Here is a 288,358-nt window from a genome sequence, read left to right as displayed (position 1 = left end):
GTCTGGAGAGGGCAATAATAAGTCCGATGTGTCTTTTTTTCTTGAGACCTTTAAAAATGGCAGATTTCAAGTATTTTTCTCTACACAACGTATTGTTTTCTTCAATATTCCTTACTGAAAAACAAAAATGAAAAGGAATACTTAAATCAGTGTTAACGTTTTTATAAATGAATAAAGAGTTGCACAGCATGACATCATGCTTTTATGCAACTGCATAAATGCCATACCAGCGAGTCCCAATATTTAATGGAGGTGAAACATGTCCACAGACATAAACTACAAATGTAAAACTTAAATAAATCCTCAACAGTAAAGAAGAAGAATCTTTTTTATATATAAAAGCTTAACTGATTCTAGTGAAGGTCGCAGAATTGCAAAGATGGAAAACTTAGAGGTCCTGATTGGAAAATGTTCTTGTGTCAGATTGGTGAACGATCATGTTGTTTTTTAAAAGCATTACCAGCACTGAGTTCAAATATTAAGTTCTTATAGGAAGGTCACATGTTTTATTTTTAACTATCTAAGTTTTTACTTCTTTGTGTCATCGCGTACCTCTATTTATGCTCCTAGCAAATCAGAATCCTTTTGATATTCATCTTTTCATAGTACTTTTTGGGGTATTTTAGCTTTTTTTTTTTAGTAGGACAGCAAAGACAGGGGAAGTAGTGCGAGCAGCAAAGGGTTCTGGGTCACAATCAAACCCGGGCCACTGCTTGAGTCTTGTGACATGTAGGACTGGACGATATGATCCAAAATTCATATCTCGATATTCTTTAGCTGGATGGCGATATACATCTCAATATTTTTTTAAAGCCATAAAGTAAGAACAAAAAGAGAGTTCTTAGCCAAAGCTGTCTCCCAGATCTCACACAGGCACTTTTATTAACATCACAGCGTGGATGTACATGAAAAAAATACTCAGAAATAAATTATCAGCATTTATTAAATAATAATGCTCCATAAATAAAATAAAACAATCCTGTTTTTGTGCATAACAAAAAGCTCACAATTGTGCAGTCAAAATGTAAACTAAAAAGACGCTGAGCATAATAACAAAGACAGACAGATTTCACAGCTGCTCTGTTCCCAAGACTGACAGCCTGGATTTTGAAATCCTCTTTGTAACCACCTCTCTGAACAGGTGCCATTTGTGGTCCTTAAACACACACAATACAGTAATATTACATTGAAGCACAGTACGTATCACTCCGCGAGGCTCCTGACTATGGTAGCCGTAATGCTCTGACAATCCATCAAGCGGTGTGGCTTTGTAGCTTACCAAAGCCGTACTAAAACACTTTTGAGAGATTGCTGAGCGGCATGTACCACATAAAATCGGTTCGCGGTCAGTAAGCACAACCAGAATTCATCCATAAGGCGCATTGTCGATTTTTGAGAGTATGAAAGGACTTTTGGCCGTGCAGCCGCGTTAATGCAGTTATGGCGTTAACGTCATTTTAACAAGATTAACGCTACCAACACTAAAATAGTAATCTCCAAATGTTTTCTTTTTACCGACCAGCTCCTCTTTGATAGCTGCCGTGTCCATCTTGTTGCCTGCAGGTGAAGCAATGGGGGAGTTGTGTTCAGTGAAGGAGAGGCGAGGCAGAGTAACGTTGCGTAGAGAGTAGAGACAAAAGTGGACAAAAGAGAGGTAAAATTGCGGTTCCACAAGTATAATTATAAGGTAACATAGACTATATTGATATAAACAATATTGTTACATCTTATATTTCGTATAAAAATATATTGATACATTTAAAAACTCGATATATCGCCCAGTCCTAACATATGGTCACCTGATCCACTAGGTGAGCTACACTGGTGCTCTTTCCCAATTATTCTGAAGGGTTAATGCACCTTATAGAGTTGTGTCTTGCTAGCATAGCTGATGCCACTGGGCAGCAGCATCTTCTCAATCAGTCCCCAGCTCACTAAAAAACAAGATGTCTTTTGTGCTGTTTCTTAAATGAGGTGTAACATCGTGACACGTTGTATATGTCAGACGGCTACAATCTCTCATTCTGTCATGGTCCTGGGTCAGTGACCCAGCGCTTTTAGTTATCATTTTCTAGTTTATGATGATGATGATTATTATTGTTTGAGTTCTGTGTGTTATATTTGGTCTGCCTTTGAGTCTGTCTCTGTCTATGGTGTCACCCCATCTGTTTGTGAATCTGTCTGTTTAGTTCAATGTCTTGTCTGGTTCCATGTGTCTGAGTTTCCTGTTTTATTGTGAAGGTTTGTGTCATATGTGAGTGTGCTCAGTTTACGTTTCCCCTGTCTCGTCAGCTGTGATTTCTCACAGGTGTGTTCCCCTCCTGTCTCTCATTCCTTGATTACTGCCGTCTGTGTATTTAAGCCCTGTGTTTCTCTGTGTCAGTGTCGCGTCGTACCCTCAACTAGCTGTGTGTTCTGCTTCTATGTTCCTAGTGTTTGGTCTCCTGCTCCAGTTTAGTGTTTCTTTCCAGTGTTTCAGTCCTTGGTTCCTCTGTTCTGACTTTTGGTTTTCTTTTGGTGAGTTTAGTTTGTACGAGGTTTTTCCCAGCAATAAAGCTGCGCCTTAAGTTTCACTTCCGTGTCTGAGTTCTGCATTTTGGGTCCACCACTCCTGCTTGCCTGCCACACAGCGATTCATGACAGAACGACGCGACCAGTATGGATCCAGCAGACTCACTGAGGAAGCGCAGCTCAGCCTTTGACGGGACCCGGCTAGCGCTTGGAGGGCCTCCGTGCTGCCGTTCCTCACTAGCTGCTTACCCTTCGGTCCACTCACCTGCTTCTTCCCCCCGGATGCCCCGGTCTCACAGAAAACGCTCCCGCCGGTCCCGGGAGGATTACTATGAGACCGCGAGCAACCAGCTTACCCCAGCTCAAGCTTTCTACAAGATGTTAGGGATCATTATAGTGCCACCCGACTCACCCAGCGTTTCCACTTCACAGCAGGAGCAGCCACAGCCGAGTCATTCCTTGTCACATTCTGCCAGTGCTGCTTCCTCTTCTACTTGGAAGCGGCGAACGTGCCGCCAGCACTCACGGCTCCGGCAGGAGCCTGGGACTCTTCTCGACCAACCGCCTAGGGTGAGTGACAAAGTCCCCCTACATTCGCCTTCTGTGTCGAGGGATAAACGTACCGTTTCCCCCAAGGCCGCTAACGTCAGCTTCATGAACTCTAGATCTTCTGTTCCTCCTGTTCCAGAAAATGACAGTATTCATTTTGAGAGCGATCGTTTCCACTTTGGTTCAAAAGACTGTGCTTCTGATGCTCCTTCGGACCCAGGAGTTAAGACTGTTTCATCTGGAACTGTTTATTCTGGGGCTATGTCAGCTCAGTTAGCCGCCCGGCCCGAAGCTCTGTTAGCCGCCCGGCCCGAAGCTCTGTTAGCCGCCCGGCCCGAAGCTCTGTTAGCCGCCCGGCCCGAAGCTCTGTTAGCCGCCCGGCCCGAAGCTCAGTCGCCACCTCCACCACATTCAGCCTCGCTTCCCATAGCACAGTCACATCCACAGCCTGACTTACTACAAACCTTATTTCAATCCTTAGCCCAGTCAATAGCTCAGTTGGTAGAGGAATCGTCAGCCTTATCGTCAGCTCGGTTTCCAACTTCACAACCATCATTTTCCCGACCTTTTCTTCAGTTGCCCTCAGCTCAGCCACCTATACAGCCATCATCTTCACCTACACCTCCGGTACAGCAAGCTATGTCTATCCAACCCTTACAGAACTGTTCCACAACCTTGAATCCTAATCAGAGAGACAAACCAAACAATATTGTTATCAGTCCTCAAAAGCTGGCCAGTTCTGAGACTGAGATTCACTCCAGGGCCTCCCCAGAGGCTGGGTTTCAGCCCCCAGCAGACTCTGGACCCCTGGCGGTTAAGAAGCCAGCTGAGGACCGCACCCGGCCGTTGCTGCCTGAGCAGACTCAATGCTCTGTGCAGCTGCAGTCTGCCATGTGTTTGCCAGAGGCCCGTGTGCCTGGTTCTGTTCTGTCCCTGCCAGAGGCCCGTGTGCCTGCTGGTCCTGTTGCGTTCCTGCCAGAGGTCTCCGCACCTGCTGGTTCTGTTGCGTTCCTGCCAGAAGTCTCCGCACCTGCTGGTTCTGTTCTGTGTGTGCCAGGGGCTCCAGTGCCCACTGGTTCTGAGACTGTTTTTGCTGGGGGGCCCGAGGAGCTGGTCCAGCCTCCTTTCTCGTCAGCTGGGGGGCCCAGCTGACTTTTGGTTTTCTTTTGGTGAGTTTAGTTTGTACGAGGTTTTTCCCAGCAATAAAGCTGCGCCTTAAGTTTCACTTCCGTGTCTGAGTTCTGCATTTTGGGTCCACCACTCCTGCTTGCCTGCCACACAGCGATTCATGACACATTCAAGTGTGATATCATTCATCTAGAGCCGATAATGTCTCGGAGTCCACCGCCATCTCCTAGATATGGTTGCTGTGGTCGTTGCCTGACGACGTCTCTGTTGTGGTCCTGTTTACAAGATAAACCAGGCAGTATCTTGCTTGTATATTTTTTTTTAGAAAGGGGGAGAGACAGTGACTTCATCGTTAAACTGTCTTATTATTTTGGGCTCATGTTACAGCTCACTCTGTTGTTAAATTGTTACTTTATAACCTCAGCCGCCCCCCCAGGTACTGGTAATGTTAAGACAGGTTTAGAAAATTTTAACAATTTAATTTATTCACTTTAAATCAGTTCTAGTCTTACATTGGATTTGTGAGGATCTAAACTTTAAAAGCCAGAGTGCAAATATCTCTCCTTAGGCTTAAAACTCAGTTGACCCCCACACTTTCCAACCTGTTTTTCCCTCATTTCGTGTGACCCCATCACCCCTTTCTCTGTTTTTATATCCTTGCCCCCCTTCTTCCAAACACAGGAAACCTGCGCTGAAGAATTTAGCTTGTGTGTCACTCCACTTTAAAGTGAGAATATAAAGCAGGAACATAAATATGGGAGCTAGAAAGTAGCAGCAGAACAAAGTAAAACAAAATTGGCATGGCTGCATAGCCAGGTTCTGGCTGATTTCCATGTTGATAGAGCGGCTTAGGCCCTGGCTGGGAGGTTGGTAGCGTTACAGAAAAGCTGCTTCTGCTGCTAGCAAAGGCATGCTGTCAGTGTGCTATTAGATCACTCATTCCCAACCAGTGGAACAAGTACCCCGGGGCGTAGAAAACGTAGCTCAGTATGAAAAGATAAGTAACTAATTACATAAATGATGGTTTATTCCTTGTAATAAAGAATAAAAGGAATAAAAAAATTCTTGAGACACTTCTCATGTCTTTATATTTTTCTTCCAAAGAGCCAGACTTTCCTTGTATATTTTTTCAGGTCCAATTTCTTTGGACATTGGCTGTTTTTTCACTCATTTTCAAACTAGTCCTCATACCTCAGCAGAAGAATGTGGGGGTTTTTTTTCTATTTGTTAAGCTACTTAACTCTGACCTATGAATCACTCAAGGATAAAATGGTACCTAACTCAAGTGATGAACCAGTCTTCACTCTACACATAAAAGAAAACTTAGTGAAGAACCACTTTTAAATTGTATCTTTAGGCTCTTTGTTACTGTCACACACAAAAACACAATTTCTTGAGTTAAATCTACAAAACATGCCAAAGACAACACTGCTTCAACTGTAACTTAGTGTAAATACGAAGCTAAAATCATGTCGAACTCATAAAAGCATGAACCGTGAAATAATTTTCAGTTTCCTACCAAGGCAACAACTGTGTTTGGTTCTCTGTCATTCGCTCGGTCTTGTACATTTTCCACGCTTTTTTGCTGCCTTAAGCCAACCGTGGCAACCATCACTGATCTCTTACCTTACTTATCCCACAAAGCTGACAGAAAGATTTGTCTGGCAGTGAGCTCAGTAACCACATATCCTGGTTGCCAGCCTACAAGGAGGACACCGAGAGATGATCAAAAAGCACAGGCAGGGTAATAACAATGTTTTCAAACTATGATCTTTTTTCACAAGTGTTTCATTGTGGGCTACAGACTGTCAAATGTTGAAACCTATTACATAAAGGTATTCTGTACATTTTCTTTAATCACACATCAGAGACTCCTCATTGTCATTTTGACAGGTTGCCCGTCCCACCTTGTACACTTCAAAGAGGCAGAATAATCTCACACGGAGACACACTGTCACACAAGTACCTCTCACTTTGTCTCGACATATAAACCAACACACCGACAATTTAAGTGGCTCATATCAACACTACAAATATCTTTCGATGTGTAAAACGATATGAGCAGGAACGGCTTAAAACACCGCACATAGGTGGGCAAGTGTTGAGATGAAAGGGGAGATTTCCCAAGAAGTCTTAACGGCTTTGTTCTAGAAGGATCCTGAGTGGAGATTTATCCGGTGGAATGCGGGGTGAAATCGCAGCCTGCATATTAAGCAGGCTGGCAGTGGGGAAAATACGATACAGAGGACAGATATGTTTAGGTGGAGGGGGGCGTTAAACATTCCTATAAAGTTGCTGTGGGGACAGTCAAGACTGTGTTCCATGGCCGTGTCCACATGTTGACAGCTTTACGCTTGTGGTCATGTATTTTAACTGCTGCCCTGGATAAACCCAAAAGTCAGCGTCTCTGCCACTTTATGTACAGAACTGAAAGAAAATCTGGCCTGGACTGAAGCTTAAAGCTCAGCGATGAGCAGTTTAGAAGAAGGATGACTACTATAACAGACAGTTTTGTTTGAATAAGGTCAATAAATGTCTATATGTCTCCACTCTCAACAGGTGCTGTGTCTAAGAGCCAGACAACCTCAGAGCACAGACATCAGATGGTCACGGTGGTTGGGTTCACTGACCTATGAACCTCCATCCTAACCCTGACAAAGCGCACAGCTTGTCTTTCCTCAATCCACATTTCCAGCCTTAATCACAGAAGAGAAAACATTGTTGGTTTGAGGTTCACAGGAAAATGTTTCAGGTTGTTTATAAGGTTAAAAGGTCAGTTCAGCCATATTACAAAAACATTTTCTCACTTGCCCCAAGTAATATGGAGCCATGCAAGTAGCTTTGGTTATGTTTTCATAGATCTATAAGGATTTGAGCTGCAGGAAAACTGCTGACACTTGTGATCCTAAAGATTATGATGATGCTGTTGTTATTGTAGAACCTTTCGCCATCCTTTATCTGCATGACTATCTGTTTATATCGGCCTGTCCACCACTTGGGTCCAGATGGGAAGGTCTTGGATTTTGGATGAATTGCTGTGAAGTTTTACATATGCAAGAGAAAGGAGACAAATGAAGCTTTCTAACTGACATCTCTTTGAGGTGAACACTTCTAGTAGTTAATGACATGGCTTAAAAATTATTTCATGCTATTTTCCATAGGACATTTCATGGTGCCCAGATGAATACTGGTCAGCTGGGGTGATCTTGAAGCACCAGGAGTAGGAAGCAGTAACACGATTTCACTTATCTAACAAATATATATAATCTTCTTCTGGAGATTGGCAGCAAAGTTTGTATGACATTTGGAGTTTACAGTGTATGAAGCCTAGTGACACATAAGTTTTGTTGAAAACTATCCACAGACTGCGTGAAACACTCAAGATAAACCAAACTTTATGTCGTGGTCTGGGTGGTTTTCCACAGCATCAGCTCCTTCCCACTGGGTGGAGTCTTTGTTGTTCCTCACCTGATGGCAATCGGACCAGCAGTATTTATGACCGGCGCACTCAACTGGTCTTCGCCAGATTATCTGCCAACTTTAGTCAGTTCTCGGCCTCACGTCCGTTCCTTGGTGACTAATCGTGTGTATTAACCGTATCTCTGTTTTTTTCGTCAGCCTCTGAAAACCACCTACCAAGCTCTCCTGGATACCAGTTTGCTGCCACCGGTAATCCCTCTCCGTTTTGGAGCTGCCATTTTCTCCTGCTTGCCTCCCTGCCTTGCATGCAGCACCCACCTGGACCTCTCCTGCCTCCCCCCTCCACGCAACCCCCACCTGCAAGCTTGTAAGACAGCTCAGTGTACTATTTTTTAGATTCACTCGCAACCCTCTGTGGGATTCCCCTGACTGCTCTGTCCTCTGTTTCAGTGCCCGGGCCCGCCACAGTTTTCCCTGCCCAGTACCTGCACCCAGTTATCCCTGCCATCTAGTTTTCACCACAGTATTTTTCTCTCGCCTCAGACATCTAGTTTATGTTCATTGATTCTAGTCTGCACTTTCTGTTAGCCTCTGAGCATTGTAAAAATAAAGTCTCTTTTCGTTACACCTCACCCCTGGCCTCCGGTTTTGAATCTGCGCTTGAGTCCATCCCATGTCCACGGGCCACTGCGCCTGACAGTATAATCTGGCCAGTATATGGACTCAGCGGATCAAATCCGGACTGCCGTCTCGAAACAGGGCACCATTCTTGGTACTCACGAGGACGCGCTCCAGTTTCTCCTGGCGAAGGTTAACTCACTCACTGACGAGCAAGAGAAGATGCAATCCGCGGTTCAGAACCTTCAGTCAGCCACTGCCCCTGAACCCGAACCCATTCCCAGTACGTCGGCACCGGTACCCGCGCCGCCGCCGCCGCCGCCTCAGCCCGCTGCGGATTCTGAGCCTCTGCAGACGCCGATGTTCCGCGATGCCGCCTCCCCGGAGCCGGAACCCTTTTCTGGCGGCCGGGGGGGATGCAGCGGTTTCCTCCTTCAGTGCGAGCTAGCATTCGGTCGCTCACCCCGCTCGTTTGTTTCTGATACTGTGCGGATTTCTTATTTAGTCGGGAAACTGCGCGATCGCGCCCTTACATGGGCAGAGGCTTATCTAGCTAGACATCCGTTACCGACTTGTCATTATGATGACTTTTTGAGAGAGTTTAAGAAAACTTTCGCTCACCCGACCTCTGAATGCAGTTCGGCGCGGAGGCTGTTGCATCTTCGCCAGGGACGGCGGAGCATTGCGGACTTCCTAATCGATTTCCGCATCGCCGCCGCCGAGGCGGGCTGGTCTGATCGGGCTCTGCATGGGGTGTATTTGCACTCTCTCAACGATGAGATGAAGGACCACCTGGCCTCCCGGGATGAGCCCGCTACTTTTGAGGAGTTGGTTTCCCTCACACTTCGCATTGACAGCAGGTTGCGGGAGAGAGAGTGGGAGAGGGACTACAGTTCCCGTCGGTCCTTGCGGCGGTCATCTCCGGTCGTTTCTCCCCCGCCACCGCTTCCGGTTCAGCCGTCCACTCCCATTGCTGGCACCGGGGGTGGTGAACCGGAACCAGAACCCATGCAGATCGGGCGTTACCAGCTGACGGTGGAGGAGAGAGAGAGGCGCCGCCGTTCACGTTCTTGCTTTTATTGTGGCTCCGGTGAGCATTTGATTTCTTCCTGCCCTAAGAAGGGAAAAGAGACCGCCCGCCGGTAGGTCCGGGGATATGGGTGGGCGGTACCAGGGTTAACGCCAAGCCCCGATTTTTGCTTTCTGTGACACTCTTACTCGGTCAGGGAGCCCACGTCTCATCAGCGCTGGTTGATTCAGGGGCCGAGCAGAGTTTGATCGACAGGGGATTTGCTGAACAGCTTCAGATCCCTCTTTTTGAGTTAACTCCGTCTATTCCAGTTAGGGCATTAAACGATCAGGTCTTTTCTTACATTACTCATCGCACTGCACCGGTTACCTTGATCACTTCCGGCAACCACAGAGAAACACTGATCTTTTACACCTCACAATCCCCTGACACGCCCATAATTTTAGGTTTCCCATGGCTAAGACATCATAATCCTCACCTGGATTGGGTGGGACAGAGGGTCGTGAGTTGGAGCCCATATTGTCATGCCAACTGTCTCGTCTCAGCTGCCCCACCTGGGGCCACTGAGCCCTCTAGCAAGGAGAACTGCACCCCTGACCTCTCTGCGGTTCCCCCCGAATATCATGACATATCAGAAGTTTTTAACAAAGATAAGGCACTGTCCCTACCACCCCATCGCCCTTACGATTGTGCCATTACCTTGTTTTCCGGCTCCACGTTACCTTCCAGCCGTCTCTACAACTTGTCACGCCCTGAACGGGCTGCCATGGAAAAATACATCGGAGACTCACTGGCGGCTGGACTCATCAGACCATCGACTTCCCCCGTGGGTGCTGGCTTCTTCTTCGTGGGTAAGAAGGATGGCACACTCCGTCCATGCATCGACTTTCGGCCCCTTAATGACATCACAGTTAAAAACAAATACCCATTACCACTCATCAGCTCCGCTTTTGAGCCCCTCCATGGGGCCACCATTTTTACCAAACTGGATCTCAGGAACGCATATCACCTAGTCAGAATCAGGGAGGGGGATGAGTGGAAGACTGCGTTTAACACACACTTAGGACATTTCGAGTATTTAGTCATGCCATTTGGCCTCACTAATGCACCTGCAGTTTTCCAAACCCTAGTGAATGATGTCCTTAGGGATTTTCTGGATCGTTTTGTCTTCGTTTACCTCGATGACATCCTGATTTTTTCCAAGGACCTCAAGGAACACAGAATCCATGTCCGGGCCGTACTCCAGCGGTTGTTGGAGAACAAATTATATGTCAAAGCCGAGAAATGCGAATTCCATGCACCATCTGTGTCATTCCTGGGTTACATTCTTGCAGGGGGGCAGGTGAAGACAGATCTGGCTAAAGTGAAGGCAGTAGCGGAGTGGCCACTACCTACCTCACGAAAACACTTACAAGGGTTTTTGGGCTTCGCGAACTTCTACCGCCGCTTCATCAGGAATTACAGTCAAGTAGCCGCTCCCCTAACTCGTCTAACTTCCTCTAAGCTTCCTTACCATTGGAGTCCAGAGGCCGACGCCGCCTTCTCCCGGTTGAAAGAACTGTTTACCTCTGCGCCGGTCTTAATCCATCCCGATCATAGTAAACCTTTTGTCGTGGAAGTAGACGCGTCAGGCGTTGGGGTCGGGGCGGTGTTGTCCCAGCGTTCAGGTTCATCTGCTAAGCTTCAGCCCTGCGCCTTTTTCTCCCGCCGCCTCTCACCTGCGGAGAGGAATTATGACGTTGGAGACAGGGAGTTGCTTGCTGTAAAGCTAGCGCTGGAGGAATGGCGGCATTTACTTGAGGGAGCAGAGCATCCATTCACTATTTGGACTGACCATAAGAACTTAACCTATTTACGCACAGCCAAAAGGCTCAACTCGCGCCAAGCTCGATGGTCCCTATTCTTTACTCGATTTAACTTTTCCATCTCTTACCGACCAGGCACCCGCAACACCAAGCCGGATGCTCTGTCCCGCCAGTTCGACCCTGTGTGTGACCCGTCTGATGCACCCACCATCTTGCCGGCAGGAGTCAGGATCGGTTCTGTCGCCTGGGACGTGGAGGAGGACATCCGCCGTGCGCTGGAGACTGAGCCAGACCCCGGCACGGGCCCTCCGAACCGACGCTATGTCCCCACCGTGGCTCGCCCTAAGGTGATCGATTGGGTCCACAAGGGCAAATTTTCTTGCCATCCGGGTGGGGGGAGAACAGGCTCACTCCTTAAAAGGTATTTCTGGTGGGAGACTATTGATAAAGACGTCAAAGAATATGTAGCTGCCTGTCCTGTCTGCGCACGTAACAAATCGAGCTCACTACGCCCAGCTGGACTTTTACGACCCCTCACTATACCTCATCGCCCCTGGTCTCACATTGCGTTGGATTTTGTCACTGGCCTTCCCGTCTCCTCAGGTAAAACCACGATTCTCACTGTGGTGGATAGATTCTCCAAAGCTGCACACTTCATTGCCCTAAACAAACTCCCCACTGCAACGGAGACAGCCAAGATTATGACTGAGCAGGTCTTCAGACTCCACGGCATACCTTGCGAGATCGTGTCAGATAGGGGCCCTCAGTTCATTTCGCGAGTGTGGAGGTCGTTCTGCACCGCTCTCGGGGCTAAACCCTGCTTGAGCTCAGGATTTCATCCACAGACGAATGGGCAGGCCGAACGGCTCAACCAGGAACTGGAGGCCACCCTCCGTTGTGTCGCTGCCTCCAACCCCGCCTCATGGTCCTCGTTGCTGCCGTGGGCAGAATACGCTCACAATTCGCTTACGTCTTCTGCTACTGGCCTCTCGCCTTTCGAGGCCTCCATAGGTTACCAGCCGCCTCTCTTCCCCGACCAGGAGGCCGACCTCGAGGTTCCCTCGGTCCAACACCATCTCCGACATTGTCAGCGGGCGTGGAGGTTGACCCGTCGGTCGTTGTGCCGGTCCGTTGCTCGCCAGTGCCTGTACGCGGACCGTCGCCGCAGGGCAGCCCCTGCCTACTCCCCTGGGCAGAAAGTGTGGTTGTCTGCTAAGGACGTTCCCCTCAAGGTGGCATCCCGTAAGCTGGCCCCGCGTTTCATTGGACCCTTCGAGGTGGAGCGGGTCCTCAGCCCTTCTGCGCTGCGGTTGAAGCTGCCTTCCTCGCTGCGCATTCACCCGACCTTCCACGTCTCCCAGGTCAAGCCGGTGGTCGTGAGTCCGTTGTGCCCTCCTTCCGCTCCCCCTCCTCCCGCCCGGCTCGTGGATGGGCATCCTGCCTTCGCGGTCCGGCGCATTCTGGACGTCCGTCGGCGGGGACGGGTCCGGCAGTTCTTGGTGGACTGGGAGGGTTATGGGCCTGAGGAGCGGTCCTGGGTGTCTCGTTCCTTGATTTTGGATCCTGCTTTGCTTTCTGCTTTTTACGGGGCTCGACGCGGGCCGCGGGTGGCTCGGTCGCCGGGGGTCGACCCTTGATGGGGGGGTAGTGTCGTGGTCTGGGTGGTTTTCCACAGCATCAGCTCCTTCCCACTGGGTGGAGTCTTTGTTGTTCCTCACCTGATGGCAATCGGACCAGCAGTATTTATGACCGGCGCACTCAACTGGTCTTCGCCAGATTATCTGCCAACTTTAGTCAGTTCTCGGCCTCACGTCCGTTCCTTGGTGACTAATCGTGTGTATTAACCGTATCTCTGTTTTTTTCGTCAGCCTCTGAAAACCACCTACCAAGCTCTCCTGGATACCAGTTTGCTGCCACCGGTAATCCCTCTCCGTTTTGGAGCTGCCATTTTCTCCTGCCTGCCTCCCTGCCTTGCATGCAGCACCCACCTGGACCTCTCCTGCCTCCCCCCTCCACGCAACCCCCACCTGCAAGCTTGTAAGACAGCTCAGTGTACTATTTTTTAGATTCACTCGCAACCCTCTGTGGGATTCCCCTGACTGCTCTGTCCTCTGTTTCAGTGCCCGGGCCCGCCACAGTTTTCCCTGCCCAGTACCTGCACCCAGTTATCCCTGCCATCTAGTTTTCACCACAGTATTTTTCTCTCGCCTCAGACATCTAGTTTATGTTCATTGATTCTAGTCTGCACTTTCTGTTAGCCTCTGAGCATTGTAAAAATAAAGTCTCTTTTCGTTACACCTCACCCCTGGCCTCCGGTTTTGAATCTGCGCTTGAGTCCATCCCATGTCCACGGGCCACTGCGCCTGACACTTTAGTCCTGCCAACCATCTGAAAAAAATCCATACAAGTGTTTCCAATTAATAAACAGAAAGTCTTAGTTAGGTGGCAAGAGGGATGGAGGTGGAACAAAAACGTCTGGACACGAAATCTGAGTTTGACATCCACCTGTGAATGCTTTTATTTATTTATTTATTTATTTATTTATTTATTTATTTATTTATTTATTTATTTATTTTTTTGTGTCCCGTTTGGATCTTTAGCCATCAGAATTGTTGTCTTAAGGCCAAGAAAGATGCCAAGCGGATTTATTTTACCAAGTGGATCATCATGGCCTTGCCATATTGGTCCATTTGATTGACCTTTATTATAATTATGAATTTATTTTATTTTCAGTTCCTACAAACGGGACAGACATGACTGGGGGATAGGACAGGGAGAAAGAATGAAAGAAAGAGAGGGAGAGAAAGAAAACCAAAGGGGAGAAGAGACGGTGAGAAGGGGGGAAGAAAGAAAGAAAAACAAACAAAAAAAACAAAACACCTGGGTCACCTGTATGGAGAAAAAAAACAGAAGAGAAAGCAAACAACAAAGAGCAACATAATAAAAAAAACGGCACCATCACAATAAACTAGCTAGCAGTAGATAACAGTAGATACTAAATAATAAACGATATTGTGCAGCACGCAAGATAGACAGCGCACAATGTGCTTTGAGGCAGCAGCCAAGAAAGCTGTAGTCCGCGTCTGTGAATACCCGTGTGTACACCTGTGTGCATACCTGTGTGGATCAGCATGCTTGCATTCCAAAGGTTTCTCCATGTAACGATCTGCTAGGGAGTGTGGGGAGCCACAGCCCCGTCCTCCAGGGTATGAAGCAGGTATGGAGGAGATCAAAACTCCAGACATCCAGAGGCCCCCAGAACACAAGAGACCAAGGAAGACCAATTGTGAATGCTTTTAAACTTTCCCTTTTTGGGTGTTTTATTATTGTTTTCTTTCACAGTTTAGTTAGAGAGAACCTCTTAATTATAGTTATGAAAAGACCACAGTGTGCCTTAAGATAAATGTTTTACAGTATGCATTCACCCATCCATTCAACCATTTTCTGACACTTATCCATGTTACAGGGGCAGCAGTCTAAGCACAGAAGCCCAGACCTGCCTCTCCTCACCCACTTCTCCAGCTCATCCAGGGAAACACAAAGTTGTTCCCAAACCAGCCAAGATATGTAATCTCTCCAGCGTGTTCTGGGCCTGCCTCCTCCCTGTAGGACTTGTTAGAAACATCTCACCTAGGAGGCACCCAGAAAACATCCTGGTCAGATTCCCAAACCACTTCGACTGGTTCCTCTTGAGGTGAAGGAGTGGTGGCTCTATTCTGAGTTATTACCGAATGGCCAAACTCCTCGGCTCAACTGGGAGAGCTCAGCTGCCCTTCAGAGAAAGCTCACTTGTCAGAATCAGAATCAGAATACTTTATTAATCCCGAAGGAAATTATGGAATCTGTGATCTCATTCTTTCAGTGCGAGCTAACAGTCATAGATGAGAGTAGGAACGTGGCTCCACCAGTTAATCGACAGTTTTGTTTTCATCGGTACAGGGACTGAATAAATTGTAACAATAAACCCAATACTTTGAGTACTCCCAAAGCATCCTCCAAGTAATGCAGTCGACTGCTCCGCAAAGTCAGCAAAGCACATGTAGAATCAGAATCAGAATACTTTATTAATCCCTAAGGAAATTATGTGAATTGCTCCAAGAAAGTAACAGTAAGAAATAGCACTAATATATATACAAATTATTCAATTATAAATATCAGGAATATTACAGAGGTGATTATATATGTGTGACATTTGACTCTAACCTGGGAACTTTGTCATTTGCTATTTTACTGTAGAGCGTGTGCAAAAGGGTGTAACTATTGCCGTGTTGACAGTGTGTTAGATGGAGGAGTTGTACGGGGAGATGGCCACGGGCAGGAATGATTTCCTGTGTCGTTCAGTGGTGCTTTTTGGTAATCTCAGTCTCTCACTGAATGTGCTCCTGTGACTAGCCAGCATGTCATGGAATGGGTGGGAGGCGTTATCCAACACTGTCCTTATCTTGGACAACATCCGCCTAGACTAGTTGGGGAAGCTCCCTGCCACCTTCAAACATCCTGGAGAGGATAAAGAGCTCGTCATGTCTTCTGCAATCAGGGCAAAAACCACATTGTTCCTCCTGATTCTGAGGCCTGACTCATGAATAGATTCTCCTCTCCAGTATCCTGGCATAGACCTTCCCAGGGAGGCTGAGGCGTGTGATCCCCCTGTAATTGGAGTACACCCCTCCAGGCCCCCTTCTTTTACAGCATTAATCTGAAATGATGCAAAGCTCCTTTTTCTTGTAGGTCTACACGATGTCAAGTTCCACCCCGATTTAGGGGGGGAACAATCACACATTTTGCAAGCAATAATCCACACAGCCTCTAGCAGACTAAACAGACTAAACTCTAAACAGTACTTTGATATGATAACTCATCACAGTTATCTTAGGCACAGAAAGACATTTACTGATACTGTTCAGGACACCCCGAGTTTTACTTTACAATTGCCGGTATTATATAGAACCGGCACACGTTTTGAGCTACCAAATGCAATGGTTGGATTGGTCAGGTCTGTTCATTTGTCTGTGAAAAATCAAAAAAATTAAGCTTGAAAGATAAAAGCCGCAAATTCATCCTGCGAAATTATGTGATTGGTGTGAACAGCTGCATGTGTGAAAGCCTTACATCTTTGTCTGTAAAATCACTGAACTAGATTTAACATTCTTCAAGGGATTTGCACGGTTTGCAATTACCTGGTTTAATTCCAGATAAACAACATTGTTGCATGTCATAACACAGATTATCTGTAACTCCTTATTATCAACTGGGAGCAAGATGCACCAGATATGCAATATAAAGCTTTTCTAGGCAACACCTTTAAGATCCTTGTGTTGCAGTATAAATACAGCATATCTTCAATGTAAGATAGGATTTATGATGATCATAGCAGTAATTTACTATTGTGTAAACACGTAAATACATGGTGGGCAGCACTAAACGAGAAGCATATTTGCTTCTCTGAGTTTCATAAGACTTCTGCTTCCCAACCCAAGTAGAGCATTCTGGTCCATGCAGAGTCCTCAACAACCTCTCAACACAACTCTCTCTGTCCATTACCACCTCTTGTCCCACTTACCCAGCGTCACAGTGAGACCATCCAACCCCCTCATCAGCTTTGATGACAGTATTAAGTGTCTCTAAGTGTGGCACTGGTGTGTGTAGCTCGCTGTTTGCCTTGATCCTGTGGATGTGCAGCAATAGTGGCAGCATTCTGCACTCCACCGGTGTTAATTTTGTACATATGAAGCAGTCACTTTTAAATCTGAGGTATGGACTGAAAAGTAAGCACGGACAAACCAAAGACAAACACACAAGTCCATTGGCTTGGTGTGTTTCTACAAGCCAGCTGATGAACGAATATACATTTGGTGTAGACCAGCAGGTTACTTTTAGAATGAGGGGGAAATAGCTGCTTGATCCACCTATATGGTTGGAATGCTATTTTGTGATTCACTAGCACTCTAGTTTTTGATGTAGCTAAAGTCCACAGTGATAACAGTCTTACCTCTCCCTTCTCTTTTCAGGAGGCCTGCACTGTGAGAAAATGTAAAAGCTTAAGTGGTGTGTTTGAGGCCTTCTCAGAATAACCCCACTTACCTTTCTGATAACAGCACATTCTGTCCCTCAGTAGTGGTTCATTCTGCTTGGGCCATTGAAGAGTTAATTTATAAATCTCTCTGCTCAAACTCCCCCTCCTCCCAAAAAAGAAAAGAAACGAAAATGAATCCCAAACTGCTGGCGGTAAAATGCATCATTAACAAAAAGAACAATGGAGACAATTCAGGAAGAGTCTCTGTGGCTTTATCAAAAATAACCTTTGAGATGAACAAATGTTAACACTGTGCCACAAACCGATTGTGCGTTTCTGCAACAATGTGTACAGAGTTTTTATTATTCACTCACTTTCTGTAGTCTTACAGTGTGAGAAGAATGGTCTTGATACATTCTGCTCTGGTATCAGTGCAGGCCGCAGATATTTGAGTATAAATAGCGTGAAAAGAGGAATTGTGCCAGATAGGAATGTCCTTCTCAAGGGCATCTGTTGGATGATGCCCAGAGCACCATGATGGGTGTTAAAATTTGCTGGAGAGCAGCCAAACGCGGAGGTGGGGGGGGAAAGGGGGAACTGAAAGAAAGTACAAGTGAATAAGAGAGAAAATCATCCAACGCTGTCTGTCCTCCCTGCCAGCCGAGAAAAAGAAGACAAAGAACAGGTGACAGGTCTGTGAGGTAACAGGCAAAGACGTGGCATGGAGGAATACATTTTTTTATAATAGCACAACAACTAAAAACAAAGGGAAGTTGTTATTATTATTGTGAGGGACCGAGAGGGAGGAACCAGGCAGAGAAATTATCTGACTGGCTAAAGGCAAAATAGGAACTAGATGAGGTGAGAGAAAAAGATGAGGATTTCTTGTCACTCTTACTGTGACGAGTCTCAGACAGTGACGATCATTAGGAGAATGCAGAAGGCTGCACTCACTTCCCATTTCTCTTTCATGAAGTCAGCCTTGAGGTTCCTTTGTTTGCTTATTTTTGTTTTCCCCCCCATTCTTTTAGACTCTAAACACAAGGTTTTGTTTTTACCCAATAAAACATCCAGCCAACTTGCAGCTATTCTCAGCGGCCATCACCTGAAAATCATGCAAATGACCTTATAAACTATTATGCCAGAGGAGCTTTCAACAGCTCCTTCTCGCTTCTCGAAGTAGAGCACTACAGTGCCACCACAGAGCACACAGGCGATTAAGCAGTTATGTCAGGTATTGTGCGGTTACTTTGCGCATGCGAGTCAGTGTGGAAGCCCCGTGCGTGCACACAGCACTGCACCAGTATAGATGTTTTTGAGCTGCCACGTTAGCATTGTTGCCTTGTTTGTAGCAACAGGAGCTGCTGTCAGTCGCACGGTCACCCTGCCATTTTACAGGGGTTAGAGGTGAGAGGTCGATGAGGTGACGCTGGAATTGTTTGGAGATACAGAGTGAGGCAGCACAGCCCCATCGTGACATGACAAACAAAAAGCTGTGACCTCACTGCCTGGGAAGTTTTTAGATGTGCTGAAAGTTGCTGATCTGGACTTTAAATCAACAGCAGGAAAGTAGTTAAACTATAACTCATTAAGCTCCTGGGGAGCCGAGAGCCCATTGAAGACACGCAGTCATTTTGCTATATCGGTGAAAAGCAGAATGAGGCCACAAAACAGAATCATCGGTGGATTCCAGCATGACAACATCTGAATCACAGTGCTGACACTGTGGAGACTCCATGTAATTCTTAATGCTGAAGAATGAGGAAGATACTGCCCGTGATTTTGAAACTTGAGATTATCTGATTATCACAGACACCAGAGAGGTCACCGGCTGGGCTAGGTGGATTCAGGCTGCCGTCTCTGGTGCTTGAGGTTTCACAGCAGCAGTGAATTCCTCGGCTCTGGTTTGTCACAGCCAGATTTGTTTCAGATGGTAACACAAAGGCGTTGCAAGCTGCATGCGGGCGCTCCACTCCAAGCAGTCAGTCTTGCTGAGAGTGCCACGCACTCCCACAATGCCACCTCTGTAACTCCAGCGAGCCTGCAGATGTTTACGTTTGATGTCTCGCTGTGCAAATTTAAAATAGAATAAAAAAAATATCTTTGGATCATTGGATGACCTCATATCTGTCTCCACTGTGTTTTTTTGGTTTTATTGGGGTTATTTTCAGAAAGCAGAAGCTTCAGTTTTCAGCTCCACTCTTGGTGGACACTAATAAGTAAACAGGGGGTTAAAAAGGCAGTTATTGCTTCTTTTTCATGCCTTAAGAGGCCATATTTCAAAGATTAAAGTCAAAATGATCTAACTCTCTGTCTGCACCCACAATTGTTGACCTTCTCCATTTCAAGCCTCCCTATCCCTATCTATCTTTAATGGTCTGACTAATTAATAATAAATTAGTTAATAGCTTAACTGGAAAACATTAGGCAAGGCAAGGCAAGGCAAGTTTATTTGTATAGCACAATTCAACAACAAGGTGATTCAAAGTGCTTTACAGAGACATTAGAAACAAGAACAAATAAAAAGCATGATTTAAAATTGAATAAAACAAGCAAATAAACTAACTAACTAATTAACAAACAAACAAACAAACAAACAAACAACAGTATATAAAATCAAAACAGATAAAATCAGAACAGTAGATAAAATCAGTAGTTAAATGTAAGTTTTGAAATTTAAGCTTAAAGTGTGGATTTGGTGCTTTATTCAAATGCAGCTGAGAACAGGTGAGTCTTCAACCTGGATTTAAATAAACTGAGTGTTTCAGCTGATCTGAGGCTTTCTGGGAGTTTGTTCCAGATATAAGGAGCATAAAAGCTGAATGCAGCTTCTCCGTGTCTGGTTCTGACTCTGGGAACTGATAAAAGACCGGATCCAGATGACCTGAGGGATCTGGATGGTTCATACTGGGTCAGGAGGTCATTGATGTATTTTGGTCCTAAACCATTCAGAGCTTTATAGACCAGCATCAGAACTTTAAAGTCTATCCTCTGACGGACAGGCAGCCAGTGTAAGGACCTCAGAGCTGGACTGATGTGGTCCACTTTTTTGGTCTTAGTGAGGACTCGAGCAGCAGAGTTCTGAATGAGCTGTAGTTGTCTGACTGATTTTTTAGGTAGACCTGTAAAGATGCTGTTACAGTAATCAAGCCTACTAAAGATGAATGCATGGACTAGTTTTTCCAGGTCCTGTTGAGACATCAGATCTTTTATCCTTGATATATTCTTGAGGTGATAGTAAGCTGACTTTGTTATTGTCTTAATGTGTTTTTCTAAGTTTAGGTCTGCATCCATCACTACACCCAAATTTCTCGCCTGGTTTGTGGTTTTTAGATGTATAGATTGAAGTTCTCTGGTGACCTGTAATCGTTTTTCTTTGGCGCCAAAGACTATTACCTCAGTTTTGTTTTTGTTTAGCTGGAGAAAATTGTGGCACAACCAGTCATTGATTTCCTCAATGCATTTACCGAGAACCTGTACAGGGCCTCGGTCTCCTGGTGACATTGTGATATATATTTGTGTGTCATCTGCATAGCTGTGATAGTTTATTTTGTTGTTGTTTATAATCTGTGCCAGTGGGAGCATGTAGATGTTAAACAGAAGGGGTCCCAAGATGGAACCTTGGGGAACTCCACATGTGATACTTGTCTGCTCAGATGTGAAGTTACCTATTGATACAAAGTATTTCCTGTTTTCTACGTATGTTTTGAACCAGTTTAGTACAGTTCCTGAAAGACCTGTCCAGTTCTCCAGTCGTTTGAGTAATATGTTGTGGTCAACTGTATCAAATGCTGCACTGAGATCCAGTAAAACTAGGACTGACATTTTTCCACTGTCTGTATTCAGACATATGTCATTAAACACTTTGGTCAGAGCGGTTTCAGTGCTGTGGTTCTGTCTAAAACCTGACTGGAAGGCATCGTAGCAATTATTCTGTTTTAAGAAGTAACTGAGCTGTTGGGAAACTGCTTTTTCAATGATCTTACTTAAAAACGGGAGATTTGAGATCGGCCTGTAGTTGTTCATTTGTGTTTTGTCAAGATTGTCCTTTTTCAGTATAGGTTTGATTACAGCAGTTTTTAGTGATTCTGGAAACACACCTGATAATAAAGAAAAGTTGACGATCTGTAACAGGTCTGACTCTAAAGTCTTTGAGACCTTTTTGAAAAAAAGAAAACTAAGAAAACATGTAACAATGCTACTTTTAAATCATATACTTTCCAACCTTGGTGATCCTAAAGCTAACATGCACTGAGCAATCAGTGCAGTGAACCCAGTGTGTAAAGATTCTGAGGTTAACCAGAAGCCTTACGTGACTTCTTTACACATTAAACCACGCAATGCCACTTTGTAGCAACAACCGCGGTGTGAGCCAGCTGTTCAAAGGGAACATGCCACCCATGCTTAAGCCCGTCACCCACAACCAGATGCTTATGCCTCACCAGAGTTTGATGAGACCATTTGTTCTCATTCTGGGAATGAGAGATGAAACGGGCGAGAAAATGGAAATAAAGAACAAAAACATTGCCTCTGATGCCAGTAATTCAGGGGTTTTGATTTCGCATCTTTGTGCGTTATCATAAAGCGGAGATCGACACACACAGAGAGAAATGAGAGCAGTGTGGGCATGCCTGTTGTTTGCTTGCCTATCTTTCCTCTCCATCGACTCCACAGCAACTCACCCTGTGACAGGAGGACAGCTTCCCGCTGAACCGAGGCTGGGGCAAAAAGTTTTCACATAAACACACCATAAACTTCTTACAACACATAACCGAGAAGGGTAACTTTCCTTCCAGCTGTCTGTAAAAAGTCTGCAAAAAGCATTTTCTCCCTTTTTGAACTCTCCGACGCCTGATTGATCTGTTAAATAGCATATCCGAAACACAGTGCGCGCCACCTTTAAGCTGATTTGTTTTATTTTATATCCTTCTCATTCCCTGTTTTCAACTTGCTCTCCTGGAGATAGCTTGACATTAAACTTTAAAAAGAAAAAAGAGCCATTGTCCTAATTTGCTCTAAGACACATATTTCAAGCTGGTAATATAATCAAATTATCAAACGCTTCAACATTTTCCTGTTGCAGTATTGGTTTCCCCAGTGCAAACACACTTTGATTACCATTCTCTAACTCATATACACACAAGCCCCATAGCATTCAATGTCTCGGATGAACTCAGTTCTGAAATGCACACTTGCGCCACTGGCATAGGAGCAACAAAGGTCTACACAGGCCCTGTTGTCCTGGGACAGTAAGGTAGTTATCTGTGCCACAGTGGGAACATAAAGCAGCCAATAGATGAATGCTATCTTTATATCTTCTGCACCAGAGGTGATTTGAAACGCTGCCACTGGACGTCATAGAGCCCCGCTCTGAAACACTGCCTTTGAAACACTGACAGCACCGACAGAATCAGGCCAGCTCTTTGAAACGGGGGGCAGTGAAAAGAAAGCTTGAGCGTTAAAGAGGGAGCATTATTTAGGTACAGCTCCATTAAAGTGCTGATGAGAATGAGAGGAGAAATAAAGCAGAAAAAGTACATTAAGTACTTTTAAGTTTATTGAACGTGCCCGCTGCATGCTTGTCTCACAACTGCAGTTTTGAAAGCAGTGGTGGTGTTCTTTGTCTACAACGAAGTTCATTGTGGGAACACGTTGAGGTGAAGGTAATTTAACTATCCGCCCAAAATTTGGTTTATTTTACTCTGACTTCCTGTTTTCCGATTACACATCATATAAATGCGCTTTCTCACTTCCTGCCCGCAGGACTTCAGGTAAATCAAAACATTACGTCAGCGAGGAAGTCGCGTCTCGCCACTTCAAGCCCTGAAGGTCTTTCTGAGAAGAATGATAAACACAGTGGCTGGCAGCGCGAGAGAAAGTTAATTGCTAATGGCTGCTTCATGTCTGTGGGGTGTTTTTAATGGGATTCAGGAGTCAGGCTGAGCAACAGCGCAATCTGTTTTTAATGGGACTTTGAAAAGTTACAGCTGAAGCTGTTGTGCTCAGAAACAAAGTCTCTGCTTTTACTTTAGGTGCAGAGAGTGATCTCATTAGAGGGCTGGTAATAAATGAATCGCGGAGTGATTAGATCAGAAAGAGTGGGGGTGGGGTGAATGACATTATCAGCTATTTCTCACAATTCAGAAAACACCCGGAGGCGTTTCTTTTACCACAATCACGCTTATGCCCTGTTATTGTGCTAGTACAACATAAGCTTTCACTGTTGCTCTGACTCAGTCTAACCAAATGAGGAGAAAAAAGGTTGACTTTGACTTTACAGATACAGTAAATTATTATTGTTATCTAAAAGTAAAGCACACTCCAACGACGTAACATCAACATGCGGCCCTGAGCTCCTCCGGCAGGCTGTTCCACAGACGAGGACCATACCACTGAAAAGCTGCCTCTCCGTGAGTATGTGTCCTGACTTTAGGGACAATTAAAAGGCCAGCACCAGAGGACCTCAGGGTCCGCGAGGGTTCGTATGGTAAAAGCAGATCTGAGAGATAAGAAGGCCCAAGACCATTAAGACATTTAAAAACCAATAAAAGAACTTTAAAATCGATCCTGAAACACACGGGGAGCCAATGCAGCGATTCTAAAACCGGTGTAATGTGGGCCCGCCCTCTGGTCTTCGTCAGCACACGAGCTGCCGAGTTTTGCAAAAGTTGTAAAGTTGAAATATTCTTCTTAGGAAGACCAGAGAGCAGGGCATTACAGTAATCAATGCGACTGGTAATAAAAGCATGCATCAGCATCTCCGTGTTGGCCCGAGAGAGAATAGGGCGGACTCTGGCTATATTTTTTAGATGATAAAATCCAATTTTGGTTACATGTTTAACATGTGGGATAAAACCAAGCTCAGAGTCAAAAATAACACCCAGGTTTTTCACTTGTAGCGAAGGACATAGTGAAAATGCCTGTAATTTAGACAAGAGTTTCTCTCTCTGAGCCTCGGGACCGACGATTAAAACTTCAGTTTTGTCCTGGTTAAGCTGTAAAAAGTTTTCTGCCATCCAAGATCGTATATCTAAGATACAGTTAAAAAGGGCATCCATTGGTCTGGTGTCATCAGGAGACACGGAGATGTACAGCTGCGTGTCATCAGCGTAACTGTGGAAGTTCACTCCATGCCTCCTGATGACACTGCCGAGAGGGAGCATATACAAATTAAAAAGTACAGGGCCTAAAACCGACCCTTGAGGCACACCACATGTCATTCTATGGATCTTAGAGGAGCATGTATCCATACTCACCATAAAAGATCTGTCAGAGAGATAGGAAGTGAACCAGTTATGTACAGCACCAGAGAGGCCCACCATGTGTTTCAGTCTGTTTAAAAGAATAGCGTGGTCTACTGTATCAAAGGCTGCGCTTAGATCCAGTAGCACCAGGACTGAGAGCTTTTGGGAGTCCCAGTTACATCTAAGATCATTTAAAACCTTTAGGAGAGCCGTCTCTGTGCTGTGGTTCACCCTAAATCCAGACTGGAATATCTCCAGGATCTGTCTATCATTGAGAAAATCAGTAATCTGAGTAAAAACAAGTTTTTCTAAGATTTTACTTAAAAATGGTAAGTTGGATACAGGTCTGTAGTTATTAAAATCATTACAATCCAAATTGCTCTTCTTCAGAAGGGGCCTCACTACCGCCGTTTTAAAGGCAGCAGGGAAGACACCCAACTGAAGAGAGCAATTCATCATGTATAAAAGCTCAGCCTCAAAAAATCCATAAAGTGTTTTAAAGAGTGAAGAAGGGATTGGATCTAAAAGACATGTGGTGGGTCTCACTGTGGAGAAAACTTTCTGAAGGTTCTCAGCATTAACCAGGACAAAGCTGTCCAGTGTCTCCTCAGGTACAATCGAGCCCTCAGATGTGTTTACAAACATATCGCGATTAGATAAAATATCAGATCTGATGGCGCTGATTTTTCCCCTGAAGTGGTCTGCAAACTGCTCACAGAGTGAGTCTGTGGGGGTTCTTTGGGAGCTGTTAAAGTCAGGGTTAAATAAATGATCTATGGTGGAAAAGAGGACCTTGGGATTATTTTTGTTATTACTGATTATTTTGGCGAAGTATGAATTTCTTGAGTTCCTTAATGTACTATTGTACATTTTAAGTTGCTCGCAAAATATTTGATGGTTGATAGTATTTTTATTTTTCCTCCACCTCCTTTCTGCTGCCCTGCAATTTCTTTTTAGTGTTTTGACTTCTTCGTTTCTCCAGGGTGATACGTGTTTTACGTTAATCTTTTTGGTGGTGAGTGGAGCAATGGAGTCAAGGCTTTTCTTCAGTTTGCTGTTGAAATGATTAAAAATCAGATCGCAGGGTGCAGGTAAAATCACAGGGGGGCATTCGTCCAAAACCCTGGTAAAATTTGCAGCCACTTCAGAGGTTAGATAGCGCCTCCTCACAGTTCGCACCGAGGTCTCCCGCTGAATAAAACCGGTGATGTTAAAAAACACACAGTAGTGGTCAGAGACAGCCAAGTCAACAACAGAGGACACGCTGGTGGACAGCCCATGGGTGATGACCAGGTCCAGAGTGTGTCCTCTGTTGTGAGTCGGCTGCGTGACGTGCTGGATAAAATCCAAACAGTGAAGAATGTTTAAGAATTCTTTTGCTGCAGGGTCAGAAGGATTATCTATGTGCAGGTTAAAATCACCGGTTAAGATTATCATATTATAGTTTGAATGTATGTTTGTTAAAAATTCTGAGAATTCCTTGATAAAAGCAGCGCTGTCTTTAGGTGGTCTATAAATTGTGACAGATAAAACTGGAGGGCTGCTGAAAACAATAGCGTGGAATTCAAAAGTGGTAAAATGATCAAATAAAATTTGTTTGGAGGTGAGTGTGTTGTTGGTTAAAGATGCAGTCCCACCACCTCTCTTACCACTTCTAATAGAAAAGGAGAAATTAAAATTTGGTGGGGAGGCCTCAGTGAGAACAACTGGTGCATCCGAGCCCAGCCATGTTTCAGTTAAAAATAAACAGTCAAGTTTATTATCTAAAATTAAATCATTAATAATAAAAGACTTGTTCGACAGAGAGCGTACATTTAAAAGTGCCATACTGATTGAGACTGGTGGATTTTTGACAATAGAGTTGGATGGATGTTGATATTTTTGAAGAGGCCGGAGGTTATTAATGTTTTTGGAGTTACTGGATTTATGATAATTCTGTTGCTCTCTGTTTGTGATTATGATGGGTATTGTGTTGACTGTGGGAGAGAGAGGTCCGAGTCCAGAGTTTTGTGTATTACTGTTAAAAGTGGAACAAATATAGGAGTTGGGACCAAGGGGACATCAGTCAGTGGCAGACGGATCAGCAGGTAATGTCAGTTTGGGGTAGTGACAGGGCGATGTGCGGGAGTGCTGTACGCCAAATGCCAAATTGGCGGACAGCAAACGGCGTCCCCAGGCGTTGAGGTGGAGCCCGTCTGCCCCAAAAAGATGCCTCCTCTCCCAGAAGGCATCAAAGTTGTTAATAAAACCCACGCCGTGGGAGACACAGGCGGAGGAAAGCCAGGTGTTAAGGCTGAGCAGCCGGCTGAAACGGCCTATCCCTCTGCCACAGGTGGGGGTGGGCCCGGAGATAAAAGCACTCACCTGCAACTGACCAAGGAGGCTGAAGAGTTGGAGGAAGTCCAACTTCAGCAGCTCAGATTGCTGTTTGGGGATGTCATTGGTGCCGATGTGGATGATGAGCCGGTTAACCTGTGGGTGGGATGCCAGAATGTTGGGAATTCTGTCCACTATGTCAACAACAGTGGCTCCCGGGAACGACAGCGTGAGCGCCCCCCTCATCCGCACGTTCCTGACGATGGAATCCCCGAGGACCAGCGTGGAGAGAGGAGGTGCCACCGGGGGCTGTTGGCCATCTGAGACGCCCGCGCCGCGACACCGGGGGTGTTCAGATGGAGATGCGCCAGCCGGACTGCGTGAGTGACTCCCAGGTAGCCGCGCCGTGGCAGAGTTTTGAATATAATTAAAGGAAGGCAGGAAATAAGCCTGGAGACTTTGTTCACATTCATTCACTTGAATGTCCAGGTAGCACTTCTGAATTCCAAAGCACTCTATCAACACCTAAAAAGAAACGTTCTAAATAAATGTGGTAACCAAGGAATCACAGCCATGGTAACAAAAGATATGCCGGAGAAGCTTGTTTCAGATGGGAATCTAGTTGACATCTAGTGACAAGGTAACATGAAACTGTGCCTTTGTTTGTGCTTCCCTTGTATACCAGGCAATGCTTGTTGTGGTACTAACATTTTTTGATAAACTTTGTGGCATCTAAAATGTAACTTGGCTAGTTTTCTTGGTATCTTGTAGTTAATCATTGCTGTTTCTAGAGAGCTGAGGATATTGATAGATGGCTAATTTTCATCCGTGTCGTTAATAGGGATGGGTACCGGTATCCGGTGCCATGATGGCACCAGTTCTGACATAAACGGTAGTAACCAGACCGAAAAGCAGCGCACATATCGGTGCTTTATTTCGGTGCTTTTTTTTCCTGAGATGTCATACACCTTTTTTTTATTCTAGCCAATCATTTTACCTTTCTGAGGATAGTAGGCGGGCCCAGGTACGTACGTTCTTTTAGAGCAGAGCTACAGATTAAAAATGCCCAAGGCGAAGCGGTCAAATTCTGGCTGTACTTCACAGCAAAAGGTGCAAACTCAGCAGCCTGCAACAAGTGCTTTAAGGTGATACTGTGCTAAGGAGGTAACACCTCGAATCCGATGAAACACCTGGCGACGTATAGCGTTTTGTTAAAAGCCGAGAAATGTGCCGTATTTGATAGCTTGCTGCGGGACCTCACATCGAGCACATCTACTGCGGGTGGGTTGCCTGTTATCGGACCCGGAGTTAGCAACATCTCCCAAGAACCCGAAGAGGAGAGTCCTGGCCCCTAGCCCTGCCAGTGTAGCAGAAATGATGACGAATGATGACGGCAACAACAGCTGAACGTGAGAGGTTTTTGGACCAATTTTGTGTTCTCCATTCTTTAAGCACCGGTTTGAGCACCGTTTGAGCACCAGCACCGTTTCAAAAGTACTGGTTTGGTACTGGTATCGGATAAAACCTAAACGATACCCATCCCTAGTCGTTAATACCGTTTGTTTCAGGCTAGTGATCTTCCACCAGTCCTCACATGCATCCATTTTCTTAACTGCTTATCCAACTTAATGACACAGATTTGTCAAGGAAATCTAGTGAACTTATGAATTTTTGTTTGTTTGTTTGTTTGTTTGTTTGTTTGTTTGTTTGTTTGTTTGTTTGTTTGTTTGTTTTTCTGTAATGTTCTGCACTAGAATTGTATATGTGTGTATCTGAGTTGAAAGTTGGAGGCTAGATGTTATCATGTTTTACTACTGTTTCAAATGTACAGTCATGTGAAATAGAGAGTATTCATAGGACTGCATGCATTCCTGTTAAAATGAAGTACATCCTCTCTGGTTCCATGGGAATTAAGAGGGTGAGTAGCAGCCAGGAGCTGCTAATGAACTACACCTGATTAATTCATCATTGTGAATACCGCTATAAAAGCAGAAGTTTTGACAGCTTGCTGGTCTGGAGCTTTTAGGTGTGTATTAACACAATACCACAATCTTCCCAGCAGTGAGCACTTCAGCAAATTCACCCCAAGGTCAGACAGCGCTCACATATCTATATGCAATAAGTTGCAACATAAATAGGTTCTGCTTTCTCAAAACTGTATTAATTAATTATTTTTAAAGTGGATGTAAATTGGATTTGGTAAATTGGATGCTCAGATATACTGTCATGTGCGACCGGCATTCAGCAGGCCTTAGCTTAAGTTAAGCATTTGTAAATGCATTTTTCATTTGCTTTCTGCTTATTGTTCTAACAGTTATTGCTGTTCATCGGAAAAGGCTAGGAGGGTAACCTCTCTTTAAAATATGTCCACAATGGTTTTCGAACACGTGGAGCTGAGGGTAAGAATGTTGCAATAAAGACAGAGCAGAATATGAATGACTTTTAAAGAATAAGGAACAGAGACTGAGTGACTCAAAGAACGTGGAAGAGTTCTATTGGATTAGAGAGATAAGGGCAGAACTGAGGATGAGGAAAGTTTGGCATCTTGGGAAAGCGGAAGCGCCAAAAAAGAGCAACAGAAGTAGCCAAAGCACCAAGGGGATGCAGACAGACATGAGAACGCAGATGTGTTCCACAAAGTTCCACAAAAGCTTAAGGACATAGAAGAAATCCATCGTGCAAGCTGATCTGCGGACCAGTCTCTCCACTAACTGTGAGATAAAACCCATCAGTAAAACCATGAATAACCCTGCTGCCAAATAGCAGTAATTATAATTCTTTTATTATTTCCAAATTGGAAAGCTTAAGCCGTAGGCTATAGTATGAGGATTTAGCTATTTGGTTTTTACAGTAGCAACCGAAATTTTAAAAAAGTATGACCTGTTGTTGGATGTAAGCAGACAAAGCACCATCTGACTGCACAGAACCCAGAAAATCCATCCATCTCCCTAACTGCTTATCCACTTCTTACCTCAGTGCACTGATTTGAGCACTGACGGTGGGGAAAGGGCGTGTGATCCTCAAGAGGCATTACTAGTAAGGCAAAAGAGCAGCTGCTGAAGTTTTCCACTCGTTTTTGAGGTCATGAACGTTTTGCTCTCTTTTCCTACAACTCACCTGTGTGAGTTTCCACACTGACAGCAATAAAACCTAAGGTCACAGAAATTGATATTAGAATCTACTTGATGACAATAACTCACTAAACCTATCTAAGAGGTGTTTAACAGACACAATTAACAGTTTATGTCATATCATGTATGTGCTTGGGGATAACTGCTACCTATAAAGCCAGGAAATTATTAAAAACTTATGTCTTACACTGCTCCTTAAGTCTTTTTCATACATGCACTGGAGGCCTAAACTTTCCTAGAAACTACGTGAGGAAGTTGTATTTGAGGCGCTAGATGTCCAACGCAGTCGTTAAACTGTTTTTATCCTGCCAGCTCCCAAGTGCAAAGTACAAGTGTGATTGTGTCGATGTAAGAATAGCCGAGGTTGTAGTCCACTGAACTCTCAGTGAGAGACTACTTATCCTGTGTCCTGCTTCCTGCACGAACAGGCAGCTCTATCACCCAAACATCGCAGAGTGTCCATTGATGTGTGCTACGTGCAGGGAAAGGACAACTTTGGACATGTTTTTTAAGACTGATAACCTTGAAGCTTTTTGTAACATAACTGGTAATGGCAAACACCAACCCGCTCACACCAGACACATAAAATCTGTGCAAATATTTCCTGCGTTAAAAATATTTTCAGACTTGCGTATTCTTAATGCAGCCATTCACACCAACCGTGTAATTTCTCCATACCAATTTGTGGCATTTATTTATTTTTTGTCCAGTTTTTCAATTGGACCACTGCATTTGGCAAAGAGTGAGCTTGTAGCTCAAAATGCACACCGGTAGCGAATATACAATGATATGGGAATCAATCTGAATCAAACATGTATGAAAATGGTGAAGATACAGCTTCACCTCCTGGATCACGCCATGAAATTCTCCTTCTGCCTTCTCTTGAGAATTAGATAATCTAAGTTTCTTCCTTTTTTGTTTGGAAACACCAGGACCAGCTCATCATCGCTTGATGTCAATTTCATTTTTTCAGTGTGTATATTCAGTATACTGTAAGATATCAAGAAAATTACCAGGCATCAGTAGATTTAATCAACATAATCTGAAATAATTTTGCAAGCACCTGAATGCTACAGACTTTCATTTACATTTAAAAGTACCATACTCCAGCTTTATTCCTCTATTGTTGTGCAACAATAGAGGATGATGACAAAGCATCATCAGTTTCATCATGCCCCCACCCTGAAGGAAGCCTCCATGGGTTGAATGAGAGGGGCAGAAAGAAGGAGACTCACTGGATTTATCGCCTGAGACTCCTGCTGCACCGCCAAGGATTACTGAACTCTTTATAGCTCCAGAGCCTCCATAACCCTGAAGACCTCCCACAGCTCATCTTCTGTTCATAGCGTCACATAATCTTAATGCTTTGGGAATACACACACAATCACACACATACTCAAGCACACTCACCCATTCATCTCCACAGCCCATAGTTTAAATCAGTTTTAGTGGCGGTTAAAAATAGAGGTTTAAGGAAATGTTTGGGGAGAAGATCAAAGATCATCATCTGTAATTTGTGCGCAAGTTAATGATTGAAACACATTTTGATATAGCAGTATAGCTTGAGTGAGTCCAATGTCAGTCCGCCACTTTGACCCAGTTAGAAATATCTCAATAACTATTGGATGAATTTCCATCCCGGGAGCATAAATCGTTGAATTCGGTGATCCCTGGACATTTCATTCAGATTTGCCAGCAGGTTCGCATTTGTGGTTTTGATTAAAACTTCCCAACAACTATCTGATGGATTGCCATAAAATTTCATATATAACTTCATGTCTCCCTAAGGGTAGACTATAGACCAATCATTTCAGAGGTCCTCTTTTCATCTAGCAAAATCACTGGGTCAAAATTTCAATTTGTACAGTAATTGTCCACTACCCATAGTCATTCCCAGGGTCTTATGTTCCCCAGATTTATATGGCACATAATGGGAACATAACAAAGGGTCCTGTGTTTCCCAGCTCTATATATAATGGGAACCTGAAAAACATGTTCCCCAGCTCTGTATTTGCTTCATATGTTGGCCTAATAGGCTGTTCTGTGAGCTTGTCACAGGGTGGTTTGCATTTGTCAAGCAATGGTTAGGGGTTATGATAAGATAAGACAAAGTAAGATGTACTTTATGCATTGCAGAGCTGGGAAATGTATTTGTTACAGGGTAAAATACTGAGGAACGTAGCTAAATAGGCTAGTGGGTCAGTCACAGTCTATAGCTCGGGAGGTAGAGCAGGATATCAACTTTGGCTCCTCCAGTCTGCACAATATGTTAGTACAATACCTTTGCTCAAAATACTAAGCCCCAAGTTCCTGATGGGTTCATCAGAGTGTGAATGTTACATAAAAAGCACTTAGGCATAGAGAAAAGTGCTTGTATAAATGTAGGCGAATAAGGCTTGTAGTATAAAGTGTTTGGGTGTTCAAGCAGAGTAGAAAATGACATATAAGAACCAGTCAATTTACAATAAAAGATCAACTATTTAATTTTTATCTGTTGTTGGGATCATAATTTACAAACATTTGAGTCAGGTCATGAACTTATCAGGAAACAGTTTACTGAGGCCATAGAGCAAAAGTAGATAACGTCTGCCTCCCAGCAGACTTCTATATAATCAGATTCAATTCAATTCAATTTTATTTATATAGCGCCAAATCACAACAAAAGTCGCCTCAAGGCGCTTCATAGATACAGAGAAAAACCCAACAATCATATGACCCCCTATGAGCAAGCACTTTGGCGACAGTGGGAAGGAAAAACTCCCTTTTAACAAGAAGAAACCTCCGGCAGAACCAGGCTCAGGGAGGGGCGGCCATCTGCTGCGACCGGTTGGGGTGAGAGAAGGAAGACAGGATAAAAGACATGCTGTGGAAGAGACACAGAGGTTAATAACAAATATGATTCAATGCAGAGAGGTCTATTAATACATAGTGAGTGAGAAAGGTGACTGGAAAGGAAAAACTTAATGCATCATGGGAATCCCCAGCAGCCTACGTCTATTGCAGCATAACTAAGGGAGGATTCAGGGTCACCTGGTCCAGCCCTAACTATATGCTTTAGCAAAAAGGAAAGTTTTAAGCCTAATCTTAAAAGTAGAGATAGTGTCTGTCTCAGATGCCCTCTTGAAACCCAGGTAGTCACAACTGGAAACATTACAGGTTTAAGGTGCTTTCTCTTTAGTTTCTTTTTCCCACTCAGAAGCTACAGGTTGCACCTTATATCTAGGATATGCTGTAATCAGCCACCTAGCTGCTAAGCCATGAACGCTTGTGCCATGAAGCTTCTTTTACGATTGTTTTACAGATGTTTGTAAAGGCAGATTGCATGGCTAGATACCTGATTTTATAAACCTGTGGCAAACACCGATTGCAGGTGTTATGAATAAGATGACAGGCTCTTGTATTTCCCTTCCAATGTTTGCCTTGATTCAGGTTAACACACTCTGCAGAACAGAGAGAAAAGGTAATGCTGGTCAGCTCCTGAACAATCTACACAGTGTGGTAGATGTTTGTATGTGTGTGTGTGTTCTGTTGGTTAAATTAAGAAGGAAGAATTCACGGACACTGAACACATGTTATGTTTTGCCCTTCTTCCTCTGTCAGCAGGCCAGAGACGTCAGTCATTTATGTTTGAGAGTGTGTGCATAGCTGCCTCGAGGAGTGGCCAACAATGATTTACACCTCCTACACCGCACAACAATGAATATGTCATTTAAAATAGCAGGTGTTCGCATGCTGCTTAGCTCATGGAAAGCAAATTAAAGGGAGAGGGGGGAAAGAGAGAGGAGTGTGTGTGCAAGGGAAGGGAGACGGGGGTAGGTCTGAAGCTGAATTAAAGTCTAAAATGGGGTAGTCAAACTGGCAGGCAGGTCACTGAGTTTCCCAACCGTGGCTGGGCCTGTTTCTCATCCTGGGACAATAACTTTGCCAGGCTACTTCAAACAGAAGTGGTACCATTTATGCTGTTACAATTATTAGCTTTTGGTAAAAGTCATGTCAGAGATATTCGGGTCAGAGTAAAACCACTGAATTTTAAAGCATTTGGGGTTAGTGGGAACTGTGCATGCATGTGTCTGAGTGCTCCCGTTTCAGCACAATCTGCAATGACATCATTTCGCCGAGGAAAAGAGAAATGTGAAAAACTGCACCGACCAACTGAGCCACCAGAAAATGTTTAAATACCACCAAGGCAGTTATGTTTCTTCTGAGGGGGAAAAAAACTTAGAGGATGATAACAGCAAGAGAGAAAGCGGCAAATAATGCAAGAATGATGTAGGAATACAGAGAAGCCCTCATGTTATATAAAAAGAACGTTAAAAGGACGCCGCAGAGATGAGAAGCTTTAGAGAGAAGGCGAAACAAAAAGGGATTTGCTCCTTTGCAAGACAAAGAGAACAAATGGGGTGCTGTGAAGTCTGAGAGCGGGCAATGTTAACATGCTGTCAGAGATCCCTACACAGTCCTTCCTCTCTGCCGCCATCTCTCCATCACTCACTCCTGCTTCCCCCCCACTGTCATGACCTTCCCTCAGAAGCCACTCTGTCAAACAGCTTCCACTCAGACCCCTGACTTTCAGCCTCACCTCACATCAAAGACGGTCATGTCATGGGGGGGGGGTTTTCAGAAAAATACCCTCGCAGCCTTTAAGTGGATGTAACAGGAAGTTGAAAGCCAGCAGAGCAGTTCACAAATGTTTTTCACAAGACAGATGTTGTTAGAGTATTAGTAGTATTCCCGAACACTCGAGATTGTTTTGAATAACAGTGAAACTGGAATTTGACTTCCTTATTTAAGATTGGGAGTTTTTCTCTGTGTCATTCAAGGAAAAGTGTAACACACCAAATCAATAGGATGCAAACCATTTGCCAAAGCAAATGGTTTGCATCCACCATCTGATAAAACCACTTCTGTTCTGTTTCTGAATGTCTATGTGGGTTCTCTCCAGAACCCTGGCTTTCTCTGACAATCCAAAGACATACAGTTAGTAGGGTTTGGTTAACTGGTGAGTCTAAATTGCCAATAAATGTGAATGTGACTGTGAATGGTGGTGACTGTCCACAGTATACTCTGCCTGTCGCCCTATGACAGCTGAAATAGGTTCCAGAATTGGATCATGAATGGATGAATTGATGGATGGAAATTAACCCTTGAAAATGCGTTACGCCGCCACCGGAAGAAGCTGACATCTTAAAAATCTCACTACTATGGTTGCCAAGAGGGCAAATTAAACTACAGCTAAAGAAAAAATGTCGCAAAAGTACACAGAAGTAGAATAAAACAGAAGAGAGATACACAAATACTCACCAAAACACACCAAAACACGCCAAACACAGCTGAAATGTTTTTTGGGGCACAATAAGGTGACGGACCAGCTAAGGAAGTGACAAGCTAACAGATAACAGCTAATAGCAAACATCTATTAAATGAATCATGCGGTTTAAAAAAACACATTGTCTTGTATCTTTTTCTCTAGCACTACATTGTTGAATCCCCCTCTCCTTTTAAGCATGTGTCCAATTCGCATGTTTAGCTTTCCAACACATCCACAGCTGTTGCTTCACTTTATTGTGTCCCCAAAAACACTTCCAATTGGTTTTATGTGATTTCTCTGCTTCCTTTACATTTTCTTCAACTTCCACTGTGTGTTTTTTTTTTTCTTTTTGCTGGTGTTTTCTTAAGTTGCAGTCCATTTGACGGTAGAAAAGTGATGAGTTCAAAGTTTTAAAAAGTAAAAGAAATATCTATAAATATATTCAGTTTTTACATATAAAACATGAATGTAGTAGTTGTAGTACTAGGTGTACCATAGCACCAATAATGGCTGTCTCTTTTGGGGATTCAGTCAGTTGTGTGTTGTCTTTAGTGATAGCTGTTTCCTAGAAGGAATTCAGCTGAGTAAGTCCAAATTTTGTGGTTAAGGACAGAGATCAGTGCCAGAAAAATAATAGGTAGCCTGCAAGCTTACTCCTTTGCTTCTCAATGTTTTGGTTGCAGCAGACAGCTAATTTTAGAAGGGGGGAAAAGCCTATCAGAGTTTATTGGCTCAGACCCAAGCCAAATTACCGAGTGCAGAACGCAGTAGTCACAGCAACTGCTCAAACACCTAAAATGAAGTGAATATTGGCCAGACATGATCTCTGTTATGTCCTACTCTGTGTTTTGTATCCTGCCTCAGTGCTGCAGCTTGCATTTAATTGATGTTATAAGCGACACCTGCAAGGACAAGACAAAATATAAAATGCGTGTTCATCTTCACGTGAGCGCCAGGTGCGTCTGCCACCTGCCAGCTCGGGTGAACAGTGGGAGGTCTGTTGTGATGCGCTCATCACACCCTCATCAGAGAGGTACGAGGCTGGCTCCTCCTTCAGCCCCACAATCTGTATGTAAACTGCAGGAGCACACATACCAAAGTCCAGAGTCCTACATTAATGTTGAACAGAGCTTTTTTTTTCTTTGCATCAGCACAACAAATTCATTGTGTGTGTGTGTGTGTGTGTGTGTGTGTGTGTGTGTGTGTGTGTGTGTGTGTGTGTGTGTGTGTGTGTGTGTGTGTGTGTGCCTCCGCAGTCTATTGACAATAGTTTTCCTTTAGAGATAAGAGAGCCCTGTGTGTGTGCATGTGTGGACTATAACAAGTGTGAACTCAGAGCACTGACCACACTCCTAAAATATTAGATTTATGTGCCAAAAAAGTTGAGCACCTTTCATTAAGAGGCTGTGAGCTATCAAATGTCATTTAGTCAACATCCTAATGAAGTTTGCTCTCGGCATACAAGCCCTCGGTTTAAAATATGAAGGGAAAAGAACACCCTGAACTTCATCATGTCAATAAAGACAAAAATCTCTGAGAGGAAAAACTGAAAGAAGCCAGGTTCATCTGAGTCCACTACTCCCCTGATGGTGGTTAGATCAAAGAAAATGCTGATAATGGTTACACCGCAGTTAATAACACTGCCGGCCCAAGAATGTTGGCTGGGCCGGCTACTCCCGACCTCACACATATAATTGTGCACACACAAACGTGCGCACAAACACACACGCGCGCACTAAGTCCTCATTCCTCAATAGCAGTGACACATTCCGAGCTTTCTTCCTCTCTTCCCACAAAACCAAACACTGCTCTCTCCTTCTTTCTAATTGTAGACTTTTGATTTATTTGATGTGCAAAGGGAAACTGGCTTTCCTAGCTGCGCTCCCATCGGAAAACGTGCATGCTCACACACTCGACCTCTCTCACAAACACATATACAGTAGAATCAGTGACTCCAGGCATCTTCCTTTGTAATTACAACACATGCAAACTTCCGCTCCCATTCGGGCGTGACTTATCTCCCTCTGGAGACCTCTATACTCTCAGGAGGACCTCTGCGATGGCCTCATTTACTCCCTGCTTCTCTTGCTTCTTCCCTTCCTCAGTTTAACAAGACCTGATGCAGACCCTGCCATGATCACTTCTGTAAGATAGTGTTAAGAAAACAAGTTGCATGTTAACCGATAAGACTGTGAAGATATCCAGGCTTTTCATTCAACCTCAGCTTAAGCAGTTAAAAGAGGTATAGGTCTATCTGAGTCAGAGGAAGAGAAAGTAAATCAGTGTCCCTAACTTCATACCTTTCATGCTTGTGTCTTTTGGTTCTTTTGTCAGAATTGTGATTACTTCAAAACAAGTTACTTCAAAACTTTTGAGATGGGTCCTGTTTCAGCATTTTCCAACTGAGTGACCATGCAAGCTATGGTCCACCTCCAGTTTATCAGCACCATCAGTCAGCCACCCTCTCTCCCTTTGGGGGAGTTACAACGATCCGGTTTCAGAGTTCTTCAGAAGCTGCTTACACCTCCAAAGACTTTTCCTTTGCTGTAGCCCAGACGGTGAGAGTCTGACAAAGCATTTTAGCAAAGGGGAAGTATAAAGGTAAGAAGATGGGTGTAGGAAAGAAGGATCCTCTGCAACCATCTTCTTTCTGAGTTTTCTCTCTTGGCTGGGATCAGTACACACTCAGCTTTAACATCATTCTGAGTTCACTGCTGTCAGTGTTGTGTTAGCATGTCTAACAGTTGTTTCTGCTGTTCGCACTTTACCATCAGGTTCATATCCTTTCATAACAAAACGGCCTTGAATAATCAGATCCCATCTTATCTCAAGGACCTCAGAATACCATATCACCCCAATAGAGCACTTTGCTCCCAGACTGCTGGTTCCTAGGGTATTTAAAATCATACAGCCTTCAGCTTTCAGGATCCTTTTCGGTGGAACCAGCTTCCAGGATTCGGGAGACAGACAGACACCCTCTCTTCTTTTTTGATAAAGTTTATAGTTAGAGCTGGACAAAGTGACCCTGAACCTTCCCTGAGTTAGACTGCAATAGGTCTAGGCTTCCAATAATGCACTGAGTCATAGGCAAGTTAGACCCTTTTGGGGATGCTTAAGCATCCCATAAATTTCATCACAGTACCCCTAAAAATAACAGTATTAAATAACAGTATTAATAGTAGTTGAAATAATAATGTCTTCAGCAGCATGGCATGTCATTAATCGCCTAAATGAGACTTGTGTTGCTGTGGCAGAGAGAAGATAAAGGGGCAATTTCATGACACAAATCAGATTTAAAACAAACTTCAAATGAAACATAGCAAACATGCAAACTGTTCTGATAATGCAGAGACGTCGCTGTGGCTTGCAAAGTGTCTGCTTATTTTTATTTGTTCTCTAAAAAGCATCAAAAACATTAGCTAATGTGGCTTAAATCACTAGAGATTATCAGCTACTTTTAGCTTTCTGAGCCATTAGTCTGCTGGTATAGTTGCCGGCAAAAGAGGTGCTTTTTATTTCAGTTTGTTAACAATTTCTATTTCTATTCTGGTCGAATTGGGCTTCAGTGTTTATTAACAGTACAGCTCCAGGTGACAGGAAGTCAGAAGGGTGTTACCTGTCAAGAGTCCAGCAGCAGTCTGTATTAATTATTAATTTATTGCTATTAATTGATATGTATCAGTTTATGCCTTATATTGGCTTGTAAAGTCTGTTTTACTATTACATCTCACTTTTGGGTGACTTGGTGTTAAACTTTTATCAAAAATGCACTGAATGCATTGAAAGTGTTGAATCTCCATACTAAAGGGAGGATTTGCATAAATGGAATCTGTGATTATTATTCTTAGACGCTGCAATAGGTCAATCAACTACTTAAGTTGCTTTGAAGGTAACATTCTACAGAAATGTAAACAAAAGCTGACTAAATTTGAAAGTAACAGAGCTGTAGCTATGCTACTTTCAAATGGGATGGCTGTAGCTCAGGAGGTAGAACAGGCCATCTGATCGGAAGGTTAGTGGTTCAATTCCTGGCTCCTCCAGTCTGCATGCCAAGTGTCCTTGGGCAAGATACTAACCCCAAGTTGCTCTCCGATGGATCTATTGGTGTATAAATGTGTATGCACTAAAAGCTTAGAAGAAAGGGCTGAACGTGGAATGTTGTCACTTTGAGAGTAGAAAAGCGCTATATAAGAATCAGTCCATTTACCATATTCCATCAATATTAATTGTAAGGGAAATAATATTCATCTCTGGCTCTCTTCCACAGTATGTCTTTTGTCCTCCCATCACCCCCAACTAGACCCAGCAGATGACTGCCCCTACCTGAGCCTGGTTCTGCCAGAGGTTTATTCCTGTTATAAGGGAGTTTTTCCTTCCTACTGTCACCAAGTGCTTGCTCAAAAAGGGTCTTTTGATTGTTGTGGTTTTCTCTCTATTATTGTGGGCTCTTTACCTTACAATATAAAGGACCTTCAGGGATCTGTTCAGGTCACTGTAATGAGTTGAATAAAAATAAAAGTGATGTTCATATATCAAAGATTTTTATGAGAAATGTGATGATGAATATTTTAAAAAACTCCTAAAACAATTTGTAAAAACAGATAATATCAGAAGGAAAGAGAAAAAAAGAAGGCCCATGATGTTTACGCACTGCATTGCCTCTCCCGTGTTGCTAATAAATCATTACCTGTCTGAGGTAAGCAGTGTGTGCATGAGAGAAAGGTTTCTGAGGGACTGTCACCCAGGGGTGAAACCAGAGCACAGAACGCTTGAAGCGCAAGGCGACCACTGCCACCTCAACCGCCCTTCTCCTGAATCACCCCTTGCTGCCCTAATCCAGTGTTTACATTCAACGCTGGGCAGTAATGATAGCCATGAGACCATGGACCACACCACGTCCTTATACACCCTCCTTTCTTCAACCACCCCCACCACCTTCCACCGCTAACCCAAAGCTGTTTTCACAGGAGCCAAATACCTTAAATACATAATTAGCAGGGTCATTTGTGCAAAGAGGGCCCCAGTGAGGGCATGAGCGTGTCCATGTAAGTTTGCGGGGGGACAGAGGGAGGGTAAGGAGTGTAGGAGGGGGAGGATATGAAGACGTGAGAGAGTGGCGCACAACAAAGGCGGGCATTCATGGCCATGGCCCTGGACAAACTTTGGCTGTCGCCATCTTCAAAGCCCACCTCTGCCTTTCTTCAAAACCCAGAGGCCACAGGTTGGGGCTCAGAGAAGAAACATAACAGGGCTACGATGAGGGGAAAAGGAAAGGGGAGGATGGAGGAGGGAAGAGAGTAATGAAGCAAAAGTTAAACAATCTGTAATCTGTTAAGGAATAAAGCAAAAGCTAATTCCTGGAGGAGGAGGTTGTGTCTATTAGATTTAGTTGAGGATGCGTTGAATCCAGGGTAGCAAAAACGTTACCAAAAATGGTTCCTGTGAAAGGTGGAATTTATTTACAGTAAAAACAAAAAAGGGAAAGCCGCGAAAGCTTCAAAATTTATCAATAACAGCATCCTCATATGAGCCCTGAATCCTAAACTCTGACCCTGTGTAGTCGAACGACACTTAGCTCTCTATGAGGGCTGAAATTCCAGTGCAGCATGTTTCACACTGAGACACCTCCTTTGCATTGTTTTAGTACATACACAATCACACACACATTTTGCCAGGCTCGCTCTCTCAAACACTTTCACACACTCACAGACATAAAGCTCATTCATCAGCCCTCTTCTCACCTTACCTACCCCCATGTGTCCCTCTGGTATTACTTATAAAGCATGTCCCCTTAAGTGTCGCCCCGTCTGCCCGTTCAGGCTGTGGTGCCGATTACCCCCATCCTGAGCCCACCTAAACCCCTCTTTTCATCCTTTTTTTTACACCCCATCCCATTGCACTCTTACTCATCAGGGTTTTCCCACTCCTCCTTCTTTTCTCAGCATGACATATTGTTTTCTTTGCCTTGCAAGGCGACTACACTGCACACGCTATTCTAAATCCTTACTTTGGCCCTCCCCTCATTTTTGTGAATAAAGCTGTGCATGTCAGGTTAAAAACAATAAAATCAATCAAACCTCTGCTCCTCCTTTTATCTTTGCTTTATTGACTTTATCCCCTATTCTACGGGGTAGCCAAGCTGCTGTCTCTCTGATCCTGTGTCTCTTTCATGTTGTGCCTTTCTTTATCTCATTCCCCTCCTGCGGTAATAAGCAGGGTATATGGCTGGGAAGTGCAAAGCAGAAGGGCTTTCATGTCCCTTAGCCCGGGGATTATGGTGAGCTGCTCAGGGGAAAAGTAATAAAGCCCCCCAGAACCTACCGTCTGCTACCGGTGGATCCTGGAATAAAGCCCGGCTCCTGCTCGGCCTGCAAGCCGGTAAAAGCTCACATTTCCTGTAACAACACCACCTTCACATCAAGCTTATGTTATGCCAACTACGGCAGTACCAACATAAGAACACTTCACTCTTCTGATCTTGCATAATCTGTACATATTTTTACTGCCTTCACATAGCAAGCGCATGCTTCACTTTCCTTCCCCTTCATGTCCATTTGTTTGTCTTTACGCCGTCTACATTTATCCTAAAAACTCATCCTTGAGACACAAGGTGCAATTAACAGGACATCCAGTGAAGAATTTCATGAGCAGAAATATATTTATTGTTAATAACATAAATATATAAATTATGATTATTGCTATGTTTATCCAATGAAAGCTCAAAAGGAAAGTAATAAAAGGCTTTGAAATAGCATAACAGCATTGTGGTGGACTGCAATCAAATTGCTCTATGCATGGTCCCTGATTCACTGAGAACACTATCTTATATTGATGCAACTGTGATTGAGAATACCGGTGAAACATCAGCCTTACAAAATATGGCACCAGTCAGCAGGTGCGCTGTGTGTGTGTGTGTGATATGTAGCCCACAGTTCAGCAGTAGCTGTTTCTGCCATGTTTCAGTCAAGCTCTTCTCACTTGAATTGCTTTTCATTGCACTGTGACTCACTCTCATGCCTTTGTCCGCTAGAAGAATCTCAGTCATATTTCCGTATTTCGACACAGGCTGAAAAAGGAACGTTTTCGCGTAAGCCCCAGGCCTTGCCGCACATTCATCACTATCATAGGAACTGGTAAGGAAGTAATTGTTTGTTCCTTTGGGGCACGAGTTCAGGCTAGCACCGCGCTGTTTTCAAGCCACCTCAGATCATTTGTCCTGACGGAGGAGAGCTGCATAAAGTGTGAGTCCCTTCACAGGAGTGGAGTAATCTGAGATCTGTTCTCTTGTCAACAGAGGAGTAAAGCCTGACCAAACAAGGAGCCCATTCATCCACTTGTCGATTTGCTTTGCACTTTCATTCAGTCTTTAAGATGGACTTTGCTCTTCAAAGGCACAACATGTGTGCTTATGTAGCAGACCGGGCGCGTATCTTCCTTATCAGCGCTGGACTGAAATGGGTGAGAGAGAGAAAAAAAAAACCAAAAAAAAAAAAAAAAAAAAAACAAAAGAATAGCCTCTCGTAGCAGAGAAATTGTGCATAAGCACACACACATATACAGCCTATGAATATGCTCTAGTTTAGACATGCTAGTGCACTTTTTGTGCACTCATGTGATTGGCAGACACTGATTTGCTGAATGCATGTTTGTGGTAAATATTGCCTAAAGGATAGGGCAGGGCGTGTCACTGCCTTAGCATATGCCACAGTGCGTACGCACACACACACCTGGGCTGTTTTATCCCCATCTTTTATCCTGTTCACAGCTGTGACACACGCACACACACGCACGCACGCGCCTACTTTCACCCCTGACCTAATTTTTTTGCACCCCCCCCGCCCCGCCCAGATGGATTAAATATAGACATTCAAGAACAACAAAAAGAAAACATAATTCCCGCTTGGATATAAGTATGCATAATATATTTCATAACAAAAATAAAGCATCTTCCTGTACTGACTCTCAAAAACTCCTCCTCACACATGTATCCAAACCATATACAAGACTGGACATCAGATATACTGTAATATAATAAGAAACATGGCTGACAAGAAAACAAAATTACACTGAGATTGTGATACTGATGGTTGCAAAGAACCAGACCTACTGCAAAAACATGATGAAACATCTTTCGTTTGTTTTTTTCTTTCATAATGGAAAGCAAACATCCACACATAAATAGCTTGCAAGAAGAACGACTACTTTCTTTTCAAATTGAACTGTACATAGCAGGTGGGCAAAGTCACAACCAGAGGTCTCGGAGCAAACATCTGTCAACTCAAAGTGTTTGATGCTCCAGAAAGAGTCTCTTTCATTCCATCATTTTTTCCCTATATCCCTCTGTCTTTTTTCGTGTGAATGCAAGACTCATTTAAGCAGGTCAGAGTACTTGTGTTAAATCGGAGCACTTGATTTTCATCGAGATGTGGTCCAACTGTTCAACAGCTGTTCAACTGTCGCCCAGTCAAAATGTCCATCACCGATCGATCCCTTTCATCGTCTCCCTTTGGCCTTTTTCCTGGCCTGCCCAAGATCCGCAGCATCCTCTCTTTTCTTCTTAATCAGCCATTTAGGTAAGTGGCTTACCGCAGAGAAAGTCACCGGCTGTTTTCTTTTTCAAAAGCACCTTTGGTATCTCAGTTGTTTTTATCTGCTGTCTCTTTTTCAGTCTGACATCTTTACAGAAAAGTTTGGGGTTTATTTTGTTTTGTTTTTTGAGACGAAGGTTGCACGGCAGCGGGGAAGAGGACAGAGCAGGTGTCATTTTTGGAGGCCTCCTCTATTTAGGCACCTCCCACGCTGAAGTCCCTTGTTCTGATTGGTCTCACCTCACATCCACTGTGGGAGAGAGAGAGAGAGAGGAAGGGTGAGATTAGAATCACAGGTTTACAAAAACAATACATGTTTGTTTTTAAGTTTGATTTTTTAAAATCAGGAAAAAGATATCCAACTAGATTACTGGATTTAGAGCCCAATTTAACCAGTTTGTTCATGCATTTCAAACACAGCTCAAACAAGATCTGCAGTGTTCTGAATTACCTTTCTCCATATTTCAAAGACAGCGCTCAGACCAGACATCATGTCCAGTCAAAATACGGCGTGTGTGTTATTTTGGTTATGTTTGGTGTTTTTGCTTGTGTGCGTGTGGCTGAAGTAAAGGACAGAATGAGGAAAATCACAAATACTGGTCTCTTATTTTTTTTTTTTTTTTTTTTTTTTTTTTAGAGGGTGATGATATGATAGGGTGAAAGACAATAAAAGAAAACTCAGGAGTGATTTCTAGAAAGTGAAGCAAAACAAACAGTTGCTTTACTGTACAATGAAATGACATCATGCAAGCACAAAACACAGCAGATAAAAGCAGTGTGCATGCTCAGCAGGCCACAAGCTCAACATGCAGCATTGAGGACAGCACGGAGGATGACACTCCTTAGTTCCTCCTCTTTTCACACTGATTGGCTGTGATGTTATTGGGTGATTGGCAGGGCCCTTTCTTTGCACCTGATTGGGCCAGTGCACTGCCGAAAGGTGATTAAAGGCTGCAGTTCTTAAGTCCTACCTGTTCGCTTCAGAGCTCTCCAGTGGACTTTGGGTAATGAGTGCAACTTTTTGTTTTAAGTCACCAATAATCCCTTGGTGCGTCTTAGCTTTTTAGGTTTCCTTTTTTTACCTTTGGCCCTACGGTGGCCTGAAAACACAAAAGTCAGGGAGGGTGGATAGGAAGGAGGGTTACAAGCGAGAAGCAGGGGTTTATAATACAGAGAGCCACAACAGCCCGGGGACAGAAGCAGAGAGTGCAAAGATTTAACACTATAAATTCTTGAGATGCCTTATCAGCACACATTACAGCGCTTATCTGCTCCCAAGGAGAAAAGAGGCCTCAGATCAAGGCACCGGCGGTTTACCTGCTGTCATGCCAAGCAGCCCTTTGGACACCCTCCCTTAACACACAAGTACACATACACGCACACATCCTCATCTTACAAGGCACGAGCACACAAGCTTTACAGTTTTGCAATAGTGAGCCGCTTCATGGGTTCGTTTGGGGCAATCACAGAGAAAAGAAAAAAAAAAAAAAAAAGGGTCATCCAGTGCAAAGCCATGGAGACAAACAGAGAGAAGACCATCAGACCGATATGAGGAAGACGGGAAAGTAGAATGCACGATCAGGAAGAGGGGTCGGTTTCTGCAATCAAACTCAGCTTCTAAGTGCTTTTTTGCAAAGAAGCAAAGCTTCATTTACCTGCTTCTGGATCCGAGGGCTCTACCGCGTGATGATGTGATGTGCATACACACTCCAGGTGGTCTTCTAACCGCACAAAGACTTCTTTCAACTTGGGTCTCCTCCTCACATACTCCACCTTGGCTACCTGAAGAGAGGAAGAGGGAAAAGGTTAGCTACAGACCCTGCTTCAGCAACATCATTACTCTTCTGTGTGCCTCGGAGAATGCACACACTCATTGCCCATCTGCTAATATCAAGAGGCGTAGCTCTGTGACTGATGACACATCCATAAATCGATTCACAGAAAGAAAAAGAAAAAAAAAAAAAAAAAAAAAAAACATTGTCTTGCTGTGTTTGAAGTGTGACAGCAGCATTCCCCTGAGGATGATTCATTGACTTCCACTAGTCGTGTGCTCATATAGACTCTTGATCAGGTGTTTAAAAGAGTGGAGTGTATGACCTTGTCCAAGCAAGCTCAAACAAGGAGGAAAGGGATGGAGGGTGGTGGTGGGAGGGGGCGTGAGCATTGTAGGCCCTCAAGCGCAGGAAAGAGTTTACTCTGGTAGAAGAGAAGAAGCTAGGAGCATCCACATCCAGACAGACACACGCCTAAAGTCATTCACCTTGTCATAACACGTTTGGAGGCATTTCTTTGTGGGTTAGGGAAAGTGTTGCTTAGCATGCATTAAAGAAATACTAGGTGTAATCTAAGCAGAAAAAGCAAACCTTCCCATCAAGCAAACACAAGAAGCAATGCAGGAATTCCAAAGCAGGTAACACCCACTTTAAGCCTTAGACCTCTATTTCTCACCCGACTGCCAGCAACAAAAACAATCGCCTGTCGGCAGTTCATGAAGACGCTGTATTGATTAAAGCTTAAATGAAAGCTGAACGGAAAGGGTTGTGTTTAGATTACGATGATCTTATTGTGTAACTCAGGGGAGGTGGCTGCATGCTTTTTCATTCTCTGATCTGAGTGCCAAGGGCACAGAAACCTCCCCATCCACCGCCGAGGGGCCCGGGGGCCACATGGAAACAATATCCTCAGCTTCAACCATCTTAGTTGCTGCACGAGAAGGGATATTGGGCAAAATCTCCCAGCGCTCTCAAGCAATATGAACAACACAGTTTTTCAGTCAGCACAGGGATCATTTGCACGCAGACAAGGCGCAAAACCTTTTCTTACCCACGGTGGCGTACTGCCAAGGCTGCCTGTCGGTGTCAAGTTAGTCATGCAAACTAATAAACATACAAGTCCCTGTATGATAAAAGAAAGTATAATGCTGACATTCACACAGAGAGGCCAGCTTCATGTTGGTGCTACAACTGTGGCTCGGAGTCGATGGTCATCAGGTGAGACTAAAACCGAGGCAGAAAGAAGTGAAAGACGAGGAGCTTCACCGGTCACTCCTGTGCAACAGTTTCTTACGAGTAAAGAAAGGGAGTGAAAGGAGGGCGAGCGAGCACAAGAGGTATGCAGTGAGCAAACAACGGACAATGGCGTCTGGGCTAGTGGCGGTGGTGTATTTTCTATCGTCAGGCCCCGAGAAAGAGAGCAGGTGAAAGGCCGAGAGAAGAGAAGAAGATGGAGTTTTAAAAAAAGAAAAAAAAAAGTGAACCATCACTCCCGTGTGTGTGTGTGTGTGTGTGTGTGTGTGTGTGTGTGTGTGTGTGTGTGTGTGTGTGGAAGCAGAGGGGGTCATTTAAGGCAGTGAGACGGACGGCTCGCTGTGATCATGACTCGCATGAGATGACATTCATGCGTTACCTATTAACGCTTAGATCCTGGGTTGCCCACTGAGAAACAAAGTTTACTACACTAACACCGAGGGGACAGACAGCTAGAGAAGTTATCAAGGCTTATTGTTATCTACCAAAAGTGAAGCAGCATCGCCGTTTCCCAGAAAACTTGCTAATATTTAATCAGATTATCTAACTGAAAAACAGGGAGCTAAGGGGAATGTCGGAATACTTCAGAAGAAGTCTGTAGGAAGCAAAAATAAAGAAACCGCCACATCTGACATTTACTGCTGATCCTAGTAACACACACACACACACACACACACACACACGCCTAAACAAACAGCTATTGACTGAAGGATAAAGCAATGGGCCCCCATGATGAGAGGCCCAGCAGTAAGCTTGTCTCCTTGCCCCTCGCACAGCAGGGTTAAAAGCACTCCCTGCAGGAGTTGGTACACACACACACACACACACAGATTCACACACACCCAAAGAAAATTATTTTATTTTTTAAATCTAAACAAGTTTCTGTGCAACAGTTTTCCTCAAAGTGCATGTGCTCTGACCAGTAAGTTGACGCTTTCTCTTTCAATTTCTGCCTCGCTTCCTGTTTCCTATGTTATGGGGAACCGTTAATGCTGTCGTGGAAGGAACCATTGTTCCCTTTTTTTTTTTCTTAACTATTTTTTCCACTTGGCTTTCATATTTACTTCTGTCATATTTTTTAAGCACTTCTTAACCTTCATACAAAGATCACCGGCTTCCTATCTGGCACAGAATCAATCACTTTCCAAATAAAACATACATCAGAAAGAGACCCCCATGCTATGACAAGGGGCCCCACACTCTCTTTGTATAAATCAAGCTCCTCTAAACTCCCTGGAAAGCCAGGGCCCTGAGAAAAAGTCCCCTGAGTCGCTGTGGAATGATATCCGATGCAGAGGGTTGGGGTGAGGCCGGGGGCTCTGGGAAGTGCACCCCCGTGGTTTGTCCCCAGTGTCTCCGCAGCCTTACTTGTGAATGCAGTCGTCCCAGTCGAGTTAATTGGGAATTCCCTGAGTGCACGGCACTGATGAGAGCATGATGGAGAGGAAAGTTTTACTCCGGCCTTCCAAGGAAAACACAGCGAGGATGTAGATGTGCACCGCAGGCCATCATGAACTGGAACAGCGACAGAACTGAGCAAAAATAAATAAAAATGTATGCGTGCTCTTGGAGAATGGAGGGCGGAAAGAGGCAGGATTGGGTGGCAAGTCATCTGTTAAGACGGAAATTAGGCAAGAGCGGCCTGACAAAAAGGAACCTTTGCTGGGGGTGCCACAACTGTGAGGCTTCTTGTACTTACAACTTTGTGTCTGTCTGTGTCCTGAGATCAAAAAGAAAGGGAAAAAAAGCCAGAAGACAAGTATGAAAACTGAACTTTAGACAAAGACTGCCAAGATAATCTGCTGCTGCTCACACAGACACAAACTTTGGATAATGGGTGAAAGAGCTTATCACAGGCTGTGTGTGAAGAAGAGAGGAAGCAAGGAGGACATTTATCACATCTCTCGCAGGTCTGCAACACTTCAGGGTACACCACTGTCGTGTAGCCACACACATACGTCTCCAGATGTGCACATCTATCTTCCCCAGACCGCATCACGTACCTCTCCTGCACAACTATCATGCAATATCAAATATCAAAGAATCTGAAGATGTGTATAATCTTTGTTTTTGGGGGGTTGTTTGGGGTTTTTTTTTTTTTTTTTTTTTTTAAGTGAACAACAGAACAGAGTTAGAGACATTACTGAGAGGAGAAAACGAGGTTTTAATGAGAGAGAGCAAATGAGATAAAGTAAATGGCAGAGGGGTCAAATTAGAGAGCGGGGATGGCTCGGATTCAGGAAAGAGACAGAAAGAGCAAGGAGGGAGTGAACAACTATTTGACTGAACAGACAATCAGACTCCAAGACTGAAAAGGGAAGGTGGAGGGGCAGTTCTGTATTGAGAGGAGATGTGGAGGGGGAGGATGAAGTCTTTAGGGAAGAGCAAAGCAGGGGAGGATTGAAGAAAAATACAGAAATGAAGTAAAATGTGATTAAAATATGGTTTTTCCTGTTCGAACTGATGCATTCCAGCCGGTGCAGCAGAGGCCAAACTTTCCATCTTGGAGCTTCGTGAGGACACTCCCATTGGTCTGTCACGACCTGCCCCGCAACCCCCGCCATATACACCACAAACACGCTTGTGCGCACACAAACTCTCTCACCCTTCCTTTGTCTAGCGGAGCTAAGTGAATCAAAGGGAAAATAATTCACAGCTGCAGAAGACTTCAAAACCAGGAGGCCCCTCGTTCTCCATCTGCACCCCTACCCTTCAAATGATCATAAATCATTCTCACTGTATCACCGTCACGACGCCTTTTATTTATGAAACACCCCGTAAGTCAGGGTCCCACACAACCGCGGGGCTAGAGCTACTGCTTTACCCCCCAAAACCAAACACCCGGATGTGACCTACTGTTGCTGAGGTAACTGTCAGTACGTATGTTGTGTGTTTGTGCGTAAAGGTCGGGGTCGGGGCCGGCGCAGCGAGATGTGTGGACCCCCACACTCAGCACTGTGGCTTTATCCACCTGGCCTCTGTCAGCCTCCACTTTGATCCAGTAGCCATCAACACTTCATTACTCTGCAGCCCGTCTTCCTCTTTGCACAAACGGTCTTGTCCCTACTCTGCAGTTGGTGAGCTTACATCGCTTAGCATGGAGTGCTCATGCTATTCACACACACACACACACACACACACACACCCCTTGGGTTTACACAGATGTGCTGATGACCCTCAACAACCTCTGCAAAATACCTGTACATCAAAGGTGACTGAAAGCCTCGAGCTACTGAACCAAACCAAGACTGAGATGAACTGAACTGAATGAACAGTTTATTAGACTAAGGCCCTATTTTCTATAGTGGGATTTAAAAATGTGCCAGGACATGTATATACAGCCCCAATTTTTCAGTTTCACAACTCACAATTTCCTCCTGTGCATGCATTAAAAATCTACAACTTCTGATTTGCTTGCTTTAAGAAAAGGTTTTCCTTTGTTTTTTCAAAAAGGCATAGTTGTCCATGTTTATGGGGAATGCAGTATACTGCAAAAGCCTTAAGAGCTGATGAGTGACAGGTTGAATGACAGCTCTGTTCTTTGCCTCCGCCACAGCCTGTTTGCAGTCGTATTTCTGCATGTATGTACACACAAACACAGACGCGCAAAAGAATTTAAAAGCGCACGTCTTTCCACGCAGTTTGTATCCCTTTTCCTGTCGAATCCCGCCTGCTTCAAAATCACCTGTTTTATGAGTGAGTGCGTCTGCAGACACTCGGAGCCAAAAGCGCTGAGAAAACCATCAGAAATACCGGACACAGCTGCAGCCGTCAGCCAGCAGAGACAGACAAACACAAAGAGGATGAACTGAGGGAATACAGGAGAGAGGAGATGAAGACAAAAATAGAAACTTGGAAGTGTTTTGTGCCAGCGATAAATAAATTTGGGCATGTTTATATTTTGAGCTATCCATGCCATGTCAAGATTATAACAAGTTTAAGAACTCTGTGGCACAAAATCAGCAGCATGCTGGCCAAGAGGTTTCTTGGCAGCCTTCTGCTGATAAAACACCACAAAGAAAAGACAAATGAGAACTCTGAATAGAAAAGAAATGCGAGAGCCAAGATGCCGGGATAAAGAGAGTGATTATGGTGTCACTGAAAGTGCAAGAGGAGGCGGGGTGCAGGAATAGGTAAAGGAATGCTGGGATGTAAATACATGAAAACATAATAACATTAGCTCATTAGAAACTGTTTACCTCTCTTTGTTTCTCTTTCTGTTTCTCTTTCCACCTTCCTCACTTGATCGCTTTTACGGACACTGAACCATCTCTAAAAGCCTGCCACGTCACTTATCTTTACACCTCTCACTTTTAGTGTGTTCTCTTCCATGCCAAGGCATGCAGACAACACAAAACAAGTGTGTAAACGAAATTGACACGTACAAGGTCCCAGAGGCTGACTTATCTCGATGAAGGAGTAAAGTGCAAAATGCAAAAGAGTGAGTGAATGGGCAAAACCAAGAGAAAAGAAAAGAAAAGATGAATTTAGAATATGGCCCTGTTTCCCCCCCTCAGGTTAGTTGGCTCTTTTCTTTTTTTTTTTTATTACCCCATCACAGGGCAGGGCAGCCTTCTACAGAACGGGGCCTGCACAGACCCGCTTGCTTCTTTTGGGTCCACAGCATGAAAAAGGAATAAGGGAAAGAAAGAGAGAAGGGGGGGAAAAAAATAAATAAAGGTGTATTTGGACAAATGCAAAGTGTCATGAGATGGAAAGAAACACCGCAAATGTGTTCTTTTCCCATCCTTGCTTTGGAGGAAAAAGAAAAAAAGAAAAAAAAAACAAGCCAGGCCAACGGTAGACGAACAACATTTTTAGTTTTCTAATAAATGAAGGCAGACACACAAATTGAACCCCTATTCAGACAGAGGACACACAGGAAAAAAAAAGAAGGAAAAAAAAACAACTTGGCATGAGACAATGTTTCTCACGCACAATGCGATGAATGTCTCCTGACCGGAGCCCTGACGGATGACCTTTACAGGGATACGACGCTTCTCAGACGCCCTCCCGCACCAGAGGCTGGAACCACATGGAAAAACTGACCCCCTTGAAACCCGTTCCACCATGCCTGAAGGTCCCTCAAGTCAGTGGGCTCATTTTGCCCTTTGTGTCAAGATGGGGTGGGGCGGAGTGGGGGTGGGGGGGGTTGACAAAGTTGCATGGATCACTGCATTCCAGGAATAGCTGAATCAAGCCTTATAGTGTCCTCCATGCTGTTGTCAGTCTCTCTCCATCCCTCATCGCTGTGATCACAGACAGTGCTCCCATTGAGGTCTGGCAGACGGAGAGACAGATGAGCTTGCATGCAGACAGACAGAGCTGTGCTGTACATCAGAGCTCCACTCTCCTTCCACGCTATGAGTCAGCAGGTCTTACCATAAACTCTGTGCCCTGGGTGCAATGGCTTCTGCCCTACAGTGACCGTCTTGCCAGAGCTGCCTCACCCTCCCTGCACCATAAGTACACGAGGAGATCCTCCTATTAATACTGAAATCTGCATGGCCTGTGCCAGGGTGCCAAAGGGGAAAGAGGGGGCAAGCCCAAGATTGATATTTGTTTTATTACCTATTCCTCTGCTGGTCTATCAACGCGGCATCTTTAAAGTCCTGCAAAAGGACCAGGAGACAAAGCAATGTACCAGCGAGGGCAGCTGGGCAAGATCAGAATTGGAGAAGAAACAATAGAGCGCGAAGATGAGTGTGCAGTCAGACTGTTCCAGGCTACCCTGTTTATTCCCTGGTTGTCTCTTACTTACAGAACAGACCACATAACTCCCATACCTCCAAACAGAGCTATGCTCAGGCTAACAGGCTGAAGTGTAAATACGTCAAAAATACATCTCCCGCTCCAGCCGCTGAGTCTCTCCTCTGATCCTGAACAGGACATGTTTTCAAGCAACCATTGCCAAAGAGTCTCTGAGAACAGTGCAACCCCTTCTCTCATCCTCTTTGTCACCCTGTCTTCTCTGGGCTTACTGTTTCCCGAAAGGTCCAAACAGAGAAGACAGGAGAGGTGTACTTGTGCAATAGTGAGAGACAGATACTTTCTAGATACAAGACTCCATCTCTGTCTCTTAGCCTGTCTTACATCTGCCAGGAGCATCCCTCTTGGGTCATTCCTTCAACAGATGTCATGGTTCCAAGTGCCAACAGCCCCATCTCCTCCTCTTCCTTCCTTCCACCGTCCTGTCACAGCCAACCCAGGGCCTCTCACCAAACATGAGAAGAGAGGGTGGTGATCGATAAAAAAAAAAAAATGAAGGATAAAGGGAAGGAATGGAAGCAGCAGGTTAGGTTAGGTGGCCAATTCTGGAACCGTGAGGAGGAGGGTTGCAAAGAAAATAGGGAGTAAAGTGTAGAACAAGTATCCAGAAAAACATATTAGCCCAATTTTGCCTCCCTGTTTTACTTACCTGCAGAGAGGAAAAGTGGTGAATGGATGTGGAAGCAAGTGTGTTTGCACTGAGCGGGTGACTGGGTTTAATATGATGCAGTCATGGATTTATGCAAACAACCTATGCTGTAGGCGTGCGTCTTACCTTAACGGTGCGGTGGTGTTTGCGGGAAGGGTGACAGCGCATGTTGCTGGTGTTGCAGCAGCCCGTGCAGCGCTTCACCTCCACACAAGGCGGCCATATCAGGAAGTTGGCAGACGTGGGATCCACCTGGCTCCTGGGGATCTCGTAGATCACCGTCCGTGTCTTGCAGACTGCTGGAACTGCCTCCTCTACTGTAACAGAGACGAGCGAGAGGGGGGAGAGAGGGAAAGTCGAGTTAATGACTTTGGTCTGCGCCGGCATTTGTTATCATCTTTTCCATCTCGATGTACTGTTGTAATCTGTCCTGTTCGCTCACAGCTGCTTCATGCATTCTTTCGCTGCTCGTTATTTGATGAGTCATTTGATGTGGGAGCTGTTTGTCTAGGCTAAGATCACACCCAACCCCATTTAAGGCTGTTAAGAAGACAAGCTATCCAAAAAAAACAAAACACAAAGCTGATCTCATATCAGCTAAGAAGCTTGGGACTCGATGAGACATTAAAATAGTAGTCTTTTGTTCAGAGAACCCGGTGGAGTTAATGCAGCGTGACAAGGCCAGAAACCTCACGTGCACCGGTGGGAAATCTAATAATGGCCTTTGACCCCGCTGGCTGTAATGAAGACTTTAAGTATTCATAGCAGATTTAATGCTCCGAGAGGCACTTAAACCTAAAGACTTGATAGAGTGTGTACAGTAAGATGCCATTATGTCGTAAAGATGATATGTGCATCATGTGGAGACAGCTGCCACAATGGTAAACAGTACATTACACTTATGATATATATGAAATACAACCAACCACATTATCCTGTGTGGCTTTAAATGCTGTGCCACTTAGGGTATAGAGTCTTAATGCACACGCATCACACTGTGTTCTACACGCCTCTATCAGATATCGTACCGCGTGGCGTTTTATGAAGAAATCTGACTGAGAGCCCAGACGAGCTGCAACTTGAGCCCTGAATGCCTGGAATTTCCACGCTCAAGGATATATTTCTCTCCTGACGCGTGTGCCTTAGATCTGTGAGCCTCCGGCCAATTACAAGGCTTCGTGTCAGACGGCCTCGTCAACCTCGCGCACCAGTCTCGTTTCTCATGATTCCTTGATTGCAGTAAATACCGAGTAGACGTCTTCATTAGGGTTCCCTTTTATCCACAAAAAGGCAACATAAAAGCCACTAACCATTAGCTTTGTTTGAAATTAGTGTAAAGTGATCAGTTTCATCTCCTGGGAACTCGTGTCGGGGGTGATATTTAAGACGCGGGTTATTTTTAGGGCGTCTTTACACTGTAATCTTATGTGCCAAAGTGTGATGCAGGCTATATGGTGTAAAAAGTAATCATGATGCAACCTCTGAGTTGAGCACGTTGTACTCTGTCGGCCTTACCAATGCTCCTCTTGCGTCGGCTGTGCAGCTGGGAGCTCTTCAGGTCACCGTAGTAACCATAATGATGAGAGGAGTTCTTGTGGTGGTTTGGTTGCTTGTGGTGCATGTGGTGCTTGGGCTCCTCAATAACATTGTTTCCCGTACCTCAACAAAAAAGAAGGCCGCCATGTTAATAATGTCACAAAGAGAATAAAAGCAAAACACAAACACACACAAAGCTTATTCAGCCAATAAACCAGCTATGAGTTGCAGCTTTAACAATGCTGAATGGCTGCGATGGGTGGCTTGGTAGACCTCAGGAAAAGCCGGCATGCGATCGGCCGTTGATGTTTTTATATACCCGATCCACAACAAATTGTGCGTTGGTTAGTCACACAACCATAATAAGATGGTAACTTCTGACTGGTTTCTCAGGGCCTATAGTTCCCTTCAACATGCTGGTGGGCAGGAGGGCAGAGTGACTGCTGGTGAGGTCACAAACTGAGGTAAACAGTCCAGAGGACACAGGGTGCAGGCAGGAGGCCCATTTTTACACACAGCTCTGCATAATTGTAAAGCTCTGTGTGTCAGCCTCACTCACTCATTTGGCAGGAACTTTCCACACACGCATGAAGTAGCTAGACACAGGTGAGTCAGCACGCTCCCTCAAAAACAACCAGCTTTCACAGACACACGCGGGGGGGGACTAAAGTGGTCATTTGACAGGTGGTACTCAGCCACCATTATTCCTGCCCTAATTAGCGGTTTGGTGTCTCTCATTTGCCTGAAAATGTTTGCTTTTTCAATCATTTAGTGGCTTGGAAAAGTACATGTTTTGTTATGCTAGCTCCTCAAAGTTCTCTAACCTCAGGTCAATGTAGCCAGTTTTTTTTTTCCACATTCATGGTCATCTGATAAAGCTTGCTTGTTTTGGTCCCCACCCAGGATATAAGGTGCACTGCAGAAAAGTACCAGAGCAGCAATAAAATGATAACACTTCCCTGCAGGATACTGCCCTTTCTAAGAGAGCAGAGTCTGAGAGTGTTTGCTAAGTGGGTGGGTCCTACCTGTCTGTAGGCACAGCACAAATGCTTCACCTGGCTAACACACTCCTATGCATGTACACTTAACAGAAACACATAGCGACAGTTACACAAACTCTTCTTATTATTCAGCATGGCAGCCTAAAACCCAATGTACACCGGCACAACAAAGCTTACCCACAGGCAAACACATTCCACCCCCTGAGCCGCTTTGTGATCTGACCAGAGTCATCTAAAGGGATTTCCTCTATCTATATAAAGTCCCTCTTCAGGATTGGTTGTTTATTTGCTTCTTGATGCTGTCTTTTTCCACATTTGTCAACTTTCGGTCTCAGTGTAGTCTCTTTAGTGAGTAGTCAAAGGAACTTGTCGTGCGCTCAGTCAGACAGGGAGTGAGTGCACAACACCTACCTACCTCTGACTGGACGTCTAACTAACAATCTTTATACAAGGTCACTCAGGCTGTGCTCAGTTTACCCCTGTCCTCATTTCAGGAGTGAAGAAGAATGTGACACTGTTGGCCACCCAGATTTTCAAAATCTGATGTGGAAAAGGGAGATGTGACAGACTCTTAAGTCCCCCCCGCTCCTTATTTTCAGCATCACTGGGTAATCCTTTATGCTTAATGGAAAAAAGACAGAAAATGTTGGTAAGAAGGGAAAAATAAGGACGGGCAGAATAAGAAAGGAGTCAGCACCAGGGGGGTGAGGGGTTTGCTCCACTGCTGATTCCAGGTGACTAAGAAGCAACAGCACCCCCAGAATGTTGTCAAACTGAGACAAGAGAAAAGAAACCATGAAGGAGACTATCTCATGCCTTGAAGGCAAATTACTCCCTCCTTTTACCCCTCCTCCTCTCCTCCTCTCCTTTGTCCCTCTGCTTATTTAAATAGCTAGCACTCTATTGACTCATCGCAATAAGTGACCCCCATAATTCTCTCTCTGTGCCGTTCTTCCTTGATTTGTTATTTGAGAGCATCTACATGGTTGAGTTGACAAAGCATTCGTTTAGGTCACAAGGGCAGCATGCCCCCTCTGTGGGTGCGAGAGCGGGTAGAGAGTACACAAACGTTGTTTTTGCAGATTTGCGGGTAGTCCTGGTGTACAGGGCGTAAACTGTCAGCTTTTCAGAAACAAAGCGGGTTGCACAACTACTGCAGTCTTTCTACAGAAAGTGAGAATACAACCTCCGGATTCCTGTTCTCTCCTCCACCTCTGCCCCATGCTAAGAGTCAGGTTCCCTTTTCTGTCAAAGTTCTTCAGTGAAAGAGATAAGAGCAGGCAGGCAGGGGGCCACCTCAGGAGGGAAGAGAGGAGCAGAGAGGAGAGGAGCACCTCAGGGGCCAGACGGCCATCTGCAGGCTCCAACAGGGTCATCTCATCTGTCAGTCAGAGCTAAAGACACCATCCTCCCGAAAGCAAATGCAGGCCAAGATGAGCAAAGCAGCACTAAATGAAACATTCATCCTGACAGGCAGATTTATTTTAACTCTTGATCATTACAATACAGTTCTTTGTTGAAATATTCCAGGTGCAATGTGTTGCATACCCTTTCAGATGCTTCTCTTTCTCCCTCCCTGTTTAATATGCTACAACATTTGCTATATATTGCAACAAAAGCTCTGAAAATATCCCTCTGGCTGGCGTCAAAAGTCTTTTAATGGGCTGACCAGGGCAGCCAAGTGGGCCTTTGGACAGATTTATGTCCTCGTATCAATGATCAGCCTACTACTGTTACCCTGAAAAACATTACTCCGCTTTCAGAAAGACATTTTAATTCAATTATAAACACCTCTCCTCATGCTAGAGGCACTCAGGGAATCTTTTCTGGGCTCGGCATAAAGAGGAGTGATCACTGTTGTGCAGTACAGGCTGGTTTGATTGTGAACTGATAACATACTAATGATGTGGGAGCGATTAGTCCTAATTAACATGTTCATCAATAAGGCAAATGCATGCTCACACAGAAGAATACTTGAGCGAACGTCCGGTCCCAGCGCTGCTCTGCTGAGTATATGGTTAAGGGTTGCTAATGAGCTATGACTGGTGAGGCAGCTTACATCATTTGGGACTGTTAAAGCAAATTTTGTAATTGCCTGTGTCCATCAACTAATCTCTATGGGTGAGAGTTTCACCCGGTAAGTTGATCTCAGAGGGTCCAAGATGACCTGGTCTCAGTGAACATTCAACCTTTGTCACACGTGCACAGTAAATGCACCTGTTGCAGTTTTATCGTGCTTGGCAGACCCCCACTGGTGCACAGATCCCTCAGCAATTTCCTGCACATGGTTATGTTTTTGAAGATTCATTTCTGGTGTGCACTGGTTTCCCACCTGAATGGAGCTGGCAAAAATGTGCCAACACATTTCATAAACCTGTTTGTTTACGTAATTCATTAAATCTGGAATTGATTAAGTGTTGATACCAGCATACTGTCAGTGGTTTCTGGACTTAAGTTCTTTCTTAAACATCGCCATAGCCATTCGACTACAGGCTCCATAGTAATAGCCCATAGAAACTAAGCGCTGATACATTTTTTTTTAAAAAAATTTAAAAAAAAAAAAAAAAAAAAAAACACTATCTTTAGTAAATCCATGTGTTGATTTACAAAGAAAAATATATATCAGATGCTAATAAAAGGCTATTCATGATGTAATATCACATCTGAATAACCTTCAGTGCGTCAGGATTCTTAACGTAATTCATATGTATGATTCAAAGCATCAAGAAGCAGAATTTACCTCTCCAGTCGATATCCAGTAGCCGCTGGAGGTCGCTGATGCTGTGGATTTCGCTGTGGGACAGTCGGTCTATCAGCTCTTGGGGAAACTCCACTTCCTTTGGGGTGGGCGCGGGTCGAGGGTGGAGGGTGGAGGAGGAGGAGGAGGAGAACGGTCGGGGCAAAGAAATCAAACGACAAATGAAGGTTAGAAATATGTGATGGACAGCTTTACAACAGTGTGCCAACAAGCAAGCAGATTTGTCTCATTGCCACACATCACCTCATCCACGGAGGAAAAAAGCGGTCTCTTAAGAATTCTGCAGTTTAGGTAGTTCTCGTTCATTTGGAACCCAGATAACTGTAGAATAAACACTTTTATCATTAAACTTTAAAATGTGCGTTAAAAAAAGGATTAACTTTACCTATCAGCATTTAAAAAAAATAGCTGTCTTGCGATAAGAGTTGCTTGTACTATCATAAACAATATCCTCTCCGCACTCTGCACTTGTTGCGGACCTGCAGGCACCTCAAGCAGAGCAAACCGTGCGACCCGCACAGGAGCAGGGGCTAAAAATATCAGCCGGAGCGGTTCCCATGATCGCGCTCAGCCCAACCAAAACGTTTGCCCAGTTGACTCAAGCTACGAACAGATTTGGCACATAAGCCAAAAATAACTGAGATATGCATCCAAGTGCAGACGTGATGTTTGTTCAAAAGCGCACAGTCACTGATACGCTGTTGTCGAGAAAAAAATGAAAGCACATTCACACTAATGTTTAAAATCAGAGCCTACACCACCATGTTTTTTTGAATACATCATTTATATCGGTTAAAAGTGAGTTAAAATAAAAAAAATTAAAATAAAAACTGTCTTACATAAACCCATCTGTGTGTATCCGAGCCTCAAATGGCTTAAATCAAATCTGAGAGCTCTTACTTTTGTGGTTTTCTTTATCTGGACATTAAAGCTGTGCTGCTGAATGTGTGGCTCTTGTGAGAGGGTGCAAAGGCTCTTTGGGAACTTTGCACCCTCACAAGAATAAAAAACCCCACACCACCAAGTATGACACGGGGGCCAAAGACACCGTCTATCTGACCCCACCGTGCCTCCACCAAGTTAACTAGTAACTTTACCTCAGCAGTGGCCAGCAGGTACGTCGTCCACAGCAGGATGTAGGAAAGTGTGGCTCTCATTTCCCTTTAATTTAGAATTTACTCGAATCTCAGAAAAAGTGCGAACGTGTAGGAGCCCCAGAGTCGCTCCTGGCCCCAGAGGATCCACAACCATCCCCTCTGGGAGAGAAACCCGGAGTGTCAGGCAGCTCAGCGTGCTCAGTCAAGACACCGCGCTGCACTTGCTTGAAGCTGTGAGAGGCTGGAAGTTGATTCTTGTTATTCACAGTGGATCGCGTCCTCCCGAACACACTCTGCTGCTGCGACTCGACATAGCTCCTCAAACGCAAGTGAGACAATCCCAAGAGACAAGCAGGACGCACATTGCCCTTCACTTTCTTAAAAGAAACTACAGGCTTCAAACTTGAACCCAGTTTAATATATATATATTTGGGAAAAAAATGCAATAAACCCGGCTACTTTCAAGAAAATGTCACATAGGATTCAATAGCACGACTAATTTGCTGACTTTTTTTTTTTTTAGTATTTAATAGTCCTACATCAAATATTTATAATCCAAACGAGGAGAAAATCACACTGGGGAACGTTGTCCGTGCTGTGCTATCCAGAGCCTGTCTTGCAGCAGTCTGCGGAGTTCCTTGGCTGCGTGGGACTCTGGAGTGAATGGTGTCAGAGCGACTCTGAGGCTCTGGATATAGAGAGCAGCTCCGTGCCCGTTGCGCCTCCCCCCTTCCTTTGGTGATCGTGCATTTATTCAGTGAAGGGAAGCTGGTTGGCTGCTTAGATGACTTAAGACTCAAGAGCACATCCCCACCCCCTCAGTCCGTGTGTGTGTGTGTGTGTGTGTGTGTGTGTGTGTGTGTGTGTGTGTGTGTGTGTGTGTGTGTGTGTGTGTGTGTGTGTGTGTAGAGAGCCCATTCAGAGATTCAGGATGTAATCGATATTGATTATCAGTGATTAGAAAAGGGGGATGCAGGATGGAGATACTGAAGAGATACTGTTCTCATTAAATCATCTGACGGAATAAGCATGAAAACAAATGATCAGGGGAAGTTATAAATTGAATTTATCATATATCCCTCAGGATGTTTGTGATTTTCTGGGCGTAATTTAATGATTATATAACGCTGGGCGTGTGTGTGTTATAATCACAACCTTTCCAGCTCCACTACACAACATGCATCATATCCTTTCACCTGTCAATCTGTTGGACACGCCCAGGAGTCTGCCGTATGTAACTCCACCCTTTTGGCCTGGTTGGCCCTTTTCCTCCTTACCTCCAGACTAGGAACAAAGACGTTAAGAAGACAGCTTAACCTTATAACTGATTACCATGCAGCATAAAGGGATATTTCCTCACTTGGATCACTGTAATGTTAAATTTAAAGAAAACAAAATACTAAGATGGTGGTTGCATTAGTAATGTGAGTTGATGCTTACTTAATTTATTTTGGTTTGGACTTTAATTGTATTTATTTGTTTGCATTTGAATATATGGGTAAAAAATCATCCATCCACTCCAGCTGCTAAATATAGCACATCATCGCTGACACCATAAACCTTTTGGAAGAGCCTTCTGGATTTTGTGTTTAGATGTGCACACCACATCCGCTGTTCTGTGAGCCAGCGCAACCAATTTCCATGTAGTTTTTTTTTCTGTATTTGTAAGATTTGAGGACACAGGAAGCTTCTACTTAAAGCAAAGGCTCACAATAGGCTGGTCCTAACTTGTTGAGAAGAAGCTGGAACCAGTGCACCAGTGCTGGGCTTCATTTTGCTTTGCTGGGAGGTCTGGGAGAAAAGCCCCAAGGGCCTGATAAAGGAGACATACCTGCAGGAGCAGAGACGCAGACAGACTGCTTGCACACACATTATCACCCAGAGGTGAGAATCAGCGGGGAGGCATAGGTCAGCCGACCATGTCTGCCGACCACCTTGTCCATTTAACTGGATCAATACAGCGCGAGGCGAGCCAGAGGGCACGTTGGCTGGAAACGTTGCACAGAGAAAGCGCCGCAGCAGATGGTGGAGTAATTAATGAAACAATTTTAATAGGCCTATGAAGCTCGTGTTAAGATGGCACGGGTGCTATTAAACGAATCAAATATTTTTAAAAGAAAAGTCCCTCTGCTAAAGCAGTTTACGTGACATCTCGCTCAAACTGCATTAATCATTCATTTCTCATCTGGTGGTGCCACAAGAGAATTAAACTTTATGATTCAATGGCAACGTGACTAAGACCAGCCGGTGACAGCCGGGTTCATCCTGACTCCTGTGTGGTCATGATTACATCACACGCCAGCCTCCCAGCACCGATAGATACTCTCACTCATATTTTTGACTTTAATGACTCATGTGACTCATACATGTTTGGTTTTTTTAAGTCTACATTTGGCTTCCTTATGGGAAAGCAAGAGTCAGGTGTGAGATAACAGGACACAAAGTACAAGGGAATAGTTGTCCGTCTATCAGAACAGGTGAGTAGAAAGTGAGAATGAAGCACTGCTGTGTTTATTTTGTGTTTTGGAGACGGTTTATGGTGAGTTGAGCAAGATTAATACGGAGAACCAAAATCTGGAGTTTTGTCCCACAGATGTAGGAAGCAGATGGAGAGGATGGTACAAGTGGTGAAAGATGGATCAGGGTAAAACTCAAGCAGAACTAAGCAGACAGAGGGAGCAAAGTCTTCATGCTTTAGGGGAAAAAACAATATCAAAACAACAAGATCTGAAAATATTCTCTCATTCCTGCCCCTCCTGCATGAGCTATTTAGACATCATGTTTACTGGCAACTGAGGCATGTGTACCTAACAACATTAACCCCATTAAATCATTTTATGGATGCTGTTGCACAGTAAATTGAGCCATAAAGACTCTGCGGAGAGGATTCTCTGAGTGAGGTGATGACTCCCGTTTTGCCTCTGGGCCACACATAGTTCCCAGTGAGAGACACATAGGAAAAAGGAGAGACTTTTACTGGGAATGCGGTAGATATGAGCTGTGAGGCCTTTGGGGAATTGAAGTGTGGCTCCGTCTGGATGAACTGTCTGTTTAACTCATTTACGTAAAGGCTAGAGGTGATCATTTGTGAATGCCTGAGCTTATTATTTTATCATTATCTTTCAAGCTGTGACAGGATTTTTCTAAACATGAGCTGAGTGTAATTAGAAAAAAATCTATTAAAATCACTTAAAAAAGTCAAAAATCTGCAAATCCTGTATGATATTTATTTAAATTTAGCATTTTAACCGTATTATAAAAAACAATATTACTGCTCATTCTGCTGGACATTCGTGTGGATGTGGGTGTAGACATTGCCAATGGCACACCCCCCCCCCCCCCCCCCCCCCAGCAACATTATGCACACCATCATATCTTAAAAATTATGAACAGCTCAAGGAACACAAAAAAGTCATCCAGGCATAGAGCAGGCTTCCAAACTCTTCAGATGGCCCCCAAAACTGAGAAACGGTGGGATCTTCCCTTTCAACAGACACCTGAGTCAGCTATTTTAGCAACACAGGCCCACATGCAAAATATTAGGCAGGTGGTCTTGAATAATCAGCCCCCATGTTATCTTAAAATCTTCATAGTACCATATCACCTCAACAGGGCTCTTTGCTCTCAGACTGCTGGTTTAATTGTGGTTCCTGGGATATTTAAAAATAGGATGGGACGCCGATCTTCAGCTTTTAGGCCTCTCTTCTGTGGAACCAGCTCCCAGATTGGATTTTGGAGACAGACTGCTTTTAAGATTAGGCTTAAAACGTTCCTTTTTGACAAAGCTTATAGTTGGGGCTGGATCAGGTGACCCTGAATCCTCCCTTAGTTATGCTGAATTAGGCAAAGGCTGCTGGGGGCTTCACATGGAGTGTTTCTTCTTCACTCACCTTTTTCACTCACTGTCTTTATTCACCACTCTGCATCATTATTAACCTCTGGCTCGTTTCTCTAGCGTCTTTTATCCTGTCTCCTGAATCCAGCCCCCAACCGATTGTGGCAGATGTCTGCCCCTCCCTGAGCCTGGTTCCGACAGAGTTTTCTTCCTGTTAAAAAAGTGTTTTTCCTTTCCGCTGTCAAGTGCTTGCTCAAAGTGGGATCTCCTGGTTGTTGGGGATTTCTGTGTATGTTGCAGGGTTTCTACCTTTCAATATAAAGCACCTTGAGAAAACGGCTGTTTTCTAATTTTAATATAGAGCGTTCCTATTTGATTTGGTTTTCTTAACAAAAATACTGCACTGGAGTCTAGATGCATTTCAATCACTGTCACATTTCCATCTTTCACACTCCACTAACACTTAGACAAATGGTTATAATTCAGGATAATACAGGAGACCCCATGAGGTCAGAACTGCAGGTCTTTATAATAATATCCTTTCATTAGAATGGTATAAATCAGATTTGCTTAAAGTACAAGTGTCACGTGTTACAGCAGCAAAAGTGTTGCATGCTCATTATCAACAAAACAAAGAATCTCACACTTTGGTGCAGAACCATAAAAAGAGAGAGCAAGACAATAGAAACTTTGCACACTGATAGCGGCACATTCGTGACAGTCCACCGGCATCCCCGTTCTATAACACCTCATAACGTCAAAGACCAAAGTGGATTGCCTTGCAACAGAGAAACAAACATAGATCCCAATGTCTCCCCCCACCCCCCACCCCAGCACCGCCCAGCCATATCATGAGCACGCATGAGTCACGGACACAAGGAGCAGGCCCTTTGCAAACTACAGACAGATCTCCTCCCTCTTCCACAAGGTAAAATTAGGCTCTGCAAACTAAAGCCCAAACCAGCTCATCAGAGTCCATGATGACAAAGTTGATGCCATTAGCGGGTTGAGTCTTGATGTTTTTAGTGCGGAGCTGTGTGTTATTTGACACACACTCTTGTAATACACCTATTAGAAGAAGCAGTAACATTTATGGTTAGGTTACTCATGTAGACGTACGCTCACACGGGCCAAGCAATTCAGGTGAAATTTCCCAGGAGCAAAGGTGCATTCCAGAGCCTGGTAGCAATATAGATTGGGCTTGGAAATTATCCAGAGCAGAGTGCATATCCAGGGCAACCTCTGCGCACATAAGCAAGCAGTGGCACAGAGCGTGCACGCACACATGTACACTTGCTGCTTGTTCAACTGAATATTAAACAGCGGAGGGAGGCACGGTATGGCAGCCATACTTAAAACTGGTCCCAGACGCAGCTGTTCTTTTATATGGATGATTACTGGCAACGATTTACAGGACTTCATCTCTCTAACATAGAGCACCCCCAGCACCCCTCAGGAGCCCATTTCCTTTAAACCTCTGTAGGTGTGTAGCCTTTTCAGATGGCAGGGCTGTTTCATAAGCCACAACGTTAAGCAAACTGACACTCTCTGGGTTTAAAAAAAAATGGCATATGCACACATAAACGCAGAAATCCGGTGGTACAAGGTATGCGAGGCAAACTTCCAGCTGGAACACATTATACATTACAGCAGCACACTTCAGTTCTTAAGAGGCCGCGGCATCCTTTCTGTGTGATCTCCAGATCTGTCAAACTGAGGTCTGCTCTTCTCATAAGTCTCTCTGTTTTTTTGTATTCTGTACTTCTTGATGAAAGTAATCATCAGAGAGCTAGAAATAGGTGGTCGGTGTGAAAGAGAAATGGCACAGAAGAGAGAAAAGACTGGGAACACATTGGAAGAAGGTGTGTGTGTGTGTGTGTGTGTGTGTGTGTGTGTGTGTGTGTGTGTGTGTGTGTGTGTGTGTGTGTGTGTGTGTGTGTGTGTGTGTGTGTGTGTGTGTGTGTTTGCAGATTGCTTGCAGACTCAGCATCCACACGAAGGGTTTAACCCTGCACTACTGTGGTCAGAGATGGACTCCTGACCACAGCAGTGCAGAGGGAAGTCTCAGACAGAAAACCACAGCTCCAGATGTGAAGAAAGGAAATCCCATTTAGAAGCAAAAGCACTCAGGTATGAGAATTCTCTCATACAGTCGATGGTGTACTTGGGAGCACCTGCAGTGCATTCACTGATTTCCTCAAATGGACAGACAGAGGAGACATGAAGCAATCCGTGCACAAGTTCCTACATGCAGTTCCTCCGTTCCCCCTGTCCTAGCTCATTTTCCCCTTAAACACTACCTCTTTATGCTCTACGAATGAGAGAAAAAAAACACTCTTTCTGCACGCACACACACACACACACACACACACACACACACACACACACACACACACACTGAAAGCAGGGGACTTCCAGCTACTAAGAAATAGCACTGTAATTGCCGGTGCTCTGTTGTCTATCAAGACCTGACCTTTTCAACATGTGTGTGCCGTGGTGGGAGCGGTGGGAACTGGCGAGGAGGAAGATAGGGGTCTCCCCGACGCTGTGGTGGTCTGACCCAATCCCCCTCCCCTCTTTTGACTTCAGCTCCCCCCAAAAATCTGGGATCTCCCACTGTGGCCACATGTGCAAATTTGGAGTCTAGAGAGGAGGACATGACTAACACACACACCATCAAGGTCCTGCCACGGAGTGGGGGGCATTAAAGGCAGGACGAGGCGATGTGGAAAGGACAGCAAAAGACAGACCTGCCCTGTCTCCCTGGGGTCCCAAGGGGGGGATGTAGGAAAACTGGAGGTCTGTGCGACATTATAGTAGCAGAAGTGTTAGCTTTCTGTCGGTGCCAATGGGAAAAGAGTGGACCAATATTGCCTTTCATGACTCTGGCTCTGGAATAACAGCATTAAAGAATGAAACATATACAATGACATACTCATAATAAACACTAGAATAGATGGGATTATGCACCAGTAGTGAGCAGAAAAACACGGCTTTAAGTTGCAGAGAGAAGTCATCAAAACAAATATAAAGAAACTGATATCTTCATAGATGAGCCTTATCTAAAAAACTAATAAAAACCATGTTAAAGGTTAAATGGCTCGATCACAAGCAAAAGGACAAGTCATCTTTACATCACTACATGACAGACTAGCTCAGCTCTCAGAGGGGCTGCACAAAGCTGTCCTCAGAGATGCATTAGGAGACTATAAGCTCATAATTACTCCAATTGGCATGTCAGTGGGGGCTTTCACTTTACCCTTCCTTCTCAGTGTCTTTCCGTAGCCATGGGCAGTCACGCTGTAGGGACCGTGAGATGAGGGGGCTCTAGTGGTGGTTGTGATGATGGTGGTGATATATGGGATTAAGGTGAGATTTGTCTGCTTGACTCAAGTGACACTAGACATCTGTGACAGAGCTGAAGACTTGGATGGAAATAGGAGAGCGGGTGTAAGGGGACAGAGAAGGAGTGGATGGGTTTGAAGGAAAGAAAATGGTAAAAGTTTGTAATACGCCCCACGACTAAGGGTGCAATTCGCCAGTGATTAAATGGAATTTTCTCAATTTTATTAATTATCTACAAAGACTTAAAGATAAATACACTGGAATTTACAGGAAACAAAGAAAAAATTACACTGTAAATTATTTTAAAGTAAATTTAATTACTGCAGATTTACTGAACAGTAAGGACTGTTCTTCCTCTGCAACTTACACAAAATATCGAACACAATCAAAATTTGCAGGCCTACGTGACCTCATAATTTTACTTTAATACTGTCAGTACATTTAAGTACATCACAAGGAAATTTAACCAGTGTTTAATTTCATGGTAATTTTATAGAAAAAATACATTTCCTCACCTCACATTGTTAATATACTGTACTTTTGAGGGCACTTATATTATTGAGTGGATTAATCTTACCTTTACACATCTTTGTGTAATATTCAATATGTTGATGTGCACAACGGATCGCTTTTCCTTTTCCCTCCACTTTTTAGTTTTGTTTGAACAGCGATTGTGAACTGTTAAAAAAATAAGTTAGACTTGGCGCCCTCATTTTAATGTCACATAGGCCTGCAGACTTTGATGGTATTTATTTTTTCTTGTAAGTTACAAAGACAGAACTGTTCTCACTGTTCTTTAAATTTACTGTGCTTAAATGTATTTACTCTGTACTTAACTCTTATTTCTTTGTTTCCTGTTAAAACCTGACTTCATACGCCCTCATTCCAGCGTACCCACCTTTAAGCATTTGTAAATAAATATAATTACAGTAATTTTAAATAAAATGCACTGAAATTCCATTTCATTACAAGGGGAATTACGTCCTTAGTCACAGGCCGTGTCATAAAGTGTTACCCGAAAAAACAAATCCACCAAAAGAATCCTCTGGATTAGAGGATGATTAAAGCCAGTTATGGCTCCCGGTTGCTTTACGATGCTCATCGGCCGCAGCTCCGTTGTCTGGAGTGTGCCCGAGATTTTCCTCAACACCATGCAATTCTTCTGGCAACCACACCTAACTGAGCAATGAAAGCGCTTTACCTCCAGGAGAGAAGCCCTACCCAGTTTATGAGCCATACCGTGAAGCTGTTTCACATGCATCGTGGTAACGATTAACAGTAGTTAAATGGAAGCCCCCTACCCCAAAGAGCTCCCTGCTAGATGCTCTGCAAACAGCATTGTAGCTGCTTTTAAAAAATAATTACAGCAGGTTTTGGCTCTTTTATTGTTGTTGTTATTAATCAAGGCCATAAAACTAGTACCGGCCCCGATCCAACACCAACCTTGGGAACAAAAAAGGAATTGTGATGGAAAAAATAAGCTAGCAGGACCCATGTTTCGTTTCTTTCTTGGCATTCTTACTGCCTATACTAAAGACTGATACAGTGGCCCAAGTTTGAGTGTGTGCATATATGCATATTTTGCAGGTTGTTGTATGATGGAGAACTCGAATTAGAAAGATAACATTTTTTGGTGCCCGAGCCTTTGATGACAGCCCACACTGTCATTATGGTAGACAGACCAGAACCATAATAACGCCTCTCCTCTTCCTCCTTTACTACAGGAATCAAGATGAAGTGTCAAAATCCAGAGGCAGTCAGATCACAACAAACTGATTATCAACAGGAAGTGGCTCCATTATGGGCTTACAGATAGGAGAGAGTGGTGGTCTCTTGTTACAGCTCTAGCTTCAAATCCACAAATTCCTCGAGGGTTTAGAGAGAGCTGGGTCACCCCCTGAGCTGGGTCCTGCAGGGTTTTAGGGGGTCGCCCTCCACTCTCAAGGCGCTACCTCGGGCCTGGGGCATTTTTCAGCTGGGACAAATGAAGAGATACAGAGCGCCCGAGGAGGAGTTGGAGAGGTGTTGATGTTTAAGGGCAGCCTGACAATCAAGAGATTTGACAGCCTATTCGTTGTGATTTTGCGCACCTGCAAAGACCTTCTGCTGTGCAAAGTCCCATTTACTAAACCCTGGCACATGTTTGTTCATGGGGAGCATGTCACATTTAATTGAGACATTGTAGATACACAGTCTACGGTCCAATGTCTGCAAGATGCTTTTAAGTGTGGAGCAAACCATTAATCATCCAAATGTCTCAAAGGTCTACAGTAGTAGCACACACAAGAGTGGGCTTTTAATACACTTTCCCTAACAGCTCAACAGGGACTTTTTTTTGCTCAATGCATTTCTCTATGTTCCTAATGTGATTAGAAGCAACTCTGACTACTTTTATGACCTGCACTTAAAACCCTAATGATTGCTCTGAGAGTAGGAGTCACACAAAAAAAAGAAAAGCGAACACTTGAGACAATTGCTTAGCTGCCTCCTCAGGGAATGACTTGAGCAATGAAGTCAAGAGAGGGATTGTGCTGTGTTGGGATCAATGTGGGCAGGAGATTGCAGAGTCATGTGCAAGAGGGAATATCTCACTCAGAAAAATGCTACCGACTCCTACTTTTTTTGTCCTTCCCTTGCAAAATGTCGGGAGAACATTTTAGTCTTTTGTTTGTTTTCTCTACACGCCGTTTCAGAGGCGAGTCACAGAAGGGTTCATAGGCTGGGAATAGCTTTGAAATTGAGGCCAAAACGGAGGCTAGTTGGGGAGGCTTGGTCTCAGTGTTGGTACATGTATACATGTGAATTATTTACTTGTCGTCCAGCAGGAAATGAGGAACGATAACAAGCTTGGGAAAGAAATACAGAAAAACAAACAGATGGTATCACGTCACCTCCTTCATTTTGTTTTTCTCCTTTTTCTTCTTTTCTTTTCTTTTGTCTCCTCCGAGGGTCAAATTAAAAGACGAACATAATTCGAAAGTAAATAATTCCAGGCAATTATGCCTGACTCAGACCTGTTAGTTTTTACAGCAGAGATGGTTGATTTGCTCATTTTAACACACGTATAAAAATGTGTTAAAATGAGTGTGTTTTTTTAAAGGAGGCTTTTCTTATGTCTCTCTTTCTGTGAATTGTTGTTTCACCTGTTCAGTGCCTTCCTGTCTGTGACAGGTTTTCACAGCACTGTGCGCAGTCCTCTGAAAATTTAAGTACAGCCCAAGATTCAGGCCTTTCCTTAAGTACCTTAGGCAGCAAAAAGCTGAAGTAACTGCTTTGTGAATGACTTTATCAGTGTGTTACATCATTGTGGAAGAAATTTGGCCCACTGTAATAAGTATATGTGGAACCATGATAAATAATATCTCAGTTGCTAAAATGTATCTTGAGAAGAGAGGAGGTTTCCTGGAGGAATTACGCGACTCTAGTCTTCTAGAGTAAACTAGACTAGACTCTAGTTTACATACAAGTAGGTATGAACCCTTTTGTGTTTATCTGACAGGGATCATTAAATACCCCAGTAGACCATAACAAAATAATATGGCCGTTGCCCAGACACTTCACTCCTCATGATTCCTCCCACACTTTCCACTCTCATCTCAGGTGGAAGGGGTTAAGGAGGAAGAGGAACAGGTTGCAAGGAAACTGAGGAGAGACCGAGGCTGTATGGCTTAAGAAATGGGAAGATTAAAGGTGTAGGGGAGTATTATTACTTTGTGAGAAGTTGCATAAAGTCTTGTTGCTGCAGAGGGAGCACTAAAAGGTCTGATCATGTACGTTGCCTATAGTTGCTTTGTCATTTACTTTATATGCCCCCTGGTCACCACATCCTTTCAAGGTTTGAAGCGCCAGCCTTGTGATTGGCAGAGTAGCCGCTCTACCTTCTGAGCTAAAGCTGCCCACCCTTTGACACCGGAACAAAGACGAGTAATCAGTACAGCTTCACTGTGTGTAATATAGGCCCAGCTGTTGCGTCTCACAATGCGACACAGATTGAGTCCAAAATTGTTTGAGGGACATTTTGTTTTGCTGTGGTAACACACTCAGTGTACAACAACTGCTGCTGTTTAACTTAAGCAGACCTTGTGATGAGCTCCTGACCCAATTTTTAACTCTTTTCTCCTTCTACCCCCCTCTCATCCTTTCAATCCCATCAGCTTCACTATTGCTCAGTCACCTGTGACCAGGCCTGGGCAGTGACCTTTGACCTAAGAAAGCCATGATTAGCGCTGAGAATTAGAGCAGCAGAAGCAGTGGTGGAGAAGGGAGGGAACTAGGCAGAGATGGGATGCCTCTGAACTGAGAATTTCAGCTCAACCAGGCTGAACCCTGCCCCGGAGCAGACAGGTCGCCACACCCAATATTTCTAGACAGCTGTGTATGAAAGGGCGCTGGTCATTAGCGCCAGCGGTTGGGGGTTGATTTATTTTTTTCCACCAGGATGTGGAGATCGTAGAGGAGAGACAAATCAGTGGAGGTTGGTAGGCATTTTAATTAGCCTGAATCTCCCCAATGAGGGGGATAGAGCGGAGAGGAGATGGCATCTATGGGAACTCGGCGCAACAAGCCAGGAAACAAAAGAGAGAGAATCAGGGAGGCGTTGTGAGCAGAGGGGCTGTTGCGGTCAAATACCCAGGGGCCAGAGTCACTGTGCCAGATCTAAATATGCACCACCAAATAAAACATGCTCTCCTGGGAGCATGGGATGCAGCAAATAAACATCCAAACATGCACACACACATACCAAATGCCTAGAGGCCATCTTATCTTGTAAATTTTTGGCAATCATTAAATAAAACTTGGAATTTGGGGGAGGGATCCACTTAAGAAGTCATCCTGTAATGAGGAGACGGCATGTTTCCATGGTGGGATAAATTCTTTCACATTTATGTCAGTAAATCTCAATGGACTTTAATCAGGAGTGAGTAGAAAGCCTGTTACAAACTGTCAGTGAAGCTGGCCCAGGATTTCTTTACTTTCCACTTCCACCTCCTGCATGTTCACCATCTGCTCCACCTCCACGGTTATTCTCCACATCTTGTCTGATTCCTGTAACCCAACCTCCCCAACTCACTAAGCATCAACTGCTGGTCAGCTAAGGATTCTGCAAACATACCTGCACGGTAGGAGCAGCTAGTTATATCTTGTAGCAAATTAATAATAAATAAATAAAATTTTATTTATATAGCACCTTTCAAGATAAAATCACAAAGTGCTTTACAGAGGCAGAAAACAGACATTAAAGTCTAATACAAAACAAAATCAACCAAAAGCGAGTTTAAACAGGTTTTTAACTGCTTTTTAAAAGACATGACTGAGTCCACAGATCTCAAACTCAAAGGGAGTGAGTTCCAGAGTCTGGGAGCCACTGATACAAACGCTCTGTCACCTTTTGTTTTTAACCTTGTATGCGGGACAACCAGCAACCCCTGGTCACAAGACCTCAGGGACCTGCTGGGGTGATAGGAAAGAAGAAGATCACTTAAGTAAGTTGGAGCTACACCGTGCAGATAAAAATGGATGGAGGCAGTAGAAGTAATGGTGCAACTGGGGTCATGTATCCAGTCATACTTTCCTTGTCTGATGGACCATTTCCCTCTTGTTGTGCTTAGAAAAAGAGAGGCAGGTTTAAAACTTGGCAGTAGCAGAATCACTAGAGACGAGCTTTCTGTGAAGGAAACAGAGTAGCTGTTACCAAAAGACTCACTGAACCAAATAATCACGTGATCTGCTGTGTTTAAACATTAAAAGATTTAACAGACATATACTGGGAATGAATCTGATTCACCGTTTAGCTATTTTTGTAGGATCGCTGTGCAAAAGAGAAAAAAAAAGTGAAATTTTAATTGCAGGTTGTGGACTGACTGGTAATGGACAGATGGGGTTTTTTCCCTTATCGGATCCAGTGTGAAAACAGATTAGCTCGTGGAAATGTCATCGTTAGTGTTACAAAGTTGGAGTTTTATGATAGATTATGACATAATAAAAGCATAAAGGAAAACCAAACACAGCGACCTAAATTAAAAGTCAGTAAAGGAGCGTGTGTACGTGTTAGCACCTTCTTATTTTGCCCCTGGCAGAATGAAGCGTTATCAAAGTTTCATCTTGCTGCTCATGTGACGGTGCCAGGTTCTGCCCTTAACTGGCCCACCCAGAATGCCCGCTAATGGCCGTGCTTAATCAAAAACTCTGGCCACACACACACACACACACACACACACACAGTCTCCACGCTGACAGCTTTTATTTTGCTCATTTTGGTGTAACTAGTTTTAATGTCGCTGCTTCTTTGGTAGACATGAACTTGGAGCATGTTTGACTGAACAAACCCCGTTCAAGGTCCACTCACTTGCTTATTTTAGAGTTTTAAAGCGTTTGACATGTTGTTGCTCATTTGTCATGTAGATGAATGGTGACGTGCAGGCTCAGCGCCTGTTTTTACCCCCAACTGCTTTCAGTTGAAAGAGTGCATGATGGCTAAAAGAAATGAAGTTTAGAAATTTTTGCTTTTAATTTTTGGAAATAACATTTTGTCTAACCTGTACGATTACACATAGACTTTAATTTAGGCATCTATACTGATCTATACTGTAGATCTATACTGTGAGCTATAGTGCAGGTTTAGTTTGAACTCCATCCTTATTAGGAAGCCCAAACAACATTTGTATTAAACCTGTCATCCAAAAACAGAGTCAGCAGTGTTAAAATAATGGATCCAAATTGCACAACAGTGAGTTTGGTCTAAAAGCAACCTGAAGACCTGCCGCTGAGGATGAGTGTCAGAAAACGAAAAGTCGAGCACTACACGCAAGGAGCTGCACTTACAATCAAGACTGAAGGCAAAGGGGTGCTTCGCGGAGGTACAAACCCCGACCTCCCTCAAGTTCATGTGCGTTACTGTGTATTGTCAAAGTGAAGAAGGTGTATGGGTCAGTGTGTGTATATGAGTGGGGAGGGGGCGGCTATTAAACTCGATGTCAGTGAGTCGGGGGCACATTCCTTAGTTGATTTAGTGGGCATTAAGATGAAGAGGAATGTGTCAAAGCTGCGGAGGCTTTAAGTCCACTAAGATGTAAACTGGCTGGGAGGAGCTCTGAGGTTTGACAGGCCGGCCTGACGGATGACTGACACTTGGCTTAATGTGAGAAGGATGGAGAGCAGAGACAAGCGGAGGGAGCCAGATGGAGCAGAGGGAGGCCAAAAAGGAGATTAGGTACCTGCAGGAATAAATATGAAAAGTGTGATTGAGGGTGACAGTTAGTAGCTTTGGGAAAGAAAAAGGAAGATTAACAAAGATGGAACATTTAGAGGAGGTATAGATAAAAAGAAAGAGAACTAAGATCTGGGATAAAAGGACGAAAATATAGAGGCGGAAAAAAACAGAAAGGAAGAAAAGAATGAGTCAAATCAGAGAGATTTCAGAAGCTTTTCTTTATTTGTTCAAGATGGTTTCAAAGAAAAAGATACAGAGAGAGAGAATACAGAAAGTTTTTTGTTTTTTTTACAACATCAGTTGTTGGGTCAGTTGTGCAACTTTGACAGATTACAGCAGATCAAAGGAAAGCAACACAAGTTTGTATATATTCATATATCGTAACTTTTTTCAGTCAGAACACAGAACTGATGTCTTAAAAACACCTAAATCAAGCTGCTGTATGGTACAAACTCTAAAAGTGGTGCAAAAGTTTTCATCTAGCAAACAACGAACAAAATCAGCTTAAAAAAAAAAGCATCAGGTAAAACGTGTGTGTGTGTCGAAAATGTATTTAGTCCTGAGACAGTGCACGTATATACAGTGTGGGTGTGTGTTTCATGTTAGTGTGTTTATAACTGTGTTTGTCTGCTTTGAGAATATCAAGGTGGGAAAAAAGCAACTTGTCAGTTATTTTGACACAACATACATTGTAAAATCTTAGGGGATAAACTTTGGTGATTTCCTACATTTTTCTTATTTTATTGGCGACAATTGACTCACTAACAAGTATTGTTTGTGTATCAAAAGCTTCGGTTAATTCCTCTGTGCCACCGAGCTCCATTATCACTGAAAAACTAAAGGACATCACTGAGCTGCACTGCTGAACTGACGAAACTTTCCTCATAAAAACCACTGTAGTAGGTTTGATGCTTGTATGTGACAAAGTAATGACATGACGACACGTGGATAATAAGACACTTCAGCCTTTGAGCAAGATGAACAAACTAAGGAAAACGAGGATTTGAAGGGATAAAGCAATAAATCATCTGTTCCCAGGAACCACGCTGGCACTGGAAATGCAACTTCTAAAACCAACATTTAATAACGCAAAATTTCGATATGATGAAAAGGCTAAGTGAAAAAATGTTGTGAGCAAATTTTTCCAGAAACACAGTGAAAGTAAGTGCCATCAATAGTGCACGGAGCTGTTCCTAAACAAACTATGGTCTAAATATATTTGTTCACTCATCCATGGATGCTGTGCCATGAGGTAAGTCTGGGTGTGCTTTGTGATTTTGTGACAATCATACCTTGTTTGAATGAATTGTTAAATGAACTTTGTAAGCACTCATTTTCCCATTTTGTTCATGCACTTTTTCAGATGTTGAGTTTTCCAGATGCAGGAAGACCGTTTGGACTGCGTAGAGGTGTCGAATAAACCAGTGGAGGACAGTGATAAGCTAGTGGACTGGTCTCTTATTACTCTTATGCAGAATGAGAGCTCCAGAGCAAATGTGCTTCCAAAAGTTCCTTCAACCGCCAATAATCAAAAGATCCGACAACTCATCAGGTGACACAGAGGTAGTTTTGCACAGATATGAATACAGGTGTGCCTTGAAATGTTATTTTCCTGTGTTTTGTGTGCTTTGGATGACTAAGGCTTTACATGCGTTTGATACACACACAATACTTTCAGCACAATAAAGTAAGTGTTTGTTTTGGTGTTTCGATAAAAGAAATATACAGAATACCAACAAAGTTAGAATTTAACTCAATTAGGCCTCGAACAGCCTCCAAACTCAATAAAAGGTAAAAGCTCAAGAAGCGTTGAAAATGAATACAACAGCAAGTAATTTAATCTTCTTTAACAGCTACATTTTAGGGAACAGAGATCTGTGCAGTGCATTTCTGATTCAGTGTAGAAATGGAAACACGACCTCCAGAAATAAAAAAGGCAAACCTCAGCCAGCGTGCAACCAAATCTGGTCCGTCTTCCTCCCCCGCCGTACGTAAACATGACTTTACTTCCTTCTTATTTCCTGAAATTATCCGTACCCTCCTGTTAACGAATGAAAGTGCAAACGCCATTCTCTGTCAGTCTTGAAGCATGCATCGTATACAGCCGACACACTGTATGCATGATTCATTTACAATATGAAACAAGATAAATAATCTCTGCCCTCTGTTTTTCTTTTTTTAAAACACCCCTGCATGTTGTTTTTGACATAAAGCTACGTGACAGCACAGAATCAAGTCAAAGTGCACAAGGTCAAAAGAGAGAAACGCGCAAAATGGAAAAAGGCAGGAAATGAGCGCCCCAAATCTGGGCATGTAAAACCCATATCCTTCACCCTGCATCCTCACCCCTTTCCCACCCACTGACCAAAACTCTGATGCTGATGTTGCACACCCCTGCTGGTGGGGCCCAGATGGTGGAGGGGGCACATGTCACACAGTGAGAGAGATAAAGCTGTTGTATCTCTGGATGTTCCTCTTGAGGATTTCGGAGCAAGGACCCAGCACGCGCTCAAAGCGTGGCCGATCCAGCTTCACACACTTGAGGGGACCCCGGGCGACTACGGTGGCGGCCCTGGGACGGTTCAGCAGCAGGGCAATTTCACCTGGATGAGAGAGAATAATCAGCACGTCGCCCCAAATTTTGACCTCAAACATTAAATACAAACAGTATGAGAAATGGGGCAAAAGGCCCTAAATCAGTGCAGTTAAGTGACAAATTAAAAGAAAGTTAGTTAAACATAGAGATTTACAACTAACTGCGATGATCTTTAAACCCAAAAAAGGCATGTCTTAATTTTTGCACCTGATATTGAAACATGATTTTAAAAACCAGCATATTTTGTAAATCACCAGTAAAACAAACCACACCTAACAGCACTATTTGGGGATTGTGCTCGTACACTATTTTACCCTGTTTAGTCAAGCTGACCCTTTAAAATACTTATATTTGCCATTTTTGCGAGTATTGTGTTTTAGTAAAAAGCAACTGCTAATAAGACTTTTTACAATTTATATTTCAGAACAAGATTATTAAGGTAAACTAAACTAAAAAAAAACTGAAATGAATTTATAAACTTGGAAAACAAACTAAAACAAAACAGAAATATAGAGGAAAGATCCTGTTTGTTAGTTTAGTAAAATCTGATCAAAACTTGACTACAAGACTGTGAGTCAACTGCTTTCAAAGGTTCTGTTTTTAATGTAATAACTGTACTGTAGTTTTCCTAAATTTTGCCTCTGACATATGCCCTCAATTCAATAATAATTAATAGAGACTAAAACTAAGACTGAACTAATAAAAACTAAACTAAAATTAAATATTTTAAAACGATAAAAATACCTACCCCTCAGCTTTCTAGTAGACACACCTATGGTATTAATTTAATAATCCTAGACAACTTCCTTATCTTATCTTATCCACAAGATTTTCAGTGACCTTGACTTCTGACCTTTAGGTCACTCAGTATCAATTTGAAGCTCCTATGTTGCCTCGTTCTCGAGTTATCGCATTCAGAAACGTGGGTTTCCACGCTGCATGCCATGCAGGGTGACGACAACAGCCCATCAGCCTTTTACAGCTGAGGGGTAAAAACGAAACCGACACGAGGATTTTCACTCTGGAAACTAACTGAAACTGAATTAAAAGCAAAAAAATAAAGACTAATTAAAACTATAATAAGTCTGGTTCAGAATGATTCATCTTCTCATAACGTGTTTATTTACCATATCTTTAAAAACCAGTTTGTGACATAACTGCTTAAAATTAATTGGAACACTATAAAAAAAGCAGTAAGCAATGTGACTTGTGTTTGATCTTCTAGATCACTGTGTACTGTCTTCATTGATCTTTATTGACTTCTACTAGCAAAATTTGTATTTAAGATATTTATTAAAAGGTGTAAAATAAACCAAGTTTAGTCTCACAAACTTATGTGGTGCAGAGAAGCAGCAGGGACACACTTACCAAAATAATCAGAAGGTCCAAGGCGTCCCACCTCCACGTACTCCTCAATGTCAGACCTGCGCTGGAGAACAGAGGCGATTCCCTAACACAGAAAAGAAAAGGAAAAAAGTTTAAAGCTGTAGGAAAAAAGGTAGAGAGGGAGAGGAAGGATAGTGTGTGAAGAAGGGAAAGATGATGGAAGAAGGGGAGGAGGAGGAGGGGTCTGGAGGGGGCTATTTAACGAGGAACTGAAAATCATCAGGAGGATTAAGCCGAAGAGAAATTCCTTTGCTTCATAAGAACACAGGTGCACAGGATTTAGTCCACTTTGCTGTGGGATGGACATCTGTTGTGTTGGACAGCAGAAACAAAACAAAACAAAAAAAAAAGAAGAAGAAGAAGAAACACACTCTCATGTATCCCAAAATTGCATGCGATACAAAAACTGATTGGTTCTGCATTATTTCCTCCAGAGTGTAATAAATACAAACATCTAAGCCTTTTAGAGGCTGAACTGATTCCTCCTCCATCACATAATCCCCTTTATCAGCATTCAGCTATTAAATGGAAACAACTGCGTTGTCCAAGAGTGAGAGTTCTCCAAAACACAGTCCTTAAATGACCTCGGAAAACCGAAGCGCTTTTGTGTACACACACAAAAAAGCTCAAATAGCATGTTGCTAATGGTCTGCTTTAGATCTGCAAGTGCACACAACCACGCAATGTTAAATAAGAAGATAGAAGAAGACTCAAATGCTCACTCTCACATTCGGAAAATGTCAATTTTCATATATACAGCTGATAGCTGCTGGAGAGACTGACCACCAACGGCTGGCTGAGTGTTTGTGAGTCATCTAAAAAGTATAAGGGAGGAAATTTGATTTCCATTCACTTTGCCCAACAGATGATAACAGTTTATGCTGTCACATCTTGCAGCTGTTGACAAAATTGTGTGTGTGAGTGAGCATATGTTTGAATATTTATCTTAACGCATAAACCAGAACACGCGTGTTCAAAGCTGCGCCTGATGACGTATATTCACATTAAAGTGCAGCTGCCACCTTTTGCCATGCAGATGTATTGGGAGATATTTATTTTCTGGACCTTCACATGTACTCTCACAAGCTGCTGTAATTGGTAGTAGGTAAAAGAAAATCAGTAGAGAAACTTCCCAGCTTGTCTTGGATCGCTTCATATAACAGACCTGACGGTTCCAACGCTCTCCCTCTCCGTTTCTAATCCTTCTCTGCTCTCTCCTCCTTGTGCCGACTAGGCTAATAATGCTAAATATGAATATAATGAGCCTTAATGAGAACCTCAAAACTGCCAGCTACTCATTGCGGCCACACAAAGGTAATACTGTATTTCAGAGAAAGGGATGTGTGTGTCGATTTAGTGGGTTTGTGCTAGAAATGAGCTGTGGAGGAGTGGAGGGGTACTGTCCAAGTAAGTGGAGAACACCGTGAGAGCGCCACTTCCAAGTAATACCTGGCCAAACCGTGGCGTGATGTCGTTTTATCTCTGGAGACAGGTCTTCTAACCATATTAAAATAAAGCGGGGATATTGTAGGTCACGGAGGCTGAAGGTGATGTTTTAAGTAGTTGTGTAGCCACCAAAAATTAGGATTATGATCCACGTGGTATAGCGGTCCATTCTCATTTCCAGGGATTAAGAAAGTGTAGTTGTGTCAAAGCCGCTTTGTCTATGAGACACCCACATCTGATTAACAACAGTGTAGGATGAGAACTTGTTGGATCAAAAGCAAGACTGGTGGTACTTTACGCTCCTCTACTAAAATTATTAATTATTTGACATGTGCTGCCTACTTTATATCGCTGGCTGCTAAACTAAAAAAAAAATACATTTTGGGTGTCAGATATTCTCAAAAAGAAAACCTACAACTGATCTGAGACCCTTGTTTTTTTCATTCAAACACTGAGGTTTTATAACATTTTTGCTTTTAGTGCACTCAGTTTTTTGGAAACAAGCTTATTTCTGCCAAAATTAAAAGATATTTGTTTTCCGTCAGGCTTGCTTCAAAAAAATGAGAAGTATTATAGGAGCAGCCTTTGATGATGACCCTATCAAACTTGGCCTTACTCCTTACTGTGCAAAGTTATTTACTGCTTACTGTGGAAGTCCCGTCCAAAATAAACAGCAAAAGCAGATCCTGGTCTGAACTTGTACGTCGCTATGGGCAAATGTCTTAACAGTTAAAGCTCTTAATGATATATTTTCTTTCCTGTTGTAGTCGTGCACTTTAACTGAACTTTGAAGTAAAGAATTTGATTCGATCAAGTTCAAATGGTAAGCTACTGGAAAGTGCTTATGCTTACTTACTTAATTATAATCGCTTGACTGCTAAATCAAATTTATCTGATTAGACATATTGATAAATAAAAGAGTAGCCACTGCGTGGAGGTAAGTATTTCTGTCTGCCGCTCTGAATCCTAATGCTGTGGCAGGCTGCGGCTCATCTCCTCATGGGCATGCAGCATAGGAAAAGCTGGTACTTCACAGTTTGCCTTTGTGGTTGACTAAAATGCTGCTATGTGACCAAGCTGGCTTTCATGGCACATTAACCTCTGTGACATTTAAGCCACATTGTGCACATGTATAAAGATGACGAGGGTTTGTAGACTGCAGCGTATACAGCCACACCATCTACACAAAGAATTGCATTAGCAGAATTAGCTCTATCAGGCTTTTTACATCTTAAAAGGCTCTTTTAGCAAATGTATTTTTGCATATTTGCATTTATGCTGATCACAGTTCTTTTTATATTGTAAAAAAAACTTTTCAGTTGTTAAACTCTTTGTAACACTGCAAGAAAAGCGCTACATAAATAATCACATTTCTTTTATGTCTGTTGTTATACTCTGCCTAATTTCATGCAAGGTATAAAAATGTTTCCAAAAATATAATGAACACTTTTCCCGTCTTAACCCCCCATCGGTTTTCATCTAACCATTAACCATTTTACAAAAAACAGCGACCACTACTGCCATTACAGAGATAAGAGTATTAAGATAAACTGCTAGTGTTTCAGCCCACAGATATCTGATGTTTTCATCTTTTTGATATTTTTCTTCTCTCCAATGGAGCGTAAGTAGAGTGACTAATAGGTCGCTTGTATCTCCATTGTTAGTCTTGTTTCCACTGCACTTTTTGTCACGTTTTGTTGAAACTTCCGTCTCTGCAAATTCGCTCGCAAATTTCGAGTGTTGTGGTTTGAGAGCCCAAAACCGCAAGATGTGAATGGAGAGAGAATGAGGTGGACGAGGCACAGACGCGAGTGTTTACAACCTCTTCTTTCTATTCATGTCCAAACAAAGTGTGTGAGACAGTGCAGCGCTGCCAGTACAGTAGTTCACTGGTGAACAGGCCTCATCCAGTGTGGTCCCGATAACCATCTCACACTGTACCACCCCAAGGGTAGCGCTCTGCTCCACAGATATTTTGTTTTATAAACATCAGAGAGCCTCCCCTCCCCGCCTCAGGGAGACTGAGACCGGTAACAACAAAAGACAGCAGACGAGGTCAGCCAGAGCGAGAAACACTAACAGAGAATATGAATGAATGAACATGAATACAAACAAGTAGTAGAGAGACAAAGAAAGGATTCGTGTGAGCCACTTTCAGCCCTCAACTTAAATAAGAAGTATCAGATGATTTTTGGACGTATTTTAAGGACCGGTCACAGTTGCATCCATTTCTGTGTATACACACTTTAAACAAACATGCCACATAGAAAGTGCACCAGCTTGTAGTGACAAGTTAAAATGTAGCATCTTGCATGAAAGAAATGACAACAATTTGAACATGCTCGCAGAAAGAGAGGCGCAGCCAGAAATGGAGAAAGGTGATATCCCGAGTCTGTCTGTTCACGAGACCACCCAGCATCAGCAGAGTCTGCACCTTCTCATTCAAACGCCAGCACACACGCATAGATCACTTGCTCAACATACGGTAGGACAACAGTGTTTCTCACAAGATTTGCATCTAACAGCCTGAGGGGCTCTTATTTGAACATAAAATGACTCAAAATGGTTCAAATCTAATGAGGCCCGTTAATCTTTACCTGTTTGTTTTCACTCAGATCAACCGCACTGATCTTCATTCTATAAAAGCAATATTAATCTCCATTAGCTAAATTGCATTTCAGCAAAAAACAAGCAGGTTACACGCGAGTACCGGGAGATATTCTGCAGACAATCCACAGAGGATATACCATCTGTGGGACACACAGGGAACCTGTAAACTCCTGAGAAATGATTCGTTCTGTGTGTGGTCAAAGAACAAATGGGAGACGTCCATTTACACTGATGACTGGAAGATGACTGGAAGAACACATCAGCGGAGAGGATGATACGTTCTTCAAGAGTCATCACCCAGTTTTAAAAAGGTGGGAAGCAGCAGAGACATCTGGCTTCAGTAGGCTGTGGAAGACTTCAGCTAGACTTCTGACATTCGTAACCTCAGCTGGACGTCATCTTTTTGGCATAAAGTGACATAATAATTCCTTTTACAAAGGTATGTGATTGGTATATGATCAGAGCTGTTCATCTGTTTGTTATTCAAAAACTAATTTCATGAAAGGTGGTGGAGTGGTGCTTGGGTGAACATCTGCATCGCTTTCATTAAGAATTTAAAAGATGGACACTGGCTTTTCCAGAGGATGTACTCTGAGTGACCTTCTAGATAAAAATTAAACACCAATAATAAAAATGAGATTATTCAACATGTCAACCTTACAATTCCAGTTATCTCATGTAAAGATAAATCTTATGAATTGATTAGATTGCATTGATTCAGGAGTGCACTGAATAGCTTTTCGGGTAGCCTTGTTTGCTGTTACAGTTTTGCATTACTGCCTGGGAAAGCGCAAGTTATGCTACTAATTATTTGGCATTTAAAAAAAAAACAAAAAAAAACCAAAAAAAAACACACGCACATGTTATTTCTAGTTAATACTTAGCAGTAGCATACTGTGAAATCTTGAAATATCACAGTGTAAAAGGTGCAAACGACTTGTTAAAGACTGAAAACACTGATTTTGACTTGACAAACTGTAACTTTTCCCACATCTGTTTATAGTTAAGTGGCAACACATAATGCATCTTAATCTTTAACTGGCCCTTTTTCTCAAAGGCTTGACTGAATGGCATGGAGAAAATAAGAGTCTGCACATTAGGTGAGTAGAGCCCTTAAGAAGAGAGCAAACGGTGGAAAAGGCAGAGAGGGTTGACGTAAGGGAAGGTGAGGCTGAGTCTCTGTGGCCCCCGGAGCTTGTAAAGGCTTGTTTGTACAGTGTGAGAAAAAAAAATGTAAACATGTCACTTTTCATTAGGGCCCCATTTCACCCAGAAGGAAGAGAAAGTGATGTCTCCATACCTCCTTTTAGTTAATCTTCCCCATCAGGAGCATGTAATTTGTGATTGTGGGGTTTGTCTTTGGCTTCATCTACCAAAACCACACAAAACAACAAAAGACAGTGAAAGGAGACAGAAAAAAGAGGCACGGTGGGCAACTAAGAAAAAAAAAAAAAAAAGAGTAACTAACTAAGCAAAGCACAGAGCAAAGAAATAAAAAGAATCACAAGAAGTGCACAGCGAGAGGCTAATCTTACTGTAACACACACTCGCAAAGTCCTCTAACTCTTTACATGTGGTCCTTTTTGATTCAACCTCCTCACAACCCATATGTCCCTGCCCTCTTTGACTCATCCCTCTGTCTGTCTCTCTCGTCTCCCTCCCAGGAGGGCTCCTGACCCTGTGTGAAAGTCAGCAACACACATTCCACCACAGTCCGCCCTGCTCTGGGAAAGTCAGGCTCTGCAGCACGAGAGATGGGGAGCAAGCGGGAGGGAGGGAGGAAAAGAGGGGGTGAGAGCTTAGACACAAAGGGGAAAATAGACAGAAGAAAGGGAAACGGGGTTAAAGAAAGAGACAAGCTGCTGCTGGGGTGATGGGATTAAAGAGAAAGCAGTATTTAGGTTCAAAATATATACACATTCTAGAAAGTGTTGGTCCCCCTTCCTCAGTGCTGCGTGTGGCTGCCTGCATGTAAAATGATGAGTCTCACATTGTGACACATTCACATAGACCTAGAGAGCTGCCTCCAATGGGCTGCTTGCCTGTAAAAGTGGATTCCTGTATCTCTCTTCCTTTTCCTCTTCCTCCTCCATCTCTCCATCCTGCTATCCCCCCCCCACATTCCTCTACATATTTTGCTATTTTGTTTTTCCTCTTTGGGATGTACAAAGTCTCAGATTGATGAGTCACACATACATAGTTGTGTCTTTTGCATTTCCTGCGCAAATTGGCTTCTGAAAGACTTAGAGCAGCACTGCGATAATAGACAACAAGATAATGTGAGGTGTATGTCAAATATATACAGTGCAGTCTATATGTACAGGTCTATATTTTCAAAGTATTACCAATAAATTCCATGCAATTTAAAAAATTCCAGTTTAATTTCTGTGTTTTGTGCAGCATATATGCATTGGATGTGATGAGCTCAAACTGATTGACATCAGGAGCCTCACACCAAACTAGATTCACAGGATGCAACATAAAAGTGGTTGAGTCTGTTGAAACCCTCTATAAAAATCACCAAGATGCCAATTTTCAAAGACCTAATAGTATGACCTCTTTATTTGATAAAATACAGGTTAACAGTAGCAATACGGAATTTGTGCGGGTAATTTTTGCATTACAAATTATCGATAATCCTGGCATTGTCGTACAGGACTGAGACCACTGACATTCGCTGTCGGTTATTACAAATTCCTGGAGTTCCAGAGGTCATTTACAACGTCAAAGATCTTCAGCTTTAATGTGGAGCAGCTTTTTAGCATTTATTGAAATAGGACAGTGGAGCAAAGACTGAAAAGGCAAGAGAGAGAGCAGTAGATTTGAACGTGTAACAGCCTCACAGCGTATGGGTCACCTGCACCACTTCATGAGCTATATCAGTACCCGGGGGCTGCCATTTCTTTAAACAAGACATAAAACAGTGTTTTTCCTACAAGTGAAAAGTATGAGCATCTGTGAGGAAAGTTCATAGGAAATATAAAAAGCCTTTAGTGATGCTACAACCTTATTTGGTCTGATATGACAAGTAGTTCAAGTAGTTTTAGGATTTTGAACAATGTCCTGTAAACATCGCTTGTTACAAAAGTTACATTTTGTTGCTATACTTGGAGGAAATCTAAACAGCTCTAATATAACTAGTATATTAATTTTATGCACATTTTTGACAGCATATCCTCCCTGGTTAAGCTCTGCTAGAGCTGTAGTTCGGCTGTCTTCAGGCTTTCTTTGTATATACTAAAGTTTGAAATTCAGCAAGTGAGACTGATGTAAGCGGGACCATGAGTGCTACATTTTGCTAACCCATCTCCTTCGGAGCATTAACGGCTGACGTGCAAATTTACTGAGCTGGATAAAAGCCAAAAGAACATTTCAAATAACTGGAAAATGAATGTATATTATATGTGTTAAGAGGGGCATAGTGAGGAGCATAAAAATGCAGATAAAAAAGAAGGATGAAGAAGAGTGTTGTACTGCAGGGGCGCAGGGAATCTGTGTGAGCCAAAATAGGGATAAAGGCTGATACATCATTAACCAACCCGGATAAAGAAGTACCTCTAGCTTAGCCATTTCAATCCCCTGTAACCAGTGTACTGCTCCTATTATCGATGGACATGAAACGAGTAAGTTAGGTAAACTTAGTAAGTGACAGAAAGAATGACACTCTGAAGAAGACTGACTAACCCACGAGCAGGTCTGAAAATAAGGACGCAACCACAGCAGATTGTGCCCCAACCCCCTTTAGATGCCCCTTTTGACTCGATGCTGGTGAAAGCCGAATAAGTATGGAGTTAATAAAAAGTGCGTTAGGATGACAGGCAGGGGGCCCTTCATGAAGTCACACCAGGGGCCTCGGTTCCACAAAGCCTCCAGTGTGAGGGAGCCATTCTTTGCACAGGTTCTGTGTGTTTGCAGGCTGGGGCAGGGGAGCACTGGGTACTCTGTCTGCTGGTGGCAATAAACTGGGATCAGTTGCAATGTCAGCAAACAGCCCACCAACGTCTCTGTATGATGACATTTACATCAACCCTAGTGCCCCCCTTGATGACTCTGATGACATGCACACGATTTTAGGCCCCGGTATGTCAACATCTACAGCTTACAGGAAATGTGACAGTAATAGGAAACCACTACATACACTGTAATTCTGGTGATTTTAATGCTTTTTCTAAAGCACTCAATGTGCAAAAAAATCAGCTTTATGCTCTGTGTTGGAACTAGGTTAAACTCCATCATCAAACTTGTCTCTTTCACACACAGAGACATGCTTCCAGTGCTTTGTAAAACATCATATTCTTCACAGACTTTACCTCTGTTATGATGAAGAAGTCATCACCAGGTTCTCCCTGCACCACTATCTTCTCTCCATCCTCAAACTGAACAGGCTCCAGGGCATCGGCCACAGTCAGGCGCTCCCATTTATCCAAAGATTCTGTGAAAGGACAGCAAATACAGATTACTGAAAAGACAGTCTTATTTACATTGATCAGTAGTAGATGCACATACAATGTGGATTACTGTTTCATGGCCTGTAGATAGAGGCTTCCCTTGATCAATAAGCTGGTAGGAACACTAATTACAATCCAGTAATTTAAGAGGAACCGTTGTATCAGCCCCTCTGTCTCCTCCCTAATTTCATGGACCTCAAACACCTTAAAACTGACTCCTAAAACTTTGTTGTACTCACTCTGGATTGTGTTGATTATACTCCAATCAAGTTCAAGTGGTGCGATCAAGTTCCTTTCCATCACTTCCGTTCTATGGTTGCAAAATATGATCTCATAGCTACAGTCTAACTTCATCAGTGAAATTATCTGAAATATAACCAAATATACTAATAAATATGATTTCGATTTAAGCAGCAATGCTTTAATAACTATTAAAATGATATATTTAAAATATTTTTTTCACTTTTATATCATTTTAAAGATCAGACAGAAGTAAAGGTCAAGATATGTGAAGGAGTTCTGCTAAAAACATTTTACAGCATCTTTCTAGGTTTGTTCTGAGCGAGTCAGATAGTCTTTAGGATTATCCAACCACAGCAACAGTGACGTGGTTAGCCTGAGATATTTCTAGAAACCAAAAACACAGTCATACATCTCACTGGGAAAAATGCTTAAACCAAAGGATTTTTAGGCAATTCAGATGAAATGATACTTAAAGAAACAGGACCCGCTACTAAGTAAACATCTCCATTCAGACATTGGTTACCGAATCGGCTAATCCTTTAAAAATGGAGCAGATTATTGTTGCCTTAAAAGCAGCTACACCAACACGTGGAATGTGACTTTGCTGCAGTGAAAGCACTGCTCATCCTTAGCTTTGTCTAAAAGATTCAATGTTTTGATTTGACTCAGACATGAGTTAGAGGTGTAAAACTACAGCACTCTCTTTGTCCCTGATGTGCTCAGTAACTGATCCCAGTGTGTCTATTTGTGTGTGTGCACTTAGGATTAGTTAAGGTAAGCCTGCCGGTTTGGAGGTGTCCAGTGTCCCCCGCCAGTGGGGCTGAGGTGTCTGCTGGACCCAGATGGATGTCTTCTTTCTGGCTGTCAGTTAAAGGCAGCAGGTCCTATAGAGGTGAACCCTAACAACTAGCGCAGTAACATGATACACAAATGTGCCGACTAAAGAACCTACATTTCATGCTTCACAGAACTTGCAACCACTTGGAGCACCATGCTACACACATACATGGTAGACGCGCAGGGAATTGCCAGTGGATATGCTAGGGCCTGTGTGTGTGTGTGTGTACGACAAACAACAGGTTGTGTTTTTTTACTCCCTTCACTCCATGACATCAAGGGCTTGTACCCAATTTCGTGGCTATCTCAAAAATCAAAGACAAACAAAAACACCCCCGCCTCCTACTCCTCCTCCAATTCAAAGGGGCCGAGCAAAGCGAATGAGGAGAGGAAAAGCAGGAGGGTGCTGTCTGAATACAGGCCTCGACAAGGCTGTCAAAAAGAGAGCTGTGAAAGAAAAGAGCTGAATGAAAAGAGAGCGGACCTCGCAAAGACATCCTCCTAAGACCAGGATTGAGTGTATGTGTTTACTCAGCCAGCTAATAACTCTGTACAGAGGGCATGGCCTTGCTTTATACACCACATACACAATCAAGTGGAAAGGGATGAGATGTCAGCTCCAATTGCAACTCGTTTTCAAAATCTGAATGAATCTCATTCACCATCCCTGAAAACCAAATTGCCTGTGCAGGCTGGTTATCCAAATTCCAGCCGCAAAGAGAGGCTTATCTCAACTCACTATTCCTTAATTGTCCACATGGAGACATTGCACACATTGCATAGTGTGACTGGCTTTAGCATGAACAGTGTGAGAAGATTAGGACTGTACACACAGACCTCACTCAGCTATGGGCCTTGTGGTGTGACAGCGTGCGCCTGTGTTGATGTGGATTAATCTACAGTATATAAGTAACTTTCTGCACTCTCAACTCTTTGACCTGTGTAAAATGAATGCATAAATATGTATAAACACACTCATATCCTTCGGCATAGTCACAAATTGATTAACAAAGTGTAAAAGAATTCATTATAGTCACCAGTAACAACATGCTGCACGTCTTGTCTATATTATATTTAACACAGACTTACCAAGAATGGAGACTTTGCTCAGGAACTCTTCATACATCTTTCTCTTTCTCAGTGTGCTGCCCTGTAACACACACAAAAGCAAACACATTTACCATTTAAGGAAGTTGTTGTAATACTATGGTATTAATGCACACCAATTGGTCATAAGTTTGATTTTTATCCCAAAACCAAGAGATCACTCTCATTAATCAGAAACTCTTTAAAACTTTTAATTTGTTTAATTTTTTTCACTCCTTTATTAATAACCAAAGTTAAAAGCACAGCAACTTTGCTTCGACAAAGTTTTTCAACTGTGAAAAATGTATTTCTTTGGGGTGCAAATATCGGAAAGAGCCTGAAAATCTGCACCTTTTAACATAGAGCATCCAAAGGGTTGCATGTTTCTCATTCCACAGCCAACCTTTAAAAAAAAACTCCAAATATTACATATTAATACTGCCAAAATATTAAAACATGAATACACTTTTTTTTTTTTTTTTTTATCTGTGATGAATAGATGACAGTTCATGGAGTCATGGTTATGCAGGTGTATGTAATGTGTTTCTGATACGTGTATGTCTGTGTGTGTGTGTGTGTGGCCCACCCCACCCACCAGGCAGGGGACTTTCCCCCATTCTGCCTCTGCCATGAAAATCAGGTGCTTCCTGACAAGTCTAGACCCAGAGGACCCCTTCCCTCGCTGCATTTCTCCTTCACTGCACAGAACCACTCAGAGGGAGTGGGAGCATGAAGAGAGTAAAAGCAAGTGAGGAGAGACGATCTTGTCCGCCCTGCCTTTGCATATGGAAATGATATATTGAGGCTTGGGGTGTCTTTAGTGCATAAGTGCCTGAGACCCGCTGCTGCCTCTAATTTCATATAATTTCACATTTTGTCTTAAAAGGGGAGAAAATGTTCCCAAGTGAGCCAATGTCAAAGTCAGAATCGTAAACAACTTGATTAAAGGAATTCTAGCCTCCGCTGCCTCCCTCCTGGATAAATGATTTGAGTTGTGTGTCTGTGTGCATGTGTGTCGTCAGTGTGTGCAGGCAGAGCGTGCAGTCTGTTTTTAGTTCTGCCACTTATGTTTTGCTGCCGTCTCCGCAGAGATGAAACTTGCTCGTTAAGCAAGCAAATACAAACAGTAACGCATGTACGCTCTACCTCTAACACACACCGCACACACGCACACTCCAGCTTACACAGAGATGTTAAGTTGGTCTTCAGATTTGAAAGTCTCCCCATAGAGCTAACCAGACAGCCTTGCAAGGCTTAAAGGCTTAACATGTGTACATGAAATTACATTACAATACAGTAGATGTGATTTATACGAGTGCAGTAGGAACCTATGGGTGGGCCGGAGTAACATCGCAGGGTTTCAAAGAGGCTCGCTGCGGTGGAAGGAATGAAAATGATGCGTTTCCAAATTTCTATTTCTAAAATTTCAAGTTGTCATTTATTTTGTTGGTGAACATCTTTTTTCTCTTTGTCTTCTGTTTTATCTTGTCTACTTGGGAGGGCCTGAGCACATGTTTCATGTATAAAACTCTTCTGCTCCTGTTGGCCCCAGTGTTCACTCCTCCTGTGGCTAAAAGATGAACCAGCCTCTGTGTCTGTTCAGTCTTTGAGGGAGAGTCATCAAAGACTTGAGGTGTGGCGTGAAGCCAGACTAAACCAACTGTACCTTACACCCCATCTCCATCACCTTCATCTCTGTCCAATGTGGAAAAACATACACCACCAACCCGCCATGCACACATCCCCTCTCATTTCTCTGTATAATTTCTCCTTGTTTCCTTTCGTCTCATGTTCTGTTTGTTGACAGTTGTCTGTCGGTTTGTTAACGGCTTTGTCTGTAGCTATGTGTGTTTAAATACCAAGATGACACAACAAGGAAGGTATTGTATAAATGGCAGTAACACAATAGAAACAGTGTGGTTATCACAGGGAATGGCATTACACTGTTTACTCAATGTACACCCTGATAAGGAAGCTGGTAGGGTGGGTGGTGTAGTGAGAGGCTCTTTGGCTCTACATGATAAAATCATGGCCGTACTATAAACAAACTGTGATATAATGACTTGTGCGCGTGTCATTATTTTCCACTGGGCATGGTGTAAGGAGAAATATCTACAAGTAAATTCATCAAAGGCACCTATAAATAATTTCTGCTCATCTTAAAGGTTTTATATGAAATATATGAAGTATATAAGAAGTAAGAAGAAGCACTTTTTAGAGAACTAAAATAGTAAATTATAAAAGTTCTGAGATTTAAAGTATCTTTTTTTTAACCAAATAGTTCTTCTAAAATATTAAATTTATTCCTGATTGATCCATTTTCCATTTACCATTTTAAAGGTCTAAGTGACTTGGATGATCAACTGGTTACAAAATTTACATTTCTGGTGGATCACTAACTGGGGAGGAGACTGCGCACGATGCAGTTTAAAAATCACATAAATGTGGCTTGATTGGTTTTGAATTTCACTTTGATCCGTTGAAATTAATATTCAGTTTAAGGATCAAATATAGACGGTTATTCAAAAACCTAATGCAGTTAGACCCAATTAAGTGCAAAAAAGTCAGAAATGGCATAAAAAGCAGGAGCTGAGATTTAGGTGGGTTGCAAAGTGATTTGCAGTGTTCAGTAACTTTTAGCATGCTGTGTGCAGGATGAAGAAGCTAAACATGAGATCTGCCTAACTGAAAGCATAGATGGGTATCAGCTGAGTGGGCTGGCACTGAGATTATCTGGTATTCCATGGCCTGCAACATGCAACTGCATGCAACATGCAACTGTTGCTATAATTGTTCAAAATAATGTGTCTTGAAATGGAATGAACTAGTGACTGTAAATGTAAATTATGTGTAATTTAAATTACACATAATCATTTTTAAGATTTGGAGACACAGCAGACTCGGGACAGGAAAGCAGATGTGAGAACAATGAACCTGATGGCAGTGGCAATGCACCTTATGAGCTTCCAGCTAACTAGCTGCAGACACAGGCGCTCAGCATATTTTTCGCTGGGAAACACACCACACACACACACACACACATTTACACTCAGAGAGAAAGCTCACTCGTTGGCCTAAGTCCTTGCCAGAATACCACACTTTGTAAAAACAGCTTTACAAATCATTGACAGCAATAATTAACTACAGGTTCACATAATTGAATTCTGTTTCACCCCGTCTCCCCTCCTGCAGCTGCTGCTGGAAGCAACGAAGGAATGAAATGTGTAAGACAAGGAGAATCCTCTCAAAGAAAGGTTACCAGGGCGGACTGTGCCCTTAGTTTAACTATGCGCTTAAGAGGTGACATGAGTGCTGTGTAGGTCAATGCCAACTTTACTCTGAGCTGAAAGGTCCGAAAACAAACCTGCTTCAATCTCTGCTGGTTTTACACTGAACTGAACTTTCAGTTGGCCAAGGCTTAAATGCAAGAGGTAGTTTGAAAAGTTAAATGGGAACTCTCTAATTTATTCGGAATATGGTATTAGGAACATTTGAGGAAGTGTTTAGCTGGGCACAGACACACACATGGACAATATTTAGTCATTCTAATAACAACCAATCTGTGCGCGTGTGTGCGTGTGCACTTATGAGCAAAGATGAGGGCAAGGGCACAGTTCCTTGTGTTTCCAGTTTAAACATTTCGACATTCCTGCTAGATAAGCTCCCAGAGTGGGAAGTGCAAGAGGAGGCATTAATATTGACTTTTTTTACTCCTCTTCTCACTCCCTCCCCTCATTTGGCTTTCTTCATCTAAGAGGAGATGTAGACGCATTAAAATGGGAGGATACACTCCTCTGTGTGTTAAAGCGTATTTAGAGTATAAAAAAGAAAGCAAATGTTTTAAGTGCTTAGGGAGCCTTAAGTGGTTGACTGGGAGGAAATACTGCAAGCAAAGAACTGTGATTGATGACCGTAGAGAGCCTACTAATGGGATGTAGATATTATTTGTCTACAGTGTCATAGTGTGGATTTGTTTTAATGTTTAATATTTTCAAATATACCATAAAATTATGATAGCATATCTTTTCCAATTCATGGGTTAAATATATTTAAATACCTACCTACCTACAAATAACAAGCTCTACAGACCTAGAACCCCTTTGGTTATTTGTCTACTACTGTTAAAATGCCCAAAACGGAGTAATAGCATTCCTCTTTAATTATATAATATAGAAATTTCCATAGTGCTCAAATGCATACATTTATAGGTAGCCAGTATATCTATTTTAGTAATCAAGAGAGTAACACGTAAAGAAGAAGAAACTTTTGGCTGCTCCCTTATACAAAAGGGGGTCACCCTATCAGCTCCATATGTTTGATTTGGCAGAGTTTTTGCACTGGCTAGCCGGCCTAACCACAACCCTTAAGGGCTGTGTGATCAAACCAAGTGTCTTTAGCTTGTTAGTCAAATGTGTAAAGCATTACACTACGAAGAACCACAGCAAGCACTTTGTGTCCCAAAACTGTCATACTGTAATTTCACTCACAAGAAAGAAGATATTCAGTACTCCAACCTGTTTCTTTGCCGCTTATCTAACTAGGGGAAGAAGGAGAGCTGAAGCCTATCCCAGCTGATGTAGAGCAAGAGGCAGTGCACAGCCAAGGCAGATCCGACTCCATCACAGGGAAACGCAAAGAAAGACAGACAACCGTACATTCGCACATCTACATCTACAGCTAATCTACAATCATCAGCAGGTTGGAAGCTTTTCTGAACCTACACCACCACAGTACAGCCACAGAAAAAAATATACAGCTGTACTGATGTGTGCACAGTGGAAGCAATTTACCCATCAAGTTTTGCAATGTATGGTTGCTACAAACCAGCCTCTTGCATATTGTTACCATGGAGTTTACAGAAATACTGAGAGTCATCATGACGAAGTTCATACCATGAGGATGCGTCGGTAGCTGTCTCTGTCGATGCCCCACAGTTTCAGGTCTGTTTTGGCCTTGACGGTGGCAGCTCTAGGAGTCCCGTAGATGAGGGCCAGCTCTCCAAAACTACCTCCTTCTCCGATACTGGTCACCCAGTCACCATTCACATACACCTGCAGACAGAACAAAAGCAAAATTTATAAAGAGGGTCATATATAAGATGAGATGCTTCTGAAGAATACAAACATTTTCTGGGTACAGCTGTTTTGAGGTAGGAATTTAAAACTTTCTGCTATTTCAGCTACCCATCCAAAGACACTTTATCCAACACTTGGCCCACCATTCCCCCATCCCCCTTCAGTTTCCGGGCTGTTTGATTTTCTCACTAGGCTTGTCCCTAAGTATTTGATCCCCACTAAGCCCTCAGATGAGACCCTCTAAAATGCCCTCTATCCCTACCATCTCTCCATCAATCCCTTTTATTTTCTTTGTCTTGTCTTGTTAGAGTCATCCCTGTGATTTGGAAGTGATGGGAGGTCGGAAAGCTGTGTGGATTTGTTCGGGCTGTGTGTCATCTGAAACACACATTCTCATGATGCTTCATCACTTACATGTGCAGGAACACACATGCACAGCTCTACTGAGATCAACCACTGTAGCTCTACAGACAATGCAACCTCAGTGAGACTCATTCAGGCTGTCTCTAGGGCTGTTACGGTTTCAGCTGTCGACACACTATCCACTATCTTGTTGACTTAATAACACAGAGAGAGGCAGAGGGAAGCAGGGTTTATTCCTCTCTGGTGGTTGTTGTGAATTGCCAGAATTGTTGCAGGCCATTATTCATGCTCTGAGTAGACCACAGGGGACTCATCCTTCACTATACAGTGGCATGGCTTCAAAGAGATGCAGAGTGCTGACTTTGGTTACGTCAAGCCTAGAAGAGCAATTAAATGAACGCTGAGAAAGAGTTACATCAGAGCATACAGGTAGCATACAGGCTTTTTAACAGTCCAGTCCTCAGGTATCTCCTGACCTATGAGTCACTGTTTCATCCTCACTTTTGTACATGTGGTGTCATAAAGTTTCATGAACACTCTGTTGCAAATCCCGGATAGACAGAGCTGCTTTAATACTTGAACGGGAGCAAGAGTGAAGTTACTCCCAGTCGGGGCTGAGATGACAGAACAGAAAAGTTTGATTAACATGCTGTATGCTGTCTCTCACAATAAGTGAATTTTCAAGAGCAAATCGCATGTGCCTGTGAATAATTAAAGAACCAATGAATCAAATTTACTGGAAGGGTTAGATGAGTCATGAGTTTGTTTCTCTGCACAAGCCTGCTGCCCATACAGGTAGGTGCAGCAAAAAATCTGCATCTGTTTGGCATGATGTAATTAATTTCATTGCCAAATCCACTATAAAAATAAAATAAGCTTTCCTTTAAAATGACTGTTAAGGTAAGTAATTTCAACGATTACCCAAATAATTGTGATTAAACAACTATCAATATTTAATTACAGCTACCATTTCTTTGCCCTGATAAGATCATCTTACATTTTGGCATGAAAGCTGTAATTTCTTTAGCGGTGCACGCATATAAATACAGGCCGTAAGTGAGGAGATTTGAGTGCAGACATGGAGGGGTGTTTACAGTAGTGGCAGTGGTTGTCAGCGTTCAGGCAGTTTATGGGATGCTGGCAGATTTACACCCCAGCTTAATGAGAGACATCTCCACACTTTAATAACCTCGGCACTGATCTTGAAGCAGTTTAGCGCCTGGGCTTTGGCTGGGAGGCAGCAGCTGTCTGTAGAGATAGAGGGGTGGATGGCACGATGGTGATGAGGTGAAGGCGACACAAATGAACACGAGGTTTGGACAGGGGTGAGGTTGAGGGTAGGAGTGCAGGGTGACAGGGTCCTGGCTTTGGGAGCGTGTGGTGTCAGTCCAGAGGAGACGACCTCCGGCAGAACAAAAAAAGATGCACAGACTGAGCAGATGCAGATGTGGACTTAGATCAGATCAGAATTAAGAAATCTTAAGAGGGAACTTTATAAGATTAAACAGGCAAACTTTGTCTTGATTGTTGTAGACAGATTTTTGAGTTTTTCCAGATATTACCAACTATCTTTGCATCTAACGTGAATATAATCTTGAACTACATAAACAACCATGGATCCTTACTCTTACACAGGAATCTAAAAGTCTCTACCACCTCAGACGCTTGAGAGACTTCCAACTGCCCTCCAAGGTGCTCAGGAACTTTTACTCGTGCACCATAGAGAGCATCCTGGCGGGAAACATCTTAACCTGGTTCGGGAACAGCACCATGCAGGACAGACGAGCTCTACAGAGGGTTGTGCGGTCAGCTGAGCGCACCATCCGCTCCGAGCTCCCTGACCTGCACTAAATCTACAGCAGGCGGTGCTGGACCAAGGCCAGGAAGATCGTGAAGGACCTCAGCCATCCCAACAACAGACTGTTCTCTCTGTTGAGGTCAGGAAAGCGATTCCGCTCCCTGAAGACCAACACAGAGAGACTGAGGAGGAGCTTCTTCCCGCAGGCGATACGGTTTCTCAATCACACCACCACACAGTACTGACCCACACATATGGTTCTTACACACACACTGGACTTTCTGGACATTGTTTTTGCACAACACTGGTCACTATATTCTTCATTTCCAGTTAATACTTGTAAAGCTGCTGTTATTGTGTATATATTTATTTATATTTAGATTTCTTCATACATTCTTATATAGTTCTATATTGTGTATTGTGTATTTTGTTGTACAGTTATTTTATTTTCAACTTTAATTTATATATTTTATCTTATTCTTCCCAGTTAAATTTACCCTTCATTCTAATTTGTGTTGTACAGTTATTTCATTTTTAACCTTAATTTATATTTTATTCCTTCCTAGTTAAATTTACCCTTTTTAATTTTTCATATTTATTTCCTATCTTATTCATAGCCTTTCCTTTTTTGTTTTCTTTAGGTCACGAGCAGTTGTCCAAGCATTTCACTACATATCGTACTGTGTATGACTGTGTACGTGACAAATAAAATTTGAATTTGAATTTGAATTTGAAATAGCCCCACAACTTATCAAATGATATTTGACAATTCACTTTCTGAGGGTTCATTGCTACACCATCTTTCTATCAAGGCACCATCTCACTACTCCTACACTTACTTCTTCCTGCTCAGGTGGGTCAAACTTCAGCCAAGCTTGCCAACCTGCTTCTCTCCTCTTGCCCACTGTCTCTGTGCTCACTGTTGTAAGCTGATAAGGTCACTTCCTGTTTAACTAGCTTCTGTTTTATCTCCCTCCATTTAACTCTATCGCTCTGTGTCAGGCTTGCTAAGACAAAAGATCTCTCAGTTTGTGTGCCTCTCACAGCCAGTTCAAATCTATAGCAGTGCACAGATTGTCATCAGAGTGGAAGAGACCTTTGAAGAGAACAAAACATAGGGGCAATCCTACAACCTGCCCATTGTTAGAAGGAAATTTTATCTCTACGTGAGTGAAGAAGGCTGGGTTTTTCTACTGAGTCACAATCCTTCTTATAGACTACACATGAGACAGTAAATAAAACCATACTGGAATCCCCTTTAATTTAAATATTTTGCTTTGACTCATTCAAAGTACAAGTAAGAGTGTACTCTAAATGTGCTCTGACCCACTTACGTCCACTTCGCCTTGGTCAATCACATAGAAGTTGTCTCCTTCATCACCTAGAGGGGAGAAAGGAGGAGAAACACAGGTGAGCACAGATAAGACATCAATACCTGCTAGCTTTAAACCATTTAGAAAGCTTCCTTTACTTGCTTTTTTCCCCTTTTACTTTCACCTCCTGTTTATTTCTCAAATGTGGACTTTTTAACCAGTAAAAGGTGTCCCTATAATGTTTTCTTGTAAACAAATCTAGTTATGTTCTTCACAGAATGTATCCTTGAGGCCAAACAAACACATTGCTTCATTAAAAAAAAAAAGAAGATAAGCCTCTTAAAACTGCTTACTAGCATGCAATCTTCTCTCCATCTCTATCATCATTATCGTCCCCTGCAATTAAGTGTGACACTTCGCTTGTGAGCGTCCTTGTGCATGAACACAAATAAAGAAAAAGAGAGCATATTCATAAAAAAGTAGTGTTCAAAGAGGTTTAAAAACTCCATCAAGAACCTTTAAACTAAAATTGAAGCATTATAGGATTAAAGTATTTTTGAAGCCAATTCACACAAATAATTTGAGAAACTTTGGGGATTTGTGAATACTGGAATGTCTCTGTTTGGTTCTGGGCCCTCTCCGAAAAGCCAAAGAAACAACAAAAAAAAGAAACTGTTGGGTTTCTTGTCTGGATGTTATTTTTGTTCAGATCTTCAATTACCTACTTCAAGCTTCAGGGCACACCCAGCGTCAAAAGTGCTACTGCCTTCTCCAGAACGCATATTTCACTGGGCCTGCCAATATATTTGTGATATAAGGCTCTCACAAGCAGAAGAGTGCAACTGCAGCAGTGTTCATTACTGGTTCTTGGGTGGCTTAATAATGCAAGCTCTGAAACCAAAGTGTCTGAGCATGCATAGCTAGATCCTTCTGAAGTGTAAAGAACAGAGATCCATAGTATAGCAACCAACCACAGCCAGCAGCTTAATTTATTTAGTTCCTTATATTAAAGAATACCGCTTGTTATATTTACAAAGCTTGGAACTAAATGTGCTGTCTGGTCTGATGTTGTGTCACTGATATAAGTGTGGTGGGATTTCAAAGCGAACAATAACCCTCGAAGCGAGTCATGGGATCCGGATGGTTAATGTCCGTTAAAAGCATCTAGTCTGGAGATAAGGCTAAAAAATGGCAAGTGTTCCTTTAATTATGCTATCCATTACATAGGGTTCAGGGGAAATTATTAAAAAGGACTGACAGCCACAAACATGAGCAGCGCAAATCTCTCCCCACAACTCCAAACTGCAAATGCAAATCCATTCAGAGGTACATACAGGTAATGATGCATGAGTCCTGATGACACAAGTATGCATTTGTGTGCATTTAGCGGATACAAAGTGAGCTTGTATGTGTGTGTGCTTGTGTTTCTGTGTGCATGTTCACCTAAAGAGTTGAAAGGCTTAGAGCACCCCGTGAGTAAAGTTCACAGGAGTTCACACGGCTAATTAATACTGAGTGGAGGGGGCTCGTTAATCATACAGCTCTATTTGTCACACAAAACGCTCCTTGTCTATCTGAAGGTCTGTCCCAGTGGAAACCTCAGACACACACATATATACACCTACTCACAACCTGCTGCAACCTGGCCCTTGGCTATCTCCCTCTGTCTGTCTCTGTCTCTCTCTTTCATCTCATCTATCGGTCTTTCAGTTCCCTCTCACTGTGTCTTTCTTTTCTCCTGCTCTTCCTGTCTTTTATCACTTTGGTGCCCAATCCTTTGTTTTGCATCATTTCCAATCCCTCTGTGAGTGCAAGCAAATATTTGACCATAATGCGCACACACAGAGACACACTCACACACACAGGCTTTGTTTCAATACAAGCTATTTTAGGTGTTATGCTGCGACTCGAAAAGGACAACGCTGGTTGCATCCTCAGTCTCTCAGGTGCTTTGTAAACACAATGTCAGCATTAAAGTAAACATGTCCATCATCAAGTTGATTTCATCTTCGAATATTTTTTCCCTCATATAAAATTAGTAGGGCACCAAGGGCAATACTGCTATTCTGCATTTTTAAAGAAAGTGATCTGGATTTGATTCTAATTTTAATGCCATCTTTCTTTGATCGACTTCTATTTTTATGCAAAGTTTCATTATAGTCTTTGCATAATCTTGCTGACAAACAGAACAAGAATCAGCGCTGAAAACATCTTATTACTATTAATTGAAACAGTTTATGTCAGGAACAGCGGATGAACTTCTCTATAAGCAATATATTACAATGAAAATAGCTCTATGCTACATTTTGCATGTTATAATACAGTAAATCACCTCCTGTTTAAATCCCACTCAAACCTTACAGTCAATAACTCCCAGCTGTGTCTAAACAGTGTGTGAGTGGTCAGTGGCGTGGTTGGTTTCTTGATGGTGTACAGTAGTCCAGACGTTAGCAATGACATCAGCACTGCATATAGTGTATACCACACTCTATAGTGTATATAACAATGGACTGTCTGGGACTGGGACTAGGGCCCCCAGAAAAGTTAGCTAGACTTATTATCACCAAATTAGGACTGATATACTCCTGGATGCTGTCTTAAGAGAAGGTGGGAGAGACTGAGGGAGTGTTTGTCTAACACTAGCAGTTTTCCTGCACCTAGTGTCTGTATGAGTGTGTGTTTGTAAGGCATGCTCCACACATGTAAACTATGTTTTTCTGAGCAGGTGTGAACATAATATTATCTAGAACTGGGAATTTGTGTGAGAGAATGTTTGTTTTCAGTGTTTTAAATATGTGATTAAATGTGTCCACTTCTGTGTTTGATAGGAGCTTGTGTGGAGGAGCGCTGGAAAAATACAGTCTGGACCTGCTGATCTGTGTTCTGTCAAAGTCCAGGGATGCCTAGACTAAAGGTTTTGATGACTGCAGTTAGGCAGAGGAGAAAGACCTGGCATCTGGTGCAGACTGAGGGGAATGTTTGAGTGAGGCAATGAGAGGAAACAGGAGGGAATGTAGGAGTGGCAGAGGAAAAAAAAACAGGGGTTGCAGCACAATTGTAGTATTCTTTAAGATAAAGTCATCGAAGGTAATCAGTGAGAATAGCACTTTAATTGTTTCCTTTCCATTAAAGTGGCTAAGTCCATCAAGACGATGTAACTCCTGACCATGGCAGAGCATTCCAGCGTGTCAAAGATGGCTACAACCACTATGACATCACCAAATGGTTAATCTTGAAGCCTCGAGCTGAGCGTTTTGGCTGTTATAATTCTAGTGCTTTGAAACCAGATATAACAAGCAAGAGTTGAATTTGAGAGTGCAAGGTAACGCCACCCTGAAGCACAGCCTGTTTCATTATCATTTCTACTGTACTTGGGACCAGAATGAATGAAATGAACATCATTCAGTAAGACTAAGAAATACATTAGATAAGTGTTTACTAAGGTCAAAGGTCAAGTGAGCAATAAGGGTGTTCTTTCCATGGACTTCTATACAAGTGTTCTATACCACTGCTGGCCATTAGAAAGAATGTAGGCTTGAGGCACCTTTGCACTGGCTTCTCTTTTCAGACCTTTTACAGATTGTGAATAGATACACATGGTCATAATACACATTTATCAGGTATACCTGTCCATCTGCTTAGGGTGGTCTAAAACTGCAGATCTACTGGAATTTTCCTGCAGAACCATCTATGATGTGTGAGCAGCAGTTGAAAATGCCTTGCTGATGCCAGAGATTAGAGGAGAATTGCTAGACTGCTTCAAGGTGATGGGAAGGCAATGGTAACTCAAATAACCGCTCATTACAACAAAAGTATGCAGAAGAGCCTCTATGATGGACTACAACAGCAGAGGAAACTGAGGCTACAATTACCACAGGCTCAACAAAAACAGAAGATTATAAAAAATGTTACCTGGTCTGATGACTACTGATCTCTGCTGTGACACACAGCAGCAGGGTCAGAATTTAGGGTCAGAACAGTAGCACACCTTTCAGATGTGTTGTCATGGGAGATTTTAAACATGGCTGACAATCTGCAGCAACTGTGTGATGCCATCATGTCAGTATGTCCCCAAATCTCTGAGGAATGCTTCCAGAACCTTGTTGAGAGGAGCACCTCTGAGTGCAAGTTATGATGCTAAAAACCATTTAGGTTTCAAATTGAATCTTTTTGATTAGAATTTAAGGATTGTTTTTGTTCACCAGAGGAAAATAAACAGTAACATATTCCTGCTATAATTAAGTACGTAAACCAAGGTGGATTTTGCTCAGCAGGCTGACTTTAATCTTCATCTCAACAAATATTCATACAGACCTTGCTGGATAACTGTTTCCCCTGCAATATGGGTGACCGGGAACATGGCATCAAATATGTCACTGGAAGACAAAGAGAAAGGAAAAGAGAGAGAGTTAATAACGCATACCTGCTATTATACTATATTATCCCACCAGTTTTCTGAATTGTTTGCTGAGTTTCATGCACAAATATACAGTAAACACAAGACTTTTTGTGTAGGACTGGCATTATGGGAAAGACAGCAGCCATCATCACTTTGCAAACTCGATCAACAGGCAGAAAAGGCCAAAGAGACAAGCATGGGAACTCTGGGTGACCCCAATACACACTCAAACACACAGAGAGAGAGAGGGGGAGAAGCTTGCACAAGACACATGAATCTGAATGTGTACACAACTGATTTCTTTGTCCTCATCCATATCCAGCCACACACCCATTATTTCTACTTAGTGCCATCATAAAGAACACATTTATGCCAGTTATAACACACAGTTTAGTCCAACAAACCGACCACAGTTTATTTTATCATCAGTCTACAATATTGTACTTTTTTTTACTCTCCATTTCTGAAATTGTTCATTGCCATTGTTACTACTCTGTTACTACTGGTGTTTATTTTTGTTAAGTAGAAATACTAAACACATCAGAATATTATCATCACATATAAGAATTAAAACATTTCAGCCCCATGTGCCTCTTTACATTGGACCGGTACTGTGCGCAGGCTTAACAATGACTGTTTTGTTTCAGCCCATGATCAAAGCCCATATCTCAGAGTGTATCTTCCTTTAGAGGCACTGAGAAAACAAACAAAGTGATGGCTGTGTCTAAGCACTTAATTTCTGTTTCAGCCCACCAGGGAAAGCGCCTGTTAGACTGTTGCTAATCAGGCTGTTTAAATGCATGAAGCCGCAAAAGCCCCACTGCTGGGATGTGTTGGGACAAGAGAAAACTAAGTATCCTTCCTCTCCTCCTCTCTGCCTGCCTCACACCTTCGGGGTATATTTATCTATCTAATCAGTTGCATACCACCCCTCTCATAGAGAAACATAGGGAAAAAAAGAAAACAATAAAAGAGGGTCAGGCATATCAAAGACATACAAGGCCTGCTGAGTGAATGTGGGACAAGTCAGAGCCCATTCTCAGTTATGTTTGTGTGTGTGTGTGTGTGTGTGTGTGTGTGTGTGTGTGTGTGTGTGTGTGTGTGTGTGTGTGTGTGTGTGTGTGTGTGTGTGTGTGTGTGTGTGTCACTGAATGTGTGCACTTGAGCCAGTCTGTCTGCATCTAAGTGGAACGCTGCCTATGAAAACACACAGGTTTGCGCAAAATGATGTGTGGGTGTTGAATAAGTGTGCACTCCTAACAGTGCACAAGACTACGTAGTACTTGGAAATGAAAAGGCTTACACAGCCAAACTTACAGCACACTACAAACATTAAAAAAATGTTGCTTTGCATAAACTTTGCCATTTTAAGAAGAAAAAAGAAAGTAACGTAGGTCAACAGGTGTTGAGGAGAGATCTGAGGATGTTATTGAGTGGTTTGGAAGTGAATGGACCTGGCTGGTATTTGTTATGTGACACTGAATAAAAAGCAGACTTAAGAAGATGGATTTGGGCCAACTTCACCCACAGGTAGGCTCGGTGCATTGCAGCTGGCCACTGACTCACTCATACTTGAGGACAAGCAGCACACACAAGCACACATTCAAATAACACACTTACTCTTTGAAGTCTGCACGCACAACTAAAGGATGCCACACCCCCATACACCATAATGACGCATGCAACCAATCCACTCACAGACCCACAGTTGTGCAATTTGCCCACTGATACAACAATGCAACAACATATTTTCTGATGAACACTTGCATACTGGCACTGTGACGTGACACGCTCGCTCAAACACTTTGATGATGATGATTAGTCAGTCAACATCTGCACGAGTGCCCTCAACTCTCTTTGCATCTGTGGCCACCTGTGCTTGGCGTGGACTGTGTTTATTCAGGGAGCTTTTGAGAAGTTGGTTTGAGGTTATGTGCAATTTATATTGTGTGGCTTATGAAAATAATTACTTTGGAAAATGCCAGGTTTAACAGTGTAGACCAATTTAGAGGCATTAAGTGAGAAAACATGGAGAAAGTGCTGGAAGTACTCAAAACTCAGAACTTTAAGTTTTGACAAAACTAGGCACATAAGTGGCATCATGGTTACATTCAGCTGTGGTGGTGGTGCGTTGTTGATCACACGGGGCACGGCTAAGGAGGATGGGCAAGACTGGCCCACACTGCCACAGCAAGAGGATCAAAGGCAGTAAACTTGAGTTTACCTAATTACACTTGACCGCCTCTCTCCATCCACTCAGTACATGCATCAGTGAGCGCAACAAAGATGCATATGGAGGTAATTACTTCCCCTTGTCTCTACCCGTCTCTCTTTCCCTTTCTTCGTCCATGTCGGTTCCTGCTCGGTTTTTCTCTACATCTCCCATCTCAGTTACCCCTTTCTTCCTTGTAATTCTCTTGCTGCCCCACCCATTTCCCCATCTCTCGGTCTATCACCCCCTCTCTGCGTGTCTCAAATGAAGTGATTAATCTTGTCCTTTCCGCTACCTGTAGCCCCTCTGACCTTATGAAAAGGCAGAGCAACCCCACTAACAATGAGTGTGCTGTTCTGACAGAGACAGATAGAAGGAGAAAGAGGCAGAAAGAGACCCTGTAGACTGTGACGGGCCTAGGAAGCTCACCTCCACCCAATGGAGGGAGACAAAGCTTCTGTCATGGTTGAGCTATGTGGAGATTCTTCCTTAAAACATACACACATGGATAATCATTCACTCGTCCATGTGTACAGTGTTAAAACAGACCAAAAATTTCATTCATGTAAAAACCCAGATGTTAATTACGCTGGTAACACTGTCACATTAGTTTGATCTCATCTGAATTTTTACCATATGTCCAAACACACACACACACACAAGTCATGTGCAGCTGACATCACATGGATGGCACATTGCCCATATGTGTCTGTTTGTAGTGCCAGAAGCAGGTGGAGATGACACCTGTGGAATAATGTGAGCATAAAAATAAAGCAGCAGTTCAAGTTCAAAGCAGGGACCGCTAAGGCCAACAGATCAGCGCTTTTATCTAACAGCCTGCATTAAGCTGTGTTGCGCTGAATGTGAAAGGTTGCAACATGTACGCACATTGAGCATGTGAATTCATGCATGTACTGTGTACTGTACATGCAGTTGTGACAGGAAAAGCTTTTACGCTCCTTCACCCTCAGACATGCCCTCAAAAGTTCAGCAACAGCCTATTATTGTTCTCAAACACCCATAAAAATGTGGTTAGCTTGGAGGGATTCAGTCATTAATAAAATAAAATTAAGCGCTCCTTGTTGTAGCTGGACTGCTTGTTGTTCTTACAGGTTGACAATGACAGACTCCCTCTTCGCTCTCCTCTTCCCTCCTTTTTAATCTCTTCTACAGCCCAAATGTTTATTTGTTCAGCAGCAGACATCTTATCTTTACATTACTACATCAACACACAGCGCTGCCATTATACCATTAACACCAAAGGCCTCTTTAGGGGCACGGCATGCCGCCATGTCTTTGTGTTTCTTAATGGGCCGCAGAATGTTGAGTTACACAAGTCCTTAATGGGGAGCCCATCCAGTATGCTCTTTGTCTGGGTAGGAGAGGTTTTGCAATATCTGAAATAATCAACAACTCCACCACATACGGGAACTTCCCTGCTCCAAGTTGCGTCTCAGCTTGGCAGCAATGTGCCACTGGTTTGGCTGTTGCAGCGTTCATGCTGTAAGTGCTTGAAGGATTAATTTCCACTGCCACAGTTGATAGTAATTCAGACTGCTGACTCTGGCAAACCAGAACAATAGTCTTTGTTTTGCGAGTCTAATCATTTCCATTATATAAGCAATGATCTGGGGATACCAAATGTACACTGGCAATGAAAGTTAAAAAATGACTTCCTATTGTAAGACATGTTACAGCCTTTAAGATGCAAGTGAAAGCAGTGAGATGGAAATGCACCAGAGACAATGCCAACATCGTTATTCAGGTTATATGGCTGTACTATCTGCAATTTGGCGTCCAGAACAAATTTCTTCTTCAGGGACAACAAAGTAAAGTAAATAATGTATGCTGCGTACATACTAGTCAACAGAAATTAAGCCACCAAGGGGCAGGTTGCTTAGAATAATACACACAACTGCTCTGAGTTGGCAGCTCAGCCAACAGTCAGGATGATGTGTAAAGCAGGATATTCACAAACATGATCATATGCATGTAAAATTTAAGTTTTATAAACACCATGGTAAGCTAGAAAACCGCTCTGTGAGGCTGACTAAGCATTGTGACATTTAATGTTAGGCACACACAGCCAGCGTTCCTACCATTACCTTTGACACAATTACTTCTTTAAAAAAAAAGTACAGTTCATCTGTAATTACATCAACATGAAAGCACATTCCCTGACAACAAGCAACAGTATGAGAGAGTGAATGAGAGACAAAAAGGAAGAGATGAGGAAGGATTAATCATAAAGCAATGAAGCATTCAAGGAGAATATTTATGACATAAAAGCTCCAAGCACGCTCCCTTATTCATCACGAAGCACCACCAGCAAGTGGAAGAACCAGGTCATGCCAGCTGCTGCCAATTTCTTCACACTGGCCTTGAGACTCCTAAGGAAACTGTGTCTTATTTGATCAAAACAAACCACAGATATCTCCTCCAACCAAATCAAAAGTGTAATGAATGGCAGTACAAGAGCAGGCTAAACATACTCAAAGATTTTATTCTATTTATAGTATAAAAGTTACACTATAAGTAGTATAGTATGTAAGTGTATATTAAATTTAAAGCTATAATACTTAAACATAAAATTATATGCAACGTTGAACATTTCCACTGCAATTTTAACAATTATTTTTCAACATTTTACACCTACTGGGATGATTGGACCTGAGTACACACGGAAACCTTGCAGCACAGCACAGAGGTGGTCCCAGCCATTCATGCATGGACATAACAGGTCATGGCTAGTGGCAATGAGCACTTAGGGATGGTCAACAATGTGGGAGAGGAGGATGCCAAAGGCAGATGACAGGGGAGAGAAAGCCTTCATTTTTTCTCCATTTCTCCATACAATTTAACAGACTAATATTTTTATTTTAAAGATCTGGTGCAGTCTCACATTCACATGGTTTGAAGACTCAGATAGCGTGCAATTTAAATAGTGGAAACCAACAGAGGCAACGCAGTCCACTGTGTTAAACTCACACCTGGCTCCACAGGTTTACAAGGGGTGTAAACGTGAATGCATCCTGTTGCTTAAAAACGTAAACGTGTCCCAGTATGTACACACTAGAGAATCTAACCACCTAAGGGCCAGTGCATTTATGCTGGTGATCTGGTTGACCTGCAGACTTTTACTGAAATGCTGATGAAGGAAACTGCCATTTATGCACCCTGCACTGATTGGACCACCTCAGAGAAAAAAAGAAGGGGTTGAAGACAGACTGTTAAAGTCTAAGCATGTATTTAGGCTCCTAAATCCAATTTATGTGGATTTAAATGTACTCAAATGCCATGGTAAGGCAACATGATTTAAATTAGTTGTGTTTACTTTTTACTTTCAGACATGTTACACAATTTGACATTTATTGACAGTGTAGGTGAAGTACAAACTGAACATCAATGTTACTTTATAAGAGCAAAACTTTTCTGATTCTGAACTGTCAAAAACATACTCGGCTAGTGAGCAAACTACACAGAGTGTTTGACAAACATGTGATATACAAAGTGCCATCATGCAACTGCACTGCTCATGCTTTGGATCCAATCCATTGAAAACTACATTTTTATAACAGAAGTTGTGCATTAGTCCAGTTACAGAACGAGGACACAGCAGAGGAAACTACTGTAAAATCCACCTTATACAACTTTAGACCCCAGCAGTCATTCTCCCAACTGACACAAAAAATGACAAAAGGAACAAATAAGTAAGAGCCCATGTTACTATGGTAACAGGGACAAAAAGCCAGTCTGGAGGAAAAGTCTAACAGACACAGTAGCTTTCCTTAAACCTTTGAACTTAATTGAGTCAGTCAGATAAAATATCAGGTTTAACTGAACTGGAACTGGCGCCTTAAACCCTGCCAGACTGTGGATGTCCATTTCAGATGGACCAATATGGCCTTATCACCTTCTCACATGCCTGGGACCTACAATAGCACCAGTTATTTCCTCTCACCTTATTTCTTCTTGCACAGCGATGTGAAGGTTTAGCGAGAGAAACCACAGAGTCAAGTTTCTTTATGAGTTTTGAGAAGCATCCAGCAGAAACAGGGAGTACCAGACAACTTGGGACTTCTACCAGACCAAGCTTAATCAACACCTTGTTAACACACTTGTTTTTAAATAAACATGCAAACATATACTCATATACGTGCTTACAAACCCTATTTAACGAGAATTTCCAAAGGTCTTAAGAGCTACGAGTGATAATTGTGTAAAAGTAGAGCAATCTCATTTCCCCTCCATTACTGCTGCTTCAAACGCTCTCTCTCCCAGCACGCACAGAGCAAAGGTATACACACTCGGGTTGTTATCAGGAAGGTGAGAGCCAGTGTTTCATGGCAGAGGAAGAAAGAACCAGACTTAGGAGAAAGAGTAAGAAGTTGATGGGAAGATGTGAGAAGAAAATAGGGTGTATAACTTTGGCTGTTTCTTCAATGTTAATTTATGCCCCAAACTTCAAAAAGTTTATAATTGTAACTTTTTTTTATTTTATTACAGGAAAACGCTGAATGATTTCCAGGGGAAAGTAGCAGTCATATATCAAATGCTTTTTCTCCTTCTTTACTGCATCTTGTTTTCCAAATCTGAGCTGGATTAAGAAAATTGATTAAAACTTAGCATTCGATTAAATTTCTGACTATATTGGTAGTTTTCTGGTGGCACTGGAAGAGAATTCCTGGCAAACTTTTAATGGCCCACTGTGTGTATTGTACTGTGTGTAAATGTGACAGGCTGTCTTGCAGGCATACCTGATGAGCCAACACATACCACCTGCTGATGCAGTCATGATGTCAGCCTAAAAACATCAAACTTGTCCAACCCTGCTGCCTCGCCCTTTCTCTCTTTTCCTTCCTGGATTTTCTCAGTATACCAGTTAGGCTACTGAGCTACTGCTACACTGTATTAAAACTTATTTTCTCCCCTGCTTATTTTAACTAAGTTTCATCATCCTGTCAGTGCAATTCACATTTTCAGTACTGGATTTTCACACCTGCCTAATGCCCCCTTTCTCTGTTCATCGCCACAGGGCAGGAAAAAGCGAGCTCTTCCTCCACTTGAAGAGAAAAAAGGGTCAGGCTGAATCAGGTGCTGACAGGACTAAGCCTCTGCCTCTCTGATGTGTCTACAGGGTAAATGTCACTGGAATGAGTGAAAGAGAGAGAGTGAGCCGTACTCTTTTCCTCTCCCAGCGTGCACAGACACACGTAATTATACTGAATGCACACAAAAAATACAGTGTAAAGCTAAAATAACCCTATACATTTTGCAGAGAAGCCAAGAGCCATTTCTCTAATACTCACACACATACACGCATGCACATGTAATCTTGACATGTTGCCTAACATCAAAAGGCTCACCGCTGTCCTGCGGGCATGTCTTTTCCTTTCCACTCTCCTTCGCACTCCCCTTCCTCTGTCCCTCCCACCTTGCAGAAGACAAGAGCTAAAACAAGATAAGCATTTGAGAAGCAGATCAGGATGCAAACGGTCCTTTGTTGGGGTTTAAACCTGAGAGGTGTTTACACAACACTGCACATTACATATACGTGCTCGAACACATGAATGAAGTAGAGACAAAACTCTGAAAACAACCTGGGGGCCCCAAGCAAGATCAGATCACTAGGAGGAAAAAAGTAAAGAAGGAACTACTAAGGACTGAAGGACTGTGGTGTTTACCATAGTGTGTGTGTGGTTATAATTATCTACCTTCACAATGGGCAGTGAGGTCATGGTGCACTGGGTGCTTCAGAGGAGAGACATTCAGTAGCTGACATCTGACTGACGTAAGGCCTTTCCAGCTGTAAAAAGCGCAGCCACCTACCAACTTGTATATAATATGCTAAAACTATGGAATGCACAAATGTTAGACAATTATTAACCAGAAACAAACAGAACACTTCACTCGATACGAGTTTTCACTGAACTTTCCAAATAAGGAAATCATGTGTAATCAGAAATACTCATTATCCTTGATATCCTCCACTTGGTAGTGGCACTGTAGTTTAGTGGTTCACACATCTGCCTACCAAGCAAAAGATCCCCATTTCAATCCTGGGAGGAGACACAAATCCCTTTGGTTTTGTGGCAGGAAGAGCATCTGGTGTAAAAATCTGCCAAATCAAACATGTGGAGCGACCCGCTGTGGCGACCCCTTGTGAATACGGGAGCAGCTGAAATTGGGTTTCTTCTGCACTCTACTTGATGCCCTAAATTAATATTCCAACTTTTCTGTCTTGAAGCATTCTGGCTATCAAAACACCAAATTCAATGGAGTAGATACAAAATGTTCTTTCAACCTAGAATTTATCAACACTAAAAGGAACCCAAAAGTGAGAGAGAGTACATGCTGACATCAACAATTTAAAAAATAAATACATTTGTCAGTTTAGGATTCTGTCCTGAAAATTGACAGGAAATTGTATGAACCATTCTCAATTTTTATTATCAGTGTTTTTCCTGTATTAGGAACGGATATACTCTGTTTTTCTCCTTCTATTCCTCTCTCTCAAATAAAATCATGTGAAAAAGAAAGTTTTTAAACTCTATGCAAAGCTGTAAGTACACTGTTACTGCTTCCATGGGAATAAACATGGTAAGTAGCAGCCAGATGCTGTTAATCAAATGCACGTCATTAACTGTTCATCAGCAAATGTGAGCACCTCTATAAAAGCAGACATTTTGGCAGTTTGCTGTGCTGGAGCATTCAGGTGTGCACCATAATCTTCCCAGGAGTGGACGTCCCAGTAAAAAGTCAGACCGTGCAAAGCTAAGAGAAACTGCAAAAATCCCAAGAGCCCCATCTCAGACTCTACAGGCCTCAGTACAATTAGAGAGAGACTGAACAAGTACGGCCTGTTTGGAGGATCTCCAACAGAAAGCCTCCTCTCGCTAAAAAGAACATTGCAGCAGAGCTCTGCATGAACGAATGCCCACAAACCTCAATGAATTGAGGCAATGTTGTAAAGAAGAGTGGGCAAAAATAATGTAAGAGACTGAAAAAGTCATACAGAAAACAGTTGCATCAAGTTACTGCTGCTAAAGGTAGTTCTAAAAGCTACTGAATCATGGGTCGTACTTTTTTACAGGACTGCACATACAGATTTGTCTTCATTTCTGCCCTTACACTGCTATACAAGATACAGTCTTGCAAGCTGTAAATTGATGACATGCAACAGATTTTTTTCAAGTACTCATTGTGTACAAAAAAGCAATTTTAACACATCTTAAATCATTAGAGGAAAATATTTCCTAAAACGATAAACCACTGTACTGTGGCTTAAATTATGCTAAACAACCTCTATGAGATGTCCCATACTGTAGCTTATCAAGCATGCAAATGGGCCAAGTGCATCTAGTCTAAATAAATCTCAAAGAGAGTGACACCATCAAACCAATGAAGAGGTCATGGGAGAATTAACACACTATAACAAGACTGTTGTCTGTTCCTGTGCACTGGAATCTATCGCACTAGCATAGACAAAGCAGACGGGATGTATACAATAGGAGGCCATGGGCCAACTGAGCCTCTTCTGTAAGGCGCTGGGCTGCTCTGTCACAATGTGGTGGTCAGTGTGTGGGCAGTATTTTGGGAATGGCTGAGCTATAAAGGCACTGAAGGGTTGCAGGAACATCATGTCCACACAGCAGGGGCAAGCACTTGCTACAGTGACATCTACAAGCCCACTTTTACCCTACGAATGTGTTCACATGAAATGAAACCTGACACTGTGCACAATAATAAATGACCTTAGGTACTGTTAATCATTATGGTATGCACACAGAGGCCTAAAAGTGCCAACTTCTTTGGTCCTCTTCACCACTTATCAGCCTAATTTCATACAGAGACACTGCAAACAACTCCTTGCTTCTTCCACTGTGGACATTTGATGTAACTGATGCTCAGGTCCAAAATATAACTGTTTTACTTTACTCCAGCACAAACATGGATATGCAGTAATGCATTCATGCATGAAAAGAAACACAAATGCACAGCCCAAATTTGTTTGTTTTGTTTTTTGTTTTTTGTAATCATTACGTACATGCACACAAAAACTCCACACACCTGCAAACACACAAAAGACATAATCATACAAACATCCTCACAGTGATGTTATAAGCAGATGAAAGGGCAGAGAAGAATTATGCGAGTTGGAAAACAGTCTTGCACAGACTCTGGGGTACATCTTGGAAGGAACACAGCTTTCTTTAGACACCATTACTACTCTATTACTCACTACTTTATGAAGAATTTGATGAGAATTGGATGAAGTGAAGGATGGAGAGAGATGCCAGGTTGGAAGAGGCAGCAAGGGAAAGGTTGGGGAGACAGAGAGAGTATGAGAGAGGACAGAAGTTTCCAGCTTTCTGTGCGGATGACTGTGTTTAACTGTGTTTGTGCATGCATGTGTGCACTTTCTGACGTGCATAGCTGGATGTTTATCTGCGCTAGCATGCAAACAAAAAGCCTGGCTGATATGGACTTCCTACGAACTATATGTTTTAGTGTGTGCACTGTTTTTGTATGGGCATAAAGGTGAAGTTGCCTCAGCTGAAGCAAAGATGTGATATGCTGGGGGAGGTGAGACTAGCCTGCTAGTTTGCTAAGGGTTGGATGGTGGTGGGGATGGTTGGGGTTCAGTCAGGCCTGCAGGTCTCCTGTGGTGAGTGACCTCATCGCCTGGCCCCTGGTATTGTGGCAGCAGCACAAAGCCATGCAGGGGACAGATAGAAGACTACACATGAATGTGGGGGAGGGAGTGGATGTGAGTGTAGAAGAAGATGCGAATGAGCCTGCATGACTGAGAGAGGGAGCAAAACAGGAAGAGAAAAACGTAAAGACAGAGAAAGTAGTGAATTCTGAAAAAGGGGGGGGGGAAACGGAAGACCACCAGGCTCTCAGGGAAAACAAGCATAAAGACACACAGAGTGTCAATGAGGGGACCAACAAGACAGGAAATACAAACACATTCAAACAAACAGACTAAACAGCACACAACACAAACCTGCTAATTTGTTCACACTGTGTACTGCCCACCATAAAATACAAATCATAGACACAGTCAAACATCCTCACTTTTCTTCACCCGAACACACAAAGAGACACGTCCTCACAATCATGGGAAAAGACACGCAAAGTCAATGGGATACTTCCTCAATAGTTCTAAAATCTTGAGAAAAAGAGATTTGGGTGTGAGAAGACTCCCAAACAGTCATCCACGTAGCACGTTATTCTACATCCTGTTTACCCTACACTGCCCGGAAGTCCGCTAGGGTCACCTAATACAAGTGTGCATGACTATAGGCAGGCACACATCTTGTATGTTTCCAGTACAACAGGTGTATCTGTTCGAGGAAAAAAAAGCAATGAGCCCAATGACTGTTATTACCTCTTTTATCTCTGTGTGGCAAAAACACCCCCTAGGGGCTGCAATGTGGTAACAACATACTCAGCTTCACTAAGTGGATGCTCATGTAGGAACTGTGTAGATGAATTGTGTGTCACATTTTAGCAAAACACCCTATGTAATTTTAGAAGCATCTTTCGTGTATAACAGATATTAACACACTGTAGCACGAAGCCCAATTTCCACATCAGATCAGCTGAGCTATCAGATATGACGATGACAGTTATGATCATCTGATTAGGTCAGACAGTACACTATCTCCTCTTGCATCCTCTCCGTTGCTTTGTCCATTCACACGGGCCTTAAATAAACTTCCGCTGGAACACAAGAGGAGACAGAGCTCCCTGAGGCCCTTTTAGTGCCTTTCCCTCTGCTCTTGTTTATATGTTTAAGTTTTCTGTCGCTTGCTAATTTATCTGTTAGTTTTTTCACTTCACACAGAGTCTCTCTTTCTCTCACACACACACACACACACACACACACACACACACACACAGAAAAAGACTGCCCGTAGACTAAAGATGTTCCCTGTCCATCAGCAGGGGCTGGTTGGGAAGGTGCAGAGGTCAGGGTTTAAGGGCCAAAGGCCATCTAATGAGTCACTTCATCAACTCATTACTCAACTAGTTAATTTGAGGATTAAAGCAGGCAGGATGAAGTAAGCACCACCTCTTTACAACCGTGCTCTCCCCCCATTGTAACCTTAAATTTTAACTGCTATTGTTTTGTTGTTGTGCATGTTGTGCTTCTTGTGGTTAGAAGTAAACCAGTTTTAGTTCTGGAGTATCATTTTGAGGTTGTTTTTTTTTCCCAGTTTCTGGTTCTCTACTTATCAGAGATAAAGAGCAGCTTTTGCTTGAATTACATTCAGGTCCTGACCTGAGAAGATTTAACAACTCCTGCTAGCAGATGGCAATGTTATTTTAAAATACTACAAACTGTGCCAAGTCAGCTAAAGAAATGGGATAAACAGGGTTTCCTCATGCCTGCCAGACTATTTATGTGGATAGTAAGAGAGCATGGTTTCTACTATGTGCACTGTCCCCGTGAGAGCATTTTGTGGTGTGAGGGCATTGCACTAATGGAGGTGGGCAGGAGTAGACAACCTGATGAGTCTATTTGTGTGTGTTTTGTTTGTGTAAAGGGAAATATAAAACGGGCTCCTGAGATACCCCTTTAAGAATTAATGTGATTTCTCTTAATTGTTGTTCTTATACACAGGAAAGTGGGAGGTCATCAAGGTCGTTTAACCAGGTGTGCAGAAAAAAAAAAAACCCTGAAAATAAACAGGCCAACATTAACAGATAAATGGCCCATTGCTATCAAAAAGCTAATTTCAAATCATAGCTCTTCAGGAGGAAGTGTGATAAGAAAAACTTGTTTAAATAGCCAACAGTGCTTTGATTTACTATATTAAAAGACTGCCTCACAATGGGCATTTAGCTGGAGGAAGTGTTGGGAAGATAGGCTGGCAAATGAGGGCACACCTGGATAAACAGGCTGTATTTACATGCACACTGTACTGGCACATGCATATACAAGCGGTGTAATCTTGAGTGGCTGAGACCATATCCAAATTGGTGCAAAAGAAAGTATGACCTGATTCTCTTATCAAACCTGATATTTTCCTATTTAAACATGTAATCTGAAAAATATTCTAATCTAAGTGCTGTAAATTAGCTGAAACCAAAACACAATAATCAGACGTAGATAGTAAGATAAGATGATAGTTTCACTCAATACAGCTCCAGCACTGACGTGGCCTGGTTTGACTGACTATAATGTGAAACCATACACCTGCTCCTTGCTTATCTTGTGTAACCACATGTCCGTTTATAGGGACGCATCATAATGAGGTCATCATGGTACCTAATGGGTAGCAAATAGAAGGGTCTGACCATGAGCTAGCTGGCAGCAACGTGTTAGAGGTTTAGACATTACTTTAGAGACCAGCCAAGGTCAAAGAGATAAGCACATAGAAGATACTCAGTTTTTATCAGTAACAAAGCATTCCTGACTTTGTACTTCATTCAGACAGGTGTTTCACATGAATGCTATATGTACAGGGTCAACATTCTGACACTGCATTAAAAAAAAAAAAATCTGTCATAGCAGCGTTAGTTCACTACCCTCAGGTGGCTTGGATCCACTCCTCAAAGGTGGCACTCATTTAGAATTGGTCTCTCGGTGCTCCCAAACACTGCTCATAATATTTCAGTGGGTTAAAGCAGAGTACAAAGCTAAATTAAGATGTTTCCAGCAAAAAGCTGCATTTTGATAGCGGGGAGCCTTGCTATAAGACGTATGCTGTTATTTTACACAAAAAGGGTGTTGCTCAGAATTAGACTAATGTTACATTTATTTAGACAAGAAATAAATATATATAACATTAAAATTTTATATATGCACAACAATACAAAAGAAAAAAAAAAGTAAGATAAAGAAAGAAAGTTTCTGCTAGTGCTGAGACACTTGTAGATGTTACCACACACCAAACACAGAATTTATAAAATAAAATCATAAGATCATAAAATCATCATAAAAAATGTTTGAACTTATTTTAACTACTGGTACTACTACTCATCAATCGGCCCAGCAGCGGGCTTATTTTACAAGTGCTCTTTAAATAACTGTAACTCCTTTTTGTACTAGAGACAAAAATCAAGCTTCATGGGGATTTTCAGTGTTTCACGGTAGCACAAAGCATTCACAGGCGCTGCTGTGTGAACACAGACAAAAAAATCAGCTGCGCCTACATTTTACCATGTGTGCTTCACATTATTTTACCCCTCAATCATTTTGGGCGAGGGAGAAAATTCAAATAGTTCTTGAAAGATGAGAATTGTTTTGTAATTTTCAAGCTAAAATTACAAAATAAGTTAAGGTTGCCTATATGACACTTGGGTGATAAACCTTTCAAGAATTAGTAGCAGTGTGGAAACCTCTTCTTAGGAGGGGAAAAAGGCAGTGTGTATTGATGAATCCAGTTTTGAGATTTCTGGAATTAACAAAAGGGTAAATGTAAGAAGACAAACATGATGGAAAGTGTGAAACACTGCAAAATAATTCAAATCAAAGAGTGTTTCTGGGATCTTCAGGAGTTGGATAACTGCACGTGTGACCTGTGATTTGCCAGCGTGGACTTTCCTCTATAGTCACATAGCCTCAGACGCATGGGGCACTTCAGGAAAGCGAAAGCAAAGCACCCTTGACATGACAATAAGCCCTTTGAAACACTCTCAAATCAGGCTGTGACAACACACATTTTCAGGTTATGCAGTTTTCTGAGTCCAGGCAGCTCAAGTGCATGCTATTATTAAGGTGAAATTTAAAGAAGCAGAAGCATCTTCAAAACTGTTCCCTGACTTTTAAACAGAACTTAGATCCCTTAGAAGATGAGCATAAACATAACATTTCAATGATGAAAATGCAAGAAAATTGTGTATTTCTCTTTAAATCCTCAATTTAATAACGCAGAAATGTTTTCATGTGTTAAAATCTGTGAGGCCGCAAAACCTGTTATGGCTCCTTTTCCAGGCATCTGAGGAAAGATGGACTGCATGCACCGCACAAACACATGGCTGGTGCAGCTCAAAAACTTTGAGGTCATGAAGGCTGACATATGGAATGGTGTGTTAATCAAAGAGTCCATGCTCCCAGCTGGAGCAGACACACTGGAAAAACATTCTCACATGCATGCTGGAGAATGCACTTGTAACACGTGTGTGTGAATGTCCATGTGTCTGTGTCTGTGTGCATGTTTCTCATAATAATGTAAAGCCTGTCAATTTTTGCAGTGATGGTGGAGTTTGTGAGCCGGGTTATGCACGTGTGTGTGCCTTTGCCTAACCCTGGTACCCTTTTCCAACTTTCTGTGTAGTTTATTTAAAGAATTACACATATTTAATCTAAAATAACATATTATTACTAAATTCAGTTGTTTTGGTTTAAAGTGGATCTACTGTATTATACAGTTAGATGATCATATTACACATGGCTAAAGTTTCAAATAATGAGGTCAAACAATGTATAACTAATTCCCTTTAAGCCAGAAGCTCAAACTTCCCTCTAAACCTTTAGTTTCTGACTACTTTTTTAAAATGGTGATAATAATGATTTTCTTTACACTGTCAAAGAGGGGAATATCTTTAATATGGTCAGCTCCATGAAGACAGCAGTCTGTGTGCAAGTTTGATTAAATTTTGTAGGAGGAGAAGCAATTTGTCGGAATTATGGATGGATTTCTCATTGGTCCTTCTGCCAGACAAGCTGAAAAGAGACAAGACAAGTATCTTTTCTCTTGCCATTCTTTGTGAATACAGCAGACACGCAAACACGCATTACCCTGACATCTTTAAAAAGCTTGGAATGAAAGCTGAGGAAGCAGACATTTACAAAACAGGATATAACCAGAATGCTGACCACAACCTGGCTCCGTTTCAGTTTAAGTAATATTTTTCTTGTCCCAAGATGCCCTCCTGCATCATTGTCCTCCTGTCTGGCTCATTCCTGTAATTATACAGACCCATCTCAGCCCCAGCAAAAAACAAATAGACTAGCTTCACTGGTGGAGAAAAAAAAATGAAAACGCATGAGTTATAATGCTTATAAATCTAATACAATCAGATAACCTTTATCTTAATCGGTGTGCATATCCAGACATAAGCTTCTAGTCTATTCAGTAATATATAATCTGAGAAAGGTCAGAAAGTGGCATGATATATGTTCATTAACTAAACACAAATGTCTAATGTTTTAATGCATACAGCATACACAAAACATATTTTTCACCGTTTCTGGCTACACTCTGTAAAATGAAATGGAAAAGACTTTTAAAGCACCATATGTGTGCTTAACTGCTATAGAGAATCATTTTAAAAGGAAACATGGGAATAAAAAGTATAAGGCATAAAACAGCCCTGTCTACAAGTGTCTGTTACTAAGCTTATTAAAAGTGACATGCTCACAGGGCTCAGCACAGTCTCACTGAATTTCTAGAAAGTTATATGAGACAGATAATGGATGAGAGACAGGATGAAGGAGGACAAGACAACAAGGGGAAAATTGGCCACAAAAAAAGCGATGAGAGGAAAAAAAGAGAGCACTGGAGAGAGCAGCAAAAAACAAAGAGGGCTTCATTGTTTTTGTTTTTACTCATTACTGAAGGGGATGATAGCATAATATAGTGCTAATGGGGGAACAAATTGTGTGGTGTTCGGCTTACATAACTGCTGAGTGACTAATCACACAAGTTGTTTCCTTGACACACACACACACACACACACACACACACACACACACACACACACACACAGCTATCAGCACCTCTTTTTTTCTCTCCGCTCTGTGCCGCTCACACGCTCACCTCCATTTCATGGAGGTCTCAAGGAAATTATTGCACAAAATAAAATAAAAAAAACACTTAAGATCAAGAAAATAATTATAAAAAAAATGAAAGGAAAAAACATTTCACATGCATAGCCCTCCCTGTAATATTAGATGACCTGATACATCGTGATGATGAGAAATACGCCATCAGGTCAAAAACAGACACATAACTTCAGCATTTGTGTATTTCCCCAGTTTTCCTACCCCATTAGACCATATGTGCATGAATGGCTCAATGTCTGATAAATCAAATGGACAGCTGTTTGCAGAACGAAAGGAGAGCTAGAAAGACAGAGTGAGAGGCAGAGAGGGGGCGATGTAGTCGGACTCCATCTGCTAATCTGCGTCAGTCCAAGGCAGTTCTGGCACATCAAGCGAGGGTGATGTACTTTACTGTCACTCCATCAATGCCAACAACAGAAGGCACAAACAAGCAAAAAATATTCTTCACTCTGAAGTTCAGTTTAACTTGATTTTATGCTTTGATGCCTGTTTGTAAAGGAATGTACAGTCGTCTGGTAGATGACTGAGGATTTTATGGCAAACCTTGCCAATGAGAACTTGTAGTGTACTCTAAAGTGACCAAGTCATGTGTGCAGGCCTTCTGCTTGCTTTGCGCAGCGTTTCATTAATGCTGCAAGACCACATTGGGCATAGATCAACACATTTCTGTCAGCGGCACTCCAGGCACAACAACCGCAATGCAACTGCAATGCGACCAAGCCACCAGCCAGTGGTCCAGCATCATTAGCTGTAAGTGAAGAGTGAGGAAGAGCAGAATTGAGGAATGGACAGTGTAAAAGCAACTAGGATAGAAAGTTAGGGGCAGACAAAACCAGCTAACTGCCATGTCCTTGCAAAATCTAGCAAATCCAACAAGGTTTTCACTCGCCGAGACACTGCTGCACATTCACCCACAAATCCCACAACAACAAATTCCTGTGTGCACACCATTAATGGTTTAAGCTTGCTGTGTATATTGAGACAGCAAACATGACAGCCAGTCAAATAAATTCTGCATCATGCATGGTTTCATGGGCTGATGACAATGCCATTACATTGCTTTGCATGGGAAGAGACTGTAAGTATATTAAAACCTGATGGGTATGGTCTGCTGCCAGATATTTCTTTTCTGTTGTAACTTTAATCTGCCACATCAGCCATCCATGGGCATGGTTTTTCAAACTGTCCACTTCCATCACATGTTGCGCCCGCCTAGAGGCTCCTTCAGAGTCACTGACATGCAATCAGAGGTCTGTGTGCCTGTGCCAAGGCAGCACGGTAAATTGTCAGCTGACGAAAGAGTGGAAAAACTGTGTTTTGGGTTTGGCCTGTGCTCTCTGTAGCCAACAGGAAAGCTTCGGTGTTTCCTCTTCATGGGACATAATGGATTCTCCCCGCCAATGAAACACTATTCCTCCTGGCGAGTCTGCCCGCCGGCCACCTGAAACCCTTTCCCACAACACCCCGTCCCCTGTCTGAGCCAAACCCAGCCCATGAACTGCAGATATGGGACAGATGGAAGGATGGTGAAAGGGCGTCTGAAGAGAGGGGGAATGTGAAATAACACTGAGTAGGAGCAGATGGTAAAAAAATAAAATGGGGGGAGACAGAAGAAAACTGGCATCTTTCTTTTTCTTTAAGACAACTATGGAGAATCGTTGATTACTGAGCACTGTGTCTGTGCAACTCCACCCATATACGCAACATGATACGGATACTCACATCGCTTACCATGGCAACCGACAACACAATGAAACACATCCAGTCGCCCCTTACCCACACATAACGGCACCCCCTTCTCTTCCACATCTGTCCATGTTCCGCTGTTTAGGTAATGAGATGCTGACAACACTGGCACATAGTGGCCACAAGGGCATAAGACCCGACTGAAACAATGGCCTCTTTATGATTTTATCAGCCTAAAAACAAGCATTCAGACCTCAAACACACATCTGGGTCGCTGGAATCACATGTTGGGCAAACGGAAAGATTTTGTACCTTCTCTCATTGTCATCCAGGTGAGCGAAGAGGACATTCTTGGAGATGGCCTTGGCCAAGGCAGTCATGGTCTTGTAGTCTTTTGGAATCACCTGTGAAGGCAAAAGAAAGAGGCAGCACATGAATGTGTGCTTTAACAACACCATGCAGGTGGACACATGAAACAAACCAGCACAAACAAAAAGCAGAACCCACTTCAAAAGCTCAGTAAATTAAGTAATTAAAGACCAGAGTGCTGGCAAACTCTGAAAGGAATATCCCACACGTGCATCTGTATATTTTTGGGGAAGCCCATCTGTTCAAGGATTGCACTCAAAATGTCACACAGGCCTTAAAAATTCACCAAAGCCCTGAACTCATTCATAAAACATGCATTTTCATGTCCCAGACTCTGTGGTGTGTGTGTTCACAAAAAAATGGAATGGTAAAGTCTGGAGCCACAACAAAGCAGCTGGAGAGAGAAGTCCGTCTGTATAGCTCTCTTCTAGGATGTCCTAATGCTCATTTAACTGTAGAGCACAAATGGCAAAAAGTAAAACAAAAAGACGTTTTTTCTTATATAAATATGAGGGAGTGATATGAGGGAGTGATATGTGTGTGTGTGTGTGTGTGTGTGTGTGTGTGTGTGTGTGTGTGTGTGTGTGTGTGTGTGTGTGTGTGTGTGTCCCTCTTGTCGTGGGAGAGAGGAGGGGGTAAGCTGTAATTAAGTTAATGCAACAGATGTCTCCACATGAAGACAGCCGCACTGTGCTGTTCACAATATGCACACAAATACGCACAGAACCACATCACACACAAACTAAAAAGTACCCAAATTTTAGAACTAGAACTGGCTACTTAGTGGGCAGAAAGAGAAACAGGCTGGTCAGGCCTGGAAAATGCAGTTGGAAGTGGACACCGATTTTAGGTCAGCCTCCGATCCATCTCTAGCTCCGTCACCCAGAAGATCATCCAGTGTCGCTCCATACAGCCTGTTACCAGTCGGCTGGATGCATTTGCACTCCAAAAGCTTAAATGGCTTAACATTTTGAATGTAATGGAAAGAAATTATCATTCAGTCCAAGCAAACAATTTAGGTAAAGGCAGATAGAAAAAGATGGATCTCTGGTGTTCAGTCATTTACACCTGCAAGCAATTATCTGCTGCAAACACAAAAACACTTTCCACCTTCAGAGCAGTTTTTTTTTTTTTAAACAAAATCAACATGCACTGTGATGTTAGCGGTGAAACACGCAATTCAATTCTCATAACACAATCTCCAGGCCAAGTTGGCAGACCTTATAATTTGTTAAGAATGATATCACACAAAAACAATTTTAATCAGATGAGCACAGTTCGCTAACTGACATTGTCAAATAAATCACCTGTTACTTTTTACACTGGAATACTGATAGAAATATTTATGTAGGAATTTGTAAGCGTGTATTACAGGCTTTGAGTCTGTGTGTGTTTGGTGTTGTGTGTATGGCACCTTACTGCACATAAATGGCCAGAAATACAGAAGAAGAAATACACAAAAAATCACTTTTCTCTGGTTGATTTGTTGTGTTAGGCTAAGTTGTAACAGCACAAAGTCTTTTTTTTGTTTAGTTTTTTTGTACATGCTACTGATGCGGATTTGACGTGACGTGGATGTGTAAAGAAAACGAGGCTGGAGATGCAGGCAGGCTTTTTGCCATCACACATGTCTGTAGAGTCTGGTATAGACCTCAGAGCCATGTGTGGGTGTTTGCACACACCTGATACACACATACACACAAACACACACACTGCATGCTCCATTGGGCATGCGATTACAGTGTGGTGATGGGGGCTCGTGCCGTTATGTCATTACCCAGCAATTATTGGCGTGTCAAGTTAATTACAACTGAAAAAGCATGGTAATGTTACACCACTTAAAGTGTGTGTGTGTGTGTGTGTGTGTGTGTGTGTGTGTGTGTGTGTGTGTGTGTGTGTGTGTGTGTGTGTGTGTGTGTGTATAACAGTGTGTGTCTGTGTGTAATGGTGAGTTACAGTTTCTGGCACAAGAGCATCCCTTCTTCCAGCTTCAATAAATTATGGAGGAATGGATACACGGCAGTTTGTAAGAAGAGAAAACAACTACTGAACTTTCTCTTCCTCTTTACCTGTTAACCACACTGTGTTAACCAGTGATACAAAGTAAATCTAAGTATGAATCAAGTCTATTTTCTGCATAATCTGTGTACAAAGATATGTGCATATTCATATGCGAACAAGACCTTTGAAATTGGAAGCTTTCTGGTTCCCACTTCCACTCTCAGTTATATTAACCAGTCGTGCATGAGCAAGTTTTGATTGCACGCAGATGAACAGTCCATGTGGAGAGAGAAAAATTCAGTAGTGGTGAAATGTGATCTCAAAACCATCAGCCATCATGTGAAGAAGATTTTGACTTTTAGATTTATTAGGATTCACAAAAAAATGAAAAATAAAAATCTTGTCCCAGAAATCCACCTGCTACATTAACCCAGATTTCCGTATGAATGTTAATATACTTAAGGTGCTATTAAGTCTGGGTACTCAGCATCTGTACTGACATAGATGACTCACACGCTTGAGTATTTTGCTGCAAATAAATTAACTCCAAGTCTCTTCACTAATGTTTGTAAAATTGCACCGTTTAGCCTCTTTCACACTGGTGAAATGTTCTATTTCTTGGTGGGTGTTAAATGAATGAAAATAAACAACTTCAATGTTATTGATTACACTAGTGTGTATTAAAAAATAATAATAAACCCCACCTAACCTTCTGACTGAACGGTATTCATTGTTCATTTGTTTTTACTCTATCATAGCATCATAGTTTAATGTGATGTTTTGCTTAGAAAACAGAAAAACTAGACAGATTTAAGTAAACTGGTTGTATTCTACATACAAACCTACATACCTGCTGCCAACTGTGTGCAAACCTGTTAATGACTTTGTATAAAAGTGCACACAGCTTCTTTATGCGTTAGATGTTTGTCTCTGCAATCAGATGTTAATGTATGTATCCGTCATAAGGCTGACCTTGCGCACATAGCTGACAGCGTCCTCCTCGGTGTAAACCTCGGCACTGACACCGCCCCTGCGGCGACGGGCCTTGACAACAGGGTTGGGTGGTGGGGGAGAAACTTCATCGTCATGCGAGTCTGACTGGCTGTTAGATTTCTGGCGTGCCATGATCTGCTTGCATTCTTCCTGCAAAAAGCAAAGAGAAAAGATTTTTTGAGCTGCAAGCAAAAAGAGAGGGAGATAAATGGACAAGGCTATTTAAATATTTTTTTTAGAAAATGCTGGTATTTCAAAAAGGAGTACCCAAGACAAATTCTTTAATGTGTAACAAAATGTGCATAGGAACACAGCAAATACTATTACTAGTGCCAAAAGACTACAGTAACTTCAAGCAAGACAAACAAGATCATCTTAAAGCATTTGTTATTCTTTTCAAAACAATCACATGAGCGAGAGCTGACAAACCACCATTTTAACAAAACATCATGTGGAATTTTAGGTCAGACACTGTAAGAGAATAAACATCAGTGTCCTACTCCTGGCTGCCATGGTATGATGAAAGGGATCAAATATTAATATTGGCAGAACTGACCATGCAGCACGAAGAAGGCTCAACCAGGTACTGTCCTCCTTTCAGATAATGAACAACAAGGAATAGAGACATCAAAGGGGGACACAGGATGCCTCTGGCTGGCTGTTCTTTTAACTGCTGAACACTCTGCAGGTGATGAATTATTGATTGCAAACTTGACTAACACGTTAGCATAAGTACACAATCAAACCACTGAACGCTTGTTAGTATGTGAGACTGCTTTGAGACGAGGGAAATGGGAAAACAGTTTGTGCAAAGGTAGCAAAAATCCACTGCTTTGTTCGTTCCTGCACAGACACTGACAATGGCTGGTGTGAATCTGTGGATTTTCATGCATTAATGCACTTAGTAGCACAGTAAGAACTGAGCTGACAGCAGTATTATTCACCACCCATGTTTTGGTGCAGTAACAATATCTATGACACGTTTTCTTTTATTTATATATATATATATATATATATATATATATATATATATATATATATATATATATATATATATATATACACACACACACACATATACTTGGGGCTTTCTTCTGTTTGCTAGTTCAGTGCATTGCCACTGTGCAGTCGGAAATAAACAAAGATGTCTCAGAGAGACAAGATTCCAGACAGGCAAACGTGGCAAGAAGTGGCACTCTCACACTGCAGTACAGAAACACCAGACAGACAAGATATAAACAGAAAGAGAACTGCTGTAAGAACAGATTTTTCAGAGCGTCGGTGGTCTCTCTTCCAAGCCTATTTGTAACTGTGTTGAGCAAAACATGACCTGATTCAATCACCCAACAAAAATGAAAATTTAAAGTGACATTTGATTTAATCTTTTGCTTTTCAAGGACTTCAGAAAAAATAGAGTTTTGCACTTTTCACTTTAGTGCACTGTAATATGCATTTTTGACTATTATCTGATGTTTAACAGATGAAATGATTGCTGCAAATCTGAAGACAGGTAAGAAGAAAAAAGACCTGGAAGTAAGCTAGGAGTAAGAAGGTTAGTGAATGCAGGGAGCAGAAATTTCCTGACAATTCACTGTAGTCAAAAACCGACAAGGGGAGAGAGGACAAGAGACAACTTGCAGCAGAGAGACAGAAAATGCCACAGAAAGGGATGGAGAGCATAGGTAATGGTGAAAAACTGTCATATTAGCTGAAAACGGAGACTCAAACCTGTCAAATCACAAGTCAGCACTTCTCTGTACATACTTCCTAAACTATTTCAATAATTACAACAGCACAATATCATGAAATCTGGAACGGCAACACATCCACAATACAATTTTAGAAAACACTAGCTAGTTAAACAGTTGTTTTCAAGGTTATTCATTAGCTCAGACTTTGACTCAGCCTTTGATGTAGTGTACTTTCATCTAACATCCCCCAATTCGACTCCCCCTTCTGCCTGACTCCATTACCCTCTTACTCGTATTAATGTTTTGCTCACTTTCACAAAACAGTACGATGATGCAAATCTCATGCCAACACGTGAGTTAGAAAAGCAAGCAAAACACTCCGGTGTGCACACGCATACATGCGCTTCTTGCTTACGCAGAGTCACTGCCTGCGGGAACACAGCCAGCAGGAGGAGGAGAAGAGAAGCAGAACCAGAGAGCAGATTCAGAGCACACATACAGCCACAAACACATAAACACACACATAACCTTGCAGACACATGCACAGGCAGTCTCCGGGAGGAGAGCTTCCAAACTGAGCTTAATCAAGGTGGCGAGATCTGCAATCAGGTAACACACTGCATCCTCTACAGAGCCGAAACAAACACTTACGCACAAACGTGCTCGACAGAATCATGAACTAGCAAACACTGTTAATCTGCTGCTGTCTGTGACTAACAGCCACCTAAATGCACACACTTTCACTCAAACAATTCAGTGGGCAAGCACCTTTACCTTGCAAAAAGGTTTTTATGGAATTGCACTACTTGTTTCAGTCTCAATTAGGTACACAGATTAGCTTCAGGAGGCTAACTAGAGTTAAGTTTGTAATCAGAGATATTTACCATGGCATGGAGGGCCCCTTGGCCTGGCCGGCTATGAGTCCCGTAGCCTGTCAGAGGCACTCGGCATCAAGTCAAAGTGTGCATGGGTATCAGCACACACTGATCCCCATCTCATGCACACCTGAGACACATGCCACAATGCATCAGCATCTTGCCATTCTAGCACAGCAACTGCTGTGTGTCTGTCTGCATGCAAGTAAGGAGAGAATCCAAGTAGTGTGCGAGACAAAGTGATAGCGTGCAAATGACAAAATGTCTGCAATCCCCGCGACACAGCAGCCAAAAAACAAGTCTATTGATGAAAACACTTATCACAGCAAAAAGCTTCTCTCTTCACTGGTCCTGCGCAACTCTCTGTCTCTGCTTTCCTCTTTCTCTCTCCCTCTCTCGCTCGCTTTTGCTCTCTCTCGCACGCACAATCAGGTGGCGCAATGAACGGTCTCCTCTTGCTATACTCCGTCACTATGACAACTGGGTACTGCGAGCATCCTGAATAGTTGGTGAGTCTGAGCAGGAAGGAACGGTGGCTCACACACCTTTGTACACACCAGTTCTGACGCCTTCTCGCTTTCGCTCACTCGCTTGCACATCTATGGTGAATCAGATCACACAAGGGAAAACGTGACACTCTTCAAGATGGACTTCTGCTCTGACCAAATGGTGTGCTTGAGTTTTTCACCAATGAATGGATTCAAACATTCCCACAGGGATGCATAATCATCCCATACAATCCCTATGTGTGCAAGTGTTCTGCAGTTGTACTGCTTTGTTTTTCAATCTTTGCCCACGTGCTTTTAGGTCAGAGGGTCACTAATCAAGTGAGGACTTTGTGTCTGGCTCCAACAAGTCTTTGTATTGTTGTGATTCCAGTGCTCCATTAAAAGGGTGGAAGAAACACATTTAGTATGACTTTTGAAGTCTACTTTTGCTGCCTACACAGCAAGTTTCATTAGTTCATTGCGAGCTAAAAGCATTTGCAAGAGACAAATGTTGAGCCCTTCTCTAGCAACACGCAAGCTAAACAGCTAAAGTACTCTACGCAGGGCTATGTACAGCAGCAAAACAAAACACATCTTCAGTATATTTTTCTTTTCGATCTAGGATAGTAATCCATTTGTCATTCAAAAAGCAAACCAATACATGATTAATATCCTGCATTCAGATCTGCTAATTTTATTCACCAATAAATAGCATTTTCTACTCTAGATTTTGTGCTATTGCCCTATATCAGACTCACACTCCCTCCTTTTCTCCTCTGCTCTGCCTGCGTCATCATCAGCGGATGTTTGCCAGAGAGATAGGACGGGGCAGTGAGAGGAGACGGAGGACACAGGCGTAAGCAGGACACAAAAGCTCTTTATAAAGTGGGCTTTCCATTAGTGAGTGTGGGTCAGAGATTAAAGAATGAAGCCACAGACAAAAGATGACACAAATCCAATCCCACGCACGCACGCGCACACACACACACACACACACACACACACACATACACACACACACACACACACACATACACACGTCCCATGTAAACTCCCTATCATTATTAAAGCCATCATCAATTCCAATTCAAACTAATTTGCAGATGATGACTCATTTAAACGTAGTTCAAACTGCTTTGTTTATTCCCTGAACCAATCTGCACCAAGTATACATGAAAAAAATATGACTAACCCTGATTTGAAGTGCTCTGACTAACCAGTAATTAATCACACATCCGGGAGACCACCCATCATGCTTCTTGCAAAAACTGCACAAACACTATTAGTTAGAGAAAAAGAGACATGGCAATTACCTTAGCCACCTTTGGTCCGATATCAGACAGCTTTACTCGCCACTGCTGGGACTGAAAACATGCGAGTGAACCAAAAACAGCAAAGTGCCGCACACACAGACACACACAGACACACACAGGTAATGAAGCATGCAGAGCTGATCCACCAGCGGAGCTAACAGTCTACTCATCACTGTGTTCACACCATTACAACAGTACAATAGGCAGAAAGTTCACTGCTGTATTTGGTGTGCAAATGCAATGAAAAGATGTTTACTCGATTTATCATTGCAGCGCACACACAAACTTGTCTCGCTGTCTAAACGGTAACTCTTCATTGTCTATATTCATTCTCTAATCTTAACCCTAAAAATCTACCCATCATCCTGAACTGACAGGTATTTTGACCTCAGCCCTAAAACTAAATCTAAACTCTAAAGCAAAACTGATAGATTAGCAGCATTGTGCTTATACACTGAAATAATTTCTATAAATGTCTTGATGCATTCTCAATCATCCAGGAAAGTAAATCTCCAAAAGTTGTTTCTGTTCATCTGGACGTAGCATTTTGTGGGAGAAATATTTCGTCACTCATCCAGGTGACTTCTTCAGTCTCAGCTGACTGCAGGTTTTCCCAATCTTATAAACAGTACATTTGCGTAATGACTGAAACCAGTCCAGTGAAGGAACAATGGGCTGGGAGGTCAGTTCCGTAATGTTAATTATGCAAATTCTCATGACCATTGATCAACAACCACTGACCAAAACCCACTGATCAATGGCCATGAGTACCATTCACAGAGAGTTGGGGAATGGCTGCAATCACAGCATTGTAAGATAGTGAAAGATGTACCCTTAGGCCCCCTCCTCGATTCAGAGATGGTCTTTCCCTTTTCAGTTAAATGAGCTCCTTGACTCCGCGCTCAAACCAGCGTTCCTCCCTGTCCAAGATGTGTACATCCTCATCCTTGAAAGAGTGTCCACTGGCCTGTAGGTGTAAATAGACTGCCGAGTCCTGGCCTGACGAGGTAGCTCTTCTGTGTCGTGCCATCTGCTTCGCCAGAGGTTGTTTGGTTTCCCCGATGTATAAATCCTGGCAATCCTCCTGGCACTTAACAGCGTACACTATGTTACTCTGTTTGTGTCGGGGGACCTGATCCTTGGAGTGGACCAAGCCACAGAAACCCGGTGTTTAGAAAAAATGTGTCTCAACTGCTCCGATACTCCTGACACATATGGGATCACTACAGGTTTTCGCTTAGGCAGCGGTTGTCCTTCTCTCCTGGATCGGCTGGAGCTTTCTTTAGGTGCCTTTCCAGCTTTGACAAAAGTCGAGCTGGGATAACCACATTTACTCAGGGCCTTCTTGATGTGCTGTTCTTCTTCCTCCCTGGCCACTGTGTCTGCGGGGATGGTGTTCGCTCTGTGTTGTAGCGTCCTGATGACACCCAGTTTGTGCTCCAGTGGATGATGAGAGTCAAACTTTTCATATCCTCCCTGGTGAATTTGATGTGTCGGTCCACTGAGTTAATGTGATCCGTGAATTGTGGTACGTCCTGAGATTTGATTTTCACCCAGGTGTCATCCACATATCTGAACCAATGGCTTGGTGGTGTTCCAGGGTAGGATGGCAAAGCCCTCTTTTCCACTTCTTCCATATACAAATTGGCCATGATGGGTGAAACTGGGGAGCCCATGGCACACCCATGTTTCTGCCTGTAGAACTGACCCTTGTATGTGAAGTAGGTGGAATGAAGACACAGTTCCAAAAGCAAACACACTTGGTCGATGCTGAGATTGGTCCTGTTGCTGAGGTTGGTGTCATCCTGTAATCTCTTACGAACTACCTCCAACGCTTCCATGACTGGAATGCAAGTGAAGAGAGATGTAACGTTGTACGAGACCATGGTTTCATCTGTCTCCATAATGACATCTCTCACCTTCTCAACAAAATCCAGGGTGTTCTGGATGTGGTGTTCAGAGCTGCCCACCAGCAGGTTGAGGATCGAAGCCAGAAACTTGGAGATGTTATAGGTGACAGAGTTGATCATGCAGACAATCAGTCTTAAAGGTGCACCTTGTTTATGTATTTTCGGTAAACCATACAAACTTGGTGTAGACTCCCCTGGGTATAGCCTGTGGTATAAGGTCCGGTCAATAGCCTTGTCTTGTTCTAACTGCTTCAGATAGTCTATCACCCTCTTCCTGTAGCCACTTCCTGGATCTCGTTTCAGGGGCTCATAAGTATTTTCATCACTGAGTAGTGACAAAATTTTCTCATGATATTCTTTCTGGTTTAGCAATACTGTGCACCTACCCTTGTCTGCCTTCCAGCAGACAAGGGTAGGTGCACATTCCTATAAATGTTTCTACTGATTCTACTGATATCTACTGATTCTTCCTGGATTTTTTCAGACAAAGACACCCAACAGTGAAAGAGTCATTACACCTTTTTTTTTTCAGCACTGCATGCACATCTAAGCCCCAGTATGTTAGCACCGTCAGCTTATACTACACTTAGTATTTTAGACTGAACTATGCAGCTTAAGTCCAAATTAAAAACTGGATCTTTTGCAGCTAAAACTCCAGTCAATTGACAAAAAATTGAGATACATATATTTTTGATTGAATTTAATTGACTTTCTTTGGGGGGAAAAACAATATCCTGAGTAATGATAGCCATTTTTAGTGATAGCAAAGAAATGACTGCTTCACAAGTCATATTTCTAAATGTAACATTGACTAACTACTGAAATAAGCATGTAAGCCTTGTGAAAATAACGTCTTTCACAGAAAGAGGAAAAGTGGTAGAGGAAAAGTGAAGGTGAAAGGCCAGTAAAAGAAGACAAAGAAGGACCATCATAAAGTGAGGGCTGGGGGTCCGACTTACCTGTCAGGGACCAGGGTGAGGTAGATAGGAGGAGGTTTAAGTCCAGGTGAGTGCACGAAAGCTAGACTGATCTGACAGAGTACCCTCCATTTAACATAGTGGTGACAAATGAACACAGAAGCTGGAGGTACTAATTACGCCTATGATGGAAAACTTTAGAACTTCTTGACACACATGGCACATAGTATTGTTTGTGATGCTGAAATGGATTGAACTTTCTAGGCTGGTTGAACTTTGTATCCATCCAATATCAAGTGAATACAGGAACAGTATCGCCAATATTAATACTCTACTTTTACTTTCCATAAAACTAGTTAACACAAAAAAAACACAACTTTTAGATTTTTAGGTATTTTGAAACTGGGCTTTTGCGCTAGTATAGATCTGGTATCAATCAAATATCAGTGTTGGTATTGGTATTATCAATACTTAGTTTGATCCACCCACTTCTAGTGCAATCAAACTTAATTACACAAATGGAGACTGATCTTAAAAAGAATATAATGACGGCAGGGGCAAAGTAAAAGAAACAAAAAGGAAAGCAGATGATAGGGTAGATGATCCAAAGCTACTCATAATACTCCTCTAAATGTTTTCAGCAGACTCAACAAACAGTCAAACCCTTCTGACGAATTGTCAATCAGAGCCCTTCGAAGGGACTGGTGGAGTTGTTATGATAGGTTCTGGTGACAGCTGAATAGCCAACAGCACTGAAAGCCTTCTCATTTTACATAGGAAGGGGAGACAGCAACTGATTGACTGATCCAATGACAGAGAGTGAGGAACTCTCTCTCATAATGCAAACGGAAGGAGATGTGGCACGTTTGTTTTACTTGACATATGACGACGACGCAATGAAAAATCATCGCAACACTAGCCCCTTTGCAAAGAGATACAAATATCACATTACTTCTCAATCCAGAATCAGCTTCTGTTGCTAAAAGAAAAGATTTTTGTTTTAATGCATGTTTCAAAGCTTATATTAACACAGCCAAAAACAGCTCAAATCAAAAACACATAAATTTAATGCCTAAAAGGCCTGTGTTTAATTTACATTTACAAGTTAGAAGCCCTAAGATCCAAAGAAACAATTACGCCTGGAGGCTAGTTAAAACTGAATGAATCAGATCTCCTACTGTTGAACAAACACTAACATCACGATATGCAGTCCAAGCTGCAAGAGAGAGCTTGTCAGACGTGTGAAGAGAGATTCACTGGGAAGGACGACCACAATCATGATCTAACCAGGAGGGAACTCAAGAAAGGAAGGGATGAAGTTAGCTGGTTAGCTGCAACTACACTTTTAAAATAGGGGCAAGTTGTCCATGCTTAGATCAAACATGGATGATGTTGTTCTCTCATTGCGATGAGATTAAAAAACAAAAGTTAATTTAATTAATAAATATAGTGGGTTAATATACCTAAATTTATTGTTATTTCAATGAGTCCTCTGCAGGGTTACCAAGAGTAGATGTCTGATGATACAAGACAGAAGAAAAGTAGAAAAAAAATCAAATAATGAGGGGCAACAGGGACAGGAGAACCCTTTAAAACGACAGTGTGCGACAAACATATTTGTCACATTTAAATTTTTCAGATTATTAAACAAATTTTAATATTACACAGAGATAAGGCGAATGAATACAAAACACTATTTTAAAATCAGTGTTTATTTCATTAAGGGGAAAAAAAAAGGTATCCAAACCTACCCAGCCCTAACTGATTGTGCCACCCTTGGCAGCAAGAACTGCACTCAAGTATTTAACAATAACTGGTAATTAATGTGTCACATCACTGTGGAGGAATTTTGAGCCCGCTATTCTGCTGCAAAAACTTGACTAGAACACTTTGTTTTTTCTGAGCTGTTAAAAGATGGACTTGCTGGGGTGTTTCTGATCATTTTCCTGCAGAGTGTGCTTGAGCTTCAGGGCATGAACTGATGTCCAAACATTCTTCTTCTGGATTTTCTGGTAGAGGGCAGAATTCGTAGGTTTTCATAGCTTTTATCCCTTAATAAGCTTTTTATCCCATCATTTAAAAACTGTATTTTGTATTAACTTGTGTTATCTTTGTCTAATGTTAAAATTTGTTTACTGATCTGAAACGTAAGTCTGAAAAATATGCCAAAAATAATGAACCAGGAGGTCAAATACTTTTTCGTAGAAATGCATGATGAGTCATTCTGACAACAAGATTTACCACAAAAACAACAACAAAGAGGTAAACATAATCAGACAGAAGCTGAGACAAGTTATGAGTCAGATCACTCAAAAAAAAAAAAAAAAATAGCATTGGTATGTAGTGTGGAGTTTGTCAACTATTTTTCCTATTTCAAAATAAATGTGATGAATGTTCAAATTGCTCAGAATAACCCAAAAGTCTTCAATAACAGCAGCTGGGCATATCTAACCATACCCAAACAAGCTATTAATGGAAAGATTCCACAAATGTTCTGCAATTAACAGGCACTGCAATGAACAAATATATAATAACAATAAAAATGAACCACAACAAGGAAACTGCTATAAGATGTGAAAATAAGAGTTAACAGAACAGTGCTAAGGCATGAGTGATTGCCAGACATACAGATGGAGTCGAGGAGTCACGGCTGGCGTTGTGCTGAACATTTAGTTGCCAGCACAGGTGGCATGTTATGTAAAGATCAAAGCACTGACTTCTACATGGCTGCAGCAAGAACTGCACAAGTATGAGTGAGACACAACCTAAGTCATCAAATATGTTCTCATGGAAAGTAAAGGAGAAAGAGTGAAGCTATCCAGGTGTTCCATATTGGATGTTTGTTAAACAAAACCAGCAACAGCAGTTGCACCAAAAATGCCAAAAAACAAAAAAACACTATTAAGCTAAGTGAAGATGCAACATAACAAATTCAATAAAACATCTGTGCTTCCAGCTGCCCGTTTCATTCTAAGTGATAAATTCACACTAACACATTATCTCCTGGCACTATTATAAAGTGCTGCTTTCAGACAGACCTGCAACCTGGGAGACTCATGAGATTTCTAGGTTAGTCCAGCATTCATTTAACCATCTAAAATAGACTTCTCTATGGGTTCTCAAAGGACAATCAGCCCATTGTATTAGAAAGTAATTATTTTTAATCACTGTTTGGGAGCCCTAATGTCAAAAGACTGGTAATCTTATAATAGCTTTCTGTGTTAACAAGAAACAACTCTAACCTATTTCTGTTAAATAACAGGGGGGGGAAATGTCAGCTAACGTGGCATGGAAATAATCTTTTGTCTTTTTGTACTATGTGCCAAAATTAAGCTCATTTCTCTCCAATTACACACTAAGCTGATCTCATAGAGATGGCAGATGAGAACACCATCCAAAGCTACTATTGTAGAGATCAAAGGCATCATTACCATACATAAATAGACAGGATGAAAGGGAGAGAGATGGCTGTTATTTCCACATTCACAATGTCAGCTGTGAACAAAAGATGTGTTATTACCTCAAAACAAAAGTCAGAAACAAACTTGTCAGACTAATGATTTTGTGTGATTCTCAAAGAAAGAAAGAAAGAAAGAAAGAAAGAAAGAAAGAAAGAAAGAAAGAAAGAAAGAAAGAAAGAAAGAAAGAAACACCAAAGAAGAAGAGAGGAGAGTAGATAACAGAGAAAAGATTTTCCAGATAAGATTGCTGTGCTGTATGAAACTGATCCTCTGCAGATATGAGGTTAGGTCTGACGAGGTCTGGAAAAAGAGGAGAATGAATACCCCAGTGATCTAATTGGCACAGAGACAAGAAGAAAAAAAAAGTGGACACATTAGAGGACAAAGGGGATAAACTTGTGAATAAAAGAGCTTATTGAACACAGGATCGACTACAGTCCTTCTCTCCACTATTGTTGCCTAGGTTACCGCCTCTAGTGGGCAAGCAGTGCTGACAAACTGGTGGTGAGAGAAGACAAAGAAACACGCAATCAGGGAGGCTGAAATATACCAAAAGATGGCATGGCAAGGTTGTTTTTTTTCTATTATCTGTAGCAAAAGCATTCGGCTCTAAAAGGCTGCCTGATCAGGGACCAGACACTGCAGGTGGTGAAAAATATTTCAATTTCTGTATTTGTTTAGCTTTTAAAATATTCTACCTCTGTTTGTGGCCTTCTGCTGTGAAAAATGTCCACTTTGAAACATGAAGATGAATATTTTTTAGCAAACATAGAAAGGCAGCCCTAAATTCCGATTAAATGGATATGGCTTGTTGAATGAAATACTGTCCTCAAAGTTACAGTGGGCAAGAAGAAAAGAAACACAATAAGCCTCTCATATAACTGGGTCACCAAAACATGGCCTGTTTCAGTTCCACAAATGACTGACCTCACAGCACAAGCACAGATTTGGATGGCTTGACTGGAACCATGTTGGGCAACTGTCGGCGAAAGAGGACTGCAAGTCTGCAGTTTTTTTGTTTATTCGAACCACTTGTTTACACCGAGTGATTTCACAGACCAACATTCAACAACATAACAATTCAACTACTGCAGCTAGAGCAATAAAATATATGCTTGTTACCGTACAAAGATGCTTTTTTGACCTTGCACACAGTTACACAATGATAACCAATGATCACAGGGCCATGTCCTTGTAATTGCCACACAGGAACCTCACAAACACAATCTAAAATTTAAAGTTCACATTGACAGAAAACATTTATGTAAAAGACATGTAAAAATCACTGGTATCTTCTTGATTTTGAGGCACTTTTCCTTTTTCCTCAAAAAATTAAACCGTCTGTCATGTAAAGAGAAATTAAATATTGTTTTTTTGTTTTACAATCATTTGAACAGTCAGGCTATTGTGCTTTTAATTATAATATCGGATGTTTGCTGCAGAAAACACTTGGTCTGCAGTGGGGAGGACTGAACAGTGGGAAATTTCTACTCCCTTATATTATAATAAAAGTCCAAAGATGGTTGCAAGTTGGTCAAGTGCTGCATGTAACCCACAGCTCTGACAATACTGTTTCAACTGCGAATGCCCTCAAAGTTAAACTTTGTCGATCAAGTTTGTAATTACATGCAATCTGTTTCTGATGATAAAGCAATTACCTGTGATAAAACATCGAAAACCACATATGTTGCTGTGTGCATAGAAAGAAATTCACACTTAACAGAAATTCACATTTAACTATTACAGTTGTGCTCTGCTGCCTTCCCGTTCTACAGAAATATAACCAGATTACAACCAGCTGGCAGGCTGCTGAGTCATGTTGTACTCATTGATAAAAATGGCAACATGTTGATAGTCAGTCTGCATTTATAAATTAGATAATAATTATTTGCAAATCTTGGACCGTCCCTCTGAAGATGATAGCAGCCAACCCAAGTCAGACTGTGATTGTTTGCAGAAAGGTTGCCTCCTATCAAGCAACCTGTACAATCGCTTTGTGATCACTCAAGCAATGAGCAACCATTTACTTACCACAGGTTGCAATCAGTCCCAGAATGTATAATATAATCACCAAGCAACCACCAATTTTTCTGCTAACGCAAGGAGGTTGCTGTCCTATTTTTACTTTTGGGACTCAGCACAGAGCTTGCTCAGTATTACAAGGTAGCTTTGTCAAGTTAAGTGTGCCCAGTGTTTGATGGCTTTTTGTTGAGCCAATTCGATAGTTCCCCAACTAGCATCATCTCAGGATAATTGAACAAGAAGGCTCATCTCATACACTTAATATCCCCAGAGTATTTTAATTTAATTAAGAAAACGTATTTTCATTCAAAATATTTCAATATTATGCTGTATATATTTCTTACCCACACCCCTACTTATTATAAAGACTTTTGATGGATATGTACTGCATAGTTCAATTCAATTCAATTTTATTTATATAGCGCCAAATCACAACAACAGCCGCCTCAAGGCTCCTGTCATTCACAATGACTGTATACATTTATACAGTCCTGCATGTTGCATGCATTTACTCCATCCAGCCACTTTTACAGCTTGTATTAATTATATCCTCTTTTCTATGCTCACTATTTAGGTATTACAATAATTCTCTTTCATATTTCTTTCCCTCTAAGAAGAATAGCACTTTAGATCACATACTTATTAATGATGTAAAACATGTACAAAACACTCATGTCAAATGTATCCCTATTTCTTACACACTGTGCAGTATGTCTTTTCTTAACATGATAGGTTGTTATTGTAATGGGATACACACAAGGTGACGCACAAACAGCTTGTTTCTGCTGAGCTCTATCACATTGATTTGTATTCATGCTGCCTCTCTGGCTATGCAGCATTACAGTCCCCATCAACACCAGCAGCAGCTCTAATATCAACAGTGTTCTCGTTTTGACTCTAACGCTGCTTGACCTCAACTTGCTGCTCTTTGTTCTTAAGACGCAAATACACCAACAATTTCAGGACATACAAGCTAAAGAGCCCTGCTTGACCTTGAACTTTGTCATTGTTGTTGATTCAGTCCTAAAGATTAAAACTATAGTATTAAAAGAGATTTAAAAAAAACAAAAACAAGCCAGGGTAATAACCAACTGAACACAAGACATTTTCTTGAATGTGAGGGGAAATTCTTAGTCAAGCATTTAGAATTAAGTGTAATCCAGTCATTCTTACAAAGACAGTGCAAAACACACACACACAAACACACATACATACCTACAGAAGAAAGATGGATACCTTCACCCGGACATGAGCATGGTGAGAATCACTATCAGCTCTATCTGATCTCTCTTCGCGATAACTTCTCTTGTTGGAAATGCATTTCTAAAGCAAAGCCCTCCTGAGACCACCATTAATAGCCTTCAGTCCCAAATAACACATCTTAATGAACCACTTGTAAGAGTAAAGCCCATTGTTCAAACACACAAATCCTATGATCTGCTTATGAATGAACTGCCCAAACGCACGATTCTCCGAATGATCGAAGCCAAACACCAAGAAAGTACATCCATTTAAGCTAAATGCTCCAAAATATTCCCTAGTTTGGAGAGTGCTTCATTTGCATTTGAGGTATGACACTTCAGAGAGGGTTGAAACATTTGAACTTTATGTGCTTCCGTTCAGTTAATTTAACTCAACAAGCGTCTTATAAATAAAGGAAGACTTAAGGAAGCAACTTTTTTGTAAAAACATCTTACTGCTGTACTAGTGCCAGATGCATATACACACACACACACACACACACACACACACACACACACACACACACACTGAGCAGTCACGTTGCGTTTAAGCTACAGGGACTGAGCTACAAAGATTACCCCCTGTTTTAACCTGTTTTCTAGCTCTGATCTTTCATTTGTCTGTATTCAAAAAAGCCAACTCTCCTCTAATCTTTTAATGGATGTGCCATCTCTTTTGTCTCCCTGCTCAGAGACAGACAGACAGACTGAGAGAGTGAGATGGGCAAATACAAAAAGTCTGCTGTCTGAGTCTGCAAGCGGGACACTGGGTGCTCCTCTTGCATTCCCTAATGGATTCTCCTATTATGAGATGGAAAATGAAAAGTCCAAGATAATAATTTGGGCACCGTCTGTTTTTAATGCTCTAACTAACTGGGATGGTACTGACGTATTCATACAGTAGTACAAACGTTGGGTGAGCAGATGTAATGTAACAAATTAGGAGGCCAAAAAAGAAGGTGTATTTTCCTCACAAACACATACAATACCAGCAAGTTACAGAAGATGTTGATTTCAAAAAGAATTCCACCTTATGTGATTCAGCTTAAGACTACTTCATTCAAACCAGCCACATTACTATCATTATTATCCACAAATAGAGTTACACTGCAGGAAAAGTGCATGTCACGTAATACAATCACAATTAACCCAAAGTCACCCCATTAAAAAAAAAAACAGTTTCCACACATTAGACACAGAGACTCTCAAAACTTTGTCATCACCAACCTTCTCCAGCTTTTCAAAATGCTCCCGCAGGAACTTCATAGGACGCTCAGGCTTAGCGATGCAGAGGTTCACAATGCACTCTTTGAGGATCTGCTGGATGTTGTGCTTCTGCACGAAAATTTCACAGCCCTTCAAACTTTCGTCTTCTTCCAGAGTGGAGGAGGAGGTGGCCATCTTATCTTTTATCTCTGTGGCAGTGGGAGAGAAACAGGGTGGACCATGAGAGGAGGGCAGGGAAGCCAGAGGAGGATAGCAGGGAGAACAATGTAGCGGGGGGGAGAAGAGGGCTGAGGAGAGCAGAAAAATAGAAGGAGGGGCAAAATGAGGAGTGTATAATGAGATATGACGGACACAGGGGAGAGATTTGGAGGGGGAATAGATCGTGGGAAGCAGGTGACTTAAAATTTCACCAGTTTTTTTTTTATACTTCTTGCACAAAAAGGCAACCCTGCGAGCAAGGTATGACGTTTTGTGACAACAGAGGCTGTTGCCAGTTTATTCCCTTTACTAAACAAAATATAAGTATAAATAACAAAGCAAATCTATAAGTTGTAGAACTAGGTAGAATGTTTTAATTTAGAAGATTGCCCAAAATAGACAATCTGATCTTGTTATTACTGCCACTAACAATTTTCAAGTGTTTGTCCTAAAAATATACATTTGTGTTTAGAATATAAAGTTACAGATTCTAAAGATAGAGGATATTATCATCTGCTTCTAGATGGTTGAAAAGAAGTGTAACTCTTGTGTCTGTTTGTTAGAAGATCTTGATTAATCAGACCGTGCTTTATCTTAAAGACCTCATAGTACTATATCACCCCTACAGAGCAGTTTGCTGGAATAGGCCTAGGTTGCTGGGGGCTAGGGGCAATGATTCACTAAGCATTTTTTCTTCCCTCACCACTATGTGTTTATACACAACTTTGTATGTAACCATTATTATTATTATTACACTCTTCCACGGTGTTTTTTTTCCTGACTTCTTCTCCTTGCCCACAACTGGTTATAGCAGATGGCTGTCCCTCTCTGACTCCAGTTCTGCTAGAAGTTTCTCCCTGTTAAAAGGAAGTTTTTCCTTCCCACTGTCGCCCAATGTTTGATCATGGGGTGGGGGGCATATAACTGTTGGGGTTTCCTCTCTAACATTGCAGGGTCTTTACTTTGCAATATAAAGTGCTTTGAGGCAACTGTTGTTGTGATTTGGTGCTATATAAATAAAGTTCAATTGAAATCAATGTAATTGAAACCGATAAAAAAAAAGTTAATGTAAACACATCTAACAGAACTTAACTTACTATCAATGGAGGTCCACTGGAACACGGCCTATTTTTCGTGGCGGATAAACATGACTGAACATTGAAATACTGGAAAGTAGTGCCTTTATTTGTGAAACTAAATACTTCAGCAGGTGGAGGCAATGGTAATTATATAACAACACATGACTACTAACAAATGCTAGTAGCCTATGTCTGATTGCAGATAATTGTGCAATACGTCTCAAATCAAGACAGGAAGCTGGGCAGGTGTAGCTAGCTAACAGTTAACTACCCTGAATCACTTCCTCAAAGGGAAATCATGTTAACCGTATCGTTATTTCTGCATAATAAACCAGACTCGAGCATGACTTTGAGGGTGACATCAGGCTGCAGCTTCATTCACAACAAATACACCAGCAGCGATGTCCACACGGAACAATTTTAACTGTGTAAACTGTGGCGCTTGTGATGAAACCGAACACCTGCTCGTCTGCATTCAATACACAGCTAACACAGCCAGAGTTGCTAACCTTACAATGACAACCAAACCACAACGAAGGGGGAATTACGGCGACAGCATAAAGCATCACGAGCCCGGTCTAAAACCACCCCACCGCTATTTCGTAGACACGGTTCAGTCCTTGCTCGCGCTCGTGTCCCTACCGTTATTTGTGGAGGATGTGGAGGAAAAAACACCTCGCTGGTTGGTAAGAGATTGATGAGGTGCCTTTCGTTAGCTGGGATGCTGCTGTTACTGCCTCTGCCTCACCGCTACCTCTCGTTCGCTCTGCGTCAGTCTCGATGACGTCAATCTGTCATCTCCTCGACCGCAGCGGCGCTCCCTCGAGGCCAGCGAGCACGCGGCAGCGCATTTACAGATTAAACACCCTTAGAGGAAATAACCACACAAAAAAGAACTGTGCTGCTATTATTATTATTAGTAGTAGTAGTAGTAGTAGTATTAGTATTACTTAGAGGCGTTCATTTCCAAGTATGAACGTCTCCATCATAGTCTTTGGGGTTACACCCTCACTGCTCTGCAGCTACAGGCCTAATATCACATTTTTATGACGTATATGCATGCTTTCCCACCACATGATTAGTCCTACGGCTAAATAACACTGGATTTAAAGCCTCAGAAACCATTCTAATCTAAAACTGAGACACTAGTCTCTGTGCCCAACCCCCCAACAAATGCCACCTGGTTCTGTTATAAGTGTGTCAAAGGTTCTGCATTATGAATATTCTCATATAAAACGCCCACATTTTCTCAGACTTTTAAAAGGTCATCTCCATCATGCATTTTTGCTTGTTGTCCACCTTGTTCACCATTCTTCATTATTACTGATAATAAAATATTATCATGCCATATGATTGTCATATCATTATATGATTGTGATTATATTTTTGTGATATGATTATCCTATGCACTCACAAACCCGCAGTACTGATAATACCTTGCTTTTACTTGTTTATATTATCTATTGTGTTGGGGCGGTTTTGTTAAACACATAGGTAATTAATTACCTCACTCCACCTCTCTCTGTGTCTTTCCTTTGTCATGTCTCTTGACTTTTGACTCCAGTGTACACAAGCACTACACAAATAGCTTTCTAATTATCAGCAGTTCTGGTCTGAAGTTTACATAAACTCATTATGGGCATGAATGTCATGGTAATTTGGGATTTTGATCTGTTCTTTTTCAGGGTGGAATGACTGGACATTATACATCTCTAATGACTGAAGAGAACAAGAACTGGGTGCACAAGTTTAATTTGAGGTTTTGTTTTTTTTTTAAATCCACAAAAAGTATACATAAAGTATACATAAAGGCTCAAATATATACATACAGTGGGGCAAAAAGGTATTTAGTCAGCCACCGATTGTGCAAGTCCCCCCACCTAAAATGATGACAGGGGTCAGTAATTTGCACCAGAGGTACACTTCAACTGTGAGAGACAGAATGTGAAAAAAAAAAAAAAAAAAAAAAATCCATGAATCCACATGGTAGGATTTGTAAAGAATTTATTCGTAAATCAGGGTGGAAAATAAGTATTTGGTCAATAACAAAAATACAACTCAATACTTTGTAACATAACCTTTGTTGGCAATAACAGAGGTCAAACGTTTACTATAGGTCTTTACCAGGTTTGCACACACAGTAGCTGGTATTTTGGCCCATTCCTCCATGCAGATCTTCTCGAGAGCAGTGATGTATTGGGGCTGTCGCCGAGCAACACGGACTTTCAACTCCCGCCACAGATTTTCTATGGGGTTGAGGTCTGGAGACTGGCTAGGCCACTCCAGGACTTTCAAATGCTTCTTACGGAGCCACTCCTTTGTTGCCCGGGCGGTGTGTTTTGGATCATTGTCATGTTGGAAGACCCAGCCTCGTTTCATCTTCAAAGTTCTCACTGATGGAAGGAGGTTTTGGCTCAAAATCTCATGATACATGGCCCCATTCATTCTGTCCTTAACACGGATCAGTCGTCCTGTCCCCTTGGCAGAAAAACAGCCCCATAGCATGATGTTTCCACCCCCATGCTTCACAGTAGGTATGGTGTTCTTGGGATGCAACTCAGTATTCTTCTTCCTCCAAACACGACGAGTTGAGTTTATACCAAAAAGTTCTACTTTGGTTTCATCTGACCACATGACATTCTCCCAATCCTCTGCTGTATCATCCATGTGCTCTCTGGCAAACTTCAGACGGGCCTGGACATGCACTGGCTTCAGCAGCGGAACACGTCTGGCACTGCGGGATTTGATTCCCTGCCGTTGTAGTGTGTTACTGATGGTGACCTTTGTTACTTTGGTCCCAGCTCTCTGCAGGTCATTCACCAGGTCCCCCCGTGTGGTTCTGGGATCTTTGCTCACCGTTCTCATGATCATTTTGACCCCACGGGATGAGATCTTGCGTGGAGCCCCAGATCGAGGGAGATTATCAGTGGTCTTGTATGTCTTCTATTTTCTGATGATTGCTCCCACAGTTGATTTTTTCACACCAAGCTGCTTGCCTATTGTAGATTCACTCTTCCCAGTCTGGTGCAGGTCTACAATACTTTTCCTGGTGTCCTTCGAAAGCTCTTTGGTTTTGGTCTTGGTCATGGTGGAGTTTGGAGTCTGACTGTTTGAGGCTGTGGACAGGTGTCTTTTATACAGATGATGAGTTCAAACAGGTGCCATTCATACAGGTAACGAGTGGGGGACAGAAAAGCTTCTTACAGAAGACATTACAGGTCTGTGAGAGCCAGAGATTTTCCTTGTTTGAGCTGACCAAATACTTATTTTCCACCCTGATTTACGAATAAATTCTTTACAAATCCTACCATGTGAATTCATGGATTTTTTTTTTCACATTCTGTCTCTCACAGTTGAAGTGTACCTCTGGTGCAAATTACTGACCTCTGTCATCATTTTAAGTGGGGGAACTTGCACAATCGGTGGCTGACTAAATACTTTTTTGCCCCACTGTACACCTACTTAAATTGTTCAATATGTGTAAATTGTCCTTCCTTGTGAAGTAAGAATCCTATACTTCTTGTTGATCATAATTGACTGAAGTGAATTGAAGTGGTCATTTCTCTGGGCAGAAATCTGTGCCATCAGAAACTGAATTTGAATAAGTTCAATTTGAATTTGAATTGCTCAGATTGAATCTGAATTGTAACTTGAATAAATGCTTTTGAAAACTGAATTTGAATTAGTCTAAATTGAAATTGAATTTATATTTTGAAAATGAATTGATTTGCTTTGAAACTGAATTTTATCCTTTAAAAATTCAGCTCTCGAATAATTTCAGTTTCACTTCTACAATTCAATTTCAGTTCCAAAATTCAGTTTTTTGGAACTTACATCCGGTTCCGGTTCAAGCGCAGATTAATAGAACTACGTTTTACTAGCGGACAGAAAGTGTTACTGACGGGAATCTACAGCATGTTGAGCTGAATTAAGACTTCAGAAGTCATTCGTCATGTCGAATGACCAGCGGATAAACTCTCAGGTTGGTAATAAATGTATTACATGTATAAGAACAAGCGTCATGTTAACAAATGATAGCCATAAGGTAACTTTTGTGCTTATTGTAGCTGTTAGCTAAAAAAGCTAATTTAGCGTAGTTTGCCCTGAATTCAGCTTTGACAAACAAATATGATCGACTGTTTCTAGTAGAATTCCAAGGTTGTCATCTTGTACCCTCTCAGAGTACCCCCTCTGTATGCTTGCAGAGACCCCTACAGTAGGGAAACATGCAAAACAGTGTCCAAACCTTTGTATTTTAGCTTTATTTATGTCTTGCACAGCATCCCAACTCTGTAGCTAACTTGATAACTTTAGCTAAAGTGAATAGTTAGTCTAATTCATTAGTGCAGCATTACTGGATCACCTCTGTTTGAAGTGATATACAACTATCACTGTGTTTAACTACCATAATAATTCTTAGGGTACTGAATGCATGCTTAATTTGATTTTTTTTTTTTTTTTTTTTTTTTTTTTAAAGCATACTGCTCCATTAATATGTTTGACAGGCTGAAGTTGTCGGGTCACCTCCTAAATCGACCATCTTTTACAGGTGTTTTGTGCCAGAAATGGAGTGTCCACTGAAGACACTGAATCTCTACGCCTTGCCATTGATCCGTATTGTGCCTTCATCTAGACAAGAGACATTAACTTAACCACTCTCATATGCTCTGTACCTACATCACCTTCCCTGACAGTTGTAGCTTGGCTCATCTGAGGGTGAAATTATAAGAATGTGTTATTTTGCAAAGTGCTCTCTCGGGTTCCTAAATAAAATATGGCATTGAGGTCATTTCTTTTGAATTAATCCCTTCTTCTGAAATATAAGAACGTCTCCTGGTTTTAATGGCACTTTGGATTTCTTTACTTTCTGTTCCACTTCCAAACCCAAATAGATCCTGACAAGCTGACACAGTAACATGGAAGAGGGAAAGACGTTGGAAAGGACTACTACAAATAAACCTAATGCCTAACAATGAAAAGTGTAAAATAAGAACAATAATAATAATAAAGATAAAAGATGAAGTAACAAGTTTTTTGTTTATTCCAAATGATCATCCAGATGTCTGTGACATGTGATGACAAACACCATAATGGAAGGCCTTAGTCATCACATGCTTAAACTCATCATATATTTTTGCACATGCTGAACAGGCAGTCAGACATGCTGTAACTGTGTGGTAGAAAACAGCATGAACACCATACGGCAGGGGTCTCAAACTCCAGTCCTCGAGGGCATGGAAAAGTTGCATGACACCGACCCTCGAGGACTGGAGTTTGAGACCCCTGTCATATGGAATATGACAGGTGTGGTTGAACTGCATGAAGACTCTGAAGTTTCTCTTCTCTTCTGGCAGGACAAGAATGTGGCCTTGTCCTGTGAGCCACTGTAAGGATGTACTTAGAGTAGAACTGGACTGTCACTGGCCTCAGGCTCTTCACCCTTTTTAAAAGACAAAGCAGTCATTTAGATAAAATATTAGATATTGTTTACCTGTAAATGCACAAAGAGAATTTAGAAATGTAATTATTGTCAAGAGTGAACAAGCACTGATAGTGTAATCTACAGCTGTGGCCAAACGTTTAGAGAATGAGAAGTGTTGTTTGCTTATTTACAAAGTTTGCTGTTTCAGTGATAGTTGTATATCATATTATATCACTTCAAACAGAGGTGACCCAGTAATGCTGCACTAATGAATTAGACTAACTATTCACTTTAGCTAAAGTTATTAAGTTAGCTAAAGTTATTAAGTTAGCTACAGAGTTGGGATGCTGTGTAAGACATAAATAAAGCTAAAATACAAAGGTTTGGACACAGTTTTGCATGTTTCCCTACTGTAGGGGTCTCTGCAAGCATACAGAGGGGGTACTCTGAGAGGGTCCAAGATGACAACCTTGGAATTCTACTAGAAACAGTCGATCATATTTGTTTGTCAAAGCTGAATTCAGGGCAAACTACGCTAAATTAGCGTTTTTAGCTAACAGCTACAATAAGCACAAAAGTTACCTTATGGCTATCATTTGTTAACATGACGCTTGTTCTTATACATGTAATACATTTATTACCAACCTGAGAGTTTATCCGCTGGTCATTCGACATGACGAATGACTTCTGAAGTCTTAATTCAGCTCAACATGCTGTAGATTCCCGTCAGTAACACTTTCTGTCCGCTAGTAAAACGTAGTTCTATTAATCTGCGCTTGAACCGGAACCGGATGTAAGTTCCAAAAAACTGAATTTTGGAACTGAAATTGAATTGTAGAACTGAAACTGAATGGTGAGAAGTGAAACTGAAATTATTCGAGAGCTGAATTTTTAAAGGATAAAATGCAGTTTCAAAGCAAATCAATTCATTTTCAAAATATAAAATGCAATTTCAATTTAGTGATGATCATTTTCAAACCATAAATTCAATTTCAAATTAGACTAATTCAAATTCAGTTTTCAAAAGCATTTATTCAAGTTACAATTCAGATTCAATCTGAGCAATTCAAATTCAAATTGAACTTATTCAAATTCAGTTTCTGATGGCACAGATTTCTGCCCATAGTTGTTTAGATTTGGCTCCAAGAGACCTTCCCAACTTGTGCAAATCTACAATTCTTCTTAGATCTTCACTGAGTTCTGTGGATTTTCCCGTTGTTTTGAGTGTTGGTCAGAGAAATAAGCAGTCCATCATGATCACTGATGAGAAGTTAATAGACTTTGGCCATGTCAAATTAAAGACACAGTACTTTCAGCACCACTTATCAAGTGTATGTATTTGAGCTTGTATGTATACTTTTGAACCTGCATGGATTAGAGAAAATCCTAAATAAATGTATACTGTATTGGATTCCAACACTGAAAAACAAACAGTTTAAGGAAGTCATTAAAATCTCCAAATAGCCATGAGATTTATGGCCATGATGAGTGTCTGACCGCAATTGTAAGTTTAATTGTAAGCCAAACCTGGCTAATTTACAGAATATACAGTTTGTATAGCTGGGAGACTTCAAATAAAATCATTGTGTATGTCATTTTCATTCTGTTTTGGCAATTTGGTGAACTTTTAATTTGGGGGGGGGGGGTTGTGTTTGTGTGTGTGTGTGTGTGTGTGTGTTTTAGTGTTTTTTTTTATTATTATTATTATTATTATTATTATTTTATTGATTTCTATTTTTTGTTCTTTAATTTGTGTTTGTATTGGAACATCTCTTCTGTCTGCTGTAATAATATATGAAAACATCTGAATAGCCCTAGATGCCACCATGATAGTCTTGTGTTTGCGAATGTAAATAAAGTTTCATATTTTTGAATCTGAAACTATCGTAAAGCAGTCGTTTGTTTGTCGTGCGAATGCCGGTTGCCATAACGACAGCCAAGATGGCGGCGATGGCGACTGGAGACGAGCATGCTTCCTCTGAAGTTTTGAGAGGACTCGCCCGACATTTAAATTGTCTGAACGAAGACAACAAGGCGACAAGAAAAAGAGCTCTGGAGGCGATCAAGAAGGAGACGGTTGATAAAGGACTGTCCAGCAGCGCCTTACAGGAAGTCTTTTCTTCCCTCATCAAGCCTCTCCTTAAATGCCTGTCAGACCCAATGGAAAGATGCAGAGAAACTACTATAGCGGTTTTGACAGAGTTTATCCGATGTGTCCCGAAGCCGGAGGAATCGCTGCCTTATCTCATGCCCTGCTTGGCTCAGCGATTTGGGGAGAAGGAGATCCTGGAGCCGGCGGAGGAACTTCGCCTGTCGGCCGTGGAAATGCTAACTCTAATAGTGGAAGTGTGCGGGAAGAATTTAGCACCCTATCTGAGCGAAGTGATCAACATACTGCAGAGAACCATCGTAGACCCTTTCCCCGATGTTAAACGTGAAAGCTGCAAGTGCACCGTGAACTTTGCGAAGTGTGTGCCAGGTTGGTGAATGGGTTTTGTTGTGGCTGTGGAGAAAGCTGGTTACCATGGTTTCGAAGCACGCAGACATGTTTGGGGCCCAACAGCTCTCTTTCCTGTACTGCGCAGGTGCCTCCGCACTTATATTAAATGGCAAGAGTGACGTTTTTGTGCTGGGCAACTAGAGCAGTCAGTAGTTGCTTGTTTTGCCTGAACAGATCCCGTAGGCACACTGACGTGTTTCACATCGTCAAATGAATGTTAATATTAGACAAAGAATACCCGAGTAAATGCACAATGCTGTTTGTAAATGATGGTTTCATTTATTAAGGGGAAAACAATTTAAACTTACCTGGCCCTGTGAGAAAAAGAATTGCTTGCTTCTGGTTAAATCATTAATTGGCTGTGATTAAGCTCAATTTTCTACCTAAATTACTTATTTTTCTTAGTAAATGAAATTATCATTTTAAAATGCACTTTCTATTTATTCAGGTTACCTTTGTCTGATATTAAAATTTGTTTGATGATCTGAAACATCCAAGTTTGACAAGTATCCAAAAAAGAGGAAATAAATCTGGATTAGTGCAAATACTTCTCACAGCACTGTACTTGGTCTGATAATGTATCATAAGTTGTGTATTATATCACTGCATGATCCAGCTTTCAGTTAGACAATTGAATGGACTGCAATCCTTTTCCCTTCTCTCTCTTCAGAGCACTTTCACATGCAAGCCGAGTGTCTCATTAAGCCCCTCATGTTGACAATTGCTCATCAGCACACTCGGGTACGGGTTTCTGTCATCGAAGCCACTGGGGCGGTCATTCAGCATGGAAGTGGGAAAAAAGTGGATGACGTGCTCTCTCACCTGGCGCAGAGACTGTTTGACGACTCACCTCAGGTTCAGTTTTTTGGGGGGGAAAACTTCCAGGAATAACATGACCATGGATTAACATTTTTGTCCTAAAACTCAAAACCATTTTGTCTATGTTTAGAAGATCCTGAATTTTGCCCCCCTATCATTCTCTCTTTGGATCCAGGTGAGAAAAGCTGTGACTGCAGTCGTCGGTGATTGGCTGTTGCACTTCAGAGACAGATATTCTTATTTTCACAAACTCATCCCTCTCCTGCTCAGCACCATCAATGATGAGATCCCAGAAATAAGGTTAAAGTCCACAGTTTTATTCTGTAGTGTAATTTCCTGTTTAGAAACTACATGACACAATTTCTTTACACAAACACAGCGGCTTTTAATTCAAACATGATGCTGAAGTGCATGTTTTCAACTTTAATTCAAGGCTTTTTAGGGGGTTAAGAATTACAGTCATTTTTATACACATTCTCCTATTTCCAATTTGATAAATTAACAAATTTTATATTTGTTTGTAATACTTGAGTGAAAATCTTTTGGAGTCACTGACTGTACACACCAAATGGACACACCAAATGCTTTGTGTCTTCCCTTGAGATATATTGTCAGACCTTTACTACAGCTATGTTCAGTTGCTGCTTGTTTGTGGGTCTCTGCATTCGTTTCTGTATTTAATAACTGAAAAAGCATGCTCTGTTGGGTTGAGATCAGGTGACCTGACTTGGTCATTGAAGAACATCCCATTTCTTTGTTGTGAGAAACTCTTAGGTTGCTTTGCAGTTTGCTTTGCAGTTTGCTTTGTTTCATCATCCATTCGCACTGCAAAGCGTTGTCTGATCAGTCTCTGAGCAGAGAGCTCTGTACACTGTAAAATACACTCTGCTACTTCTATCAGCAGTCACATGATTACTAAACACTAGTAGTCATACATGCCCATTCCACAACGCTACCTCCACTTTGTTTGACAGATTATGTGGTGTGCTTTGAATTATGTTTCTCTCCTCCTCCATACTTATCTCTTCCCATCATTCCAGTAAAAGTTAATCTGGGTTTCATGTGTCCAAATTATTATTTTCTCAGAACTGTGCGGGCCTGTTTAGATGTTTTTTTTGGAAAGGCTAATGTGGGCTTCATGCTCTTGGAACCTTAACAAGGATAGACCTTTCTCCTCAAGAGGGTTTTTGTGTTAGATGTTTTCTTAGCCAGTGAAAGAATTCTGCCATGGTGCGCTTTAGTTGACTTCTATGGCCTTTCAGCTGAACAATGTCAGTGTCATTTCTGAAGTGTTTGCCAGCTTGCTGATAATGTTTATTTTGGTTTTTCAGCCTAATGAAGAACCCCCTTCACTTGCACAAACATCATTTGTTCCTCATATTTAGAGTTCTAGTGTACAGCTGCCAAATGCAGGTTCAAGTGTGTATAAAAATGGCTGTAATTGGTTATGCAGTACTGTTTTTACACTCTTTCATTTACATATTTCATTTACATATAAACTGTCTGACTGTGGCCATATGATCCACTGGACCTAGATGTATATGAAATATAGTGCAAACAACAATGACCATACTATTATTTCTCATTTCTCATCTTTCCGTTTCCTCTTTCAGACTTCTAGCCGTTGATCTGTGGAAGCAGGTAGGCGCACAGTGGGAGAAGGAGAATGAAGATGACATCAAGGACAAAATGGACTTCCTTCTCACTCCACCTCCACATTACCCATCAGAAGGTCTGAAGGTGTTGTTTCTTCCCTATGCTACAATTTTTAAGGAGTGTGGTCATCCAGTTGGGTATTTTGGTAAATAATGTAAAGAGTTCAAGCTAGAGTGAATGGTGAACTTTGACATTGACATTTTTCTCCATCTCAGTAGTTCTAAAAGCTGTTGTTGTTTGTGATCAAGGGATCTTAGTAAATAAGACAAGAATAAGCTGTGGAGTGGGTGGCATCGGTGTAATGCATCAACCTCGACTCCGCGTAGGTGGTGAGACAAGGGATTAGAAAGTTTTCTGTATATGGAGTTTTACTTTCTTGTCTAGACTCAAAGTTCTTAAAGCAGCTGCATGTCAGCATAAAGCTAAATGTAATAGCTGCACCCTACTCCACTAAATCTTGTCTCTTTATTACAGCTGTTCATAGTTATAATGTACAGTAAGAAGAAATGATGCAGTCTATGACAGCTTTGTTGTCAAGGCAGGTACTGGCTTGGAAAGATTAGTGTTTGCCTCGGGCCTGGTAGCAATATGAACCTGAAACATGGCCACAATAGTTGGCCTGCAGTTTGCCTAGAGGGCCAGGACAAATATGTGCACAGCTCGGTTGCACAAGTCTGCATTTTTAAAAAGAAGATCCTGTACACTGCTCCACATGGGACAGTATGAATGAATACTGGTTCTGCCTGGCGACAGGAAAGGAAGAGCACGTTTCTCTCTGTCCTTCTTTCCATTTTTGTCTTGTGATCATAAATCTCCCGGGCCTCCCAGTGTGAAGAGGTCACTGTCAAACAGTGAGAGACAACCAGAAAGGGCCTTGTTTGGTCTTGTCCTGTTGTGTTTCTCTGATTTATCTCTGGCTTCCTTTAGTCCTCCCTTCCTCTCTCATTAGTGTGCCTATAGGAGAAGGGCAATAAGGTGGCAGGTTAGTGAAAAGAAAGACAAGCAAAAGTGAAATGTAGAAGGCTATATGGAAAAGTGTTAACTTTTGCTCTGACAAGCCCCTTTTGGCGGAATCTCAGTCATAAAAAGTGGTTTTGGGGGGTTTTCTAGAGAATGTGGAGCCCACTCAGCACACTTTTGAAAATATGTGAATCAGTGGCATTTCTTGTGCTGTAAATGCTCTTTTTAAGGATTCATATAGTTCATAACAATGTGCGTAACAAAATGATTTCACACGTAGACTACACATAAATTAATTAAGCATATGCAATGTACTCTGAACAGAAAATATTTTCGATTATGGGTCTTGATATCTATATTAGTGTGATATTTGAGATACTTTTGATCACAACCTAGCATCCTGGAGAGTGTTCAGTAAATTTGTAAAGCAAATCTCTCTCTATTATCTGCTATTTTCTGTTGGAACTCTCCATCTTAATGCTAAGTGAATGAGACGGAAAACATGAGTTTTTCCAAAGAAAATACAGATTACAAACAGTGGCAGAGTATGCTTAGGTGAATTTTTCAATTTCTCTTGCAGTGGAGCGTCCAGGGTTAGGCTGCAGAGAGCTGGTTGTGAGAAATCTGGGGAAGCTGGTACCGGCTATCACACACGATGTGACCGATTGGCTGGTGCCAACGCGGGTTAAGACCTCTCAGCTTCTCTCAGTGCTGCTGCTCCACGCCGAGGACCATTGCATCCAGCACCTGCCGGCCCTATTGGCGACCCTCTATCGGGCCTGCACAGATAGTGAGAGGGACGTAGTCAACAATGTGAGTAACCAGAGAAGTAGAGCACATTATACATCACTTTTTAAAAGATTTTTTTCTTTGATTGTTTTAAATGTGGAATTCAGTAAATTTCACATCTGCACATACTGTAAAATAGCACTGTTTCTTCTGAGTCAGCAGTTATTCTTCATGTCAGTCTAAACATGCTTCTATATTTGAACTGGGCCAATCAGGGCTCAAGGACTTGGGATGCACCTGTTTGCATATGAGGATTACGCTGATCTTTGATGTGTGGAAAACTCATCATCCTCGACACTCCCTCAGGTCTCTGCTCTTGACTCTCTTCCTCTCTGTTTCCACCTTCAGTGTCTGGCAGCTGCTAAACTGATAGGGACCTTTGTCCCTCCACCTGTTTTCCTCAAACTGCTGCTGGATCACGTGGCCAGCCCACACTCTTCCTCCCACCCTTGGGCCCCCCTCATGGTCCTGGCTGCCGTGCTCGGAGGATGCTCCAGGCCCCTCCTTAAACCACACATCCAGCAGGTCGCCAACGCTCTGGCCCAGCCCGATGTGTGCCAGGGATATCAACAGGTCAGCAGAGGGAAGCTCGGGTTTCGTTGTGGTTGGCCTGTTTTGAACTTATTTACCTGAGTATGAGTGTTCTTCCAGTAATGCCATGTACCTCCTGCTCGCCCACTACAAACACATTCTCTTACTGTTTTTTAGCTGATTTCCAGTATGAAGTTTACTGGTAAGGGAGGGACACGTTGAAAAAGTTAAAACATTAAAATCACACTTGTTTTGATGACAGCTTACCTTCCCTCACAGGAAGCCATGTTTTGATTTTCCCCATCCCAGCTAGTCTGTGTGCACCAGCTGTTTCTCTTAAAGTCATGTTAGATGATCTTGGCAGTGTCATAAAGGGTCATTTTCTGCTTTCTCTGTGTACCTTAGCGCTCTTATTATTGGCAGTGACTTTGCAGCAATCGTCTACTGTATATATTTCTGGTGTAATTTGTCCGTTATGGAAATAAGTTTGATGATAAGGTGAAAGTCTTCAAGGCTTTTCAATAGCTCTACTGTATGGGGTGAGTTCAGGAGGTTCACTGTGGAGGAATTCTCCAAAATGCCAAGTCTGTTAAGGTGACACTCAGGGCCACATGGTGTTTTTCAAATCTAGCATTGCACTTTGATGGCACCGCCTCTGCTCAATCGCAGCTATGAACTGTGACTGAAATACATTTGGGCTTTCTTTGTAAATAAGAGGAAAATTCCTATCGTGTGCGGAGCAGACATTTCCATGCCTCTTTTCCTCTAGCGCCAAATATGTTTCCCTTTCACAATAACAGTTGTCTGCCAGATAACCGCACGACGGGCCTACCTATATGGACCTACATGACCCCATCCCTTCTCATAGTGCCCTGCAAGAATTTCCTCCTTGAGATAATAATAACAAAAAATCACTAATTCATGTGACCCCAGGATGACTGCTGTGACCCCTCTGAGCAGGCAAGGCAACGCAAAGGCTTTGGTTTTTTGTTTTTGTTTTTTTAATAGCCAGGCGAGCTCCTAGCGCCAGACTGCAGTTCAGCCATGCCATTCAAGGAATCCCTGAAATTTCAAAGCCTGACTGGTCAAGGCTGGTGATAAATGAATACGGAAACTGACCTCCTTCTGTCCTCCCTCGTTGCTGTCTGGTGGGGTCAACCAGAAAAAGAATTAACCGGATGGGACAGTCACATGCTGTCGCACAGATGCAGGGAGACCTCTGCTTCCTCTCTGTCTGTCTCTCCATCTATCTTACTCTGTCAGTCTCCTCCACTGTTTCTGAGGGCAAAGCACAGAGCACTGCTCAGGGGAGGTGGCAGAGACAAAGCACCTGCAACATTCTTTGACAACAGGCAGAGTTCATAGCATGGAGACGGGCCAGATCTCCGTGTAGCTGTAAATAACACCAACGGAGACAGGACCACCTGCGTTCAGGATGCCGGTGATCTCTCTGCGCTAAAATGCCAAATACCTTTTAGATTGACCTGCTTTTGATTATTATTGGATAAAAGTTTGTTCAGCTGCAGGCACAATGGCAGCATAGAAAGTAAGGCACACTCAGAACCTTATTTTATTCTTAATTTTTTTATAAATATAGACATTTAAAGGACTTTAAAATATAAGTGCAGTCTTCAGAGAGTTATGTGGCACCTGAACAAGAGGCAGAGAAAAAGGAGAAGGTGAAGTCTGACTTGAACACAATGAAGCCTGTTAAGAAATTAAATATAAATAAACTTCAAAGTGAGCGTAGGCAGACTTGAAGGCCCTGTAAGGAGCTGATATATGATGCTTCTGCACGACATAACCTCACAGGCTCTTTCAGCTGTGTTTTCTTTTCTTTATTTTGAGAAAGGGGGGGTGGGACGACTCACAAAAATAAATGACAGATGCTTCGTGGAAAAACAAAAAAACTTTTGGTTATAAATTGAAGATGATTTCAGGAGCTTGAGCGGACATGAAAGAGGGTGGTTAAAGAAGCCACCGTGTTCAGATGTGAAATTTATGTTTTCTTATGACTCCCACATGGCCGCAGTGGATCATATCATACACACCTTTCACAGCTGTGGTGTCCCTGTGTTTTAGGCTGCCATGGTGATAGAGACATCAGCACGTCTGCAGGGCTGGTGTGGATTGGTAAAGATAGTTAGAGCTGGAAGAGCTCTGTGAGTTTCACAGCCAGGATTTAGAAGAAAGGTCTTTTCATCTTGTCTGCACACGGAGAAGCTTCACAATGTCGCAACATCAACTATTCTGCTGAACAAGCAAGCGTACTTTCATACATTAGCGAGTCTCCTGTGTGCATGCACCTTGCCATCAGTGACAGCTGGGTACCGCTCACTGCTCAACTGAAGGGCAGACAAAGAGTGCAAAAAAGGCATAAGAGCAACTTTCAGCTCACTGCAAAGGGTCGATATTGCATCTACTCCCAGTGTTTGTTTTTCTGTTTCTATAGCAATGTCGGTAGCTGTTGGTGGAGTGGGGTGGGGTTCCCCATTGGATAGAAATTCCAGGTCCTAGTATAGCTTCTTAAAGAGGAGTATCGTAAGTGATGCATCCAGCGGTGGACAGATGCACGCGAGGTGATGAGGGCCCCTGGAACGTGCCCAGACCAATAAAACCAGGTGTATCTCGACCTGCTCCAGGTGTCCACCTAGTCATTACACCGCACCACTTTTTCCGCTCCCTCACTCTCGGCCAGCCCTAATCGTTGTTTTCTGCGAATGTTTAATATGCAGCATCTGAATGTGTGTGCCGCGTTATTTCCAGTACTGCTTCCCTGGTGCCCCTGCTGGGTGTATGTCCCAGTGAAAAGCTCAGTCATAAGAAGGGATCCCCCACCCTGGTCAATGACATGAGAAATGCATTCAAAGACCGGTGTATGGTGCAGCAGGCAAGTTGTGTTTAAGTGTTTGTTCTAGTCTATTTTTGCATTGCTATATGACTTTGCTGTAACCCCTGATTGCTTGGAAATTAATCCCAAGATTCAAATTTGGGAAAAGAGAGTGCACCACCTAGTGCTAGTCAGCCAACTACCACCAAAACCATTTCAAAACCCAACCGGTCTTCCTGCAGACCAAAGCAAACACCTGGAGGGCATTCTTCCTCTTAACAACTCATACAAAATCACACACTCTCAATCACACTTACACCTTCCACCCCTCACTCTCCTTCTAACTCTACCCCCTTGACACCCTAATGACAGGCTGTGTGAAAACAAGGGGAAAAAAGGGCCACGGTCCCAGTGATGGCATGGAAATTAGTCTGACCTGCAGGTCTTTGTCTAAACATGAGCTCACCACAACACTGCCTGACAAGTGTCAGCAATCGCACACACACTTGTGTGTTTTCAGATGAGGGGAAAAACGTTCTCACTCTGTGTTACTGTGTATCTTGTTCATCTGTTATTACTGGTAGGAAACATGAGACAAGCGGCCATTTAGTTGTTCCAGAATGATGTCACCAGGTTAAAAAAGCGGGATTGCTTCTTAGAATTCACAAAGAAAAGACAGTCTTAATAATAATGCATTCCTACCACGCCTCACAGGTTATGTACTTGGAGCAGTTGCTGGCGTGTGTGGATGTGCTGCTGCATCAGTGTGAGTCAGACTGCAGCTCAGGGAGCCTGCAGCTGCTCCAAGTGCTCATCGCTGTCCAGAGCTTCTCCACTGAGCCACAGCTGAGCGAAAAGGTGAGAAAACATCCACATCATGAAGTCACAGATCCAGATCCATCCTTCCTGCAGCTCTCGTCTATATTTTGCTCTGAAATTACACAATTTTCCCCTTCACTTGTTGTTTTTCCCCTTTTAATTTTTTTTACTAGAAAGGTAAGCAGGTTTTATGACACGAGAGCTATTCGAGGAATGTAAGCATTTACATGGGCTCAAACTGTATAATTACCCACTTAGCCACGGGAGCTGAAATTGCACCTTTGGAGTGGAACTTTAAATCCAGTCTTTGTGGAAAGGAGGCGGGGGAAAGGTGGAGAATGAAAGAAACGGACAGAAATAGGGGTGGAGAGGGATGAGTTGTGTTGCACTTGTGACACAGGTTTGTGTCAGAAGTGAAGCCCCGTTTAGTTCCATAAAGCCTTCTCAGGTGAAAAAAAGCCATCTCATATCCTGGTAATAAATTACCTCTCATCTTGTGGTCAGGCTCCACATGCCAAGCACAAACAGGACCAGTGACAAGTGAAGCCAGTGGCATCTGAGGTCAACATGTCATCTAACTTCTTGTCGCCAATCGTAGGGTAATGATAGGGAGAGGAGCGGGAAGGAACTGGCACAGATGCTCACCAGACACCACATGGGCCACCAGTGTGACAGTGTGTTTATGTCTGTCTGCATCAGTGTGTATGTTCACACAGGGAGCAGTGAGTAGAGAAGAGATGGGAAGGAATGGATTAAGAAAGAGAGGAATGGTGAGAATGGCCTTGGGCATTCCCGGACCCAGAGGAAAAGAAGAACTTGTTTTCCCAGAAAAGGGGCATGTCTTTCCCATCAGCGGACAGCTCAGGGTTGTCTGGCTCTCTTCTGAAAGAGCCGATTTGTGACTCAAACAATGTATCTGTCCCCGTCCATCCCTAAGGGACTACAACGGGAATTATTAAGTGCCCCATAGGTCTGTTTCCCTGCCATAAGAACTCAGCTAAGTATTTACTATCCCTTTTTTCTTTCATTCTTTCCCTTTCCTCTGAGCTCAGCTTTATTGATGTGTGTGTGCATGTACTGGCGGTTCCTGTGCCTTTGTGACATCCTGTGTATCTATGTTTTAGTTTCTGAGTGGTTGTCTGTGTGAGACCCTGTCATGTCTGCTCTGTTATTCTTCCCATGGCTTCACACGATGCTTTTGTGTCTCATCCGAATTCCTGAAATTATTGGAAACCAGTAGCTGTTCAGCTGAAATAATTCTCTTATCACTTTTCTCTCATCTTTGCTAAGCCTTACTCCCGCTCAGTTCTGCTTTTTTTGTTTGTTTGTTGTTTGATTTTTGATTTTTTTATAGACACTTCATGATTTCAAGTAAACCTTGCAGTCTAAACTTATGTTGACTTAATTTTGCTCCACCTACCCCCTCTCTTCTTCAGGCGTTGGAGAGTGTGCAGTTCTTGTGTAAGGTGCAGGGCTTGGACTCGGTGATGGAGCTCTATAGACAACATATGGGCCAGCTGCTGGACTGGCTGTCTGCCTCTGTCAACACCTGGTCCAGTTACTCCCCAGAGAGACTTCAGCTGCATATCGTAGTCATACAATCAGGTGAGAGCTGAAGCTTGTATGTGTGCAAGATGTAGCCACTTTATACTGCAGGTGCTGAAGTCTTTGCATGTATAGACTCTACAGTGGTAAAAGTGGAGGAAAAAAATATGCAGTAAGGTTTTTAAGACATGGGTACTTCGAATTGCCACATGAAGAAAATCACTACATCCATCAGTTTGAGCAGGTTCACGTCCACCTCATGTGGTAGTAATTTTTCAGCTTGTTCGGACATGATATACTACATCATATTTTAAGAATAAAGTTATTTGTCCCTCACATGTAGTCCATATTGAAGGCAGCACATACGCTTTACTGCACAAATAGTTGGGATAGCTTTGGGTTTTTGGGGAGTTTGGTTTGTATTGTTGTCTTTGTCCTGCATGCACAGAAGCAGGAGGAATCATGAAAACACATCCTACCACCTCTCATTGGTTCTTGCTGGTCCCAACTCCTCCTGAGAGAAGCTGGAGAGGTCCTAATCTCAGCAGTCAGAGCTGATGTCAGTGCTGTCGGCACAATCCATGTCGATAGTCGAATGTTAAGGATAAAAAAAATTATGCTAGTTAATACCTGACAGTTCCCAAGGCAGCGCATACTGTGTCACTGTCTAAGATCAATCCCTGTGAGTGACTGTCCACACAGGAGAGAATTTGGCTTCCTGACTTTTGTACATCTCTGTCTTCCCTTCTGTTTGTAAAGCAGTTAGAGTGTGTGTATGTGGATGACACAGAGGGTTAAAAGCTGTGACCCTCGGTTTGGTTCTGAGACTTCTCTTTGCGCCCCTTTATCCTATAAAACCCTCTATCATCACCACCTCCCTGCACCACGCTTTTATCTCCATCTCTTTCTCCATCTCACTACTCCCTTTCTAATTGACTGGGCAGCTGGGTCCCCCCCCCTCATAATCCTCTCCCCCCCCCCCCTCTCTCTCACACACACACTCACACACGTGCTCTCTCTCTTTTACTCTTTCACAGACTCTCACACACTTACTGACCAGTCCACTCTAAGTCCAGTGATCCCTGTGCAGGTCACTACATCAAACAGCAGCAAAGCTGCCTGTTCTTGACCTTCTCCTGGATCAAGGACACTTTGAAGCTCAGTGTTTGTGTGTCCATGTGCGTGTCTGTGTAAAGGTGTGTTTTGTTTTCATATTGAATAATGCTTTAATCTTTAGATGAGCCTTAAAAAAACGGACTCTTTTTACCCTAAAGCGACAAAATGCCACTTTCCCAAAAACCGCTGTAGAAATATTATATATAAATTATATAAATTATATATTATAATTTGTACTTTAAATGACTCAGTCTTCTAAAACTACTTCAGCCTGAAATGTATAAAAGATGATTAATCATTCTTTTTTTTTTTAACCCTTTAAAGGCCATTATGTTTGCACAGCTCCACTCTTTTTTTTAATTGAAAAAAACAAACAAACTAATAAAATAAACTACATTTCAAGGATTATATTGTCATTATATTTATTTATTTTCATCCATTTTTATTTTTAATACAGAGTCAGATTTGTTTTGTTTTTGTTTTTTTTAACTCATCCTAACGAAAATAATACCACCTTTCCACAAACAAATGGCTGTAAAAGTATTATATGCGTTCCACGTGGTGCTGCCAGCTCTTCTCTTTCTGTCTGTGCAAAGGTCACACTGCCCTTACATTTGCTGATGAAAGGGGCTTGCAGCAGCACCCTGCAGATTGGAACTGAATTTTTTTTTGACCTATAAACACCATCCAACATGAGCATCTCTACATAAGCAGTTCTTCCTTTCAGGTTCTCATAACCACAATTTGCTGCAGGATTTCATCCGTCAGCACCAGTGCATAGCTGGTGGCAGGGTGTGTCGGTCCTGGGGTCAAACCTCTGGCTCCTGGGATGTAGCAGGGCATTGCAGTCTTTGTGGGAGACAAAATATGGGGATAACCAAAATATGGAGATGGAGAGGTCCAACCTGTCACTGCGTCTGTTTCTACCTCTGAGGCCTCCACGTCAGCCTCAGAGTGCTCAGAGGAGGATGAGGTACTGTTCATACTTCTAACCATGGCTGCAGCTGCATAAACTGCCTGAGCAAGAACCAAATTTTCAAAAAAGTCAATTATTTTTTTTTCTTTTTTTTTTGTTCTTGCTGCTGAGACATCTTTGAAGCTCTGTAAAGTTACTTATCATTTACTGGGGATATCTAATTGACATAATGCTTACCCTACTCCTAACTATAAAAAATGAATGCCTAACCCTTAGCCAAACTCTAACCCTGACACTTAAACTACATTTTGATTCTCAAAAATGCCTTCAAACTCGTGGGGATTGTCCCCATAAGGGCTGTTGGTCCCTACAAGTATAGTAAAATTCCAATTTTTGGTCCCCACAAAGATGTGTAAACTTGGTACGCACTCGCACACACACACACACACACACACACACACACACACACACACACACACAAACAAACCATAATTTAACATCAATACCTGGACACACTTATGATTTCAGTAGCAAGGCATCCTTGAGGGAAACAGAAAAAAAACTCTGAAATTTTACTGCATGCTTTGAATTGTAAAAAGTAGCGCCACCTGGTGGGCAAATATAAAAATTTAAGAGCGGTCCAAAATAAAATCCTAACATAAAGAAATTTGTTAGTTGATGTCAAGATAAATGCGGGATCAAAAATTGTATTTTCAGTGGGGCATTTGGGGGGGGGGGGCTGAGGATGAAATGTGGAGGTTTTTGCGTTGCTTAGCCATTTTAAGCTAATTTAAGGAACTGAGACAACAATTCTAAAATAAAAGAAATAAATAAAATATATTGTCTTGCAAATATGAGCTATGTTAATTCAGCACAGCCAAAATAGCATGAAATAAAAAGCAGAACTGCACAAAATGTTTTCCAGGGTTAAGCTTCGCTTCATTCTTGCAGATGTTCTATTAACACATCCCAAGGACTTTGCTACGGGCAGCAAAACAGACAGTCGTGTTATCGTTTTATCACTGTGTTTGATGTCCACGTGATTCAGGAAAATTGGGTCCCTTTTGGACAATTGACGGTAGTTGATATGACAACTGAGAATTGGTCATTTTGCTTGCTCATCAGCTCTTCAAACACTCCATCTGTGTTTGTAAGAGACAGGAATAATTATTGCCTGCTCATATCCTCCTCAGTCTTTTGTTCTCCAGCTGGTGTCAGAATGTCTGCTTGTATGTAGTATGGCACAATTACTCACAATCTCTCTCACTCCCATTCTCTCTTGTTAAAGGATAAAATAGATGCTGACTGTTTTTTAATTGTTTATAATCAAAATATTCTGTTTCTGCCTTGCCACATCAGTAGTCATTTTGAGCTCCCTCTGCTTAAATAACACATTCTTGATTGATTCACAAATTCCCTTTGGATGGAAAAGGCCTGCCTGTTTTCCCATATCTTTTTATGTCGCTGGCTAGCATCCCCGGGCCATGTCAGGATTTCCTCCGTCTCCACTCGTGTCTGTATAAACAGGTCATGAACTCTGTTTGTCTGTCCAAACAGGGCTTGGACACTTATCGCTCATTACACATAGAGAGATCACTATATATAGCTGTGTAAACATGCTGCAAGACTGTAAGTGGATAAGCGTGCGTAGGCATGAATGTAACTGGGGATATTTGCCCGGTGAGTTTCTCATTTTCCTGTAAAAGACATTTGTATAAAAACAGTGGCGCACAAAGATCTTCTTACATCTCATTTCCTCTGACTCAGTGTTAATGCCTCACCAGTCCACGGTTTTTAATAACTCAACAATATGGTCAGTGCCTTTTAAAAAGGTAAGAACAAAGCAAAAAACAGGGGCTTTTTTTTTCTTTTTTGTCCTGACAAAGTCCTGTTGAGAAAATTCACAAACGCAAATATATTATTTCTCTGTAAAACCAGCACTGTTGCTTTTTATGGAGGGATTTAGCATTTAGTAGTTGGGTAAAAATAAGACTGAAAGACTGAATGAACTTCAGTCCTTTGGATGAAGAATCCAGGTTTAAGCACTGCTGAAGTAGTGATAATGGTTATATTGGTAATGCAAGAATTAGGCTGAACAACAGTCTTTCTGGACACTGAAATTTCCATTGTGCATCTGTGCGTTATTTTTTTTTTCTTTCCAAATGCAGAACGCACAGTCAGCTGGTCTGAGGAAAGGTATGAGAACACAGGAGATTTGATTAAATATGGCAGCGCAAAGCAGCTTTTTCGTGTTCATCAGAAATCTGTTTCTAGGGCGCCAGTTTAGCTCACAGGGTGGGCAGGTGAGCATAGGTTGCAAGGCAGCAGGTGGGGTTTGAGTTCGATCTGGTGACCTTTGATGCGTGTCTTCCCCTAACTCTCTGTCCCCACCTTTTTGTCCACTCTCCACTGTTGCACACATTTTATAAAGGCAGTCTAAGTTTTTTTTAAAATGTGAAAATCAAGTTTGAATATTCTGTCCCTCCAAATCAGTGCTTGAATTTTAAATGGCATAGAAATGAACTTTTATTGTGTTTTGAAGCCGCATTACACTACTTTAATTTGTTTTTTAGCTTTATACCGTATACAAACCTTTTCATTTTAAGGGTGCAGTGCCACTGTGCATGTCTATCCACAGAGTTTCCCCTTACATATTCACATGGTGTCAGGTGGTGGTGTATCAAAGTTTATATATTAAAGTGAGATACTGAAGTTCAGATGGGTACAGTCATGTTTTTGCCATCACTGGATTAAAAAAAACATTCAGTATGCCTTTGGCGAAGGCTTTGAGGTGTTTTGAGGTCATATTGAGGTACACCAATGAGCCTTTTTTTAATACTTACTGTCCCCACTGTCACAAATTCACCCAGTTCTTTTGCAAACATCTGCATTACAAAGGTAGCAGGTAGACCTGGAATAGCTTTGTCCTTGTCCTTGCATAAATAAATGGAGCCTATGGCATATGGTGGCCTAGTGATTAAAATACAGGCTACACAAAATCAGCATCTACAGTTTCATGCAACTCCTTTTTGTGCAAAAGTGTATTAGACCAGAAAAAGAAATGTTATTTGTAGTAATGCAACTTTGTCTGTGTTTTTAAAGGTCCAGTGATCGGCGAGTTTTTGAGCCAGTTAATGCCTCTTCTCCATAACTGCCTCCAACCAAACAGAGACCCAGAGATGAGGATGAGCATCTTCACAATGCTTGCAAAGTTGCTGCTGGATGCAAACAAAACACTGGATTCTCAGGGGTGAGAGTGACACGTGTTCACACTAAAGAACAGAACTCGGGAATGAGATGTTTCTGTCTGACGTTCATGAATATTTCACACTTAACAGCACGCTCATTTGCTGTTTCCTTTTTCATCCTTTTCTCTGGATGAGGTTCAGACTTTAAATTTCCAACTAATCAGTTTTAGTTTACACTTTCTGGATTTTACATCACTGTGTTCATTCAAAACATGCTAACAAGGAACCATAATTAGGACTGCATGCACAAAATGAGTAATTGTAGAAGTTGTTTGAGATGGTTGGTGATAGGATTCATATGTAATGATAATTAGCTTTATATTCACACCTATAAAAACAGAGGTTGCAGAGTGTTTTTGACACACAACAGGAAAACGTCTGAGGCAACGGCCAATATTTTGGAGCTTTCAGTGTGGCCAGGAAATTCGGAATATCAGATAATGTAAATTATCTAATATTCCAAAGGCCAAGATTTCCAGTTTCACATCTTGGTCGTTGTTTACTAGTGAAAATAATTTTTACGTGGGTAAAACATCATTGCGTGAAATTGTACTCCTTTTTCTCTCTACATGGACAGTTTTACTTGCATGCAACCAAGGCCTGGTCAAATGTGATTAGTCAGTACGACTCAAACTGCACACAGACAAGAAATATAAATCAGAACGCTTCCACTATGTTTACATCCAGAAATCTTCATGTAAAATAATAAGGACAAATGCAAAATGCCATCCATCCATCTTTCCTCGCTCCCTCTACCGCTTATCTGGGCTAGGGTCTTTGGGGCACCAATCTCAGTGGGTTGATACCAAATCGTTCCCAAGCCAGCCGACAGATATAATCTCCCCAGCGAGTCCTGGGTCTTCCTGGGGGCCTCCTCCTGGCAGGACATGCCTGAAATGGCTCTCCTAGGAGGCTCCAAAATGCCATCAAAAAAATAAATAAATGGATGAAAACAATGAAAAAAAGTCTAAACGATTCTGCCAGATCCGGGGATTTAAAAGAATCTCTGAATCTGTAAAACATTTCTCTTCAGGCAGGTAATTCCAAAGCCACAAGGTCATAATTTCTGCTCCATAGCTGGGCACCAGGCCCAGACATACTTTAATTTTTTTTTTTAAAATAAAAAAGTCATAAAAATCAATTGTAAAACAAACAGGAAGCCAATGGAGAGAAGCTAGGGTTATGTGATGTTGTCTGCTAAAATCAGTAAGACGCCCAGTCATCCTGAAATTATAAACCACATTCCTCACTCACCATACAGACTGCAGGGGAGTCCCATTTGAGTTCAGATGGTCTCATTGGGAGTATTAGATCAACTAACGCTGATTAATTAATCACTTCACAGCTTGCCTGAAGCAAACGGCGCATGCTGCCTGAATCTCTCGTCGCTAATTTGAATGGTTATTGACTGCTTAAGGAGATATGAGGGGGTCTAGCAGGGATGTCTGACATCCACCCCCCACGCCAACACCACCCCAACAGGGTCCCCTCTGAGCCCTCAGCTGTGCAGCCCTCAGTATGGGCTCGGGGTTGCGTCTGATGGAATGCATTAAACCCGAGATCCTCGCAGCAGCTGCTCCCGTCGATCAGAAAGAAAACCTCAGACGGAGACATCTGTGTCGTGTGTAACTAATCTTAAAGCTGCAGTCAGAAAGTTTGTTTTGTTAATAGGAGGAAGAAACTAGTGCTAATCTTTGTATGGGAACACACTAGAAGTCCCCTTTGGCTCGAGTTGGCAGCGGCAGCAGAAGGCAACATAATGTATTTCAGTGAAAAGTATCACATAAACAGGAGGTCTTCTTGAGCCAGAATATTCTGCCATCTTTGCCAAAAATGTGGAAGTTGGATATTCAGCTTTCGTGAGATTTTTTGTTTTTTTAATCCATAATTTGGCATATCGCACAAAAGAAGTCTGTCTCTTCACTTCCAACGTGGCCACCTGCACTGCTAACTGGTTCACTCATCCCTGAGCTATATCTCCTGTAATCACAAACCCTCAGTATGACGGAAATCATGGTATACCTTCAAAAGGTTTCAGATTCATATAGTGTGAACTTAAATTATCCTATATGGGGCTTTGCCTTCTGCCAAAGTCCTCTCCCCTCATGATTTATGGACTGGTCTTGATGCTTGGCAGATTGCAGGCCACACACGCGCTATATGTCATCAAGAGCACAATGATAGTCATAGAGAAAACCTCTCGTCTTTGTTCTGAAACCAAAATGGCATAATGACAGCGCCGCTATGGAACAAGCTGAAAGGGAAAGTTTGTGTGCGTTCACGTGCCTTTCATCCGCACACGTTCATAACACTTTTGTTTCATGTGGATTTGTGTGTCGTGATTAAAAAGCTGAGTATGAAATCTAAGTAGAAGGTGTTGTGTAAGAAATGAAAGTGTGTGCCTCTGTTCTCCACCGTATGCGGCTGGACAAAATAATCTGAGTTACAAGGAAGACAACGGTGTGCTTTCATGCATGAACGATATGCAATAGATACGTCTTTAGTCTTAATGTCAGGTTTCAAGATATGAAACGGGAGGGAAAAAGAGATGAGCTCTTTCTCTTGTTCCAAATGTGGTTTCTTATCTTTTTTTTGATTGCAGATAAATTAGTAACATGAAAAAAGAATAAACTGAGCTGTGCTTTTATCAGAATTGACCCTGTAATAACACATTATAGAATGAAACAAATGACAGGGTAGTTGAAATGAATATTGCATAATAATATGGCTAAATTCCAAAAACCTTCCAATACACCTTCTACTAGGGCTGTTCGATATAATGATATATATCGATGACGATATAAAAACGTCTATTGTTTCATTTTACGCTATGGTTTGTTTTGTGGTGTCGCAAAATAAACTGTTTACGGCAATATTTTTTCATGGTTTTGATGGTCACTGTAGTGGCTATATTAATTTCTTAAAGTTCTCTCTTTCTCTTATATTTTATATAACCACACTACAGACGGACAAGTGCCTGTTTTTATGCGTTGTGGTTAGCAACAACGGCGGTAACAGCATTGCGTGTCCGCTTATTTATGTTCCGCATAAACCTTTCACAATAAAGTCCTAAGATCCTGTTGAGACTTTCCAAAATAAATGGAATCACGCGAAAGAGCAGATTATTTACGGATGAGAATTTTTAAAAAAAGAGCCGCCAGGTGCTAAAAAATAAACCTTAGACTCAAACGTTAGAACAGGCTTTTCCCCGCAGCACGCCGTGTAATAAATACTCACAAAGAAAACGGCCGCCTTTACAACTTATGTCTAAAAATGTATAGTTTCACTCGGAGTTAAAACACTCCGACATGACGCGCAGCTGGAAACGCTTCCCGCAAGTCGAACTGCCCGAGATTCACAGAATTTACAGAAAATGTTACATTTTTGTGATTTTTATATCGTTATTCGGACGATAGAATTCTTTTATCGGGATATGAGATTCTGGTCATATCGCACAGCCCTACCTTCTACCATGACGCCATCATTTGGGCAAAAGTGCTGGGGTACCTTCCTTTTTTTTTTTTTTTTTTTTGGGGGGGGGGGGGGGTACCTTCCTACCTCAGCCATGGAAGCCCATGGCATGAAGCTCCCAGTGCAAAGTTTTTGTGCTGATGTTAATGCCGGAGGAGGTTTGCAGTTATTGAGTCAGCAGACAGTTGGTGAATTTTCCACATTCTGCTCCTCAGCACTCAGTGACACCGCTCTGTAGCTTTACATTGTCTGCCACTTTGTGGCCGAGTTCCTGTGGTTCCTAAACACTTCCACATTGCAATGATAGAACTTACATTTAATTGTGGAATATCTCAGCTGCAAGAAAATGTACAAACTAACTTGTTGCTACAGGGGCGTCCAGTTGCATTACCATGCTCAAGTTCAGTGAGCTCTTCCAAACAAGCTATTTTTTTGACAAATGGTTGAAAAGGCAGACTGCATGACTACCTTGCTTTTATACACTTGTTGCAGTAGGGCTGAAAACACCAGATTTCAAGATTAAGATGTCCAATCTTGTTGTCCACATTGTGTATGTGCAATGATGATTTTGAAAGACCCAAAATCTATTTGAGGTCTGTGCACTGCATAAGACCAACTACAGAAAAAAGCACAGTCTGAAGATGGCTTTTGGCATCACATGAGATTCAAAATTCACTTCTGTTTAATCCAGTGGTTCTCAGAATGTGGGATGTAGGGTGACTGCAGGTGTGGTCTAGAAAAACAGATTAAAAATAGAGTGAAATCTAGTTAAATTCATATGATTTTATTTAGGGGGAAAACAGTCAGTAGTGTACTTCTGTTAATGTGCCAATTGATATATATTAAAATAATTTCAGTTTTAATTTTTCATTATTAATGATTGATTTAAGTTGTTGTGCGATGTGGAGCATGCCAGAAAATGAGCCACTTGACCTTTTTTCAACTGCATCTGAAGGCTCTGATCTGATTTAAATAAACCTGTAATTGAGTAACGTGTGGAACCATGGGGGTTTGTAAGAAAGACCAGAGTAGATCAGCTTTCCTTTTGGATCACTTAATGTATGCTGAAATGTTACTGTGGATTTCTTTGTCCAATGATGCCCAGGAGACTTGTTCCCTTCCCCATCTTTGAGACCAATTTTCTGCTGTGCTGTCTTCTGAGTGACACTTACAGTGGGGCAAAAAAGTATTTAGTCAGCCACCGATTGTGCAAGTTCCCCCACTTAAAATGATGACAGAGGTCAGTAATTTGCACCAGAGGTACACTTCAACTGTGAGAGACAGAATGTGAATTCCTTTAATTTAAAATATGTTTATATTGTCTATCCTGTAAAATAGTCAGATGTCTATTCATATTAATGTACAGAATTCACCTGCTTGCTGCTACTACTGCACATTCACCCAGTGTATATACTATATGTATGTATATATATATATAATGTTCTTCCTCTACACCCCCCCCCCCCCAATTTTTGCACATGTCGAGGAGCGTGTCAGGCTACATTTCACTGTGTGTTATACTTGTATAACTATGCATGTGACAAATAAAGAACCTTGAACCTTGAACCCTTGAAAAAAAAATCCATGAATTCACATGGTAGGATTTGTAAAGAATTTATTCGTAAATCAGGGTGGAAAATAAGTATTTGGTCACCTCAAACAAGGAAAATCTCTGGCTCTCACAGACCTGTAACGTCTTCTGTAAGAAGCTTTTCTATCCCCCACTTGTTACCTGTATGAATGGCACCTGTTTTGAACTCATCATCTGTATAAAAGACACCTGTCCACAGCCTCAAACAGTCAGACTCCAAACTCCACCATGGCCAAGACCAAAGAGCTTTCGAAGGACACCAGGAAAAGTATTGTAGACCTGCACCAGACTGGGAAGAGTGAATCTACAATAGGCAAGCAGCTTGGTGTGAAAAAATCAACTGTGGGAGCAATCATCAGAAAATGGAAGACATACAAGACCACTGATAATCTCCCTCGATCTGGGGCTCCACGCAAGATCTCATCCCGTGGGGTCAAAATGATCATGAGAACGGTGAGCAAAGATCCCAGAACCACACGGGGGGACCTGGTGAATGACCTGCAGAGAGCTGGGACCAAAGTAACAAAGGTCACCATCAGTAACACACTACAACGGCAGGGAATCAAATCCCGCAGTGCCAGACGTGTTCCGCTGCTGAAGCCAGTGCATGTCCAGGCCCGTCTGAAGTTTGCCAGAGAGCACATGGATGATACAGCAGAGGATTGGGAGAATGTCATGTGGTCAGATGAAACCAAAGTAGAACTTTTTGGTATGAACTCAACTCGTCGTGTTTGGAGGAAGAAGAATACTGAGTTGCATCCCAAGAACACCATACCTACTGTGAAGCATGGGGGTGGAAACATCATGCTATGGGGCTGTTTTTCTGCCAAGGGGACAGGACGACTGATCCGTGTTGAGGACAGAATGAATGGGGCCATGTATCGTGAGATTTTGAGCCAAAACCTCCTTCCATCAGTGAGAACTTTGAAGATGAAACGAGGCTGGGTCTTCCAACATGACAATGATCCAAAACACACCGCCCGGGCAACAAAGGAGTGGCTCCGTAAGAAGCATTTGAAAGTCCTGGAGTGGCCTAGCCAGTCTCCAGACCTCAACCCCATAGAAAATCTGAGGCGGGAGTTGAAAGTCCGTGTTGCTCGGCGACAGCCCCAAAACATCACTGCTCTCGAGAAGATCTGCATGGAGGAATGGGCCAAAATACCAGCTACTGTGTGTGCAAACCTGGTAAAGACCTATAGTAAACGTTTGACCTCTGTTATTGCCAACAAAGGTTATGTTACAAAGTATTGAGTTGTATTTTTGTTATTGACCAAATACTTATTTTCCACCCTAATTTACGAATAAATTCTTTACAAATCCTACCATGTGGATTCATGGATTTTTTTTTTTTCACATTCTGTCTCTCACAGTTGAAGTGTACCTCTGGTGCAAATTACTGACCTCTGTCATCATTTTAGGTGGGGGAACTTGCACAATCGGTGGCTGACTAAATACTTTTTTGCCCCACTGTACCTCTGAGAGATTGCTCAAGGACATATAAAGCCATTAGGTATACAGTCAAAATTACCTAGCACTTGCGTGCACTGGTGTGCATGCATACGGATGTGTAAGTACAACACAAAATCTTGCTTCCCTAACCACTTGACATCATCCTTGTAATGTGGGAATATGTCTTTCCATCCTCTGGCATCACTCGTGATGAGCTGTTAAGGTGACTGAGCCCATCCAGCTGCACAATTCTTGCTGTATTTGCGACACACAGTCCCCCTCTACTGGCAGGGAATCGTTGCAACACTTTAACGCATGTGGCATATGACAGGTTAGTGGCATAAGCTGAAGAACTAGTGGCCAGTGCTGGTTTGCAGTTAAGGGCATTGCAGACTGTGGTATGGATGCCAGAGGCAGAGAGAAGTGAAAGGAGGATACCCAGATGTTCTAGTCATTGCGTCAGGCTTTTTCTCCACTGCTGCCTTCCTCCCCCTTCTGCGTTACGACAGCGAGTGTAGGACTGTCCATGATATTGATGGTATAGCTGTAATGCTGCATGTCATGTTACATTTGCACATCATCAGAAATGTTTCGGTGCTGGCCGGTTGCTGTATTGTACTTAAAGCAGATGTTTTCTCTGTACTCCTGCTGACTTATCGTGTCTTTTTCCCCCCTTCCTGTGCGTCATCCCAGGTGTTTCCATGACGATTCAGAGAGGTTTCTGAGTGACATCCTGCTTCCTAACCTGGTGTGGCACGCAGGCCGCATCGCCGCTGCCGTCCGCACCTCTGCCCTCAGCTGTCTGCTGGCAGTGCTGCATGGAGGTGCCATCACACCTGGACAGGTATTTACTGAAGGACATCAGCAAATCCATCACATGTATAGTATGATGCGCACAGTTTTTTCTGTTTCCACCTGTGCAGAGTGACTCATAAGCACTGGAGGCACATACCGGATGTGAGCTCCCTCCAGCACTTTTGATCTCCAATCTGCAGGAAATTTCTTTTTATTGACTCTGTAAAGGAAAAGATGTGGTAGTGCATTCCTGTAATCCATCAGGGCTTGACATTTACTTCAGATTCTCTGTTTTGTCCATTTCACATCAAAATAGACGGTCCCACTCGGCCTTTTAGGAAAATATATTGTCCGCCATCTTTCTCTCCTTGGCTGAAAGAGTTGGCCACGGCAGGTAGCAGGTGTACGCGGGGGCAATCGGGTTCGCATACCTTTGTCCCAGAGGAACAATGCTTCCACTGTTCTGGGCCCTTGTTATATGTAGGAACTGTCACCGGAACATGCCCTTGCACCTGCCTGCCGGAGCATGTGCCGAGTTTACAGTATGTGCGTTCGCACAAGCACCCGCACATCTGGCAGTACTTGCCCTCGCGCGCACAGAGTGACCATTTTAAACTAGCTCAAGCACCTGGTCTTTTCAGACATCTTTAGCTGCAAATATCTGGGGTGGGGCGGTGTGAACGTAGGCGTACGTGTCCATGATTGCAGGAGCGGAAAGCCTCGAAAGAGAAATTTTGGGTTTGAGTTGAACAACACATCCAGTTCGATGCGAGAACAGAAAGTCATGTGTGTTTTCCACAGGCGACTCGACAGCGACTCGTTTAAAAGGACATTGTTTCCTCTCTGCTCCCTGTGAAAACAATTAGCAGCTCCAGTTGCACTTGGCACCGTCAGATTGTCACTGATGTAATGCCGGATCACTTCTCTGCCAAGTTTTCCTCCTCTTTTTGACCCCCCCCCCCCCCCCCTTCCTTGCTCTCTTTTTTTTTTATTGTTTCGCCTGCATGGTTTCGATAGCAAACAGACTGGGCGACAGAGGTTTTAGCCATCACTTCTTGGAGCCTCACCTTGTTCATCAGTCTGTTTCTCTGCCGGTGTGATTAAAACATCAGTTCCTGCTGGACTCGAGCTCAACGTGATTGTGAACTCATCCAAACCTGTAAATGCTATACTTCAGGTTGATGTTTCACAATTTAAGCAAATAAAACCTCATGTGGTGCTGACTGACCCCTAAATGAAAATGGCTTTGACATCTTATGTAGAGATAGAATTTCTTTCTTGGTTGGCTTGCATTTTAGAAACGATGTAGTTTGACCCCCTGCCTGTTCTGTACGCAGCTGATCAGTCTGGAGGAGAGGATGCATCCCCTGGTGTTGTCGGCCCTGGAGGAGGACTCTCAGATGAGCCGACTGTTGGCTTGTCGCTGTCTGTGTTCCATACTCGGACTCACAGGAACCAGTTTGCACCACGAGGCTCTCAATAAGATTTACCCGGGTAAGTCACAGTGTGCACTGTCATTTTGTGTGAATGCAGTTCAGGCTCGATTCAAGTCATTTTTATTTATATCGCACCAAAACTGTTGCCTTAAGGTGTTTTAAATTGTAAGGTAAAGAGCCTGGAAGAAGCCAGTATGGGTGAAATATGTTCTTTCTTTCTAGTACCTGTCAGTACCTGACATTTTTCATTATAAACCTGATGTAGTCAAAAACATTTATTTATTTATTTATTTATTACCACAGAGCTTCTGAAGCGTCTGGATGATAGCAGCGAGGAGGTGCGCGGTGTGGCCCTGCAGGCTGTGGGGCTGTGGTTTTCCAGCCTGACCAAAGACTACAACCCTGTGCTCTGCGGTGCTCATCTGCAGCTTCTCTTTCAGCAGCTGCTCCTGCACCTGGATGACCCTGACAGTTCAGTGCAGGACCAAGTGCTCGGTAAGACTGGGTGGGGTTTAGAGACGAGGACAGAGTGTTGATAGCAGGACGCAAACATGCCCTCAACCTGCTTTTTAAAACAAATAAAAAATATTTAAATTTGACGTTTTACTGCTAACGAAATGTGCTGTAGCTCCTTCTGGGTCTGCACTCTTAATCCAAACCATAACTCTTGACGTACAATGACAAACTCTCGTACAGCTTGTTTTTTTTCTTGACATCAACAGTCCCTGATGCTGTGAGAATAGTGCAAGACTGTTACTGTATTCATTGGGATACATTAAGCGCACCGTTCTCAAGTTGCGTGTGCGCTGTTTGGTTTCAGATGATGTGCGACGGATCTTACGATCTTGATTATCTGAGAAATATGATGGTGAGTGTGAGGCAGTGGTGAAAGCAGAGTTTAGGTGTGACGCTCTGCAGATCAGCCCCCTGTGTCCAAAACACTCAGACAGGGATGAGAGGAATTTGGGGTGTCTTCTATCAAACGTTAGACTGTGCTACTGGCAGTCGGCCAGTGTACCCTCTGCTCCCTTTTTCCAAAGCTTACCATTATCCCTCTTTTCCACACAGTTTATCACCAGAAGCAGCATGTGCAATTTCCCCTGTCAAAGTATTTTAAGACCATTAAGAGCTGGGCTTTTCTTGGGCTTCAGGGGTTGCAGATAAAGACCTCCCCACCTAAGATGTTCATTTCACAGGTTAAATATGTGAGCTTTAATGTCTGTATATTAACTCCCTCCTACACGCACAGGAGTGTGTGCGTGTTTGTGTGTGTGGTTTGCCTCTCTGCTCAGGATCTCTCTTCTCAACGCTCCCACGAAATGAAAACCACATTCAGACCACTCTGCCCCTCGCCACCTTTTCACATCTGCCCTCACATCCCACTTAATCCCTTCATCTTTTATCTGTCATTCTCTCTTCCTCCTCCTCGTGCCCTCTGTTGTCCACGGTGGCTTCACGGCTGTGTTTTATTTACGTATCAGTGGAAAGTCTGAGCACATTTTTTTCCCTCCTGAACTGTCTAACCAAGCCTCTGCTCCTCTGGACTTGCACTCCCTCCCACTCTCATATGGATGTTAGCTGTCATTGCTTCTGACAGGACGCAGGTGAGTGCTGATGCCTTTGCCAGTGATGAGCGAGAGGGAGGCCTCACTAGGGGACCTCTCTTTCTTTCTCTCTCTCTGGGTTTAAAAAAGAAGCATTTTCATACTCGCCCAATGCCGCCGAAGCCTCAATACCATGAAGCCTCACACTTAAGAGGACTTTACAAAGACACTGTTTGTTTCTGTGATGGAGACTTACTATATGCACACCCACATTCAGTGTTTTTTCTTTTCTTTTTTTTATTGAGAGCAGTTTCTGTGTTGTATTTATTTTTTTAAGGATCTCCTTGGTGGGTGGAAAAAATAATGGGATTCCTCTTGGCAAGGCTAGGACGTTCGTTTAGCCGCACTTGTGGAGGTGGAGCATTAGGAAGAGCGCTGGCCTGGATCTTGCTCACTTTCTTTAAAACTGAGAGAAAGATGTCCATGGCCTTGATTCTGTTTGTTTCAGTTTAATCATGAAATGAATAATTGAGGATGTGGTTACTGTCTCAACTTATCCAGGACACGAAACAGTTGCGTATCTCACACAATGGCAACAAATCCCATGAAAAGTCCCACATCACTGTTGGGTTTATTTTGCTAGCAGTTAGTACCTGCATAGCCAAAGCCTGTTAAGTCTTTACTCCGTGTCTTAGATCTCTGTGTGATAGATGAGTCACACTGGGTGAAGTGTTCCTACATTTTCCTTGGCCATGAGACTCTGATGCAGCACTCACAACTACCAAAAAAGACTGTTTGAATGAAATTTATAAACAACTGCTGGTCTTTTCAATGTATAAAAAAAGCATCAGCCCTCTTTAACATTATTGGCTGATTTTAGGTCAACATACTGTGACAGACAATAGATTTTTCTTTTAATTGATATTTAAAAGTTTAAATATCTAGTTTAGTTATTTCAGCTGAAACCAGTGACTCTCACACTGGGGTCATCCATCGTTGATGCCAAAAAGTACAGTGATAGTTTTGTTTCATTGTGTGGGTTTTGGGTTTTTTTTCAATTCAAGTATTCATTTACCACATTGGCACAGTATTAGGGATCATTTTCATGCTGAAAAAGGAAGCTGTAGCCAATCACGTTTTCTATACATGATGGGTCAAAATCCGATTGTACAAACGCATAATTCCAGTTTTTCCGATGGTTCACCCAAAGGTCCAGAGGCACCACTCAGGTCCTGTGTCAGGTCTGTGCTGGATATTTTTTAAGACTTATTACATCTTCTTTTGTCCCCCACTTGTCCAGTTTCCTCAAATTTATTAAGGACACAATGCACACCAGTGCCGAAATCTAGGGAGTTTTAGGCTAATAGCGCTTTGTAAAAACACCTTGTTGATGCAAAAATGCTTTTTGGCAAACTGCATTATCGTTGGTATTTTTCATGTATTCAACTAAAGAAATGGTAACAAATTATCTGTTTTGCAGCAGGCTGCCAGTAAAAAAATTCCCTTAAGATACAATTTAAAATTGTGTGTTATTTATAGACACAACACTGGCTCCTTGGAAGCAAAATTTGAAGAAATGAGGGGTGGCGCAGGACTTTTGCACATTGCTGTTATAAATGGAAAAAATGAGGGACATTTACACAAACAAAATAAACATATTCCACCTTCACCCATGTTATCTTTTCAATCCAGATTTATTTTCTGATACAATTGTGTAAAATTGTGTCACATGTGTCTGAAGCATTTAGGCTGAAAGGGTTTGGAATACCAATGGTTTGAATGGTACCTAAATGATGTTACAGTTTTTGGAAATTTCTCAAATTTCCAAGAGGCTCCAAAGTGTTTTAGAAGTGCTGAAATAAATGACACAAGAGCATTAGAACGTATTCTTTTCAGCAGATGTGCCTCAAGCAGTTTAAGTATATGGTTGTGAGTTGGGCTCTTCAAACTGTGCTCAGAGACTCTTTGTGGAATACACGACCTCGCGTCTCGCTGAGTGATCTATATCTGACAGCACCCATAACCAGCCCATATCCTGGTGGAAGCATTCCTCCCTCTCATGCATGGCTCTGTTTGAAGCTTTCTTTTTCCCACCCTCTGTTTTTCCCTCTATCTCTCTCTACTTCTTCCTTTAATAGCTGATCCCATTCTTACGCTTCTTGTATTTCAAACGCATATCTGCGAATTGTCTTGATGTCTGCAGCATGTCCTGACAGAATGATGGACAACACTCCCATCCCTCCTTCTGTCACTGCTGGCACGGGCGTAACTTGCTTCTCACAAGCCATCATTGTTCTCTTTTAATTCAAAGTCCCGCCTCTCCCCACCACATCCATCCCAACTGAGTACAGGACACACAAAAGCTAAGAATCCCCTCAATCCCCTTGAAGAACAAAGGTGGGTATCAAATGATTAGCTTACATGCAATAACTCATCCAGAGTGATATTCTGTCACCACTGAAACAGCGCTTTTGCATTGTTGTTTGTGGAGTGTTTACCCACTGGGACAGCAATAGAAGTAATTCAATATACCTGGAAAATCAGCACAGCGTGTGGGAGCAATGGAGGAGAGGATTTTAACAGTGACTTATCGCCTCCTGGTGGATTTTTTTTTTTTTCTTTAAGGATCTGCACACTTGGCGTCTATAATATAGTTGATCGCTGCCACCTGCTGGTGTGCTCAGTCCTTTAAGCGAATAAGAATGTTCAAAAAAGCTGTCATGGAGGTCTGTATTATCTCCAAAAGGGTCATTTGATTTACAGTCAGCAAAAAACACACAATCAACAAGCAAAATGCAATAAATAGCGTGCTATTCACAAGACTAATGGCAAACTTCTCTGAGAAAGGGTGGCTAGAGTCATCCAGGATAGGCTGGGCCTGTCCTTACCTTGTACAGGTTATGAAGATGATTCAGGGTCACACCTGCAATTTTGCTACACTGTTGCTGTTTTTTTTGGGGGGGGGGGTTAGGTTTAGTGAGCGTTCCAGCTGATAAAAGAGAACATGAGAACAAATTCAATAAAACTCATAAAAGTGCTGTTGACGTGGAAACCACAGAGCTTGTAGTTAAAGTGCATGCGTGGTTAGGTTGTTCTACAGACGGCATCCACCTGGAGCTCAAAGGTCAACTTACAGCCTTTGCTTGCCTATAAAATAAGGAAAGGCTGTAAAGCTATAAAAACAGTGCCTCGCCCACCTTTATTAGCTAAAATATTATTATTATTGTTGTTGTTGTTGTTGTTAAATTAAGGGGACTATGGAAAACGAGATCTGGAAGACCATGAAAATTTTCAGATTAAAACTGCGCATCAGTGCGTGCTAGTTTAGCTCACTGGTTGAAAATCCCTATGGCTGTACAGCATCCAGGGTTCGAATCCAACCTGCAGTCCGTTGCTAAGTATCTTCTCCGACTCTTTCTTGTCAACTCTTTACTGCAAAAACTTGAAGTGCAAAAACAAAACGGAAAAAAAAACCTGCACATCATCAATCTGTTACCTTGTTTGACAGAAATCTGTGCATTTCTTTCTTTTTTATGACTATTTACTGAACAAAAATGTGCATTATGATTTTGTAAACTGCCTAAGCATAAAAGGTTTTTTAAAAATAGCTTATTATAAGTTGAATGGGGGAAAGAGATTTTGCTTTGGGTCTGGCTAAAACGTTTTGGGGTGGGAATGTCAGAATTTCTTACTGGCAGGAAAAATGCTGGAAGGAAACCTTAGCTGCAATTTGTGTGAGATGTGCAGCATCTTGATGAGCCAGAGTGCTTTTAAAAACACATCCAGCCAGTAGTTAAAACTTTAAACTGAGTTATTTTTATGTTCACAGATAAATATGAGGCAGCACTTTAGGAGAAGTACAGTGTGCCAGTTGTTAAGTATGATGATGGTGCAAATATTATAAGTGGCTTTGAGCTTGTTAAAACTGTCACCCCTCACTGAGTGACAGCATCAGCTCGCTGTTGTTATTTAGTGTAGAGTGGAATTGAAGATCATGGGAGATGTTTATTTTTGGGCCCAAATTTTTAAGTATTTGATGTTCAGCTCAAATCCAGAACGCTGACTTTAATGTGTGCTATCTTTCTGAATTTGTTTCTCTCTCTCTCTCTCTGTGTGTGTGTGTGTGTGTGTGTGTGTGTGTGTGTGTGTGTGTGTGTGTGTGTGTGTGTGTGTGTGTGTGTGTGTGTGTGTGCAGAAATCCTGAAGAAAGGCAGCTCGGTGCACCCTGCACTTCTGAAGAAGGAGGTGGAGGCTGTCCGGGACAAACAGCGAAGTCCTGTCTACTGCGATCAGCTGCTCCAGCACATCAGCTCACTGCCCACAGAGTCCACAGCAAGCTGCACGGAGTGACGCTGCACACGGAGAAACGGACAGATGTTTGTGCCTTAACTGTGAAAAAAGTGTTCACTTTCTGTTCTTTGAAGTCTATTTAATTGTTTTTGTTTGTTTTTTAGCAAGAGTAGAAAACATTTCCAAGACCTGTTCATTACCTCACCATTGTTCTAAAGTACTATGAGTTTTATGACTAAATTTTCTTTAAAAAAAAAAAAAAAGATTTTTTAATAATTTCTTTTTATTCATGTACAGTCTCCTTAATTTGCTGTGTTCTGCATTCATTCCTCGGCTGCACTCCTTTGGCTCTAATGTTTGATTTTAAGAAAAATGTTTTCAAAATGGTGTATGTTTGGTTGTTTGTGCATATCCTGTTTGTACTAAACCGGTCAGAGGAGCTGGTCATGTGATTTTTGCCTTCAAAATAAAAGCACAAGCTTTTCTTATGTTTGTCCAAACCGACTTGATTGGATGTTTAAATCCAGGTTATATTTCATGAAATCTGATTCTTTAAATAGGACATTATAGATTTCTGCAGCACCACACTGATAAGAGCAGCGCTCCTGTATCCATCCTTTTCACAATCTGCTGATTCTCGCTCATCTATTTGAGATCTGCCTCCAACATGTAGCCACCCGCGTACTGATAGCAGAGCTCCATCCATGCCGTGTCTAAACAGCGACTTTTGCATCCACCCAGCCGGCCGTGACACAAACATCCCGTCCTGTGTTCTTTCACCATGCTGCAGATCGGAGATGAGGTGGTGTATTTCTCAGTGGTGTTTCTGCTGGTTGTACTGGTAACTAGAAGCGCCACTTGGGCCACCCTCCTCACCGCGTTTCTCTACATCTTCATGGTGATGTTCCGCTTCCCTCCGGTGCCGGCGGACCGGGCCGCTCGAGTCCTGCGGCCCGGCGCTCTCTCCTCAGGCGGCGGCGTCCCGGTGGTGGCGCACCGCGGAGGAAGCCACGACGCTCCGGAGAACACCTTGGCAGCGATCAGAGAGGTGAGAGCTGTAGTGCTCTGATTTATAACCACAGGCCTCTTGTCTCTTATCTACCTGCAGCAAATGACAGGTGCAGGGACATTTAATTATGGTGTTATCTGGAATAACAGCCCCTTGGGTTAAAAGCCATTGCTGAGACATGCTGTCGCTGTTACTTTTGCAGTAAAAGCAGGTTTTCTTGGTGTTTTTCACCTGCTTTTGGGGGGGGGGGGTTAGAAATAAGTGGAAGTAGGTCAGACTCATCTTGCACCTGATTCTGCTCCTGTGCCGTTTATAATCTGTTGCCATCTTTATGATGAAGATCTGCTCTCCATCTCACAATGCCTTCTCTTCCTAGCATCTATCCAGATGCCTAAACCTCTGGATGAAATGCTTCTTTTATTTCAACAGGCTGGTTTTCAGCTTTTTATGAGTATGAAGCAAAGATAAAATCTTATCTGTCTTCTGGACAGCAGAATTCATCCATCCATGTATATAATCATACATTGGTTCACACTGTATCAGTCTGTCCCATTACATCTGCTCTAGGCTAGTAGGAACGGGGCCACCGGAGTGGAACTGGACCTGAGTTTCACAGCCGACGGAGTCCCAGTCCTGATGCACGATGAGACCGTGGACCGAACCACCAATGGGTCTGGACCAATCAGCAAACTTCAGTTTGTTCAGCTCAGGAGACTCAATGCTGCTGCTCACCACAGGATGAAGTAGGCTGCCTATTGATCAGTGATTCAAGCGTGTTTAGGCTAATTAAAAAGGGGAAAGTGTTTGTGAACAATAAGCTGCTCAATGTGGAGTCTTAGAAGTGTGTTTCACCAAAAGTTCACAGTTTTAGAAATGCAGAAACTTTGGTTCTCTTTTTGTCTTTTTTTCCTCCTTATTTTTGTCTATATGTGTATTTTTCAACAAAATGATTTAATAGTGCATCTCTTTTCATAGACGTAGAATAAAACTAATAGAATGTACACAGTTGTGGTCAAAAACCTTACATACACTCATCATGCTCCAAAAATGACACCTTTATTCTCGCGTCTTTCCACACGGATGAGTCAAATATCTTGTGGTTGCAAACCTGAGAACACTATACCAAATTTCAGGCATGGTGGTGGTAGCATCAAGCTCTGGGGCTCTTTTGCTGCCAGTTATACTTGTAGATTGTCAATTCAGTCAAGAGGAGTGGTCAAATATCCAGTTTGAGTTAGAAGCAAGAAACTTGTTTATGGCTACCAAAGGCATCTGTTTGAGGTGCAACTTACTGCGAGCATTTAACCAAATATTAGTGGGTGTGTATCTATACTTTTGACCGTGTGTGGATTAGAGAAAATCCAAAATAAATTCAAACTTGTGCACCCACTTCTTGCTTTCAAAGTCATTAAAGATGTGTAATGTGAAATCATCCTGGAAAAAGAACAGCTCAAAGAAATCATATATTTATGCTTACAATGAGACATTTATGCTCATTGTGAGCATAAATGAGTTGATGCAAACTTCTGACCACCAGCTTTACACAGATGTAGTTCATAGACCAGTAACCAGTAAGAACAGGGAGTTATGTCAGTTTTCCAATGGTTTCTTTTAATTTGCAGGGACAGATTTAATGTAGAGAAGGTTCCAACTCTGCAGGAAGCTGTGGAGGAATGCATCAGGCACCAGCTGACCATCTTCTTTGATGTCAAAGGTCAACCTGATATGGTACTACATACACTAAGCGCTAACCTAACAGGCTTATGGATACATTACTCAACATACATACAAGGCTCTCGAAGAAAAGAGAAAAACTACACGCTAGCTGAACTAATGCAATGATTGTAATAAAAAAAGAAAGAGACTGACGTTACCGCACAGTTATAGTACTTGTGTTGTTCATTCCCCTGCTTTACAGGCTGTATCAGTGCTTCATAACATGTTTAAGAAGTTCCCGGTGCTTTACAACTCCAGCGTCGTTTCCTCCTTTGAACCCAAAGTCATCTACAAGGTAATTCAAAAACTCCTGAATTACACTAATCATGAAAATCAGTCAAAAACAACTCCAATCATAACGGTAATAATGTTTAGGAGGAGGAATTCTGTGAGTGATTTCAGCTTCTCGTAATCAGCCTCTGTTTTATGGAGGCAGTGATGTCATTTTGTGTGGCAGTGATGGGCCCTGCTGAGATTTATCACCCAAGACTTTCTTGCTCACCACCGGTACAGATTGAATTCAATCCACTGTTTTTGTTTAAACGAAATAAAAGGCTCTACTAACTACTAAAACCTGCACTGTGTTGACCTTTGTCCTCTTCTGGTCCGCAGATGCGTCAGACTGACCCCCACGTGATCACAGCTCTCACCCACCGGCCCTGGAGACTGAGCCGTTTTGGAGACGGCACGCCTCGTTCTCTGTCGACGTGGAGCCAGTTGTGGACCGGTGTTCTGGACGTCTTGTTGGACTGGGCCCACCATCGCGTACTGTGGAAACTTTGTGGGATCTCTGCCATTCTTGTGCAGAAAGACTTCATCTCACGGTAATTGAGAGTTGACAGGTAGTTTATTTTGCCGTAGACTGTGTTGTTGCAGACCAACGGTGACCAACAGGAAGGTGGTTTTGATTCATCTGTTACTCATAAATGATTAACTTCATATTTAGTGTTTAAAAGTACTGTGCAAAAGTCTCGAGCCACCTCTCGATTTTTGAAATATTTTTGCTGCGTGAGAATTGCACAATTGAGTTTGTTCTCTTTCCTTTCAATCAGGGACTATGTTCAGTATTGGGCAGAGCGAGGAGTGGAGGTGGTGGGCTGGACTGTTAACACTGCTGTGGAGAAGGAGTACTACCAAAACCTGCTGAAGATCAGCTACATGACTGACAGTCTGCTGGAGGACTGTGATCCTCATTATTGAGCGATCCCACACAGCCACACTCACAGAAATCTTCCAGACTTACAGGTTCTCAATATAACCAAATTAGATCTTAGAAACTCGTTGGTTTGACAAAGGGTATAATTAAGAAGTGCAATCATTCATTTCTACTCCTGCGTACAAGTAAATAAAAACCATACCCGATTTAAAGTGGTTAATCTCCCCTTCAAGGCAGCCTCCTTAGGAAGTCCTCTTGCTCTTCCATAAATCTCCTCTGTGTCAAAATGGTGACCCTTCAACTTGAATTCCCTCAGAAATCTCAGGACATTACAGTACACCTCAGAGTGAACAGTGTCAGCCTGGGATGGGAACAGTCACAGCTCAAAACCTGCTCGGTGCTGCAAAAATGATGAGCGTGCGTGGTGTGTAGTGAAATCAAAGAGGCACAAGAACGAGTGGTCACGACTGAAGTGCTGCAGCGCCTCACAAGGAGCTGACTTTTAGGTGGCGATCAGTCAGATTCATAACCAGTGCAGATTATTTTTAAAGAATAGCAACACACGTCATTTTTCCTTTTAATAATCCTAAAAATCGTATATAATAAAGTGAGAGTGTTGATAATACTGAAAGATAAATTATAAAATGGAATAAAGCTAGAAGTTTGGTGCTAGCTAATTCTGTGATGGCAACCAGTTCCACAGAAATACACCGGTTTACAGTGTTGTGCAAAAGTCTTGAGCTAACACTTGTTTCTTTATATATCTTTGAGTAATCTTCAGGAGTAGTTCCCAGGCTTCTTGAAGGACATTCAAAGCTCTTCTTTGGATGTTTCTGCCTTTTGTGTCAAGACGCTTCAGTAAAGTTGAGGCTCGAGCTCTGCAGAGGCCGATCCATGATTGATAGTTTCCTATTGTATGTTATCCATGTTGTTTTTACTGCATTGGGAGTGTGTTGGATCATTGTCATGCTGTCCACATCATTCAGTCCAGTTCTTGTGTAGTTCAGCATACCTCCGCCTTTTCTCCTCTTTTCCCTTCCTTACAAATGGCTCCGTGACCGCCGTCCTTCCACCGAGACCATTTGTGATGAGCGTTCAGTGAACAGCAGACGGCTCAACTGAAGGTTCAGATGCATCTCTCAAGTTCTGTATCAAACCTGAATTTTCTTTCCTATGTCTTAAGAAGATGACTTTCACATACTGTTCATGTACTGTTCCTGCTCATATACATATATCTGCAGATGCTGTAGATATATATAGTTTTTAGAAACTACTACATCTTCTTTTATCCTGCACTTGTCCAGCTTCCTCAAATGCTGTAAGGACCGGCTGCACACCATGCTGGGATTTTTCAGTTTTTAGCTGTTTGGGAATCACCTTGTTGGTGCAAAAATATCTGCTAGAAAGAAAGTGCCTAAACACACAATTTCAAATGGGTTCTTTGCAAAGTTGTCTGTTATGTGTAGACACATACAATAGGAATTATTCATAGGTCAAGTGTTAAGTCCCTTAACAAAAACAAACAAACCGAAATTATTCCCCTGAAAATGATCAGGTACAAGGACTGGACTGAAAATGAGTGAAAAAGCAGCCAAAGTCCAAACAAAAACTTTGAAAGACCTTCAGAAAGCCCAAAGAACTATTGCTCAAGACCACCTTTTGAAAACTTCCGGTAAAATCTGACTCTTCTTCTAGTTACCTGTAGCTGGCACACAGGCTATACAAACATGCGACACCATGAAGGAACATGTGCAGACTTGTCACCTTTATTCTACTGCCGGCAGTAACACCTCCACCTCACCTGGACCAGGGATAAGCATTTTCTCTACCTGCTGTGCTGCTGATCTTCCACAGGTTTTACTGCACCTTTAAAGAGACAACAATGTATGTATATAGTGGTTACATAACATTTAGACATCATATTTACTGCTTGTCATGATGACATTGTCATAATGGTAAAAGATCTCATGTCACTGCTATGTGATGTTTATTTAATCCTGCAGCTGCACAAAAACACAAGAAACTGTGCTGCATGTAAGACAGTGATAATATGGGTTAATTGTACAATTCAAAAGTGCAAGCAGAAGCACCAACTCAAATATTTCTATATTGTTTTAATGCGTGTGTCAATAAAAGAGGGTTTTGTTTAATCTGAGAAAAAGTGGGTCATGAATCATGCGAGGTGACACACGCAGAACATCTCATTCATTACTGTAACTCATATTTATTCCTCTGATGTTTCAGGTGTGTTTCTGTGTCCAACTGCTGCTAATAGTTTCATTTACAGGGTCAAAGTTTGCTTTCTTACTTTCTTAATGAACACTTGAGTTGTGCTCGTGTAAAGATAAGTAAAAAAATATATATATATCAAAAACAGCAGTATTTGTTTTGTCTTTAACTGCAACACATCTGAGATACAGACATCGAAAGATTTGGAAGTTTTTTCCCCTTAAAAGGTTACAGAAGAAACAAAAAGGGGCCTTGGTATCGAGAACTCCCGCCCGGGCTTGGGATCGACCTGGTTACACTCTGACTGAGAACCAGGACGCAAATAAATATATTTCAATCATGAATTGACGCACTAATGGTGCGAAATGCTGCAAACAATATCAGACCAACGCACAAAATTAACTTTTTAAGCCTCAGAATTGAACTGGGGGAGAACTCCCACAGATGTGTTACTGTTGGTGCACCTGTGCTCACCTGTGTGTACTGTAAACACAGACATCGTTGGCGCATTTGCTGCTTGTTGAAGCACATACACGTCACTCATCTGACCCGATTTTAGTGTCTTATTCGTCACACTGAGGCCGAATCATCGCGATAACGTGAAATCATCCTGCCTTTTCGCTCTCACCTGAGGCAAATTAGTGAAACAAGCTTCATTACACCTCTGCAAGTCTCACTTCACACTCGGGGGACGCTGTCGCTTTAAAGCGCCAAAGGAGGCGTGTAGGCACGTCGAGACGGTGACCGTGTGCGTCTCGTGTCTTACGAATGACTGCCGCTGTTTCAGGTTATGTGACATTGTGGCCGGCCAGGACACCTTAGCACCAAAGTGACTTACATTTTGTGAGTGATCGGGGCACACGGAGAGACGGGACTCTGACTGTGCACTGGTCGCTAGTTTTTGGGGTTGTTGTGTTTTTTACGCGTGGCGCACTGCTCTGCTTCACGAGGTTACCGAACAGTGGATTGATCAGCTTCTCACATCAGAAGAGCTTCTTGGATGTACGTGCTTCGCTTCACACTTCAAAGTGTCGAACTCGGGGATCACAGGTGAAGCCGCCCGCGCATGATGTACACAATTACAAGAGGTCCCAGCAAACTGGTCACGCAGCGACGCACAGGTGAGACTGTGGGGCTAAACTATGAAGCACGGCACACCGGAAAACCCACTTTCACCTCTCCGGACTGCTGATAACAAGTTGTTTTATCCTCTTTGTCTTGCTCTCCAGGGCCCACACAGCAGCTGGACAGCAAAATCAGTGACTTCAAGCACAAACAAACGTCCTGGAATATGCCTGGGTAGGTCCACAGGTCGTGAAAGGAGACAATTGTAAAGAAATGATTGCATTATAGTTTTTTCAGATACTTTTGGTTGTGATTGTGAATGACTGTGTCCTAGCAGCTGTGGACGTCATCAGCTAGAGACCGCAGCAATTGTTCATCAGCTGATGCCTTGGTGATTGAATAAAACTCCGCTCTGATTTTCTCTGAGCTTGGCCTGCCTACTCTGTTGGGTTTTCATGATTTTTGGTTTGAACCAGCCAGGCAGACTGGCCCTGTTCATGTGTGTGTGACCTTGGATCACAAGGTCCCTCATTCAGCTGTTGTAACTTCTTACTCCTGCTTAACCAGCCTTTCTTGGATATAGGATATCACTTAAAGTTCCTGCTTGGGAATGATAATGAGCACTTTCTTTCTTGCAGAAATCAACACAGTACTTCTCTTGTCCCCCTTTCAGACTTCCCGCTCCAAAGATCGTTTTCAACCGTCCGAATGGTAAGAAATACCATCACCCTGCTCCAGCTCTGCCTGCACACAATCATCACGAAGAGAGTTTCACCCCGTCACATGAAGAAAATGTCAAGTTTGTCTCTGAGGGTAAGAAAGTGAGAGACCGTTACACCCATTCCTCACTTGCTGTTTTGTGAATGACATTGTTTTACTATCAAGATGCTAACCAGCCCCTTCTTCCCTCCAAGGCCTCACCCACACAGCTGCTCTGACACTGATAGGCACTGAGCAGAAAAATGCTCTCACGCCCACATCAATCTCCTCTTGACCCACGCTGGCACATGTGCTGAAAGAAATGAAATTTCAGGCTTGGGGTTTAAATCTAGGCATCACTTTAAAGAAGAGCACCAAAGCGTTCTGACAGGATTGTTGGGTCTGGTGACCCGGATTTGAAGTTTGGGCTTCTTTTTAACATTCACAAACCCAGCAGGTCTCCAGGAGATCCCCCACTTGGCTCAGTGGTTCTTACACTGTGTGTCCTGTTGTTGGCATTGAAGCTCAGTCACAGCAGCTCATAAACGACTTGAGTAACCTTGGCACTGACTGGACAAGGGCACAAAGTAGGCCTGACACCGCCTTTCTGTTCAGGTTGGATTGGTTCTTTTCTGTTCACTGAAATACAAATTGTATAATCAAACGTATCCACTGGGGGCTCCTCAAAGTCGTGACCTGGAGACAGCTGCCAAAGTTGAACTCAATCGTAGTGTACAACCACACACACACAGTTTGTGACCACGTGCTTCACTGTTTGGAACACAAACATTGGTCAGAGGTATGTCTCTGAAACAGTTGCTGGACTTTACTTGTTAGGCACTGTGGGTGTGGCCCTGGAGTGTAGGACTGGACAGAGGACATTTTGGTGTTCATGGTGGCTTTACTGACCGAAGTCTTGTGTTTTCAGCCTGGCAGGAGGTGCTACAGCAGGAGCAGGAGGTGGGCCAGGCTGCACAGAAAGCAGTGCATTATAAAGAGGCCACTCCCAGCCCACACATGGACGGTGAGTATAGCTACTGTTTTTCCTTTTTGTGTTATCTTCAGACCCCAAGTCTGTGTTTTTTACGCACTGTGACAAAAAAAAGTCCTGAGATTTTATTTATTTAGTGCAAGTGTAACAATCATATTTCATCTAGCTGCAGCTCACAGGCCTGTAACTGTTGCAACCTGTGCAGAAGGTCGCACTGGTTTATAACAGCCAAATAGCATAGCCCAAAGTCACGGGTCAAATCTGTTGACTCATTCTAAAATTTTATTATAGCAATGCATAGGCAAAGCTCACACACGTTTTCATGGTATTTGTAGGTTTTTTTAAATGTAACAGTGATCATAATAATACTAAGACCTCTAGCCCAGAACAAAAATCCAAAACTCATGAATAAGATGAGTCAAATAAAAATACATTAAATACAACTCGTTGGTTCTCTAACTTTTAATGTGGTGGTGTGACTGAGCTGTTGCAGTTCCGCCTTATGACCACCGGAGGGCGATGATCACTTTAGATTCCCAGCAGGCAGACGTAACTGATAAAAGTCGGCAGTGTTAAATATATATCGTAGCATTATGTAAGACAGCTTGATGTAAAAGATGCTAGTATTTATTTTTGAAGTTTTTACGTTTCTCATTTCTTTTATTTTTAAATGAGATTTAAAAATGCGTTTACTTTGAATTTACTACACCGTCGCAGTTCCTCCTTGTGACCACAAGAGGGCACCGAAGACTCATTTAAAATGCTGTTGCAGTTTGTGATGGTTTAGCTCACAGGTTGAGTGGATTACCTTTTACCACTGGGCTAAATGCAGCAGTGGAGTAGTGTATTGAATAGGTGGTAAGGAAAATTTTATAGATGAAGAGAAAAGCGTAATATTTAGTGGTTCTTTATTTTTCATCCTTTTGACATTTATTCTCAACCATCCACGCCATGGACAAAGATGTATCTAATGGTTTAATTTCTGTTTTCTTCTCAGACTTTGTGCCCATAGATTTGGATGAATGGTGGGCCCAACGCTTCTTAGAAAACATAGATAAGCTCTCCTGACGCTCCTCTGGGATTCGATGCTCTCGGACAGTCTGGAGGTGAGACCGCGATGACGGCTCACAAAAGAAGAGGAAGCCTGGGCGGGAGTTCTGATGGGTCAAAGTGCCCAGATGTGGTTGAAATGGACTGACAGTGCTGATAACGGTGGACAGAGAAACTCCTGAGAACCACTTGAACTTGTGCGGTCACACAGCCGTGCAGACAGACTGCACACAGAAGGATGAAGTCTTAAAACTGAGGTTCATCTTATTTTCTCTCTCACAGCAGAGATGTTACTTTGAAATGCAGTAAAATTGTATTTTAAAGAAGTTCCAGATTACAGCTTCATTTCTTTAACCGGGCATTATGTTGAATCAGTGTTTATTTGCTGACAAGACTCCATAAATCCTCACACTATCTGAAATGACGTTTACCGCTTCCTGAATGCAGCAGAGTCTCAGAGTACGAGCGCAAACCGCTGCTCAGAAACATTTTAACACCGCAAAACTAACGAGCGTAAGAAAAATGGTTCAAGCAAAAAAAGTGAGAACAGCGAAAGATTACAAACTACCAGGCTGAATTTCAAATGTGCTGAGAGGTGAAGATTTACTCTTAAGTGTCCTTGTGGTTGAGCTGGACAACGTTTTTCTGCACAATTTGTACCTCAAAGACGAGGTTGTTACTCTGAAAAACCAGATTATCTGGAAACTTAGTGGCACATTTCCAAAAGGAAGACCAATAAAGCTTATAAATCCAAACTTGGAAAAATATCAGATATTTAAGATGAGTCCAGCGCTCACTGAGAAGCCTGGAGTATTCATGATGTGATTAAGAATGAGCCTGGCTATTAACTGAAAGTACACTAAGAGTGAGTGTAATGGCAAAGTCACACTGTAACAACAGACCGGTGCAACCATGACCTTCATGTCCTGTTAATGGCAGGACCAAAGAACACAAAGCGCAGAGACACTGAAGTGTTTATGGAGAATCTTCAGGCAGTTCCTGTTTCAGCCTTCACGCCTGCTGCACCGGTGGAAATGAAAGTCTTGAGAGGGGAAAAGAGGTGGCGTATTCTTTATCAAGTCTAGTTCTCTGGCTTTATCGACCATTGAGCTGCTGCGAATGCTCCAGTCTACAGGCCGCTTTCACCAAAGCAGAGTGTGTCTGCGGGCCGCTCTCAGTGCTTCTCTAAAGCTTTGGTCAGGAGGTCGTTGAGGCGGGAAATCATCGGTCGAGGATCATCGTTCAAGCCGGCTGCGATCATGGCATTGTCATAGATCTGGAAAAAATAAAAGTAAAACTATAGAAGCTGCACTGCTACCAGTTAAAACAAATTACCATAAAATCTCTCCAGTGAACAAGCTAATGGCATCCTGCCTGCAGAGAAAGGCTGGGCAACGTTTTACACTGATAATAATATGCTTATTGTATTGGTATTGGCAATATTAGCCCTGTATTTACCAAAATTTGCAGTATCTGACAGCACTACAACGCAGCCTTTATTTTTTCATTAAAACACATTTGACATTTCATTTTTGTTCTTCTAAATATAAGGAAAGTGTTAAAAATTGTGATATGGCGTTTTTTGTTTTTTTTGGTTTAGAAATCATTAATGGAAAAAATGGGCAAAGAGCAAATAGAGATGAAATAACTGAGCACAGTACCTGCTCCAGTAATAATCCAGCCAGCTCAGAGTTTGTGTCCTTCAGTGCGAACAACTTCTTGATCAGATCGTGTCTGTGAGAAAGCAGAGCGCAGTCAGAAGAGGACAAAAACCCACTTTCTCCCACTCTCCACCCAGTACAATTTGTCCACACACACACCCTGCATTGATCTCCAGTGTGGGCTGCAGTATTTGGGCTCTCTCCTCAGCAGTGCGGGCCAGCTGCTGGGTGCGGAGGAAGTGGCGTGCGGCGCCCATTTCCAGCACTGTGATCATGGCCGGGTGGGTGTCCAGACGAGGCGTCAGCTAAAGTGCCAGAGGAGAAAATTAACTACAGCACACGGTGGTAACAAAGAGACGTTTAAATCTGTTTCTAAAGGTGCTTAACATGAAATGGTTGTTACCAAAACCGAGGACAAACTGTGACGCCCATTGTTACTGGAATGTCCATTTAATGATGCAGGAAATGTGTAAATGTTCATTTCCCTTAAAGTTTTATTCATATAGCACCAAATCACAACAACAGTTAAGGTTAAACACCCTGCAAAATTACAGAGAAAACCCCAAAAATCAGGTGAGTTCCTGTGAGCAAGCACTCTGTCGACAGTGGGAAGGAAAACTCCCTTTTAACAGGAAGAAGCCTCCAGCAGAAACGGGCTCAGCGAGGGGCGGCCGTCTGCCGCCACAGGTGATGATGTGAAACCTGATTCTAATGTGCCAAATCGTTTTCAGCCAAATCGATTCCCACGCTGTGTGACAGTCACCTTAAATGTTTAAATGTAGTTTAAAGTTTCAGGCCTTTAATGTGCAGCCGTCACCTTATTAGCACTGATAATAATTAAGCAATTAAAATGATTAACTTAAAATGTTTTTATTACTACTCTGTACAGAGAAAAATCCAATCAGGTGATTTCCTGTCCTCTGATTAACGATCTTCTGTCCTCTGCTCGGACTGTCTCGTCCTTTTTGTGTGTTTTATGTTCCTTATAGATTTTTAATCACCATTTCATTATCACCCTCTGATAACATCTGTGATTAGAGCAGGTGCTACTCATACTGATCACTGTGTGAAAGAAGAGTCCCATGACCCACAAAACTCCTCATACAGAGCCTGAAGCAGAAAGCTGATTACTCCTGTAGTGATACCCGTTCTCTCCACCTGGGGTTTTAGGTTTTGTTGAGCCAAAGAAAGCCTGGTTGTGCTGAACTTTGATGTCTCTCATGTATTCACATTATAAACTGAGTCAAACTCACAAAAAATCGCATTTTCAAGCCGATTTCATCCTGAAATTCCTGACGTGAAGCTTTGGAGCTTCTGTGAAGATGTTGGCTTGTAATCTGTTTACGAACGTAAAAACTAAGGTCCGAGTCGCCCTAACTGTGTCAGAATTAGTCACACTTTGCTTAGTTCACATAGAGGAAGCAAGCTTCCACATCATTGGTTTTTATTTACCGACACGACGGTTAAAATTGAGTCCGTGACAGGAAATCAGCCGATCATTCACCACAGCTCCCAATCTGATTTAACCAGCACTTTAGAAAAGTGTTTAACTTTTCCCATCATACCCTCCTTCAGGACCTAAAGTTCACGCTCTTCCCACAAAACTTTACAAATCTACAACTGTGCAGAAAGAAAAAGGACAAAAAAGAAAGGAAACAAAGCGATCGAAGGTGCGGATAGAGACGACCAACAAGCCTCCAAGAACCCATCAGCCGAATTCAGAAACAGTCATTTCAGGTATCTCAGGCATGCAAATGTTCCTCTCTTACCTTTATGTTAGTCACACGGGGTCCAAGCGAGTTCTTCATCCAGGCCATGAGGTCGTCAGCCTGCTCCTGCGTCAGGCGCTCGGATGCTGCGAGGAAGAAAAGACGATGAGCAGGAGTCAAGTCTACAGCTGCAACAGCGAGAGGCTCTTGTGAAAGACGGGCACACCTGGCTTGCTGTCTTCATACTTCTCCTCCTTGTAGTGATCGACCACGATGTCGGTCTCGACTGAGATCAGCTTCTTCTTGTCAAACTCTCTGAGATGCAGCAGGGTCAGCTCATCGAACTGCTCGTAGCAGAAGAGCACCTGCATACGTGCACGCACGCAAATGGAGACACGGCAGTTTGTTATAGTGAAGCTCTAAGCAGCACCTGTTGTTGATTAATCAGGATAATGATCAGCTCGGGTTACCCGGCTGCTGGCTAACTCGAGTCCAAGTCTTACCTCCATGTCCTTCTGCTTCATGGCTTCGTAGTAGGGGGAGTGCTCTGCGAGATGTCTGTTGGGGGCACACAGGTAGTAGATGTTACGCGTGCCTGCCTTCATGCGGGACGCGTACTCCATCAGATTGGTCTGCTGGCCGGCCGGCAAAGCCGACGACTCGAATCTCAGCAGCTTTGCGATATCCTCCTACAAAGAGCGAGGGCACGGAGCATGACTCAGACTCAAAGTGTTTCTGCTAACCTTTAAAGTTCTGTGTCATTTCAATGCAAAGCTCTGGTGCAAACCTTGACATCTTGTTCCTGTGTGGTGACGATGCCTTCCCTCATGAAGAGGCCGTAGTCCTCAAAGAACTTGCTGTACTTCTCTGGCTCCTTTTTGCTCTGGTCCAGCAGGAAGCGGATCACCCTCTGCTGCAGAACATCACGAAGCTTCCTAAAGAAAGGAGACGGTAGAGGAATGAGCAAACATCGAGGGGAGAACAAGCGAAGAACGGAAAAATTGACTGCACGGTTTTAGTGTAAGGGGTCAGTCTTCTCGCTGATATGCTCTAGTGATGTCAAACGTCTATTTTAATGCATAGTCAAAGCACAGGTTACCGTCATGGCTTTGATTTTGCACATGCATATTTTAGAGGAGATTTTTTTGTAACGAACTATAGTCGTTTCCTCTGAGGTCACGAAACTCTGTGTGGAGCGGTTTCCAGAAGAAGGTGAGCGGTCAATGAGATGCGTGGTTACAGCCGTGTTGGGAGATAATTCAGTCCCTTTTTTTAAAACACCGTTTTAAAATGGTAAATGGTCTGTATTTGTATAGCGCTTTACAAGCTACATTGTAGCCACAGCCACCTGGGGCGCACTGACAGAGGCGAGGCTGCCGGACACTGGCGCCACCGGGCCCTCTGACCACCACCAGTAGGCAACAGGTGAAGTGTCTTGCCCAAGGACACAACGACAGAGACTGTCCAAGCCGGGGCTCAAACCGGCAACCTTCCGATTACAAGACGAACCCCCAACTCTTGAGCCACTATCGCCCCGTTAAAATGCAAATGTATGCAGATGTGGCCTGAGACATGAGGGACTGTTATTTGATTAATGGAGAGTAAGTTCCACAATAAAAATACAGATATGGAGTACAGTACGTTTCCTTCATTAAACCAAACTTATTCCTAAAACAGCTGCATTACTGCTAGTGTACCTGATGAGGGCGCTCTCCTGCAGCAGCTCTCTGCTCAGATTCAGAGGGATGTCCTCGCTGTCCACCACACCTAAAAACAAAACAAAAACATTCTGCAAAGTGTTGCGTGAAGAAAAAAATACAGAGCATGCTAGAAGCATTCGAGGAGGAACAAACCTCGAAGGAAGCGCAGCCACTTGGGCAAAATGTCAGTAGCTTTGGTCTGAATCAGGACCTTCCTGCTGTACAGAGCCACGCTGGACCCCATCTCCCTGCTCACATCGAACATGGATGGCTTCTGTTGGCAAATACATTCTTTTGTCACACACGTTACAGGAAACCAGCTTCCTCGACTCAACACTGCTGAAAGGTCGCTAAAGAACAATTTATAAAGCTGTAAAGTTTACGTCATCTATCAGTACTGGACCTGAACACCAGCCGGTTTCCTAAATGAAGATTCTCACAGAGCTTTGCAACCAAACAGCAACTGAAGTAAAGTTTGCATTGCGAAATACTCCGCACCGCTTCGGGGACATAAAAGATGCTCCTGATGTTAAGCGGGGCGTCGGCGCGGTAGTGCAGAGTGTAGCGTGGCTTGTCGTAAGCCTGAGCGATGTAGCGGTAGAACTCCTCGTGCTGCCAGTCACTGATCTCCTTCGGCTCCATCATCCACAAAGCCTGAAGGAAGACAGACAGCGATTATTAAAAATTATTATTTTCATTGTCGTAATTTTAATATGTTTGTCTGAAACAGGGCTCTCTTGTAAATGAGACACTGAGTCTAAATGAAACTACTTGTATAAATAAAGGTAAAAAAAAAACCCAGTTAAATCATTACATTTCTTTAATACTTCTTCTTTTGTCTCCCACCTCCCCAGGTGCCTAAAATTCTTTAAGGAAACTGCACAACATACACAGCTACGATGTATATCAAATTTGGGCTGAGAGGTCTTTGGGAATCAGCTTGTTGGTGCAAAAATACTATTTTATGCCTGCTGTCTTTGGATTTTTATGCTAGCAACAAAATGCCACAAAATACAATATAAAACGGGTTCTTTGCCAAGTCGTCTGTTATAAACAGACACCAAGATTATTACAGTTAAATTCAACTTAACTAAATAAATACTAATGACTGACAGTGCTACCCCTCAGCCTCCTAGTAGACACACCCATGGTATTCATGTCAAAATCCTACGTCGTCTTGTTCTTAAGTTATCCCATACACCAGATTTTCGGAAAGCTTACAGTGACTTTCAGGTTGAGGTCACCAAGATTTGAACTCGTCCAGGTATTTTAGTAGATGCACCCCATGGTATCAATTTGAAGCTCCTACGTCACCTCTTTCTCAAGTTATTAAATTCACAAACTTAGGTGTCCACACCACATGCCTGTCCACCCAGTCGGGTGATGACAATACCCCATGAGCCTTTCAGGGCTGAGCGGCAAAAACTACACTTTTGAAAACATTTAATCTAACTGAATTGTTTTTTTGGAACTTGTACAACAAACTAAGGTAAAATAAAATAAAGAAATAACGATAGTTTTACTATTTGTTAGTGCCTTTTAATAAATAATTCCTAGGTCAGGGTTAAAAAGCAAACAAACAAAAACATTCTGGTTAAAATTGTCAGGTACGAGGACAAACACAAGGAGCAAACGTTTGGCTCCTTGGAGGCAAAATATCAAGAAATCAGGGGCGGCTAAAGACTTTTACACAGTACTGTACAATTGTGCCATTTATTTTGTGAGGTTGGACCATTCAGTGACAACCTTTGCATCCAAAACAGAAGAACAGCAGCTCACCTGCAGAGTGTTGAGCCTCCGTCCATTCAGAAAGATGGGGAAGCTTACAAAGTTGCTGTACTTTGTTACAACCTCTGAAACAGAAACAATAAGTACTGATGCATGAATACGTCTCCTCACTGCAGCCGTCCTACAGTTACCAAAGCAGCGACAGCACTTTTACCTTTAACTCTGTCCTCAGAGGAAAACTCCTTGCAGTCGTCTTTCAGGTGGAGCACGATTTTTGTTCCTTGTTGAACGCCGGTGGCTTCAGCAATCTCAAAAACCCCAGAGCTGAGGGAGACCATGTGAAATATTGAGGATTACACTTCTGATTCACAGCAGCCCTTCTCAAACCAAGGATACCTCTCTACAGCCACTCTTTGCTCTCACCCATCTGAGGACCACTTGTATCCAGGTGCATCGGGCTCAGACGAGCGAGTGTACACGTCCACGCGGTCGGACACCATGAAGGCGGAGTAGAATCCAACACCAAACTGACCAATGATGGTGCTGCTGGCCTCCGCCTGGTTCTGAAGAGCGTCCAAAAACGCCTACAGTGGGGAGAAAGTTACAATAATGACAGAAGGAGTGAGCATCAGAAAACACGATGCTGCATTTTAAAAGCCAAACAGGAGCGCTATATCAGATAAGTAATGTCACAATGAAGCACTCACCTTAGAACCAGAGCGGGCGATAGTGCCCAGGTTAGACACCAGCTCATCCTTGTTCATGCCGATTCCTGTGTCCTGTTTGAATATAGAAATCAGTCACTCAAGAGTTAAGCTATCCTAGTGTGTTGTATCCCATTTACCAGCAGGGGGCAGTAAACCATCTCAGGGCTTCAAGTGCACTAGAAGCACTAGGAACAACCTGCTATAGTTATTTATAGCTGGCTGTATGGATCTCAGGACAAAAAGCAGAGATATGCTACTGATTTAAGTAAGTAACAATGCAAGAAAAGAGGAGGACCTGGGGTGGAGATGGGTTGCAAAGCAGCTTGAACAAATTTAGAATTATCCTGGTTAAGACTGGATACATGGAAAGGTAACAGCTGAGCCATCGGCTGGTGTTTTGCTGGCACCGAGCTCAGCTGATCTGCTAGGATTACGACTCGCTTTCTGATCTAATGTTACTCTTCCTGTTCTAAAACTTGTCCAAAACTTCTAAAGTCAGTAAACAGGTGTACCTGAATGGTGAAGGTGCCCTTTGCTGCATCACTCTGCAGGTGGATCTCCATTGGAGCCGTTTCACCACCTGCTGATATCAATTTGTGGCGCAGTTTTTCCAGTGCGTCGCTGCCGTTAGAGATGAGCTCCCTGATAAAGACCTGAAAGAAAGACAAGTCAGTCAGAGGAGAGCAGTGAAGGTAAACTGTAATGATAGTAGCTTTTGTCCAACTTTACATCACCTCTTTCTCTGAGTACAGGGACCTGGCGACAATATCCAGCAGCTTTTTGGTTTCAGCCTGAAACTCATGTTTGTGGAAACTACCTGAAAGATCAAAGGCAGAGCAACATTCAGAATTTGAGAACAAGCTTTCATAGGAAATATGTCTGCAGCTGTCCCAGTACCTTGCACAGCCTCTGTATCACTGATGATATTGTGCAGAGGCTCCTCCTCTGGCTCTTTCTCTGCTTCCTGGGTGCTGTAATAATACTGTGGGCTAACGCCAAGGCAGGCCTGCTGCGAACTCCACACCCTGGGGCGACTGCTCCACCTCTGCAGCTGTCCAACCGACAAACCTGATGGCATGACAAGTAAAGATGGTGAGGCCATTTAACAGGGAAGCAGTAGCATTTTAGATCCCTCATCATCTCTCTAATCAGGATCTACTTAACCCTCTGAGGCCACAAGTTTACCCAAACAATGCCCGAATGCTGCCTACAGCAAAACAGACCTTCAAGAAAGTGATTCATGGCTTCGTGTCATCCAGGCTTAGTTATCACACTAGCTTATATTTGGGCATTAGTCAGGCTCTGCGTTCACATCTCTTGCTTGTTCAAAATGCTGTAGCTCGACTCCTGTATCCAGGTGTACTGAGAAGCAGATTAAAGCATAGAGAGGATCGGGCTTTTGCAGTTGGGCTGTAGGTGACGTCTCATGCTACCAGGACTCACAAAAACACCAGCAAAAAGCAAAACTAGAGAAAAGTAAGTTCCGAGGAAGGGTCTGTAGTCAACATCTGCACAACCATTGCTTATTTTGGGGAGGGGGGCTCCATCTTGCTGCCATTTTGATTTGAAACAAAGCAGGTGAAATGGATTTACTCGTTTGAGCAGTGTGCATGAGCCTTCTTTCAAAAAAAAATAAGGGTCTCACCTTTGTGTTTTTAAGTGTTTGTGTAACAGTAACGTTAAGTCCTGGTGTCCTCTCAATTGAGAACATCCTGGCCTTTTCAATTATATCTTATTTGTTTGGGTGGCCTCTTTTTGCTCCAAAGAGGCAGGAAATTACCAAAAAGGTTCAACTGAAAGACACTTTTTTTCCTCGGTTCTCAGGGGTTTATGGTATGGTACTTCTGTAAGCTTTCCTCAAAGATGGGGGATATTAAACGATAAATGAAATCTATTGTGTTTAGTGTGATGTAACCATGCAATAAAATTTATAAGCGAATCGCTTTAAATTCATTTTTAACCGTTAATCGGTTTCTACTGTAAGACACGTGAGCCGCAGGTTAGTTTATAAAACATGGCCACAAAGGTTAGCCGAAGCAGAGTTTACATTTAACTGAAATCTTGGTGCTGTCAGCTAGGCGGCTAGGCTAACTTGGCTGGCTAATAAGCACAGCTTACCTCCAGTCAAGGAGCGCGAGACAGGTCGGCTGCTCAGCCCGCGTGTAGATGACACCAGCCGCGAGCTGGCCCTCTGAGAGGAACCGAGAGCGAACCGAGCCAGCGCGAGACAGCGGGACATGCTGACACTCAGGTGGGACCCAAAGACGAAACAAATGACAGGTCAACTGACCGACAGGGACACACGCTGAACTACAGCGGAAAAAGGACCTGCGACTGCGCGCGATAATGACGCCAAAAGGCCGACCGCAATCTGCCTGATGAGAATAGGATGCTCTTTAAACTGTAAGTGCATAATTTTATGTCATAATACACGGCTAATCACCTGTGTATATTATATGTGTATATATTTATATTCATCTTTAGTACGGTTATTTATTAGAGTTTTCTGATTACTTAAAATTTAGATTTTTTTCTTTGTTCCCAATTTACAATTCAAGGTCAAACAGAATGTAAAAGTAGTGCGTTATGTTCATGCAAGCAGCATTTTTTTTTGCAACAATTTGTTACATTTCAAATTGTCAATGGCAAAAATCTGATGGTTCATATTTTTTAAATGTGAAGATTTTTCTTGATCCTGTTCTCACATCAAAATAAACTCTTGGAAACTATGAAAGCTTGTTGTTACCACTGGGGGAAAAAAATAAAACAAAAATTTCAAATTACCCATCTCCAAATTTCAAGTTTTATATTTCAATTTGTCCTCTTACCTACATAAAAATTCAGTTTTCTCAAAATCTTACCTCGAATTTTCAGGTCATTTCAAAATTTGAGTTACATTTCACAATATTCCAGTTCACATATCTCAATAACTTCAGGTTATCAGTTTAAAACTTTAAGTTACACATCTCATAATTTCATCATCTCTCAAAATTTCAGGTTACACATTTCAAAATGTTAATGTCCAACTAAGTTTGAAATGTCAGTGATCATTTGAATTTACCTGAAACCTTGACTTAAGGAGGGCAACCCCCCCCCCAAAAAAAAAAACAAAAAAAAAACAAAACAAACAAATTCTTCAGTGGCCCAAACAAGCTTCCACACGCAACTGATGAAAATCTAATGGATCGTTTTATTTATTTATTTTTTAATATAGAGAAATGATTGAGCAAATAAAAATCAGCCCAGCTGCTGAACACATACGAATTTCCCCCATGCAGAAAGATTCGAGGCAGAGTCTGTGGCACACAGGTTTATTTAACAATATGGTATATAAGTACGAAATGAGCCATTTGAACCAATTTGTACAGTGATTTCATTTCTGCATATTTACAGTACTGTCCACCTGCATGATTTACATTAGAGAATAGTTCATCATCAAGTCAAGTTTAATGCGAGAGAAAATGATGCACAAAACTCTCTGAACACAAATCAGCAGTCAAACAAGATAATTTCCCACCACAGGCGAAAGAGGTTTAGGACTTAATGAGAATTTCTTTAGACTGAAGGAGAGACAAAGCAATCTTTGAACATCTGCAAGACGAACACTGGGCCCAGGCCAGTAAAAAGAACATTCCTGCACCTGTGAACATGAAGAGTCAACGCAGGTTTACCTTCAACCTGCAAATTGTGTTTGGGTGTGTGCAATAGTTCCTAGATCTATACAAATACGTTAATCTCCTTTAGACTCTGCAAACAGGAAAGAAATTAAGGCTTTCCTAAAGGCAGTCCTTTTTGAAAAATGGCATATTAGAATAAATTAGCCAGGAACAGAGAAACTGAGCAAGAGGTGAAGCCTGGCAAAAACAATTCCCACACAAATAATTTTACAGTCTTCTTTACACAAATACAATATTAATTTGCAAACGTACAAAATAAAAAATAATAAAATGAAATTTTTTTTTTTAGAGAAGGTTTTTTAAAAAAGTCAATACCAGAGAATAACAAATGAAAAACAAATTAAAACACAAAGACCAGGGCAAAATCTTGCAAGGCTGGTCTGAACCAAAAATATATTCATTGTGTCTTTGTTGTTTCTTCAACAGCAATTATTAAATCACTCTGTGTACTTGAAAAAGTAGTCCTTGGTTCACAGTCCGTAGGCCTCGTAAGACTAATTTATTTTGTGATTTCTTTTAGCTTTTTACATCAGCAAATAGAAAAATGTTGCAGCTGAAAACAGAACAATGCCTTTCTTCTGTCTCAAAATGCTACAATCCTTCAACAAATTTCTCTAGTGTGTCTCCCGTCGTGTCACCCACCATACCCATGTCACTACTCAACCCCCCTCGGTTTGGTGTGTTAAGCTGCGGGAGCATGGCGCTCTGCTCTGGTGTTCCCATGTGACCCTGCTCCATGGACCCTGACATGGGACCTCCTAAGCTGGGATGGGGAGAGTTGGAGTGAAGTGCGCCATGCTGAGGTGACGGCTGGGGTTGTATCCGAGGGGAGGGACTGGAATGAGGTGCCTGCTGCGAAGGTGGGCGGGGCGATTGCACTGGGGCTGGAGAGCGTACCTGGCTTCCCAGGGTATTTGCCATTGTCTGGCCAGGTAGGTGAGCTCCTGCCTGGGCTTGGCCTTGGAGCATGTGAGGCTGTGGACTCATCGAGTTGGCCTGTGCCGAAGAGCCCATCTGCTGCTTCATCATCTGATGCTGTTGCTGCTGAAGCATGCGTTGCTGGAAGTTCTGCTGTCCATCCATTCCCATCCCAGGTTGGCCCATTTGAGATGTGGGAGGGAGCGGTCCCATAGGCCCCCCACCTCCTTGCATAGCCATGTGCTGCTGCTGCTGCATACGGATATAGCTTCCTGGTCCCGGCTGCTGTTGGGGGAACTGCCCATGGGCTGGAGGCAAACCTCCCTGCTGCTGTTGTTGTTGCTGCAGCTGCTGCTGCTGCTGCTGCTGTTGCAGCTGCTGCTGCTGCTGCAGCTGCTGCTGCTGCTGTTGCTGCTGCAGCTGCTGTTGCTGCAGCTGCTGTTGTTGCTGCAGCTGCTGTTGCTGTTGCAGCAGCAGCTGCTGCTGTTGCAACTGCTGCTGCCTAAGAATTTGCTGTCTGCGGAACATTTGATTTCCGTTTGGTACCATCTGGCCTTGGGTGCCCATGGATGGCATTCCCTGGGGTCCCACCTGCTGAGGAGGCTGCTGTTGAGGTGCCATTCCTGGCCTTTGCACCTGGTTTGCCATGCCCACCATTGTGTGCATTCCTGGCTGGGATCCTAGCATGGCCTGAGGGTTCTGCTGTTGGGCCTGCTGCTGTGGTTGGTTGGCTTGGTATTTTGCCGTCCTCTGTTTAATGAAGGCGGCCATGAGGTGGGGGTTAGACTTGAGGATGCTCAGGACCTGCTGTTGCTGCTGTGGGGAGCTGGGTGATTTTAGGGTGTCCAATAGCTCCCGCAGGGCACTTGGAGCAATGTTACCCGCCATACCTCGGGGCATGTTTTGTCGCTGTGGTGTCATGCCCTGCTGTGAGGAGCCCTGTGTAGGCATGACCCCAGACATCTGGTGACCTTGCTGGGGCATCATGGGCCTCTGCATGGGCTGACCTTGCTGGGGCATTGGGTTTCCCTGAGGCTGCTGAGGGGGCATGGGGCCTTGTTGAGGAGGAACCTGTGGCTGATGACCCTGGGGATTCTGCATCCCCGGACCCCACTGGCCCTGCTGCATCACCTGGGGCCCGCGTGGCCCCTGCATCATCTGCATTTGGCTTGGCATGGGCCCCATCATGCGTGGGTGGTTCATTGGCATCCCATTCATTGCATAATTCTGTTGCTTCTGCTGCTGCTGCTGCTGCTGTTGCTGCTGCGGCTGCTTTGACTTAGCTAACATCTCGATCTGTCTGGCCACCTTCAGGGCTTCCATCAATGACTCCTGCGGTTGCTGCTGCTGGCGAGGCTGTGGAGGCTGCTGTTGGTGCGGCATGTTGGGCATGGGTGACTGCTGTTGATGGAGAGGGGATGACTGAGGCCCCGGTTTACCTTGCGGCACTGGTGTTGGAGGCTGACTGCTGCGGCCGTTGCTGGGAAAGCCTTGGGACATATTGGTGGGGTTTGGTGGTTGCTGTTGTTGGGGCTGGTTGGACATGGGCTGGGGAGTCTGGGGTGTATTAGGCTGCTGCACAGAATTTGGAGTGTCTGGGGCATTTAAGGTAGGTGGAGATGGCATAGGCATACCCCTTCCAGCCATGGTGGCCATTCTGCGACGCATCATTTGAGCCTGCTGAAGCCTGTGCTGCAGCTGCTGTTGTCGAAGCTTGTGTTTGATGTTGAGACAGAAGGGCACGGGACACTTGTTCTCCTGACAGTGCTTGGCATGATAGCAACATAAAGCGATGAGCTGCTTGCACACAGGACAGCCACCATTGGTCTTGCGCTTGCAACCTTTGGTGTGCTGAACCACCCTCTTCATCTTCTGGCAGGACGGCAAAGAGCAGTTGGCATTGCGGCACTGGCAGGCGTGCACCAGGGACTGGATACAGCGCTGGATACTAAGGCGTCGACTCTCCTGAGGGCTCTTGGAGGCCTCTCCACCTTGACCATTGCTGTCATCATCCAAGCCCAGACCCCACTTCACCATTTGGTGATCATGGCCTTTAGTGTGGTAGCAGTTAATGCATAGGTCATAGTCCTGATGAGAGGGGAGAGAGATGACATTAACCTTAGTTAAAAATGTAAACTAGGTGTTAATTCAAAACCGATGCAGATGTTGCTTTTAAAACACGGTCAATGATCACAACTGTATCTTACCTCACAAACTGTGCAGTGCCAGCGAGTCTCGACATGGTGCTTGCACTCATTGCAAGTGTACACAAAGCGGTCCTGGCCTTGGTTGTGCAGCTCCACCAGCATGCACATTGTGCTCCATTTACACCTTCTCAGTGAGCTGAACTCCCAGTGCTTGTCCCTGGCCAAGGTCAGAAACGCATCACGTCCATCCATCAGGTCACAAGTCAGCAGAGGGTCAGGGTCCATGATGGGTGGCAAGGTGTTAATGACTGGCCCAGCATGGAGGTGGATAACAAAAAATACCTGGTGGCAGGAGGGGAAGCAACACTGTTAGCTATAGGCATTGCTGAAGTGTAGTGCAATGTGACAAATTCCATAACTCTTGTGTGGAAGAAAATTTTCATGTGGAATTCAATTATCCTCAGGAAGCAGCACAGTAAGAGAGACGCTGCTCTGTACTTAGAATTTCACACACAACAATCTACCAGCTTTGTCTGAATTTTTTCCCCAAGCTTTAAAACAAGAGTCAAGTTACTGAAATGTTACATGAAATGAAATTTTATTCATTTAGGAGAGACAAAAAAAAAAAAAAATCTGTTATAGTTGCTAGGGTTTCCCACCTCCTTATGTTTCTCCATTGTGGCATAGAGCTTCTGGGACAGATCATTGGCTACATTTGGCATTCCAGGCTTTTTCTTATTGGCTCGACTGACGCTGCTCTTGTTTTTGTTGGTTTTCTTGTTATTCTTCTTTTTGGCATTCTTGCTGTCAGCTTGGGCTCCCTTGTAAAAAGACACACATGGACATTTAGAGAAGTTGAGATTGCACAACAGGCAAGATGAGATTATGCAATTAAGCAGAGTGGTTTATACAGTGCCAGAAAGCCAAAAGCATTTATATAATGGTAGTTGAGAATGATACAATCTGGGGCGAGACAAAGGACTTAAAACACTGGGCTGTTGATTCTGGGATCAGAAGAGGCTTTCTTTCATTAATAAAAATATTCTGAATCCATGTATCCATCAAACTCACCTCTGTTGTCTCAGAGGAGGCTGTGTTCTCCTCCTTTTTCCTTTCTTCCTCTTCCTGCTCCAGCTCCTTGATGCTCTCCTCCAGTACATTAGGCCAAAAGTCACCCTCAAAGTACGGCAGCTCGTAGGCACTGGTCAGCCTGTCTTCTGTTGCCTGCTTGAAAATGTCCTGAACACAGACACACAAAGGCTCTTATCATGGAATTGGGCAACAAGAGCTTCTAATTGGGTCAAGTTGGAAGTTGGATTTATGAAAAATGAGGGGGGGGGGGGGGGGGGGGGGGGGGGGGGGAGTCACTCCCATCAGAGTGTACATCAAGTCTAAGTCGTTTGGTAATAAATGTTAATTCACTGATATTCCAGTGTAAATGTGCCCATCAGCCACTCCAGAGTCTTACAAGATAATCATTTATATTCCTAAAGCAAACTACGTTAGTTCAGCTGAACAGCGTGGTAACCGCCTGCCGCCAACACCAGACTTCAAAATGTTAATTATAGCTGGGAATGTCTTGAGAAACATAACATGCACAGGTGGTTACAAAGTTATTTTTACTGGTATAATTTTCTGACCTTGTAATCATGTATGATTCTTTCAGCAAAAGCCTTGTCCAGCATTTTTCTGTACCACTCTTGAAGCCTTTTGGGCTTGGGGATCTTCTGGTCCGGAGGGTGGCAGTGGAAAATATAGTCATCTCCTTCACTGGGTGGGCAGGCCCAAATGTGACCCGTCACATACCTGGTCAGGAATTAAGTTATGACTCACTTAGCACTTAGAAGAATTAAACATGCATCAATACATGACTGAAAGGAGCTAAAATGCAACACTGCATAAAGTTACTTTTTACCCACCCAAGTTTTTTCACATACTCCAGGTATCCTATTAAGATCTCATGGTATACTGCAGTCCTTAGCAAACGCGGTCTGAAGAAGTGAATACTGTCGAGGTATGATATGTAAACCCGTCTGAAAAAGAGATACAGAATATGTGATGTGAGAATAATGCACACAAACTAAAAGGAAACTTAGAGCAATGCCTCTAACATTTTGCCCGTGTTACCTGGTATTTGGAAAGGGGCACTCTGAGCCGTACTCCTGGACGTGCATTCCGAAGAAACAAACGTCCACCCCGTCTATTTCCTCAAATGCAAAAAGTGCTTTGGTTCTGTAGGGGAAGCTTTCCACCATCTCACCTGAGTCTACAAACCTGTGGAAACAGAGAAGGTGTAAGCAACAGCAGCAATGGACAGATCGAGTACACCTCAACGTATAGTCAGGGTGCTCTTAGAGCTTCTGGCAGAGGCATGTCAACAGCATCCTTGGGGAAGCTGGGGTCATGTAGTCTGAATGAACCGTGTACCACACCTCCATTGCTGACGCAGATGTACAGAACTGTGATTATAAAGTTGTTGGTGCCTGACACAGTATCCGCCTACGATGGCTTCTGGCAGAAGATGGACATAAGTGAAGGGAGTTCTCAATCAAAAGGGAGGGATTCTTTCAAGACTGGTTAACTTGTGCAACTCTGAAAGCAGCTGACTGGTACTGGCAGAAGACAGCGTTCTTAGCCGCCAACTACGCCAACTCGAGTGTGGGAGGGGTTTGGTACATAGAGCCATGGAACAAGATTCCCATAAGTCTTGAAGAAAATCTAGCAACCTCAAGTCAGATAACTCGGGAGGTGAAAGCAGTTCTCTGACCACACTGTAGGCCGTGGGGAGCCAGAGGTATCAACTTCAACAGGAAATCACACTTTTTAGCTTCCCTTCCCCTGTGGAGAAAAGTCCACCTCCATTCACAGGAGTAATGTGGTTTTCAACCTGGTTGCAGAGCACTGGACCAGCTCTGTGCCCTCTATGATGATAGATGAATGTGTGTGGGGTATTGCCCCCAACTACTCTACAGATACTTTTGCTGACTTGAAGAAGCAATTCAACTGTGCCCCCTCAAGGGTTGCTTCATGATTATGGGTCATTGGGTTCATCTTTCTGGCAATAAGGTAGGCTTGTTTTCCACCAGGGCTGCCCTTTGTCTCCGATTCTGTTCATTACTATTATGAACAGAATTTCTAGGCGTAGCCAAATGGCACAGGGTGTCATGTTCATTGGTCTTAACATGTCTCTGCTGGCTTCACTCTGCTATGGGCTACAGCTCCCAGTGGGGATGTTTGCAGCACATTACAAACTGGCATGGATTAGCGCCTCCAAGTCAGATGCCGTGGTTCCCACCCGGTAAAGGATGGATTTCCCACTCCAGGTTGGTAACAAGTGCCTGCCTCAAGCAAAGGAGGGCAAATATCTCAAAGATTTGTGCATGAGTGAGGGAAGAGTGGAGTGGGAGACTGAGAAATAAGCACAGCATCTACAGTAATGTAAATGCTGTTTAAAGGTGAGCACAAAGGCAAAGCTTTCACTTTACTGGTGAATCTATGTTCCTACAATCACCTATTGGCAATAACTGAGTAGTGATAGGAAGTGGCGGAAATTAGCCTCCTTCGAAGAGTGTCTGGGCTGAGGTCATTTTGGTGTGGAGGAATAAAGGCTCTACTCAAGCCCAGTGGAAGCAGTTGAGATGGTTGAAGCATCTGGCTAGGATGCCTCCTGAGTATCACCTAGATGAGATGCTTTGGGTATGACAAACCCAGCACATGCTGTAGGGATTGTATCTCTCAGCTAGCTTGAGAGGCCCAGACAGCTCAGACCTGGACAGGCAGTTTAAAATGCATTACTGAATGGATGGATACAACAGCATTTAAAAGACAAACTCAAGTCATTTGTGAAAAGAAGAAGAAAAAAAAAAGTAAATCAATTTTCATAAGATTAAATATAACTCTGATGTTTTCCGGAACAAATTCCCTTTCCACAGTCAGATCTTTGATATGAAAGTATGAACATGGAGATTTCTGTTTATATCTGAACAAATTGCATTATGTATCGACATTGTGACGTTGCACAAGGCATCAAATACACAAATGGACAGGCAAATGGACTAGTTAGTCATATATGGAGCTTTTCTACTATACTTGAGACATCTCATTCAGCCATTCACACAAACACACACTTTTTTCTTTGTCTGAGTGCTTTCTATCCAACATCCACACTCCAATGAACACACTGACAGCAACTCTGGCTTCAGTATCTTGGCCAAGGGTACATTGGCATGCAGACTGGAGCAGCCAACCAGCAACCTCCGATTGGTAGATGACATGCTCTACCTTCTGAGCCAAGGCTATCCAACAACATTTTCCTAAAACTAGCACATCACTGGCACAGTGCATTCAGCAAACGATCCAGGTTATTGCTCATAAAATGAAAAATATGCCTTTGGTGATCAATTACGTGATTATTGTATCTAAATTTGATTAAATCCTAATCAATAGTCCAGCTGGAGTGATGAGTCCCTATAAAAAAAACCTTTGGGATATTTGGTAATAACCCAAAATGGTGATCATTTTGGTGTTTGCTGTCATCATGCCATGGTGTCCAAGTTTGATTAAATTCTGCCCAATACTGTAGGAGAAACAAGCTCATCGGTCCTTCTACTCTATGAGCTGCAAAATACAAAAACTGTTCTCTGAGGCATTATGCAGTTCAGTTTCTAGCTGAGATAAATGTGGAATCAGCCGCGTGATTGAAAAGATTGAAAACACAATGCTATTGAAGATTTATCAGATGCTTTTATGCATCTGGACCCTCCAAAGGAAAAATTTTTTAAAAATAAGCGCTGTAAAGCAGGTGTGACACTTACCTAGACTTCATGCCAGGCTTAACCTCCACAGTTTTGTCAGAGCTGGCAACCACTCGCACAAACACCTCACCAGCTTCAGGGTGGTTCTGCCTTTTCAAGTACTTATTAACTCTGTCTTCAATGTATGAACCCAACCTTGTGGATTGCAACCCTTAACGAACACACAAAGACATGTTTTAAACACTGACATTCTTTGTCAGAAGTTGTTTTACTTGTATATGTAACTTACTCTTGGCTGAAAACTTGTTTTCCTTTCTTGCTTTACCAGACTTCTTCAGACAGTTGTCACAGATAAAACTGAAACGAGAATCTAATTATTTTTAGTGTCAACTAACAAATATAAATTCTATGACGGTCAAACATTTCTTTTATGTGCTTGAAGATATTTGTCTAGCGTAGCAGTCAAGCTATACTCACCCTGACGGCCAAATGACGTCATAGTGCAGCACACAGATCTGATGCATCTTTCGTCCACAGTCTTTACATTCAATATACCTACGATGACAAAAACATGCTTTTTCTTTCTGTTCGGTAAAAAGCAGCAAAGAAGCAACACTGCAGTCACACACATCAAAATGAAACTGTCTAGAGAATACTCACGGCTCAGGGTCCAACGTGTCATTTTTCTTCTTTTCAAACTGATCTTTAGATATCATCCTGCACAAAAAGAGAGATCTTCATGTTAAATCTGTGACTATTTATTCCCTTCCAGAGAACAAGAGCCAGAAAGCAAATGGTTCCACGATGATCACGGGGTGATATTCAGACATCCGGGGACCAAGGAACTTACGTCTGTGGCTGTGACGGGTCATCTCCCAGGGTCACACTGTTGCCCTGGATCTCATTGAAGCACTTCTCACAGTAGTGATACCTGTCGGCAATAAGGCCATATTTGGGTGAACTGCAGCCAGCACACACAGTAGCAGCACAGGCAAACCGGCGTACGGGTGGCAGAATGCAGAGTGAACGGAGCACACAGCAACAACCGAGGATGGAGCATGAGCAGCGGACAGACGGAAGGACACACACACACACACACACACACACACACACACACACACACACACACACACAGGTAGAGGTACATGGTTAGTCAAAATGGTCATGATTCAGCCACTCTCATTCAAAGTGGAACAGAAATGTGGGGAAACATGCTCAGATGCTATGTTAAGGACATTAAATGATTGTCGTCAACAACAAATTCGTGTTCAACATCGTCATCGAACATGCATGCTGCAAAATCAAAACGGTAAAGACATTTACACTGAAATCATTTATGAGAAGCAACATGCATTAAGAGTTGATGAATGGATGATCATGTCAGAAGAGACCGGAGTGATGATGCAAAAACAATTGTGCCGGTTCCTTTAAGCAGAAACAACATGACTAAATTCCCTTTAACAGTGTCCAAGTCTTTAATTCTAATTTGGGAAATCTTGAGGCATTTAGCATTGATTATCTACAACTAAAGTGTGTTCCATTGGACTAATGTTAAGCTGCAATAACATATTCTGCACAGAAGGGGGTGCTTTGGAGCTCATTTCCTAGAAAGAAATTAAAGGGATAGATGTGAGGGATGGACCCATCATGCGTTTTGCTTGTCCTAATTATATGACTCACTCAACTCAAACTGTGGTGCAATACTCCTATAAAGGAAAGCCGGTGAGAATTATGTCCTTAGAGCAGGGGTGTCAAACATAAGGCCCAGAGACCAGCATTGGCCAGGTAAAAACTCAAACCCTGCCCACAGATTGGCTTCAGCGAAAAAGGTATAAATTTGGGACTTTTAAACTTGTATTAGACTTGTATTTTAATAGGTATTACAGCTTTTCCTGCTGATGAAGACCTCCCCATGGCCATGTATAACTCAATGACAGCAATTGATCAGACAGATTTTTTTTTTTTTTTTTTTTGGGGGGGGGGGGTTACAAAACAGCAACAATAAATATTGGAATCGTACTTTTTTGAGTATCTAAGGGATTCAATGTGAAGTTAAACTTCCACACAAGGAGAAAAAGGGAAGTTTTATTGGTCCGGCCCACTTAAGATCAAAGTTTTTTTCCCACATTCCTGGGTTATAGTTTTTCAGAATGGTGAATGTGAAGTGGGATCTTTAGTCATGCTGTACTTTTGAGGGTTTAACTTCACACCCACTTTGTATAATTAATTCTTCACCTCTTTACCCATGCCAATCCCTTCAGCAGAGAAAGCATGCACCTTTACCTGTTCTGGTAGCTGTAGTAGGTGCTATCCCTCGAGATGGTGCACAACTGTTTGCCATAGCAACACAGTGTCTGTGGTGAGAACTCAAACTGCAGGGTGGGAAAAAAACCACAAAACATTAAGGTACACGTAAATGTGACAATCAGCTTTCATCTAAAGTCAACAGCCAAATAAAGACTAAACTAAGGGTAAGTGACTTTTATCAGTAAGCAGAATGGTGTGCTGCCCTAAGTAGCTTGTGTTGACTATCCAGGATGTGCCATCTTACCTTCCTACCACAGCAGTAGCCCAGACCCTGCATGACAGGATCGATTTCTGCTTCAAACACTTCTGCCAGTTTGGTGCAGTACTTGTAGACTCGGGATGTTTTACGATTGTACAGCCACGCGTTGTTGAACATGAGCCACACATCTTCCACGTACTGCCACGGTTCCTGGTACTGACCCGTGTCCAGCTTGCGCTTGATGGTGGATAAGTCAATGGGATTCTTTACTATGTCAAAGTAGTCCTACAGGAGCAGAAGCAGGGAAGCAATTCCAGGATTGAGCAAATGACCCATAACAATTCGAAGCTTTGAGTAAAGGCACATCATTAAGTATACTTACAGGGATACCCAACAGCATTGGATCTACAGGTTGTCTAAAAGGCAGGGACTCTGGGTCTTGCTTGTAGAGGGCTTCAAGTGTTGGCATTAGGGCTTGCCTCAGTTCCTCTGGCTTGAAAACTAAAGAATAAGCCCATGAGGAAAAACACATAAACAGCATACCTATGTCTAAAAATAAAATAATTATTAATAATAATAATGGATTGGATTTATATAGCGCTTTTCAAGGCACCCAAAGCGCTTTACAATGCCACTATTCATTCACTCTCGCATTCACACACTGGTGAAGGCAAGCTACAGTTGTAGCCACAGCTGCCCTGGGGCAGACTGACAGAAGCGAGGCTGCCATATCGCGCCATCGGCCCCTCTAGCCAACACCAGTAGGCGGTAGGGTAAAGTGTCTTGCCCAAGGACACAACGACCAGGACAGAGAGCCCAGGGATCGAACCGGCGACCTTCCAGTTACGGATACGCTTCCCAACCCCCTGAGCCTGAGCCATTTACCGGTAGTTAAGGAATTGTGACATTCCTTAACTAAATGGACTCAGTACTGATCAGTGGCGTGCAGCTGGGTTTACAAATTAAATGCCTGGTGATGCAGGCATAAAATTGTGTCTTGTTCAATAGATTTCCACTCCAGAATTAGTTTAAATACTTAAATAAAACACATACACACAAAATACTAATACCCATAAAAAAATTTGACTTCATGTTAAAATGTCTGAAAGGCAAATGCTGTTCTTTTTTCAAAAACGCTGCCAGTAGATAATGCTGTTGATAAACATTGACAAAAGGGACAAATACAAAAAAAAAAAAAAAAAAAAAAAAAAAAAAAAGGAATCGCACTTATATCACGATTAGGTGTCAATGATTACAGCCTTCTTGGGAAGTGACAAGTGGAACCTGCCTCTGACATCCAGGGCCCAGTTCTCTTTATGCTTTTGAAGTGTTTGCTGTCATCATGCCAGGAATTTAAAAAACCTTCAGAAAATAGTCTCTAGATACTTTTTTAAGTCTGGCAAAGGATTAAAAAGATGTACAAATAAATAAATTGCTCCACCATGAGGAAAATGATCTACAAGTGGCTAAGGCTTCAAACAACTAGTTACTTTATCTGTTAAATTAAAACAGCAGCTCATTGGAATTCCACTATAAGAACCAGATTGCATCAGCCATTAGAGATCACATACGTTTAACATGTACAGGAGACATGCCAGAAAATTCTTTGTTGTCCTATTAAAGCATTAACGCAAAACTACAGTCTGCCAGTGAATACAAAAGAAAGGGCTTTTGACAAGAACATGCTCTGGACAAACAAATACAACAATAGCAGTCGTTAGGCTCGGACCAAAAGTGGCTTTTCAGAGGAAGCGTCTTGGACCACCTGTTAAGTATGATGGAAAAAAATCTTGTGGTTTGAGGCCAGCGACCTGCCTCCGGGGCTGGGCAGCTCACAGCTCAACTATTTTTGTGAAAGATAGGCTATTTCCTTTGAAATGTTGTGGAGTGATTTTAAATAGTCTATGCAAAACAACCCTCAACAATAGAACATTTACAGCTAGCTAACATGTAGCTTTTCATCTGTCTGATGAGACTTGTGGACAATCACGCAAAACTCTTGCACAAAGACCGTCGTGCTAAAAGGGTCTAAACAAGATTTTGAGGCCAAGAGTGTACTTCCTATATACACAGAAAAGCATCCATTGATATTTTAGTGAAAGTGTTGTGGTGAGTGAGTGAAAAAGCCATTTTCCTTGTGCTGCTGTTTAAGTATAACACCTTTAACTTGAGCACTCTACCAAGGAAGAGCAAGCATTTGGGTGTTCAAGCGTGCTGAAAAATACCAAAAAACTATTTCATCCTATGTCTAATTTTTTTACACCTTATATCTAAATATAGTAACATTACTTTTTTTGCGGCTCTGAGCGGTGGTAGTTGACGTGCTGTTGGCCCCACTTTCCTCCTCTTCTTTGGGTTCTGTCTTCACTTCTGGCTTCTTTTCCTCAGTTTCCATTGGTTCCTGCTTTGGTTCTGCTGCATCTGGCTCCTCTTTCTTCACCACTGGGGGTTTGGTTTCTTCCTCCTGATTATATATTAACACAATGATTGTTAACCATCTATCCAACACTGATAAGACAGCAAACCATCAAGCACTTGACACCCATGGAAGCATAACGCCTTAGATTAAGTTACTGAAATCCCACAAGACAGATTTACTGACAGAACTGGTTTATTTGTGGTGGAGAAAGTTTGCACATACCTCCATTTTTACATCATTCTGCGTCTTCAGAGAGCTGCTGTCGTCTTCTTCATCTTTTACTTCACTTTTGGCTTCAGTGCTGCTCATGTCAGGCAGGGCCTGCTGGGAACTCAGTTCAGCCACAGAGCCTGGGGTAGGCACTCTGTTATCGATGCTCGCTGCTGTTTGATGGGACAACTTAAAGCAGAAACAGAAACTGTTTAGTGCTGCCAGTTTTTAAAAAATAATTCTGATTTATAAGAAAAAAAACTTTTCCCCTCCTGCGATTAAAATATTGACAGCTAAATTTTATTAAATAAAATTTGAAATATTGTTTGGTTAAAACACCTGGATGGTGCTTTAAAGGAAAGTGAAAAAGGCATAAGCAATTCAAGAGCTGTGGTAGCTTTTCAGGGAAAAACTAGTATCTCACCGGCGTGCTGGGGTGCTGTGCCTGCACAGAGGAGGGCTGCTGCATCTGGCTGGAGGGCTCAGGTTGGGGCTGCAGGGGTGTGAGAGGGTGAGAAGGGTCAGGTGGTGTCCCCAAGGCTGAGGGGGGACGAGGGAGGCCACTAGGTATGTGGGTTGGGGTGGAGGAGGGCCCACCCGTGGACACGGGAGTGGAGGGCTGTGGAAGCATCTGGGAGTGGGTGGGAGTATGGTGTGGCTGTGGCTGCGGTGGTGGTGGCGGTGGCTGCTGCTGGGTGGCAGAGGCACTGGGTGGAGGGGTGGTACCCAGGGCAGGCTGAGCTGTAGGGCCGCAGGGCAGCTGAGAGCCAATGGAGCTCAGTGCATTCAGAGGGAGGTTAGAGTTTTGTGGCTGTTGGAACAAAGGTGTGCGCACTATTAGAATAACTTTACCAACCATTTACAAAGCGTGTGACACCAAAGTCACACACAAAAGATTGTATATTTAAAAAGAAACAAGCAATGTGCAATAAAAAGTCTAGGAGAATTAAGAAAAAACCTCAGCATCTTTCTCACCTGTGTGACACTAGCCTGTGACATGGCAGGTCCCAAACCTATATTCACATTCATCGCTCCACCCGCACTTACAGGAAACTGGCCCTGTTGCAGGAACTGGCCTTGGTTGGCTGGCTGAGATACCATGTTATTAGCATGACTACCCATAATTCCTTGAGTCTGAGGCATCCTTGATGGAGACATTCCCATCTGTAAAGTCAAAGAGATCAAATAGATAAATCAAAACAACAGACAACACCTATTATGAAGGTGTCTGCCAGGTAAAATCATTTGTTTCTAAAGGAAATGCTACCAACATGCAAGTTACCACAAGGGCATCCTGCTATTTTTCTGAAGGTCCTGTGGTGTAAACTTAACAGCCTCGGCTGACTCAAAGAAGAATACAGACGCAAACTACACCTGGGACGGCTGTAAGCCCAGGCCTGGGCAGTAGTTTCAGTACAGATTATTCATTAGCAGCTGGTTCATAAATGAATCAAGATCTGTGTGAACTACAGGAAACACATTTTGTATTGATGCTTCCGTGTGACAATAGTAACAGAGCATTAACTAAATATACAGTTAAAGACTCGCGTATTTCACGGTCAAGAAGAGGGAAAAGAAATTTAAGGGAGCAAGCAAGTGAGCTCAGAGAAAAATAACTGCTTCAAGGCAAGAGAAAAGGGAAAGAAAAACAAAACACAAAAACAAAACGAAACAAAGGAGTGTATCTAACCGCTGGCATGGAGTTCATGTTCATCTGCTGTGGATGGTTCCTGGGGGAGGGAGTCCTTGCTCCCATGGGTGCCTGAGGCATCTGTGTATTCTGCACTGCCATTGGGTTAAACTGATTTATTCCTGTGGGGGACAAGTACATATCTTGTTAAGATCCTTGGGAATTAATATAATTTAATAATGCATAACCAAATGGGATATAAGGGAGACTTAACCAGATCAATTTGATATCCTGTATCAGAGCAATTTAACAGGTGTGGACAAATGAAACAAATAAAAGTGGCATTCAACAGACAAACCACTAGAGCATGTTAGAAATAAAAGACGCAAATTCAAGTGCTACCCTCCCCCCCAAAAAACAAAACAAAAACCAGAAGATGAACACATACCTTGTGGTATGCGGGGCATCATCTGATTTTGCATGTTAGGCATCTGTGTAGGTCCATCTGAGAAGACAGGATAAGTCGAGGTTCTTTTAAAAGATTCTTTCAGATAAAAACAGAGATTTGATGAAACATTAAAGTAATTATAACATAAGGTATTTTGGTACTGTCAACTTAGGACAGTCAACGGCTGATTAAGAATTTAAGTTACTAACTAGGAGGTCGAATGGCTTGTCCTGGGCCCATGGGGTTGGGCTGAGGCTGCTGTGGCCCAGCTGGTCCCATGCTAGGCTGATTCTGAAGCCGGGAGCGCCTTTTCTCCTCCAGTTCCTTTTGTATCTTGTAAATTTTTTCTGCCAGGAAGTGGTAGTACTCATCCTAGTGAGGAGGCAAAAAAACAAAAAAAAACAAACAAAGGGGGGGATATTTTAAAAATGATTTCATCTCAGTCGCAAGGATAGCTGCACAAAGAGCTTTAAAGATATTCAAAAAGGATGAAGGTGGAATAGCGTGAAGATGCTTTATCAAGTTACCCTGCTGTTAGCCGACTCATACATGTCACCCTCAACCTTGCGTGCATAAGCCACCAGGTTCTCCATGCGTCGGTCCTTCAGTGCTGCTGGGTCTGGGGTTGGGAATATGGCTTGTACTCTGATGAAAAAAATAAAATAAAATAAAATAAGCAAATATAACCTGTTGTACCATATGAGAACTCATCTATCTACAAACACAGCTGTTTTATTGTTGCACTTACAGTTTATGCACCAGATGGGTGCGCAGGTCCTGAGTAACATGTTCATGCCAGGCCTTCCTTAGCCCTGTGGCAGACAGAGGGGTGGCAGCGGGGAGGTTTCCCATGCCTCCTACTACTGACCCATCTGGCATCAGCTGACTGTACGACGGATGCAATTTGAACATAATTTGTAAATAACACTGAAAAATAATCTTCTATAAAATAAAATAAAATTACAGAAGAGACTGAGAACACATATTTATGACTGACTTGAGAGGCATAAATTTATTTTGGGAAGGGCAGTACAGTAGACCTCGTTTCAAGTGATGCAGAAGGAATGAAAAGTCTTACCTGCTAAGCGCAGACAACGAGGAATCAGAGTGCATGCCAGTCTGGTTTGAGGAGGGGGTACCCATGCTTCCTGCCATCTGATTCATCTGATTAGAGCCTGGTAAAAACACAGAAGAATTTATGAAAAACTGGCACAGAAGCAATTATACACAAACTTCTAAACTGGCATTTCGTTTTATTCCATACCTAATGGGTTCATATTTCGCATCTGCTGGTGCTGGGGGCCCTGTGGGTTTTGCTGAGATGGACCCTGGCCCTGCACCTGAGCAGGAGACTGGTTCCCATATGGCAGGCCCAGGGCTTCATAGGCCCTCTGCATGGAGCTGGGGTCAATTTGTGTTGCAGCGCTGCTGATGGCTGTTGCACTGGGCTGGCCAGGTCCAACTGCATTCATGGCATTTTGTAGACTGGCTCCAGATGAACTTAGCGTAGCTGTAGGGAGAAAACAGGATGATAATTGGTTTTGCATTATAAATATTATATTAAAGAATTAACTCAAGTAATAGCCTGCAATAACTGAGGAGTAAATGCGGCTTCAGATGTGCTTCTATGCTCTCCTGTATTAATAATGTCAGCCTATAAATTGTTAGAAAAAAAAAAATAAGATTAGTATATGACTATAACAATTTTAAACATAAAAATGAAAAACTTGTTGTTGTTTTTTATGTGAAAATTTAAAAAAAAAAAAAAAAAAAAAAACAACCCTACAAATAGTCTTTTTGGGACTTTGACATCCCTGTGCTGCTCCCTGCTGTGTTGATAGCTGACAGGGAGCATGCTGCCTCTGTGGGGGATTTAAATCTGTCATAGGGCTTTTTAACCAATTAGAGAGCATGCTGTCCCAAGAACCTGCCCCCAGTGTTAAAAGCGCCACTGAGCCCCTCCCCTGGGTGTCACATTACAGGCCCAGTATTTCTAGAGGAATCCTCTTGCAGCTCGAGCCCTCACAGTCTGCGAGCCAGCAGAGAAGTGGCAGTGAAACAACCTGCAGGTGGCACCACTTTATACCACAAACATGAGAGGCTTATCCCAGAGTAATGACTGCTTTACTGAAAAGTTACCTGCATTTCAGATATCTGCTTTATAATCCATGTGGGGTTTTTTCATATGGGTTTAATGAATAATTAAGATTAAAATTATGGAGCTGCTGAAGTTACTTACGCTGCTGATTCCTTTTGTCACTTGCATTTTTCAAAGGCAGGCACACCGGACAGTCGTGCCGCGTACAGTTCTTCCAGTGGGAAATGATCTGTCTGGATGATGCACAGTGTGCAACTGGAGAAAAATAAAGCACAAATAGGAAAAATAGAGTGAGGTGCTGGTGACAGTTAATTCAGGAGAAATCGCAAGACTATTGAACCCCAATATCTACACACTACAGTGAAGAACAGGTGCTGGTTAAATGGAGAAAAAAAATATAAAATGACAAATTTCCAAGTCTATAACTCTTGGATGCCTTCATCACTACCAACAACTGTCAGCGTGAAGCTACTGACTAACAGACACGGACCAAACTGTAGGAGAAACTTGTTTGTAACTTAAGATTCAACTTTTGTTGGGTAATGTCAATCACTGAGGCTTGGTTAATGAAACAATTGAACTGTCTCCATTTAAGCAATAAATCGAAAAGTGACACAATTGTAATCCTCAGCATTTTATTTTAAAGCCACATTTTAAAATTTTAAGTCAGTAATTTTCAACAAGGCAAATTTCATGGATATTTTTTATTTTTTGAAATTTCACTCAAAACTATTGTGGTAATGGTATATGTGCGAGTCTGAAGAAACAGGTGTTTATTGTCGTTTGGATGAAACTTGCAAGACATCAACGCCCGGTGCCATTTTGTTTAGATGCTAAATGAAATGGCATCAGGCCCACATCACAGGCTCTAATTATGGCTGCAAACACATGGCACAGTAAACCCATCTGTTAGAAGCTGAATCTCGTTTTTATGAGATTATTAGCAGCAGTTAGCAGATAAAATACCAAATTAGAAGAACACGGTCACATAAAAGCTCATATGGGTAGATCCAAGGCTTCTCTTTATTTATTTTTTAATTCAGTCTCTAAAAACTCATCACTTTCACTCACCGTGGCAGGCTTTGCCAGCCTGGCAGTGGGTCATATGGTTGAGTACGTTCTTCATGGTGCGGCAGTGGGGCAGGGTGCAGGTCCTCATCTCCCCGTTGGCCTGCTCCCGCCGCTGGCACTTGTGTGCATGCAGCAGCAGGACCAGCTGCTGCTGAATGAGTTTTCGCTTCTCAGGGTCGGCCGTTGGGCCTGCGGACACACCACCGGGAGCAGGGACCATTGATGCTACCTGTTGCGGCATCTGTGATAAACACACAATACGCACACAAGTTAGTGATGGATACGCACAGAGGTGCAAACTCAGACACAGATGTGAAACCCCGGGAGGCAAAAACTTAAATGTGGATATATGATTGATCATAGCGTGAGGAGAGGAAAAATATTATTCCTCTGACTGAAGCTATGCATATTTTTTTGGCCTTAGAATTAAGTCTTTATCATAGGTATGAAACCCCACAACGTGATCTACGCGGTAACCTGATGTGCACCTCCCTGGAAATGCAACTACACATGTCATTGCAGGCCAGTATGCATTTCTGGCTACTTTTTAATTGCAGTTGTTTTTTACATTTGTACAACTTTCACCTCAATATGATAAATAATCAGGTTTTTTTCCCTTTACAACGAGTCTTTTGCAGATACTCCTGATTACAACTTAAGTGTATGAAACGCAGATTTCCACAGAATCATTTTTTTTCCCCCCAATCTATCGTCTGTACCCCCATGGACAAGGCCAAAGAGTGTCAAAGAATGTCAGAGACAAGACTGTCGACCTGCACAAGGCTGCAATGAGCTGCAAGACCCATCAAGAAGCAGCTTGGTGAGATTAATCAGAAATGGAAGAAAAATAAATCTTCGTACTCGTTAAGGAACTCCATGCAAGCTCTTGCCTCATGGATTGAGAATGATGATGAGAAAAGATGGTGGATCAGCCCAAAAATACAGAGGAGCTTGTCAACGATCTAAAGGCAGTTGGAACCACAGTCACCAAGCATTACACCATTAGCAACACACTATGCTGTAATCAATCAAATTGTAATCAGCACCTTCAAAGACAACCTGCTCAAGAAGGCACATGTACAAGCCCGTGTTAAATTTGCTAGCTTGAGCTGTCATCTTTGAAGGAAGAGAAATGCTAAGTATAACCCAATGAACACCTCTCCACAGTCAGGGATGAAACATTGTGCTTTGAGGCTGTGTTTCTGCTAAGTTTACAGGACAAGTTTACCACACTGAGGGGCCAATACCATAAAATCTTTACTGAGAAGCTTCCCACAGCCAGAAGACTGAAGATTGTAACCTTAGAAGACCCATTCACGACCAATGACCCAAAGCATACTGCCAAGGCAAAAAGGAGGGGCTAAAGAAGAAGAACATTCCCTCCTGAGATGTGGCCAAACCTGGTGACCAACTACAAGAACATGCAGTGGCCTAGCCAGTCTCCAGAGCTCAATCTTACAGAAAATCTGTGGAGGCAGCTGACGCTTTGAGTTGCCAAGCGGCAGCTGAGAAACCTAAAGGATTTAGAAAGTTTCTGTAAAGAAGAGTGGACCTAAATCTTGAGATGTGTCCAACTACAAAAACATCTTACGCATGTGTTTGCCAGCAAGGGTTTTCCCACATTCTCCAAATTTTGCTTGGCGATCAAATACTTATTTCACTCACTGACATGCAAACAAAATTATAACTTGTGTGTCATATTTTTTTGGGACTTCGATTGATATTCTTTCTCGATTTAAAATAAAACTACCTAAAAATTAGAGACATTTCTTTCTAATAGGTGAGCAAAGCTACAAATTCAGCAGGGGATCAAATAATTATTGCCCCCACTGTAAGGAATCGCAGATATTAGCAAATTCCTGGAAGGAGATGACAAAATGTTGGAATGACGATGAGGGAAAATGCAAAATAGTGACAAAACTTTAGGGGCAAATATGTCTGCCTCTGCTTACATATTTCCGTCGCAGACATTAGCGTGTTCAGAGAGAACCAGACGGACAGAGAGAGAGAGAAAGTGAAACAATTTCCCATTTCCAGCATTAACCACACACACACAAAAAAAAGAATTTTACTGACCATGAGGGGACAGAACAGTTAAAACAATAATAAGTCATCTGCCGGAGTCTATTCTTTTCAGTTTTTCCCCCCACTGATATAATTCCTCCAACTTTAATCTGTTTTTACACACATAAAAACTAGCGCACCCATCTTCCCCCACCACACTGCAAACCCTCCTCACACACATACTCTCTTTCACCAACAAATACACAAGAGTTAACCTACCATCTCTGCTAGTGCACAGCTACATTAAACTCCAACTAAAAAAACAAAAACAAAAAAAAAACCCAAAGAAATGCCCCGTCTGTTTTTTCTTGTTTGTAAGTGAATGATCACTGTAGCCCGTACATCTACACTCAACTGGAAGAGTGCCGTTGTGCTGGTATGAACATGTGTGCGGGCACATGCGCTCCCACACACCATCGCAACTGTCGGTCATGTATGTCACATATAACATTGCATTAACAGCAAAGACGACATACAGTGTAATCACAGGAAAAAGTGGTAACGACCGTTAATGTTAAATGGATACTCAGATAAGTGAAACATTATACACAAGTGGATTTAAAAAAAGAAGTCCATCAAAATAACATTAAAACTAGAGTTGCATCCAAACTGTTAGAGCTGGCATTCGCTACATCAAAACAACTCAACTTCAACAGGCCAATTAATAGTCTCAAGCTAATTAAGGTTATTAAAATGCTACAGAAGATTTACTTTAAGGCGTGCTGTGACTGGAAAATTCAACACCCAACCCAAGTTAAAGCAAAAGTCATCCTTTCTTTCTCAAGTCTTCACTAAATTTGGACAACAGTTGATTTATTTCCAACACTAAATACTTTAAAGAAAACAAATTTTGTTCCATCCTCCATCCCCGACCACACAAACTACCATGCCAACACTGCCAAAAATCTTATAAAAGACTGTAAGATCTACAAAGATGTTTAAAAACAAAGAACCCTCCAAATACCATTTCACACAGTTTAACCTCTTATCCTGGTTGCTGTCCACTTATGGTCAGTAATAAGGGTTGACTAACATACATTGCTCAATGAGAACAAACTTATGCTACTGTGCCATCATGCTGGAAGCATGAAATAAACTTCCTGTTATGTTTCTCTCCCTCTCTTACCAGTGGCAGTAGTGAGAGGTCCATCTATGAAGTCCCAATTAGCCACAGTACGCATTAGGGTGGGTGGATAGCACCAAGTTAGAAGAGGTGCGCTTTAAACCATTTGGATGCATTTTTTAAAAAGGCAACAGCGAAGCCCGGGGACTTCCTGCAACTAAACTTGGTTCATGGTGTTGACATACTCAAAGTGCAAAGCAATGCAGAAGACAGCGGAGAACATGAAATGCTCAATAACCATAAGTGCAACGAAATGCATTGTAAGGCAGACCACGCGGTTTATCAAACACTGTTTTTACTGTCCCTGCTTGACCTACAAAACCAGATGCAACGTCACATCTGTTTGATGATCAACAACAGACGGCTGTGGTTGACCAGTCAAAAGCAACAGCTCTACTAGGACTGAGTCACTTTCCCTGTAAGTACGCTGAAACAGACTTGCTGAAGTTTAGCTCCTGGTGCTCATCTCCACAACAGGAAGATGACAGTGGAAAAAAAGCTGAAACCAGGCCAACAGGTACAAGTTCAGGAAGGGCTCAGTAAGTTGTGTCAGAGTAAAAAAGCTAAAATAAGAATTTAATGTGTAGCAGCAAGGACAGAAACTAACTTTAAACTAAAGCCTGGGACGTTTACCCTCGTTTATTATTTTTTTAAACAACGGACGGACACTCACCATGTTTGGCACACTCCCAGCTCCCTTCAAATCAGCAGGGAACTGAGGAAGGTTGTTGGAAATCGCTGTCTTGTTCTGCAGTTGTTGGGCGTTGACCCCCGCTGCCCCCATCTGTTGCACCCCAGGCTGGCCATACTGCTGGCTAAATGGAGCTCCTGGGATCGGCATCTACAGTGAGTAACAGGATGCAGGCTAGTTAGAAGACCTATCGTGCAGCATACCCTCATAGTGGACAGCTCCTTTACCGCTCCACTCACTTGTGTCTCATTGCAAATGGGATAGACTGTAACATACACTGCAAATCCAATGAAGGTCAACAGGAGCCCAAGAAGAGTTTTCCTACTGGGCACCGTAGGAGGTTAATCTGATAACGAACACACAGAACAAATTCAAGCACTCTCCTTTCAAGAAAAGGAGCACTGCTGCTGCCGCTTGTTATAAAGTTTCGTTGTTGTTTTTGTTTATGTTGAAAGCGCAGGTAAAAAACAAATCCTTCAAAGTCTACAAAATGATGGTCAGTCTTCTCATCAGTGTTTCCCAATAAAGAAAAGTCACATTAAAGGATAATTCCAGTTTAATTCAACCATGTGTTTGGCTTTATGACTCTACTCCACATGTTTCACTTCCACTGTGGGGAGACACAGGGAAACAGGGAATGACACAAAAAAAAGCTGTAAATGCTGTTGTGTGAAGGAGCTAGCATGGGCTCCATGCAGTTTTTCAAACCAGCAGATTTTTATACGAATCATTTGTCCTCCGTCTGACTGAAGGTAAACAGAAATTAGCTGCCTTGCATGAAAACTCGCGAGCCAAACTAATCACTGACACACACAGTTCAGCATTTCCTCTTGGTTAAACCCCTTCCCCCACCAGTGATTACTCCACATACCACTATGTGGACAATCAGTCATTTGATTTTAAACGGTTGGCCATATTTATTTGCGCCATCGTCCACAGAAAATGATCCCAAACAAAATGAAGATGGATGAAGAGACCGAAAGACCGTCCTGCTTTCCCAGCCAACGAAGGAAACTTTTGGTGAGACGTGTTGGGAGCAGATTTGGAAAATCCTGACGTGTCCATAAGTTATAGTAATCTAACTACAACTAATGAATCTGAAGCTTCGATTAACACTGCCGCCCAGACAACGTGTTTTGTAGAAAACAAGTGAAAGTAGAACTAATTAAAATGACAATTTAATGTGCCACCTGCAAGAACAAAAGCATGTGGTTACAAATACTCTTCAGTATCTATGTTACCAAAGTTGTGTGCGTATTGGAAAATTAGCTCAAGGTACATAACACTCGTTTATTAGCCAGCAAGTGTGACATCTTCTTAAAAGAGTGTTCCAGAAGCTTATTTCGATTTCTTAAAATTAAATATTTCCTTTTTTTTTTTTTTTTTTTGATGAAATTTCAGTTTCAATCATCTCCCGCGTCTTGGCAGGCTTCACCAGGAGCAAAATTTACAGACTTGATCACACAACATTAAGGCCACACATACAGATACTTCCTTATCAAGAGCTCCGACCACCATTTATTACCACAGCCGACATTAGCTTTTTGTTCCCTTTGATACCCTCAACTTGAACCGTTCTGCTGCTTCTGCTTGACGCTGTTCTGTGGTGGCCAAAGCAGCAGTCTGCTTTGCTTTCGCTGCTGGGCAGGGCTTGCCCAGGAAAAAAAAAAGGGAGGTGACAACACAAAGCTTGCACAACAGCTGAGCAGAGCACTGCACTGCTGCCTGCCCCTCCCCCTTCCACTTCTCCACACAGAGAGACACAGATGCTTTCCTGCTGCCGCTCTCTCATTCACACATTCTGCCTCCCACATGGATTCTCCCACTTGATGATCTGTACGTATTACAGGCAGTTATTGCCTGCAAACGGTGGCACGCGCCAAAAATGACGTGACAGCTTCTGTTGTTCCGTGCAGTGCGCTTTGGTGTTGTTTTAGCTTGTAAGCTGGCCCGCGCAGCACAGCTGGGCTGGAGACACGAGAGCGTGAGCCGTTTGGTCTCTACATGAATTTCAACGATAGGAGTACAAAGATTTCCAGATGGCTTAGTGGGAGATTGCAGCAACAATTGGAAAACATGAGAACTTCTGCAGAAAACGTTTTTTTAAAGGGTCCAGAAACGCTTTGTTTCACATTTCAACTTCTTCCATTTCAGCGCTAACAAGTTTTGTTTCCAAGTCGAGCAAAGTTGAGGAAAGACACCATAATAAAAGTGGTGGCTTCGCACACACCTGGAGACAAATACTGCCACATCACCGCTGATTTAGGAAGAGAAGAGGTCAAAACCGGAAACATTGATTTGAGAAGTCAAAATCTCCTTATGTGTAACCTGTTAATCTCTTAGCTTCTACACTTGACATATTGTCAACCTAGCAATAGCGGCAGCGGTGCATGGCTACTTAAAGTGACTCCGAAACAGCAGTGCTGAGTGTGTTGAGCATAAAAGCGGCCTTACGAAGCACCGACTCTTTCCCCTCATTCTCAGTGGATCTCATTTTCTTATCTTCTTTAAGTATTTACAGTCTGATTAATAAACGTTTATCAGAGATGTAAAAATGCTGTACTAAAATTAACTGATTATTTTAAAGTGGAGGTTTTTTTGTCTATTGCCACTTTACTGTATGATGGCAATTCAATTTAATTCTTTCAAAAAAAATTCAAATAATCATGCTATGTTACTTGCAGCTCACATGAATTGTTTGGTCAAAAAGAAAAAAAATTGCTCCATATTTAAAAATTGTGTTAGCTATATCTGCCCAAACAAAAGAAACAAAAATAATTTTAAAAAAAAAATCTTACTTTAAATTAACCTTTTTCCTCACAAAAATCACAACAATTTGATCAGACTACACTCGGTCCACAAGTAGACAACTATGGCGAGGACAGCAGCCATATTGAAATAAGGTACAGTACGTTTTCCTTTTTACAAATCGAATCACAAAACTTCTTGATCGCATGTCATACTGCTCACAAGCTGGTTCAAATCGACCTATTCTTCTTACCCCATTTCCTCACCTCAAACATAATCATGGTGTCTCAGTACGATCAAAAGGTGACAGTTTCAGTTTCGTACAAATGACATAATATATAAGGGAGATTCAAAGCAATGCACGTTGTTAAACAATGAAATAACACAAACAGTCCTATATTACTGCGTATGTGTCTATATGAGGAAAGGAGGGGCTTTTTTTCATGTGGCAATGTCTGTTCAAATAATCTTAGTGAGAACTAGCCTGCTGGTTTAACCCTGGTTTCCTGTCAAACCGCAAAGCTCTCAGACAAAAGGAAAGACATGTTCTCACAATGAGCACTTCAAAGTCTGTGAAAGTAAAGATTATCACAACCAACTGCACCAGCAGCACATCATGGAAATTATTTTTCATTCACAAACTTTGACTCGCTTTGTAGAAGTACGATGACACAATTTTCAGGTCTCGTCACATTTGCCCTGGTTGTGTCAACGAATTCCTATTCAGAATGTATGTACTTGTATTTTTTGCACTATAAGGCGCACTTAAAATCCTTTAATTTTCTCAAAAATCAACAGTGTGGGTGTAAACTCTGCTTCAGGTCCCAAAGTCAAACGAACACTGCAACATCATTGAGAGATAAAAACGGTCTAAATTCTTTGATCTTTAATAAAATGATCAGCATTGCTGCTTTACCAGGTGGAACAATAAAGTTTAACATTCAGGCATCCATGAAAACAGAATTTGCTAAATTTAACCGAGTTAGAAGTTAGCAGGAAGTTAGCTCGCTAGTTTCTACCCAAACATGATTTAGCATGTTCTGACAGAGATTTCTGAAAAAATTAAAACGTACAGCTCTGCTGTCACTTCCAGCATAAATGAAGACAGAAAACTAAACAGCAGTTACGTTTGTAGGGTTGGACTTGGACTAGCTGGTATATAATGATGTGCTGCATGATCGCTAGCAACACAGCTATGTTAGCATAACATAAACACAGTTAGGGCTGTGCGATATGACCAAAATCTCATATCCTGAAATAGGACGTCTATCGTCCTGATAACTAGGGCTGCTCGATTATGGCAAAAATGATAATCACAATTATTTTCACTGAAATTGAGATCTCGATTATTTGACGATATTTATTTAACCCTTTAGGACCTACTATAGAACCAAGTCCGCCAGAGCTTATATTATATTTTTACATGCTGTAGTGCCATTTGTGGGAGCATTTCAAGTTGCTATACAACTGTTATAGCCCATATTTTAATAATATGTATGCATTAAGTCCATAGTAACTACATTAATTGCAAAAAAGGTGCAATAAACTACAAATAAATTGAAAATCGTTTTTTGTATTTTTTACATATATTTCTACTTGGAGAAATTTAAGAGGCTTATCCCTCAAAGCTTTAAATACAAAAAAGTTGCAAAAAATAGTTTACAATAACAGGAAACTTATTTTGAGTGTCTTCATAGTTTTATTTTGGAGATACACCAATTTTTATATACTGCAGGAAAAACAAAAAAACAATCTTATGATGCAAATTTGCAAAGAAAACAGCATGTGCATCAAAATAAACTATTTCCAGCAGTGCAATTCGAGTTCTAAGCATCCCAGCAACTATTCAGAAAAGTCAAACATGACCAGTATAGGCTTTTAAGGCCTACAAGTAAAAAACTACAATTTCCGCGAAAATGACGTCACTTCCGGTTTCGGCCAGGAAAAGGCGGACATGCGACAGTTCGCGCTGATGTCTGTTTCACTGTGGGAAGTGTTACGAACAGCTGATCGGATCGGCAAAGCGTGTTTCTGGAATATTATGTTTTTGTTCCTGCAAGCGCTTTTTATGCAATTTTTGCAAAGCTTTATGTGGAAGGAAACCGTGACCGAGGACAAGCTGATGGCATAAGATGTAAGTACAACTCCTCCGGTTTTATATGCAAAACAAATTATTGCGCTAGCTTACACGGTTCAGGTTCTACAGGGATTTAAAAAATAGTTACACAAAACGGAGCGTGCTGCTCTGACCGGCTTTAAAGGGTTAACAATGACTTTAAAAAATAATATAAAATAGTGTGCAACACCACTGAAGTTTTTTTTTTTACCTCTCTTTTCAGCCAACGGCAGTCACTCTCCTCTCCAAATAACTTCTGCTTAGCTTTCCGAGCTTCCCTCGGGTCCTCTTAATCAGCGGTCTCCAACCTTTTTTGCGCCACGGACCGGTTTATGCCCGACAATATTTTCACGGACCGGCCTTTAAGGTGTTGCGGATAAATGAGGGAGGGGCTAATAATCAGCTCAGTCATTTTTAATGATCGTTGAAAGCCCAGATCGTAATCGTGATTAAAATTCGATTAATTGAGCAGCCCTACTGATAACGATATAAATCACAAAAATTTATCATTTTCTGTAAATTCAAGTGAATCTCGGGCAGCTCGACTTGCGTGAAGTGTTTCCAGCTGCACGTCATGTACCTGGATTCGAGTGTTTTAACCGATGCATGAAGCTATACATTTTTAGACATACGTTGTAACGTCCGCCGTTTTCTTTGTGAGTATTTATTACACAGGGTGCTGCGGGGAAAAGCCTGTTCTAACGTTTGAGTCTAAGGTTTATTTTTTAGCACCTGACGGCTCTTTTTTTGCTTCTCATCCGTAAACACTGCATAATCTTTCACATGGTTCAGTTTATTTTGAAAAGTCTCAACAGGATCTTGAGCTTTATTGTGAAAGGTTTATGTGGAAAATAAACAAGCGGACACGCGATGTTTTACTGTCGTTGTTGCTAACGACAACACATAAAAACAGGCACTTGTCCGTCCGTAGTGTGGTTATATTAAATATAAGAGAAAGAGAGAACTTTAGGAAATTAATATTTGCCACTACAATTGGTCATTGTAGTGGCAAATATTGCCATAAACAGTTTATTTTGCGACATCACGAAACAAACAATAGCGTAAAATGAAACGATAGACGTTTTTATATCGTCATCTGATACATATCGTTATATCGATAGTGAAGCTGGAGGATGAATGATAACTTTTTTCCACTCAAAAGTTAATGTGAGGGTTAGCGACAAATGCAATCGCATGGCAGGATGCTGTAAACGGACCAAACTTCAGTCAGGAGAACAGCTAAAATAATCCATTCACAACACGAGGTTAGTCATTAATATACTGCAAAAACATGTGAACAGAGCAGCTGCGAGAGAATTCAACATTAATGAATCAATGGTACGGAAGTGGAGGAAGCAAGAAAAATGAGCTGAGTAAAGCTTGACTTATCTGGTTGTTTTGTTTCGCTTAACGGGCCTTATGATCTGAAAAATATGGTATTCAAGCTAGCTGAGCAGAGTTTCAAACCTTACCTTATTCATGTTTCCTGCTTGCTGTGCACTCATCGTGTTGTGCGCACCCATCTGTGGCCCTCCTTGTGTGAGTGCATCTCCCACCACACTGCTTCCAGCTCCAGCACCCACTTGTGTCCCCTGCATGGGCTGGCCCTGGTACTGCATGCCAAGACCAGGTCTCCCTCGCCCTGCTGGTCCCATAGCCCCATTAATCACTTGTCCTGTCTGGCTCATGCCACCATGAACCTGGCCCATAGGCTGGCTGAAGCCCATGCCTGCACTTCCATTGCCTTGTCCTGGACCTCCCTTCTGGCCCTGGGGAGACTGGTGATTGGGGGATCCCTGCCCTAGTGTATTTTTACCATGCACACCACCTAGCTGGTTTCCCACCATGCTTCCTTGTGGCAGGCCACCTCCTAAATTGTTTGAGCTTCCCGGTCGCAAGAGCTCAGACAGCTGCTTGTGCTTCGCAGCAGCATCAGGAACCACTGAGTTAAGACCAGGACCAGCACCTGGGCCACCATTAGAGGACATTCCCATTACCAAGTCTCCATTGGGTATGAGCTCATCAGGAAGGTCATTTTCCAGGTCAAACAGTGAGACAAGATCTAAAGAAGAGAGAAAGGAAAACAAGAATTAGTCAATAAGCTACCAGTTAGTTATTAGCTGACTGTACAGGGCACGCAAAACCGCTAGCCCGACGTTCCGGGGCTAGCGTTTTTTCCAGTCGGGCTACTAAAATCTATCTCAGCCCTGCCCGTCGGGCTATCATAGGAAGGAAAAATGTGTCAGTGCTTTTGCATTCTTTTGCAAATTTAGCTGGGTAATTATGTCATTAGCATCAATGATCCTCTTTCAATATGTGATGTATTGAAATCACGTTTGAATTTTCGCTTGTTTTTTGCTTTCACTTTCATTTTGCAATCGCACAAACTGTGTATAAAGAGCGGTGGTGAAATTAATGCTGACACTTATTCCATCAACAGCCATCTGTGAGAGAGGATATTCTTGCATGAACTGAGTGAAGACAACACATCGTACCTCTCTACACCCTGAAACACTAAATGACTGCATGCAACTCTCCATTAATGGGGAAACAGTTGAATCTTTTTGCCCTGACAAGTCTATTCATTTCTGGATGTTTTCTTGAAAGGTTCAAGACACCTGGATCATAAAACCCCGACAAGAACAAAGAGCAGTGAAATGGAGGGCAATGCACAGGAAGAGAAAGCCGATGAAGGAGATGCTATGCCCTCAACGTCGAGTGGCATTTTCTCATCCGTGACTTCAGTGGAAGTTTCAGATTCAGAATCTGACACAGACTGATTCAAGTTCTACACCAGGGGTGGGCAACTCCAGGCCTCGAGGGCCGGTGTCCCTGCAGGTTTTAGATGTGTCCTTGAACCAACACAGCTGATTTAAATGGCTAAATTAGCTCCTCAACATGTCCTGAAGTTCTCCAGAGGCCTGGTAATGAACTAATCATGTGATTCAGGTGTGTTGACCCAAGGTGAGATCTAAAACCTGTAGGACACCGGCCCTCGAGGCCTGGGATTGCCCACCCCTGTTCCACACAGTTCTTACAAGTTCACAGAAACTTTTAAAACCAGATATTTGAGTTGATGATTGCCATTTTTATACAGTTGTTGTAATTTGTGTTTTAACAAATTTTTTTTGATTGATGTTTTGTTTCCTTTACAATATTATACAATAAAAATTATCTCTTTTTTTATTCGGGCTACTTAAATTTATTTTGGGCTACCAAAAACTGAAGAGTGCCTGCCCGAAGGGCTACCAGTGATTTTGAAATTTTGCAAGCCCTGCTGTATAGAAGCTCTGTTCTTTTACATTAGAAATATCGTCCATTATCGTCCAAGGTTTTATTGGAAATCAGCAATTTCTTTCCCCCAGTCAAGTCTGTCCCGTATTCAGTAAGTGAAAATAAAATAAACAATAAAAGGTGAATCAAATGGACCATTACGGCAAGGCTGGGATGGTCAATTTGGTAAAGTAAATCCGTTGGGCATCTTTCTTTGCCTTTAGACAACAATTCTGATGGCAAAAGAGCCAAACGGGACAGGCAAAAAAAAACAAAAAAAAGGAAATCAGCAATGTTTCGTTTATTTATTTATATATTCATTCATTCAGAAAACAATGGGGGGAAAGTACATAGTGGTTTAGAGTGAATCAATGTCTTCATGGAAGTTACTGAACAATAAAAGGTACTTTTAGCTGCTCTCTTAATCAGAAGGGGCTACCAGAGTGGGTGGCTCAACATATTTTCATTTGGCAGATTTTTCCACCGAATGCCTTTTGTGACACAACCCTCAAGAGATTGATGTCTCCCTCCTGGGAGTGATCAGGGGATCTTTTGCTTGTTAGAAGCACGTGAAAATCACTAGACTATGGAGCCATAAAAATACAAAACAATAACCTAATCATTTTTCCTTTTTAAGCATATGTAGAGTCCTTTGAGGGGGTTTTCACAACTTCAACTTATGCGTGTGTTTTTTAGGAATTTTAGACCAATCTCCAGAGGTGCATTTGAACAGATGTTCATGTTGGATGAGAAGGCCTAGCTCCTAGTCTCTGCTCTAATTCATCCCAAAGGTGATCCATGAGGAATCAGTACAGGCCAGTAAAGTTCTTCCACACCAAACATGTTCAATCAAGTCTTTTTGGACCTTGCATCATGTGCTGCTGAGGAGTCATGCTGGAACAGAAATGGGTCATCCCCAAAATGTTCCCACAAAGGTGGGAGCATAAAATTGTCAAAAATGTCTTTGAGGCGATAAGAGTTCCTTTTACTGGAACTAAAGCCCCATTTCCATTATTACATAGTCGGATCATCTGCAGCATGCTTTACTCACAGCATCTGCCGCTCAGCATTGTACTGGTGATGTAAGGTTTGGATGGCCATTCTTCCAAATATGAAGTTTGGAGGTCTGTAGAAATTGACTCTGCAGAAATCTGGCAACCTGTGCACACTATGCACCTCAGCATCCAGTAACCCCGCTCTCTGATTTTATGTGACTACCACTTTGTGGCTGAGTTGCCGTCATTCCCAATCGCTTCCACTTTGTTATAATACCACTAACAGCTGACTGTGGAATATCTAGTAGTGAGAAAACTTCATCACTGAACTGTTGCACAGGTGGTATCCCATCATGGTACCACACTGGAATTCACTGAGAAATCCATTCTTCCACATATGTTTGTAGATGTAGTCTACATGTCGAGGTGCTTGACTTTAAAACTGTGGCCATGGAAGTGATTGGAACACCTGAATTCCATGATTTGTATAGGTGAGTGAGTACTTTAGACAATTAGCGGGCATTTCTGAAATTTCACACCGACTAACCTTCAGTTTAGAAACAATCAGGCTGAACAGAGAAAATAATTAAACTGCAGATGACCTCTTGCATGTCTGCAATGTTTACATTCACACACAGCAAACTTAAAAGTAAAATAATAAAGTAACACAGCCCCAGCTGTGACCTTACAGTAACACTGAGTACAAAAAAATAAAAAATAAATCATACAGAGGGGACCTTTTGCTCTGAAACTCAGAGCACTCGTGGTGCAAAGAATGAGTAAACATGAATACTCAACACACAGATAACATTAATGAAGGTTATAGTCCAAATCGCATTTATGCCAAGGTCCTTAACGTAGGGGCGTGAGCGTGGTTGTGAACGCCAGCCAATAAACATTTTACTAGCACCACAACCACACCCGCACGCACGCCTGGCTCAATGTCTAGGGCCACTAGGTAATTACGACTGGAGTATAATCAAACCTGTTCCTCAATGATATGTGGCAGATACTACAAAAAGCTTAAATATTCTAGTCACAAACATTAAATAAAATACCGGAGGTAAGCTTAAGGTTAGAGGAATAAGACTTGGTGGACCAAGAAAACTATGTGAACTAGGTGTAGGCAAAGAGCAAGCACCCAGGCCTCGCTTAAGACCTTCAATATGATGACCATATCCAAAAAATAAAAAGTACGGTCTGAAGCAGACTACTACTACTACATGCCAAGTAGTGGGAAATGGTAGTAACCACTATTCAGAGAATCCCACCATCCCACACTATTCTCTCTGGAGACGACAGACTACGATCGGCTATAATTCACCCAAAAGGTTTTCAGCAGTCACATTAAAATCTTTAATTTCTCTTCATCTGGTAGCAGACAGTTGTAAAGTGCTTCAGTTTCTCCTAACAACAAAGGAAGAAAAAAAAATCTGAGCAATTACAGCAGTACTAAAGCAACATTAGATTTATAAGAAACCTGGATAAACGTGTATGGAGAAAATCAAAGTAATTAAGTGTAATTAAGTAATTAATTTGCACTGCAAACCAGATGAAAGCACAAGGACACAAGCTCCCCTATAACCATTAGAAAGGCTTTACGTATGGCAAGTGTTTGAAAAACATCCTAATTAAATGAATATAATTTGGCCGCAGACAGGTGGGATAGGCGGTTAAGAAAATGGATGGATGGATGGACTTGTATGCCTCTTAAAACATGTACTGCAGCCACAGGTTGTGTAACAGAGAGCCAACGCTAAAAGCAAAGTATTTCATGCTGCCGAAAACAAACCAATGAAGAGACCATGAGTGAAATGGAGACAAAATCAACTGTTAATTATCCTTTAACAGGTTTCCCTACTATAAACTTGTGAACTTTACTTCCTCTAGAAAGATCTTGTTCCCCAAAGGCTCCATTTTCATCCCACTGTAAAGCAAAAGGGGTGTTTTTGCATGACAGCAGGGGAATTATTTTTTTTAATCATTTCGTCTTTTCACAAATTCTGTATTCATAATAACTGGCTGTGACAATTGAATTATGGCTACCGTAGTTAGGAGCCTCGGAGTAATACGTGCCGTGCTTCAACATAATACAGTGGGGCAAAAAAGTATTTAGTCAGCCACCGATTGTGCAAGTTCTCCCACTTAAAATGATGACAGAGGTCAGTAATTTGCACCAGAGGTACACTTCAACTGTGAGAGACAGAATGTGAAAAAAAAAAAAAATCCATGAATTCACATGGTAGGATTTGTAAAGAATTTATTCGTAAATTAGGGTGGAAAATAAGTATTTGGTCACCTCAAACAAGGAAAATCTCTGGCTCTCACAGACCTGTAACGTCTTCTGTGAGAAGCTTTTCTGTCCCCCACTCGTTACCTGTATGAATGGCACCTGTTTTGAACCCATCATCTGTATAAAAGACACCTGTCCACAGCCTCAAACAGTCAGACTCCAAACTCCGCCATGGCCAAGACCAAAGAGCTTTCGAAGGACACCAGGAAAAGTATTGTAGACCTGCACCAGACTGGGAAGAGTGAATCTACAATAGGCAAGCAGCTTGGTGTGAAAAAAATCAACTGTGGGAGCAATCATCAGAAAATGGAAGACATACAAGACCACTGATAATCTCCCTCGATCTGGGGCTCCATGCAAGATCTCATCCCGTGGGGTCAAAATGATCATGAGAACGGTGAGCAAAGATCCCAGAACCACACGGGGGGACCTGGTGAATGACCTGCAGAGAGCTGGGACCAAAGTAACAAAGGTCACCATCAGTAACACACTACAACGGCAGGGAATCAAATCCCGCAGTGCCAGACATGTTCCGCTGCTGAAGCCAGTGCATGTCCAGGCCCGTCTGAAGTTTGCCAGAGAGCACATGGATGATACAGCAGAGGATTGGGAGAATGTCATGTGGTCAGATGAAACCAAAGTAGAACTTTTTGGTATAAACTCAACTCGTCGTGTTTGGAGGAAGAAGAATACTGAGTTGCATCCCAAGAACACTATACCTACTGTGAAGCATGGGGGTGGAAACATCATGCTATGGGGCTGTTTTCCTGCCAAGGGGACAGGACGACTGATCCGCGTTAAGGACAGAATGAATGGGGCCATGTATCGTGAGATTTTGAGCCAAAACCTCCTTCCATCAGTGAGAACTTTGAAGATGAAACAAGGCTGGGTCTTCCAACATGACAATGATCCAAAACACACCGCCCGGGCAACAAAGGAGTGGCTCCGTAAGAAGCATTTGAAAGTCCTGGAGTGGCCTAGCCAGTCTCCAGACCTCAACCCCATAGAAAATCTGTGGCGGGAGTTGAAAGTCCGTGTTGCTCGGCGACAGCCCCAAAACATCACTGCTCTCGAGAAGATCTGCATGGAGGAATGGGCCAAAATACCAGCTACTGTGTGTGCAAACCTGGTAAAGACTAGGGGTGCAACGATACACAAAATTCACGGTTCGGTTCGGTTCGATACTTTGGTGTCACGGTTCGATATTTTTTCGATACAAAAAAATGTTCATGCCTTTTTAATTTGTCATTTATTAAAATTATAAATATATATTTTAACTCAAAAGTACAGTTTTTAAATTTAACCCTAACCCTTGTGCGCGTTTTTTATTTTGACAGCGAATGCGCACCTGCGGACCACTTATGTGCACCCCTGGTTATTTAGCTCGTCATATTGCAGCCACAGAAATTCTTTTGTCCATGAAACCATAAAGCTGCACTTTCTTTTTGCCTTATAGTCTCATTTGTCATAACTTCTCCGTTTTGTGGTAAGCTTTTCTTTGGCTGTCACTTCTTCACCCCGACCTGTCTTATTTGGCTCAGCAGAGCTGAAATATAAATCCTGCTACTTTTACACACGGACTCACATAAGCTCAGCGATTCTCTGCGCGATCAACCTCTCACATGTTTAAGCTTGCTGCGGGAGATTTCACTTGTCATGTTTGCATAGTAAGCTAACGATTAATAAGACGATGTCAGAGGAATTGGTGCACAAATTATCATCACTCACAGATCAGTGCTGTCATTGCAAAGTGAAAGCAAAAAAACAAGCGCAAATTCAAACGCGATTTCAATATGTCACATATTGACAGTGGCTCACCGATGCCAATGACATAATTACCCAGCTACATTTCTGAAAGAATGCTCAAGCATTGACATATATTTTTCCTACAATAGCCCGACGGGCAGGGCAGAGAGATTTTTGTAGCCCGACTGGAAAGATCGCTAGCTCTGGGACGTCGGGCTAGCGATTTTGCAAGCCCTGTATCTGATTGAGGAATCACTCATCTTTGGAAAAGAGAGTTTATTACAGAGAAATGTCTCTTTCCAAAATAAAAGCTATACTATCCGCTTCTTCTGGGCTATATTCTCAGCAGCATAAGGAGAATCACGTGCTAACAGCTGTCTAAATGACTCGGCTAAAGTTAGTAGCATGCTTGTTGTTTTTGTCTTTGCACTAGGATGATGTCGGCGTAAATGTGCAGTCATATTCGTTGTGTTCCCACTAGTGCTTTCAGGTTAATCTCGTTGAAATGACCTTAACGCCACAACACGGCAAATCTCCGTTAACGAGCTACCGCCGATCGCCCCGTGCATGGGGCTAGACGGCCAACACGTTAACGAGCTAACTGCGCTAACACACTAGTTCACACCAATGTAATTAAGCATTGCATGGCACATCCAACATACTGTTTTACTTTAGTCCATGACGCGCTTACCTTCAGGGTCATACGTCACATGAAAACCAAAATAATTCCAAACGCCAGATCTGAATGAGGGTGGGGGAGGTCCATCTTGCAAGGAGAGCTTAACTTCTGTCTCGCTAGCTTGCCCTGCGCTCTTCCTCCTGACTATGCTGTCTGTGTTGAGCGCTCAGTGGATCTGCGCTCGACAGTGCAGCCTAGGCGGAGTAGTCGAACGCAGATTCACTGAGCGCTCAACACAGACAGCATCGTCAGAAGGAAAGTTGATAAAATAAATTACAAATGTTGTATTGTTCGATACATATGCGTACCGATCCGAAAGCACTGTATCGAACGGTTCAATATCGATACGAATATCGTTGCACCCCTAGTAAAGACCTATAGTAAACGTTTGACCTCTGTTATTGCCAACAAAGGTTATGTTACAAAGTATTGAGTTGTATTTTTGTTATTGACCAAATACTTATTTTCCACCCTAATTTACAAATAAATTCTTTACAAATCCTACCATGTGGATTCATGGATTTTTTTTTCACATTCTGTCTCTCACAGTTGAAGTGTACCTCTGGTGCAAATTACTGACCTCTGTCATCATTTTAGGTGGGGGAACTTGCACAATCGGTGGCTGACTAAATACTTTTTTGCCCCACTGTATTACCATATTGTGTGTGTGTGTGTGTGTGTGTGTGTAACCTCTTTTTAAGTTTTGTGGATATTATACATGGTTATGCTCAGGATATGTCGGCCAAATTCCACTGGAAATGCCTTTTGGTTAAACGGTCAGCAAGGAATTAGCATTTTCACTGTTAAATTTTTATTTAGCTTTAATGCACATAAAAAACAGCTGTTTGTTTAAGTGAAAATACATTGATGGTTTTTTTTGCAGTAATAAAGTTGTGGAGTTGTAAAGTATTTTTTCTCTCACGTCAATTATATCGTCAGTTATATCGTTATCGCAAATTTTCAAATATATATCGTGATAAATATTTTTGGTCATACTGCCCTGCCCTACTGGCAGCTTCATTTTATGAAAAAGAGAAAATAGCCAAAAACGGTTTTAATTGCAAACTTAACAAATTTGACTTATACCAATGTGTTGGGTCATATAAACAGCAGCTGCATCCAGCTAAGATGGTTCCAGCATCTGTTGTAGAAATTGAGCTGGATCTGAAGCGTCCCCTCTCATCAAAAAAGGAATATAGCACAATAGAAATGCTTATTAGAAATCAGGACATACAGACAGTGTCATTAGTTCTTGCGAAGAGATTACAATTTCTGGAAAACAGGTAATCACAGGCAAGCTCGCGTTAGATGGCTCAAAGCTGTGTGGGCATTTGTCCCCCTTTCATTTAAGTGCAATAATTTCCAAAATCAGTAAAGTCACAAGATTGTTGTTTTAATTGCAGAGGGGGTGAAGTAAAGACTGTAAAATGTGTTCAGCTGTTATCTACACAATCACTCCAAGCCAACATGGTTATGTGCCTAACGCATGTAAGGCCGAAACAAGGAAAGACGACTTTTCTGAAAAAAATGAAAATGTGAGACAGTAAAAAGACATCAGCACGAAAAGAACGCCACGCTGCAAAAAGCAGTCAAACAACAACATGATAATGTGGATATGGGGCGTCTTTCTAACGCTGGATAAACAGCAGAGCTATATCAGCTATAGATATTTCTCCCAAAGACAAGAACTAACAGACTTAAAAACTCCTTTGTCCCACACGCTATCAAACTGTTTAACTCCTCTCTGGAGGGGAGAGGGAGGGGAAACAGGAGGACAAAGGAGGGGGGAACAACTAAGCTGTAGTGCCTCTTCACCTCACTGTGAAATACCTTTTGTGCAACACTTTTGTAAATAGTCAATGGTGCAAATAGACCTCAATACTTGAAATGTGCAATTCACTTGTATTTTTATTTTTTATTCCTATTTATTCTTTTTATCCCCTTCGTATATTTTATTTATATTGTCTCTGTATTTATATATGTATGTGTGTGTGTGTGTGTGTGTGTGTGTGTGTGTGTGTGTGTGTGTGTGTGTGTGTGTGTGTATATATATATAAAATATTCTGTAACTCTGTAACTTCTGTCGGTGCTGTGCTTTTTTTTGGAAATCGAATTTCCCAGAGGAACCCACCCGAGGGATTAATAAAGTTCTATCTAACCTAATCTAATCTAATCTAGATATGCAGGCAACATGTGAGTGAATTAGAACCCAAGTTCGCCAACAAGTTAACAAGTTTCTTGCGGTAACTTAAACTGTAGCAGCAATCACTGCGTGCCTTTTCAGCCAATGTTCTGTGGCAGGAACCGACCTGCGTTTGTGCTTTGTTCTTTGTCCATACACCATCAATTAGCATGGCATTTGTTCAAACACTCTGATGAGAGGCCTCAATTTTGTTGGACTTGTTGTAAATTAAAGTTGCGTTGTGAAACTGCACATGTGGAGTGGAAGTATAAACTGCAGGAGGTTCTAGATTTATTTTTATTCAGTTACCAAACTTTTTATCTGGCATTTATCAATTTTCTCTATTATCAGATAATTCGCTAAATGCAGTTTTTATGACTTAGTGACCATTGATATGAAAAGCTGCTTTTCCTATAGTTCCTCCTTTAAGGTAGGTAACCTCCTGAAAGGGAGGAAACTTTGGAGTGCACCAAGTTTGACGACAAATGTATCGTGTATGCTGCGGCACTGGCAACCACAACATGCGAATACTGCCTTAATAAAAAAGCTACTAAAAGATAACACAAGGTGTCACCACAGCGGGTAGCGTTGGATGCCTTTTGCAAAGGGATCCGTCTCTCCTCACAGAATTGAATGACGGATGTTAGGGAATTGTGTAAACCACTACACTATGAAGCCACTACAGCTCTTTAAAAATAAATACAAACATAAAATAAAATAAAAAAATGACATAAACCAACAATGAAATCAAGACTTTATAAATGAGGAAAATGGAGCAATTTTGCCTTCTTCACACACATTGACTAAAAAATAAAACAAAATAAAATGAAAATTTTAGCCAAAGCCCATTGTTCAGTTCAGCTTGCTGCCTTGGACATCCCACATATAGCCTTTGTCTACTAGTTCCTACTTGGCTCAAAGCGAGGAGGTTGGACAAAACTCAAACCGGTATTGGTTGTTTTCCATTACAATCATTTACCACCTAATGTCCATGGGGTCATTATAGCAACACAGCCGAAAGTCCCGTGACGTTATCTGTATGTGACACAAACGCCACAATATCTCCCCCCACCACCACTTCCCCTGCCAGTGGCGGACTCCCTCAGACATCGGTGCGTTGGTGGTTCTTTGTGTCCGGGGGTGGGCGTCCAGGTACACACCGGCTCACTCCTTGGCGGCCGCTTATCGGGGCCTGGAGCCTGGGGCTTGCTCGGGCCACTTCGGAGGTGGGGTGCCCCCGGCCTCTCGGCCTGGGGCTCGGTCACTCAGGCACGGCTGGCTGCCGGCGGAGCTCACGGGCGCGTCACTGCAACTCCCCCTGGCTTCTGCTCCGCGGCTGCTGAGTGAGCCCTCATCTGGGACTCTCCTCAGCTCTTTCCGGGACAGTGGCGCAGCTGCCCCTCTGTTGGTCTTCCTTGGTCTCTTGTGTTCTGGGGGCCTCTGGATGTCTGGAGTTTTGATCTCCTCCATACCTGCTTCATGCCCTGGAGGACGGGGCTGTGGCCCCCCCCCCCCCACACCCTCTAGCAGATCATTACATGAAGGAACCTTTTAAAAAAACAAAAAACAAACGCGTCCATGCTCACAGGTGTACACACGGGTGATCACACCCACAAACTACACCCTTTTTGGCTCCTACCTCAAAGCACACTGTGTTCTGTTGATCTTATGTGCTGCACAATAATGTTTAATATTTAATATTTACTGTCATATTCCCATATATCATTGTGATGTTGTTTATTCTATTACTCTTGTTCTCTTCTGCTTGTTTTCTTTTTTTCTTTCTCAGCAGGTGACCCAGGTGATTGATATATGCATTTTTTTTTTTTTTCCTTTTTTTTATTTTTCTGCTCATTCTGTTGGTTTTTGCCCTTCTCCCCCGTCCCTCTTCTCAGCTGTTTCTCTTTCCCTCTTTCTTTCTCCCCTTCTTTCCCCCAGTCAAGTCTGTCCCATATTCAGTAAGTGAAAATAAAATAAACAAAAGGTGAATCAAATGGACCATTATGGCAAGGCTGGGATGGTCAATTTGGTAAAGTAAATCCGTTGGGCATCTTTCTTTGCCTTTAGACAACAATTCTGATGGCAAAAGAGCCAAACGGGACAGGCACAAAAGAACAAAAAAAAACAAACAAACAAACGCCACAATAAAGCAGAATGTTGAAGTAATGGTGTACCTGCTGCTCGGCTTTTTGTCAGTATTTTTTGTGCTCGTTTCCGGGTTTTTAAAAATGGCGGTTTTGATTTCCGTGAAGGAGACACTCTCAAGACTCATCAAATGGCACCTCTGCCAATCCGTGGTATGCAGTCTGTTGACATAAAATTTTCAGATCACTTGGAACTCCAGCTGAGTAGGCACTACAAAAGTATCTGGTACCATCACCTAATGGAAAATCCTAAAAAATAATTCAAGCTGTGCCAAGTCAACCCAAGTAGTTACTAGTGGACAAGGGCCCTTCTCCATTAGAGTCTACTCAGTATCTAAGTTCACGAAAGTTAAAACTGCCAATTTTGAAACCCGGCAACGAGGGAAATATGTACCAAGAAGGAAAAAAAAACCCAAAAAAAACCCACCACAGACCGAGCTGCAGGTATATTCTTGCCTCAACGTCCACCTTTTTTGTAGCGTTCATGTCGCATATTAATTATGGCGCAGTACGCTCGAACACTTTGCAATGACGACAACCACGCATGTGGTTAGGTAGTACTAGATCATAATGGAAAACCGGCCGATCCGAGTCAATCTGAGTAGGTACTAACGGAAAAGGGGCTTTAGAGTGTGAGCAATGCAAAGGGAAGACCTTAACAGGGGTGTATGGGAAAAATTATTTACTGCACACACTCAAAAAACTGGCCAAAGAACATACAATGGGTTCATTCGGCTGCTTATTCTTGCCATTTCCTTTGTAACATTGTTATCATAAAACCCATGGCACACAACACCTAGAGGCTTATTCTTATTATTTCTAAATAACTGCCCCAAGGTGTTACCAACATGGCTGCAGAGTGACAGAACTTGTTTCTAAAAGATTTCTATTTGAATATACGCCAAAGTTTTTTGTATAAAAATTATAGGTACATAGTGAGAGCACGATACTTACTAACATCTTGTATGACCTCTGACAAAACACTGTTTGTGTGTTGTTAATGTATTCTGTACCAATTATTTTTATTATGTTAATTATACATTTAAATCTTGTTTAAAAGACCAATATGACAATCTGCTCCCTTTTAATTAGGTATGATGATCAAAGAAAACCTCTGAACTGATGAAACAAAGAAATATAGGAAACGTACTGTTGTATGTGAAGAGAAAACGTGCGAGTGGGCTGTTTTCCACTCATTTGAGTGGCACTGCAACTGTAAAAGTTTTAATATGGTGTTTTATAAGAACTATGATGATTTCAAGATGTTCAAAATTAGCTGCCCACGAAACATGTAAAGCTGGGGCTGCAATCATTTGCAGCCGTGTGTTTATAAAAACCGCAACCATTTAGAGAAATGGACAAGAAAATTTCTGGGCAAAACGATCTAAGATCACAAAATATAAATTTTTTTATTAATTTTGGGGCAAGGAACTGAATGAATTAAACTGCTGAAAATACTTTCTCAGAGGATTTTAGCGATCCAGTGCCACACATGCTTCTCATCTCCACCAATTACGCCACACGAGACATCAGCCAGCACATCCAGAGGTTGGTGAAAAGCACATTTTAGCACTCTTGAACACTACCAATACACCCAGGAGTTGGTAGTCTCCTAGACACCGAGGCCAGAAAGAGGAAGAGAGAAACCCGTTAGGTGAGCGGTAGGATTGAAGATGGCTGCTACTGCCTGTGGTGCTGACACGCCCACTCAGTCATACAAATGAAAACAAGCGACACTGGCCTGAAGCCACAGGCACATACTGACAAGAGAGTAGTGCACCATGGGGGAAAAAACAAAAACAAAAAAGTCACACATTAGCAGTATTTGATGTTTTTGTTAATTTGTGCCTGTGAACATCAGCTCTGTACACAGTTGGCTTGATGTGGCATAGGGTGATGTCGTTCCTATCGGCCCAACTACTAATAATAGTTACCAAGGTGACTCAGTCGGCAATATAATGTGTAAATAACAGTCAGGATGATTTGGACAAACACGCTGAAGCCCCACAATATTTAAATGATCAGTCAGTAATTAGCGTTGAAATTTGAATGGACTGCATTCACACAATTTACTTTGGAATTAATATGAATTCCGTTTATTTGACGAGCAACAGAACAATCGTTTTTTTACAGTTGGTCTTTATCCCTCGAGCATGCCACAATTTAAACTAGAGGAGGTCTCCGAGAGAAAATGAGTGTTGCACCACGAGTGACACGCTCCTCTATTGATTTACTAGTGGACGATCGCCTTGCTCTTAATTTAAAAGTTGTGTGCCTGCTACACCGCTAACCCTCATGTTTCCCTTTAAACCAGGGAAATATGAGGGTTAGCTGTTTAGCACTGCTGCAGTGGTCCTCCTGGTCAGGGGGAGGGGTGTCCACCCTAAGCAGAACCCAAAGAGTGTGGAAATATGCTTGATGCGCTCCTGCAACAAACCCCCGGTGGCTGCTGAGCAAAATCTTTATGCTGAATCCAACCAGCAGAACAGAAATATCCGAAAGATGCAGCTCATTATTGCCCTGTTTATTTTTAACATATAGCCCCACTTAAACATGCAAAGGGACACCTCTTGAAACATAACATTTAATAATTCTTTAAAGAAAACATGGGTGCGCAACCATCTACCTGCATCTCTACTGCTCCTGTGGAAAACACTAAACATCCTACAATGGCTTATTAAAAACATACATTTTGTGTGAACATCAACTAAAACAGATAGTTTCCAACTGCAGTGGAGGAGGAAGAAGCCCCAGGTAGGGCTGCTTTATTGCCCAGCGAATGTTTCGGTCACCTTTCTGGGTGGGTGACCTACATGGGTTTAAACCTTATTGAGCATTCCCAAAAAAAAATTGCATTTCAAACTTAAAGAGATTCTCTACTTAAGTGCTTCCCACAGGGAGATTTAGAAACATCTGAAGGTTCCCGCTACCCTTCTGGGTAGGCGACCTGGAGATTAGTTTTTACATTAACCCCGACTGTGTTTTATCACTCCCCTTAAGCTACACCTAATTTCTGCTCAGTGTATTTTTTGGTGGTTTTCTTTTTGCTTATCTCCACAACATGCTGTGTTCTTTCCCCTTCACATCTTTGGTAGCACCTTAGTGCCATGCATTTTAATATATGAGCAGCTCATTTCACCATTCTAAGTTTGACAGCTCAACATATTCCTGAAAATTGATGCTTCAGCTTAATAAGCCACCTGAAGATTAAGATTCTTAGCATTACCTAGGAATCTTATTAGGAATCGATTAACTAATGCAAACCCAGCAATGAAATGCAAGTCTTCACTGAAATAAGACCCTACATGCTTTTTTGATGCTTACAACGAGTAAACCCTTAACGTCATCAAGGCTTAAATTGGTAGACAACTACACTGTATACAGATGGAAAGTATATACAGAGTACTTCTGCAGCAGTAGCTTTTCAGCAAAGTGAAAATAGTGCATATTACTTTTCCACAGCTCTGATTCAAAAGTGTATTTTTCAATACAACTGGACTATTTGAGGTGTACCTTAAAGAGACATAATAAGAAAGGATGTCCTCAAGTTTAAAAAGTCCCCATGTAATTGCGAAGCAATCCTTGCATTGTTACTATAGTCATGCGTTCGTTTCTTATTTTAATGGGACAAAAATAAAAAGTAAGCTCATCATATCAAACAAGCCAATAGACTGTTATGTTTTCTTTTCCTAACCACAAACACAAATCACAGGGTGACATAACCTGTAAGGAGGAGGCATGCCGTGTAAAGGAAAGAAAAAAAAGTCCTTCCGTCTTATTCGAAAGTCCTTTCTCGAGTAGGATCAGCAAAGTTGCTCTTCAGGTTTCACCGCTTAACAGGCAGACCATTGGGCTACCCTCTAAACGCCTCAGACTTCCCCATGATAGCTTTTTACAACAGGAAAGGATATGCAAATATGCTTCCCTGAAGAAGAAAAAACAGCAGAAAAGTTTGCTGTCCAGTTCGTGTTCTAAACTAACTTAAAGCAAAAAACCTATTTCAGCATGTGAGGAAGACCTGATCTTTCACTGGCAGTCCGACCATCACTCAGTCAAACAGCAGGTTTATCAACAGCTTGTGCTGTCACGAATCTGCACGGCTCCAGTGTCAAGGAGCACGACACAAAGTGCGATTCAACTCCAGACACCGAGGCAGCATTTTCATCAGTGCTGCCAGAGCCCTGTAGTTTTCCTTATCTTAAGATATATTATGATGATAAAACACAATTGAGGCATTTAACATTTATCCCAACAAAGGTTGAAAAGTTGGGAGCAAATTCTGCCTGTTGAGCAGCTGAAAACCTCGTGTGATGGAAATGCATTGAGCTTGAGCCCCTTTTACGCCATTTGTCTTTTACAGCCATTATTTTGTGATCTATAGATTAAAGCAAACTATTCCTATAACATCACCATGTGCTGTTTTCCTGTGAAAAGTTGCAGTCCGCTCAAGTGACCGCTTTCCTGTACATAGATGATGCGTTCACTTCTGTTGAGGGGCACAAACTGTGCAGTGTAGCTTGAAAACTGTGATTACCACTATTACTACTACTACACCTTCGTCACAACAGGTACACTAAAAACAATGCCCTGTCCTTACCTGGGCCATCTGATCCTGAGGGAGGTGAATTGATCTTGGGTCGCTTTGCAGTGGGGGGTCCCACATCCATAAGATTGTCAGCCATCCTCGTCGGCAAATATTACAAGCGCTTAAAGACACCGACGAATAAAAGTAGAAATCAGTCCAAATCTTCGCCCCCCGGTTTGCAGTCGCTGGTCACTTGTATTGTTAGGCGCCAAGGAGCAATTTAACAGTTTTTTCCTCCTTTTCTTTGACTGGCAGACTGGCGAAACGCCGCCTGGAGAAAAAGGATTTCAAAAGATAGGCAACAGCGCCACGCTTCGCCACCTAAGATCACCCCATGATAATCCAACACCCAACACCCACATAATTATCCTCAATAATCACGTCCAAAAATTATTTCAGTCCGAGAAAAATAAATAAAAATCAATCATAAAATATGGCACGAAGCATAAGCGAATCCCTTTCTCCGCAGATCGCCGATTTCACGTCCGCACAGAATCATTTTTTTCGCAGTCGAAACGAGCAGCCATAAATTCCGTTTTTGGCTTAAATAAAAAGATCAAAATTCGAAAAATATTTTCTATGAGACGGATTATTTTTCTGGTCGCTGTCTCCCGATAAATAAAGCGTCTCGGGACGGCGATACGGCGAGAAGCGGCGCTCTCTAAAAGGGAAATCAAATATACAGAGGGCTTTCGAGACGACAAAACCCCACTTAGCCCTCACATATTTGCATTATTTCTAATCGGAAGAGCTCACGCTTCGATTTTCTGCACGAAAAAAGCCGTTTGAGTCCGCTCCGTGTGGCTCCGATCGGTTTTTTAATTTAATGCTCCCCCCGAAATCCAGACTATGAGCCGCGTCAAGATGGCGGCTGTTGATTCCTCCGATACAAAAAAGTTTTTTTTTTCTTCCCAGCTAGACTGTGGGGGGAGGGGGGAGGCGCGCTGACGCCCTGACGTAAACCTGTGTCCCCACCGTGCGTCATGTGGACGTACGAGAAGTTGCCTCTAGGGGTGGATTACACAGAAAAAACGAGCTACCTGTTTCAAACTTTTCAAACACCCAACAGTCGCTACCTGAAATGGAACTTTTTTTTGTATTTCGCAGGCTAAAACGCGAGTCAATGCTATACACTGTTATATAGAAACAGATAAAGCAGCCTTTACTTTTAGCGAATACACTATCAAGTACACAAGCTATGATAAACCAGTATGTGACTATTGGTGCTTACAGGAAAGGTTTTAAAAACTTACATATTATCCCATCAAACTTATGTCTACTTACTTATATAAAAATCAAGTGAAGATTCTCTGTGAAGTGTGAAAGTAGATGATTAATTTTTGGGAAGAAGCACCTTTCAGAGTATGAGTGTGTGTGTATATATATATATATATATAAACTAACTAGAAAACAGAAAACTACAATGAAGTACTAGCCAAGCACACAGTCGAGCTTATGTCTTTGTTATAAATGTGTATCGATGCACCAATGTTTAAGTTGCATGAAATCTTGTAGCTGCCTGTATTGGTGGATAGCATAATCAGTTAAGAAATATAATTAAAAAGCTGCACTCAGTTAAATGCATTGGACTAGAAAGTACACAGTTTGCTTATGAAATACATTTGAGGGTAAGTGTAAAGTAAAAAACAAACAAACAAAAACTTGTACCATGTACGTCTATTGTTTCAATCTATCACTGGTAGTATACAGGCTATAAATTCATTAGGACAACATTTCCCAGCAACTGACTTTATTTATTATTAAATTTAACTTCACCTGTTAGCGTGCTATATACAAAAACATATCCAAAGAAAGCAACAGTTCATAGAAGTGGACCCATTATGCTTTTCTTCTTTTCTCTCATATATAATTGTTTTATGTTACAATATCAGACACACTAACCAAAAAGTTTTGAATAATGAGGTTGATGTACAAAAGAAAAAAAAATTCACTTTAAGCCCAAAGTTCAGGTTTCAGACACTTTCTACTGCTGACTCAGTAACTGCAGAGTCCCAAACCTCTTCTTGCATTAACATCAGCACAAAAACTGTAAACTGGGAGCTTCATGAAATCAGTTTACATGGCTGAGCAGCTCTTGTAGGTGTAATGTGTCCATATAGCATAGGGTAAAGGTGATAAAGAACTGTGAATCATCCAAAGTTACTTTACTAGAGTGCAAAAATCTAAATAATGACCCAGAAAAGAGCATAATAGGCCCCCTTTAAAACTTAGAGGGATCGACAGCGGGCTACTTTTCAATACTACCAACCAGAGAGGTCTTGCAACGTCTCCACAGTTTTATTTGGCTAGTTTGGATTAAAAAGGAACTTAAATCTCTACTAACTGAAGCCTCACTGTTCACATTCCTGCTAGGATTGGAGCATCTCTTCCAAAATACACACAATCACAAAGTTTTACAAATGCACACATTTTTTTTAAACACACATGCAAGTATTATTCCAACATTGTTAAAATTACCCAGTTCTTAAGACAAGTAATATTCTAATACATGCGCTTATATAAATTCTAGAAAATGCTCAGATACTATACAATATAAAGGCATACCGCACATTAAAAAATGAGTGCCTTTACCAGTTAGTATATGATGACTACAAGGTGTGCACAAAATACCTGCAAATTAAGAAGACAACAAAAAGAGAAAATCCAAGAGATGGCAATGACACTCTTTGGCATTAATATTTGTGCCATTCTGCTGATTCAGAATGCCACTCACATCTCATTAAATCACAGCAAATCAAAAGATGCGCTCATGTTTGCGGTGACACAAGGGAAAAAGAAGGCATGTCAAATGTGTGAGTCAACACACCTTTCAGATTTTCACCTGTTCAGAGTAAAAAACAAACAAACAGCTTATTCAACAGGGCTTATCAAAATTATTAAGGAAAATTCCATTTAAAAAGGTAGCTCAACACTCAAGAATTATGACCACTATTAAGTGTTTAACCATGAACAGTAATGGTTATTCCCTTTATTACAGTGTAAAAAAACCAAAAAAAAATGGAATGGTGCTAAGGGTTGTGTGCTCATAAGCAAAGGAAGGTTATTTTCCCTTTTAAACCATTGTTGTTACATTTAAACCAACTGCATAAGTAAATTATTATAACATTATAAAATAAAAGAGAAAAAGGAATTTAAAATCCGCAATAAATCCAAATAATGTCACATATTTGGCATATTTATATTTACTTATACATGTCAAGAAAAGGCACTGCTGAAATCTCATCTTTCAATATTTTATCAAATTAAATGATTCAAGCACAAGCGTCAGTATTTTAAATTTTGATCAATATTAAGTGTCTTGAGAAATGAAAAGCAACAGAACTAACTTTAAAATATGACATGTTTAAATTTAAAAGGCACAAGCTACCCTAACTCCACACTTAGAAAACAATGCGAGCAAACTATTTAACTATTAAGGTGTTGTTAGCTGCAGCAGCTTACATAAATTACTTGATGATGAATTATTTTTATTTGCAACGCTTGTTCTATTACTTGAGTTCAGGTCAAGAAATGGTGCACTGGTGAAACCATTTTTACGTCTGAGCACACAATCCTTTTTTTTTTTAAACAGCAGAAGGAAGAAAATGTAACAGCAAGAGAGATGAAAACTGTTCTGACATTATAGATAGAAAAAATTAAAGGGAAAGCGAAAAGCACAGAGACCCTTCTATGAAATACCTTTTGGTGCACTGCCGTTTGCATTTACAATGCCGTTATGTAAAGTTTTCATGTCACTGAAAGTATGAAGCTGTAAAAGTGTCCAGATGTTTGCATCCAGTAATGTCCTTTAGATAACAGAAAGTAGATTAAGACGCCTCAGATAGAAAGTTCAAGTTTTGTGTAACAATTAACACTATTAAACACATTTTTATTGTGACATTCCACTTTGATCATCCATGTCCTAAAACACAATCAACTAACACACAGTGTAATCCATAGCTAACCCAGGCAGTTTTATTCTCTAATCCATCTAAAAAAAAGAAATTAAGACACAATTTAAGACACTCTATAGGTACGCCAGCATCTTGTAGGACCCATTAAAATACTCACTAAACACAGTTAGATAGTTTGAGCTCCTACAAGAGTCTGGATGTGCAGAGGGCACAAACACTAGTAGCAGTTAGCCTATGATGCTGCGAGCATGCTGATTAAATGCAGTTTAGACCATCATGCCTCAGTGCTGAGGCAATGCAAAGATCTTAACTGAGGCCAGAGAAAAAGCTGCCACATCAGCAAACAAGTTTCTATTTGAAAACCTGCAGTTTCAGTCATTTGAGTAACTCATAGGCACCTCCCCTTATTAAAGCCCAAGTGATCTTACTATACAGACACACACTGCATAAGAGCAATACACTCACTCGACAACTCACAGCTCAGCCTCGTCTGCCTTTAGCCTGTACCGATTTGTTCCCGTTGTGCCTTTCCTGATGCGTTTTCTGGTTTTCAAGAACAACATGGACACAGGCTCTGCAGGATTTTAGTGCGGTGCATTTTTTTTTTTACTCGTACATAATTTTGCCCTTCGCTTGTCACATATTGTGATGTTTTACACATTGTTGCTTTTCTTTTTAATAAAAGGCAAAACTATCATAGCAAAACATAGTTTAAAAAGTAAACCTGTAACAAAAGCAAAGCTTTTCTTCCCAAAAAGCTTTCTAATTTACAATTTTCCCTTTATGTTGTTATTCCCTTATTTATAAAGGCTTAGTCTACATAATATTCTACTCTAAAGGCACTTAAAAAGACATATGAAAGAAATAATCAAGATTAAAGGTTTAAAGATAATCAAATAAGTTAATGGTAGATAATGGGATCTGCGACAGGCAAGAGAAGGTCCAGAGTCAGCTGTCACATTTTCCCTTTTCTTGTGCGTTACTGCCTAAGACCATCTTTGTGGTCCACCCTCCACTCTTGATAACATCAGCCAACTGTGAGCCGTTTTCACACATGTATCCCACCAGAACATCTACAATTGTCCCTTCTCACATGCTGCAGGTGATAGTCCACTTCACGCTGCTGGAAATACTCCTTTTGGTTTAGATGAAGGTGCTGCTTTCTTAGCATGTGCAAGAAGCAGGACACATAACGTCCATCCTTTGCCACGAATTCTCAGGATAAGTGCCTTTTCTATCTTTACACAGGCCCAACTGGACATTGCCTACACTTTGTGCTATAAGGAGCTTACTGTGGAAAGCCAATTTGAAGTCTGATCAAATGTTTGTGCTCCTATATGCAGCTCAATTGGGTAATGTCTAGTAAAAATTATGTACTGCAGTGCATGTGTGAAAATGGCTATATTGTCACAAACACACACAAAAAAAACAACTTGCTTCTTGGCTGGTGAGGCGAGAGCTTGGGGTCTTTTCACATCCTCCATCGCCAACTGAAGTAGGACCAAATGTACAGTGATTCTACACATGCCAGCTGGAAGGAATGAGAGCTTAAAGGGTAGAGGATTGATGATGAAAGCGGCACACTTGACGATTTCTAGAGTCTGGTTAACTCGCCAACATTACCGCCAGTTTCATCCTCGCAATTGTCCTTCTTGATATCCTTCAGGGGATTTGTTGACCTTTGGGATGTATCCTGCTGGGCTGAGATGATAAGTTGTTTGTTTTCTGACAAAGAAGGGGGTCCTTCAAGATTGGTTATATGTACAGATGTCAGGCCAGTGTGAGACTTTGATCGCCTGGCAGCAGAAGTTTCTGCAGTGGGACGTCTTTCACGGCTATCTACCTCTTTCACGTGAGTAAGCCCTGTCATACTAGGGGAACCAGTGCTGGCACTGGGTACCATAGTATTAGTACTGCTTGCAGTGGTGCTGGTTGCAGGGACCATGCTTGCAATTTCGTCAGTGGGTGAGCGCCCGATGCTGCCATCCACCTGTGCTCGGATCTCTGGAGAGACTGAGAGCTGGTACTGAGGCACCGGGCCACTATCGCTGCTTTTAGGATAAAGGAAGGTCTTCATCTGACCTTTGCCCTTGACATTAACTGTGCCGCGATAATCAAACTCGTAATCCATGCCGCTAAGAACACAGTAACTCTCTTCGCTGACCTGGACACGACACTCCACGCCTGTGGTATCCATGCGGCTGGCAATGTTGACCGTGTCGCCCCAGATATCATAAAGAAGCTTGGTGGTGCCAATTACGCCTGCTGTTAGAGGCCCGTGATTAAATCCAATACGAAGCTTAAAGCCAAACCCTAACATGTTCTTGTTAAAGTCATCCACCACACGCATCATTTCAAGGGCAAATTCAAAAAGAGCTCGGAGGTGGGCGTGAGGATGTGCTGCATCTGCACACTGCTGAGCGTTGAGTCCTGCTGCCGCCATGTAAGTGGCACCAATGGTCTTGATCTTTTCTATATTAGCAAAGACGGGCTTCCGTAGGAGCTCATCAAAGTCTCCAATCAGCTCGTTGAGAACACGATAGCACTCCTTACCTCCTTCATAGCTTTCTTCATAAAATTCACTAAAGTTAACAATACTGGCAAATATTACACCCACATTGTCATGGTTCTTGGAGTAGCTCTGGGTAACCTTGAGCTGCTCGGCCACATGTATGGGAATGATATTGCGTAGCAGCCAGTCGGCCTGGTCCCTCATGTTCTGGATCTTGATGCGGTGTTGATCAGCTTCCACATTGCCATGGTAATGCAGACGGTAACTGACCTCAAATTCACGGTTAAGAAACCAGACCAAGAGAAGGAGGAGGAAAAAGGCCACACAGGCCTCACGGCCGAGAAGGTCCTGTGGGTGGGTCTGTGGGTCAAGTTCCAGTGGGCTGTCAGACATGACAATGGAGGTGTTGCTGTTGCTGCTGCTGTTGTTCTGGCCATCAGACCTGGTTGAGAAAGAGAAGAAAGAGAAAAAAGAGAAGAAAGAGGGAAAGGAAAGTTTAGAATACTTTAAGAAATAGTGCAGCTGTTACGATTACAAATAACCAAATGCAGCATTTGCTATAAACTCAATGCATCTCACCAAAATCAAACTGCCATCGCTCAGAATAGAAAGTCAGAGCACCTCAGTGGCAGAGAGCCTAGAGTCTGGCTGGTGTCCTTATTTCACCCATTCAATCTCAGTTCACTATCACTATCTGTTGAAGGCATAGTGTGTTTTGTCTTGTTTTATCTTTAATTTTATTTGATAGTGAGAGACAAATGTAGGAAGTAGGCAGGAAGCTGACATGGATTAAAGAGCTTGGTTGGAATAATAACCGAGCCCATTCAGTTGAAGCTTTTTGTCCAGTTTTAATGTGAAATGAGAAGTGAGTAATAATGCACTTCAAAACATCAACAATAATCATACTTACCAGAAAAACAGACTCTTAGTGACACTGAAAGAGAAAAAGCAGAAGCAACATTAATTCATGAAATAAGAACATCAAAAATGATTTCAATTCACGGACATTATACTTGTTCATAGCATGAAATGGCACGCAACTGTAAAGAGGAAAGAATTCATTAGTTTTTATGTTTGTCATTGATGCCTCAAAAGTTTTGAGGCAGAGATTTTTGCGACTGACCCTGTTATGTATGTATTTCCAAGAGTTCATTTTTCAGGGTGCAAAATATAGGGAGGAGAACATTTAAATCAAACATGCAAACCGATTTACTAATGTTTAAGACACACAGTTTACTGTTAATTGCATCGATATTTAATTTTTGCGCTTGATATCGAAATGAACCTGACCACATTTAGAAAACAGCACGACTTTTGTAAATCACTGTAAAACTAACAAATTCTTCTTGTGGCAACTATTTGGGGATTGCGCTCACACCCTATTTTGCAAGTTGAGTTAAAGAAGGGTGCTAAATACAATGTGAGAGTTTATTGAAGTGGCAACCAGATGTTGAAAGACACCATTTCAGCCCCATTTGCAGTGAGCAATCGAGTTAGGCAAAGAAAAATGTTGTCCCAGTTTGTTTAATCTTTGTGATGATGACTGTAAAAACTGGGTGCAGGGTTGGCAATTTGCTAGTCAATCATATTATCTATGGAGATGGTCTTGTGCTCTTTAGTCCTAGTAGTGCTGGTCTAGAGCAGCTCCTTCACATGTTATGTTATGTTGTGGAACATGACATCAGATGTAATGCCTGCAAGCGTACTGTCATGATTTGTAAACCAAAGAGGGCAAACACCAAAGATTTCCAGAGTTTAAACCATCAGATAATACAAGGTCAGGTATGTTGGATATCTTATTAAAGATCAAATGACAGACAATGACATTTATAGGGAATGTCTGATGATGTATGCACAAGTGAACATCCTCTTATGTAAATTTAATGCATGTACAGACTTTAAGGCACATCTGTAGGTGAATTCCAGGAAAGCAAGTTTACGGAAACTTCATGTAGCGTATAATGACGCCATGAGCTTATTATCGAAGAGACCAAGATTGTTAAGTGCAAGTGAGATGTATGTGTTTCTATGGATTATGAATGAGAAATAAACAAAAGCTGACTGAATGGACCTCCCTCCTTGAAATTTTCATCATCACATTATCCTTTATAATTAAGTAAACTGACCAAATGACCATGCCAAAAAATACTGCATGGGTTGTAAAGAGCAAAACTATTACTTCCTTTTATTGACGTCTCCGCAGTAAAATAAATGCATCTCATACCTGCAGGGGGAGCTGAAGAGCAAAGCCAGCAGTGCCAGTCCCACCAGTGTTGCTAGTGTTGAGCGCATCCAGTAGCTGAGCTGGCAGAAGTTACAATACTGAATAATAGCTATGATGACAGCACAGCAGATGAACATGGTAAACTAGGAAAACAAGAGACAGAACACAATATCAGTCAAAAAGGTGTAGATCATACTGTAAACAATACTAACTACAATACTTCTTACATACTGCATACAGCAGTTAAAGACATAATTAACGATGAAGTAAGACAAGCAGAACTTGATCAAACAACAGTAGCAGTATTTAATACTCTAAAGATCCCTTTTTAAAAGCATAAAATAAACATGAAATTTTAGTTCACCTGAATGGAGTGATGCATGTCACAAGCGACATGGGAGAATACTGCCACAGCAGGCAGGGACACCAGGACAGCTCCTATAAAGTGGCGTGCTATCCAGCCTGACATGGCCGTCATCAGCACTCGAGTGCAGGTCAGCACACTGTCCAGATAAAAAGCCATCCTGGAGAGAAAAGAAACCCAGAAAATGATGACTGATACAGATGACATGTGAGAGATTTTATAGTTTTATGTGTTCTCATGTGATCCCAGCTTGATTAATAAACTGGCTGCAGATATAATTATTAAAGGGCTGATTTATATATGATATAGATGGAAACATTTCCTCTCTCTTTTTGTTTTAGGGTCTATACATTTTCTTTCTGCACAGATTTTACCTGTAAGTCCAATATTAACCATGCCAACATTTTTTTCTTCTGTCTCTCCTCCTGGTCATCTTTTAAATATACTTTGAGGTGAGCAAAGCACCCACTCAATTCTTGCGTTAGACAGTTCCTCTAGCCTCTGATTAAAAGTTCCAAAAATCAGCTTGGGACTTAGCCCTCAGATGGGTTGTACACAGCTTGAAGATAAGAGTACCACTGTCTCTACTATCTCTTCCCTCTTAAAAAGAACAAGGAAATGATAAGGACCATCCATCCATTCTCCTCCACTTATCCTTATCAGGGTCAAGGGGGAAAGAGGTAGGGTACAGCATTGACAGGCCACCAGTCTCACGCAGGGCCAACAACCTATAATGCCCCAATGATAAGGTATTACAGAAAATCCAAGCGTACCAAGAATTCTTCTCTCAACATACTTGAGAAAGAAGTAGAGATGATGTGTGCACATCTAGGCTGCCCTCACCTGGACCACACACCTCTCCTGCCAAGTCGGGAAGGCCCATAAGAGGCGTTAGTCTGTTGGGATCTTAGAGCATACTCACCTCTCTCATCCCCTGATGGCCAAACTTCTATCAGTCAACAAGTGTGGTGAGGACTACAACAGCTGGTGAGGGTGGTAGGGTGTGCTTACAGTACCATACGACTACTATCATGTTGCACTATTATTTCTGTATATACTATCTCACTGTGTTTATCTGTTCATTTCCATATTTCTTGTCTATTTTTATACTGCTGCCCCACCTAGAGCTGCTCAAAGTTTTGGTTTTTATTAACAGGGAATATAAATCTATTCTATTCTTTGTATTGCACTCCTAATTTAATAAAATATGTTCAAGACTTTCTGATAATGTCTGACTGGCTTGAGCCTCTCCTGCATTCAGTATCTCACCGTATGGCAATCAGCAGAGCCAGGACCTCCAAAATTGTGGCTACAGCTGTGAGAATGAGTGCCGGTGTGGATGGGTTCTGCTGGGTAACAAGCGGTTGAAGGAAACAGGCCAATGAAAGAGCCAGAAATACTAAACAGCACAGGAGCATGTCCAGGAAAGAACTGAATGTTGGGCTGGCAAATGTCTGCACCGCTGCTTGGGTCTCGACCTGGGAGGATGGGAAAAGAGGAAACAGAGGGCAGGAAAGAAAAAAAGAAAGAGTATAATCGTAAAAATATGCTTATTAAGGTAGCGTGAAGGGGATTCATAAATAAGAATGAGGTGTTAGAGGAAATCTGTCTTAATACTGGTGGTATATTAGGAAATTTAACCACAGAGCAACTACAAAAAAAAGCTGGATCCCCCTTGAATAGAATGAAAAAAAGAAATAAAAATGAATGTTACAAATTTAACAAGCTTCAATAAATCTTATTTGTGATTAGTTACATATTATTTGTTAATGAGACTGTAGCAACAGCAGCAGCCATGTCCTTAAGATGCACTTCTGATGATACACCAGCAGAGGACATCACAACCTAAAACTAAACTGCTTCTAAGGTCCTGCAGTGATTTCCCTTTGCCGCAGTCTTGAGCGGTCTGGTCATAACGCAGCACTATCGGGCTACCAGACACAGACAAAGAGGAAAACATGAACAAGCTAAGATAAATATATAGAAATTCAAGCAAGCATACTATGCGTGCTTATCTGAATGACTCTCAGATCTTAGCTAGACCAAAGGTAACTATGTTAGGCAACATTTCATCACACACAAACACCTACCTCCTCCTGGTAGCTTATCCGGTACGCAGACTCCAGGCTCTTCTCCAGGAAGGTGAGGCTCAGCTTGTTTATTGGAGGTTTGTAAAAATAGTCCTTCATGAGACTGCAAGAGACACACAAAGTTACATTTTACAAGTACTTTCAGCCATTTTCACACATTCACTGGAACCCTCAGCATTTTGTAGACAATGGAGGTGCACGTGAGAGCACAAATGTGAAATTCAGACATTGCTTTACAAATAAGATGTTAATGTTAAAGAAAAAACATATGTTCACAGCCTTCCCACAAATGTATCATTAACTAAAGCAACTATAAACGCTGCTAAAATGTATTAATTGTTCAATTATTGCTTTTTAATCTCTCCTAACCAACTTTATAATGAATTCATCCAAGCCATCAGTGTGTTTATTAGACCCCATTCATAGAAGGCTGTTCAAAGAAGTCTTACCATTAAGTGCTCTATTTATTTTTACTAACTGGCTACCCACCAGAGGCCTTTAACTTTGCTTAAAAGTTGATCCAATTAGATTTCCAATATTCATATTATTTAAAAGATTCTCAAAAAGAATGTTGTAAATCAGTTATGTGATCATTTGCAGAGGAATGGTTAAATGGAATGGATACAGTCTTGAATTCACCATGGCACCGAAAAAGCACTAGTAAAGGTTACTAATGACCTTCTTAAAGTCTATGACTGTGGACATTGCTGTGTGTTTGTCCTCTTAGACTTCAGTGTTGCATTAAATACTGTTGATGACGTTGAACATTTTATGACTTAAACTAGAACGCAGCACTGGCATTAAAGGAAATGCTCTGCACTGGTTTGAATTATATTTATCTGATTGGAGTCTATCAGGAGCCAACACTACTCCTCTTTTATACTCTCTACATTGGCTCTTAATAGATTGTGTTTTATTATATCCTTTTTGGCTATTATGGCACTTAGTGTTCTTACTTATTTTAGTCATTTTGTGTATAACACTTTGTGATAGTCTATGAAAAGTGCCTAATAGATCAGCTTTACTTGTTTGTTTAACTTTACTTCTAAAAGCTTCCTGAAAAATGTTCTGCTTATCCAGAAGATCATATTCTCGCATATTTCCAGATTCCTTTCATTGGCTTCCTCTACACACAAACCTTGAATATACAGGCCACATCATGTCTTAAAGACCTCACAGTACTATGTTACCACAATGTGAGCACTTAACTATTAGACTTTAGCTTTCAGGCCCTCGTCTGTGGAACCAGCTCACAGTTTGGATTCAGGAGACAGACACTGTCTCTACTTTTAAGGCTAAAAACTTTCCTTTTTGATAAAGCATATAGTTTGGGCTGGATCATGTGGGCCTGAAGCCTCCCTTAATTATGTTGCTAAAGACTCAGTGTGCTGAGAGGCTTCCCATGATGCACTGACCATTTCTTCTTCATTTCGGTGCCCATGTATTTATACAGTACGCCACTACTGCATATTGTTAATGCTGGATTACCTATCTTCTTTGATAACATCTACAAAGTGAGCATCACTCCTCTCCCTGAAGTTCTTGGATCGCAGAGGTAAGAGCGCTGAATGATCCATCCCCATGGCTCCTCCGCTCCATGTCTTCTTCTCCTTCTCCTGCAGCATCTCACACAGTGACGTCTGGCTGTTGGTCAAAGCTTCTAATCGAGGACTAAGCAACCCGTTTAAAGCCTTGGGGTTGCAGCCTGCAGAAATCACTGGGGAGCACTTCAAATTTGAGGCATCCTGAGGTGAAGAGGTGAAAGAGGTACTCGACTTTACAAAGAAGAACGTGTGATGTGGCTGTGGAAATGGGTCAGAAATAGTATGAAGGAGTCTGAATAGGAAATATGAAAGTTACAGGCTGTGCTTCAGCTGCACCAATTTAAATGGTTGTCTCTGTGGCACAGTTCATCTGGGACCCATAGAGTTCTACTTCTTTGAACTATTTTTGAGACCTTTTTTAGCTGCCGGGTATGTGTAAATGAAATATCTCTATGTGCCCATATTTGCTAGAACCATAATGACAAAAAGTAGACTAGACTATGAGTCTTTCCAAATGTGAAAGTCAGACAAATAACATTTTGACTGTTTAATATTGTTTTCTCTGTTTTGTTAAGGTGGTATCAACTAGCTAACCTTGCCACTGTTGGTCTTGTGGTCGTCATGGCAGCCATTGTGCACCATGCCTTCTTCCAGGACCTGATCCTCCCCTGCTATCAGTGCCACGCTGCAGGAAAGACAGGGGGACTGTGGGGTGATTAGACGGGTGACACAGAAGGAAAGGGAGTAGAGAAGAAAGGAAGAGAATTCATGAAGTAAGTGACGCAGATCAAGCAGAGCATACGAGCTGATAAAAATACAACAAGATACGTCGGTGTGATGCAGCTTTGCTGTGAGGGCAAAAGAGCTAAAATGTGCCATTAAAAGGCAAAGCAGGAACGCTAACATGTTTTAAATTAATCTAACAAACTCTGAAACACTTATGATAGTATGTTTCAATGTTTAAAAAACAGTGATGGCAATAAAAGAGTTAACAAGTTGTGTGTAGGAGGTCTGCACTGGCTCAAGGTCTTTATTTTCAGGCGAGTGTGTCTGCGAGAGCGAGAGATCTGTGTGATACTTGTTGTGCTATGACTGACCATGACACAGAGAAGCACAAGGTGCCATAAAGTAGTACTGTGTAGCTTAAACAATGTAAATACAAAGAGATGGCAAATAATGTACACCTACTTGTCACATTAAAAACATGGAAACATTTGTGATTACGCCTGCTGTTCAGGTTTCATCCTTTCACCTGCTCACAGTTATTAAGCTTTTTTTTTTCTAAGATGTCTTATCCTTCAGTGTGAGACTCATCCAGATTTGTGTGAGAGCTACGCTGAAGATGAAAAGCTGCAAATGAAGAAGTGATCAGTGGTAGGCAGACAGGTTTTGGCAGTACTTCCAAGGTCCCCTCTGCTTGAGTTAACTCATTTCCATACTGGGATGAGAAGCCAACCCCACCTTCCAGCCCTACCTCTTCTACCACTCACATGCCTTCCTTTTTTCTCTACTGCACCTTCACTCTCCACCTGTCCGGGTAGAGATAAAAGAGCTGTGCAGAGATCGCGGGGTGCAAACAGATGATTAATTTGGGTGAATTTATGCTACAGCAGTAAAGGTTTTTGAGGCTAATTAATAAAAAAAATGATGTGTTAAGGGTTTTGCTGAGTATGTTATGGCGGTACAATTTTGGCAAATGTGAAAATTTCCCTTCAAGGCAGAAATAAGGAGAAGATTGGCGATGGACACACAGGTAGGTCCATAAGCGTGTGGACAATGACACAGTTCTCATAGTCTTGCCTCTGTACACCACCATAGGGGATTTTAAATAAAGGACCAAGACTTTCAGTTTTAATTTAAGGCCTTTAACAAAAGTACCGAATTAACTGTTCAGGAATTACAGCCATTTTTATACGCAGTCAGACAAACTAAAATTATTATGAATATAAAGATTGTTCTAATATTTGGATGAAAATCCTTTGCGGTCAATGACTGCCTGAGGTCTACAATACATGCTGTTTTTCTTCCCTTGAGATGCTCTGCCAGGCTTTTACTGCTGCTTGTTTATGTGTCTCTCTGTATTCAGTTTTGTCCTCAGTAACTGAAAAGCAAGCTCTACTGGGCCAAGCTCAGATGACTGTCTTGGCCATTAAAGAATATCCAATTCTTCAGAATTTTCCAGAATATCCAACACCTTCTCGAACCACCTGCCTGCTCACCCTCCTGTCAATTAGATTTTTTTCCCCAACACCTAACCAGTGGCTCACCCCACTGCTCGTTCCGCGCCCATCCCAAGTAAGCAACTCTGAAACATTCACTTAGCTCATTACTCTGGTGCTCGCCCATGCCGTAGACTGGAAGTAACTCTCATCTCTTCTCTCCTAGAGTTGCTGTTCTGAGTTACCAGAGACTCTTTCCAGCACTTATCCCTGTGAAAAAAACCTTCCAGTGCAATAAACTCTGAACTGTGAGCTGTTGTCTCCCGGGTGTTGCTTTAGAGTCTATTTCACAGTTACACATTTCATCACTCATTAATCTTGGTTTCATCTGTCCAAAGAAGGTGTCTTTGAATACAGACTTTGACAATGATATGATTTTTTTAACAGTATTTTTCCTAACCATGGCATTAATTCTATCTTTACTTCAATTGTCTTGTGTGGTCTTTCAGGACTTTTTGGTGTTGCTGAGCTGGTCAGTGCATTCAGTGTTTTTAACAACGCATCAGATTGTTGAATTGTCCATTGACTTTTTCTCTCTCTCTTCTCATTTTGGTTTTCAGCCCAATGATGGTCCTCCTTCGCTTTCATCTGCATCTCTTCAGACCTCATATGGAGTGTCAGTTAACAGCTAAATGAAATCTCAACACTTAGAATCAGATTGAGATATTACATCTGCTTTGTCTGTTTGTTGGGACGGGTCTCACTTGGCCATGAAACAACTATCCAAACGTCCTCTGAAAAAAGGGGAACTATGTATAAAAATGGCTACGTTTGTTAAACCTCATGAATTAAAGCTGGGAGTCTGCATCTCGTCACACTTCGCTTGTTTAATTTTTTTTAATCCACTGTGGGGTTGCACAAAGTCAAAAATGACCAAACTTGTGTCACCAGCCAAATACTTATGAACTGTATGCGATCAGCACTATAATGCTGCCTGCATTTTTGTTGCATAACTAATATGATTAGACAATATCTCTGTGTTTTTTGTTTAGATTCATACTCTTTAGAATTTAATATGCACTGAGGTGCCATGCAAACAGAAGCATATTTTATACAAGTGCACCAAATATGAAGCGGTAAATTAACAAAGATGCTCAAGGTTAAGCTTATGTAAAAAATATGGATGTTTTGCATGGTGTGGATCAAAGCAATTCTGTTTTTTAGCTCCTTTAACACAAGACAATAGAAAGCTCAATGCATGCAAAAAGAAAAATGAAAATATTTATCAAAGCTCCTGATACGCCCACACAAAAACACAGAGCAAAGATGAACATCGAAGAGATTGTGACAGAACATAGAGCTCAGTGTTCTTCCTCAGGTGATATAGCTGTACAATGATAGATGAGCCCAAGAAAATATACTTATATATTTAACTACAAAGCTGATTCCCTTAGAGACAGCAACTTACCTTGGCTCTGTCTTGGGGAAGGGTGCAGGCCGAAGGGGCTCCATCAGGCGTGTGCACTCTGGACGTGGGACAGCAAGGATCTGCTTGCTCCATCCCAGCTAATCCTATTTGGGAACAGGTACAGACGGAATGAGCCTCCATCTTCCTGCCAGAAATCAGATAGGTCTTTAGGCCTGAAGAGAGAAATGGAAACAAATAAAGAGAGGATGTCACTGACAGATCAGTTCTTATTCCCAGATCTAATTGGAAAAGGCCTGAGTTGGGCTTAGTTGTTCTTTTGTGGATAAAAGTATAGGCAGTTGTGGAGTTGTTTTAGGAGTCAGCAGAGGGTTTGTGGCCAGAATAAATCCCCACAGAGAATTATGCAAAGTTGGAAAATTCAAGTTTGCAGACATGATCCTTTTTTGTTTCCCTACACGTTTACAAAACTTTATCATCATTTTTGATGCATTTGTGCAGGTCTTTGCATTTCTGTCATTTCAATACACACAGTGTGAAAAAGACTAGCACTTTGATACCAAGTGACATCATCAGAGGCTGAAAAAGTTTACTTCTTTTACCAAAACTAGAAAAAACCCCAAAATAAACCAAAAAGAAACATTTGACCTAAACTAGTGGGTCACAATGTAATGGTTAATGTCCCAATGCTATATCTATCATTTCCAGTTGATATATACAAACAAGTAAAACTTCTTTCAAGAGTCCCATTTCCTGCCCACAATCATGTCTTCTTCATGTGAAAACAGCATTTTACGTTTTAATATTTGTCTAATATTTAAATGTTTTTGATGATCTGAAACATTTAAGTGTGACAAACATAAAAAAATAGGAAATCAGGGAGGGGGCAAACACTTTTTCACACCACTGAATTTCTCACCAATTCCCCCATAGCCCGAGGAAGGATTTCCGTATAGCAATTTCTGAATTAATTCCATTTCTCCTTCTTGATCTTCACTTTCTCCATAATGAGAAATGTAATCTTTCATATATGCGTAATATGGGTGCATGTGCATGTAAGTGTGGGTGTTCATGTATTCCTTTCCGCTGACCATGAAACAGCCAAATATTTGAACACCTGCTTCCTCCTGCCTCTATCAACATGTCCATTTCCATTACTCCTGCAAGTTATGTGTATTTGTATGCAACTCTTTGCTGTTGTGACACGTCATAGCCACACTAACAGGTTATCTGTGTTTGTCAGCAGCATAGGTTAGTACCTGCAACTGTGTGCTTAGCCACATAATTTAACTGTCAGTGAAGCTGCAGCCTCAGGCTCTGAGCATTGTATGCACTAAGTACTTCAGACAGGCCTGCCACTGGCTCTGCTAAGCCACCCTGGGGCTCCACTCTCTGACACACACACACACACACACACACACACACACACACACACACACACACACACACACACACACACACACACACACACACACACACACACACACACACACCACACGTATGCCACAAGGGAACAAAGTCTTAGTTTAAGATGAACACACGAATTAAGAAGCAAGACACAAAAATAAGAATGCATACAAAAAGATCGATGTACCGTTTATGAGACACTCACAAAAACAGCATCGCTAAACGCCTACACACTTAGTAAAACACACGTACACAAAGCAAGCAGAAGTATAGATGGATGACTTCACTGTAGCTGGGTGGATAGTCAGGTGGATGAGATTCAAGGACGGGAAATGAAAGCGGTAAACAGCAGTTACAATGAACCATTTCCCCGCATCAGTGATGCAGAATGGCACAGCAGATGAGGAGAGGCAGCAGGAAACTGAGGAGAGCTTTTTACTGCCTCCGAAAATGAAAATGTGCGAGAGTGAGTGTGTGAGAGTGACTGTGTGTCAAAGACAGATCCAGAGACACAAACACACACACACACCACTCGCACGCAGCATGACTGATTTCATTAGTTTGCTAATCAAATCCTACACTGCCTCCCATTATGACACACCGTCTTCTGCTTCTGCTGATGGGTCAACTAGGTTATTTTCCCCATCTCTTTCTGCTTCTCCTGTCTTCTTTTATCCTTTCTCATCAGTATCTCTGAAGCAGAAATGAGTTCCAGTGACATGCAGTGTTCTCACAACTTCCGCAAGTCATCCTGGAGTGACGCAGGTAAAGTAGAAGATGCCTTAAATGACTTTGAGTGGAGAAATGTGGTGTAATTGTTGCCTTGCCTTTTTATTGACATTTTCACAACCCAGATCGGGAGCCTTTGAGTTAGAGAGAGTGCCAGATTTTCATTATTTATTAATATATTTATACTCTCAATTAATGCAAATCGCGCAGTAAAAGCAAAGGCGCCCGCTGAGTAATAATAAAACTGCATATTATGGGAACCAACCCAAATTCATCTTAACAGAAATCCCTGGACCATTTAGCCTCTATTCCCAAATACTGTGAAAGCTTATTAAAAATAATGAGGTATGTCAAGACAGAAAATGTGTGTAGCAACAAATTACTAGACAGAAAAGATAAAAGGCAGAGAGAGCAGGTTTGCCAGTGCAAAGAATATCGATCCATTATCACTCCACTTCAGAAAAGTCAGGGCGACACATATTTTTCTTTCTGTGCTAGAGCAGATGGTCTGTTAGTTTAGAAATTTAAAGAAGAGGTGATGCAACACAGAGGCAAACATGCTCCTATCCCGACACTGTTAAATGTGTTTCTAGCATCAAATTGTCATGGCTGTGTGCAGGCAGGCAGAGAGGAAGGACACAAAATGCAGGACTCTCGGAGGCAAAAATGAACTCGGAATAAACTGCTTTATTGCAGGCTGCTGATAGAACAGAAGACTAACTAAACTGGAAAATATAAACTAACAAGCAAGCAAAACAGGTAGCAGAACACATAGCGTAAGGGTGAGTAGATATTTACGACGCAACAGAGAACAAAGGAATCACAGGGCTTATATACACGGGGGAGTAATCAGGGAATGGAAAACATCAGGGAGACACAGCTGGGAGGGATTGGGCTAACGATCATGGCTCAAGAGTTGGGAGTTCGTCTTGTAATCGGAAGGTTGCCGGTTCGAGCCCCGGCTCCGACAGTCTCGGTCCCAAGGACACTTGTCCCTTGGGCAAGACACTTCACCCGTTGCCTACTGGTGGTGGTCAGAGGGCCCAGTGGCACCAGTGTCCGGCAGCCTCGCCTCTGTCAGTGCGCCCCAGGGTGGCTGTGGCTACAATGTAGCTTGCCATCACCAGTGTGCGAATGTGTGTGTGAATGGGGGGATGATTGTGTATAGTGTAAAGCGCTTTGGGGTCCTTAGGACCAAGTAAAGCGCTATACAAATACAGACAGACCATTTAACGAGACAGGAAGCAGGTAAAACTGAACACACCGACACCAGACACGGACCTTCAAAGTAAAACAGGAAGCAAGAAACAATTTACAAAGATGCAGACCGACACTGAACTAAACCTAGAATAATAATCAATAATATAGAAATATACCAAAATATAAGAAACTGACAAAGCTGGGTCAAAATGACCCAGAACCGTGACACAAATTCAAATATTTGTTTGTTTTAATAGAATAAAATGTTTCAGTTTTGATGTGGCTAAGTTGTCTCTTTACCATTTTCAATTTAAGCCTCTATTTTATTTTTTTATATTTTGCTTCCCAGGAGCCACTCGTTTTCACTCCAGTCTTTGAACCATTTTCAGAGGAATGTTTTTTGGTTTGTTAAGCCACTTAACCCTGACCTCTGAAATATTCAAGCATAAAAAAGGGACCTAGCTAAAGAGGATGAACCAGTGTTGTGTTTAAATATGACAGATAACGTAGCAAATCTTTAGGCACTTTGCTACTAACAGCCTGACACAAAAATATCTTTTGTGAATATATTTTTGCCACAACAACATGATTCCCAAAGGATCATTAATAGAAATACAAGAGAAAGAGTTGAAAAGAAAAAAAGGCTGAGGTATGCCAAATTACAAAAGTCCTGGACTGAAAATCGGTGACAACAGGTCTGATGGGGTGATGAACCCAGAATAAATGAATAAATAAATGAATGTCTTTAAAGGAGCCTGGAGAACTACTCCTGAAGACTGCTTAAAGAAATTAGAAGAAAGCTGCCTAAGTGAGTTCAGGCTGTGTTGAAGAATAAAGGTGCTTGTATCAAATATTGACTTTCAAGGTCATTAGAATTATACAAACCAACTCACACCTCCGATCAGCCAAAAGAGAAGAGGAGCAAGATGAACAAACTGCCCAGGCTGGCAAAGTTTCCAAGTATGTTATCAGTGTGGTCACACGAGATTTTATGCAGCTTTGTGTGCCTGCTCCTGACCACTTGAGGACAATCTGTCATCTAACCTTGTAGCAGCTGAAATTGCGCTGTCAGCCAGTAGAGTATGGCTCGGATAAGCAGCTGGATACATAGCTCACTTCATTTAATAGGGTCCAATATCTTCATAGTATAGCTGCACTCTAAAGTCCTCGTGGCAGGATAAAAGGTCAGGAAACTGTGAGATCCAATTGATTCTTTCCTGCTGTGTAGGTTTCAGTACATCTGTCACTCTATGTACATTTGTTTGATAGTCTCTTAGGCAGGTATGTGATTGTGCTGGCCCTTCTACATCTCCCATGACCTTGGGTTAATTGAAGAGCATCATTAGCAGCAGCCTCTGGGCGGTATGGGACTTGAAGTGTCCTGTCTTCTGCTATCAGCTGACAGGGAACAGTAGATAACCTTTCCCCATGAGAGCCTAGTTACATTATCTCCCTCTCCAAGCCCTTTTGTTCAGGACAGAGGAGGGTGAAATGAGAAAACACTTTGCAAACAAATAACATCATCAGCCCTACTCCTCCCTTCCTCTCACCTCTTCATGGCACGTCCAAGCTCTCGTGGGACAATAGCCACCTCTGAGTGTCTCAGTGCAGAGGTTGGGTGTGCCAAAAAAAACATGCAGAAAAAAAAAAAAGATGAATGAGCACACGCACACAAACACACTGCGGTGGTCATTTCAGGCACTCTTAATGTATCCATCTGTGCAAAGAGAGGGACAACTAAATTGGAATGCGAACATTAAGTAACAAAAAGCATAGATGCCACACACTCTTACACTGTCCTATATGCAACAAGCAGAACATAGAGGGAATAGGACCAAAGAAAGGCAAATCATTATCATAGAAAAACACCCCTCCTGCTTCCCCACTGGGATATACAAAAGTAGAAAAGAAGAACAGATAATTCACATTGGGGAAAAAAATAGCACATGAATGCAACAGGTACAGTAGCCATAAATATAAAATGTTCTGGACATTTATCACAAAGCAACACCTTTTGCTTTCAAGTTCCATTTGCAACCCAAGTGGGACTCAAAAGCCAATGCTGCAGTCCCAGGGAGGTTTATTAAAAGCAACCGAACACAAAGGGCAGCAAAGAGGAAAGGAGTGTTGGCAGATTTACTGGAATCAGCACACAAACACACACTCACACACATACACACACACAAACCTATCATGCGGCTGATCTTTCCATAATGACAGGTTCACTTTCCGGGGCCAGGTATCTGAGCAGGAGGGCATTCGAACAGGTGGTGCAGAGTAACTAGCACTGCTAGGCTGGGCAGTTCTCCATGCCATGTTGGCACTACCAATAAGAAGCGTCCCTTCCTTCTTCCTCTGTGTCTCCGTCCAGAGATATTCTGTACATCCTGTCCCCGGTAAAGGCAGGAGGAACAACAGGAAATCTTTCCGGCATGGCAGGCTGCTTGGAAGAATGTCATTGCTCTGGTGAAGTGGACAGCCATAAGAGGTAGAGATTAGTTTAAAAAGAGGAAAAAAATGTAAAAGGATAGATCTATGAGTTTGTTTGTGGTGGTAGTGGGTAAAAAGTAATTTGTGAGTGAACCTATTCAGTCAGAAAACATAAATGACGTGTATGCATTTTTCATAAGGAATCCCACAGGGACTCAGCTGTCATATCTGTCAGTAAAGGAGAACAGTGAATTTGCGTACATCTCTATGCCCAGCATCCATGGGAGACCGGGAAGGAAAGTAAGTGGTGGCCTTCTAGTTGTACTGAGCCAGTGTTTCTTCTGAGATTTTAAAGGACAGGTAGGCAGAATTATTTCCAATGTCAAGGTAGGAAAGACTTCCTCCTCTGTCAGAGAATGTCAGAGACGGTTAAAGAGAGCGGGCTGTTTCACATGCTGACTTTGCCAATAACACATCCTCTTCTGAATAATATATAGGCCAGGTTTTTTAAATATTGTTCCATTAACTACGTGCACCAATCAGCCACAACACTAAAACCACATCTCTAGAATTGTATCTGCCCGTTCGGTCCACCAAAACAGCTGTGATGCATCGCAGCACAGATGCTAGCCCTCCAGAGGGAGGTCTGGCACTGGAATAGTGGCAGTTTAGTTGGGTTGCTAGTTGGTCCTCAGTGGACCTGGCTTGTTTTGGCGCATCCCATGGGTGCTCAGTTACGCTGGGATCTGCAAGCAGATCAATGCAGTCTGCTTTTTCAGAGACATAAGAGAGAATTCAGAAAGACATAGTACTTAAAATATCCTGAATAGCAATCTAAGAATTCTGCAAAAGCAGAGACGGTGGTAAAACTTTTCAAAAGATTTTAATTACTGTCATGGTCCTGGGCCATGTGGGCCCAGTATTCTTAGTTCCTTGTATTTTTGTATTTCGTTCCTTAGGCCATGTTTCCTGAGTTGCCCTGTTGTGTTGTTCCCTAAGTGTTTTCCCTTCGTGACTCTTACCCCCTGTGTGCCCCTCTGTGTATTTATGAGCCCTCGTCTCTCTTTGTGTTTTATTCTGTTTTCCCCAGCCCGTTATGTCTGTGTTCTCCCCGTGCTCTCTCTCCTCCTGTCTGAACCTCTGTACTTCCTGTTTTACTTTGCCCGTCTCCCGTTAGTGTTGTGTTCACTCCTGCCGTGTCTTGTTATGATTATCAGTGTCACCTGTGTTCCCCGTGTGCTCCCACTTCCCTCGTTAACCCTCTGTGCATTTATGTCTGCGTCTCCCTCAGTTCTGTGTCGCGTTCTCCCTCATGTTGTGTGTGTTCCTCCCTGTGTCTCTTGGCGAGCTTTGTATTTAGTTTTCCCAGTTTAGTTTTGTATTTCCTACGTTCTGCCTCTCCAGCATTAAAGCTGTGATTTTTTTGAGTTCATCCCCGTGTCTGTGAGTTTTGCATTTTGGGTCCTCCTGCCTGCCACACAACGAATCATGACAATTACATTTGATTAGCGATTTAATATAATGTACTATGCAAAGGTCTTGAGCCTTCCCAGATTTCATTATGGGAAATGGGAAATAAGCGCAGCGATTTATTGAAACAATAAGTATATTTTATATTATATATTGCACTTTATCAGGCTTTTCATCAGACCGTGATGAAGATTTAAGAGTCAATAGGACTGAGTTTGCATCTGCCCTACCAAAGAGCAACTTCTAGATAAGCTTTTCGAGCACACAGCACTTCCTTTTTTGGTTCTTGACAGCCACCCTTCCACTGAGACAATTTCTGACGAGGCTTCAGTGAACAGTAGATGGATCAACTGAAGGGTCAGATGCATCTCTCAGGTCCTGTGTCAGGTCTTTGTTGGAGTTTTCTTTTTTCTCAACAGCATGACTGACACTGTTCACCTGCTGCTGCTTGGGATGAATCTTCTTTATCCTGCACTCGATCACTTTCCTCAATTTTTTTTTTTTTATGTACACAATGACAAGATATGCCAAGTTTTGGCTAATAGCTCACAGAGTCAACTAAAGGACTGTGAACAAATTACGTTTTTCCAACAGGCTTTTAAAGTTCCTCAGAATCAATTTTAAATTGTATTTTGTTAAGTTTTCTGTTATGTGTACATTTGTACACTTGTATTATTCATAGGCGACGTTAAGAAGCTTAACAAACTAACAAACCAGTGAAATGAGTGGAGTGAAAACGAGTATAAAAAAAACAAAAAACAAAAAAACCAGCCAATGTGCAAAGAAAAACTTTAAAAGACCTTCAGAAAGCCTGGAGAACTGTTGCTTGAGACCACTTTAAAAACTAAATTAAAAATTTGAATAAAGTCTGGCTCCTTTCAAGCACGATACGAGAAATCAGGAGTGGCTCAAGACTTTGGAAAAGTGCAGAATGTAGTTTTTATGCAGGACAGGGCACTCTACTGTCCTGCTCACGAGGCTGCTGCTTTCAGGAACCGCCACTGTATACATAAGCAAGCATGTCAAGCAAAATCATCACTCTCATCTGCATGTGTTGCACATTGCCAGTCTTTCCAACAACAACAACACATTATCAGTGCCAAGCATTACGTTTTGCAGACGGGGATACAAATAAACCTGTGCCTTGCTTGTACACGTCAAACTCAGTGAAGCCCAGCTAAATCAACAGTTTTTCTCAACCCTAGATAACCAGAGTGACCTCTCAAAACAAGTTACATAAGCCTGTACTCAAAAAAAAAAAAAAAAAAAAAAAGAGGAAGAAACAGCAGGTCTTGCACACCACCTGGGCCTTCTCAGCATTTGCTTTCCAGGTTCAGGACAAAAATATGTCACTATACTGAGACTCACGTCCGAGTACTTCTCTGCTTACACACAAACACACTGTCCCAGCACAACAAGTCATTCTGAGGCCTTTCTTCCCGTTGGAATCTCTTAATATCCTTTTCCTTTCTCTTTGTTCCACACAGGGGTGGCACTAACACTAAATTTCCACATTTGGTCTGGGCTTTCCTTTTTTTTCCTGAATTCAGTCGGGCCCTACCACAGCTCACTCAAAACAACAATAGAAACACTTGACATCTCTCCAAAGTCTTGACTCTCGCTTGGCTGTGTCTGTCTCTTACGCTCTCCGCACTCTTTCTGTATTCTGTGCCTCTGTCCCTCCATCCCCGACAATCCCATGCTGCCGCGGTCTACTGGCAGATACAGTTGACATCCCTCAAAAATTCTTAACACCCCCCTTCCTTTGCACAGTGGCCTGTATTTTCTGCCTGTTTTTGTCAGTCTTGCTGTAGCTCACTGTCTTTCTTTGACTTGCCCGCTCTCTCGCTCTCTGTCACAAATCCAAATATCCTCCATGTTCTTTTGTGTTCACAACGATATCCGCTTGCCTCATCGCCACATCGGCGTAGAGCACTCTTCTCCACAAAGAAGCACTCCGACTGACATCGTCCCAAAAGCTCAGCCTCACTTTCCATCTTCTGCTTTTTACCTCATCACATTTCACACTTCACCCACACACACACAATGAAAGGTAATTCCCTCGTTCTTGCTCACATAATGGTGACCATATGGCTTCTTTGCCATTCAGCACGTCTGTCTACGCTGCAGAAATAGCCAAATGTGCAAGCTTTTCTTATGGAAACGCTTTTAATGTTCTTTTTTTAAATCTGACGAACGAACATTGTTAAAGGTTAAGTAGGTGAACTGATGTAACGCACCATCCAAAGTGTTTCAACAGATAATGCACTTCATGTTTTTATTTTATTTTAGGAAAAGTCACACTACTGCAAGCCTTCCAGTACACGTTTTTTGTTTAACTCTTTTTAAGTTTTTCAGCCATCACACATACACCCCTTTTCAAGGTTTCACATATCAAAAGAAAATCGTCTGACCCATGCCAGGATCTAAAATGAGGGAAATAAACATCGGATGAACAAAAATGACATATTGCAATGTGGCATTATTTATTTAACAGAAACCAAAGAGCAGAAGCAGTGGGTACACTGCACAGTGGGTACTGTTTCTTCAGGAATTAAGAGGATAAGTAGCAATCAGGTGCCGCTAATCCAAATGCATTTGATTAATTGATCATCAGCAAGTGTGAGCACATCTATGAAAGCAGATGTTTTGGCAGTTTTTTTGGAGTAGGCGAGTGTTCAAGGAGGAAAGACATCAGTAATGTGATGAATGAAGCTAAATGCCCGACTGCAGTCAAACATTTTGAAGTCCAATATTCTGCAGTGAGAAAAATTGCGTAGATTTAGGCACAACTATCTTTCTTGTTAATTTTATTTTTTTTAACCTGGAACGCTTTCCCCATCTCCTCCAGTGTTTGCCTGTCTAAGCCCTTTCGCTTTATGAGAACCATAGGCCATTGATGACTCCCTATACCCTGCCAGTGCACCTGGATCTTGGCAATCCCCAGTTTTTATTTTCTGATCAACGCCTTTACCTCAAGGGGAGGTAGTTCAAATTTGTCTGACTTTTACCCTTTGATTTGTCCAGCATGAGCGTCCCTACCAGGAGCTCATGCTTCTAATGGCATAGCTCCGCAGGTCATTAAAATACACAAGTCGCCACACCTGCCGTGAAACGGCTGCATGGCAGGCAGAAAATAGACCCAAAATGCAGGCCTCAGGAGACAAACTGAAAATCATAAACAGCTTTAATGGTGAGCTTTCACAAAATACAAAACAACTGTTGGATAGTGAATCCAAAACTACAACTAACTAGGAGGCAGCAGGCAACAAAGAACTCGGGGGAGGGGGGGGGGGGGGGTAAGGCAAATAAATAGACACCAGGTAATGAGGGGAGAGGAAACGGGTGGGTGGACAGCTGAAACTAATCACAGAAGATGAGACAAGGGAAGCAGAGCTAAATACAAAACATGAGCGGCAAAGACCGTCAAAATAGAAAAGAAAATATCACAGAAGCAAACTTGACAGAGACAAAGGACAAACAAATACACAGAACAGGAATTAAAAAGGGGATTAACAAACCTATGACCAACTAAAGCAACCAAGGAACTAAAGGTACAAAATTAAATAAATACAAGAAGAGCAAGAAGAACACTATAAACAGAAGACTAGGAGCTCTATCGAATAGAAGCTGAAAACTAAATAACAACACCAAAAGGAAAGCATATCAGGTATAGGGAAATAACGTTAAGCTAAATAACAGCAATACAGAATACAGGACGATAATGCAAAGACAATCAAAAATACAAACTTAGAGAAAACCTAAAAATCCCCAAAACCACAAGAGCATGCTGGTATCTCCTCCAGTATCTCCTCCTGGCTGTGAAAAGTGCTGTTTGAGTGCTAGGAGCTAATGGTGTTCCTCCTATTTATCACAATATGATGCTAAAATATGCTGTCTGAAACTCAGTTCTCTTCATCCATTCTCTTAAATAAAACAAATAAAATGCCAACATCCATGAAAAATTGCACATTTAATTAATTGTCAGAAGACAGTCTCATAACTGAAATTCGATTTCGTTACAGGCTGAACTATCTCAGCCAGAGATGCTATTGACCCACAGCTATGAGCAGCGCTCCCCTATTGATTAAACAGCGACCACATTTGTGGCTCCGGGTAAATGATCAAAGCAAACAGCCGACAGAGGCCAACCTCTCCCTCCCTTTCATGCGCCAGCTGTCTCACAAACTTTGCTAACTCAACATTTTGATTAATGGTGTCTTCACTGGGGGTTGATGACGGAAATTTGAGACAAACACAAAAGTCATGTATGCTTTTGCTTCTACATCCTCTTAACAAGTGTCATAATTAACAGTTGTGTTGCATTTCACATCTCAGTGAAGAGGAACAGTTTGATACGGAGGCTGCGAAGATAAACACTGCTGCAATGTCACAGCGTTGATGAAGGTGCCATTTGAAAAACAGCAGTTGCAGCAGTCTGACTCAACAATGAGACAGCAACAAGATGGAGGTTAGAAAAACTGAAAAAAAGAAGCATGGAGTAAGAGTAATAAGCTGCATAACTTATTGAAAGTTATGCAGCAAACAAAGGGGGATGACCTTTGTTGGGGATATATCAGGTACTTAACACACAAACACACACATGTGCTGTAAGTCAGCAACAGCTTTAAAAGGTGACAGCAGAGAAATTCCCTGGGGCTATGAAGTATGTGTACGGGGGAGCAGCTGATAAATGCAGAAGGACTGTACCACACTAAAGCCAAGGGGAAAACCTGAAGCTAAGGCTGGGAGATCAGTTCATACACCAGAGAGACCAGGAACACCGGCAGTTTAAGGAAACATTGGTGATGCTTTTTGCTCCGTATCCATTTTCTTCCATGTATAGAATCCAGGGTTGCAGGAGGGCTAGGTGAAAGGCAGCCTTCCATCCTGGATGGTTGGTAGTCTGTTGCAGGGCTAGCACACAGAGAGAGACAGACAACCATTCACACCACATTCACACCTACGGCCGACTTAGAATCGCTAATTAACCCAACTCTGTGCGTGTCATTGGACTGTAGGAGGAAGCAGGAGTACCTGGAGAGAACACGCAAACTCCACAGTAAAAAACATCAGCTGGCTGGTGGATACAAACTAGTCACTGCACCACCACTAAACACTTAAAAAATTATTACTGTGAAGTGGAAGTTATGTATTGTTAAAAACAACATTTCATACTAATTTCACTGATCTTAGTCATATTTCCTGTGAGGCCAAAACCTAATAGTTCATTCCTTTGTGCCTGTGGTGCTCACTTAATTACACATTAATTATCCTGTTAGAAAGACGCAGTGTTGCTGGAACATCCAGTCTTGTGGACGTTATTCTGGCCTGGTGAAGCTACTAAAGATTAGGCAGGTGTTTTTGTTTGTTAACATTATTTTTTAATTCTCTTTGCTCCTCCATAGGAAAGCAGGGAGGGAGAGCGGCTCGGACTCAAACCTGGATCGCTGTGTTTCAGCCTCCTTGCAGTCTGAGACAGCTGGTTTTAATGTTGTGGCTGACGTACTAGCTCAGCCAAAAATGATTTTACAGTTGACATTATGTTAGCTCATATTTATGACTGTATCAGACAAACAGAACAAATACCAACTTGACATTTCTTTGTTAGGTTAAGCCTCGTGAATTCAACTGATGAAATGATGAGGATACACGATAGAATTTGCTTTCTTCACATAGTCTTCATTCTTCCTGATTCCTTCTACCTTGATGAGATTCCCAGTTCCAGATGCACTGAAGCGTCCCCACAGTATAACGCTTCCACCACCACATTTCACCGTGGGGAATGCTGTCCTTTGGGTTGTACATCTCTCCCTTCTTTCTCCAAATATAAGCAGCATCTCTGTGGCCAAAGAGCTTTAGTTTCATGTCATATGACCAGTATCTATAATCTTTCTCCAGGTTGTCCTTTGCATACTTCAGTCTGGCTTGAAGGTGTCTCTCCAACAGAAGTGGAGCTTTTTTTTTATCTGTAGCCTTGCAGTCCATTCCTGTGTACGGTTCCAGTGATTGTCTTCTTTCAGACTACAATTACTGACTTGGCTAAGCTATCCACTCATGTCTTGGCAGTTGTTCTGGAGTCTTTAGACACATCTCTCACTAGTTTTCTTTCCAGAGTCTTTGAAATCTTTCACTTCCTAATTCTGCCAGGCTTGTTCTGTACTCTGTGGCTCTCTTTGAATTTCTTGGTGATACTTCTCACTCCAGTTCTTGACACTTTTGTATATCTATGTCCTGCTTTGTGAGCATCGACAGTTCTTTTTCTCAAGTATAAACTGATTTATTTTGTTTTTGGCAAGAAGCTTTCTCAGGTGACAGCTCAAACTCTTGCTGATGTTTTTATACTGTGCGTAAACTGGAAGATAACAGTCAGTTTTAACTTAATTTTGCAGGTTTTGAATAAAGTTAAAGCACATCACTGCTGAATTATGTAAGACAAAATTACACAACAGAAAATCATTACACAAAAGTGAGACAAGGGTGACAAAAAAAAAACCTAAATGGTTCAAGAGGAAGGTCAAAAATATTACAGAAATGTCCTTAACAGTAACACAGGAAGGGTGTGAGAGACAAACATTTCAAAATACTTCCGCATCCACTGAAAGGAGAGAGCTAAAATTGGCCTCAGACACTCTAAAGTGAATTTACCAGCTGCTAATAATGAAGAACTTCACCGCTGTGCATTCACAACAAACCCAAATATGCCCACAAGTTCAAACGGAGGAAAACATTTTTTTATTTTTTTTTACTTCATGCAGCACGCCCACACAAACGCGCTCCATCAATCCGTGCATGTTGAGTACGGTAGCAGGCTTAAGCAAGCACCGACTCCCCGTCATCTTTCATCATTCATAATTCATATAGCCATTTAACAACAACAATCTTTATTTATAGAGCACATTTAAAAGCCTTGGGCATACCAAAGTGCTTTACATAAAACAATAAAAGGTTCAAACATTGATAACGGATAAAAAAAATAAAAAATAACGAGTTATGTTCATAGATAAAAGCTACCAATAAGAATGACTACAGCACATGGGTAATAGCAAGATAAAAGCTGTACCACCATAATAAAAGACACCAATAGAAAGATAGGAGGGAATTAATACAAGAGGTCAATAGGTCACAGCAACCAAACAAACAAACAAACAAACCAGCAATTAAAAGGTGGAGAAGGCAAGTTTAAAAAGATATGTTTTAAGCTGTGATTTAAAAGAATGAATAGAATCAGATGCCCGGATGCCAATCGGGAGATTGTTCCACAGCACAGGTGCAACAAGAGCAAACGATCGATCACCTCTAGTCTTAAGTAATTTAAAGTGCAAAAAAAGTGCAAAGATAACAATTAAATAACTCTCCAAACGTGGTGATTAAATTCCCTCTGCAGCAGCATTTTAACGTGAGCCAAAGGAGCCGTGAACGTACGAGGAGAAACGTGATGAAAATAAAAATCTCACACAACGTACGAGGAGAAACGTGATGAAAATCACACACTCACTCCCGCTGTGCACACTAACAAGTCACTACAGCACTACAAACATGGAAAGGGTGTGGCTGTATGTGTGGGTGATTGCAGTTAGCGTGCTCAAACCAAAAAATAAATAAATAAATTGCAAAAGTAGGTGTTTTGTGACTGAGAGGTGCGCTGTGGGTGGACTGAGTGTTGTGTGTCACCTTAAGAGTGAGCACCATCTGTCAGTGTCAGTAAAGGCTGGTGTGCATCTATTAAAAAGGAGTGCTGGCATTTTCTGTACCCTTGAACACAAAGGGGGGGGGGGGGGGGGAAGAAGCTTAGGATGCATCGGTGACTCATGATAACAATTTATCACCAGAGCGTCTGCAGAACCACGAGGCAAGCTAGCCTAGGCCGATAACACAGCTCACAACTCGCAGTGTACCAGCAGAGATCTAAATAAACAACCACACAGAGCACACAGTGGGATAGCAACAGCTGCAGAGAGACAAAAAAGAAAGATTCTTTTTTGTTTAACTTTCTTTCCATTTTTTCAGGGTGTATGAATTTTTGAGCTCCTCGGAGTGTGTAATCTATTTGCGTAGGTGTCCTTTAGAGCTCAGACAGTAAAGTATAGCCGCATGTGTTTGTCTTATTCTTGCTGGACTCGCACAAAAATAAGTCTTCGCATTGCTTTGACCGAAATATGAAAGCCAGAAATTCAGTTGAATGGAGTCAATTTGGACCCTTTCTCTCTGTCAAATCACCTGTCCTTCCATTTAAAAAGAGCCAGCTGACCCTCACCTCTTTCAATAGCCCGTTGCCATGGCAATTAGCCTTTGCAGGCCCAGGGTGCACAGCTGGAGCAAAGCGCATGTGTGCGAGTGCGTATACCAGGGCGTCAAATAGCAATGTTCTACCAGAAGTCGCAGGCAGGATTCGGCAAATTACGTACAAGACGTCAATTTTAGTGTCTTTGCTTTGACACCCAGGCCGTGGAAATATTAGACCAACACAGATAATACTTTAGGCAAAAAGTACTATAACTGCAGTGAGTGTTCAGCTGTCCACACTAAGTGGAAGTCTGGTTCTCTCATCCTCCTCCTAACAGGCATGGAGATGTAACGTCTTCATCGTATGTGTTGTGTTCAGGTTGGTGTTATGAAATACAGACACACAAAAGCCATTAACAAAACAGGAATCTATCCATCTGTCTGTCTCTCACTGGATCGTTTTTTTAATACCTTTCTTGCATGCCCTCTCCTTTTTTCTGCTGCTATTTCTTTTCCGTGCTTCCATTCTGCTCTATTTTATTATTTCTTCGCTGCAGGAGGGAACATTTTGAATGCAGGGAAATATACAAACTGATCTTCTCAGCACATTTGCATATGTGAAAACTCCTGCCACGTAACAGATTGGCTTGCTGCATGCAATCATGGAAAACAGCCAGAAGATTGCTTTAAAAACTCTGGCTGTGTTGAAGAAAGTTTACATTATTACAAGCTATTGTGTTACCAGCCACTTTATTGGGTACACCTTGCTAGTTTGGACTTCTTTTTGCCTTCAAAACTGCCGTTATTATTCATGGCACAGATTTAAAAAGGTTCTGGAAACTTCTGGGATTTTGGTCTACAATGACATGACAGCACATGCTGCAGATTTGTCTACTTATCCATGATAAGAATCTGAAGGTGATCTGTTTTCAATCAATCAATCAATTAAAACAGATTATTATGGATTTGTTTTCATATGGCTTTCATATGTACCTGTTTTCAGTGATATAAGTCTTTCTTTCTCTCTTTTTTGCCATATGTTTCAAGTGACCTATATTTGACAGCAGCACATTTAAAACTGAAAATTCTGTTTTTGGTGTACCACCCCAATATTATTTGTGGCCCCTATATGGGCACCTCTGAATAATTTCTGGAGGTGCCCCTGTCCTGCTGACGATGGGTACACTGTGGTCATAAAGGGAGCAACAATACTCAGTTAGGCTGTGGCATTTAAACAATATTCAGCTGGTACTAAAGCCCCCCCCCCAAAAAAAAAAAAAATTCCCTAGACTATTACACCACCAAAAGACTGAACTGTTAATACAAGGAAGGATAAATCCATGACACACAGTGTGGTTTTCTGTGGCTGTGGCCCACCCGCTCCAACCTTTGACTTGTTGTGCGTTCAGAGATACTCTTCTGCATACCTCAGTAATAAGTGGGTATTTGAGTTACTGTTCCCTTCCTATCACAGCAGTCTGAGTATTCTCCTCTGACCTCTGACATTAACAAGGCATTTCAGCACAGAGATTTGCCGCTCACTGGATATTTTTCTCTTTTTTGGAGCATTCCCTCTAATCCTAGAGATGGTTGTGTGCAGCAGTAGCTCAGCGGTTTCTTTAATACTTTAAGACCAACATGTCTGGCATCAACAACCATACCATGTTCAAAGTCACTTAAATCACCTTTCTTTACCATTTTGATGCTCAGTTTGAACTGAAGTACGTCCTCTTGACCACATCTACATCCCTAGATGCATCGAGTTGCTGCCACGTGACTGGTTAAACGGATAATTGCATTAGCAACCAGTTGAATAGGTGTACCAAAGTAACCTGTGAGTATAGATAAATAGCTTTATCTCTGGTCTTCTACAAGGTTGTTACTTTAGGATATTAATAAATATTCCAAATGCAAAAAGTATGAGAAGGTATCAAAACTGTTTACATTATAGTTATAGAACATTGTTGTAACACACAATAAAGTTATGTTTACAGTCCTGCAAATCAGCACTCCCTCCATCCTCCACTACTCACAACCTCCTGAGTTATGGACTAATTATAGACAAATCTGTCCACAAACACCTCCACACATTAGTTCAATGCATGGCTCCACTACATTAGCTTACCTTCATTAAGCCTCCAGTTTAATGGTGGCTAATGAAGCAGCTGAAACAGAGGCCCGCTCTCGTCTTATACCAAAACAGATCCTACAATGACATCAGTATGATCAGAAATGACAATGCCTGCAACAGACAGCAGGTCTCCATTTCATATTTTTGACTCCTACTGAACAAATCAAGCACTTTGACACAATGTGATTCAAAAACAGGTTTTTAGGAGAAGGTGGAAAATTTCCCACCACTTTCCCAGAGACAAGGAACGAAAAAGAATTGATAAATTATCCCTGACTTTGGCGAATTAAATCTGGAAATACTAGTAACATGACGCACAAACACTCAAGCAGTCACTCTTGTCACCTTAACAATATCAACAAAACACTACATTTATTCTGCAATAATTATATCGAGTCAATATGGATGGCTTTTACAGTACACAGCATTAAAAATCCACGATGTAACCATTAAAATGTTACCTGCGAATTATACTTTGTAAGCAAAACTATTGAGTTGACGTCCTTACCTTAAATTTAAAAATGAAACAAGGCATGTTCCACTCCACATACTACATCACATGGTACATCACATGGTATTCTACAGGCTCAGCCATATCAGCTGCTTGCAAGTGCAGCGTCTTATCACGGAGACAGCTGTGCTGCTGATATCAGGTCCTCTCATCCTCCTCGCCCTGGGTCATCTCTGTCACAACAGACAGAGGTAGGACACTTTAGCATTGAGTCTACAGGACAGCTGTCCCCTATAGGTGGGCTGAGAGGTCTACAGGGTCCTCTGACACTTGTCAGGAGGAGGCGTATCACAATGGGGATGCATGGATTTTCAGAACATAAATAAAAATCTCCCACAGTATCAGCTTAAATGAAAGCTCATTGAGCTCTTTTTTTTTTACATTAGTATGTTTTCTGCTTTTCCTGCTCTTGATCCAGAAGCTCATTACAGCTCCTCCTCAATCTTTTACTGCTTGCTGGGTCAAAACAGCGAGCAGTTCCCTTGCTTACACAACTCTCCTGAACGAAAAGAGCTTTTTTTCTCGTTTTTTAATCCTGCAGAGTAACAGTGTGACACAGAAGATTATCGAAATGATTGCTGCAATTAAAAAAAAGAAGAAATAATCAGCTAATCACCACATCATATTCCTTCAATAACCTTGCCACAATGGACCTGTGTTTGCAGAGCTTGACACCCTGAGGCTCTGCAGACTTGTTCAGTATGATAAGGCCAAGGATGACAAATGGTGAGATTGCATTTCTGGGGGCTAGAGTGCCATGCCGTGCTGAACTATAATATGTGCTGTACAATATCAAACAATGTGATGTATTATGCCATTACTCCCTAGGCCAACCTGGCATCTGCCATGCAAAGCCAAGGTGCTCTAGCCTCTGCTTGGTCACTGTAAAACTGTATAACAGCTTAGCTTTCCCCTGGCTGCCTCTGTGCAGTTTTGTCCCACTTTCAGTCCACTACTACCTACCCCTTATTTAACGCACTTACCTTCCTAACAGTTGTGCCACAACAGTCTAGCATGTCTATAGCCCTATGTATGCCTCTCATAACCCCACCAAGCGCTCAAATGCAGCCCACTTCACTTTCGCCACCCCTGTCTTTCAATTGTAGGGCTGAATGCTGTGTGTGCATACTGATTTGGATTCAAGAGGCTAGACAGAAATTATGCCAGGTATTTTGTTGTTGGCAAGGGGAGAAGACAGCTGCGTATACATATTAGGGTGAAAAAGCCAAACCATTTAACTTTTTGTCAAGTACAGCAGTATAAGGGCAGTGGACGCACGCAAACAAACACACACACACGTCCACATCGCGTTGGCAGTAAAATACAGTGGTTTTAATGTGTTTAGACAATTTTTGTTTATGTGTGCTTCACTCCAGAGCTCAAAACTGAAACCAATGAATGCAAAATACAGTGAGCCAATAGAGATGTATCTCTGCTTCTTCTTTTTTCTTTTCTTTCATTAAGCTACTAATATCCGCTGGTCAAAAACCAGGTCTCTCCCAGCAGAACAGGACCAAAGCTAAATGCATTTCATCGTCTCTCTCACCTTCATTTCTCTTTCTCTGCTTCTCTAAGCATAACCACAAAACCAGCCTCATTTATCCCAGTCAAGGTCACAGGTAGAAACCATTGTAAGTAATTTTCCACTGAGCTTAAAGGAAATATTGTGCAATTTGCTGAGTGACCGTAGCTCCCTATAGAACAGCACAGGGGTACAGACATGGGAAAGCTAATATGTACATGTGCACGAGTTAACCAAAACAAAAATAACTGTCAATAACTCGTAAATGTTAAAGGATATTAATAGAGCTGGAGACACAGACATTTTGCAAATTGGTTTTGGTCTTTGCTAAAAAAAAATCAATTATACCGTAATGTAGCTAATCAATTCTTAGCAAGGGGTAAAGGCGGTGCTACAAATTCACAAAATAAAGAGACATGTTGCCTTCTGCATACAAACCCTGGTTATTTTCATTTGATATCTACACGACATCAAACCCTGTCTGGTTGCTGTTGTCTCCCTTGTTTCCTCATCACAAACACACACGGCTATGACAGCCTCATTATAAGCAATCAATATCATTTGCTGTGATAAAAAGGGCTGGCAGGGAGACGGCCGATGCGTTCCGTGGTCGGGATAACAACAGGCCAGTGAGGGAAGATATGACGATGGAGAATTACTAACATTAATCACTTTAGCCAAGGAGATTACCCAGTCTTGCTTAATTAGAAATCTCCCTCAGGGCACAGAGATGAAAACAGGGTGAGAGAAGGTAATGCTGTACGTAGCCGCCCGACACAGCTTCGCTCAGCAATATGACTTATTAAAAGGTCACGAACATGCTAAACCTCGAGGCAGCTGGTTAGTGAGAACGCTGTAATGAGTATTCTTGGTAAGAGCCTATTGTACAAAAGAGCTATCAGAGGTTCAAATTAGGTGAAGTGGAGCAACTGCTTCTCATTTTGCTTCATTTCTTTTTAAAAAAAACATTCATTTATGTACTTTTGGACACAAGTAGTTGTTCTCTTCGTACTAATATGTAGTAGGGTGGAGTTTTGTTTGAGGACACACGCACTGTTGGTGCTCTTGTAGTTTGGTGGCTGTGTAGGACAGTTTGTGTTGTCACAACAACTTGGAGGGTACCCAGACATCTGCAGAGTTTTTCACACCCAGGCAGACCCTTTCACAGTCATGAGCAGGGAAAGCACATCACTGGCTTTCAATATTTTGCCAAAAGTATTCACTCACCCAGCCAGATCATTGAATTCAGGTGTTCCAAACCCTTCCATGGCCACAGGTGTATAAACTCAAGCAGCTAAGCATGCAGACTGCCTCTACAAACATTTGTAAGAAAATGGGTTGCTCTTATTCACCCAGTGAATTCCAGCATGGTACCGTGACAGGATACCACCTGTGCAGCAAGTCAAGTCACCGAGGTGAACTTGCACACCCAGCAGTTATACAGCAAAGTTATTGTCTGCCAGGGAGGCATTGTTTGTCTGTTTGAGAGATAGGCCCAGCTTAGAAGCGATTAACATTTGAATCCAGATCTGGAGCCAGCATCTTTTGGAAGGATTGTGGGCAGTGCTATACATGGACATGATGTAGCGCCCCCAGGACTGGACCTGCATCTTTTGTGAATGGCGACAACATGAGTTTGACCAATATAAATAAGCCCATGAATGTGGGTCATTAGACTTGGCTCTGCTGTGTCTGTCTGCTCTCTGGTGCTGAGCAGGCACTGTGCAGTAGGTTTTTAGAGCTACTGGGTTGAAAACACATGCCTTCCCGTCTTCTGAAAAAGCTGTGACAGCTCCAAAGATTACTAAGAAACTCTATAAAGCTGAAGGGACCTTCAATTTAAGATGATAAATCCCTGCGGGTTTGTTACTAACAATCATTTTCCATCTTTTTCATTATAAGAGTATCTATCAGAAGTGTTTTCACTAACTATCCAAAGCAGTGTGGGCATTACTTGTGACAGCTGTAACTACTAGTTGCTCACATGTAATATTGTTGAAGTTGTGGAGATTAAGACATGAATTGGTTATGAAAGCAATAACTTCATTCTTACTGTAGTATGTGCAATCCTCAGTAAGCATCAGCCAAAAATAAAAAACAACGTTATTTTTTCCCAGGAAACAATGGCTTCTTGAAAAAGAGAAGAGCAATGTTTTGTGTGGCGATTCTGTCATCAGCAGAAAAATAACAAGGCCACACCGACAGTCTCCTCCAAAGGGATAATCTTCTGCAGGTCCCATCATTCTGCATTGCGCACAAAGGAAAGACGTATGCAGGTACTTTTCTGGGGAAATGGAGCCAAATATAGCTTTTCCAGTAAGAAAAAGTAACAAACAAAAAGCATAGATAGCTACGTGATAAAAAGCCTGTATGTTTGTTTATAGAAGAATCATATCATAATATCCTTCCAGCAAACCGTGTTATGATTTATGGTAAGGCTCCAACTGCCTATGAATACTATTTTTAAATTATGCAATTAAGACGCAAATCCTCTAAAAAATGCCATAAAGTAATGAGCAATATATATTTAATTGTTATATGTCCTCTAAAGTGAGGATTTGCTCCTTTTTTTTTCCTCGTGGCAGTCAAACTGAATATTTCAGGGGTAGACTTGCAACTTGATGTTGCAGATCATCACTTTTGCCTTGACCAAACTAATTTCATGATATTTTTCAGCATTTCTACAGACTAATATTTGATTATTGTTGAATTTTGTTAGATTTAATTTTGTTTTGCTTAGAAAAAACACACCTTCAGGTTTTTGACTCCTTGCTAGATAAGACAGGCATCGCCACGTCACCTTAGAAACACAGTAGCAGGTATTTCTGTCAAAGGTGTCTCAAGTGCAACGAAAACAATTAGAGGCTCATAATAAACTGTAATATCTGCATTACTTACAAGAACAGGATGCAAACTCGGCCCCAATTTCATCACTTTCTTCCTAAAACTCCTCACTACTGAGGTTTAGAGCTGAGGAGGGAACAGGACGCAGCTGTAAAACTCAACTGTCCACACGTGGCTGCCCTCCGTATGAACCTTCCTTTTTTTACAATGAACCATAAACAGCTTATATTAAAAGCAGCTCGATATAAATAAGAGGATATAAACTTGGAAGTAGGCACGTTTTGGTCAGAAACCCACCTCCAACTTATAGTGCAATTGCAAAAAAACCCAGAAACTAAAACATTACACTAACTCAAAAAGTGCTTCAAAGATACATAAAAGACAGCCAGACGGCGATCGCTGTCTAGGTCGGAGAAATTTACTTCTGAGTCAAGCAACAGGAACCAGACTCAGACACAATCCATGCTTGGCTGCAGTGGTACCCAAGAGATTTACACAGAGTGAGCTAGACAGCGGAGGGAATTTTACAGCGCTGGAGAACAACTCTCTCCTGACAGCCAGCTCTGTCACTGGCATAGGAAACCTACAGGATGAAGATAAATCTTATGGGGGGAAGTGAATACATGGAGGCATGAAAGGAGGCATGAATAAGGGGAAAAGAAGAGGCGAATAGGGCGATAGCACTCTGGATAAGACATTTATCTTCAGAATAAAAATAAAAGAAGCATAAGAGCAAGTGTGGTAGTCGCTCATTAATCTAAAAGATGAGAGGAAAATGCAGGCCTATAAATCGGCCCTGCCGCCTGGTAAACAAAGGGCACTTTCAGTCGCTCCTTTTCCTTGACTGATCCCAGCACTGATCTCTGGGGGGAAATGATGTGTATATAAATACACTGATAATTTATGCGCCCAAATTATTAATGTCTACATTTGAATTGCTAATTTGTGCTCACACTAATTCCTGCCTAAAATGCACTGGACAAAATCTGACATGCAGCCTTCAAGGCAGCACAGTGAAGCAAAAATAAACCCAAAATGCTAATTCAAAAGGGCAGATGAACACCATCTGCAATACCTTAGTCAGACACTTTCACTTCACTTACAATGGCTGATAATGGATCAGAAAGCCTTAAATGACGAGAAGAGCAGTTAAGCCAACATTTAGTCACACTGAGGCGTTTTGCATAAATGCATCATATAAAAAAAGCCTCCAGTCGAGCAGCATAAAAGACAAGATAGAGGGCTGAGGATATAGCTGCAGGCAAATCTCTTTTAGAAAAGGTGACAGTTGCATTAAGTTGTAAAGCAATCCCAGAGGTTCAGGGCAAGGTAACGGGAACGCAACACACTGAGGACGTCTGGAAGGCAATGTAATTGAAGAAGAGAACAAAGAGCAGGGAAGGACGGGAAAGAAGATGGCGTCTGTCTGTGATAGAGTCACATAGTACCAGTGCCACAGAGGGCACTGATAACACACTCAAAGCCCTGCCAGCCCATCAGGTATAATACATGATGCTTAAACTCCGTTCTGACCTTGACCAATGCAAATGCTTCCTCACAAGTGCTTTGATTCACCTGGAGGGTGAAATAGTAATATGCTGGCGTGAGCACACATTTCCTCTGTGGGTAGGGTAAAAGTATTAGAACACATCGACTTTAATGCCGATGAACCGACAGCCAATCTACAATAAAGCAGATCGAAAAGCAACAAATGTTTTTCACTCTACTTTATCATTTCTTCTCACTTACCTTTGAGCTGGTCAGCCACCACACTCTGTCCTATTCTCTCCATGACCTGTCCGTCCTCATGCTGGTAGCGTTCATCCAGGAATTTGGCAGTGGCGTGTGATAGGTGCACCTTCCCAGCAACGCCTAGTTGCTCCATCAGGTTGGCCAGGTTGACATCGTTTGACCAAACGTCGAACTTGAAGCGCTTCATGCCCAGGATGCCGCACAGTACGGTGCCAGTGTGGACTCCCACCCTCATGTTCACCATCTCCCGCTTCTCCTGGCAGAACTGTTCAATAGCCTGAATCATGCCCAGGCCCATCTCCACACAGCAATAGGCGTGATCTGGTCGGGGCTCGGGACACCCGGCCACACAGTAGTAACAGTCTCCTAGAGTGCTGATCTTTTCACAGCCGGTGAGCTCACAAAGTCTATCAAATCGTCCGAACAAGTCATTAAGAAGTCCAACGAGGGCATGAGCAGATTTGTTGGCAGACATTTTGGTGAAGCCCACAATATCTGCAAAAAGGATGCTGACAGGCTCCATCCGTTTCATGTTGAAGGGCCTGAAGATGATCTGGCCTCGGGGGATGGAGGTTTTCTTGCGTTTATTGTTTTTAGGGCTAGAGATGGCAGCAGCAGCCCCGCTGGTGGAGTAACGTTTAACAGAATGATCACCTATGTCGTCATCGCCCTGCTTCATGAGCTCATCAGCCACGATTCTGGGCATAACAGAGTGGATCATTCGTTCCTTCAAGGCTTTCTCCACTTCCAGGTCTTTGCCGTGCATGATAGCTTGTCCGACCTTAAGGAAGGTGCTCCGCGACCGCACCTCAGACATGATGAACAGGTGCATACCGATGGCGTGAGCGCAGAGATGAAGCAAGGCTTTTGCTGGGCCCAACCACCTTAGAGTATCCCAATCTGATGGGGCGGCTAAGCTCCACTTCTCGCCTACCTGAGTCAGTTGCAGCCATCCCAAACTCTCAAAAAAGATGGAGTAGAGAAACCCAAGGAGGACAGAGGCATAGAGACGAACGTGGAGGACGCTATATAGCAACAGAAGAACCTCAATGCAAAGGGAGAAGGTGCCTACAGGAGAAAGACAGGGACACCAGTTGCTATCTCCCACAAATTTTTCATATGACATGTTGTATGTGGTCCCTATTCCACTGAATTCTTCCACATCAAGTGTAGGTGCTGGAGACTCAGGGTCCTTGAAGCCAGATGTCTGAATCTGGGGGGCCAGGGTCAGTATGAAGGTTACAAGGATGAGGAGCAGAGATGCTTGGTTGTAGCAGCGAGAGTACAGTTTGGTAAACGTTAAGAGGAAGAGGAGGAAGCAGAAAAGGAGGAAGGAAGCAGTGGGGACGAGAAAAGCAACCCTATCACAGCGGGAAGGGTTGGCAGCAAAGTAAACTCCCCAGAGTAAAGCAGCTGCTAGGAGGTAAAAAAGCACAAAACGGAAGCGTCTCTGGGTCTGAGGGAAACACCGTTCTCTACAGGCCTCCTCCAGGATAGAAGAGTCAAACTTTGGGTCCCAGAAATGGCCGGCAGATCTCTCAAAAAGCTGTGGCATCTTTTTGTGAGAACGAAAACTCTTGACCACCGGCCTCCTCAATCCGGACTCCCCAGAGCTACAGCTAGAGGAAATGCTGTACTTGCAGTGCTTGGCTCCACCAATGAAGCCTCCCCCGATTGAACCCAGCGGCCCGCCTCCATGCTTGTGTTTGACACTACTGCCAATTCTCACCGAGACGCCTCCATCTCCACTTGAGTCACAGCTCACTTCTGTGTTGTGAGGCAACAGTTGCTGATGCTGGGGGGATGCCATGTTTTCTTCTAATCTATCAAAAAGAAAAAAATTACAAAAAACCCAAAAACTAGGCAGAAGGCACAGTTATTTCTCGGGAAACACAAATGAAGTAAGGCAAAAAGTTGTGGCCACACAGTATGATTGTTCAATCTTTAGAATTTTTTTTTTTTAAAAAGGAAGGGTTGGGGAAAAAGTTTGAGAGAAAAATCACACTCTGTGCTCTGGCTGCAGAAACACCAGCAGACCATCCAAAGTTTCTGAGTAGTTCATTTCTGCCATTCTTGACGTCAATCCCTGCATTCCTCTACATTCCCGATGTTTTGACTCGACGCACTTGAAACTGCAAGGTTCACCCAGTGCCTCCTCTGCCGAGGCAGCCAGCTCTTTGCTTCATTCATTGGAAACTATTTGGCCAAACGGACAGAATTACACAATACTGTGAGTACAGGGAAATGCTGAAAAATACACACATACACACACAAATAGGACTGAGAGGATAAGTTATTTTAAGGTGCTCTCAAAATGTGTCTAAAAAACCCAGATTCAATTCTGTCAAGTTGTTTTGTACTCTGTGTTTGCTCAGCCCGCTTTCATTGCTGGTGCGTGTCCAATTCCGCTTATCCACTCAGTTACCCACGCTTGTACTTCCATACACGTCGATGTCAAGTGAACTAAACCATGTGAAGTTTACATGACTGAGCAAAACTTCATCCAGGGCCAGTCGGACGCAGTGGTTCGAGCTTTTGTCGTTTGCTGTGTCGATCCAAAAGGTCAGCGGTTAAAATTAAGGCGTAGGTTAACACCGGATACAGGGATCATGCCACTTGAGTTTTTATTTTTATACCCCCACGCTCCTTGCCGCAGGGCCTAATCGCCAACACACTCATGGACGGCGCCCCGTCCTCGCCTGGCTTTCCACTCCAGAGTCTCCACAGTCACTGCGTCTCCGAACTCGGCAGATATTTTGTGCACGGAGTTCTGCAGGAGCGAGATGCGATGCGAATGAACTATTCGGCGTTACTGCAAGAGCTCAGACGGCAATGACCACTCCACAGATTCGCGCGCCTCTCAAGGCTATAGCCCAGCCAGTCTTAAATCAGTGTTTTGTTAGCGCTGCTTTGGTATTCACATCCAAACTGTGGCCAATTCATCGTCAGTGCGCCCCAAGAAGGAAAATATCCAGATTGTCTTAATATCCTGACCATTCCCGGCTGTGTGGTGTCTCAGACGGAAATCTGCGAAGACAAACAGACCCCTGGAGCAGGCAGCGTGAAGTCCAGTCCTTCCTGGTATATGAAGTAAAGTTTGCCCACGACAGCTTGGTCCCCCCTGTAATCGCCAGACGACGAAAGCCCCGGAGAAAGTAGGGCTAATTAAAAGGTCTCCACCTCCTCCCCACTCCCCCCAGTAGCACAGTCCCACAGGCTAAAGCACAGCGCTGCCTTCATACGGCCACTTTGATTAATTGGGCAGGATACAAAGAATATCGTCATACCTCCAGGTGATTCAAGATTCAAATGATAGGCTAGATTAGGGCTGCTGCTGCACCGTCCTGCCTTTCCATCCCTTGTGCCGTCCACAGTGAGAGATAGAATTGTCCTATTACCGGGTTATCTGATCACAATTTGTGTGCCGCACCGGCGTCTACACGTGCGCAAAAACGCTGTGCGCGCAATCCAGGCGCAGCGGGCAACACGGTGGCAGCAGCAGCCGCCACCATCTTCTGTCTCTGTGCGCTTCCAGCCGTCCAGCCGAGAGAAGTGTGTGTGTGTGTGTGTGTGTGTGTGTGTGTGTGTGTGTGTGTAAGAGGGAGAAAGAAAGAAAGTGACGCCAGAATAAATACCATATCACGTCCCCTCTCTCCTTTCAAAATAAAAACCCAAATGTGCCTTTTATAGTTGTTTAAAAAAAGGCACAGAGTCATAATAATCCATGTATTAGCATGTATTACATGGTCAATATAACACATACTTTCTACAACAACCTTTTTATAGGGTCACCTTAAAATACTCTGTTAGCATGAAACTACAAAAGAAAGCTTCAGCAAACAAATTTGTGGTTTTTAAGTAAACCCATAATCATTCAGACCCTTTATTTTCTTTCGGGATTTTGTTGTTGTTGTTGTTTGTTTGATTTATTTTGTGTGTTTAAATAAAATTAAAAAAATTTTTTTAGCTTCAACAAAAAAAGAAAGAAAGAAAGAAAGAAAGAAAGAGAAAGAAAGAAAGAAAGAAAGAAAAGAAAAGTAAATGCTATCCATAAGTCAAAATCTCAGGTTATTATTGTAGAATTTAGAGTTTATAAAACAAATTCTTAAGTTATTTTCTCATAAGTTTGATCTAGTAAGTTGAAAACTTAAGATAATACTGCAAAACGCAAATTTCTACCTATAAGTGGCATCTTTCAAATTTATGTTTTATGTTCAAGGTTCAAGGTTCTTTATTTGTCACATGCATAGTTATACAAGTATAACA

The 288,358-nt window shown here is 42.2% G+C and overlaps 8 protein-coding genes across 11 annotated transcripts; 3 read left to right on the top strand and 5 right to left on the bottom strand.

The window, feature by feature from the left end:
• Positions 1-41,712: 41,712 nt before the first annotated feature.
• On the bottom strand, positions 41,713-60,176 carry pdgfab (platelet-derived growth factor alpha polypeptide b). 2 transcript variants are annotated; one of them, XR_013974449.1, is made up of 7 exons: positions 59,498-60,176; positions 58,383-58,479; positions 54,621-54,764; positions 53,232-53,422; positions 45,317-45,443; positions 44,633-44,761; positions 41,713-43,911 (listed from the first exon to the last, which is right to left on the bottom strand). XR_013974449.1 is itself a non-coding variant. In XM_080905727.1 (6 exons), the coding sequence occupies exons 1-6, from the start codon at positions 59,555-59,557 to the stop codon at positions 43,898-43,900; spliced, it is 633 nt and encodes a 210-aa protein (XP_080761853.1). In that variant the 5' UTR covers positions 59,558-60,176; the 3' UTR covers positions 41,713-43,897. The 2 variants fall into 2 exon arrangements, 1 of the variants encoding a protein (XP_080761853.1); XM_080905727.1 differs by lacking the exon at positions 44,633-44,761.
• Positions 60,177-75,737: 15,561 nt separating this feature from the next.
• Positions 75,738-140,747, bottom strand: prkar1b (protein kinase, cAMP-dependent, regulatory, type I, beta). The gene is made up of 11 exons (XM_080905540.1): positions 140,616-140,747; positions 138,697-138,884; positions 123,531-123,701; positions 120,501-120,592; positions 101,403-101,464; positions 97,110-97,156; positions 93,432-93,590; positions 88,543-88,603; positions 86,236-86,357; positions 77,852-77,933; positions 75,738-76,490 (listed from the first exon to the last, which is right to left on the bottom strand). The coding sequence occupies exons 2-11, from the start codon at positions 138,868-138,870 to the stop codon at positions 76,318-76,320; spliced, it is 1,143 nt and encodes a 380-aa protein (XP_080761666.1). The 5' UTR covers positions 138,871-138,884; positions 140,616-140,747; the 3' UTR covers positions 75,738-76,317.
• Positions 140,748-147,303: 6,556 nt separating this feature from the next.
• Positions 147,304-178,150, top strand: dnaaf5 (dynein axonemal assembly factor 5). The gene is made up of 13 exons (XM_080904399.1): positions 147,304-147,874; positions 148,566-148,750; positions 148,890-149,014; positions 150,328-150,446; positions 151,911-152,143; positions 152,468-152,692; positions 156,195-156,338; positions 157,736-157,904; positions 162,979-163,126; positions 170,329-170,479; positions 171,768-171,924; positions 172,170-172,361; positions 177,606-178,150. The coding sequence occupies exons 1-13, from the start codon at positions 147,310-147,312 to the stop codon at positions 177,758-177,760; spliced, it is 2,568 nt and encodes an 855-aa protein (XP_080760525.1). The 5' UTR covers positions 147,304-147,309; the 3' UTR covers positions 177,761-178,150.
• A 195-nt stretch (positions 178,151-178,345) lies between these two features.
• Positions 178,346-183,872, top strand: LOC308410786 (glycerophosphodiester phosphodiesterase 1-like). The gene is made up of 6 exons (XM_080904400.1): positions 178,346-178,748; positions 179,277-179,452; positions 180,332-180,437; positions 180,628-180,720; positions 181,038-181,249; positions 181,478-183,872. The coding sequence occupies exons 1-6, from the start codon at positions 178,482-178,484 to the stop codon at positions 181,623-181,625; spliced, it is 1,002 nt and encodes a 333-aa protein (XP_080760526.1). The 5' UTR covers positions 178,346-178,481; the 3' UTR covers positions 181,626-183,872.
• A 529-nt stretch (positions 183,873-184,401) lies between these two features.
• On the top strand, positions 184,402-187,701 carry LOC308410641 (MAPK regulated corepressor interacting protein 2-like). The gene is made up of 5 exons (XM_080904146.1): positions 184,402-184,931; positions 185,040-185,109; positions 185,549-185,688; positions 186,503-186,598; positions 187,563-187,701. The coding sequence occupies exons 1-5, from the start codon at positions 184,877-184,879 to the stop codon at positions 187,631-187,633; spliced, it is 432 nt and encodes a 143-aa protein (XP_080760272.1). The 5' UTR covers positions 184,402-184,876; the 3' UTR covers positions 187,634-187,701.
• Positions 187,457-197,433, bottom strand: trap1 (TNF receptor-associated protein 1). 2 transcript variants are annotated; one of them, XM_080904145.1, is made up of 19 exons: positions 197,239-197,433; positions 196,018-196,188; positions 195,855-195,937; positions 195,633-195,773; positions 195,121-195,192; positions 194,837-194,997; positions 194,628-194,737; positions 194,465-194,538; positions 193,184-193,339; positions 192,839-192,959; positions 192,683-192,752; positions 191,773-191,920; positions 191,489-191,674; positions 191,212-191,350; positions 191,046-191,131; positions 189,436-189,581; positions 189,277-189,349; positions 188,793-188,891; positions 187,457-188,760 (listed from the first exon to the last, which is right to left on the bottom strand). In XM_080904145.1, the coding sequence occupies exons 1-19, from the start codon at positions 197,357-197,359 to the stop codon at positions 188,758-188,760; spliced, it is 2,160 nt and encodes a 719-aa protein (XP_080760271.1). In that variant the 5' UTR covers positions 197,360-197,433; the 3' UTR covers positions 187,457-188,757. The 2 variants fall into 2 exon arrangements, with proteins under 2 accessions (XP_080760271.1, XP_080760270.1); XM_080904144.1 differs by having other exon boundaries at positions 187,457-188,891.
• A 966-nt stretch (positions 197,434-198,399) lies between these two features.
• On the bottom strand, positions 198,400-244,515 carry crebbpb (CREB binding lysine acetyltransferase b). 2 transcript variants are annotated; one of them, XM_080904681.1, is made up of 31 exons: positions 243,650-244,515; positions 227,213-227,802; positions 220,859-221,026; positions 216,999-217,239; positions 216,069-216,182; positions 215,094-215,339; positions 214,908-215,004; positions 214,578-214,715; positions 214,357-214,474; positions 214,039-214,201; positions 213,830-213,886; positions 213,442-213,563; positions 212,727-212,915; positions 212,176-212,562; positions 211,764-211,940; positions 211,412-211,586; positions 209,505-209,623; positions 209,168-209,407; positions 208,900-208,988; positions 207,467-207,577; positions 207,277-207,333; positions 207,094-207,171; positions 206,906-206,973; positions 206,677-206,827; positions 203,990-204,136; positions 203,782-203,895; positions 203,503-203,668; positions 202,934-203,101; positions 202,522-202,683; positions 201,923-202,204; positions 198,400-201,803 (listed from the first exon to the last, which is right to left on the bottom strand). In XM_080904681.1, exons 1-31 carry the CDS (start codon positions 243,732-243,734, stop codon positions 199,389-199,391), a joined length of 7,434 nt encoding a protein of 2,477 aa, XP_080760807.1. In that variant the 5' UTR covers positions 243,735-244,515; the 3' UTR covers positions 198,400-199,388. The 2 variants fall into 2 exon arrangements, with proteins under 2 accessions (XP_080760807.1, XP_080760808.1); XM_080904682.1 differs by having other exon boundaries at positions 207,467-207,547.
• Positions 244,516-245,353: 838 nt separating this feature from the next.
• Positions 245,354-287,647, bottom strand: LOC308410847 (adenylate cyclase 9). The gene is made up of 10 exons (XM_080904496.1): positions 284,090-287,647; positions 259,913-260,085; positions 256,880-256,990; positions 256,230-256,486; positions 254,742-254,844; positions 253,921-254,129; positions 252,652-252,811; positions 252,288-252,430; positions 250,974-250,997; positions 245,354-250,505 (listed from the first exon to the last, which is right to left on the bottom strand). The coding sequence occupies exons 1-10, from the start codon at positions 285,900-285,902 to the stop codon at positions 249,146-249,148; spliced, it is 4,353 nt and encodes a 1,450-aa protein (XP_080760622.1). The 5' UTR covers positions 285,903-287,647; the 3' UTR covers positions 245,354-249,145.
• Between the last annotated feature and the right edge of the window lie 711 nt (positions 287,648-288,358).

Source organism: Rhamphochromis sp. 'chilingali' (assembly GCF_963969265.1).
Source record: "Rhamphochromis sp. 'chilingali' genome assembly, chromosome: 15".
Lineage (NCBI taxonomy): Eukaryota > Metazoa > Chordata > Actinopteri > Cichliformes > Cichlidae > Rhamphochromis > Rhamphochromis sp. 'chilingali'.
This window is presented reverse-complemented; position numbering and strand designations above follow the sequence as displayed.

What these genes read in the sequence shown, in the direction of transcription:
- pdgfab (XM_080905727.1), bottom strand. Translation starts at nt 59,557, where the DNA reads ATGAGAGCCACACTTTCCTACATCCTGCTGTGGACGACGTACCTGCTG. An exon ending in ACCTGCTGGCCACTGCTGAG is followed by an intron (nt 58,480 to 59,497) that starts GTAAAGTTACTA and finishes CCCACCCCAAAG; the next exon opens with GAAGTGGAGTTTCCCCAAGA. An exon ending in CCGACGCAAGAGGAGCATTG is followed by an intron (nt 53,423 to 54,620) that starts GTAAGGCCGACA and finishes TCTCTGTTACAG; the next exon opens with TAGAGGAGGCAGTTCCAGCA.
- prkar1b (XM_080905540.1), bottom strand. Translation starts at nt 138,870, where the DNA reads ATGGCCACCTCCTCCTCCACTCTGGAAGAAGACGAAAGTTTGAAGGGC. An exon ending in GGAAACAGTTATCCAGCAAG is followed by an intron (nt 97,157 to 101,402) that starts GTCTGTATGAAT and finishes TCTCCCCTCTAG; the next exon opens with GTGATGAAGGAGACAACTTC. An exon ending in GAGCAAAGTCTCCATTCTTG is followed by an intron (nt 86,358 to 88,542) that starts GTAAGTCTGTGT and finishes GTCCTTTCACAG; the next exon opens with AATCTTTGGATAAATGGGAG.
- dnaaf5 (XM_080904399.1), top strand. Translation starts at nt 147,310, where the DNA reads ATGCCGGTTGCCATAACGACAGCCAAGATGGCGGCGATGGCGACTGGA. An exon ending in CTTTGCGAAGTGTGTGCCAG is followed by an intron (nt 147,875 to 148,565) that starts GTTGGTGAATGG and finishes CTCTCTCTTCAG; the next exon opens with AGCACTTTCACATGCAAGCC. An exon ending in TGTGCCAGGGATATCAACAG is followed by an intron (nt 152,693 to 156,194) that starts GTCAGCAGAGGG and finishes CACGCCTCACAG; the next exon opens with GTTATGTACTTGGAGCAGTT.
- LOC308410786 (XM_080904400.1), top strand. Translation starts at nt 178,482, where the DNA reads ATGCTGCAGATCGGAGATGAGGTGGTGTATTTCTCAGTGGTGTTTCTG. An exon ending in CCTTGGCAGCGATCAGAGAG is followed by an intron (nt 178,749 to 179,276) that starts GTGAGAGCTGTA and finishes CATCTGCTCTAG; the next exon opens with GCTAGTAGGAACGGGGCCAC. An exon ending in CAGAAAGACTTCATCTCACG is followed by an intron (nt 181,250 to 181,477) that starts GTAATTGAGAGT and finishes CCTTTCAATCAG; the next exon opens with GGACTATGTTCAGTATTGGG.
- LOC308410641 (XM_080904146.1), top strand. Translation starts at nt 184,877, where the DNA reads ATGATGTACACAATTACAAGAGGTCCCAGCAAACTGGTCACGCAGCGA. An exon ending in GGTCACGCAGCGACGCACAG is followed by an intron (nt 184,932 to 185,039) that starts GTGAGACTGTGG and finishes CTTGCTCTCCAG; the next exon opens with GGCCCACACAGCAGCTGGAC. An exon ending in TCCCAGCCCACACATGGACG is followed by an intron (nt 186,599 to 187,562) that starts GTGAGTATAGCT and finishes TTTTCTTCTCAG; the next exon opens with ACTTTGTGCCCATAGATTTG.
- trap1 (XM_080904144.1), bottom strand. Translation starts at nt 197,359, where the DNA reads ATGTCCCGCTGTCTCGCGCTGGCTCGGTTCGCTCTCGGTTCCTCTCAG. An exon ending in AGGGCACCTTCACCATTCAG is followed by an intron (nt 195,193 to 195,632) that starts GTACACCTGTTT and finishes ATATTCAAACAG; the next exon opens with GACACAGGAATCGGCATGAA. An exon ending in TGAAGCAGAAGGACATGGAG is followed by an intron (nt 191,351 to 191,488) that starts GTAAGACTTGGA and finishes GCACGTATGCAG; the next exon opens with GTGCTCTTCTGCTACGAGCA.
- crebbpb (XM_080904681.1), bottom strand. Translation starts at nt 243,734, where the DNA reads ATGGCTGACAATCTTATGGATGTGGGACCCCCCACTGCAAAGCGACCC. An exon ending in GGCTGGCAAAGCCTGCCACG is followed by an intron (nt 216,183 to 216,998) that starts GTGAGTGAAAGT and finishes ATTTTTCTCCAG; the next exon opens with TTGCACACTGTGCATCATCC. An exon ending in CAATGGAGAAACATAAGGAG is followed by an intron (nt 202,205 to 202,521) that starts GTGGGAAACCCT and finishes TCCTGCCACCAG; the next exon opens with GTATTTTTTGTTATCCACCT.
- LOC308410847 (XM_080904496.1), bottom strand. Translation starts at nt 285,902, where the DNA reads ATGGCATCCCCCCAGCATCAGCAACTGTTGCCTCACAACACAGAAGTG. An exon ending in TTCCCCAAGACAGAGCCAAG is followed by an intron (nt 256,991 to 259,912) that starts GTAAGTTGCTGT and finishes ATCACCCCACAG; the next exon opens with TCCCCCTGTCTTTCCTGCAG. An exon ending in ACATGCATCACTCCATTCAG is followed by an intron (nt 252,431 to 252,651) that starts GTGAACTAAAAT and finishes TTGTTTTCCTAG; the next exon opens with TTTACCATGTTCATCTGCTG.